Here is a 244,550-nt window from a genome sequence, read left to right as displayed (position 1 = left end):
TATGTCTGCCATGTCATGCCAATTAAACACGCTTCCTGACTTGTCCTTGGCTCCCTTGTGTGGACCTGTTGCTTTGTCCGTTTCTGTTCTTTTTCATTTCATCTTTAGGTTTCTTCCTCCTCCTGTGACACCCTTTCTCTTGCTTTGGGTGTTGTCTGCCCAGTTTCCCCAAGACAAAGACTGTGCAAACCCTGGGGCATAAAGATTAAACCAGAACATATCAAGCAGTGTTGTGGGAAGCGGAGAGTTCAATGGGGGGGGGCACCCCACATCTCACTCCCAGCCAGCATGTCCATTCCTGCCTGTGTCGTCTCCTGGGGGTCTCTAAAGGGCTTCTTGGGAGACTTTAAAGGGTACAAACACAAGACTGGGGCCTCGGCTAGTTCTTCTCAAAGGTGAGTGTATGTCAGTTCGGCCCGGGGTGCCCGCCTCGCTTCCAGGCTGCTGTTGAGCTAGCTCTGGGCTGAACCTACCGATTGGCTTTCCTCACAAGTTCACAGGCCAGGCTGAGGCTGCTGGTCTGGGGACTGCATTTTGAGAAGCCCCGGTGAGTTGTTTCTACCGCAGGCTGTCCAGTTGGGTCCTAAAGAGGAGTCCTGTCTCCATTTGCCTGGGGTTCAGGCTAATCATTCACCTGTGGGAGCTCTCAGAAAGGCACCCCAAGATGTGGCAGGTGTTGGGGCTGTCCTCTGCCGTGGTGCCTTCAGCCTGGAGCCTGGGCTTTTTTGGGGGGGGCTCCTCCTCCCTCCAGTCAAGTAACCAAGTGTTTTCTCAACACACCTGGGCCCTCCGTGCACTGAGTGTTTGGGGTGAGGAGGAATCAGAGAACGTGATGGTCCTTGCTCTCTGGAGCTTGCTGAGGAAGCATGAGTTTGGACAATAAAAGGCGATGTTGCAGTAAGAGTGTAACTATTCATCAGAAATAGACTATTGCTCTTGGCTGAAGTCTCTTGGAAAACGTGTATATCAGTGAGGCCCAACGGCCAACCTTAGAATGAACCATCACCTGCAAAAACAGGTCACGTTTTGGAGCTGGTTTTGTGACAAATCATCGGGGCAACACCGCCTGCAAGACAAAGCTGGAGGGCCCGACATGACTTCCACTTTGGGGGTAAAGCAGCCACTGAGAAGGGACACCCAAAGATGGCACCCTCCATGGCCATGATGGGCACCCCACGTAGTGCCTTGGCTGGCAGGGTCTGGGGTGAAGGCCAGAACTCCTCTAGACAACATGACAGCAAATCAAAGCCATGGTGGGAAGACAGTGTGTGTGGGGTGGTGGTTAGGGGCACAGGTTCCAGAATCAGATTTGATTCCCAGCCCAGCTCCATCACTTGACATTGGGCAGGCATTCTAGATGACCGGGTTTTCTGGTAAAAATGTGAACTCCCAGTGAGGGGCAATGATGGCTTCACAGACACCCCCCCAACACACACACCCAACAGCCTTGCCACCAGATGGAATGTTATAACAAAAGCAGGTCTTATCCTGTCAAATGTCCAAATATTTACCAGCAAACAGGCACAAAAGAAGCCATACACCACCCATCTGTCCAAGGAGTAGGGGAACAGGGACCCCAGGGCCCTACCCCAGAGCACAGCTCTGGGGGGTCTTGGGCTGCTGAGCTCACTGCCAGGAATCTTTTTAGCCAACTGCCTATCTGGCCACCTCACACTTCTCCGAAGAAAAGGGATTTCTAATAGCCCTTTGCTAATGAACATACTGTAGTGTCAATTGTAATAACAGCATGTTATTAAAATGCTAATGTGATTCCTTCTGGAGAGCAGATTCCTAATGAGGGTATTTCAGATACTAAGGGACTGTCCCTGAGATGGAGACTAGAGGTAATGTACATGCACACCCTCCATTTCCACCAAAGCATTGAAAATAAATAAGTGCATGGGGGCACTGCTCTCTGGGAAGACCAGGATATGGCTCAGAAGGCTGATGTGGGGGTAGCCTGGGGCAATGTTTCCAGCACATGGTGAGCTCGCAGTGGGTATTAGCTGTTGCTGGAGTTGGCTCCTGTCTTTTCTAGGCAGCCTGGGGAGGCATCTGTAGGGACGAGGTTCAGAGCCTCTGCTCCCCATGTGGTGTGGGCAAATAGATTGTGTGGTCATAGATTGAGGTCTGCATTGATCTGCCCTTGACCCAGCCTACCCTGGGCAGCTCACTGTGGGTTGAGGCCCACTGGAGGCAGAGACCTTGCCTCTTCTTCTCCACCTGGGCCACCTGCTTTTCCAGGATGCCTCTAGCTGGCTGCCATTTCCTGGGCATGATAGCAGAGATCAAGCCCCCAGGATGGCCCCATTTCTCCCCACTGACAGCCTTCTACCCTATCCCCTTGCTCTGCCAAACCTGACTCTTGTCTGCATGTTAGAAAGTACTTCCCTAATTCATCTTCCCTGGAGCCCAACTCAGACATCATCACCAGGCCTAGAGAGGAGGAGGAGAAGAGAAGGATGGGCAGTGGGGACAGGGGTGGGGAATGAGAGGTGAACCCCTGCTCTGGCATGGCTGCCTCCTTCCTGCCATCTTTTGGGGTGAGCCTGTGCAGGGTGCATCCCATGGCAACAGGTTCCCTGGTCTAGAAGCTCCTGGTCAGGGTGATGGGCATGGAAAGGAGCTTTAAGGCCATCTGGGTGCAGGAAAAGTGAGCCCACATAGCTATGGTAGAGCCTTCTGCTTGTTCTCATATCTCTTGACCTCTTTTAGCGGCACTTGGGGCTGCACAGAAGAAAGGACTACATTTCCCAGACGCCCTTGTAACTGAGTGTGGCCACGTGACCCAGCTCTGACCAATGGGGTGAGAGCGATGAGCACACCTCCTCTCTCACGTCCCCTTTTCCTCTGGCTGGATGGAGGACTCAGAAACTAGCCTTCCTGAAACCGGGGTCCCTGACCCGCGGAGCTGCCACCCCAGCCGTGAGCCATTTACACAGGGACCGCTAGGAGGAAAAGAAACACACTTCGATCTTGATTAAGCCATCCTGGGTCTCTGTGTCAACAGCCACATTTAAATTCTACCTAATATACTGAGCAATCTACTGGATCATTTTATTTTATTATTATTTTTAAATATATTTTTTAGGGGGATCCCTGGGCGGCTCAGCGGTTTGGCGCCTGCCTTTGGTCCAGGGCGTGGTCCTGGGATCTGGGATGGAGTCCCGCGTCGGGCTCCCTGCATGGAGCCTGCGGAGGGGGGGGGTGGTGCAGAGACACAGGCAGAGGGAGAAGCAGGCTCCCCACATGGAACCCCATGCGGGACTCCATCCCAGGACCACACCCCGAGCCGAAGGCAGATGCTCAACCGCTGAGCCACCCAGGTGTCCCTTATTATTTTTTTTTTAAAGCAATCTCTACACCCAATGTGGGGCTCGAACTTAATCCCAAGATCAAGAGTCACATGCTCTACCAACCGAGCCAGCAGCCGGGAGCCCCTGGGTCATTTTAAATGATCGGATGCCACCTATAAATGTTTGCATCTAAACTCTCAATTTATGCCAGAGTGATTTAATAAAAACTGCACAGTGCAGTGTGTCACCTCTTCTCACTCACTTCCTTTTTCCTCTTCCTTTCCCACTGTGTACTCCTCCACAGGCTCAGGAGACTGAGGGTTCCAGTGGGGAGGGCTCCGGGGGCAGAGTTTTCTTTTGCTAAAGGACTAGAGATGGGGGGCAGAGGCCAGGGGGTCTGCGGGGCCCTGAAAGACTAGGCTAGTTGGGTCTTTGCTGGGAAACCACAGTGAGGGCGCTGGGCAGGCTGGCCTCACACTGGGGGGCCTGGGAAGGTGGGGACTATGAGACCAGAATTCCTCACGTCTCTTCAAACTCCCATCTCAGAAATTGTACCCTTTTCTCCAGAGACCCGAAATAAAGCCATTGCATAAGCAGATCTTAGAATTAACAACTGTGATGAAGCATAAACCAGCATTGTTCAGAGAGGAGGAGGAATGGGTGGGAATCATCATCTGGCCGAGGGTGGGTTCTATTTTAGTCATAGGTCTGTTGGTTGCCCCAGAGGTGAGGGGAAGTCTTTGTGATATTGTGGAAGGCCCACATTAAATTTCGAGGCTCCCGAAGACCCCACTAATATGTGTCAAAAGGCCTTCCTCCTTTAGAAAGAGCATATTTGTGCAAGCTCAGAGGCCAGAGCTGGGAACCGGGTAGAAGGTACAATGAATCAGCCTGGGAGGAGAAGGTGGGAGAGCTCCTCATCACTGGGATGGAATCACCATCATCATCATCATCACCAGAGAAAATCTCCAGCCCACTCTGAGATTCAGAGTCACCAAAGCCTGTGCATCAAATTAACTAACCCAATGCTGGGTTTTCTAAGTGATTTCTAGGTAACAGCCTAAAGCTAACTGGAGTCCCTCACCAGCTTCTGCGGGGATGAGTGAGTCTGGCATGTGAACTGTAGGGGAGGACAAATTTTCCTCTGACTCTTCCAGGTTCTGTGGCTGGTCCAATAATTAAATTGACATGAGACAGATTAATGGGAAAAGCCAACTTTAATTACATACATACACACGGGAGTTACAAAAAGATATTACTCAAAAGGGACCAGATGATTTGCTTACATGCCATCCTGAGATCAGGACAGGGGGAGGGGGCTTCTAGGTGTGGGGGAAGGATTCACAGAAAGATGAGAGGAAGAAATGTATAGGACACAAAGTTTGCCTTGTTTTGCAGACAAGTCTCTCTGGTGGATAAAAAATGATCTCTGGTAGTAGCTCAGTTCCTGGTACAGGTACCCCTTCTAATGGAAATTTCCTTTACAAATGTAGATTTCCCTTCTGCTCTGTTTCTAGAGCTCCTCCTGCACCTGCTGTTTCTCAAAAAAATAATCAGCTCAAAATAATCCTGATGCCAAAGAGGCACATTTTGGGGTGGCATCTTCTGCTACCCTTCAGTATGCTGGGTGGTCACAATGTCAGGCTTTGGCCACAGCCTTTGAGGAACGTGCTGGTGGTTCAAGAAGGAGAACACACCTATAGAAGGTCATGAACACCAGCCATAGTGGGTAATGCTGGCCAAGTGACCCAGTATGGGTCTCTGAATGAGACCCTCCTGGGCTGACCTTGAAGAATGGCCACTCACAGGGTCTCAGTGAGTGAGGAGGAGGGAAGGTCATCCCAGGCAGGGAACAGCAGGTGCAAAGGTGCAGAGGTTGGATTAAAGGAAATAAACAACTGGAGGCGGGGAGAAGGCAAACGGGAGCCAGTGGTCGCTGCCTATGTGCCAGTGAAAGGTCAGATTTTTCTAGAATATGAATCCACCCAGAAAGACAAGATGCAGGAAGTCGGCACCAGCACAGGCCAGGGTGGTCTGAGCTCATCACCCTGTGACTCTCTTTCTGTGCTTTTTGGAAACCTGAGCAGAAAGGCTCTTCTCTGTAACTCACCCATGTTAACTGTTAGCAGAGTGATCATAACCGTGTTAAGCATAATGATCATAGTCAACACCGCATGTGTGCTTGGTTCACCTGCAGTATCTCATTTACTCCTTATGGCATCGCCCCCTTGAGGCCAGTCCCAGTATGATCATCCCACATTTTACCGACAAGGGTGCTGAAGCCCAGAGGGGAAGTACTTGTCAGTCTTACAGGCTGCAAGGGGCTTCCAGGCTCCAATCAAACTGTCCTTGGTCAGAGGAAGGGGCCGGGGGTGGTAGCTTCTGTTAAGTCCAGATGTGGGCGGTTGCTGTTCACCATCATCCTCCCCTAGGCATCTAGTGCTCAGGGAGGTAAGGTCTACCAAGGAAGGGGCCGGGCCAGCTGGGGCCCATCAGTGGGAGGGCCAGCGGCTGGAGGGAAAAGAGGCTCAGAGGCAGGTTGGGAGGCAAGGGGACATGGGCAAGGGCAGAGGCTGGGTATGGGGAAGAGGGGTCCTGCTCACAACCTTTTTGGGGCTGGGAGTGTGGTACCCAGAGGGGTGCCTAAGCCTTAGAGCCCCATCCCTGCCTGGGCAGTCAATAGGCATGAAGTGTGGGAGGTGGGGGTGCTGCTGGGGGTATGCCGGAGACAGGGGCTCTCCAGGGCACAGGAAGGGAGGCAGCAGGCCTGAACAGGGTCCCAGGGCCCGTCCTGGGCAGGATGGAGCTGTAAAATGTTCATGGGACTCACCTCACTGGGCATTGTCATGAGCACCACGTAGCGCCAGACTCTCCAGTAGCACCCATATACTGAGTGAGGACCCCACCCCACACTGCTGCAGCTGTTGTGATGATGACTTTGCTTACACTGGCTCTCGGCCCCTCCTCGCCCCTGTCTCTGCCACCCCCACACCTGTGTGCTGTTCTCTCACACCCAGTGGGGTAGCTACTGTCCTTATGTCCATTTTTCAGGTGAGGAAACCTAGTCCCAGAGAGGTTCAGTGATTGCCTGGGGTCACACTGGTAATAAATGGGAGAAGAGGGACCTGAGGCTGGGCCTTATGGACCCAAAGCCATAATCACCACTGCAAGCCATCACCTCAGACCTGGGGTTCTCTGTCTTGGGTGGCCTAGAACTGGAACTTCCCAGAGTCTGGAATTTAGCTATGGGGCTAAAACCTCATGAGGAAATGTCGTTTTCTTGATGCAGAGACAAGTCAGATCCTTGGTTCTCTAGAACTGCTGGCCCCCAGCTGGGTGCTCTTGGCTGCCTTCTGGCCTCTGCCTGCCTTGGATTCTCCAGGAAGCAAGGGAAGAATGACTTAGCCACTCCCATGATCCCTGTCCCCACCCTCCTGACCACTCTTTCGACAAGGCAGGAGAAGGGGTTTCTTCTACAAAAAGGGATCTGATAGACCTCCCAGTGGCCTGGGGACACTTGAAATTCCAGGGATAGAGTGGGGCCTAGGAAAGACTGCTCTCTTGGGCATTTATGGATGGTTTCAAGACATCTCCAAGCCATACCACTTGCTGTACCATCTGGCTGTAAAATAAATACCACAGGGGTTAGGAGGAGGATTTCTCACCTCTCCCAAAGTTTCCCACCTCACCAACATAACATAGTTATGTTCTTCTGCTGGCTTCCAGTCCTGGCTGCACCACTGCAGCTAAGGAATTTGGGATATTACCTCTCTCAGCCTCCCTCTCCTCATGGGTAAAGTGGGGACCATGGAAACACTTTTTTTTCCCCATTGAGAATCAATGAAATGACAGGCCTGGAGACCTTTCACAAAGGGAAGAAGTTAAACTGTTCACAGCAAATGCTCTGCATCCCAAAATTGCTGCCCTTTCATTTGGTCCAACTTTGGTCCAGCGATATAGCCCTCAGCTTTTATTTGTCACCACTTCTGCCCCTGGATAGACTGCACTCGGAGTCCCAAATTCTAGAGGAAAATACAGAATGCAAAATCCTTCTGTAGCCGAGGGAGGCTCCCTCCCGGCTGATGTAGCTTCTGCCCTGCAAACCCCTGCCCACGTTGCTCTCTGGAGCTCCACAGCCCCTAAAACCCTCGAGGTGCAAAAAGGATGCTGTGCCACTAGCAGGGAGAAAGCCCCTGCCTCCCTCTGCTCAGCCGTGGAGGGGTTTAGGCTTCACCGTGACCTTCCTGGGGCCTTCCCCACTCCCTCCTTTCCTGGAGCCGCCAGGACTCACGTCTAAGATGAGCAGAGAAGTTTGCATCAAATGCAGCCTGGCTGTGGGCAAGTCCCTGCCACGAGAATCGATACCTGGAAATTCCCCAGATCAATACCCAGCACAAAATGGGCTGAGCTCTGCTCAGTGCCAGCAGAAAATTAAGAGCTTACAGAGACACAGGGGACAGAGAAGGATGAGAAAATGACACCCCCCCCCCCCATAAAGTGAAATGATTTGTAATGTGTCCTTAGTTTCTTACCAGCAGAAGCAGCTTGTCCGGGGAGCACCAGCCAGGAGGATGGTCAGCCACTTCCGGAGTCCCGGTTCCCACACTTCCCCGTAACCGCTGGCTGGCCTCGGGTGGAGCAGACCAGGTTCAGATCCAGCAGAAGCACTAGCTTGGAGACTCAGAGCAGCTTCTATTCTCTGATCTGTGCGTGCGCCTTTACAGTTGAAAAGATAATACATTAAAAAAAAAAAAAGAATACATTGAATACGTTGGTGCAGTAAGTGTTCTACAAAAATGAAAGACCAAACTAAATTACATCAATGGCATGGGCTTCAGGTAAGAGCACAGAAACAAGGATCCTTTTCTTTCTTTCTTTTTTAAAGATTTTATTTATTTCTTCATGAGAGATACGAGAGAGAGGGAGAGACACAGGCAGAGGGAGAAGCAGGCTCCATGCAGAGAGCCTGATGTGGGACTCGATCCCGGGACCCTGGGATCACAACCCGAGCCAAAGGCAGATGCTCAACCACTGAGCCAACCAGGTGCCCCTCATTTTTTTTTTTATTGATGTAAAATTCACATAACACACAGTTGGCCAGCAACCATTTTCATGTGTACAAATCAGTGGCATTTAGCACATCCACGATGTCGTGCGGCCACCTCCTCTGACTACTTCCAAGACATTTTCATCACCCTTGAAAGAAGCCCTGTTCCCAATTAAGCAGTCACTCTCTTCCCCCTGTCCCTGCTCCTTGGCAGCCACTAGTCTGCTTTCCGTCTCTGGATATTTCATAAAAGTGGAATCAGACAATATTTGTCCCTTTGTGTTTGGCTTCTTCCAATGGAGCATGATGGTTTTTTTTTTTTTTTTTTTTTGGAGCATGATGTTTTTGTGGTGCATCCATATTTGGGCAGGTACCAGGGATTCTTTCCTTTTTATGCTTTTTATGTGCTTCCTAATCTTTAAGAAGGAGTGACCAAGGTCATAAGGATCTGTGGTAGGGGAAGGAGTTCCTCCCTCTTGGCAGGTTTGCCTAAGGACAGATTCTCTGAGTGGCTCCCATCCACACCCAGAGTGACCAGGAGGGTGCAGGTGACATTGAGTTTCACCTGTGCCACTATGCTGAGCAATCAGACTGACAAATGAACTGTCACACACACAATCCTCGGATCAGCACCAGTAACATGCTCTTTCTCGGCTCTTCTGCAAAGTGGGGATCCCAGCAGGATGTAACTCCCAGATCAGTGTGAGACTCAGGGAATGGGATGATGCACAGAAACTCTGCACACAGAAAACACTCAACAAATGATCCTGTGATCCTTATTGCTATTACTCCCCCAGGCAGGCCTCTGCAAGAATCCCCACTGTTCGGGGAAGAGCCCTCGAGGTGATAAGTTCTAAGGCTGGGGGCTCACACCCAGTTCCAGGGACGCTGCTTTCAGCCCAGGGTTCTCCAGATCTCAAAGCCGAAGTATTCTCTCTCTGGACTCTACTAGTTGCTTCAGTCCCCATCTTACTTTCAGACCCCCGGGGAAAGGTCCTCAGTGAAGGCTTTTAGGACAAGGATTTATTGGGGAGGTGATCCTAGGGAACCACTGCACCACCTGAGAGGTGGGTGTTGTTACCCCCATTTTACAGATGAGAAAACAGAGGCTCAGAGAAGCTGAATGGATATTGACATTACACTTGGACTCCTGTTAGATTTTTTAATTGTATTTTCTTAAAAATCCAATTTTCATGACCAGTAAGCATGTTGAACACATTCAACTTCATTAGTAAACCAAGAAATATACATAAAAATAAGTATAATACATTTTAATTTACCAATTAGTACAGATTTTTAAAAAATATTTTATTTTATTTATTTATTCATGAGAGACACACAGAGAGAGGCAGAGACAAAGGCAGAGGGAGAAGTGGGCTCCGTATGCAGGGAGCCCTATATGGGACTTGATCCTGGGACTGGGATCACGCCCTGAGCTGAAGGCAGATGTTCAACCGCTAAGCCACCCAGGCGTCCCTGGTACAGATTTTTTTTTTTTAATATCTTATTTATTTGAGAGAGAAAGAGAGAGCACAAGCAGGGGGAGGAGCAGAGGGAGAGGGAGCACAGAGCCAGATGTGGGGCTTGTTCCTGGGACCCCAAGATCATGACCTGAGCCCAAGTCAGTTGTTTAATCAACTGAACTACCCAGGCACCCCTGAATTTTTTTTTTACTTTATTATTTCTTTAAAAAAATTATTATTTTTGAAAAGATTATATTTATAAGTAATCTCTATACCCAGTATGGGCGTGAACTCATGACAGACCCCAAGATCAAGAGTTGCACACTCCACCAACTGAGCCAGCCAAGCACCCTTAAAATAACTTCCAATATTGGGGAGTGTGTAGGAGAATTAAGACCTCTACTCACTGCAGATGGAAGGATATGCTGGTGACACATTTTTTGAAGGTACTCTATAGTTTATATCAAAAATATGTATTTTGGGGGTACCTGGGTTGAGCGACCAGCTCTCGATTTCAGCTCAGGTCATGATCACAAGGTCGTGAGATAGAGCCCTGCTTTGGCCTCTGTGCTCAACATGGAGTCTGCTTGAGATTCTTACTCTCCCTCTGTACCCCCTACCCCCAACTTATACTCTTTCTTTCTAAAACAACAAACCAAAACTTTAAAAATATATTTTTTCAATTCTTCAGCTCAGAATTCTGCTTCCAGAAAACTTTTTATCCAATTTAATTACGAATATGTGCAAAATTCAGCTCTAAGGTACTGAGCGTTAGTAAAAATAACACTGGTTTGTATTTAGGAAAGTAATTCGAAACATGAAAATAAGGCAGAAAGTCATCCTTTTTAAAGTCAGGCTGTGGTATTTTCTAAGATGGGTTGATTCTTTTAGGAGTTGTAACTTCCTTTGACTTCCTGATATAGCCATGCATTAGGGATCAGCTATTTTACATCTCTGGGATGTTTGAGGCTAATTTGTAAGCAATTTATAAAGTACAAAGATTTTCTTTTCTGCCAGGGAGAAAGTTACCCCCCACCCCTTAATAATCCCAGTGTTGTATCTAATTTAGCAATCTGTCAGCATTCCTTGGTCCCCCAACTGTGTGCAACCCCAGCCTTTTCACAGTCTCTGAACCAATACTGTCCTACTCCTGCTGCCCTAGCTACTGAACTTGGCTATGTAATGCTATTTACTTATATGAAAAATCACGTTTTTTATTATTTTGAAAATTTTGCTTTCACATATGTAATATCAAAGATAAGACATGATGTGAATGTCTGATTTTTAGGGCTCTGGCTACAGAGATTATGGTATACCTGTGGTACAGTGGATTACAAGGCAGTCACTAAAAATCAGTTTGTAAACAGCCCACGGGCATATTGTAAATGCGCCCCCTCCCAAATTCATATGTTAAAATCCTAACCTCCAAGGTGCTGGTATTGGGAGGGGGCCTTTGGGAAGTGAGGGTCATGAGGGTAGAGCCCCCATGAATGGGATTAGTGCTCTTACAAAAGGGACCCCAGAGAGCTAGCTCCCTGGTGGTTTCTGTCCTGTGAGGACACAGTGCAGAAAAGGTCATCTATGAGCCAGGAAGCAAGTCCTTTCTAGACACAGTATCTGCCCGTAGCGTGACCTTGGACTTCCCAGCCTCCAGAACTGTGAGAAACACATGTTTGTTGTTTATAGCTTTTTGTTGTGGGTGTCTTTTTTTTTTTTATTGTTTTAATCACAGCCCAAATGGACTAAAACACAGGCAAAGATAGGGGTGTGGTTATATTTACCAAGATAACAGTGGTTATCCCGGGGAAACTGGTTTAAGAAATACTTTAAAGCTCTGTCATGTGTTTTCATTTTAAACATGATTTTCTGCAATTAATATATATATATATTTTTTTTAGATGGAAAATGTCTGAATTAAAAAGCTCATACAGGGGTCTCTGGCTGGCTCAGTCAATAGAGCATGCGAACCTTGATCTTGGGGGTTGCGAGTTCAAGCCCCACATTGGAGGTAGAGATTACTTAAAAAATAAAAATCTTTTATTTATTTATTTATTTTTAATTTTTAAAAAAAATCTTTTAAAAAATAAATGAAACCTCATCTATGTTATTTTCAGAACTATAGATTGATAGCTCTTTCTATCCTACACTAATCTTTTTAGGCTTCAGTATTTTTCAATCTTTGAATCAAAATACAGCAAAACTGACTTCATATTTTGGTGTAAAGTTCTATGAGTATTAACACTTGTTTAAATCTATGTAATCATTACCACCTTCAGGATCCAGAAAACATCCATCACCTCAAAGAGATACCTTTATGCTGTCTCTTGAAATCACTGGCTCCCCTCACTCTTACTTAACTTGCAGCAACCATGGATTGATTCTCATCTATATCGCTAGAGTTTTGTGTTTTTGAGAATGTTCTGAAAATAAAAACGTGCACTGTCTCTGGAGGTCATCGAGAGGATGAGATTGCCAGCTGACCCGAGAGCTGGACCCGGGCAACCAAAGGCTCCTCACCCTCTCCCCTGTCCTGGGAGTCCTGTCCCCAGTTCCCACGGAGGGAGCTGAGCTTTGAGGACAGAGCCTTAAGAAAGTAAAATGTTGCGGAGATCCCCTGGAAGGTGTATGTGATGGAGATCCATAAAGCCTCTATAGAAATGTCTAACATTCTGATGGTGGGTGAGGGATCCACTTGCCTTGTGGCCCCTAAGATAAGCCTCCTAAGTAAATGCCCTTGCTTCTTACACCTGCCACCTGCCCATCTGGAGTGGCCCGCCTCAGTCTTTGGCCTTTCCCCTGCCTTCCGAGTATAGGGAGCCTGTTTCAGATGTCACTCCAAGGTCCCAAGGGCACAAACCAACCCACAGCACATAATCCTTTAGGTTGGCTTGGTTCTTTTGGTCATTGCACATTGTTGCCTGTGTGTGCGTAATCTCTCCTGCATTGCAGGGTAGTAAGGAGGGATCCACTCACCAGCTGAAGGACATTTGAGTCATTTCCGGGCTTTGGCGATTATGAATAGAGCTGTCGTGAACATTCATGTATGAGTTTTTGTATGAACCTCAACCTTCATTTCTCGAGGGTAAATGCCTAGGAGTGGGATGGTTGGGTCACATGGCAAGTGTATGTTTAACTTTATTAGAAGCCGCTGAGCTATTTTCTGGGGTGGCTATACCACTTTGCATTTCCACTTGCCATGAATAAGTTTCTTTGCATCTTCACTAGCACTTTGTGTTGTCACTCTTTTTATTTTTATTTATTTATTTTTTACCTTTCTATCTTGCTGTTCTACTAGGTACGTGGTGCATCTCACGCTGGCTTAATTAATGTGTGTTTCCCTGAAGGCTAATGATAACCGAACATATTGAACATGGGCCTTCCAAATGTTCTCCTAGGAGTGTTATCTTACTGTTGAGTTTTGAGAGTTCCTTATACATCCTGAATACAAGTCCTATGTGGGATGTGTGATTTGCCAATATTTTCTCGAAAACTACGGCTTGTCTTTCCATTCTCTTCACAGTGTCTTTCGCAGAGCAAGCACTTTTTTTTTTTTTTTTTTTTTTTTTTTTTTTTTTTTTTTTTTTTTTTTTTTAGAGCAAACACTTCTAACTGTGGTGAAATCCATTCTGTTTGTTCTCTTATGGGTTGTGTTTTTTGGTGGTACCTCTGAGAACTGGATGTCTATCCCCAGGTCATAAATATCTTCTCTTGTTTGTTTGTTTGTTTGTTTTCCTCAAAGTTCTGTAGTTTCATGCTTTTTATATTTAGATCTACAATCCATTTTGAATTAGTTTCTGTATAATGTGCAAAGATAGGTCAGCGTTCTTTTTTTACTGTTGTCAATTTTTGCATGTGGATGTCCTATTGGTCCCAAGATCACTGTTGAAGAATTTATCCTTTCTCCATTAAATAGCTTTCACACCTTTGTCAAAATCAATTGGCCACAATTAGGAGTGTCTATTTCTGGACTGTCTCTTCTGTTCTATTGATCTGTGTAGCTTTCCCCTCACCTGCACTGCTCTGCTTGATTGGTTAACTGTTGCTTTAGAGTAAGTCTTAAAATCAAGGAGAATGATTCCTCCCAATTTATTCTTCCTCAAAAGTGTGTTGTGTGTTCTAGTTTCTTTGCCTTTCAGTAGAAATTTTCAAACCTGTGTTTAGATCTTAAAGCCTGCCGAGGGAGATCTCTGGGTGGCTCAGCGGTTCAGCGCCTGCCTTTGGCCCAGGGCGTGATCCTGGAGTCCTGGGATCGAGTCCCACGTTGGGCTACTCTCTCTCTCTCTCTATCATGAATAAATAAATAAAATCTTTTTTTTTAAAGTCTGCTGAGATCTGTATTGAAATTGCATTAACACCATGGATTGGGATGCCTGGGTGGCTCAGCGGTTGAGTGTCTGCCTTTGGCTCAGGGAGTGATCCCGGAGCTCTGTGATCGAGTGCTTGTGATCGAGTCCCGCATCGGGCTCCCTGCAGGGAGCCTGCTTCTCCCCCTGCCTGTGTCTCTGCCTCTCTCTCTGTGTCTCTCATGAATAACAAATAAAATCTTAAAAAAGAACCCCAAAAAACAAAAAACGTGTGTCGATCTGGGAGAATTGACATCTCTGCTGTTAAGTTTTCCAATCCATAAACACAGTATTGTCTTTCCATTTCTTCAGATTCTCTTTGCTTCCTTTCTTCAGCATCTTACTGTGTTCAGCATATGGAGCCTGTAGATGTTTTGTTAGATTTATACCTAGGTATCTCATCTTGGAGACCTATTGTCAAAAATAAATTTTGATTTCTTTTTTTTTTTAAAGATTGTGTTTATTTATTTGATAGCAAGAGAGGGAGAGAGAGCGCTGAGGGAGAGGAAGAAGCGGACTCTCTACTGAGCAAAGAACTGGATGTGGGGCTTGATCCCAGGACCTCAGGATCATGACCTGAGCCAAAGGCAGACACTTAATCAACATAGCCACCCAGGTGTCCCTGAATTTTTTATTTCTGATTGTTCATTACTAGTAGATAGACATAAAATGGATTTTTGTGTGTTGAGCTTGATTCTGCCTCCTTGGTAAATTGACAAACTAGTTCTGTGATTTTTTTGGAGGTAAATTTATTTATTTATTTGTATATTTTTTTATTGGAGTTCTATTTGCCAACATATATTTTTGGAGGTAAATTTAATGGATTTTTCTTTTTTAAAAAAAGATTTTATATTTATTCATGAGAGACACAGAGATGCAGAGACATAAGAAGAGGAAGAAGCAGGCTCTATGCAGAGATCCTGATGCGGGACTCAATTCCAGGACTCCAGGATCACGCCCTGAGACAAAGGCAGAGGCTCAACCGCTGAGTCACTCAGGCATCCCTGGTTTTTCTATTCTGACAAGCAAGTCATCTGAAAAGAGAGACAGTTTTATTTCTTTCTTTCCAATCTTTAATTAGGCCCCTCCTTTTTTCCTTGCCTTACCACAGTGACTAGGACTTCCAAAACAATGTTGGAAAGGAGAGGTGTAAGTGGACATCTTTTCCCTGTTCCCAATCTTAGGGAGAGGTTGTTCAGTCTCTCACCAGTAAGTATGATGGTAGCTGCAGCTTTTTGTAGATGCCATTCCTCAGATTGAGTAAATCAGCTTCCATTCCTATTTCCTGATAGTTTTTTCATGAATGGATATTGAATTTTGTCTAATTCTGTCTCTGAATCAATTGATTTGATCATGTACTCTTTCTTCATATGGTAGTTTACACTGATTGCTGTTGAATATTGAGTATCGCATATCTGGAATAATCCTCAGTCTTTTTTAAAAAAAGATTTTATTGATTCATGAGAGACACACAGAGAGAGGCAGAGACACAGGCAGAGGGAGAAGCAGGTTCCCTGTGGGAAGCCTGATGCAGGACTCGATCCCAGGACCCTGGGATCACGACCTGAGCCAAAGGCAGATGCTCAACCACTGAGTCACCCAGGTGCCCAATCCTCACTTAGTCTTGGTATATATTTTTGTTTTCTAAATTTGGTTTGCTAATATTTTGTTGAGGATTTTGGCATCTATGTTTGTGAGAAATATTGATCTGTAGTTTCCTTTTATTGCATATCTTCATCTGGTTTTGGTGTTAGGGCGATCCTGGTCTCATAAAACTAGTGACACAGTGTCCTTTTTTAAAAATTAAAAAACATAAATATTTGATATAATGACCAGTAAATTGTCTGAACAAGAAATGGTCCTCTTTGGATTCATTTTTTAATTTTTATTAAAGGGATTTATTAATCTGTTTTAGAGAAGAGAAAGAGTGTGTGCATGTGGGGGTAGGGGCAAGGGGAGAGAGAGAGACAGTCTTCAAGCAGACCTTATGCTGAGCAGAGAGCCCAATGTGGGGTTCGATCTTACCAACCTGAGGTCACAACCTGAGCCGAAACCAAGAGAGGGACACTCAACCCACTGTGCCACCCAGGCACCTCCATTCTCCATGTCCTTTATTAGTTTAGGATGAGTCAGGTTATCTGTTTCAACTGGGCCGAGTTTTGATACTTTGTAGTTTTTGAGGAATTTAATTTCACCATCATTATTGGATTTATGATATTACTTTATCATCCCTTTAATGTCTGTGTAGCCTATAGTGCTATTCCTTCTTTCATTTCTGATATTGGTAATTTTTTTTCTCTTTTGTCTTTGTCAGTTTGCTGGAAGTTTATTCATTGTATTGATCTTTTCAAAGACCCAGCTTTTGGTGTTATTGACTTTTTTTTTCTAATTTTTCTGCTTTCAATGCCATTAATTTCAGCTGTAATTTTTGTTCCCTTCTTTATGCTTTGCATTTATTTTGAGCTTATTTTTCTAGTTTCTTAAAATGGAAATCTAGATTATTGATTTGAGACCTTGCTTCTTTTCTACCATGAGCATTTAAAGCCATAAACTTTCCCCAGGCTTTACCTGCATGCCAAATATTTTGATATATTTTCATTACATTTTTCCTACTTGATTTCCTACTTGATTACTTCATGATGGTCAGAGGACCTACTTTGTGTATTCTAATTCTTTCAAATTTGTTAGGGTTTTTGATGCCCTAGGCCATGGTGTATATATCTTAGTCATGGTCACAGCTGCAATTGAAAAGAGTGTATATTCTGATATTGCTGGGTGGAATGTTCTCTATATCTCAGATACAGATGGTTGATGGTGGTGTTCAGTTCTTCTATATCCTTGCAGGTTTCCTATTTACTAGCTCAATCAATTATGGAGAGAAGCTGCCACTTGTTAGCAGTTTGTTGTGTAGGGGACAAAGTGCCATGTGTGAAGAACACCATAGGTTGGTCTCCAACAGGCTGTGTCCTCATGGCTGCATTGGTGTCATTTACTGTGCCATATTTGGAGGCAGACACACATGAGTTTGAACCTCAGCAGTACTCCTGCCCCTTAAGTGGGAGCTCATGGTTAATGGTTGAGTTCCAGATATGACCTATGTATATCCAAATACACATATGCCTAGAACTTACTTATCCTCATGTTCTTCTTATGACATTGTTGAGGAGAGAAGGCTGATGGAGGCTGGGCATTCACTGCCTTTCCCCCCGCTTGACTCCTAATGAACGTTTTGTTGCCTTCCCTGAAACTCTGTGGACTGGTGGGGGTTGACGGGTGAAGTTGGGACAAGTCTAAAGGGGCTAAATTAATTTACAGTTTACAAAGGGGCTCATGCTGGGGTGCCTGGCTGTCTCAGTCAGTAAAGCATGCAACTCTTGAACTTGGAACCCTGAGTTCAAGCCCCATATTGAGTGTAGAGAGTACTTTAAATAAATAAAAACTTAATAAAATAAAATAAAAATAAAATGGGCTCATTGCTATTGGAAGGAAGAAATAATGGGTTGAAAGAGAGAGGGAGCTGGAGTAAGGGAGAGGAATAGAAAAATTTGGAGGTGCAACTGGGACATATTTGGGGAGACATGTGGAAAGGGGACTTTTTGAGAGCAGAACGGGCATTGTGAGTGTGATCCTCCCTTTGCTAACACCTAAAAGTCTTCAGTAAGGACCAACTCGACCCATACCTTTGAGTTGCACTTGTGTTTCTTCTGGCTGATGTCTTACCAAGATGGACCTGGAGGTCAGACCGAGGCCAAGCTATCATGCTCAATGCATGGGGGACACTTGTACAGAAGCTTGGGGCAGTAGCTTTTCTCTCATTCCAGCCCCAGAAGGCACAGACGTGGGCTCCCCATACCAAGGGGAGGCTTGGCAAGAACGTTCCAAGTTGGAATCCAGGGAACTCCTTAGTTATGGAAGTTCTGTATTCCTAGTGGAGTGCTTCCTCCAAGAGCAGGTCATCAACTCCCTCAGTGAGCACAGTCTCCTGATTACATCAAAAATATGTTTTCCCCCTTCTCAAGTTCATAGAGTTGGGAGGAACCACTTAGGGTGAGGCTTTTTTTTTTCTTTTCTTAAAAGATTTTATTTATTTATTCATGAGAGACACAGAGAGAGAGAGGCAGACTCCATGCAGGGAGCCTGATGCGGGACTCGATCCTGGGTCTCCAGGATCATGCCCTGGGCTGAAGGTGGCGCTAAACCACTGAGCCACCCGGGCTGCCCAGGGTTAAGTCTTAATTGGAGATGTTTGGAGGAAAAGGGGAAACAGCCTATCCAAGACCCAACCCATCTGCCCCTCTCCTGTCCCTCCTCTCTGTAAATGGGAAGGAAACATTAGGACCAATGCTAACAATAGCATGTACCTAGCAATTATTGAGTGCTTGCTGGATGCCACGTCATTTTACAGACAGTGGAAGTACGTAGGCCAGGACCCAGCATTAGGAAGATGTTCATTAAATGTTTGCTGGCAGGATGGCTGGGTGGCTCAGTGGTGGAGCATCTGCCTTTGGCTTGGGACCTGATCCCAGGGTTCCCAGATCGAGTCCTGCATGGGGCTCCTGACTCAGGGAGCCTACTTCCCCCTCTGCCTCTCTGAGTTTCTCATGAATAAATAGATAAAAAAATCTTTAAAAAAATAAACATTTGCTGACTATTACTGGTGTGCTCTGCCAACGGTGTTTCAGTTCTCGGAGATTCTGCTTCTTTTAACTAACTGTGAGTCAGCTGCTATCTCAGGAGAAAGATCAGCCCATGAGGCCATTTCCTGAATAAAGCACCATTTATCCACCTTCAATATTTAGGATTTTGTTGTAAATGGCAGAAACCCAAGCCAAATGAGCCTGAGCAAGACAAAGAAACTTATCAATGCACATAATCATACCAAATGGTATGGTGGGGAGAGTAGAGACTCAAAGGATGTCAGGCTCCTTTCTCTTGCTGTCTGCTGGCTTCCCTGTCTCCTACTGCAGACGGTCTCCTCTCAGGGAGTGGGGAACATGCTATAGCCATCTGTCCATTGGAAGTCTTTGAGTCCCAACACCCCAGAAACAAGATTCTTCCCTAGTACAAACATCCCAGGGAAGGATGTTGGTTGGCTCTGCTGGGGTCACATGTCCATCACTAGACCAGTAACTGCAGCTGGAGGGCTGGGACAGTAGGATTAGTTCAGCCTGGCTCATGTGACCATCCTGTGGTTGGGGGGAGTCTGTTGGAAGTTACCAGAAGGAATGAATCAGTGTTCTTAACTGTGGGCAACAGAAGCTAACTTCTGCCGATGTGAGCAGTGCTACTGAGTGCTCACAGGTGAGCTAGAGAATCACACTTAATGCTAACCAGGTGGGAACAAGCCTGATGACGAGGGGCTGCAGCTCACATCGCTGCCCCTGTCCCGCCAAGCCTTTGTTCCTGCCACGGAGGCCTGTTTCTACTAAATATCAAACAAGAGGTAATAGGTCTCCTTTTGCAAAGAATCCACCTCATAAATCTTGCCACTTGGCAAGCAGCCCCTCTTCACGCTAAGAAGGTCATGGTTTGATGTCTGGGCTGGGGAGCATCACTTCTCTTCTTCAGATTTCCAGGTGGGGTTTCTTGGGAAGCAGCTCCAGGCACCATTAATTTAAACATCTTTAATCTGATTCCTTTTTGCAATTTTCTGCTTTCATCAAAGGTCAGCTGTCATGGCTCAAGTGTCAGATCGATCTGTTTCTTTGACTGACATGATCTCCGTGACACTGTGGACACTTCAGTGCAGACTTCCTGAGGGGAAACTGAATTGGCAGGATGGTAAAGGAGGCTGTGGGGGTGGGGGGTTGGCAAAGCTCCAGGGCAGGTGGGAGAATCCAGGTTCCCCCCCCTGCAGGGGCTGGGCTCAGTGTCACCAGAGCTGGCCACCAGATCCCCTGGTCATCCAAAAGCCTTAATTTGGTTTTCCACCCATCCTCCCCAGGCATCCACACCCTGCCTCTTTGTGCGTGTGTGATGAAATACACATAACATAAAATTCACTATTTTCATTACTTTGAAGTATACAATCCAGTGACATTTAGTACATTGACGGTGTTATGCAATCCTCAACCCTGTTTAGTTTCAGGGCATTTTCATCACCACAAAGGAACCCCCATACCTGCTAAACAGTCCTTTCCCACTCTCCCCTACCCCCAGCCCTAGCCAAATACTTGTCTGCTTTATGTTCCTATGGATTTGCCTATTTCATTTTATGGATATTTCCAGATTCTATTTAGGTGACTCCATATGAATGGAATCATACAGTCCATGGCCTTTTGTGTCTGGCTTCTTTTACTTGGTATCACGTTTCTAAGGTTCATCCACACTGTGGCATATATCAGTAATTCCTTTTTATTGCCAAATAATATTCTGTCGTTTGGATCCACCAAATTTTGTTTATCTATTCATCTGTGATGGACATTTGGATTGTTTCCATCCCTCGGCTATCAAGAGTAAAGTTGTTATGAGCACGGGTGTGTGAATTCTTGTTTGAACACCTGTTTTCAATTCTTTGAGGTCTACATCTAAGAGTGGAATTGCTGGACCATATTGTAATTCCATGTTTGATTTTTTTGAGGAAATGCCAGGCGTTCACAGAGGCTGCCCCACCTAACATCCCCATTGCCCTGCTCTTCTTGACCTGGCATCTTTAAATGCTCTGCAGTGATTTTTCTTGGCTGTCATGCTTCCCTCCCATTGCCCTGGAGACAGGCTCTCAGAATCTTCCGTTGACAAGAGCCGGTCTGCTGAGCAATCCAAGTTAATGGACTGATAAGAAAGGGGGGCTAAGGTCATCTTATCTGAGCCAAGTGCAGGGGCCTTCTGGAACAAATTCCTTCACCTTTGCCATGTAACTTGGAGTAAGTTGTGCTAATGGTGGGCATTTAGGCCTAGTAGGATGGAAATTGCCTCTGTGGCTGGAAGGGCTCTGATTTGGGGGCATCGCTTTTTAATGACCCTGTCCCCAACAAGACTGTCCAATTCTGACCATGCTCTTCAAACACCTGGAGGAAATTATTCAAGTAACAGGAGAGTGTAGATTAAGAGGAGTTGGTAAAGGAACAAGGATACAGCTTGTGGAATTTAATGATACTGATTAAGTTTATGGATTTATAAAACTGTGTGGAAGGGCTTGGATTTTTCTCGTCTTTCCATCTATCTGCACAACACTTATTTATTGAGTTCTACTATGTGACAGGAGCTATGCTGGGGCTTGAGGCTCTGAATGAAACATACTCACATGTGGTCTCAGTGCTTTGGGGACATTATTTGTGGGTCACTTTTCTGCAGCTCTCAGTGACAGGGTATCTCAGCACCTGCACCAAGGGCTGGAGTCCAAAGTCAACACACAAGGACAAGTAGGACATAGTTGTGTCAAGTAGTATACCATATGAAGGAAAATCACAAGGACAGGCATATCGCAGTGAGAATGCTTTGGCTGCAAGTAACAGAGAATGCGACGCAATTGGCTTAATTAGAAGGAAATGCACGATCGCACATGAGGAAAAAGCCATATGTCAGACTGCTCCAAAGTGCTCTTCTTAGCAGGCTGGCTTCCTCATGGTTTCAGCTGCAAAGTTCCAGGGTCCTAAGCAAGACAGGATAGCAAGTGGAAGAAGAAGGGCTCTTTTTTCCATGTGCTTCTTTTTCTAGAAGGTTTATAGTTTAGCTTTTACACTTAGGCTTATGAATCATTTCAAATTAACTTTTGTATATGGTGTGAGGTAGGGATCCAGGTCCATCACTATTCCATACAGCTGTCTAATTGTTCCCACACTATTAGCTGAAAAAGACTTTCCTTGTTCCACTGGCACCTCTGTCAAGAATCAGTTGCCCATATATGTGTGGATTTATTTCTGGGCTCTCTTTACTACCCTATTGGCCTACTCACCTTTCTTTTGCCTATATCACATTGTCTTCATTATGGTTATTTTAGAATAAGGCTGCAAGTCTGGCAGTGTAAGTCCTCTGGCTTGGGAGTGACACTAGCACATGTTCCTTTATGTCTCATTGGCCAGAGCTGCATCAAAAATGCCCATTCCCAGACTAATGAATGGAAAGAAGAATGGGACCACAGGGGTGACCTATTCCATCAGGATTTCTCTCAGAGAGGGGAAAGGGTCACATTTCCTTAAGTCATATGGAGGAAGAGTAGACACCTGAATTAGGAAGCCAGGGTGGAGTAAGCCAAGCTTTCCAGGAAGAAGGAGGGAGAGACTCTAGGGTAAGAAGTCAACAATGTGCGTCAAATTGTATGAAACAGTTCCATGGAATTTTATTTTATTTATTTATTTATTTATTTATTTATTTATTTATTTATTTATTTATTTTTTATTTATGATAGGCACACAGTGAGAGAGAGAGAGGCAGAGACACAGGCAGAGGGAGAAGCAGGCTCCATGCACTGGGAGCCCGACGTGGGATTCGATCCCGGATCTCCAGGATCGCGCCCTGGGCCAAAGGCAGGCACTAAACCGCTGCACCACCCAGGGATCCCAGTTCCATGGAATTTTAAATTATTAGATAGATAGATAGATAGATAGATAGATAGATAGATAGATAGATATGGAGAGAGAGGACAAAAAAGTTAAAAGGGACAGACAATAAACCTCAACTCATTCTGGATATTCTAGCCAGCCGCTGATGACAATGACAAAGGTGACATCATGGCCATAAATGACAGCAGACTTAGTGTACAACATAGTGAGTTGCCAATGGGGCAGGCTCTTCTACCCTGATGACAGCATCAAAGGCTCGGTGGCACATGAGCTCCATCCAGAGGTCTGAGTGGTGGGGAGTGAGTCTTAGAGCTCTTGGCTCTGGTTTAGCTCATGTAATTATTTGTTCTTGAAAACATGGGGATGAGCAAGAGTTCCTGTGTCTCTTGAGCTGCTCAAGTATTTCTTGGGACAGTCTCAAACCATTCCTTATGGTACATGTGATTTGGAGGCTGGCTCCTTAGAAGGATTGGATTCAGCAGTAAATCACTCAAGTGCCTGGCTGCTTGGAGCCCTTGGCGGTTATGCAGATTCTAAATTCCTGGCTCCTCCTCCTTATCCTCGGTAGCTCAGACTCCCTGCTAGCCCTGTCCTCCAGGGCCCTCACTTAATTCTTTAATTCCTCCCCAGAAGAGATAAATAAGACTGTTTCTACTTCTCAAGGCCCTGGGCATGCGGCCACGGAGCAATGGGCAGTCCACCTGCTAATCTGTAAGCAGGCTGTTTCTCTTGCATTTTGCCCAGGCGGTTTGGTTAAACATGGGGTGGATAGGACTCTTCAGCATTTCAAAGGTGCTAAGCATCTGAAACTTGAGTCCAAGTCTGGTGGTGTTTTGCAGAGTGTCTGCCACTCAGTAAGGGTTGGCCAAATGCTCTCCACTATTGGTGTTTCCTTTTTTTTTTTTAAGATCTTATTTCTTTGACAGCAAGAGAGAGAGAACAAGAAGTGGGGAGGGGCAGAGGGAGAGTGAGAAGCAGACTCTGCTGAGCAGGAAGCCTGATGTGGGGCTCCATCCCAGGACCCTGAGACCATGACCTGAGCTGAAGGCAGAGGCTTAATCGACTGAGCCACCCAGGTGGCCTTCACCATTGGTGAGGACCAGGGCAAATTCCTTTAGGAAGAGGGCTAGGTGGGATGAGGTAAAAGGTGCTGGTTAAAATCAGAGAATCTAATGTGGTCCCATTAGGATACATTTAGGAAGTGTGACATAAGGAAACATAAGGAAGGCCACGAGTAGGGAGGGGCCACTTTTCTTTGACTGACCAAGTGTCCAGAGCCCTAAGTTCTGATCCAGCCCCCCCATCTGGTCTTGGATCCCCAGTGTAGACACAGTGGACAGGACTGGATTTCTAAGCCAAGGCTGAGGGCGGTGGGGTGAGCAATAACAGTGCATGCTTCCTGCAAGTGGATGGGCCAGGCCCACAGTGCTCTCCACAGCAAACATGTGGTTATGTTAGGAAACAAATAACTCCTCTGAGACTGCTCCTTCTGGAAATAGGGGGAAAATGTGGATTATCTTAAGTTCAAAAATGTGGGCTCCCAGGTGGCCTGGAAGGTCAAGATGGTGGGATGGAAATTGATAAGGTTGAGCTGTTTCCTCTGGGTCTTCTGTGCTCTTGCTGGGTACTGGGGCCTTGCTCATGGGTGGTGACCATGGCTACATCCTTGGCAAGCCCTGAGCACCTGGAGAGGCCCATGCTTGGGCAGCACACCTGGCCACCCTGGACGGAGTGATGGGTGGGTGCCTGCCCAAGGCTCTCTCCCATGGCAAGTGAGGAGGCTTTGTCTCCATGAGCTCTGACGATCTCTCGAATCCTCTCTGTGCCTCCAAGGGCGTCCTGGAGGTGGTTTAGAGTGGTGGGGCTGCAAGAAGCATTAGCCGCCCTCCATCTCAAATAGTTTTACAAATGGGTAAACCAAGGGCCAGAGAGGGAAGGGCCTTGGTCAAGTTCACAAGGCTATTTCAGGACTCGGATCCATGACCCCACATGCCTTTGGGATCAGCCCAGGGCAAAACATCTTGTTTTCTTTGGGGTCAGCTCTGCTCTCCCGTCCTTGGGGAGGAGGTTTATGGTTTCTCAGTGTCTGCAAGTGCTACCCTCTGAACCTCTGCCTGCTGTGACCTTTCTGAAAGGCAAATTGGATGAGGTTGCTTCCCTGCCTGATATTCTTCAATAGCTCCCCAGTGCCTTTGGAGAAATCCCATGCTCTTCGCAAGCCATTTAAGGTGCTTCAGGATCTGGCCTTTGTCCCCTCCTCTGTCATCACCTTCCAGCCACCCTGGGCGAGCAGTGGGTGTCTGACTTCTCACCTTTGCACATGCTGTTCCTGCTGCTCCAATACCCTTCCCCTCTCATTCTTAGAGGCTTCTCAGGCTCACTCTGTGGCCTCCTGTGACCTCTTCGGCTCAGCCCCTCCTTCCACTGAGCTCCCAGAGCTCTTGGTAATTCCTTTATTAGCACTTATGTCATTGACTTAGAATGATTTGTTTACTTGTCTTGTCTCCCCAGGGTAGGAAGTTGTCTTAGGCATCTGTATGTCCCCCCTCCCCCAACAGTGCCTAGCAGCGTGCCTGATACCCAGCCTGGGCTCAACCAGTGTCCGGGGAGTGAATGACCGCAGGAGGTATTTGTCTCCAAAGGTCCCCTGCACCGCGCCTGAAATGTCACCGTCTGTAAGCCCTGCCTGATCCTGGCTCCTGTTCGCCTTTGCTTTTCCACAGCTGGAGCCTCTCTTCTCTCTCCAACAGCTGGCCCAGCCCTGCCCAGGCTCTGGGGCCAATCACCGCCTTAGCCCAGGGAGATTTAAAGAGCTAGCGTTCCAAAGTGCAGGTGACTCAACTTCCTGTGAGCGCCGCTGTGAGTTCTACTCTGGCCTGGGCCTGGGCGCTTGGCTCCCACCCCATCCTGGGAGACAAGGAGCTCCATGAAGATCATTTCCCCTGGACTCCAGCCCCTCTTACACAAGGGCCTTGCCCTGGTCTAGAAGTGAGTCCCTGAGGACAGCCAGGGATGCCGACTCTCGCTCCCCCTGCCATTGTCAATGCCCAACAAACAGGCCTCCCTGATACCCACTGACCCATTCATGGAGCAAGACTTCCTTGGGCACCTGCTGGGTCCCAGGCACTGGGTCTGTGCTGCCACAGAGCTCACAGTCAGGGTGGAGGGGACAGACTTGCAGATATGACACTGGTGATAGTGTGGTCTGTGTTAGGACAAAGGATCAGGCAAGGGGCTGTGGGGGTCACTGAAACAGTCTCAGAGATGGGATATGAGCTGAGATTGAAGAGGAAGGAGGAAGGTATGGGTTGGGGGGGGAATGACTTCCTCCTGCTTGAGGGCTCTGAAGGGGCAGGGGCTGGAGAGCACCCCACCCCCCCATGCTGACAACCAGTCACTAACCCAGCACCCTTAGCTAGGTCTAGGGGCCTACCTGTCCTTGTCCTGGGAACATGGTTCTGTCAGAGGAGGGAGTGGGGTGGGGGTGAGCCGCCCTCTCTCACATGGCCCTCAAAACCAGGCAGGCCCACTGTCTCTTCCTTATCTATTCAGGCAGCATTTAATGAGTCCCCAGCATGTGTCAGGGACTAGGCTGGGAACTGGGAGCTAACTGGGAGAATTAAGACACAGCCCTGTCCTCGAGGGGTTCTTAGCCAGTGAGGAGGGAGGGATAGAACAAGCCAGGAGAGCACAGCCTGAGATGAGCAATGGTGGCAGAAATGAGCTCTGTTAGGGCCGGGGAGCCCCAGGCAGCACCAGGAGCACCTCACAGGTGTCCTGGAACCTTCTCAAGCAACCCATGGGATCTGGTGAGGTAGGTGGGCAGAGGGGCATCCCCCATCCTCTGGAGTCATCAGGTGACCTGTGACAATGTCTTACAACACTTAGGGGAGGCAGCAGAGCCTGGGGACTTTGGAATCTCTCTAAATATGGCTTCTGGGATCCCTGGGTGGCTCAGCGGTTTAGTGCCTGCCTTTGGCCCAGGGCGGGATCCTGGAGTCCCAGGATCGGGCACCGCGTGGGGCTCCCGGCATGGAGCCCGCTTCTCACTCCTCCTGTGTCTCTGCCTCTCTCTGTGTGTCTATCATAAATAAATAAATAAATAAATAAATAAATAAATAAATAAATAAATAAATAATAGATAATAGATAGATATGGCTTCTATGCTTGTCTCCACCTCTTGAGGGCTGAGCGACTTTGGGCAAATGACTTACCCTCGGTTTGCAGCTGACTGAACCTTGGTTTGCGCATCTGTAACATGGGTTTTGCGTTAGTTCTTTCCCTGTAGGGCCGCAGCGACCACTGGAGGAAATAGTAACTATGTAAAACAGGCTTTGCACATAGTCGGTGCTCAGCTTGCGGTGCTTTGGTTAGGACAGTGATAAGAGCAACAACTGGGAAGCACAGACGCCCCTGCTGAAAGGAAGGGCCTTGCACCGTCTGTGTGTGCTGGGGTGGAGGGGGTCGGCTTGGGGGGGTGGGAGGAGAGAGCAAGCAAAGCCAGGGCCCTGCGAGGCCAGGCCTCCGGGACAGGGGCGGTCGCGTCGCCCCTCCCTTCCAGCCCCACAGCCGGGCGCGCGGTCGGCGGGAGGCGCAGGTGTCCGCGGCGTCCCGCGCGTCCCCATCCCTCCATCCCCCGCCGCCTTGGCCGCGGCCCCAGCTCCCTTCTGCCGGCCGCCCCGCGTCCTCCGCTAACCTCGGGTCCCGACTGGCGAACAGCGGGGCCGGGAAAGTTTGAGTCACGGCGGGGGGAGCGGAGGAGGCGGGCCGCGACCCCGGACGGGGTGGGCTCTAGGACCCGCCTCGGGCTCCCGGCAGGGGACCCGCCGCGAGCCCGCGTCCCGCAAGCCCCGGCCCGGCGGAGCGAGACGCCCGCAGCCGCCGCGCGCCGGGAGGGCCGCCCGGGAGGGCCGCCGAGCCGGGGACCGTCGCGCTCGCAGCGACCCGCGCGCCTCCACCCCGCGGCCGCCGCCGGTCGCCCCGCTCGCGCGATGCCGCGTGCCCCGCTCCTGCCGCTGCTGCTGGCGGTGGCGGCGGCGGCGGTCGGCGAGCCCGGGCCGGAGCTGCCCCTTCCCACGGGGGACGCCACCCTGGCCATCGTCTTCGATGTCACCGGCTCCATGTGGGACGACCTGATGCAGGTGCTGGACGGAGCCTCGCGCATCCTGGAGAGCAGCCTGAGCCGCCGCAGCCAGGCCATCGTCAACTACGCGCTGGTGCCCTTCCACGACCCAGGTACCCCGACCCCCGGCAACCTGGCGCGGGGCGCACCTGGAGGTCCGCCCCGGGCTTGCCCCGGGACCCGCTGCCAACCTGTGCGGCGCCTCGGGGGTGGCGGGAGGCCTCGCCAGTGATGGAGAGCCGTGTGGCCGCCACCTGGCTGTGTGTCGTAGGCAGGTGACCTCGCCTTCCTCATTTATGAAACCGGGGGAGAAACTGTCCCCAGCACTTACCGAGACAGACGTGCGACAGGCGCGTTCGTGCTCAGGGCCTGGCACGCGATGAGCCTTTGCAGGGCTTATTACTTTGGGTTGATTCTTAGAATTTGCCCCCAGCATGGGCTTTACAAAAGAAAGCTCTTTTCTAAAAAAGAGCCCCAGAGGGTAGGCAGACCCGCGCCTGCCTCGTTTTACCTCTGACCGGTTTTCCCTAGGAAAACAGCGGCTCCCCCAGGTCGCCCCCACCGGCCAGGTTCCTGCCCCTGCGCGCAGCACCTTGTCCCCTGCAGCCGCCTGGGTTCCAGCTCAGTGTTAGGGGCAGGGCCTTGAAAAGGTCCCTGGGAGACCCCACTGTGGGCGGTTCAGGTGAACAGCTGCTGACCCCCCCGACCTTCTGAGGAGCGGGGCTGCCTTTTCTGCCAACGGTTTTTGATGAAAAACTTCAGACTTCCAGCAAAACCGGGGCAGGAGGGCAGTCCATTGAACACCTGTCTGGCTGCCACCCAGATCCCATGATTAATATTTTACTGTTTGCTGTATCACACATGTCTCTCCATCTAGCCACCTCTCAATCCAGAACCATAGCTTTATAAAGCCAAAAATAACATAAAAATGGCAGATTCCTTGTGGTATTGTACTACAAAGTGCCTCAGGCTGAGCAAATAACAATAACCCAAGGTTATATGAGATAGTAAGCCTTTTTTAGAAGAATGTGCCTTTATTAATCACAACAGCATTACAGATTTTTGCAAAATGTGCAACAGTGGGTGTGACTTAATCCTGTGCAGTCCTGGGGCTGGATTTGGAGATTCTTCTGCTTCCAGGAGTTCTGGATTCTGTAAGGCTCTGTCGCTGAAAGCCCCGAGGCTGGCGGGTATGGAAAAATATTTCTGGGAACAAAAGGATAGCTCCCACCTGGGGGTCGGGGACAACAAAAGTTGGGGGAGTTGTGAAGCGTGGGATGCAGGGTGTGTCCTGGGGTTTCAGCTCAGACACAGGTCACCTTCTATCTCCCTAGTGCTCTCTCTCCCTTTCTGGATCATTCTTGGGCTTCCAAAGATATCACGCTGAAAGAGCTGAGAGGTCATCCAATCCACCCTTTTCTCTTACGGATGGAGAAACTGAGGCTCAGGACATGGATGGGGCTTACCCAAAGCCACCTGCCAGGATGATGTAATTTCTGATTCATAACCCACATTTGTCTCCAAAATGCTTGGCTGCAGTTGCAGGGGAGGATAGCAGCCTGCTGAAGCCAGACTCGGTGTCCCGGGGCCCAGGCTGCGGGTCCTGAGGGCTGTTCTCCCTGCCTCACCTCTAACTGTGGGCTCCCTGAAGCCCTTTTCTCATCCCCCCACCAGCCTTTCCTCCCTTCTCTGGACACCAAGCAGGTGTGCGCCTCTCTGACCTTCCCCAGTCCTCTTTGAGACAAAAATGCCAGCCTTCCTCCCCATTCCCCAAACCATCCTCCCTGCAGACACACCCAGGTCCAAGTGCAGAGGGGGACCTAAGCGTTTAGTGAGCCTGTTCTGTGTGCATAGCCTTTATTAGTCCCCCCTTTGTGAAGGGGGCAGGCTTCCCTGCAAGGAGCGAGCATCCTGCTGGGGACAGGCCAAGTGGAGAGCAGGAAGTGTTACAGGCTGGCTCAGGCACCAGCTCCTGACCATGGGTCGATGGGTGTTGGGCAAGGGAGGGTGCTGATGGAAGGCTCTTGGAGGAAGCAGCACTGGAGCAGGGATTGCACACGAATGAATGTTTATCAGCTTTTCACTGTTTGCCTGGCCGATGTTGGGTGCTGGCAATGCAGTGGGGGTATCCAGGTAGAGACTAGACTGTGGTTTAGGTTTGGCCGTCTTTTGAATTGGCCAGTGGCATTCCCTTTGGCAGAAGAGGAGCTCCAGAAACAGGGGTCTTAGCTGACTTTTGAGGCCCCCAGGGCTGCAGGCATAGAGGGCTTTCTAAAGGAAACCCCCATTCTGAACCCCGAGGACCAGTCCTTGCAGGGGGAATATTAGTGGCTCTGGGCTGGGAGTATTTGGAGAGAAACTAGGACGTGCCTCAGAAATATTCTTAAAGTTTTTATTTTTTATGATTTTATTTATTTATTCATGAGAGACACAGAAAGGCAGAGACAGCAGAGGGAGAAGCAGGCTCCCTGCAGGAAGCCTGATGAGGGGCTTGATCCCAGGACTCCGGGATCACACCCTGAGCCCTGAGCCGAAGACAGACGATCAACCGTTGAGCCACCCAGGCGTCCCCCTTAAAATTTTAAAAGATTTTATTTATTCATGAGACACACACATACACAGAGAGAAAAAGAGAGGCAGAGACACAGGTAGAGGGAGAAGCAGGCTCCATGCAGAGACTCGATCCCCGAACTCGATCCTGGGACTCCAGGATCACGCCCTGGGCCGAAGTCAGGCACTAAACTGCTGAGCCACCCAGGGATTTCCCCCCCACCCCCACCTTAACGTTTTTAAATGAAAAAAGTGGTTATGTTCCCAAACTAGAGAGCATTTTGTTAATGGTTTCATCTTGGCTGAAAAGTTAGCTCATTTTCAGTTTTTTTCATTGTTAAAATGTTGCCAAAAACAAAAAAACAAAAAAACAAAACCCACTCCTGTGCAAATCTTTCAATCTCTGATTGGTTTTTCCATAGGGTTAAGTTTCGAGTGTGGAATTCCTAGGCCATTTTTAACACACTGAATGGGTGGGCAACTCTTCAATTTGTTTTCCAAAGTGTTTCAGGAGTGTAAGCTTCTACCAGCAGCTTTTGAGGGGCCCGTTTCAGAGCAGCCACCCCCAACACTGGGAATTAAGATAAAAACATTTTCTTTTTCCCTAATTCGAAAGATGGAAAATATTTTAATTTCTAGCGAGGTCCAGTGTATTTTCAAGCGTTCACTAGATTTTTTGTGTGTGTGTGTGTGTGTGTGTGTGTGAATTTCTTCTTTTGCACATTCTCATCAGTGCCTCTACTTGTTTTCCCGTTGGGGTTTTAGTGATTTTCTTATCAGTTGGTATGTGCACTTTATATTGATGATATGAACTCTTTTTTGTTGTGTGATTAGTATTTTTCCTGATTGTTTGCCTTTTAGAATTGTTTGTGATTCCTAGTGGTCTGAAATTAATTAATTAATTTTCCTGGTGGTCTAAAATGTAAAATGTTTGTGGAGCAAAATCTGTTGACTTTTCCCCTTTGTAATTTCTTCTTCAACATGCTTAGAAAGTTTTTTTTAAATTTCTTATCACAAAATCATGTTAGGTATATATTGTAGATTTTTTTCAGCAGTTCTCTTTTTTATATTTAAATCTTTAACATGGAATTTTTTTAAAAGCTGGTGTAAAAAATAATCTTACGTCATTCTTCCAGGATGGGATCGTTCGGGTATATTTTATCAAACAATCTTCCCCCTTTTTTTCATTTATTTGGAACTGCCTTTATCCCAAATTACTTTATCTATTAAGAATTTATCTGGGCTTTCCATTCTGTTTTGTTATATGGAAAATCTTGTGCCAAGAGCATATTATATTCATTATTTGGTTTTACAATATGTACTAATAAGGCAGATGCTTCCTCATATTCTTATTTCTTTAAAATATTTTTTGGGGGCACCTGGGTGGCTCGGTGGTTGAGCATCTGCCTTGGGCTCAGGGCATGATTCTGGGGTCCTGGGATCGAGTACCTCATTAGGCTTCCCACATGGATGCTGCTTCTCCCTCTGCCTGTGTCCCTGGCTCTCTCTTTGTGTCTCTCAAGAATAAATAAGTTATCTTAAAAAAAAACACACAAAAACATTTTTTCCCCCAGTGGTGCCTAGGTGACTCTGTTGGTTGAGCATCTGACTCTTAATCTCAGCTCAGGTCTTGATCTCCGGGTTGTGAGTTCAAGCCCCATGTTGGGCTCTGTGCTGGACATGGTGCCTACTTAAGATAAATAAAATTTTTTTTAAAAGGTGTTTTTTTTTAATCCCCTCTCCAGCTTTACTGAAAAGTAATTGACACATAATATTGGGTTAGTTTAAGGTGTGCCACATGTTGATCTGCTACATTTGTGTGTTGCAAAATGATTGCCACCATGGCATTAGCTAACACCTCCTTTGTGCCACTTAATTACCATTTCTTTTTGGTGGTGAGAACATTTAATATCTACTCTTTGGTAATATTCAAATAAATGATACAGTATTAGCCATAATTACCAACTTATACATTGGATCTCTAGAATTCATTTACCTTCTAACTGAAAGTTTCTGTCCCACTTCTCCCACCCTCTAGTGCCTGGTAACCACCACTCTACTCTCTGTTTCTGAGTTTGGCTTTTTTAGATCCCACATCTAAGTGAAATCATACAGTATTTTTCTTTCTCTGTCTGACTTATTTCACTTACCATAATGCCCTAAGTGTCCATCCATGCTATTGCAACTGGCAGGATTTCCTTTTCATGACTGGATAATATTCCGACATTCCATAATATTCCCGTCCATGCATATATGTACTGCATCTTTTTTATCCATTCATTAGTTGGTAGTCAAAACAAATTTTAAAGGCTCCTGGTTGGCCCAGTTGGTGGAGCATGGGACTCTTGATCTTGGGGTTGTGAGTTTGAGCCCCACATTGGGTATAGAGATTACTTAAAAAATAAAAAATCTTAAAAATTACTTTAATAAACTTTTAATTTTAGCACAGTTTTATTTTAGATTTACAGATTTATTGCAAAGATTGTACAGAGGTTTCCATATGCCTGACACCTAGTTTTCCCTGTGATTGACATGTTGCATTGCTATAGTACATTTATCACAATTAACCAACTGATATTGATGTGTTATTATTAACTAATGTCCATTCTTCATTCAGATTTCCTCAGTTATTCCTTAATGTCCTGTTCCTGAGTGCATCCAGGATCCCACATTATATCCAGCTGCCGTGTCCCCGTAGGCTCCTTTGGTTGTGACCATTTCTCAGACTTTGTTTTTGATGACCTTGACAGTTTGGATGAGAATCACTCAGACGTTTTGTCCCTCGGTCGTGATTTGTCTGGCGTTTTTCTCTAGTTAGACCAGGTGATGGGAAGAAGACCATAGAGGAGCAGTGCCATTCTCATTATGTTCTGTCAAGGGTACATACCATCAATATGACCTGTCACTGTTGATGTTGACCTTGATCCCATGGCTGAGGTTGTCAGTTGTCTCCACTGTGAAGTTCCTCTTCTCTTTCTCCCTTTCTGTACCGTCCTCTTTGAAAGAAAGTCACTGTGCGCAGCCCATGCTTCAGAAGTGGGACACTGTGCCCCACCTTACCAAGGTTGGAGAATCGGCACGAATTATTTGGAATTTCTCTGCATTGGAGAGTTGCCTCTTCTTCCCCATGTATTCAATCATCTCTATATCTCAGTATGGACTCATGGATATTTATCCTGTCCTCTGGGTTATAACTCAATACTACTTTATTTTGTCGCTTAGTTCTTCCAACTTTGGTCATTGGAAGCTCTGTTGACATCAATGTGCCTTTGGCATGCCTCCATTGTATGTGTGTGTTTTATTTATTTATTTTAAGGATTTAATTAATTAATTAATTAGAGAGAGAATGCATGAGCAGGGGGAGGGGCAGAGGGAGAAGCAGACACTCCGCTGAGCAGGGAGCCAGACACAGGTCCTGTATCCTAGGACCTTGAAATCATGACCTGAGCCAAAGGCAGACACTAAACCAACTGAGCCATCCAGGCACCCCCGAGTAAGTATTTTAAAGCACTGTCTCACTTCCCGGCACTACAAGATGTTCACGACTCATATTTTCTGCCTCAGTCCTAGCTCTAGCAATTTTATCCAAGCAGCCCTGGCTCCTTCTATTGAAAAATGGTCCTAGATAGTAGGATCTGAGTGTTAGGTTTACTGGGATGTCACTGCTTCTAGACCTTTGGCTGACAGAGCAATGAGGGGATGCTGCATGGGAAACTTGTACCTATAAGTATTTCTGTAGAACCATCTGTGTCTATAGTAAGCTGGATGGGATTTCATACAGATGTCTCCAACTCTGGTTTTATTACCGTATAGATCACTCCATAGATCATTCCCCTTGCTTATCTATAACCTCCCATCCAACAGTAACAGACCTGGCTCCCACCACCCACCATGTGTTTACTTAGTGGTTCAGGCACAGTATACAGAGAAGTGGCTTCAGCGTCGTTAACTTGTACCCCACGGGAAACAATTTTATTACCTAGAGTCAGTTCTGCCTTTAGTCTTACAGACTGTTTTATTTGCAGAGTGACTTAGGCCAGTGCCTTATTCATCTTCTTTAGCTTCAGAATATTCTTGAATACTTATTCTTTCAGATGACAAACAGAAAACTTAGTCAACTTCCAAACAAACAAACAAACAAACAAAAACCGTATTGTGATTTTGCTCAGAATTGTGTGAAATCTTGATTCGGGGGGAAATTGTCACAAAAAAAATTTAGTTGTTTCCATCGAGGATGCACGCCACTTCATTTGTTCACATATTTATTTCCTTTCATAAAGATTTATAGTTTTTTTCCTTATAGGTTCCACCCATTTCTTTTAAAGATCATTTCTAAGTATTTTGTTTTTTGTTGCTATTTTGACTAAGAAATTTTTTCCATTACATTTTTTGCAAATGAGTATTCTTGGTATGTTGGAAAGCAGTTCATTTTCATATATTTATTCTGTTTCCAGCGTTCTTACTGAAATTGTTTTTTTATTTTAACTACTTCTGATTTTTTTGGGTAACGGCTTGAGTTTCCTAAGTTGGCAACCATAGCCTGTCCAAATTATAATTTTACCTTACTTTTCCAATCATATATTTCACTTGTTTGAAATATCTCATGGTCTTTATCAGCCAGAACTTTCAGAACAATGATAAATACACAAAGAACAGCTGTGGTCACTCTTGCCTTGCTTCTCATTATTTGCCGCTGTGTGATGTTGGCTCTCCGTTTGAGGTTTTCTTCAACAAGTGAACGAAGATGATGCTTTCACTCCTAGTTTACTAAGGGTAAAAAACAAACAAACAACACCCCAATACAAAACAAAACAAAACAAAAAACAACAACAAAAAAACCCTCAAATAGGGATGGGTGCTGAATTTTAGCCATTGGATTTCTGGTTTTGTTAAGATATTTGTAAGCTCTTCCTCCTGTTGACCTATTGATGGGATTCCTTCATTTTTAACTATTTCCACATTCCTCATATAAGCTCTGATCAGTCATGGATGATTTTTCATATACAGCTGGATCCCATTTGCCAGTGTTTCATTTGGGGAATTTTGCATTTTGTTTCTGCATGTCAGATCAGTAAATGACATTCTTTCTCTGTGCCCTTTGTCAAGTTTTGGCATCAGGACTTGGTTAACTCTTTTAGTTAACACCTCAAATTATTAAGTTTTCTCCCCAAATTGCAAAAGTTTTCTTTTGAAGTTTATTTAGATTTTTAGTGATCTCTCCACCCAATGTGAGGATTGAACTCAGTGACCCTGAGACCAAGAGCCTCATGCTCCATTGACTAAGCCAGCCAGGCCCCAAATTGTAATATACAATGCCCCCAAAATTAATATACACTGGTAAAATATTCTAATAATACTATTCTCAAAGGATGCAAACACTTTTCATGATTTTGCATCCTTCCAGACCATGTGTGTGCAGTTCACTCCTATACGTATGTGCACTTAATTTTTTATTACATAAAAAATAGAATTATGTGACACATACATTTTTTGCAACTTACTTTTCTTCCCTACACGATATATCAGGTATCTTTCCATGTTGGGAAATATCAATCCACCTCAATGTTTTTAATGACTACATAAGATGTGACAGAAGGAATCTTCATTGATCTTAATCCTATCTTGAATTGCCAGCCATTCCCATATTGCAGAAAATAGATCGCTTTCAGTTTCTTGACCACAAACCCATACACATTTGCAAACGTATCTGAATGATAGAGTCCCAGAAATGCAATTACTTTGTTAAAGCATATGCACATTTTAAATTTTGCTAGATATCCCTAAACTGTCCTCCAAAAATGCTGTGCTATCCTGCCTTCCTACCAACAGAGTTTGAGACTGCATTTTCCCCACATCACACCTTGCTGACCTCTGAGGACATCATTATCCCCTTTCTTGCTAATTTGATAGGTGCTAAATGATGTCCCATTTTAATTTGCATATGTTTGGTTGTTAGTGAGTTTGAGCATCTTCTCTGGGTCGCCAGGTACACTGCCAGCTTTCCTCAGGGAACAGGGGTGTTACTTGGTCTGGGATGAGGATGCAGGCAGGCAGGGCTGACATGTTCATTCACAGCATGGCCTGTGAGTGGGGGCGGCTGGGCCTCTGGCTGCAGACTGTGTGTGTACTGTCACCCCAGAGCGACATTGCTATTACCCAGCCACTCATCATGAGATAGATCTGAGTGGTTCTTGCTCCAGGGGGGAGAGTCCAGCCCTTTGGCCTGGCCCCTATGCTTGGAGGTTGGGGGTTCTGAGCTGCCTGAGAGGTGTAAGTTGGATAAGACACATCCTTGTCATTGATGGTGCCTCATCCAAGGGCAGTGTTCCTGCCTGAGGTTTCCAGGCATGAGTCTATGCAGGGCAAGGGTGTGAAGAGAAAGAGGTTGGGGATACCTTTGAGAGGAAGAGTGCCAAGGTAAGGATGCAGGGGGTCTGATGGCAGGGGTCTGCCTGAAGGGGCTGGGATGGGCTGGATGCATCAGTCTGGTCCCCAGGGATCCCAGACAGACCCATTATTCACTCACTCCATAGGTGATTCTCAAAGGATGACCACAGGCCAGACAGGGTGCCAGCTGGCCCTGGAACCTTCAGTCAAGCCTGGCCCACAGCAAAGGGCCAAGTTCATTAGCCACAGTGTGGTCCCTGGTACAGAGAGGCCCTGGTTGCCCTGAGAGGTGGGGATATAGGAGTGACATTCGAGTTGAGGTAGAGAGGAACTGGCAGGGGTGGGGGTGAGGGAGAGCCTGGACAGATTGGGGAAGAGCACTCCAAGCTGAGGGAACAGCAGAAATCATGGCTCTGAGGCTACCAAGAGTGTGGATGTGAACATCTTGAAGACGGCAGGGCCTGGCTGATGTGGACACGCAGGGCAGAGCCCGAATCCATTGGGTGTTCAGGGCAAGGGGCCCTCCTGAGGAGACCCTCGGAAGCCTCGGGTTCTGGACTCCTGGACACAAAGGAGGAGGTGGAGAAAGGTTCTGGGACCCTTTTGGCTCTTTGGACAGAGCCTCTTGCCCCACTATTTCCTGCCCCAATGTGTCGGTCCTTCGTGGGTGTTTTCAAGGGAATCACATTCACCCAGGCCTGGGCTCAGGAACTGTTGGAACTCTAGCAGGCTAGACTCCAGCCCCTGCCTTGGAAATGGGAAGCCTGTGTCCCAGAGAGTGGATGCAGTTTGCCCACGATTGGGGCAGACTGGGGGACCCGGCCTGGGGGCACTGCGACTGGAGGGGGGGGTAGGTGCAAATCCAGAACTGGCCCCAGGATCAAGCCCTGCTTTCAAGGAGGAGGGGGGAAAGGCAGGCCTGGGAAGGGTCCATGGCATGAGGTCTTTCTGAGGCTGGGCCTCTAGTGCCCGGCTGTGGCCCTGACCGACTCCCCCAGAGCACAGGATTCTGGGCCAGGGGCTGGAGCATCACCTGGGGGGAGGGGTTGGGTGCGATCCTGTGCATGATCCTCCCAGTCCCAGAGGCTCCACACCCTCCTCTTGTCGAATGGAAAACAATCTGCCTGAAGAGAGATTGTTCCAGACCAGCCTTCTGGGGCTCAGATGCTCCAGGGCGGCACAAGTGGAGCCAAGGTCATGGGTTTAATGATTTTTGCAGCCGGCCGGCAGGCCCTGCTCACAAGGACTGCATGCCACATCTGCCCAGCTGTTTGGCAAGTGCCCATCTTCAGTCTCTCCCCCCCTTCAGAGCCTCTCCCCCCCTCCAGGAACAAGAGTGAGAGACTAGGGGAACACGAGAGCAAGTTCTGAGTATCTGCAGCTTGGCAATGGTCATGATCTTGAATGTGGGGCTGATGGATCAACTCTGAAGCCCGCCTGTATTGTGTCCACATTGTAAGACCCTGGACAGGTCACTTCACCTCCCTGGGCCTCAAATTCTCATCTATGAAATGGGGATAATGAACAGTAGGCTCCTCTGGGGGCTGTATTTTCCTCAGTGAACATGTGGCAAGTGCACAGAATAGCACCTGGTGCTTACTAAGTATTAAAACAGTTAATAATATTAAAGATATTAAAATATATCACCATAGTCACCGTTATTTTTGGAGGCAGCATAGCCAGTGGCAAAGGGTACAGGCTTTGGAGGCAAACAAGTGGATTTGACATTGTTGTAGGTTGAATAGTGCCCTCCCGAAATTTGTGTCCTTCCTAGAACCTCAGAACATGACTGTATTTGGAAACAGGATCCTTGAAGATGTAGGTAAGTAGCGTGAAGTCATATGGGAGTAGGGTGGGCCCTTCATCTAATATGATTGGTGTCCTCATAGGAAGGAGGGATGCAGAGCCAGCAGAGGGAGAAAGCTCCATGACAATGGAGGCAGACCTGAAGTGCTAACGTGTTACAAATCAAGGAATGCCAAGGGTTGCTGGTATTTGCCTTCAGAGAGAGCATGGCCCTGCTGACACCCCGATTGTGGACTGCTAGCCTCAAGAACTATGGGAAGGGAAATTTCTGTTGTATAAAGCCACCACATTTGTGGTATTTTATTATAGTGGCCCCAGGAAACCGGTACAGACATTAACTGCCACTTACTAGCTGCTTGACCTTCACTACGGGCATTGTCTCCTTTCTAAGTCTTGGTATGCTCATTTGTAGCAGGGAGATAGTAATAGAAGTGAGCTCAAGCCTGTAAAATAGTAAGTGCTCAAGGCATAGAAACTACTGTGACTGTCACCACCACCACCACCATCACCACCACCATCAACATCACCACCATCATCATCATGCTAGGAAGGGCAGATGCTAAGATGTACAGGGATCAAAACTTTTTGTCCAAGCCCAGCCCTGCCCGGACCCAGTGAAAGAAGATTAGGAGCGTCTCACATGACCCCTTTCAGTAGGTAAACTCGAATAGGGATGTGTCAGTGCCCTACCCTCTCTGCCCTGTCCTGGTGCCTCACTCTGTCCTGCTGGAAGATGAGTCTTGAAATGTTTGTCCTGCTGACAGCACCTTGTTCTGGTGGGGTTTCAGGATTGGTGAGTGATGGTGTCCAGCGGGTCCCAGGAATGACAGAGGAAGGGAGCTGTGGGCCAGTGTTAATTAATGACAGGAAGGCATCTGTCTCTGGCTTGCTGCCCACAGCTGTGGATGGGTGGGTGGCTGGAAGAACAGGTGGCAAGGAGATCTCCATACCTCCAACCCCTTCTTTGCATCCTGGAGGCCAGTCCTGCCCTGTAATGATGGGACTGTTCATTAGTAACACTCTATGCCTGGAAGTGGCTTAGGGATTATCCAGCAAAAGGAAGAAATCCCAGATTGCTCTCTGTGTGTGTAAGTGTGTACTCTCAGAAGTTGAGGCAGGCAATTAAAAAGCCCTCGCCCCAGTGTTTGCTGGGGCCCTGCCCTCTGTCTTGAGAGCAGTCACAGACACTCTGGTCCATCTGGCTAGCCCTTCCTCCGTATGGCCAAATCCTCTGTGTGCCCCCAAAGAATCACATCAGTTCCTGCTTCACTTCTTATCTGTTTCTCTGGGAGATGGGTGGCAGCGTGTTGTAGTGGGAGGGCCTGGGGACCGGGTGGGCTTGGCATCCGGTGCATGTTTGCTGAGTGTTGACTGTATGCCTGGTGTTGTTCTGGGACAAATCATAAAGATAAATGAAACTTTGTCCTGACCTGGAGCTGCTCAGACAATATGGAATTCAAATGTATTTATTCAGTCACTCATTTGAACCGCATTTATTGAGCACTTACCATGCGCCAGGCACTGAACTTGGCCAGAGGCTTGCCGTGATGAACAGGAGAAGGGGTCACCATCTGTGCGATGTATCAAGGCAACTCTTGCCCCAGATCTTCCCAGTTGACTTCGAAGGACTCCCTTCTCCTCTCTGGGCTTCAGTTTCTCCATCTTAAAAAAGGTGGGGTCTTTGGATCTCTCTAACCTCCACTTTGTTATGTTTGGCACAGAGGTTTGTAGTCAAATTGGTTTTTCCCAAGTCCATTCTTACCAGACACAGGATGATGGGATCTGTGGGAGGCAGAATAAATGCCCCCCCCCAAAGGTGTGCATGTCCTAATCCAGGGAACCTGTACATCTGTTACTTGACATGGCAAAAGGGGCTTCACATGTGTGGTAAGTGGAGGATCTTGAGATGGAGAGATTATCCTGGGTTATCTGGGTGGGTTCATTAATCACAAGTCTCCTTGTAAGAGAGGAAGGGGGCAGAGTTGGAGAAGGAGATGTGGCTGAGAAGCAGAGGGTAGTGAGAGAGAGACTGGAAGATTTTCTGCTGTAGGCTTTGTAGATGGAAGAGGGCCACGATCCAAGGAGTGCAGACGGCCTCTAAAAGCTGGAAAAATAAAGGAAGCAAATTTTCCTTTAGAGCCTCCAGAAGGGGCGCAGCCCTGCTGATACCTTGATTTTAGGACTTCTGGCCTCCAGAAATGATGGGTGTTGTTTTAAGATGCTGAGTTTGTAGTAATTTATTAAAGCAACAATAGGAAACTAATACAGAGGCCAAAATCCTTTCCAGGGCTTTCCAGCTCAGAGGATCTCCCTGGCTCCTGAAATTTTCCAAGTCTCTGTGTTAGCCATACAGTCCCTGGCCCTCAGCATGTGCTGGCTGAGTGCTTGGGACATAAGGAGGTTGGATGAGGATGTCACTGAGCATTGCTGAGGGGTGTGGGGGAATCAGGATGGGCGATTTCCCAGAAGAATCTTCCTCTCTCCCAGAGTTTAGACTCTCCTGGAACAACCTTGGCAGCAAAAGGCTAGACCTTAGATGGTGAGTCTGGTATCCTTGCCACCTTCTACCACGGGGCTGCCCACTTTGGGTTTCTCACTCCAACAAAATTGTTGAAAGAAAGAAAAAGAAGAAAGAAAGAAAGAAAGAAAGAAAGAAAGAAAGAAAGAAAGAAAGAAAGAAAGAAAGAAGAAAGAAAGAAAGAAAGAAAGAAAGAAAGAAAGAAAGAAAAAGAAAGAAAGAAAGAAAGAAAGAAAGAAAGAAAGAAAGAAAGAAAGAAAGAAAGAAGGAAGGAAGGAAGGAAGGAAGGAAGGAAGGAAGGAAGGAAGGAAGGAAAAGAACTAAAAGGAAAGGAAAACAGAAGGAATTGGCATAGGTGACCAACTTTTTATCTTACCAGGTAGAACCGTGAACAGAATCAACTCCTCCGAACAATTCTTGTCCCTCCACGAATGAGAGCCACCCTGAATCCCCCAGAGAGGAAGACCATAGGTCGTAGCAGCAAAGGCCACCCTTCCAACTGCCGCTTTATTTGTGATAACTCAGGTCACCAACTTTATTGTTCTGACGTTGCCACAAACGGGAGAGCATGTGGTCAGCCGAGCCCTGGTCCAGCACCGGGAACCGAGGGGTGGCTGATGTCACAGGCCATGGTGGGGGAGGGCGGGGGCCAGCCGGAGTCAGAGCTGGGCCCCCCGGGCTGCAGCAGTCGGTGTCCGCTCTCCACGTGAGCAGAACTGGGCGCAGGCCGGCTTCTCCAGCGTTGGCAGGTAGACAGATGCGTGGTTGGCCCTCCTGGAGAAGGGAGGACAGTTAGGAGGTTACCGGACTGGCTTCCAGACTCTTTACAAATATCCTTGCTTTTGACCTAGTAATTGTGCTCATGAGAGAGTGCGTGCCAAGGAACCAACTGAACTGGTGCTTGAATGCCATGGGTCCGGAGGTGCCCTTGGTAACACTGCTCATTGTAAAAACTGGGAAAAAAGCGATATGAGACCGGCACGTCCACTCTTAGTCATTTATACAAAGGAAATTCTTTGTAGCCATTAAAAATGATTTTGAAACTGAGCATTTGGCCTTCTGGAAAGTTGCTCAAAATATGTCGTTTGGTGAAAACAATCAGGTTAAAAATAGTACGTTATTTATACTTCAAGAGAAATTCTGTGTAAAGTAGGATGCATGCGTGGAAGAGGCAGGTTTACAAATCCGCACGCACGTTTTGGAGGCTATGTGTAAAAATCAGGATGACTGTCTCTGGATGGTAGAACTCCCTTCTCTTTCTGTGTGTCAGGAATTTCTATGTAAAATTCACAGGGAATCATTCTCGAGAGCTCGGTATCTGGCGTGACACGGACCTAGGCTCATCCCAGCCCTGCCATTTACTGGCTGTGTGTCTTTGGGCGAGTTACTTAACCTCTCTGGGCTTCCATAGTCTCCTCTCGAAAATGTAGATAAACTGAGACCTACCAGGTGCCAGGGAGGATTCACTGAGCGAATGCTCAGGAAGCCTCTCGGCACACAGGCCTGCACGTAGTAGATGCTGCTTAGTAAATGTCAGCATCATTAGTGTCCTTTTATTTTTAACCACGAACATGTATTATCGTGTAATAAAGAAAGAACCACTGTTGAGTAAAAAACATCTCAAGTATTGCTTTTCTGGAGTTTGAGGAACTCACGCTGGAGCAAGACTATCTTGCCCTGTGCCTCTTGTGAGACGTCACGCTGGAGCTCGGGCAGCTGCAAGCTGTGGGGGCAGGGCCCCCTCCTGTTTTCTGACCCTTTGCTGTGTCCCTTCTTGTTCTCACAGTGATGCTTCTCAGTCAGGAGAGATGGTGGTGTCATATGCCTCGTTTTACAGATGGGGAAACTGAGCCTAGGGACAGTGAAGTAAGGTCTCAGGGGTCCTGTGGCTGAAGGATGGAGTCAGGATTCCAATCAGATCTGTCAGCAAAGGCTGAGGGTTTGCCTGAATCAATTATTACTGAGTTCAGAAAGTGGGAGGCCAGGAGGCAGTGGGGAGGCTTGGTAGAGGCTGGAGCAGCTGAGGGAGGGTGTTGGGCATGATGAATAAATTCAGAACACAGAGACAGGGGCCCCGCAGGGGATGACTGATCCTAAAGTGTTGAGCAGAAGAGCTAGTGTCCATACTTTGCTTGAGAGTGTGGATGAACACCAGATAATTCCATGGGCTTCCTTCCCTAAGAAGGACCAAGTCAGTGGACTAGTCGATGAGTATGGGAATTTCTTTTTTAAGATTTATAAAATTTATTTCTTCATGAGAGACACAGAATGAGAGAGAGGCAGAGACACAGGCAGAGGGGGAAGCAGGCTCCATGCAGGAAGCCCGACTCGGAACTCGATCCCAGGACCCTGGGATCCTGACTTGAGCCAAAGGCAGACGCTCAACAGCTGAGCCACCCGGGCGCCCAGAGTATGGGAATTTTTTCAGGGTGACTAGAATTTAGAATTCTTGAACCAAAAATAGCCCATTATTAGAGTTCACCAAGGACGCAGATGAAATAGTTTCTTAAGAAATTTGATGTCCATGAACCTTGTAAAGCCCCCATCATGCACACATGTCCACATAGCGATTTGGGATTCTAGCCATGTTTTCAGTGTGCTGTTAGCCTTGTCTTATGTTAGCTGTGGCTTCCAATGAACAGCTATTAAAAACATCTTTTTACTGGGGGACATATCAAATATATACAAAGTAAGCAAGTAGTGTAATGAGTCCCCCACATACCCATCACCAAATATCAAAACTGTTCTGCCATCCTTGTTCATCTATACCTCTTCCCACCGTCTATCCTCCACCCCACACCCCGTGACGATTGTTTCCTATGGTTCTGGTTTTAGGAGGTGGAATTTTCATACATTGAAACACACACATTTTTGCTTTGCACTTTGGGGAAACCATGTACCCGATACATCTGTGGAACCCACTCTCCTATCGCAAAATATAGAACATTTCCACCTTCCCCGACAGTCTCTTTGCATGTCCCTATCCCCCAGACAGCCTCTGTTCTGATTTTTTCCACCTTAGGTTAATCCTGCCTGTTCCAGAACTTCTGGAAACGGAACCATATAACTGGGCCTGGCTTCTTTCATGTGGCGTTATGTCTGTGAGGTTCGTCCATGTGGTTGCCTGTATTGGTAGCTTGTTCTGTTTCCGTGCTGAGTAGTATTTGATTATCTGAAGAGACCACAGTTTGTTTATCTGATCATTGGTTGATGGACATCTGGATGGCTTCCAGTTCTGGGCTATTATGAATACAACTGCCCTGAACATTTGAGTGCAAGCCTTGGTGTGGACATGTGTTTTCATTTCTCTTGGGTAAATACCTAGGAGTGAAATGACTGGATCGTATGGGATATGCACGCTGAGTGTTTTAGAAAGTTCTATTTGTCTTCCGATGTGGTCGAACCATTTTGCATTCCCACCAGCCGTGGACAGAAGTTCTGGTTGCCCTGCTGTCTTCACCTGCATTTGGTGTAGTCCACCTTTGCAACTGAACTCTGCTCTTTGTCAATGAGCTAAAATATGGATAAAGTTTCTGGAAGACTTTATTCGCATTGATCAGCCTCGTTGGTGTTGGACCGTTTCTCTATCTCTTTGTCTTTCCAGAATTCCTTTCCCGCTGATGGTGGGGGTAGGTGGATGGTGGGTAGTGGGGAGGTTCCTAGGACAACCACGTTCAGGAAAGATTGGGAACAGTGATGTTGAGGAGGAACTAGGGGTTTGCTCTGTCTCACCTTTGTGCTGTCCTGGAGCTCTGGGCCTGGCTTGGAGCAGGGCAGGGCAGGGGGATGAGTGGCCTGACTTCTCTTCCAGGTCAGATTCCAGAAGACCTGGAAACTGCTCCCTTACTGCTCCCCTTTTGGTGGTGGGGGTCTCTGGGGCCCAAGCTTCACCTTCCTTGCCCTCTGGTAGCACATCTTGTAACTGCTGCGCCACTCCGTGGAGGTGATACATCTGGGAATACAAGCCCACCTGAGCCTCTCTCTCTTTTCCCTACAGATATTGGCCCAGTGACCCTCACGGCAGATCCAGCGGTGTTTCAGAGAGAGCTGAGAGAACTGTATGTGCAGGTGGGCCGCTCCGCCCCTGGCTGCTCCTTTCCCAGCCCAAGCCTGAGGCCAAGGGTCTCTGGCCCACCCCCGGGGGGCCAGATGGAGGCTCCCCACAACTGCCATGACCTGTTTCCCAATGCTGCCTGTGGCCTGCACCCTGGCTTGGAGATCCTGAAGATTCTGTACTTTACTTCTGGGGGTCCCTTCCTTTTTTTAGTGCCGTAGGGGACTACCTACGGGAGTGCCCGTGCCCTGCACATAGTAGGTGCTTATTATTTAGTGAATAGTTGAAGCATTGGAAGGAGGAGGTATGTTGTGGTTAAAGGAGGGTGTGAGAGGTCTCAGTCCAGACCCCTGAAACCAAAATGACTGGGTCAGAAGCCCCATGGCCACCTGGGCTTCTTTCCTGCACTGAACACCTGGGTTCAGCATCTCTCCCACCCACCAAGCAGCAGCTCCCTGAAGGCAGGGACCCACGTATCTGTCTAGTTCAGTGCCAGGTCCCCCAGGGCTCAGAAGCGGGCCCTGCACACAGAGGAGACAGGAAGTGCTTGTGGGCTGGATGAGTGAACCCAGGAGAGAAGCATTACTGAAAAGTTGTGCCAACCCTGTTGCTGGCCCCAGGTGGGCAAAGCTGCCCACGGAGTAGAGGTCCTGTCCGTGGTCGAGGAGGCTGGGAGTGTGTGCTGCTTTGGGATTCATTCCAGGGCAACCTGCAGAGAGGATTTCGGGATGCGGCTTTGAATGCTTTCCCCTGCCCAACGCCCACCTCTCCTCCTGACTCCTCCTGCACCCTCTGTCCTCCCAGCCTTGGCTAATTCTTTGGGGCATCTGTTAGATATCCTGGGACTCCCGTCCCTCTTCCCCAACTTGTATCACTCATCGCAGTGGTAATTAAATAATCGTGTTGTGCATATTAGTGCTTATAGCAGGCCCCATGGGAGGGACCATGCCACTCTTGCAGGGGTGAGTAAACGGCTGGTGCTACGGGTCTAAAGCAAGAGCTCCCTCCTCCCTGTGGGTGTGAGAGGTGTCCCTGGGTGGGCCCCACCTGGAGGAGGCAGGCGGCAGCCCCTGACACCCACCCCATCCTGCAGGGGGGCGGTGACTGTCCCGAGATGAGCGTGGGGGCCATCAGGGCTGCCGTGGAGGTGGCCAACCCCGGCTCCTTCATCTACGTCTTCTCGGATGCCCGTGCCAAGGACTACCACAAGAAGGAGGAGCTTCTGCGGCTTCTGCAGCTTAAACAGTCACAGGTGAGTGGCTGGCTAGGGGAGCTGGAGCGTGGGGGCGCCCAGGGGTGCCAAGGAAGCGGGGGGCCCCCAGTGCAGGCAGCCCAAGCCCCCACCTGCCAAACGGCTGCTTCTCCTCGAGGCCGAGCTGGTCTGCTGAAGTCCAAGTGTGTTCTCATGTTCTGGGCCCCCCGCCCGCTGGGGCTGCTGCCGCCTGGCGAGGCTCGTTCTTGATAAAGACCACACCACCCGCTCCCCTCGCACCCTGTCAGAGTCTGTGCAATCCATTTTCCTCCTGGCGTCGCCTCCGCTCCCATCTCTGCGGTGCTTGGCACCCTTTTTCCCGCCCTTTATCCCTCTTCCTCGGGGGCTGGACTACCTGCCAGGGCTTTGGCTTCTGGCTTTCACAGCCAGGGGTGGGGGAGGGTTGTGCACAGGGAAGGGGAGAAGGACCCCCCAACCGTGTGATCTCCTTGGGTGAAGCTCTCAGGAGCTGGGACAGTTTCCCTGTTCTCCCGTCTAGAACAAACTGCCTTCTCCAAGTTTCTTCTAATTCTGTGCCTCCACCCCCCCACCCCCCCATCCCCCCACTCCATGGGGCTGCTCGGAGGGGAGCCATTCCATTCCCTTCTGTGTTGTAGATTTAGTACCGGCTCTGTGCTACACCCTTGACCTGAGTTAGCCCTGATCCCCAGGGGTGGGCACTCTTATCATTCCCATTTGACAGGTGCATCACCTGAGCCCAGAGAGAGGCAAGGGCTCGCCCCTGGTCCCTCCTCCCTTGTCCCAGCCCTGCCACACACCCCTGAAACAGGCGGTCAGGGAAGCCCCGAGCCAGGCTTCGCGTCGCTCTTCCAGGTGGTCTTTGTGCTGACGGGGGACTGTGGTGACCGCACTCACCCTGGCTACCTGGCTTACGAGGAGATCGCTGCCACCAGCTCTGGGCAGGTGTTCCACCTGGACAAGCAGCAGGTGACCGAGGTGAGCCTCCCCTGGCCATTCTGCCTCCCTGGCATCTGTGCCTGGTGGTCGGATAGCTGCCATTGGCAAGCAGTGCCGTGTCCTCACCCTGCGGCCAGCGCTGCGAGCGCTGTGCTCAGGGCTGTGTGACATCATCTCGCCAAGCCCTTCAACCTGTGGCCCACCCCAAAGGCAGGTGCTACAGGCTTGCCAATTTTGCAGGTGAAGAGGCTGGAGCTGGAAGGAGTACCCTGGGTCCCACAGATGGTCCAGGCTGGTAGGATGGACCTAGCAAAGTTTGTCACAAATGGGAGTAGGGGGTGGGCTTCTCCCCTGAGTCAGGGAGCCTGGGATGGGTAGAGGAATGGGTGGGGGGCGGGGGGGTGTCAGGTTCAGGCTGTGTCACTAGGCCAGAAGATCCTGCTGGGGGCACTTAGCAGGCAGGGGCTTGCTTGGGCCTGGGTCAAGTGATCTGGGTTGTCAAGATCTGGGTTCATTCAGCCTGGTGCTGACCAGGTTGTCTGCGTCTTCATCTTATTCTTGGACTGGGGGCCAGGTCTTCCTCCTCTGCAGGTCCTGTTGGCCGCTCAGGGCTTACCCTCCTTCCCTCTCCCCGCACATCCGCTCCCTCTCGGGAGCCAGAGGGATCCTTCTATCAACACGCTGGTAAATGTTCACAACCACCTCCCTGGAAAGAACAAGAATGTCCATTTCCATGGTGTAAATCCTCCCACCCTGGCTGATTTCAAGCTGCCATTGTGAAGTCACTGAGCAGAGTTGGGAAGTGATGCTCACAGTTGGGTTTTTTTGAGCCTCTGTGAGCCATCTTTCATATCCCACTGGGTCTTTCTAGAGCAAATCTGACCAACAGGTCTCTCCCAGGAGAGGTCCAGAGCCTTATCTGACCCCTGCCTCCCAGACCCCATGGCCTGTGTTCTCCCTGTTGCTCACTGCTGCCACTTCACTGGCCTTCAGTGTCCCATGTCTTTCTACCCCAGGGCCTTTGCTCATGCAACTTGTTTTACCCTCATTTTCCCAGTCTTAGCTGAAATGCTCTCTCCTTGGGAGACATTCCTTGATTTCCCATCAAGATGAAGTCTTCTTTAATACCCCCTCCCAGCTCCCTGCCCTGCTTTACATAACTGCAATTTTATAACTGCACCATTACTGAATGCCGCTAGGCTGGGAGCAACCTGAGAGCCAGGCCCTTATTATGGGTCCTGTTTCCTGCTGTATCCCCAGAACCTCATGCGGCCACCAGCATGGAGCAGGTGCTCAGTAAATAGCTGATAAATGGACAGATGTGGGCTCCCTTGCGCCTAAGACCCTGGGAAGAGGAAGCAAGAGAGGCCACATCTGAGAGGCGAACCCTGGCTCCAGCCAGCCCTGCTGTAGCCTCCAGGAGAGAGTTTGATTTTGTGTTGTATATTTATGCACTGAAGAAAATGGTCTCCAGGGCCGTGTTTAGATTAGCGTGCCTTAACTCCCCATTGACAAATGGCGTTTATGGTTCTCTGAGACACATTAGACTTTATTTTTTTGGCATGTCAGCCTACTCTGGCTCTGGGCCACCCAAGTGAGTGTGGGACTCATTTCAGAGTGGAGCGATGGCCCTGGTCCTTGTTCTGGGGGAGACCTATTTGGGCAGGAGCTGGGTCTGTGTCGGGGACAAATCAGACATCAGGACAGCTGGGCAGGTTATTGGAGGACGGTTTGCCCAAGTGTGGGGCTGGGCTCCCCTCCTCCACTGGTTCTCTCTCTTGAGGCGGGAAAGTGGGGTGAATCCACTGGCTCCTGGCCGTGGTGCCCAGCCTTCTGCTATGGGAGCCTGACCTGGCAATATGTGTTGGACTCAATGGGACCTCCGGTGGCCAGGATTGGCTGCCTCTGGGTAAGGGCCTGGATCCTTCTCCTTCCTGGACACAGAGCTGTGTCATTCCAGATGTTCCCAGACATTCAGCAAGCCTGAGAAAGTGGCCGGGGCCCTCGGGGCTGTGGTCATCCCCACCCCCCTCCCCACCCCCCAGGAGAAGGAATAGTGCCTTTGCCCAAGCCAGGGGGCTCCAGCTGAGAAAATGACTCCTTAGAAGTTGCCAAAGTCCCCAAACCGTGCACGTGTAGTTAAGTCCTTTTACAGTCCAAGTGTGTCCGGTGTGGTAGGAGCGACATATTCTATGTTCCCTCTTCCCTTCAAGTCCCGCTCACTGCGCACCTGCTGCTGGCTGGTGCCGTCTCAGGTGCTGGGCACAGAGACGGAATCTATCTAGGTTAGGTCTCAGGGCTTTTGAGCTTTCACTTTTTTCCAGTTGTGGCCTTGGCCCTTTGGGGTTCCAGGGTAATGAAAGCAAGGTGAGGCTCCCCTCCTCTTGGTGGGGGCAATTTGGAGTTTTTGCCATCCTTCAATGGACGGGGGAGGGAGGCACCATGGCCCCTTGGGAGGGAGCCTAGGCTTAGCTAGGTCTAAGACCTGACCCCCGTGCCCAAGCACAGCATCATGTCTCCCCACCCCCTCCCTGTCTGGCTTAGACACAACTCAAGGGACTGTTGCTGTTCCCAGCAGAGTGGGCTGGAATTGCTGGGCAAACCCCCTCATTCTGCAGCCGTCCCTGATCCCGGGAGGTCTGTTCTGGGAGCCCGGACCCTTCCCCGTCTAGCACCAACCCATACAAATGTGCCAAATTGCCTGGATTCTGCACATCAACTAGGAGAAAGATGAAGCACCTTTCTAGACAGTAAGTGGGGGTGGGGGAGGCAGGGAGGGCTGCCCAGGTGGTTCTAATTAACAGATCAGGAGGCACTGGTCCTGGAGATAAAGTCATCCTGGACGCTTCCAGGAAGGAGGTATCGTGGTAGAGGGTTAGGGCCCCATGCCACCTTCGGACCCCAGCCCTGCCACCTGCCTGCAGCGTGACCTTGAACATGGCACTTGACCTCTCTGGGCCTCTGCTTCCTCCTGTGCACAGTGGGGTCAAGAGAGCCCCTGCCTAGTGAGCCGAGGTAACCGGTAGGCACCAGGAAGCCGTTGGTAAGACTTCCTAATGGCTGTAACTCTAGCCCCTTGCTTTGGTGGGAGCCCAGAACCCATGCCTGGCTCCAGTGAAGCCCCCTGAAGAGTAGGGACTCTCTCGTGACGGGTTCTCAGAATCTGAGTGCCCAGTGGCTCCAGCCAGCTTGGGTGGTGTTCTCTCTTCATCACTGCCCGCCGAGCATCCTGATCCAGGCCCCACAATCTGGCCCCTACTTTCTGCTCTGAGGCCCTATGGGCCCCCTGGCCTCTCCTCTCCGCATCCTCGGCCGCCCTGGCTGTCAAGTGTCCGGGGAGGAGCCTCGGGGGATGATTTATCTGCCGTGACCGGCCGAGCGGCAGCCATCTGGCCAGGGTAGCAGCGCCAGATTCTTTCATTCCTTCCCTATCGGTGTCAGAGCGATGAGCCCCATTGCAGCGCTGGCTCGCAGGCCCCCAGTCCCGCTAACATCTGGAAGCCATTGTTTCCGCCAAGTAAACACTGAGCTTGCCTGATGAAGGCTCTCTGCTCAGAAGGTTCCCTACATTCCGCTCCAAGCCCTGAGGGTATTGTAGGGTCTGGGAAGCCTTATCTGCAGGCCTGGACCTATAGGAGGTCTGGCCTTGCTGTGGACAAGACTGTCAGCACCCCCAGCTCCCCCCCAACCCCCCGGGCAGTGATGTGCTTCCGGGGCAGACCCCATGGGCACGCAGCCTCCTTGTGGGGTCACTGGCATTGTGCTGTGCCTGAGCCTTCTCTGTGGTTCAGTAGCCTGCACTCCTGGGCATCGTCCCCCTGTCGGAACATATTAGGACAAGTCTGTAATGACAGTTGCAACACAACAGTGGGTATGATTTCTCTGCGTCATTGTCAGCTGGTGCTGCCACTGCCTCCCAGCAGCTTTACCCAGTTGTGATTTCCTCATGACCCCTGATGAGGCCCGGCCCTGGGGCGAAGAGGACAGTGACCATGGAGCTGTGGCTTTGCTGTGGGGGCGGCTGCCTCACCTCGCCAGCTTCTGTCTGCCTCTCCAGCTGGGAGCCTTGGCTGCTGCTTCCCCCAGCCAGCCCCCGTGTGCAGGAAGAATGTTTTCGAGAGAAACGTTACTTAGAAAGCTAGGCAAAAAAGAGAAGAAAGCAGTAGCTCCAAGCATAGAAACAAGTGAGTTTTCAGAATACAGGATTCTTACCCTGTGGTAACTGAAATCTAGCCATCAAATCTAGGCACCAACCTTCCAGCTTGGGCTGAACAAAACCCGGTCACTTTTTAAATCTTGGGCAGTTCTTTCAATTCCTGTCTTTTCCTGTTCTCTTTCGTGGAGGATCGCACGGTAGGACTATGATTCAGAGCGAGGATGGCCAATATGCAGCACGCGAGACGCTACTTTCTAATCCTGTATCCGTGGCAGACATTACTCATCAATCACAGAACGTTTTCCTCACTGGGGCTGAATGCAGCTTCGAATTTTATCAGATGGGTTTCCAGGAGGCTGCTTCCAGATGATTGGGATTGGCCAGCCACAGGACCCCTCTGTGGTTGTTAAGGGGGTATACGTTAAAGTCATGGGGACTTTTCCTTAAAAATATTACTGTGAAAGATGTTAAAGAAAGGTAAGAAGAACCTATGTCCCAACTAGACTCAGCAGTTACTTTCCCCCATCTGGTTTATTTCTCCCATTCTGTCTTATCCATAAATAATTCAGTGTGAATTTTTAAAAAAATATGATCTTGGACATAATCCACAATATCCTCAAATAAAATGAAGAGTACTTCACTGTTAACATCCAACGCCAAGTTCATATTCAAATTTCCCTAATTGTCCTCAATATGTCTTTCGTAATAGTTTTTGTCAAATCAGGATTTAATCAGGGGCTGTGCATTTCATTTGGTTGTTATGTCTGTTAAGTCCTCTTACATCTGGAGCCTTCTACACTTTTTTCTCTGCCACTAACTTATTGAAGAGGCATTAATTGTACAATGTCTTGGGTTCTGGATTCATCTGATTGTTTCTTTATGGTGTCATTGATTTGCTTCTTTCCCCCATGTATTTCCCCTAACCTGGCAGTTAGCTCTAAGGGACTGATTAATGGAGGCCAGTGTTTGGGGCAGAAATATATTATGGTTGGTGCTGTGTGTCTTTTCTGTTGCATCACACCAGGACTAAGTCACGTCTAATTGTGCTGCTATTCCTGACGATAGATTTGGTTCCTGGCTTAGGGTGGTGACAGCCAGCTCTCTGCGTTGTAGGGCCACGTTTTTCCCTTTATGGCTTAAGTGGTCCATGGGGGTAATGCTGCGGCTCTACCTGGACATCCAGTGCCCCATCCACTTTCATCTAATGGTTGTGGCATCTGTGGGGGATGCTTCTCTGAAACAGTGATTTCAATGGGGGTTGCAAAATGATCTCCTAATTGCATCATCTCTTTCATATTTACTAGTGGGCTTTCTTCCATGAAGAAGAGCTCTTGGTCCCCAAAAAGGATGACTTGGTTTTTTTGAAGCGCACACACACACACACACACACCTATTGAAAAGGCAGGGACCATACTTAAATCTTTCTCTTTAATGAAGAAGTTGCCTTCATGGGTGGCAAGTAAGGTTTTATCATTTTGAATTTTGCTTTTCTTTTTTGAGTATTATTATGGGCACTCGGATTCTTTTTTTTTTTTTTCAAATATTTTATTCATGAGAGACACAGAGAGGCAGAGACATAGGCAGAGGGACAAGCAGGCTCCCTTGCCTGACCCTGGGATCATGACCTGAGCCAAAGGCAGATGCTCAACCACTGAGCCACCCAGGCACACAGATTCTATGATTACATTTCAGTTAAGGTCATTGTTCTTTGGGGGCTCTGGCTTCCCCAGATTTAGTTCATGGGAGCTCCCTCAGCCTGGTCCCTGTGTCCTTTTGCTATGTCCCATTCATCTTTGAGAACTTCCTTGCTTTATGGAATTGCTAGTTGTCTCAGGCTTATCTTGTAAATCGCCTGCTCCGGACCTGGAACCAGCCATTTCCCCAAACCGTCCTAGTGGGGAATGGTATTCAGAAACCACTGGGTTATAAATTCATTTGGAATGAATTTGTATATAAATAAAATACTTGCAACTCTCCCTTACACTTGGCTGTAAGAACAAATCTTGGTTCAGCAAGCATTAACATCTTTACTTCTTTGCTTTATCCTGCAAGACACATAAAACAGTTTCACAAGCATGATCCTTTGTGCCAACTCAAAGCTACCAAGGAAGAATTTCTTTGCAGTTCTTTCTGTCCGCACGCAGAGTGCCTTCCACTGGGAAAGTATAGTTGAAAGCCTGGGTGTTCAACTCACTAAGCACTCTTCTTTTCTCTCTGTGGTTACGGTGCTGATTTGCTGTACAGCGAGGTTCGTGTTTCATTTTGTTTTGTTCGAGAAGCATTCTGTGAAAGCCTTAAAGTAACTTGGCCTGGAAGGAGCCCCCTCCTTGTCCTCTTTCCTGCTCTTCTTACTGGAGACTGGGAGGCATGGCTGGTACAAGGGGGAATTGGGGGTGGAACTGAGTGAAGTGTCTGTCAGGTGAATCTGATGGCCCTGCAGGAACACACACAGTGAACAAATGCTTCCTGAACACCCTCTCTGTGCCAGCCACTGGGCTCAGGGCACAGGAGGGGGTCTCTGCCGTCATGGGGGTCCCAGACCAGAGGGGATGAGAGAGAGAGAGAGAGAGCAGGGGAAGAGGGAGAGGGAGAGGGAGAAGGAGACTACCCCGCCCCCCAAGCAGGGAACCTGACATCAATCCCTGAACCCTGAGATCACCACCTGAGCCAAAGGCAGGGGAAACAGATCAGGAAGAGATTCTATCTTTGCAGTGGACCCTCTCGGTCCTGCTAAGAGAGCTTGGCACCCTGGCAGCAGTGTGGTCTGAGGGCCCACAGGGATGAGGGTGAATGATACTGTTCTGGGGGGACATTCCAGATCTCCAGGTTTCATCTGTGTGTAGCAGGCTTCTAGAAGGCTTCCTGGAGGAAGTAACAGGTGCCATAGAAATTGGCCCTTCCCTCCCAGCTGCCTCAGTTCAGGTGTCAAAGCTCCCAGCCCACAGGTCAGGAAGGTCATGGTGTGTGAATTGGCCATGGTGTAGGGCCCGTGGGAGTGGGGTGGCCTTAGGTGACCTGAAAGCCTATATGCTGCCTAAAACCCAGGGGAGGGTGGGGGGACTGGATTCTGCTGGCAACCTATTACGGATCTGCCTCCAGAGGGTCAGTTATAAGCAAGACCACAGGCACCTGCTGCCATCAGCTCCTCACACCTGCCTCCCAGGTGCTGAAGTGGGTAGAATCAGCAGTCCAGACTTCCAAGGTGCACCTGCTGTCCACGGACCACAAGGAGGAGGGCGAGCACACGTGGAGGATCCCCTTGGACCCCAGCCTGAAGGAAGTCACCATCTCCCTGAGTGGCCCGGGTCCCCAGATCGAAGTCCGAGACCCACTGGGTATGTGCATCTGAGGACTGGCCTCTTCTTTGACCCCGGGGCTGAGCTGGGAGTCGAGGACAGGACAACGAGAGAGGCCCCAGGGTGGCAGGGGGTTTGGACATAAAGCTCTAGGAGCAAGGCGGGGGATGCCAAGTGCAGGGCAGAGAGGGTGCTCATGGCGAGTGAGGAAGCAGGGAGGCTTGTTAGCAGCCAAGCGAGGGGAATTAAGGTAACGACCGTCCCTGGGACACGAGGCTCCTATGGAGTCTTCCCCATATTCTCTCAGCAAATCCCTACAGGGCCTAGCAGGTCAGTCGGAGCAAGAATTAGAGGCATGCCACTGAGATGGGAAACTAGGGTGGAGTGACTTAGGTGGTTCTCACCTGGGGTCAGTGTGATTAGGACCCAGTCACCTGGCCTCATGGTGCCCTGAGGATGTCATGAGTCCCCAGGTACAGCCCACACCGGGAGCTGGGCAAGGGTGGCATGCAGAAGAATGTGAAGGGCCGAGCACCACCAAAGGCCTCTGGCCACTTCCTCTGGGAAGCCCGAGGCTGGTATTTGGAGGATTGTAGGTTCCTGGGGACAGGGTAGGGCCTCTCTCATGGCCAGGAAAGGATTGGGGACTAAGAAATCCTTGGGGGCTCCACAGGGAGGATCCTCCAGAAGGACGAGGGCCTCAACGTGCTCCTCAACATCCCTGACTCTGCCAAGGTTGTCGCCTTTAAGCCTGAGCATCCCGGCCTGTGGTCCATCAAGGTAGGAGGCTCTGGTTCCCAGGGAGGGGGATCGGTTTCACCAGGTAGAGACCCTGTCTCCTTCCTGCCTGTCCTGGGGAGCCTGGGCCCTGGGAAGCTGAGGGCTGGAGCCTGGATGGTGATGTGGACATATCAATAGACTCAAAGGGTCAGGAACAGAGGAGGACTATCCTGCCTTCCACTAGTGAGAGGAAGTAGAGTGATTTGGGGTTAATTAGGGAATTTAAAAAATATATTTATTCATGAGAGACACAGAGAGAGGCAGAGACACAGGCAGAGGGGGAAGCAGGCTCCCCCTAAGAAGCCTGATGTGACTTGATCCCAGGACCCTGAGCCAAAGGCAGATGCTCAACCACTGAGCTACCTAGGCATCCCTAATCAGGCAACTTCTAAGAAGGAGTTGGAGAAACAGCTTGAGTGTCCAGAGGTGGATGACTAATCTGGCTTGAGGTTCAGAAACCCATCCTGTGAAGAATGAACAAAAGAAGCAAGGGAGACCTTGAGGGAAGGATGGCTTAGAGGGACAGTCCTGGCACAGGGTGGGGGTTCTGCTCTAATCTGCAAGATGCTGGGGTCAGGGACTGGGGGTAAGCTGGGCTCCTGGCAGAGTGTCCTGGGATGGGGCAGGCTGCTGCCTTGGAAGGGTGTGAGGTCCTGCTGGTGGGGCAGACATTTGAAGAGCACCTGCTAGGTGCCAGGCCCTCGGCTGGTGTAGATGCTACAGGCGAAAGGGCAACATGGGCCCCTACACTTCAGTGTCAGCATTTTTGAGCCAAGAGTTCTCATGCCAGTGGGGAAGGCAAGGCAGGGATTAAACATGCAGGAGGCAGATGAGACCATGGGTGTTGGGGGGGGCAGCTGGAAAGGCAGAGCAGCTTCAAGAGTCCCAGTCAGGGCAGTGTCATACCTGGGGCCTCTTCTACTGCATTTGGGGAGCCTAGTGCTGGGCCCCCGGGGAGCAGGGTAGTTGCCTGCGTGCCTGCAAGGGTGGGAGATTCCAGCTGCTGGCACCGGGGGCTGGGCAGGGAGGCCACCTTCTGCCCTGGAGCTGAGGTGCTGGAGTCGGGCACCCTGGTGATGTGGGTTTGGGCCCATGCTAGGTCTATAGCAGTGGTCGCCATTCAGTGAGGATCACAGGTGTCAGCAACATCGACTTCCGTGCCGGTTTCTCCACCCAGCCTTCTCTGGACCTCAATCACACCATTGAGTGGCCCCTGCAAGGTACAGTGCTCCTGACCCCGGGGGTGATGCAGAGCTGCTTTCTGGAGAGGAGGGGCTTGCTTTTGGGAGGTGGGGGAATCTTGGGGGTCAGGCTATGAGTGTGTGGCTAGAATGGGCCCTGCGGAGGCTGGTGGGGTTTGGGAGCCTAGGGGGATGTTGGAGTTGGAGGTACAAGGCCAGTTTTCTGGTTAGAAGCTGCCCACTGGGATCTGGGGTTGCCTGTGTGCCCCATCATGGTTCCATCTGGAGAAGGTTGGGCTCCAGAGCAGGCAGGGGCTTTTGGCCCAGGTTGCCAGAGTTCCATGCCAGAAAATACCATCTGGTGGCCAGATCAGGGGTCCCAATTTATAGTTTGGGAAGTATGATCCCTCACCATGGGGCCATTCAGAGGATTTTGCTGGGACCAGCTCAGAAGGGAGATGGGCAGGGAACTAGACCAGCTCAGGCTAACTCTGGACCAGTGACCGGTGACCAAAATGGTAAATACCAGATTCTTAGAGCTTTCAAGCATGTATTTTGTCTAACATTTGGCATCCTTGTCAGCCCTCAGTTCTGTGCCAGGACTAGCAGTAACATCTTCAAAGTGAAAAGGGGCTGCTTGCTTATTTAGTGCTTGTTTTTCCCAGTAGCGGGAAGGGAGTGAGGCAGGGAAACTTTGTTCCTCTTCTAGAGCCAGGAGAGAAAATAATCCTAAAGGCAGTGCTTGACAACTGGGGAGTCCCTAGGGCCAGTCCTCAGTGGAAGAGGGGGAAGGGGAAGCCATGTGGGATCTTCTTTGGTTTCTGCTTTTGAAAAAGATGTGGGTCTGAGACAGTTTTTTAAAAAGGGGAGAGAAAAACAGCAAACAGCAGTTGGCACTTGGCTTCAGTGCAGGGGCATCAGAGAGTGGGGGAGGCTGTGGTTAACTGGAGTGGTTGCCCCACCAGGGGGAGTGTGCCCTTTGCTGATTGTTGCAACATGAGGATGGGGTCCAGCCCTGACACACATCTTTTTCAAAGGAATCTGGACTTCCAGATTTTTATATGCCCTTTCCATATTGTTCCATGTTTCTTCAAAAAAAAAATGTAATGCCTTTGATGGATCATACCAACCACACCCTCAGTTCCCTGGTTTATGATCTCTAAGACAAAAAAATAATTGTTTGAAAAAGGAAAGACCTTAACCATGTTCCCAAATCAACTAGGGGAATTATGAAACCCGACTCTAGTTCTCTATTTTCTGGACTAATGCGAAAAGTCCATTTTTAATAAGACAGAAAAGAAGATCAATGGGAAGCTGAACAGAGGAGAGAGGATAGGCAGGAGTCAGAGTTCCCAGACTAGCATGTGCCTCACCTAGGCTGGTCCCAGAGCCTGCCTGATGACACCAACCCCAGAGTTAATAGGGGATGGGTGGAGTGGAGAGAAATGCCCTCTCCGAGGTCTACTCCCCGAGAGCCCAGGCCGGAGATGGGAGGTGATGTGGCCGTGGGAAGCCATAGTTTGGATGGACAGTGGCGTTTCAGGACCACGGACAGTAGCAGGCCCCCTCTGTCTCTCCATCCCCAGCAGTAGTTGGCACAGGGACAAGAAGGTGAGGGAGCCTGGAGGTAGGAGGGCCAAGCAGCCTGGGGTCCTGACTGTGGCCTGAGGGTCTCTTCTTGTTTGGGGAGGTTCAGGGAGCCTGGGCAGATGCCCGGAACTTCTTCCTAACCCTTCTCTCTGCAGGGGTGCCCATCTCCCTGGTGATCAATTCCACGGGCCTGCAGGCACCCGGCCACCTAGACTCAGTGGAGCTTTCACACAGCTCAGGACGGTCCCTCCTGAATTTGCCCACGCAACCCCTCTCCAATGGATCCACCTATCAGCTGTGGGGCGGACCGCCTTTCCACGCCCCCCAGGAGCGCTTCTACCTCAAGGTGAAGGGCAAAGACCACGAGGGGAATCCCCTTCTCCGTGTCTCTGGAGTTTCCTACAGCGGGGTGGCCCCAGGCAAGTGATTGGCTCTTACCACTCCCAGCAACCTGGCTCACTGGGAGACCCAGTTCTTCCTGGAAACCTTTTCTGATTGGATGAGATTAGGAAATGTTCATTAAACTTTGATGAGCAGCAAGCTCTGCAATGCATGTTGCTAAATACTGATATGCTTCAGATGTGGCAATCAGGTCAAGGATTTAGTACAAAGCCATCCATCTGTCCCTCCACCCATGCATCCACGCATCCACTCACCCATCCATCTGTCCATTCACCCACTCATGGATCCAAACATCCATCCATTCATCAGTCTATTCACCCATCCACCATCCATCACTTGTCCATGCATCCATCCATCCAAATATATGTCCACTTACCCCCTCGTGCATGCATGCATCCATCCAGATACCCATCTAGCATTCATTTTGTGCCAGTCATGGTGCTAGACACTGTAGGCACAGCGGTGGCGGTGGTGGTGGTGGTGGGGTGGGACAGGGCAGTGAGTATGGGTATGCTCTTCCATAATAATAATCATAATCGTGGTAATACTAACCTACTCACCATTTTGAGCGCCTCTCATGGGACAGTCCTGAGCCAAGCACCTGCCACACATTAGCCCACTGAGTGCTTATATTTCTGAGGTGTGTCCCCATTTTAGAAATGAAGCTGAGGCTGCCTAATTCACAGGGTTGCCCTGAGAGTTCCATCAGCTAATACACATAACAAGACATCTCTTGGGTGCCCTGAGGCTGTGCCCAGGATGTGTGTGTTGTGGGCCAGGGCCCTCACATGTGGCCGCTGCTGTTATTCTTATGCCATTGTGGGCACAGGTCATTTTGTGGTCCTGTCTTTCGTTATGTGTGGCTTCTGCTCGTCTCCTTGGGTCTCACGTCCAGGTCAGAAGCTCCCAGAGCACAGGGCTGAGTTTTTGGCTCTCCAGGTCTGCCTCTGGTCCTGGCCAGGGATATCTGAGTTTACCAGCCAGCAGCTTCCTTGTTGGGCTTTGTTCCATTCTCCTACTCAGTCCCCTCTTTCTCAAGGTAGTGGCCTGGGGGGAGCTCACAGAGGTGGATGTCCCTGACACCACATCTTCTTTGCTGGGGATCTCTTGACAAGGGGACAAGGGGCAGACTCCTGTCTACTTCAAGCAGGGATGCAGGAAGTGCACTCAGGTGCCCACAGTGAGGTGGAGGACTTTGAGAACCCAAGTAGGGCAGGGTGGGGGCACTGGGGACCCCTTCTCTCAGCCTCCGGCTTCCACTCCTCTGCTATGGTCCCTGGGCCCCTCTTCCCTTGGCTTTTATAACCTCGAGAAGGAATTTTCAGAAAAGAATTTCAGCAGAGGAAGTAACAGCCTCTGTTTCTCTCTCTCTCCTGTTCTTTCAGATGAATCCAAGGGGTTGGGGTTTAGCTCAGGCTTGTGTTCTTCATCTCAGCTCTAGATTAAAAAGTGTGTGTGTGTGTGTGTGTGTGTGTGTGTGTGTGTGTGTGTTGGTGAGGCTGGGAGAAGGGAGGTGGTTTGGGGTTTTGTTTCCTTCCCCATCTTCTAGGTCTGGGAAGCTGGGAGTCTGGCCGAGAGCAGGGGCTCTGGGTTTGGAGACATGGCGGGTGGCAGGGCTGGGCCTCGGGTCCCTGGGCCCATTGAACTCATGGAAAATGGAGCCCGAGCCGGCCTCACAGAGGCTTCCAGGGTGTGTGGGTGAGTGGTGGCTGCTTTGCACACAGCTGAGGACGTGGCTGGATGGTCCGACATCCCTCTCCCCTGGGATGTGGCAGGGAGCCTGCAGCATGATGTCACCCACCGCCCTCCCGCCCCCAGCTCTGGGCTCGGAGGACGTCTGGTATTGTCTCACCCACGGAGCATCTCTGGTGGGGATGGGGGGAAGCGGGGAGGGCAGGACGAGAGCTGAGCATACGCCCGCCATCCCTCAGCGAGGCCCCAACAGCGTTGACCCTGCGGGGGAGTTCTCAGACCTTCCCCCTGAAGTGGTTCCAATAGCCAAGGAGAGAGAATGTCTCACCCCAGGAGCAGGGAGAGGTGTGGGGGGTTGTCTCACAGGGCCCCCGCGGGGCTCATCACAAACTGAGATTTCATTGAAGTGTCTTATCTTAAAAATGCGTGTGAACTTTGCGTTCACAGCCATGCTCTAGCTTTGCTTATTTTTTAAAGAAAGGCTTTCTTCCAACATCCTTGGGTGAAACTGACTGTCCAGGCAGATGAGAGGCCTGGAAGCCTGGAGAGCCCAGTCTGGGGAACATTTCATCAGATGTCAGGACTGTTCTGACTTCCACGTCCTGGGTAGTGGAGAAGGTGGTGGCGCAGACTGGTCCGTCTTGGCTGGTCTTCCTGCAAACCACAGGAAACACAGGAGCTCATCCCAAGGGAGCTTGCCATGCCATGTGCATGTGCCAAGTACTTCCCATGCCCTGCCTCTCACCAACTCCCCAGACGGCCTGGTGACGTCAGTGCCAGGATTAGGCCCATTTTATAGAGGTGGAAACTGAGTTTACAGGGGTAAAGCAACCTGTTCTTGGTGACCACCAAATGGCAGGGCCAGGGATGGAATCCTGGCCCCCTGGCTCAGCCCTGCAGTCTCTGCATCACTGACAAGGGCAGGCTGTGGGGGCTACAGGAAGGGGTCCTTACTGCTGGGCCCTGCCTGCAGGTGCACCCCTGGTCAGCATGCCTCCTAGGATCCATGGCTACCTGCACCAGCCCCTGCTGGTCTCCTGCTCTGTGCACAGCACTCTTCCCTTCCGGCTACAGCTGCAGCGGAATGGAGCCAGACTGGGCGAGGAGAGGCACTTTCAGTGAGTGGATGCTGGCCGCAAAGTATTCCCAGCCCTGGGGGTCTGAGGGGAGTGGGTGGCAGGAGAAGGACCATGGTCTTGGTCATATTGTTCCCCTGGGCACCTTGCGGCATGGCCCGGGATGGGGGAGTGTGGTCTGCAAAGCTCCCACTGCTGCTGTGGTCCTCCTTAGCTTCTGAAACACTCAGTCCATGCAGGGCCCAGCTCTATGGTGTCAGGGCAGGAAGGACTCACTGAGGCCCTCCCCCTCCTGGATGAAAGTCAAGGGCTCAGTGACGGAAAGGGACTTGCTCAAAGTCACATAGAACTGGCTGACTCTTCTTACCAAGTCTCCAAGAGGATTTGTCCCCTCTGGGCTGGGTTTAGGGGCTGGACGAGGCTGGGGGACCCTGGCTGAGGTCAGTGGGATTGCGTGCTTTCAGCTGTTCTGTATTTGCAGAGTATCGGGAAACAGCAGCTGGGAGATTCCACGGGCCTCCAAGACCGAGGAGGGGGTGTATGAGTGCACGGCAGTCAGCAGGGCTGGGACCGGACGAGCAAAGGCCCAGATTGTTGTCACAGGTCTGTCCTTTCGGACCCGTCCTTGTATACCCTCCCTACCCCCTTCATGATTTTTCCCTCCCCGGGTGTCTCCATCTGTGGGGGAGCCTGCCAGCCAGCTGCTGAGGACTGTCCATCACCCAGAGTCCACTGCCCACACTGCCACCTGCCTCCTGGCGCCCCATTTGGGCCATCACCCAGGAATGGCCTGTGGATCTTAGATGGAGGAAGGTGGAGAAGCCCAGCTAGGGTCATGCTCTTGTCCGCTAGGCCCTTTCTGGGCCACCATCCATATGGAAGTCCCCCCACCCTTAATGCTTCCTGGTCCCTGCCAGGATGGCACCATCCAGCTCAAGAAGATTGAAGATGCCACAGACAGTCTCAAAATGAAATAGGCTCTGTTTATTTATTTTTAAAGATTTTATCTATTTAATTGACAGAGAGAGAGAGAGAGAGAGAGAGAACAAGCAGGGGGAGCAGCAGAGGGAGAGAGAGAAACAGGCTTCCCGCTGAGCAGGGAGCCCGATGTGGGACTTGATCCCAGGATCCTGGGATCATGACCTGAACTGAAGACAGATACTTAACCAACTGAGCCACCCAGGCGCCCCGGTTCTGTTTTTTAACTCAGAAATCTAAACTGTCTTGAAAAGAAGAAACGGAGCCCTAGAAACATGGAAATACTAGCCAGTCTGCAGCCTCTAATCTCACACAGACTCACCGTGCTCCTTGCAGGAAGGTTAGGGGAGTACAGACAGGCAAAAGAAGACCCAGATAACCTGTAGCCTTACTCTAGAGACGACCTTAGTATTATACATACGGACACATATGACAACCTGGCTTTTTATCATCTAACAGTATAATGTGTCTGTGAACATGCTTCTATGGAATGGATGAATTTTTACTTTTTTTTTTTAAAGAAAAACCCAATTTTTTAAAAGATTTTATTTATTTATTCATGATAGACAGAGAGAGAGAGAGAGAGAAAGAGAGACTGGCAGAGACACAGGCAGAGGGAGAAGCAGGCTCCATGCAGGGAGCCCGATGCGGGACTTGATCCCGGGACTCCAGGATCACGCCCTGGGCCAAAAGCAGATGCTAAACCAGGGCAAGAGCCACCCAGGGATCCCCACTTTTTTTTGTTTTTTTATTAAATTTTTTTAAAAATTATTTATTTATTTGGGGGATGGGAGGGACAGAAGGAGAGAGAGAGAGACAGAATTCCAAGCAGATGCCCCATGTGGGGCTTGATCTCACCACCCTGAGATCACAACCTGAGCCGAGATCAAGAGTTGGCTGCTTAACTAACTGAGCCACCCAGGCGCCCCATGTTTTTCCTTTTTAGAAGTGATAAGGATAGAAAAAGAGAGCAGTATAAGGAAATGTGCACACCCAGTCTATAAAAATTATTAATCACTAAAATTTTGCCATATTTGCTTTCTCGTTCTCTGGCTAAACTATTTTAGACTAAGTTGTAGGCATCCTGATGTTTCAGGATTTATCTCTCTCTCTCTTTTTAGAAAGTAGATTTTCCCATATAATAAAGATTTTTATGATCACGCCTAATAAAATGAACAGTAATACCTTAATGCTATTTAGTTTGGCTGTAGTCAGACTTTCTCATTTGCCCCAGAATAGTATTTCTGGCTGGTTTCTACAATATCAGTTTTCGGGGCTGTGAAGCTCACATGCTCTTTGGGACATCAGGTCACTGGCACGTGTGGGCCAGCGTGGATCCAGCTTCTTCCTTGCCAGTTCTCAGGCCCACATCCCTGTAGATGTCTCTGATCGTGTCACTTATGCCTTTTTCCTATCACAACAGTGTTTTTATTAGCTCTTGCCTGCTCTGGGGGCAGTGGCCTCAGTGCTATGTTTTGGCTGTGTTGTATCCCTGCTATTTGCACAGAGAATAACTCTGGACTCATTACTGTTTCCCCCCCTAAGGGTGACTTCCAAGGCTCTGTCCCCCAGGGTGGAATTACTGGCTGACGGGGTGAGAAGAGTGGTGTAGATCTTGTTACATATCCCACTTGGCTGTCGTGTGAAAAGCACGCACACACCACGCAGCCCTCGCCGGGTGTGCGATGCCAACGGAGAATTGAGGGGAACGGGCCCTCCCTAAGGGTGCACCATCCCAGGATGGTGAGCAGATGTTCTTCACTGCTCTGCTGGCCACCGGGTCCTAAAGTGTCCATTACAGGGCGGGCCTCTGGTGGCAGGAACCCCCTGCCTGTGTCAACCCCTCTGCATCACTCTTCTATTTTGTCCCTTCAGACCCCCCGCCGCAGCTCATCCCCGCCCCCAACATCACCGTGTCCCCGGGGGAGACCGCCATCCTGTCCTGCCAGGTCCTGAGTGCGGTCCCCTACAACCTGACGTGGATCCGGGACTGGCGAGTCCTGGCGGCCTCAACAGGCAGAGTCACCCAGCTAGCCGACCTGTCCCTGGAGGTCAGCCGCATCACCCCCAGTGACGGTGGGCGGTACCAGTGCATGGCCAGCAATGCCAATGGGGTCACGAGGGCGTCCATCTGGCTCCTGGTGCAAGGTGAGGCTCTGCCTTTACTGCTGGCTGTCCTTCCAATTTAACCCAGTCCCTAGCGCTGATCCCCGGAGCCTGCGCATCCGCGCCTCTGCCCAGGCATCACGTCTGGCAGGCAGCCTTTGTCCTGTCAGTGTCTTCTGAATGTTCAGAGAAAGAGGATTCTATAGCCTCCTAGCATAGGTTTAGTGGTTCTCACTGTTGGAAAGTTCACCCTGATATTTGGCCTAAATTTCTAGTGCTATAGGCCAAGCCGGTTTCACTGTGTCCTGTATTTCCCATGTCGTGGAGCACCTCCATTGGCCCTACCCCCTATATGTAGGGCAGGGATGGAATCCGGGAAACTTCTGGAAGTCCAGATACCACAATGTGCTTGGCAGGGGATGGGTGGCAGTGACCAGATTTTGGGGGCGGGGGCACAGAGAAGGCTGTGGAAAGAGCATCCATCTGGGATTTTCAGGACCTGGGTGTTGCCTTGGGTCCACCCGGATTTAGACAGATCCTTCTCTCTGGGCTATTTCCCCAAATGTCAAAGTGAGCATGTTGGGACAACTGTTTTCTCTTCCGCCAGCAACTCTTGGTTGGTTGCCTAGAGTGTGTTGAGAAGGATTCTGAGGCCCTATCTAGGCCCTGCCATGTCCATTAGTTATGTCTGCCACTGATATGGGAGGGGCCTGCTTACCTTTTCTAGATGAGTTGGCTAGTGGGGTCTGTTTGAGTCTGACTAGCCTATTATACTATGAATTGAACCTGAGTTTGGGGCCAATACTCAGGCAGGCCTTAGGGTCCACCCAGGGCCACTGGAGATGACAGTTGTCCCCAGCCCTGGCATCTGCCTATCTGCCTAAGCCTCCCCAAGATGCTGAGCCCAGAGCAAAACCCCAGGGAGCTTGAGGCTCTCCCAGAGGCATTGGGAAATCCACCTTGTGCCTGGTCAGCCCCAGTTCTCAGGAAAGCCACTCCTAGGGATTCAGGCCCTTTGGGGCCACCTTTGCTTCCCGCATCTGGCCCATCTGTGACTTTGGGGTTGGAGAGGAGGCTGGAGCTGGGCTCCTGGGACAGCATGGCTGCTCCGACAGGCTCTTTCCCACCTGTCCCCTCTTGATACTGCAGAGGCCCCACAGGTCAGCATCCACACCCAGTCCCAGCACTTCTCCCAGGGAATGGAGGTGAGAGTGAGCTGCTCGGCCTCTGGGTACCCCACACCCCACATCTCCTGGAACCATGAGGGTCATGCTCTGCAAGAGGATAGCAGGTAAGGGGCCCAGGACAAGGGGCTCTGGGGGTGGGGGCAGAAGGACTGGGTGAACAAGGACTCCTGGGGGTACGCCTCTGGGCCTCCATCTTTTTACCTGTAAATGGAGTGGGGGGGTGCGGAGCAGGAAGAGGGTAGTATTTGCCTTGCCTTCTTCCTGGGATCATTTGAAACTCAGGAGCAAGATCACTTTGGAAATATAACGGTACCTTGTAGGAGCTCAGGAGTCAGGAGTTATACTAGAATCCAACAGACCTGTTTTTGCCACTCGGGCTGTGTGACCTTGGGCAAATCGCGTTACTTCTCTGAGCCTCATGAATTAAAAAGGACGATCTATGTAAAGTTCTGAGCACACAGCCAGGCACAGGGCAGGCGGTCCATATAAAATGGTGGTCACTAGTGATGTCATTAATTAATTTGTTATTGATGATGACTGAGGTAGTCCTCATGTGACCTGACCTGACCAGCCCCTTGCTGCTCAATGTGTTGTTTTTTGGCATGACTCCAGAATTCATGTGGATGCCCAGGGAACCCTGATCATTCAGGGCGTGGCCCCAGAGGATGCTGGGAATTACAGCTGCCAGGCTGTTAATGAGGTCGGCACAGACGAGGAGACCGTCACCCTCTACTATACAGGTACTTGGGCCCCGGGCATCTCAGAAGAGCCTCTTCTCTTCTCTTTCTCTTTCTCTCTCTCTCTCCCTCCTTCCCATCCACAAATGCTTGTTGAGCATCTACTATGTGCCAGGCACTCAGGGGTACAGCCGTGACACAGGGTCCCTGCCCAGGTGAAGCTTATAGTCTAATGAGGAGGCACAAAACAAACAGGCAAACAGTGGTACTTTCGGAGGGTCCTCTGAGAGCATAGGGCAGGGTGACATGCAGGTGGGGATGAGGGAGACACGGCTACACACAGGACCAGCCAAGGCTTCCGTGAGGAGGGGATGCTTGCCAGAGATGGGAATGCGAAAGTGCTCCAGCCAGAGGGACCCAGTGAGGCAAAGGCCCTGAGGTCAGAAGGAGTCTGGAGTGCTCAGGAGGCTGCAAGAAGACTGGTGTGGGGAGAATGGGGGGTAGTCGGGGGGCAGGGATGGGGGAAGGATGGGCAGCCCCTGGAGGGTATTTTATTTAGGACCTTGTAGGGTTTTGGCTTTTATGATAAATGTAATGAGAAACCGTGGGCACTGGGATGGGTTGATTCTAGGAGTGACTGGCTTTCATTTGAGGCCCTGGGTCAGAAGCTTCTAAGAAACCAACAGTGGCTCCATCTTTCTGGTTCCTGCCGATTAGGGGGATGGGGAGGAGGCAGGGGTTGCAGTTCCTTCTCTGTCCTCGCCCTCCCCACACCCTGCACTGTGAAAAGCTGCAGTGTTGCCCTAGGGAGTCTGTGAGTCCCAAGTCCCCCATCTGTTCTTCCCACGCAGATCCACCCACAGCCTCTGCTGTAAATGCCGTGGTGTTGGCCGCCGTCGGGGAGGAGGCCGTGCTGGTGTGTGAGGTGTCTGGGGTGCCCTTGCCCCGGGTCATCTGGTATCGAGGTACGTCAGGTGGGGAAGGGGCCTGGGAAGCTGTCCCCTCTGGGTCCCCCCACCTGGAGACTCAGTTTTCCAGAACAGTCATGAGAGGAGGGGCACTGCGAATGGGGTATCTGGGAGGGCTGGCCTGTTCTAGCAGCACCCCGTCCCCTGGCCCAGCATCCACACGGCTCAGCGGTGAGGAGCAGGATTTAGAGTAGGCGCAAGTGTAAATTCGGGCTCCCCCCTGGGTGACAGCGGGCAGGTGACCTGGCATCGCTGAGCCTGCTTCCTTATCTGGGACACGAGGACCATCAGATAGGTTAGCTGTGTGAGGATGAAATGAGGTCACATAAGTAAAATGTTTGAACAAGCCTGGTGCACAGAGTGGGCTTTGTGTGTGTGTGTGTGTGTGTGTGTGTGTGTGTTTAAGATTTTATTTATTAGAGAGAGAGAGAGAATGAGTGGGGTGAAGAGCAGAAGGAGAGGGAGAAGCAGGCTCCCCACTGAGCAGAGAGCCCAATACCGGACTTGATCCCAGGACCCTGGGATCATGACCTAAGCCGAAGGCAGACGTTTCCCTGACTGAGCCCTCCGGGCCCCCCCGGGTTGGTATTTTTAGTGACAGTGACAGTGATATGCTTAGCTGAGGAACAGGGACCTTATAGTACCAGGGTTGTTCTGAGGCTCTCTTGAGTTCATGGCTGCTCCCGTCTTGCCAGGAGCAGAACACTAGCTCCGTCTCAAGGGTCAGCTACTCAGGTGTGTTGCTACCTGGACACACTCTACCTCTCGTGGCACCTATCTGTCACCTTGTCAGAGCCCACCTTGACTTTGACACAGATGCAGCTCAGAGTGTGAGCATTTTGTGCAAGGCCACCGCTGGATGGCAGAGGGCTCGGGACTCCTGAGTGCTCATGTCTCTCCTGCCCCAGCCGAAAGCCCGCCCCAGGGCCCCTTTATAAAAGGGCCTCTCTCACTGGAATATTATTCAGACTGGAAAAGAAGTGGAATTCAAATTGTAGGGATGCCTGGGTGGCTCAGCAGTTAAGCATCTGCCTTCAGCTCAGGGTGTGATCCTGGGGTCCTGGGATCGAGTCCCACATCAGGCTCCTTGCATGGAGCCTGCTTCTCCCTCTGCCTGTGTCTCTGTTTCTCTCTGTGTCTCTCGTGAATAAATAAATAAAATCTTTTAAAAAAAATTGGGCAAGAATGTTGATAGAGTTAACACCCCTGAACCGTACTCTCAGAAGTGGTTAAGATGGTAAATTTTGTTCTGGTTTTTTTTTCCCCACAACTGAAAAATTGTTTTCACTTGAAAACAAGGGATGAAATTCTGAGACCAGCATGGATGAGCCTGGGGGATGTGATGTGGGATGAGATGAACCAGACACAGAAGGACAAATATTCTATGATTCCACTCATGTGAGGGACCTAGAAGAGGGAGAGGTGTAGGGACAGACAGGAAAACAGTGGGTGCCAGTGGCTGTGGGCAGAGGGACTGGGGAGTCTGTTCATCGGGGACAGAGTTTCAGTTTGGAAAGATGAGAAAATTCTGGAGACGGATGGAGGGGATGGTTGCACAATAATGTAAATGTGTGTAATGTCTTTGAACTGGACACTCAAAGTGCTTAAAATGGCAAAGTTTTGTGTTATGTACATCTTACCACAATAAAAACAATAACAGATTAAAAATTAAACTAAAATTTACAAAATAGGTCGGAATCGGAAACCTGGGTGTAGACAACAGGTAGTAGAAATGAGGGAGGCCTCGGGGTGGGTTTCGGGATGAGGCCTGAGAGAGGCAGTCGTGACTGGGGTGTGCTGATCCCAGGGTGACCTTACACTCCTCCCAAGCTGATCCAGACCTCAGGCTGGGGCTGGGACAGAGGATGGGGGGCCAGCAGGGAGGCCCAGACAAGGAGTCTGTGGTGCTGAGCCTGCCGGATGTAGGGGGACAGTCTAGGCCTCACTCCTGCTCAACAGAGGGGCTGAGGGAAAGCCCCCAGCAGGGAGACTTAAAACTTTTATTTTTAATTGGTAAAAAATACAAATAACAAACTTTACATCTTTACCCTTTTTTAGGGATACAATTCGGTAGTATTAAGTACATTATGTTGTTCTACAGCCGTTACCAGCGTCCGTTTCCAGAGCTCTATTCCTCACACAAAACTGAAACTCCATCCCCATTTAATAACAGGGGAGGAACGTTTTTGGGGAGGAACGTTCCCCCCACCCAGCACCTCCCAGACCTCAGCCCAGGGCAGTTATGGGAGCCCGAGGGTCAGGAAGGTCCAGCAGTCCATGGCCACTGTGGGCACCTACCTGATACTTTCCCATCTTTGGTCCAGGGGGTCTTGAAATGATTCTGGCCCCTGAGGGCTCCAGCTCCGGGACGCTGCGGATCCCAGCAGCTCGGGAGAGGGATGCTGGCATCTACACCTGCCGAGCTGTCAATGAGATGGGCGAAGCCTCTGCAGAAATCCGGCTGGAGGTTGGACGTAAGTGTATACCTGTCCCCACCTGCAACCCTACCCCCTTGGCCCTGCCTCTGAGCAGGGAGGTGGGCACTCCACCGTGTAGAAAGCCAGCGTGGAATCTGTATCATGTGGCTCTGGAGCACGTGAGACCAGGGACACGGTGCCTCTTACTGTATGACAAATGGCCCCCAAACTTTGTGATTTGAACAGCAAGCATTTATTAGCTTCCAGTTCTGGAGGGTCAGGGGTGGGGAGTGGCTTGGCTGGGTGGCTGTGGCTCGGGGGCTCCGATGGGATTGTGCTTAATGCTTTAGCTAAGGCGGTGTCATCTGAAGGCTTGACTGGGGCTGGAGGAGCCAGTCTGGATTCACTCGTGTGGCTGTTGGCAGGACGCCTCTGTTCATTCTCCATGTGGGCTTTTCTAGAAGCTTCTCCAGACATGGTTCCCATGAGCAAGGGAGCCGAGAGAGAGAGAGAGAGAGAGAGAGAGAGAAAGAAGAGAGAGGGAGGGAAAGAGTGACAGAAAATCTAACAAGGGAGTTGCAGTCTCCATAAGCAGCCAGTCTTGGAAGTGACATATAGTCCCTTCTCCTATATTCTGCAGGTCACACAGACCAACCCTGGTACATGGTGGGTGGGAGGGGCTACTCAAGTGTGTGTGTACCAGGAGGCAGGGGGCCCTGGGGCCACCTTGGAGGCTGCCTACCACAGAGACTATTTGGTTCAAGCTCGGCCACTGTCATCCCTGAGACCTGAGTTCTTGCCTTGTCTCCATCACTTACCATCTATGTGCTCTGGTTGAGTCACTGACCCTCAGTTTCTCTGTCTGTAAAATGGGGCTGATCATGCCAGGGGGCTGCTGTGAGGGGCAGTGAAATCAGGCATATAGCGCTTAGCACAGGTTTGGCCCCTCTCAGGTGCTTAACAAACAGATGGGTGATTAGCCCCTTTGTACAGATGGGGAGTCCGGGTTCTTCTGTGGCTGGCCCACGGCCTCGGCCGTGACTGTCGTGACATCTGAACCCCAGGCCTGCGCCCTGGACCCTGGGAATGGCTCGATGTTGTGGCCACAGCTCCTCGGCATGCTAGGTCAGGACGAACTGGGCTCTGAGGGGTTTGCTGTGGCCACGGTGGGAAGGCCAGGTGTTGGGAGCTCTGGGGAAGCACGGAGACCCAAGAATGTGCTTGTCGAGGCTGGTCAGGCTGGCCAAGGGGCTCCCCAAGGGTGGTGGGCAGCCCTGGGTGGAGCAGGCCCTGGGAGTAGGGGGCTCTGGCCCTGAGGACAATGGTGCATGTTGGGGTTGGGTCCTCCCAGGCTTGGGGGCCCCTGAGCCCCCACTTGTTTGTTCTATCTCTCACTTGTGCCTCCCACACGCAGTCACTGGGTGGCCACCACCACTCACACGATGGCGGGTGAGACTCGGCATCTGCTTTCATGTTACTCTTGGTGTCAGGGTGAGAGGCAGACAGACAAGTGGAATACTCAGAGTAGCGAGCATTTGCAAGTGGTGTTCATGGGGAGCTGCTGGTGCCCCAGCCAACACTGGGGTCTGGGAAGGCTTCCTGGAGGAGGTGATGTCTGAGGTGATCCCAGAAGCCATCAGTCAGGTGATGAACCGGGGAACAGTGTTCCAGGCAAAGGGAACAGCATGTGCAGATCTCCCCATGGCAAGAGAAGGGAGCCAGGGAGTGAGACAGAGCAGGGGGCAAGGGTGCCCAGGGGCGACCCTGTGGAGCCAGTTTACAGCCCCTCCCTGGGTTACTGCAAGGGTCACCTGGAGTCTGTGGGGAGGCTGTGGGTCATGCTCAGCCTCAGGAGCCCGGCACAGTTTGGGCTTTTGTCATCCTGTGGAGGTGGTGGGAGTTGTTAGGGCGGAGGGTGATGTGCTCAGATTTTCCCTGTGGAGACTGCACTGTGTGGCTCGCTCTTGGGTGGGGAGGGGTGGGTGTGGAAAGCTGTCGGCTCAGAGTCTGATAATAATAAACATCTAAGCCAAGATTTCTATGAAATTTGCTATGTCCCAGGGCCAGCTCTAAGCATGTTTCATGTGCGAATGTGTAAACCTCACGACAGCTCTTTGAGGTGGGTTCTGTCATTGTCTCCTGTATACACGGGGAACACAAGACACAGAGAAGTTAAGTGACTTGCCCATAGGCCACACAGCTGGTGAGTGGCAGAGCTGAGATCCGAACCCAGGGTCCATCTGGGCCTTTAGCTCCTGAACTTCATCCTGACGCTCACAGCAGGATTAGAGAGGACGTTGCTTCCCCACTTGAGCCTCGGCTTCCTGGTGTGCAAAATGTCTCTGGGAGGCTGTATGAGTGCGAGGTAAGGAAGGCCTGGGGCCTGGTGGATTCTGATCAAGGTCGTTGTCATTGTTAATAGTAGGTTCTGGGTGAGCAGAGAGGGGGCTCCAGTCTTGGCTACACTTGGCACTGTTAGGGGAATCACCCTTTGCTCCATGTCTGATTTCTTTTCAGCAGTGCCTTATTTCTTTGGGGCCCAGGCTGACATGCCTGCTGGTCCTGTGCCTTCACCTGTCAGCGATTGACCTTAGGGTGGATTCCCAATGTCGGAGGAGGAGGAGACAGCTGGCATCCCAGAGGCTGGCTTCTTGGCCCACTTGGCCATGGGTGGCCTTCGGCTTTAGGTCACGGAAGGGGTGGACAGTGGCCCAGCCACCTGTGTGTCTGGGGAGTGCTGGTCTGGCAGCAGTGGTGGGAAATCGAATTTCCTGCCCATCTGGGTGGCAGCTGTGGCCCAGCCTTCCTCGCCAAGCCCGCAGAGCCTTCCAGGGCAGAGGACGGCCAGGCGCTGTGCCCAACGCCTGCTGTTGGGCTGGGAACTGGCTTCCTGGTGGTGTTAGGGAAGGAGGGTGGCAAGTGCCTGTGTTAGGGGACCCACCTGCAGGGCACCTTAGTGTCACCTCTGGGCCTGGCACCTGGCGCACTGCAGTCCCTGATCCAGAGCCGGGCTCTACTACTTATTTTGCCGAGTTATTTACCTCCCTGAGCCTTCTTCCTTTTGCCAGCTGTGCAAAGGGGTGACAGTAATAGAGCTTTACTCATAGGGTCCATGAGAGACTTAACGGGAGAATGGGCTTCGTTCAGCATTTGAATGGAATAAATACTCAACACGCTGGCCACCCCAGGGCCAAGGAGGCAGCGTGATTCATCCCGTGGCTGGTGACTGGGGTCCAAAGCAGGTGCATCCTCCCCAAGCTCAGCACCCTTTCTGTTCCTGGGGAACAGCCTGCTCAGAGCTAAGTTATCTGTACCTGCTGGATTCTCATTGAGGAAGAGAGGATGCTCATTCTTCTGTTGCCTCATTTCGGCTCCTGCCTATGACAGGTGTGGCCAGCGTCTGGGTGGCTTTTCCATCAGGCACAGCAGGCGTGGACCAGGGCCTGTGATAGTTCTAGGGCCCCAGGACAATGCTCTGATTTTAATTTCTTTTAAAATCAGAAGGAAAAAGGGAAAAGAATAAAATCAGAAGGAAACAATGGATAACAGCAAATAAATGAAAATGAATCTAGCCTGGATTGTGTCTACCTTTATGTTAATGTGGTCGTAAAATAGAATTGTTAATATTTTTTTAAGGCGAAAGAGCCCCACAAGAGTCCTCCCACAGCCCTGGCTGTGGGGCTGCAGCTCCGGTCCCAATTTTAGGAGCCTTCCCAGGAGGGGACTGTGGAGACCAGTCACAGGGACCCTGGCATTCCCAGGAGGGGGCTGTGGACCCCCAGTCACAGGCATCCTGGCATTCCCTCTGAACACAGGGCCTGTGGAGCCAGTTTACAGCCCCTCCCTGGGTTACTGCAGGGGTCACCTGGAGTCTGTGGGGAGGGGACCTAAAAGAACAGGGGGCTGAACTTCTGATGAGGCTCTGGGAAGCACACTAGGTGGGGAGCCCAGCCCTCTCTGACATGCTGCAGGACTCTGGGCTGGACCTGCCTCTGGCCTCAGTTTCCTCCCTGCAAATGAGGGGACCAGTGGGCCTTCAGGTCTGACATAGAGGATTCTGGGGTCCTGCCTGATTTGGGGTCTTCAGTGAGGGAGGGGGCGGGGGTATGGCTATGCCAGAGGCTGAGTCAGTGTTTTCCGGATGGGATCTGAGTCTGGGATTTGGCTGCTTTAGTTTTCACCCCAAAGAGAAGGCAGAAAATGTGGGTGCAGCTCTGGCTGAAACAGAGACCAAGGGACTGCTTCCAGGACACCGAGGGACACAGGGGTGTGGTGGTGAGAGCCTGGGCCTTAGCAGCAGCCAGACCTAACTCTGAGCCCACCTCTACCATTGAGTTTGAGCTTGTGCCCTTGGACAGCCTCCTTCCTCTCTCTGACCTTCAGTTTCCTCATCTGTAAAATGGGGTTGTCATAACATCCACTTCTTGAGTTTAATGGGGCCATCGATGAAATTGTGTTTCAAAAAGCACCAGCACCATCACCTGTCTTTAGTAGGCATCCCAAATGCTACCTTCTGTATGTATTATTTGCTATTAAAAGTCGGCTACCCCTTTCTTGTGGGAAGTTCAAGTCTGAGAGGAGCCTGGAGAAGAGAGTGTGCTTTGTAATGTCCCAGAGTCTGGAGATGAAGCTGCGCTGCTTGGTGGCTAAGGAGGGAGGGGTCACGAAGCAGATCTGGCTAGATGGAGTGGGCAAAGGCAGGCTCTGGGGGTATCTGGCCCTGGAGCTGAGCCTCAACTCTGCCCAGCAAGGGAGGATGTTGCAGTCATGCCTCCCGGGCCAGGGCTCTGCAGGAGCAGTGATCCTGTCTGAGGCTTTCTGGGATTCTGGGATTCTTTCTGGCAGCTGCCAAGCCCCAACAAGAAAGAGAGGCGTGCGGGTGGTGTCTGAGGCTGTGTCCAAGACTGCTGGGTCCTTGCAGTGATTTTCCAAGTTGTGTTTATATCTCCTTGGAACATCCCTAATCCCCAGGCCAGGAGGGAAATTTGATGTCATGATTTGGATGGATGGGGGAGGTTTCTGGAGGGAGGCGGGCAGAACAAAGAGATGGAGGATTTTCCAGGGTGTTGGATGCCAGGGGTTAAAAAAAGGCTGGTGGACCTTCCTGGTCATGGTTCTGGGGACAGGGACCTGAAGACAGTGCCCGTGAGCTTTGGGGACAGGGCCTGGACCCATCTGGAATTGGACCAACTCCTGGCTGGCTGAAGAGCAGGAAGGATCATGGATTTCTGTTTTGAGAACTAACTTATTTTCTCCTGATTATAGATATAAGATAATGCTTAGAAAAAAAGCTTAGAAGAAACACTACAGACTGTTAACAGTGGTGACCCTGGGGAAGGGCATGAGGTTTGGGGTGTGGGGAGCAAGAAGCGGGGGAAGTATATTCTTGTGTATTACTGGAATTTTGTTTGACTCCCGTGAGCAAGGCAGTCCTCGTTGAGAACTGTTGTCCTGGTGCCATGATTAAGATGGCCCTTTCCATGCTCCGGTGTCCCATTTGGACCATCAAGTGTAAGGTCACCGAATTTAGAGGAAGCATGTTTTCATTTTGTGGTGGGGTTGTAAACACTCATTACAGAAATATTAATGAACAGAGATGTAGAGGAGAGAGTAAAGATGACCATTAATCTCTCCACGGATTTGGCTTTTTGGGCATCAGGAAATGGTTGCCCAAGTTTTAGGGCACTTGCAAGAGGAAGCTCCTCTTGGCCCAGGAGGAGGATGAGAGAGGGTAGGGTCTCCGGGGTAGTGGGGAGAGCTGGAGCTTGACTTGCTGCCCCTCGGAGGTGGGCTTCCCGGGAGATGCGGCTGCCTGGAGCAGGCCTGTTGCCCCCCTGCATGGTGAGGCACAGTGAGGCCCCCGTGACCCCATGCAGGGGGATGAGGCGTGGCGGCAGCATCATCCCGCCAAAGGCTGCTCCCTCTGCCTCATCCCCGAGAGTTCTCCAGGGCTAGACCCTGCCAAGCTCAGGTTGGCCCTGGAGCCCTGGATATGAGTCAGCCCCAGGTTCAAGAGAGTGAAGCTGGGAGAAATGGAAACTCCCGGCAACTGGAGGGGAGGCCGGTGGCGCACGGTGGGGACCATCCCCTGGGGGGGATGGTGGGTTCAGCCACCAGGCATGGCTGACTGGTCATCTCCCTGCAGATGCTCCCCAGCTGACGGAGCTGCCCCGGGATGTCACTGTGGAGCTGGGGAGGAGTGCCCTCCTGGCGTGCCGGGCCTTGGGCCGCCCGCCCCCGATAGTCACCTGGCGCCGTGGAGATGGCCAGCGTCTGGGGCCCCGCCGGGGCAGCAGGACTGGGCAACCTGATTCAGGAGTGCTATTCTTTGAAAGTAAGAGACTGGAGCTGGGGGAGGGTGGGCAGGGGAGACAGGATGGCTTCTGAGCCAGTCTCAGCCCCCAGGCCGGGTGGCTCAGAGCAGAACCTTGGCCCCTGGCCCTGACCATGCGTAAGGTTGATGCAGGGTCATAGTTTGGTTGAGTGACTGGTCAAGTCATTCTACTACTATGAACCTGTAACAGTAATGATAAGCACAAAACCTACCACTTGGGTTTAACCACAGGACTCCCGGAGGGGTCACTGTGTGGATAATACACATTAAGCGCCCATCATGCTTTCCTGACGTGTGTTAAGTGTTATGTGTGTTAACCATTGCCAGATCATGGCCACCATCATCACCACTCCTACTGCTGCTCTGTGCCAGGCTGGATGCTGAGCACTGTGTTTGCATCAGCGACCCCACCCCATCATGCCACAAGCCATGGGGATTCATAAATGTTCCCTATTCTGCAGATGAAGCCAGGCCTTCCTACCCTTCCTTCCAAGGCCTGGCTGCCTCCCCCCAGCCTTCCGTCCTCACTTCTGCAGGACCGGGCTGTGCTGAGAGCTGCCTGCACCTTGGGGGTTGGAATGGTGGTGTGCCCAGGCAGTCAGGCCTGCCTCTTTCTGCCCCTTAGGTGTGGTCCCTGAAGACCAGGCCTCCTATGTCTGTGAAGCTCAGAATGTGTTTGGGAAGGTCTGGGCAGAGGCCTGGCTCGTCGTCACTGGACATGGTTCGCTGGTGGATCTGAGGAGGAGGGTTTGGTGGGGAGGTTGGGCCCCCCAAGGGAGGCCATCCCATGGCTACACATCCTCTGAAACAGATGTGTCCATGCTAGGTTCTCCAAGAAGAGCAGCATGCCCCAGGAAGTGTACCCTTTGAGCCTCTAGGATCCCCTATCTTGATGCTTCCACTGCTTCCCTGGTGGGGGGCAGTGGGGCCTCTGTCCCCCAGATGACCACCCATGGGAATCTAGCGTGACCCATACCATCTCCTGTCCCAACAGCCCCACCACAGATCGCCAGCAGTGCCTCTACTGTTCGGGTCCTGGAGGGGCAGCCCGTGTCCCTGCCCTGCATCATCCTGGCTGGGAGGCCCCTCCCTGAGAGGCGCTGGCTCAAGGCGGGCCTGCCCGTGAGTGCTGGCTCTTTGGGTGCAGTGGCAACGTGCTTGGGGGATGGGAGGGGCTGTCATGTTCACCGCTCAGCCTCTACTTTGCTGTTCTCTGGTTTTGGAATGTGCTCCTTCTTCCTGCCTCTATTTCCTGCCTCTTTCCAGAAATCTCTCTGATAAATGCACCGATAGCATCTGTCACCCTCTCAAATCCTGCCAAGGATTGTGTGGCTGCTGCTGGTCACCCCTGAAGGTCAGCAGGAGGACCCCGCCCTCCGTTAGTGCTGAGGCTGGAGGTTGGAAGTTAGGGGACACAGAGACAATGCTTTTGTCACCCCCATTCTGATGGTTCCAGGGTAGAAATGTGGCCTGTATGGTTTAATGCCTGCCCTGAGTACATAGCTGGGCACACAGTGGCTGCTTTCTCCATTCATTGGTTTGGTTTTCTTTATTTTCTTCTGTTTCTCCTCTTGTGGCCACTCCTTCTTTGCCTCTCACTTTCCCTCAATTCTTGGGCCCTGTCCTCAGACATACTGGGGTCCTTGTGCCCTCAAGGCCATAAAGAAGTGCTTTTACTATAGCAGGTGGGCAGACACTGGACATCCAAGGAGGTAGTGACCGTTTGACTGTCTTTCTGGCTCCTGCTGGCCTGGTCCTAGACCCTGGTGCAAGGCAGACAGGGTCCTGCCCCTGGAGCATATGGGCTTTGCAGAGTTTGGTCATGCAGACGACTCACTCTGCTGCTTGTGTGATTAGATAGGACCCTGAGGAGGACCCTGCCTGGGGGTGTGGCTGCAGCAGTGGTGAGGAGCCTTCCTGAGTAGAACCTGATGGGGCAGGTGCAGAAGGAGTGGTCCTGGGCCTTGTCGATTCCAGGACAGGGAGTGGCTGGAGACATGGAGTCTGTTTTAGCTCAGTAGGGACACCGCGGGGACCCGTGTTGGGCCGCTGAGTACCACAAGCAGAAACCTTCTCAAGCTTTCTCAACATAGAAGGGCCTGGTGCCCAGATGGCTCAGGGGCATCTGGTGTGCAACCAGGCTCACAGGACAGGGTCAAGGAGGCAGAAAGAAGGCTTGGGCCTGGTGGAAAGGTTTTTGAAAGGACCTGTCACCAAAGACAAACTGACTAGACATCTTTACAGAGGTTACTGCAGCCCCATTCTGGACCAGTGCTTCCTGCCCCATCCTGGTCCCCATGAGGACACATCTGGGTGGTCACCAGGAGCCACCGTTTCTGCTTCTCTCCCTGGGACCACATCTGATGTGGCCACACCTTTGTTCTACTCTGTAGGGCTCTGTTCTCACCCCACAGGAGTTTGTCCTTCCTCTCTGTAGCCTTGGTGTGGCCCCAGGCCCTGCTTAGTAAAGGCCCTGGCCCCAGCCCTGCACTCTTGGGAGAGGCTCCCATGGCCCACTAGGATCAGGCAGCTTGCCCTGGTCCAGCTGGCCCTGGGAGAGTGGGGTCAGAGGTGTGCCCGAGGTCATGGCCACCTAGCCCTCAGGGGCTGTAGGTGGGGAGGAGTCTCAGAGAAGGAGCAGGGGTTCTCCAAACCCCTAGCTTCTCATCCAGCCTGGCAGGCAATGTGGTTTCCAGAGCATTCCATCTCAGCTGGCTCCGCATAGGGCTGCAGTTCAAACTGAGGCTTCCTCACCCTCACCAGCTCCCACCTGGCAGCCAGCATTCCATCCGAGCAGATGGCAGCCTCCACCTTGACCGGGCACTGCAGGAGGACGCAGGGCGGTACAGCTGTGTGGTCACCAACACGGCTGGCTCTCAGCACAGGGACGTGGAGCTGGTTGTCCAGGGTGAGTCCCAGGGTGGATGGGGTGGGGGGTGTGTGATGGGATGGGGAAGGTTCATGGGGAGAACTCAATCTTCAATACTTTCCTTAAAAAAAAATTGTGCAAATCATACATTTTCATTGTAGGAAAATTTGAGGTTAGACAAGTAAAAGACAGTACTCCCATAATGCCAGAAGCTAAGGCGAACCAGATATGTTTACATTTTGGTGTGTATCTTTCATACTTTATACACATGTGAGCTTGCACACGTGCACATATACACACACTATATTTTAATGACATATATAACATAAATTGTGTATAACTTTGTGTGCATTGTATGTAAATCATTTTTATATAATATATACATTCCTTATATAAATTGCATCTAAATTCTTTATATACCTATATTTCCATATTTGACTCCTCAGACTGAGTCAAGTCACTTTGCTGTAAACCCTCTTCCTTACAAATATATATCTATATTTGTGTCTATAAATTCTTTATATATACATACACAGAAATATTTAAAAACCAAACTGGGATCGCACTGTATTACTGTCCTACAACCTGGGTATTTCTCTTGACAAAAGATTATGAATATTTTCTGTGACCAAGTACTCAGAAGGCTGGGTTTAAGATCATGTGTCCTCTGTGTGGATGAGCCTTGAGCATCTCACCTGCCCCCTCTTGTGCTCCTCCTTTGCCCACAAGGTTGCTAACACCCCCAATTTTATTTTTTCATTTGTTTCATGAAACCTCTAAGGATGTATGGAAAGGATACACTGTTACCATTTTCTAGCGTGAGGGGGGAAGCCCAAGTTCAGAAGGAGGGATGTAGAATACTGTCTCACCTCCTTATAATGCCAGTTATTAATATGATCAACGGCTAGGGGTGCGTGAGCCAGACCTGGGCCAGGTTCTGTGTGTGTTTTACTTAAATTTCACGACTACTGAAGAGATAAGATTTAAAAGACTCCCTGTTCTGAGGTGAGACTGAGGCTCAGAAAGGTGCATAGTTCAGCAGGATCTCAGGACTAGCAAAGGCCACTTCTAGGCCCAGCACAGCCTCCGCTGTGGGGCTGACACGGCTCTTGGCTCACTTCATCTCCATTCAACACGAGTCATCGACTTATGGGCTTTGGCCACCTGAGAGGATCCAGAAGGGCATGTTCCTCCCTCATGGGTCTCAGTGTTACTGGCAGAGCCCTTGGCTTCTGGCTTCCCCTCCTGACTTGTCCACACCCGGTTTCTCTTCCTCCACAAATCTGGATGGTGCCCAGAATGGATTTGGCACTTGTTTTTAAGTTCATTGTGTTCCATGAACACCCTTCGCTGCCATTTCTCATCTTTCCATCCCTGGAGAGTAGGCAGGGAATTGGGGTTAAGGAGATTTTTGCTGATGAAGGAATATGGGTACCAAAAGATTAGGTGGTTTGCCCAAAGTCCCAGAGCAGAGAAATGGCACAGCTGGTTCCCAGGCACAGGCTGCCTTCTGTCCGAGACATGAATCTATGTCGATACTATGCCACGTAGATAGTATGCCAGTTGTGTTCTTTTGTTGAAATATTTTTTTTAATTGGGGTAAAATATGCATAATCTACAACCTACCATTTTAACCATTTTAAAGCCTACACTTCAGTGGCGTGAAGCACATTCATGTTGCTGTACAACCATCACCATCACCCCAGTCCAGAACTTTCTCATCCTCCTGAAGGGAAGCTCCATCCCCATTAAACACTAGCTCCATGTTTCCCCTCCCCCAGTCCTGGACAAGCACCATTGTCCCTTCTGTCTCTGACTTTGCCTGTTCTAGGGACCTCCTGTAAGTGGAATCATGTAGTATTTGGCTTTCCATGTCTGGCTAATTTCACTGAGCTTACTGTTCTCAGGGCACATCCATAGTATATAGTACGTATCGGGCTTTTATCACCTTTTTTTTTTAATTTTATTTATTTATTCATGAGAGACACAGAGAAAGAGGCCCAGACACAAGCAGAGGAAGAAGCAGGCTCCATGCAGGGAGCCCGATGTGATGTAGGACTTGATGCCGGATCCCAGAAACACACCCTGAGCCAAAGGCAGATGCTCAACCACTGAACCACCCAGATGTCCCAGGCTTTTATCCCCTTTTAAAGTTGAATATTTTACATTATTGTTTATCCATCATCCCATTGGTGGACACTTGGATTGTTTCCACCTTTTGGCTACCATGAATGATGCTGCTCTGAACTTTGGTTTATGAAATTGGTTTGTTTTCAAAAGTGCCACCAAGAATCCAGCCCACTGCCACCCACCATGTTACCAATGAAGGGGTTCCAGCCTCTCTCCCCTGTATGGCCTTGGGGGTCCCCACCCCCACCATCACTTGGACCAAGGTAAGAGGAGCCTGTTACCATGAGGGTAACCAGAGAGGTAGGCCCAGTGCATCCTGGGGAGGGGAATGATGCAAATAGTCATGGGGTGTGGCCTTTGCTGATGTCACCCATAACTCTACCATAGGAAACCAATGCCCTGAACTTCAGGGGTCCCCACTACAATGTGAGCAAGGATGGCACCCTGGTCATCACCCAGCCGTCTGCCCAAGATGCTGGGGCCTATATCTGCACAGCCACCAACACTGTGGGCTTCTCCAGCCAGGAGATGTGGCTTTCTGTCAACAGTAAGTGACAGCCAGCCCTGTCCCGGGAGAGAGGCTTGGCAGGCATGGCGGCAGGGTCATGGACAATCCGACCTTACCTGCATCTTCCATGAACCCCGCAACACTGCCTCTAAATTATTCCCATCTGAAAGGCCCACAGACCAAAGCTGTCCCTGGCCCCAATCGCTGTCCTCCGTAGGATGGGCATACTCCAAAAGTGGTTCCAACTCAGCCCTTTGTAAACAGGTGGCAGGAAGCCATCCCATTAACAAGCCTTGGGAAACCATGGGCCCCATACCGGACCCCTCTCACCTTAGCAGCCCCCTTGCCCATCTCTTGCCCCGACTCTCTATGCCCCAGGCCCTCTGGCCTCCTTTCAATTTCTTACATGGTACATCCAGCCTCAGGGCCTTGAAACATGCAGTTCCTTCTGTTTGGAATTCCTTTCCCCCTCTTGGCCCAGCTGACTTCTCCCATTGGTCAGGCATCGGCTCTCTGACTCCTCAGAGTGAGTCAAGTCACTTTGCTATTAACCCTCTGGAACATCCCCTTTGTAACACCCTTCACCGCTGTGATTAAATAACAAATTGTGTATTGAGCTATTTGGTCCCTATGTTCTCTGTGGGCCCTGATGATCTGTCTCCTTTGCTGCTGCTTCCCAGCATTCACACAGAGCTGGGCACTCAGGAATTGCCTGGGATGAATGAGCAAATGCACAGCCAAGGTTTTCTATATATGATCCTATAGCCAGTGTTTTCATATTGCAAAAAAAAAAAAAAACCTTTTTTAAAAAGAGAGAGAGAGAGAGAGAGAGAGAGATTTTCTCTATAAACAAAGGAATTTGTGAGGGCTACATGGGTCTTGGTGTCCCCAGCTGGCTAACTTAATTATTGCCGCTTAGACACATACCAGGGCTGTCCCTCTAGGAGCACCCGGCTAGAAATGTAGGGGCTGCATAAGGGAGGAGGAGTACAGGGTAATCTCTTTCATTAGGAGCTTTGAGCTTGATATGATGCATGGATTGTCCTAAACCCCTGATCAGAGTTTTGAGAAGGCCAGAGGGACATTGTGCATCGTCTGGTGGTTGATATTCTCAGAATAACTGGGATGATCCCAGGGAAGAAGGGAGATAGAGAAGATAAGGACAGAACCTTCTGGATTGTCTCCAGAGAAAGGACAGCAGGACGAGGAGAAGCTAGTGGGTAGCAGACACTGGAGCAGGAGGGGCCGTGCTGGGGTCATCAGAGTGAGCCAAGCTTCCAGAGGGAGGCTGGTGGTGGAGAGGTGGAGGCCGGGACTGGGGGGAACCATTGGATCTTGAGGCCACTCCCAAGCCTGCACTCTCCCCTTATAGCACAGCCCACCCCCTTTCTGTACCTCCAGGAGTGGCAGTATCACCTCTGCTTCCTGGGAGAGTCACCCTAGTCCTCTTTGACTTCCTGTCCAGCTCACAGTCTCTGCTTCCACCAACAGCTGAGCCCAGGATCCACGTGAATGGGTCACAGGATGCAGAGGAGCCTCTGAGAGTCACGGCCAAGGCTGGTGATGAGGTGACCCTGGACTGTGAGGCCCAGGGCTCCCCACCCCCATTGGTCACCTGGACCAAGGACTTCCGCCCTATGCCATCCATCACCAACAGGTAACCCCGACCACGTGCCCTCAAGCCTAGAAATGGGCGGAGCTTGGGGTTTGAGGAAACTGGCCTCAAGGTGACTGGTGACCCAGCCAGTGTGTGGGACCCTGTGGACACTCCCAGGAGGTTGTGTATTCAACTTCACACATAGCACTTCTTTTTTTTTTTTTTTTTAAGATTTTATTTCTTTATTTGAGAGAGAGAGACAGAGAGAGCACGAGGGGAGGAGGGGCAGAGGGACAAGCAGACTCTCCACTGAGCAGGAAGCCTGACGTGGGGCCTGATCCCAGGACCCCGAGATCATGACCTGAGCCAAAGTCAGACACTTAACCAACTGAGCCACCCGGGCGCCCCCGCACATAGCACTTTGGTCCGTGGGCCTCTTGAAGCCTCTCAGGGGACCTCTTAGAGAGCAGAGACCCCTCTAAGAGAAAAAGAGAGACTCCACTAAAGTCACATGTGCCCAGCGCTTCATGCACTGGCCACTGGATGCTGCAGGCCGACTCTCCATCAGTCTGCTTGGCAGGTCTTCTATCTGAGTCCACTGAGGCTCAGCGAGGTGGGGTGAGCTGCTTGTGGTCACACCACAGTTGGGATGGCGTCCTGACTGTGTCCTCGCCTGCTCTGCAGACCAGGTGTCTGGCGGCTGGGCTTTCTGACTCATCTTCTCTCCAGCCATCAGGGGTCCTGAGAATGGGCAGAGGCAGGCCGTATACCCCCCACACAGGCAGGGCTGTGGGAGATGGTGGTTCCAGACAAGAAGGCCTGGAAACTCCTAGGACTCTTGACTTTTGGGTCCAGGGTGGTGGGGTGGGGGCAGCAGGGGGTGGGGGGGTGTTCATGGGGGAAGCTTTGGCCAGTGACATCAGTCCTGGCAAGGTCTTTGAGAAGTTCCAGACCCAGAAGGTCTCAATCCCCCGCCCCCCCTAACGCGTCTGTGCATCTCAGAACATCTGTTCGGTGAGCCCTTCCAAACCTCAAAGCCTGCACCCCTGACTGCGGCTGGGGTCCTGTGCCTGGGCCGGGTCTGCAGTGCCTCCACCCCCATGTCCTGTCGGAATCTCTGCACCTGCATGCTGCGGGGCTGGGGCACCAGGGGAGCCTATGTTTCTCACCAGAAAGCCTGGTGCTCTAGCTTCTGGTGGGCGGTGGCTGGCTGGGTGCTTGTTTATTTATGGCTTGTTACTGAAATGAGGAACCGCAATACCCATTTGTTCACCCCTCCTTGCTGTGATGTGTTAATAGATCAACCGGGAGCCATAAATTTGTGGGAGCTGCTTTTGCAATCCTGAGTGCTGTTCTTCTCCCTTGCCCTCTCCACTTCTTGCTGGCTTACAGCTTTCTCCTGAGATTTATGAGATTTCTGGGAGTTTATCTAAATGAGGAGGAAAATAAGTCTGGGGGGCGAGGCTGGGCAAGGAGCTTAGGCCCTGGGGCTCCTTGTACCTCGCTGTGGATCCTCCAGCTGGTGTCATGTTAGCCGTGTGGCCTCAGGTGGCCACTGGCTTCCCTCTGCCTGTTTCTCCACCTGTAAAGTGGATGGTGTTTATATAACGCTCATGCGGCGCAGCGAGGGATGCACAAAGCTTAAGACATGGTCAAGTGCAGGAAAATCGCTGCCTCTGATAACCACGTTTTGGCCGCTGCTGTTCACAAACTAAGGCATCATTTCTGGTCTTTAAAAAGTTATCACATCTCTTATCTCATTTTATTCTCACCTACCTTTTAATTTTTTTAAATGTATAAGCTTTAGTGAGGTAACAGTCCATATGAGGGACAATTCTGGGTTTTGGCATAATCAGAGTTGTGCCACCCTCACCACAACCACTTTTGGGACATTTCCAGCATTCCCCACCCCCTGCAAACCCCACCCTCGTTGGCAGCCACTCCCATGCCTGCCCCTCACCCACTCCAGCCCCTTGGCAGCCCTTCCTCTGCTTTCTGGCTTGGGATTTATTGATTCATTTTTTGTTTAAGATTGCTTATTTATTTATTCATGAGAGACACAGAGAGAGGCAGAGACACAGGCAGAGGGAGAAGCAGGCTCCATGCAGGGAGCCCGATGTGGGACTTGATCCTGAGTCTCCAGGATCACATCCTGGGCTGAAGGCGGCGCTAAACCAGTGAGCCACCTGGGCTGCCCAGATTTATTGATTCTGAATGTTTTGTAGAAATGGAATTATATACTATGTGGCTTTTTGGTGTCTACCTCCTTTCACTCAACATAATGTTTTGGGGCTCATCCATGTCATAGCTTCGGGCCAGGGCTTCGCTCCCTTTTGTGGCTGAATAATATTCCCTGGTATGGAGTATGGGCCACCTTTTGTCTATCTGTTCACCTGCTGGTGAAGCTTTGTGGCATTTCCGTTGCTGGCGATGGTGAGTGACCTCACCAACTTTGATGCATGTGAACTTGCTTCACAGACTCTGGGCCCCCGTGGTTCCCTGAGACGCCCTGCAGGCGCTGACAGCTTCCTTGCACAGACCTGAGCTCTGTTTTCTCACAGATGCACAGCTGCCCTTAGTCATACAACCACTCAGCCAGAAAATGAGAATTTAAAAACCCCCTGGAAATACGCACTGAGTGGTGCTGGGCGGGATGGAGCTGCTGCCTGTCTGCTCCTTCCCTTCTGCCGCCCTCCTCTCTTCCTTCTCCAGGGGATGTCCCGAGGCTCTGCTTCCATCAAAGCTGCCATTCTGGAAGCTTGCAGACTTATTCTCTTGAGTTGTAGGTGTTCATGGGCCTCTAGGATCCAGCATCTCCTCTTCCCTCTTGGGCTGGGTTGGGCCTTGTGCTCCTTGCACCTGCTTGAATGGCCTCCCCATCTGGGGCGGCCCCAGCCTCTGTCCTTAGGGAGGAGAAGCCAGCATCTACTCTGTGGCTGCCTGGGACCGGTCTTTCCTGTCCCCATGTGATGTCGGCAGGGGGCTCTTGGCCTTGGCTGCAGTTAGGGTGGCCAGCAGAGCCCCAGCGCTGGTGCTTCTTCAAAGCTCCCTGGAAGCTCTGCAGTGCGGTCAGGTTGAGAGCCATGATGTGGGCGCGTCTCTGAGGCCTCTCACATTTCCAATTGGGCCTAGGTGGTCCTCCGCTCCTGCCAGCCCTCCTGAGGGTGGCTGAGGAGAGTGGCGCCATGCCCAGTGCACAGAGTGGGAGACGGAAGCACATAGGGTGGGGAAATTGGGATCTGGACCTTCCCACTCCTGGGGCTGGGTCCTAACATGCACACATTTGCATCCACACACACGAACAGACATGGACACACACCTATATGCCCGTAAACAAGCACAGGCTTCTGGCCCAAGATCAGGCAAGCCACTGCTCTCCCTGGAGGATCTAGAGAATATTCTGGGCTTCTCCGTCCCCTGAGTCAATGATTCCTAAGGGAAAGACAGCAGTAGGAGCTTAAGTATCATTAAACTCAAAATATCCACCTGCATCCACAAGCCCTTCACATCTGTGCATGCAGATGCTTTTATAGGAATCAGCTTAGTGTACCTTCTTTTCTGCACCTCATCACTGATATTTTTCCCCCGTTTACCCATTTTCTTGATTTATCCTGGCCCATGTCACTTGCTTTTCATTTAAAGGGCAAAATAACATTCCAGGGCTCTCAGCTCTCATGGTTGCTAAGCGGCTCCTCTGTTTGGTGCATATGTTTCATTGCCAGTTTTCAGTGGTGATCAATGGGCTGTTGGAACATCTTCCCACAAATGCTTCTCCTTATCTTCTGGGTCATTTCCTTGGGGTATAGTCCCAAAAGCAATCAACTGGGTCCGGGAGTGGGAGCAGTCGGGTGCCTCCTGCCCCATGTGGCCACTGCTTGTGAAAAGCAGTTGTGATTCAAACCTGCTTTCAGCAGGATTCATGAGCAAGCCCATGTGCCCAGGCCCGTGCCACAGCAGCAGCAGAGAGAAAAGGCTCTTGGAAAGGCACTGGGCTCTGGCTGCGTGTGACATCGGGCAGCAAAAGACCTGGGGTCCCATCCCAGCCTTGTCTCCAGCTCACTGAGCAAACTTGAGCAAGATCTGTCCCTTCTCTGGGCCTCAGTCTTTCTGTCGGAGAAATGAAAGGACTGGGCAGACGATGGGGCCAGAGAACTCCTAGTGGCTCTGGTCCCATGATTCAGCCCTGGGATGCTGGGGCAAGGCGAGGTTTCCAGGCAACAGTGTTTGTTTGTGGCTCTGAGGTGTAGCTGGGACAGCTGCGAGCACTCCTGGCTCTGGCTCCAGCTCCCAGGGGCAGTGGGCCAGGGTCCCACACAGGGCCAATCCAGACGCATCCGGGGGACCTGGGCAAGGAGCAGGGAGGGCACGCTGTCAGGGAGGGGACAGTGAGTGGAGGGAGCATCCCGAAGATAGCCCTGAGTGGACAGGTGGGGCCAAGCTGGGTTCTGATGGTCCCAGAGAAAAGCTGCCCCCTCACTGGAAGCCGGCGGCGTGGCAGGGCCTGCCCAGGGCCCCTTTGTGGGGTCTTCACCTTGGTGGATCCTCATAGCTCGTGCTGCTTCCTGGCCTAGCAGCTCTGAGGCGTGGTCTCACTAGCCTGTGGCCAGCAGCCCTCTTTCTGGAGAACAGTCAAATGAAATGAACTTCAGAACACAACACAGGGAGTGCCTTGGCCGTTGGGAGCATGATCCCAGCACCCAAAGGTCAAGTCTGCGCCCTGCCCTGACCAGCCGAGTGGCCACATCTGTCTGTTTTATCTCAGTTTTGTCCTCTGCTGAAGAGAGTGCTCATAGTGGGCCCTACAGTTCTCGCTGTTGGGAGTTTCCAGTGGGAGTGGGCACAGTAGGCGCTGAGGCATGCGTGGTACACAGGAGGCGCTCAACAGTTGACAGCCGTCTGTGGTTGGAATTGCTGGCTTGTTCCTCGGACTCATGGGGATGGCACATTCTCCTGCTCTTACCTGTGCCGTACTTGGCCCTTTTGTGAGGGTCAGGACCCCTCTTCCAAAATTCTCCAGACTGTTTTTTTCCATCTGGGGCTTCTTACAAGGTTCTATGGTGTGGCCCCAGCAGACCCTGGCCCGGCCCCAGCAGACCCAGGCCTGGCCCCAGAAGGCCCTGCCTCGGCCCTACCAGGCCTTGGCCTGGTCCCAGCAGACCTGGGACCGGGTGCATGGGCATGTGGCAGGCATGTGTGGATGAGGACCAGCCCTCCGGTGGGCTGGGTAACTGTGAGGAGTGCTGTCCATTTGACAGCCACCAACTCTCCTCCTGAAAGGCTCCGTGCTCATGCAGTGAGCTTGGGAGAGTGGCCCATGGCCCTTTAGAAATGGGGGCAGCAGGATGAGGAACAGGGGCCACAGCCAGAGGGCCTGGGTGTAGATATGAGCCACCTGGATTCTGAGCAGACTAAGGATGCGAGCGTTTTCTCTACCTCTGCTGCGGCTGGCCCACCCGAACCCCACAGCTCTTTGTGGGGTGACTGCATGAATGAGCGGCTGGCTGAGCTGGCTGAACCTGTAGCTCAGGGCAGGGCAAGTGTCAGGGAGGGATTCGTGGGGGAACTAGAGTATGCACTGCCTCGAAGGGCATCTGGAGGACAGGAGGGTGCCCTTGAGACCAGGTTGGGGGGGACACAGTGTGAGTGAAGGTGGGGAAAGGAGCATGTGTGCATGGACAGCTGGGATTGGCTATCGCGTACTTAACGAGCACCTGCTGTGGGCCAGGGCATGTGCTAAGGGCTGGGGACAGGTGGGGACAGCTCGGGAAACCAGCCCCTCTGCTCACAGAAGCATCAGCAAGGATGGGTGATCACAGGTGTGATGAATGTCATAAAGGCTCCAGGATCTTGTAAGCAGATGCACGGCCTCGCCCAGGGCAGTGGGGATAGCTTCCCTGAGCCCCCGAGAATGGGGGCACCTGGACAGGTGATCCCGAGTGAGGCTGCCGCCTGGGTATGTGCCAGGAATAAGGCTGATGGTGTAGCCTGGCTATTTCTTGATTCTGAGCACTGTCTACCAGGTGCTCTGTGGTCTCTCTGGGTAGGTAGGTTCCCTCCCACCCCACCCCACCCCTGCCCTTGGAGCTCCAAGAACCAGAGGGACCCGGCAGGGTAGGTGGGCCTCTCTCAGATCTGACCCTCCAACTACATGTCAGTGTGAACCTTGCAGCTGCAGCCAGCAGTGGAGACTCGGGCCCAGTGGGTGTCATAAACGGGAAATTCCCTTGTTTTCATCTGGCCGCTCAGAACACGACGGACGGGCTGCTGCTGCTCATACTATACACACGGGTGGCAATGTTCACCCCACTTCCTCCCACCTCTCCTCGGCCCCCACTCCCCAGGCTGCAGCCGCCAGACCTGGGAGCCTCTGAGGAAGGGGAGGGAGAGCTGGGTCACAAGCCAGTGTTTGGGGGAGGGGCTGCTGTGAGGGGGAAGGACAGGAAGCTGTGGGAGTCCATGGGCTGCACCTACCAGCCTCGAGGCCTCAAGGCAGGCCTTCCTGGAGGAATGGAGGAATGTCCAAGTATCGAAGGTTGAGCAGGTGTGATTCGGGTCAATGGGAGGTAGAGGAGTGCCCCAGGTAGCAAGGACAGCATGTGCAAAGGGGTGGAGGTGACGTGAACCTGGTCTCTCTAGAAAGAATGATGGTCTAGCAGGGGTGGGGTTGGACCTTGGTCCGTATAGGTCCCCACAGGCCAGGACACTGTGCTTGGGTTTTGGCAAGCAAGCAATGGGCAGCCACAGGGGGCTTTAAAGCAAGGTGGTGACATGGCAGTGACCCAGCAGACATAGGCTGCACAGGGCAGGTGCTGGGTCCTCTGGCCTCTGCAAGGCCTCAGCTTGTCCATCTCTAAGATGGGTTCTCCCTTTGTTCCATTTCTTCCTCTGTGATAAAGCATCAGCCTTCCCTTTCTGCGGAATGACCTGGGGCTGGTCCTAAATAAGACAAGCTGTCTCCCTTCACTGTTGAGAATTTTCCACTTTGGGAAATTTCTTTTCTCTTTTTCCAGAAGCTCTTACTTCCTATCCTTTAAAGGTCTTGTTGAGGGAGACAGAGAGAGAGAGAGAGACTGCGTGCGCAAGGGGCTCTGAGGTGTCTTAAGTTTCCAGAGCTAGAGGGCAACTTCTGAATAAAGGATCCAGGGCCACCTCTTCAAATATGAGGAAATCAGGGATCAGAGACATCGACCAGCTGCCTGAAGTTGCAGAGCATGTCTATTGCAGAACCAGACCTCGGATCCTAAACTCCGGTTCCTACCCCAGACCTCCTTTTACTGAGCCATACTGTCCCCATTTTGCCAGTTGGGTTTGCAGTGAGGCCCTGGGAGGGAGGGAACCGTGTCCCCACCCCCAGTGTGACCGAGTATATATCCCAGCCTCAAAATGATTTAGTCCTTGTTTGGTGGATGGCAACATTATTTAATTAAAAAAAAAAATAACAACTGTAGATGAGAAAAATCAAGCCAGGGAAGTGATGCCGTGTTGGGGGGAGACATGCCCTTGTCACTGGGATGAATCAGGATCTTTGCTGGACACAGTGCTGGACAGGTGTTTTTCTTCCCCTTTGAAAGATGAAGGGACCAGCTCAGGGCCGCCCAGCTGATTGGAGGCTGGCACCAAGAGCCCAGGCCTGGTGGGTCATACTAACAGCAAGCTTGTTGACGGAGCACTCAGTGTCCCAGGTACATGGGCTTTGTGTGTACCATGTCGATTCAGGCTCACCATCTTCTGTGACTCCGGATGGGGACACTGAGTTTCAGGGAGACGGAGTCCTTGGCCCCAGGTTAGCCTGAGAGAGGCAGATGGTGGTTTGCACAGGACCACTTGCTGTCAAAGCCCTGCTCCCATTGGCTCTGCCTTGCTGCTTCCTGGGGCAGGGGCACTGCCTTGTATCTCTGGGCAGTGGTCTCAAGGGGTGGCCCCTAAACACCTACATCAGAGCCACCTAGGGCTTTGCGAAAACCCCGGTTCCTGCCCCATCAGAGTCTCAGGGTGGGGCTGCGAATCCACATGTTCCACACAAAGCCAGGAGATTCTAATGAGAAGCTGTGCCCTACAAGGCATCGAGGAGGTGGCCTGTGCCGATGAGAGCTGATGGTGTATGAGCCATGGCCCAAGAGTCCTGCTTCTGCACCTGCAGGACACATAGAGCAGTGTGCACGGAGCTGTGGTGGTGGAAGAAAGAGAGAGAGAGAGAGAGAGGAGAGAGAGAGAAAAAATCTAAATATTTAAATGTTGGGACGCCTGGGTGGCTCAGCCGTGAAGCGTCTGTCTGCCTTTGGCTCGGGGTATGATCCCGAGGTCTGGGATGGGGTCCCACATTGGGCTCCTTATGGGGAGCCTGCTTCTCCCTCTGCCTGTGTCTCTGCCTCTCTCTGTGTGTCTCTCATGAATAAATAAATAAAATCTTTAAAAAATATATTTAAATGTCCACTAAACAAGAACAAGCTCATGAATTGTAGTTTGATCATGTTAGGGAATATTATACAGCAGTGAAAATGGATGAATTAGACCTACACACATACACACGAAGCCATTTATATGAACCTTTTAAACAATGCGCTCTTGTACCGCATATTGTTTATACATGCGCTGTCGTCACCATGGGAAGAGCTGTCCTTTGCGGAGTGCCTTTCTCCTCTGGGCACCGTGCTGTGCACTAGGCCATTCAGTTCTTTGGATAACCCTATGAGGGATAAGGTTTCCAGAATGAGTTTCCAAGATGAGACAGCTGAGGCCCAGAGAGGTTAAATGTCCAGACCAACCTCACACAGCAAGCATGTGGCAAAAGTTGAACCCACATGGTCTGGCCCAGTGCATGGACTCTGAGGACACCACCACCCAGTGTGTCCCTTACAGCTGTCCTCAGAGAACTTGTGCCAAGTGCCTGCTGGTTACTCCATAGGAGGAGGCTGCTGAGCAGGGGGATTATTATCCCATCTTACAGATGGGGAGACAGGGGCCCCACAGGGCGAAAGTCATACCCGAGGTTGCATAGAGAGTCCGGCGCCAGCAATGTTATCCTGTTTGAGAAGTGCATGCCCAGCACTTTGCTCACAGCTGCCTGGGAGGGGGAGACTCTTGTCACGTCCATTTTGCAGGGGAGGAAACCAAGGCTCAGCACACAGGGCGGAGGGGGTGGGGCCCCGGATCTGTTGGGCTCTAGAACCTATACTGGGAGCACAGGCTGGGGACTGGCCTTTGGAGTCCCTAGCCCCCGTACTGGCCACTTGCAGTTGGGGCCAGATGAGGCCAGTGGCTATATAGCTGCCCTCCTCAGTGCGTGGGGACAGGAGCTTCACGGAGCCAGCACATATGGGCCAGTGACATCATGTCTGCAGGGGCCCCTTGAGGTCCAGCACAGCTGCAGGAGCCTGGCTGGGGGTCCCGGATCCCTTTGGGATGGGGGCCAGGTGACTTCAGCAAGGCAGGCCAAACTGGGGAGGGCAATGGGGCTGCAGCTCTCTCGGGAGGGCCCAGCACAGGGCTGGACAGCACGACACCCAAAAGCGACTGGATCAGAGTGTAGCCAGCCCTGGCACTGAGCTGCAGAGAGCCTCTGGGCTGTCAGCTTCTCCCAGAAGCCGTGGGAAGGACGAGCAAAGGGGGCTCATCCCCTGCCTCAGGGGAGGACATGCAGTAGAGGAGGGGGTGTTACTGGTGACCATGTACCAGGCTCTGGGCTGAGCCCACTTGGACTCTGCTCACCAGGCTCAGACACAGGCCTTCTGGGTGTGCCCATTTTCCAGATAGGAAGTTGGGGCCCCAAAAGGGAAAGGGACTTGCTTCACTGAGTGAGGAAGAGTTCAGAGTATGGACCCGACCCCAAGCTGTGGGTTCCTCATCCAGTGCTCTTTATGTCCTATACCAGTTGGGGTGGGATCTGGCCCTAGCCTGGAAGTGGAGGCCAGGCAGTGGGAGGGCTGAGGGTGGGTGGTGGACACAGCCTCCATCCTGGCAGGCTTCCTGGGGGAGGTAGCTGGTTCAAGTTGGGTCTTGAGGTCCTTCCAGCAGAGATGGGTTGGCTGGGGACTCACCAGTGCTCCTCACCCCTGCAGGCATCGCCTTCTCCCGTCAGGCTCCCTGCGTCTGGCCCAGGCCCAGGTGGGTGACAGTGGCCTCTACAGATGCACAGCCAATAACCCTGCTGGGTCCGCCTCTCAGCACTATATTGTCCAGGTGCAAGGTAAGGCCCGTGCCCGTGGCCTGGGTCTCTGCCCATGGCCCTGCCCTTCCCTCTGTCTTTCTCAGGCCTTCTCAGTGCCTTTCCCCATCTGCTGGCTGGGCTGGGTCACTTCTTCCTGGGGCCCTCCAGTGTTTCCTTCCCTCCCCTCTGCGTCCTGCCTTCCACCAGCCCTGTCTCTCTTCGTTCCCTTTCTCCCTTCTCTTGTACCCTCAGTTGGGATGCCCTGAGAGCAGAGGGCAAGGCCCAGGGCAGGCCTGGGGTGGTAGGGACTTAGGAGTCAGGAGGGGGACCCAAGGAGGGGTTCTGGCTCCTGGCTCAGCTGGGGCCCAGGGGTGGACGTTCCCCCAGATGTCCGGGTCCTATCCACAGAAGCCAGCCGTGGCATCACCACCCAAGAGGCAGGGAACCTGTCATCTCCAAAAGCCCCAAGGAATTACCAAAGCCAGGAGTCAGCTGATGCTGGCCCTCAGACTCCATCTGATCCATTTCTTGTTTTCACGTGGCCCGCCAATGAACGAAGTCCACATTTTTAAATGATTGAGGGAAAAAAAAAACCAAATAATATTTTGTGACATGTGAAAATTACATGAGATTCAGATTTCAGTGGCTGTAAAACCAGCGTTCTTAGGGCATGGCCTCCCACATTCATTTGCATGTGGTCTGCGGCTGCTTGCCCTTTACAGAAAAAGCGACCCCTGATCTAAGCTAGCATCCCATTTCACAGGTGGACAGGCTGAGGCTCAGAGAGGGAGGGGCTCAAAGATTTGCTGTGGGTTTGCATGAGCATATGAGACACATGGCAGTGAGGTGCCAGGTGATGAGTAGAGCCTCAGAATGGGGAGGACTGAGTTTGAATCCTGTTTCTACCACTGACCGGCCATGTGATCACGGCCAGCTGCTTGACACCTCTGAGCCTTGATTTTCTCCTCCGTGAAGTGGGGGCCACAGTAATGCCCATCCCATCATGGTCAGAAAGGGAGGGAGCCGGGGGCACCTCAGCACAGGGAATTCTGCTATTGTTTACAGCAGGTGTTGGGGTGGGTGGGGCATGTACACCCTTGTGCTCCTGGGCATCGAGGCCCTGGGGCGTGGGGGCTGGTCTGACAGAGCCTATCAGCTGAGGGAGTAGATGAGTCCAGTCAATCATATAACCCTTCTGAGCCTCAGTTTCTTCATCTGCAAAATGGGCATGGTATCGCCTGCTTGTCAGAAAGACCAAATGAGATGGAGGAGATGCAAAAGTAAAAGAAATGACCACCAGGGGAGGGAGGATGTGGGGCAGGGGCGGGGGGGGGGGGTGGGAGGGAGGGGGGAAGAGGGGAAGGGAGGGAAGGGGAGGGGAGGGCTGGGGGGTGGGAGGTGTGGGAGAGAGCAGTGAGGACCAAGGAGCGATTTTGTGATGAGAGCATGTGTGTGTTCAGGTGAAAGGGCAGATTCTTTCTCTTTGGGGGGGTCCGCATGGGGTGTCCCACTGTCCTGTCCTGACAGCCTCAGGCCACCCCCCACGATGACTTCTGCTGGGGGGTGCTATCCAGGTGGGAGGCCAGGCACTCGTCTCTGTGGGTCTGGGCTCTGCGACCCCCCTGGGGCCTCACTTCCTGACGTCCCTCCCCCGGGGCCTGTCAGCGCCCCCCCAGATGCAGCCAGGCCCGCGGGTCCTGAAGGTGCTGGCAGGAGAGATTCTGGACCTGAACTGCATGGCAGAGGGCAGCCCGGAGCCCCAGCTGAGCTGGTCCAAGGACGGGGTGGCCCTGCAGGGTGGGGGGCCTGAGGGCTCCATCCACTTCTCTGCCATCCGAACCCACGACGCCGGCTGGTACCGCTGTGAGGCTTCTAACAGCGCGGGCGTGGATGCCTGGGAGCTGGAGCTCCAGGTGCTGGGTGCGTCTCCCTGGAACCCCGGAGCTCACCGCTCCCTGCCACCCCTGACAGCAGCCTGGGCTACTGAGATGCTCGCCCCTTCCTTCCTCCGGCCTCCAGCCCCTGAGGCCGTGGGGGCTGTCCCGCGTGAGGGAGCTTCATGGGTACCCTGTCCTCTGGGGTGGAAGAAGGGGCCTCAAGGTCGTGAGTCCAAGGTCCAGCCAGGCACCTCCACTCTGTGATCCTTGGTTTTCTCCCTTGGAAAATGGGCCCAGTGATATGCCAGGAGTCAGTGAGAGAACGTGTGTGAAGTACCTGGTGCCCAGAGAGGTCTGAATCGGGGCACCCCATTTTCACTATTATGGATTTGACTTTTTAAAAGATTTATTTATTTATTTATTTATTTATTTATTTATTTATGAGAGAGAGAACGAGTGAGCGCAGGGGGAGACGCAGAGGATGAGGGACAAGCAGACTCTGTGCTGAGCTCAGAGCCCCATGTGGGGCTGGATCCCACGACCCTGAGATCACAACCTGAACTAGAATCAGGAGTCAACAACCCAGGTGCCCCTCACTATTATAAATTTAAAGCAGGGATGCCTGGGTGCCTCAGTGGTTGAACATCTGTCTTTGACTCAGGGTGTGATCCCAAGGTCCTGGGATCGAGTCCTGCATCGGGCTCCCTGCATGGAGCCTGCTTCTGTCTCTGCCTATGTCCCTGCCTCTGTCTCTACCTCTCTCTCTGTGTCTCTCATGAATAAATAAATAAATAAAATCTTTTAAAAAATAAATAAATTTAAAACAAACCGGGAGGCTGCAGCTCTGGAGGGGAGTGCAGGGCAGGACGATGCCAAGCTCCACCTCCAGGCCCCTGGAGCCTTGTGTGGCACTAGTGGCTGCTCCGTGGGCCACCCCATGGGAGGCAGCCAGCACCAGGGGCCGGAAGGCGGAGGGCCTTTTGCCCAGCTGGGTTCTGGATGGGCCATCCTCTCTGCTGGCCCTGGGTGTAAGTGTGGCCACACCGTCTCTTCCCAGAGCCGCCATACTGGGAGGCCAATGAGACCAGCGGCCTGCTGGAAAGAGTGGTGGGAGAGAACGCCAGCCTGCCGTGCCCTGCCAGAGGTGATGCTGGGCCCGGGGTGGCTGGGCCGGGAAGAGCACCCCCTACATGTCAGCGCCTGGGTCATACACTGTGGGCAGTGGCCGTGGGTCATGGAGGGTTAGGGGGTCCTCACTCTTAGGCAGGCCATGCCACACATTTTATCCTATCGATGACCCTATAGGATGGGTCACACCACCAGGCAGTGACTCACAACATGTGGTGAGGCCCCCAGTAACCCCTAAGCCCTAGCCCCTCTGCCTGGGGCATGCTACAACTGGGGCAAGGATGGCCCAAGGGTCCTGGGACTGGGGTTCAGTGGCCCACACCACTCCTCAAGCCACCCCCGGACTTCCTAGCAGATGATGGATTCACGTGGCCCTTGGCAGACTGGCCCTCTGGGGGCTCCCGGGGTGGGGAAGCAGGACCATGTGAGGCCTATCGATAGCCACCTCTGTGGTCAACTGCCCAGTGCTGAACCCTGCTTTGGCCCCCCTAGGCCAGGTCCCGTGGAGGCAGTTTACACCTTCCATCTGAGCCTCTGTTTTCTTATCTGTACAGTGGGGTCATTCTAGTCCCTCCATGCGGACTGCTGGGAGGGCTCAGTGGGATGGAAGGGGTTTCAGGTCCCAGCTCGGTGCCTGACACATTGTGGAGGCTCCGGGAAATGTGCTGGATGGGCATCTGGGTCCAAGGAGCAAGTGGCAGCTCACAGAAAGGCCGGAAGGAGCCGGGAGAGCTGGTTCTAGTCTCTGCTGCACTTCTTGTGCCAGGAGCCCAGGAAAGTCCCTGGAACAGGCCTGAGGGAGGGGCAGGTAGGAGGCCGGCCCTGGGCGGGAGCTCTGAGAACCGCCCACCTGGAAGGGCCGCCGCCCTCCTCGGCCAGGGCGCCACCTTGTGTCCACCTCTGGTAACAGCAAGTAGCCCTTCCGCAGTCCTGGGAGGTGGGAGATGGGAGGCGGGAAGTGGGACCACCCCCCAGTGGCCTGCCTGCCCCGGGGTGGCCTCATCGTCCCCGGTCAGTCAGGGGTCTGTCCTTGGGCCAGACTTCAGCTGAATCCGCATAACCCAAGCTCCTCTGACAAACCTGCCCCCAGGCTGTCCTTGGCCTTCTCCCTTTGAAGCGGGTAGTACCTGGTGGGCAGTGTTGGGCGCTGGCATTCACCGGCCCTGTGACCTCGGGCTCAGAGGGCTGAGGAGAAAGTACCAAGCCCAGTGCCTGGAATGTGGGAGTCCTGGTCCCTGCTCCTTGTGGCGTGAGGCGGAAAGGCCAGCAGCCTGGCCACTGACTTGCTGTGATTTGGGGCACATCACTGCTCCTCTCTCAGCCCCTCTAAAAGAGGAATGGGGAGTGAGGTCAGTGGTTTCTAGCGGCAGTTGTGAGTCCCCCGGGATCTTCCCTGGGCAGAGCTACAGGGCAGTTCTGTGATTAGAACTCATCAAGGGATTAGATGTTTTGCATTAAAAAAAAACAAAAACTTCCAGGGTTCAAACTCCATGTCCCTCCAGGTCAGCAGCTCTGAAGTCCTGGGTCCTGGCATGGGGTGAGGACGGGAGTGGGGTGGGCCTCTCTGGAACAGCTGAGGAGCTGAGAGGTGCACTGTGTGTTGTGGGTGTGTGCTGGGGTGTGTGTGTTTGTGCATGTGGTGTGTGGTGTGCATGTGATATAGTGTGTGTGTGTGTGTGGTGTGTGTATAAAGGCAGTGTGTATGGGTGTGTGTGTATATGTTGTGGGGTGTGTGTATGCATGTGTGTGTGGTGTGTATGTATGTATATCTGTTGTGCTCTGTGTGGTGGGGGGGTATAGTGTGGTGTGTGTGGCATGGCATCCATGTGGGTGGTGTGGTGTGTGTGTGTGGTGTGCGTGTTCGCACGTATGTGCCCACAGTGGGGAGCAAGGCCCCGGCAGCGGTGGACGTCTGGTGGAACGTGAGACGCACGGAGCACGGGTGGCCGAGGACCTCCTCCTCCTTGCGGCGGCAGGCGGATTGGTTGGTGCCGGTGGAGTGGGCCAGGAGCCCTCCAGAAAGACGTGACTCCAAGGATGCCTTGGGCGTGCCGCGTCCTCACTGCCCCCCATGCCCACCCAGGGGTTGCTCACCCCTTCCTCCCTGTGGCTGAGGACTGGGAGCCAGCGAGACGGGGAGAGATGGGTCTACGGAGAGAAATTGTGGGGTGCTGCATTGGCCCACATGTATTAGCCCACATCGTGGGGCCCAGTGACTGACGCTGGCCGCGAGTGAGGGGGTGGCAGAGGCGTGAGGCTGCTGTCCTGTGAGTTTGGGGAGTGCCCCCTCCTACGTGGCACAGTGGAGGGCTGAGCTGGCTGAGGGCTGCTTTTGTCAGCAGGTCAGCAGGGCGGGGACCCCAGCTCTGCTATGACCCCCGGGGGCCGCAGCCTCCTGGGCATGTGTGGTGCTCAGGAGGCTGGGTCGTTCCTGCCGCACGGATCTGGGGACCCCCTGTGTGCCCAGCCCCAGTGGGCAGCTGTCCATGTGCGCCAGCCAGGCCGTGGGAGCCATCAGCCTGGCGGCAGAGATGGACCTGGGCCGTCCACCGTGAGTCGTGTCCAGGAAGGGAGGCCAGGGCGAGGGTGGCACTCCCGGTGGGGTTGGGGGTGTGGCAGCAGTGGGGGGAAGGGCGGCCCAGCCTCCCAATTTCCTGCATGGATCCCAGGGCACCTGGCGCCCTACAGGATGCCGAGCACAGCAGGCAGGCTCATTCATGTAGCGCCCCCTATGGGCTGGGCCCTGCGGCGGGGGGGGGGGGGCAGCAGGGAATTCTAGCAAAGACCCTGGCCCTTGGGCTGAGGAGACAGGCGTTAGGCAAAAGAACTCTAAGTAAGGACATCCTGTGCGCCGAAGAAGGCTGGGGTGATGGGCAGAAAGCGCGGGGCAGGTGACGGGGCTGGGAGTACAAACACGGGGGCCCAGATGGGCCTCTTTGAGACGGGAACGGGGAAGAGGGCTCTGACCACTTGCCTGCGGCCTCGGGGCACCGGGAGACCAGTGAGCCTGCTGCACTGGGTGGGGGGTGGGAGCTGCACCTGCTGGCCGGCCAGGGGGGGCGAGGAGGTGCCTGGACCCACCGCTGGAGGGTCAGCGACATTTGCACAAGGTGGGGAAATGGGTGCAGAGGGGGAAGAGGACAGGACACTTGTGTTGATGACTCCGTGCTCCCTGCCAGGGACGCCCACGCCGCAGGTCACCTGGTGGAAGGGCCCATCCTCGGAGCCCCTGCGTGGCCGGCCAGGCCTGGAGGTGCTGGATGAGGGCTCCCTGTTTCTGGCCTCAGTTTCTCCCACTGACAGTGGAGACTATAAGTGCCAGGCCACCAATGAGGCAGGCTCCACGTCCAGGAGAGCCAAGCTGGTGGTCTATGGTGAGCAGGGACCCCGGAGTGGAGGGTACACGCTTACTGGTGGCACACCAGGGTGCTCAGGTGTGGCAGCGCCAGCTCCCCGGGCCCGAGAGCTCACTGCAGGGCAGGGTACTGGGGGCGGGGCTTGGGGGTAGGGGAGAGTGGCAGGTTGTATGGGCAGGCACCCCTTCCCCAGAGAGACCCCCATGGAGACAGTGTAAGAAGAAGGACCTAGAACCCCATAAATAGCTTTTAAAAGGGTCCTGTAGGTAAATTCATTTTAAAATGAGCACCGGAGGCAGTGAGTGTCCCAAAGCCCACCTCGGGGTTGCAGCTGCTAAAACTGACCCAAGTGTCGTATCCTCCCGGCAGCAGGGAGAGCTTCCTACCCCGTCCACCCCCATCCAGGGTGCTGTGGGCAGAGGGAGGGGGCCCTTCCTCCTACCATGGGCATCATGGAGGCCTAGGGGAAGTTTTAATTTCTCCTAACGGGCCACCTTCCACATCCCCATGACCAGCCACCCCGGCTTACTACATAATGACTTGCCTGGGAAGTTTGTTACAAAGATATACCCAGGCCCCACCTTCAGAGACTACAACTCAGGAATCTGCCCCACCGCCACCAGGTGACCATGACAACAGGTTATAAGTAGAACTGGATGGATCTGGGGGCTCCAGCATCTTGCAATGCTGAGTGCCAGGGAAAGTGGCACAGTGTCCAGGAACAACTGGGTGTGCAGTCCCAAGGCGGGCTGCGGTGGCATCCCCAGTTCCACATGGCTCCTGGCAGTCAGATCAGGGACTGGGGTGGACATCCTGGGCCCCCAGAATCTGGGGAAAGGCAAGAGTTGAGACTGCCTGTCCAACCCAGGAAGAGTGGCCCAGATGGGGTGTGGGTATGGCTGTTTCGGGAAGGGACAGTGCCTCTGCTTCTCTTTGCCCCCAAGTGCCCCCCAGCATCCGGGAAGACGGGCACAGGACCAATGTGTCAGGCATGGCCGGCCAATCCCTGACTTTGGAGTGTGACGTAAATGGCTTTCCAGCCCCTGAGATCGTGTGGCTCAAGGATGGGCAGCTGGTGGGTGTCCTCTGGGGGGGTCTGGGTTGTGGGTGGGATTTGGATAGGGTATGGACCTGCATGTGCCGGGTGTGACAAGGAGATGTGACAGGTGTTCGGGGGAATGTGCTGGGCAGTGGAGGACTGTGTTCTCACAAGGCAGCCTGGGGGGCTGCATGGTGGAGGCGGCATGGCACTGTTTTGGGAATCAGAAGCCCCAGGTTCCAGTTATCAATCAGCTCCCTCGCCCTCAGTTTCTTACTGCTGATGCTGGGGGGTGGCCAGACCCCTCTTACCAGCTCCCCCTGGCCTCTCCTGCCCAGATCCCTGAGGCTAGCAGTCACCGTCTCCCAGACAAGCCTCAGGCCCTCCACCTCCCCAGGATCCAGGAGGGCGATTCTGGCCTCTACTCCTGCCGGGCGGAGAACCAGGCCGGGACTGCCCAGCGGGACTTCCATCTCCTCGTGCTCAGTGAGTGAGGCCTGAGCCCCTACCCTTTTGTGGGGGGCAGGGAAGAGGGAGTCTTTGCCTGCTGAGAGTCCGGGACGCAGAGGGGCCCGTGGCAGACTCTGTCCCTGTCCTTGCAGAGCTATCAGGACAGACATTAGACAGTCACATAATTGGCCCTGTATGTGCTACAAGAAGGCCCTGCAAGCTGCTGAGAAAGCACAGAGCAGGGTCCCCATCCAGCCAGGGAGCTTCGAGTGAAGGACAAGTGGGGAGGGAAGGGTGCCCTGGGCTGGGGACCCGCATAGATGAAGGCCCACCACAGGGCCTTTGCCTGTGCAGGATTTGAAGAGTTCTCACCCCTCTGCCCCTCGCTCCCCAGTCCCTCCTTCTGTGCTGGGATCTGGGGCTGCCCAGGAGGTGCTGGGCCTGGCTGGTGCAGAGGTGGAGCTGAAGTGCCGGACCTCAGGGGTCCCCACGCCCCAGGTGGAATGGACCAAGGATGGGCAGTGAGTGGTCTTCTTGGTGGGTGGCATGAGGGTGGGGCCCAGGCCGCGGCCGAGAGGAGGGGGACCTTGGGGGTGACGGTGCTGCAAATTCTGCGAGGAAGGTGTGCCACCCAGGGCCCGGGCAGGGGGCAGCGTGGGCCATCTCCCGCCCCAGCCTGGCATTACCCAGGGGACACCCTCCTTTTCTCCCTGCAGGATTGTCTCATGACTTAGCCAGTCTTGCTTTTTTGTTTTAAACTTTTCTTTTTTAGGTAAAATTCATGAAATATAAAATCAACCATTTTAAGTGTGCGCTTCAGTCGTACTGAGTACACGCACAGTGTGGCACACCATCAGCCACCTCTGTCTAGTATCAGAACATTTCATCACCCCAAAAGGGGACCCCGTACCCATCAGCCCCTGCCTTCTTACCCCCCAGCTCCCGGCAACCACTAGTCTGCTTTCTGTCTCTATAGATTTACCTGTATTTCAGAGAAGTTTCATGCAGTCATACAGCACGTGTCCTTTTGTGTCCGGCGTCTCTAACTTAGCACCCAGTTCTCGGGGTTCATCCGTGCTGGAGCAGAGATCCGTACAGGCACACCTCAGAGATGCTGCGGGTTCGGCAGCAGCCCACTGCAAGAGAGCAAATATCGCGATAAAGCAAATCAAATGAATTTTTTGGTTTCCCAGTGCGCATAAAAGTCGTGTTCCACTATACTGCAGTCTATCAAATATGCAACAGTATTGTGTCTAAAAACCAACGGACCTACTTTAATTAAAAATAGTTTATCGCTAAAAATTGCTAACCATCATCTGAGCTCTTGGCAAGTTGCAATCACGGATAACAAATATATGCTACAAATCACAGCCTAGCAAATATGATGATAATGAGAGAGTTTGAAATAGTGTGAAAATGACCAAAATCATGACAGAGGCATGCAGGGAGCAAATGCCATTGGAAAAACGGCGCCAACTGACTTACTCAATGCAGGGTTGCCACAAACCTTCAGTTTGTAAGGAATGCAGTATCTGCACAGCACAGAAAAGTGAGATGTGCCTGCACTTCATTATTTTTTTTTTCTTTTAAGATTTTATTTGAGAGAGAGAGAGAGTGAGAGAGAGAACACGAACAGAGGGAGAGGCAGAGGCAGAGAAGCAGACTCTCCATTGAGCAGGGAGCCCAGCACAGGGCTCGATCCTGGGACCCCAGGATCATGACCTGAGCCGAAGGCAGATGCTTAACCAACTGAGCCACCCAGGCGTCCCATACTTCATTGCTTTTAATGGCTGAATAACATTCCACCATAGAGATCAGCCACATTTTGTGCCCATTCCCTAGTGGACGAGCACCATTTGGCGATGGTGAACCTTGAAGATTCCTTTTTCACAAGTGGCAGGCTCTGCTCTGAGCAGCCTGGCCCTGCCAGCACCAGCCTAACTGGTGGTGTTCTCATGACCCTCCTTCCAGGCCCATCCTACCAGGAGACCCTCACGTCCAGCTCCAAGAGGATGGCCAGGTTCTCAGAATCACCAGCAGTCACCTGGGGGATGAGGGATGGTACCAGTGTGTGGCCTTCAGCCCCGCTGGCCAGCAGGCCAAGGACTTCCAGCTCAGGATGCAGGGTGAGCCCGGCCCCCACCACGGCTGTCCTCTGCATGGAGGGAGGACAGGGCAGAGGGGGGCCCTGGAGGAGCAGCCCCCAGTCCAGTCAGGCTGGGGGGAGGGACAGGGAACCTGGCCCAGTGTCCCCAAATCCCATTGTCCCCATCCCCAGATTTGCAGCTTTACTATTCCTGATCCTGCTCGGGATGACCATTTCTCCAAATTTTTTTTAAATCAAGTTCCTTGTCTTACACAAAAACTCACCTATTTAAAAGGATATTTAATATCTCAACTGTAATTGGGAAGCCAGGGCCACCTGGCCTTCAGGGAAGAAGCTGTGAAAGCAAATACAGCAAGAGAGCATTGATATAGAAAGTACTAGAAGGGTTAAGGCTTTGTCATTATCAGGATGGAAGGATTTGGGGAAGGATGGAGCTGTTCTGTCCTGAGATGCATGGTGCTATTTCATGCTGTGCCCACGCACCCCCAGGGATCACCGTGGGTGTCACCAGTGGTGAACCCCTGATTTTGGTCATTGTGCAGATAGGGAGACTGAGAGCCAGAGAGGGAAAGTGACCTGTGCCCGGCCATGCAGTGAGTTAAAGTCAGAGTGGGTCCAGAGCCCAGACCTGTGGCTCCTCTGCCACCTCCGCACCTCTTGTGATGACCAGGACCCACATCAACATCTCCCGAGAGGCCTCCCCGTCTATCCCCAGATCCCCTACTCTCTCCGTGCCCTGCAATAGGAACCAGAGACACGTGCAGTGCTTTTGGTCAATGGGCGTGTGACTACCACTCTGGGGTTGGCTCCGGGGAGGCTCCCTGTGACCAGCACCCCCTGCCTGTCCTTCTCAGTGCCTCCCACCATCTGGGGCTCCAACGAGACAAGCGAGGTGGCCGTCATGGAGGGCCACCCGGTGAGGTTCTTGTGTGAGGCCCGAGGAGTGCCTGCTCCTGACATCACCTGGTTCAAGGACGGGGCCTCCCTCCCGCTCAGTGCAGAGGCTGTCTATACCAGGGGCGGCCGGCAGCTGCAGCTGGGGAGGGCCCGGGGCTTGGATGCTGGCACCTACACCTGCCAGGCCAGCAACCCCGTGGGTGTCACAGAGAAGACCACCAGGCTGGAGGTCTATGGTGAGTGGCTGGGGGGTGCAGCGGGCAGCGGGCAGCTGGAGTGGGCAGTGGGAGCGGGGGCCTCTGGGCTGTGGTGGGCCTGTCTTCAAAAGTCGCCGAGGGGAGCGGCCAGAGGCCTAGGATCATGAGACCAAGGAGTTGCCCGGGGAACTTGGCCATCTCGGCGTGTCTGACTTCCTCACCTGGACAGGCAGGATGCTGAGGCCAGGGGCAGAGGGCCTGTCTGGGGCCCAGGCAGAGCCCAGCCAAGAATCCGCATTGGCAGTCCCCTCCAGGGATAGCCCTTGTCACTGTTCCTCTGTGAATAATTAACTGTTCTTCATTAATCACTCACTGTAAGCCAGGGCCCCTGGGGCTTTTCACAGCATCAGCTCATTTTATCAGGGTTCAGGGGCCTGGGCCCTTGTCTCCCTGTCTCCGCCTTACCCATGAGCAAAGTGGCCTCTGGGGGTGACAGGCTGGCTGCGGGTCACTTGCTAGGAGGTGATGGGACCTGGTTCATGGGGTGGGGATGGGGGTCTGACCATAAATGTGCTGTTTACCTGGGTATAGACCCACCTTGAGGGACTGTGCTCTGAGGATACGTGGAGAGCCCAGGAAAAGCTGGGAGCAGGTGGGCAGGGGCAGGGTCTGACACCCAGAGGGCAGGCCACTGGGTCATCCTGGCCCCTCAAGAGGACTCAGCTCCAGAGCTCTGGCCTCCAAAGATGAGGAAGGCTTGGTCCCTGGAGCCATGGAGATCCTGAAGGGAAGTTGGGCTGCGTGGGGTTCACAGGCAGCCTGTGAGGATGAGCCCAGCTGCCATCTCGGGAATGCTCATTTGGGGATCAAAGAACCTCCTGGAAATGCAATGGAAAGTGCATTTTCCTTTTTTTTTTTTTTGAAAGATTTAAATTATTCATGAGGGAGAGGCAGGAACATAGGCAGAGGGAGAAGCAGGCTTCCTATGGAGATCCCAATGAGGGACTCGATCCCAGGACCCCGGGATCATGACCAGAGCCCCCGAGGCAGACGCTCAATCACTGAGCAACCCACGTGTCCTGAAAGTGTATTTTCATAAAAGTTTCAAAGGGGCTTGTGGCCCAGACAAGGTTGAGACACTCATCCCAGGCTGTCATCTTCCCATGTCCCCTGGTGAGGGCTCCATGGTCTCAGCCACTTGGGGGCCCTTCTCAGGGAGGGAGAGAGGAGTCCCCTCTGGCTACCCCCTTGACCATCAAGGGCTGAACCCTCACTGACCAGGCCCTCTGGGCTTGGCCTGCCCCAGGTGTCTTCTTCCTCAGACCAGGGAGGGGACTTGAAGGAGCAGCGGTTCTGGTCTCGGGCCCTGGGGAGCCCATCACTTTGGTTCCACAGATGCAGAGGCCTACTGTGTGCAGCCACTGAGGCACACAGATAAGCTCTTGTTCTGCTCTTGGGGAGCCCCAGGGTTGGCAGGATCAGGATAGAGAGAAGAGGCAAGCAGTGTTAGGGGAGGGATGCGGCCCAGGGCAGAGGAGGGAGAGAGTGCTGTGAGCCTGGGGACATGAGGTCAACAAGGGTCTTAGCCTGGCCTGGCCTGCTGAGCAGGTAACAGACTGGTGTCCCGCTCTGGTCCCTGAGCAGCCCTGTGCTTCTTCCCTAGTCCCACCCACCATCGAGGGTGCAGGAGGAGGGCCTCGTGTGGTGAAGGCTGTGGCGGGGAGGCCCTTGGCACTGGAGTGTGTGGCCAGAGGCCAGCCACCCCCTACCCTCTCCTGGCACCACGAGGGGCTGCCCGTGGCAGAGAGCAACGAGACGTGGCTGGAGGCAGGAGGCCGTGTGCTGACCCTGGAGGGCCTGGGAGAGGCGTCTGGAGGCCTGTACAACTGCGTGGCCAGCAGCCCCGCCGGGGAGGCTGTTCTGCAGTACTCCGTGGAGGTGCAGGGTGAGCTGGGGACTGTCCCCCTGACCCGGGTCACCTGGACTATGGACCACCTCTCCTCCCCCCACTATGTGTGGGTCCCTGCCGCCCTGGGGGGATGCCAGGGGGTGAAGCGCCCTGCGTGCCTGTATCACCTAAGACATATGAACACACAGATCTGGGCTGGAGATCTTGCCAAACTACACTAAGGGACAGGGTTGAGCCCCAGGAGCAGGATTCCTGTTCCTGCTCGACCCCAAACCAGATCGCTTGGGATAGGACCCCACTCTGCCTCCCAGGTGTTTCCTGGTCAACGGGATGGTCATTATCAAGGACTCCCTGAGGCCCAAAGCTGGGCTTTGGGCTCCGGTTCCAGGGTGGGGTTGGGCCTTTGCCTGCCTTCTTCCATCCAACAGACTTTTCTTAGGCATCAACTCTGGGCCAGGCCCAGGTGGTATCGGAGATAAAGCAGAGGACAAGGCAGATGAGACTCCTGAGGCCTCAGTCTGGTGGGGAGACAGGCATTTAATAACAGGCCAAGCCTGTGGGGAGACCAGAGGGGCTAACTCGTCCTGTGGTCCCGGAAGGCCTCCTGGGGGGCCAGAGGGGTGAGGCTGGGATCCTGCTCCAGAGGTGCTGGGGGCTTGGGTTTGCTCGGCTCCAAACACCCACTGGTGGGTCCTGCCCACAGTGCCCCCACAGCTCCTGGTGGCCGAAGGCGTGGGCCAGGTGACCGCCCTCGTGGGACAGCCCCTGGAACTTTCCTGCCAGGCCTCAGGCTCCCCAGTACCTACTCTCCAGTGCGTAAGGGACGGCAGTAGAGGCCAGGGCAGGGTGGGGGCCGGTGGGGGTGGGAAGTACTCCCCCTCCCCGGGAGTGTGAAGAGGCCATGGAGCCAGCCTGCCCAGCCTGACTGCCCTGGCCTCATGCTGACCGACACGTCCCCCTCCCCGCCCTCCTCAGGTGGCTGCACAACGGCCGCCCCGCCGAGGAGCTGGCTGGGGTACAGGTGGCCTCACGGGGGGCCATGCTGCAGATCAGCCGTGTGGAGCCAGGCCATGAGGGCCTCTTGGCCTGCCAGGCCACCAACGAGGCGGGCACTGCGGGGGCTGAGGTGGAGCTGTCCGTGCACGGTGAGGGGGCACGGGCAGCCTGAGATACTGGGGGTGGGTAGAGCCAGGGGCCCGTGGCCGTCCTTTGTAGGCCTGGTGGACAAGGGAAGGGCCCAGGGCTGGTCTTTTCTAGATGGTATGTCTAGGCTGCACTGCCCCCTAAGAGACACAGGCATGAGAGGCTGGCCCAGCTGCTTCCCCACTTGTCATGTGTGCTGTCCACAGGCCCTCACTCCCCTCCCCTCTCTTCACCTGCTTGCTTGCTCTCTTCATGCTGACCTCGCTGAACTTCACTCAATTCTTTAAACACATCAGCTTTCTCACCTCCAAGCCTGCAAAGACTATTTCCTCTGCCTAGAATATTCTTCCTCTTGGTCTTTGCCTGCCTAGTGCCTCCCTATCTTTCAGGTTTGGCCTAAAACACCCCTTCCTCCAGGAAGCCCTCCTTGCTCCCACCGTGCTTCTAATCTGCCTAGCCTGCCATGGCCATGGTCTTCCACCTGCTGTATTAAAATTGCCCATTTGGTTATTCGTCTCCACTGCCCAGCTCTGCATGGACAGCGCTGTAGCCATTGTTCTCTGTGATACCCCTGAGCCCGGTACAGAAGAGATGCTCAGTGCACATATGGATGGGTGGATGGATGGGTAGGAGAATTTTAAAGGGAAGACCTGCTCTGCTGGCTCCCGGTCTAGTGCTCTCCCCCTAAGCCAAGTGTCTGTTGAGTTGAGTGGATGGAAGCCAGAGGCTGACCCTGTAAAGATACTCCCCACACTCCAGGCATTGAGGAGACGGCTGGGTGCTCACTGCACCCCTCCTGACCCTGACCTGGGCCCTCCCTGCCTCTCCCCCTGCCCAGAGCTCCCAGAGGTGGCCATCGTTGGAGGTGACAATATCACAGTCCCTTTCCTACAGCCTGTGACCCTCCAATGTGTGGGGACTGGAGCACCCACCCCAAGTCTCCGCTGGTGGAAGGATGGGGTGGCCCTGGCAGCCTTGGGGGGGAAACTGCAGGTACGGCCCGGGGCTCCAGGACTGGTGGGGTAACCGGGCAGAGGTGGAGGGTCCCGCTGGTCCCGAGTGGGGCCCTAGCAGCCTGGAGGTAGGATGAACACTGGGTGGTGGGCCTGGAGAGGAGAGGAGTCTCAGAAGGCTCAGCTACGGGAGGGGTGGAATGGGGGGAAGGGACGTATCCCTGGCATCTGAATACATGGCCTAGAACTCCAGCCCCGGAGCCCAACTGTCCCCTTGACTCCTTTCTCCTGCCCCTGGGGTCTGCAGCAAGCCGGCTGCTCACTGTGTCCCTGCATCCCTCTGACCACCCTCCAGCACAGGGTGCCGCGTCCCCATGTCCCCACAGCACACACTCTGCCATCCCTCCCCCCTGACCCAGATCGAGAAGGTGGACCTAAGGGATGAAGGCATCTACACTTGTGCTGCTACCAGCCTGGCCGGCGAGAGCAAAAGGGATGTGACTCTCAAGGTTTTGGGTAAGGACAAGGGCGCTGGATGGTGGGTGATCCCATGGGGGCCCCTGGGGCTGCCCTGGGGGGCTAGGGGTGGGGAAAGGAATGGGATTTTAAAAACACTGCATGTCCTTGTCGCATTCATACCTGGCTTTGCTTGTCCTATTCATTTGTGGGTTCGTTCCCGTCCTGGTGTGTGTAGACACATCCCTGTCTTGTCGTTTTTCATGGCTGCCCAGCATTCTGCTTCTCCACCGGGGTGGGCACTGGGGTCGTCCCCGTCATACCACTGCCACAGAGATCACAGCCCAATGACTTTGTTCTCGTGCGGGTTCAAGAGTGTGGTTCCTCGGTCAGAGGACATGAGCCGTCCAGGGCTTTTATTGCCTGGACCCTTTAGGAAGGCCGGGGAGAGGCAGAGGGATGGCTGAGATGAGCCGCCCAGAGCCCCCATCCACCAAGCCAGGGCTCTCCCTGTCTCCCCTAGTGCCCCCCAACATCGAGCCGGGCCCGCTGAACAAGGCCGTGCTAGAAAATGCCTCCGTGACCTTGGAGTGTCTGGCTTCGGGCGTCCCACCTCCTGGTAAGACCCCTCTGCTTGGCAGGCCAAGGACTGGGAGCCCTGAGCTGTTGTCTGTCCGGGGCTCTTCTCTAGACCAGCAGTGAGGGAAAGGCCAGGAACTTGGGGCTAGGAGTGAGTGTTCTGCAGATGGGGTGAGCCCTGGCAGGGTGTAAGGAAGCTGAGGATACAATTGGTCCATGTTTATGAGGCTGCTGGTTTAGGGGGCACCATGTTTTCCTCTAAAGGTTTCTGTCGTGGCTTCCAGGCAGGGAGGGGTGGTGAGGGGGGTGCAGGGCTGGCTTTGACTCTCCTTGCTCCTGGCTGCCCCAGCCTCCACCCCATGGAACTTCCCCTCTGCCTCTGTCCTGTCTCAGACACACTGCCCTGTTCCACTCCCAGCCTTCTTCCTGGAGAACCCGCCTTGCTCTGATGCCTGAAATAAGGGCAATCCAAATAAAGGCCACCTCGGAAGTCTTTTGTAGGTGCTCATTATCCAGACACAGTCCGAAGGGCTGGCAGGACTGCTTGCATCTCTCATCATTCCCCCAGATATCTCCTGGTTCAAGGGCCGCCAGCCTGTCTCTGCCTGGAAGGGAGTGACAGTGTCAGCTGATGGGAGAGTTCTCCACATTGAGCAAGCACGATTTTCTGATGCTGGGAACTACCGCTGTGTGGCATCCAATGTGGCAGGAAGTACAGAGCTGCAGTATGGGCTACGGGTCAATGGTGAGCTGCCCTGGCACTGAAGGGGTCCTTGTCCAAAAAGTTGTCCTTCTATTCATTTGTCTGTCAATCTGTTTACCCATCCATCATCCATCATCCATCATCCATCCACCATCCATCTATCCATCCACCCACCATCTGTCCTTCCATCCATCCATCCATCCATCCATCATCCATTCATCCATCCATCCATCATCCGTTCATCCATCTATGCATCCATTCATCATACATTCATCCATCCATCCAACCATTATCTACCCACGCATCCTTCATCCATCCATCTATCCAGCCCAGGAGTCCTCAGCCTTGTTACCCCATGCCATCCCCATAATAATGACCTCATGTTGACCAGAGGACTCAAGTTCAAGTACTATTTCTGTCACTTTCTAGCTGGTCAACCTTGGGCAGGTGATTTGCCCTCTCTGATTCTCAGTTCCCCATCTGTAGAAGCCTCATGATAGTATTATAAGAATGAGATGAGCACCTTGAGGATACAGAGTGATGTGCGTCTGTTGGGAGTGGCAGTTGCAGCACTTTTGTTTGTGTCTGTGTGTTCTGTGGGGTGGCCCAGCCAGGGGCCCTGCCAGTTTCGCTCCCAATGGGACTCACCTGTACCCTGTGTCATTGCTACCCTTCAGTGCCTCCTCGGATCACCTTGCCACCCAGCCTGCCAGGCCCTGTGCTGCTCAATGCCCCGGTCCGGCTGACCTGCAACGCCACTGGAGCCCCCAGCCCCACACTGATGTGGCTGAAGGATGGAAACCCTGTGTCCACTGCAGGGCCTTCTGGCCTCCAGGTCAGCAGGCTAGGCAGCCCTGGCTCTCCTCCCTGGTGCTTCAGTAGGTGCTAGAAGCAGAGGTCAGGCCCTGAGAGCTCTGACGTGAGGAAGAAGGAGGGGCCACCGAGGACGGTTTGCTGGAGGGAGGAAGGAGAGCTGCTAAATGGAGAGTCTCGAGCCACATGGTCTCCAGAAAGATAATGCAGGCCACCAATGCGATTTTTAAGAGATTTATTCGTTTTAAAGATTTATTCATTTATTTGAAAGAGAGAGATAACATGGGGAGGAGGGGCAAAGGGAGAGGGAGAGAAAGTCTCAAGCAGACACCACACTGAGCATGGAGCCCGACGTGGGACTTGATCCCACAATCGCAAGATCACCACCTGAGCCGAAACCAAGAAGTGGATGCTCAACTGACTGAGCCACCCAGGCGCTCCAAGCTGTATACATAATTTTAAATTTTCTAGTAGCTACATTCAAATGAGTAAAAAGAAAAAAGTGAAATCAATTTTAATGAAATATTTTCATCAACTCAGACTATCCAAAAGTCTATTCATCACATGATTTGATATAGAAATTATTGAAGTATTTTACATTTCTCCTTTGGTTCTAACTCTTTGAAGTCTGTTGTATATTTTAAACTCGGGGTTCAAAGGCTCAGTAGCGCTGCTCCGGAGGACTGTCTTGGGGGCACTGATGGAGTTTGCCCACCGGCCGGCAGAGGGCCCAAGGTCCGGGCACAGCTCCCACTTCCCCTGCATTGTGGGGGGCTCTGGGGCCCGAAGCCTGCTGCCCAGGCGTGCCCGGCAGTGGGGCCGGCACGTTGAAGGTGTGGGCGCTGCCCCTCAAGGTGCGTAAGCTCATGTGGGCTTCCTTCTGGGGGGCACAGGTCTTCCCTGGGGGCCGGGTCCTCACCTTGGCCAGCGCCCGGGCCTCAGACTCTGGCAGCTACTCCTGTGTGGCCGTGAGTGCGGTAGGCGAGGACCGCCGGGACGTCATCCTCAGTGTCCACGGTGAGTGTCAGCCTCAGGGTGCTGTCTGATCCAGACCAGTGGCTCAGGAAGCTGGGGCCGGGGGTGCCCCCACCACATCCAAGGGGCGAGGGGCAGGTGGATGTGGGTGGCACCAGCCTGAGAGTATGGCCACCTTCACGTGGGGGTCGGTGGGAGGCGAGCTCCCCCGTCGTGGACAGGTGGGTGTGAGCGGGCGGCTTGCACAGCCAGGAGCTCTGTGTTCAGGAAACAGGCGGGACGAGCGTGACATGGCAGGAGGAGCATGGGGCCAAGTCAGGAATCGGATGTTCTTACTGTCCTACGTCCAAGGGAGTAACTCCGTTCAGGAAGGGCAGTGGGGTGGATGTTTGGGGCTCATGAGTGTCATAGACGCGGGTTCAAATCCTGCTTCTGCCACTTCCTAGTTCTGTGAGCCTGGGCTACTCACTCTGCTTCTCTGAGCTTCCTTTTTTTTTTTTTTTTAAGATTTTATTTATTTATTTGCGAGGAGAGAGAGAGAGAGAGAGAGTGAGAGAGTGAGAGAGAGTGAGTAGGGGGAGGGGCAAAGGGGGAGGGACGAGCAGACTCCACACTGAGCACAGAGCCCAATGCAGGGCTCTGCCCCACGACCCTGAGATCGTGACCTGAGCTGAAATCAAGAGTCAGACCCTTGACCAACTGAGCCCTCCAGGTGCCCCCAAGCCTCCCTTTCTTCATCTGTGAAAGAAAGCACAGGTGGGTGCGAAGATAGCACCCACCTCAGAGGTTGTCGTGGGAGTCACTCCACTCATGAAGCCCATAGTTACAGTTGCTGTTCTAACAACTCCTCTTGTGGGATTTTGTGGGGGTCTGTGGAGGTACACGGGAGAATGCTAGGAAGCATAGAGCCTTGGCTAGGAGGGGTGAGGGAGCCGTCTGTTCTAGCTCCTTCCCTTTGCTGGAGTAACAGCTAACGGGTGGCATGCTGAAGTGCTCACTATGGCTCACTGTGCACGGGGCCTCCACCAGGTGGGGACTTTGATTACTCCCATTTTACAGATAAGGAAATTGAGGCCCAGAGAGGCTGAGGAGCATCTCCAGGGCCTCACACAGTGACTGAGTGGCAGACACAGGACACCAGCCCAGGAGCTCTGATTCCAGACCATGCTTTTGCCTTCCTAACCCCTACCCTGCTCTGGTTATTTTTGTATGAGGGGAAAAGTGCCTCAGGGATCCGCTTTTATGATGCTTAAAAAAAGAAAAGAAATAAAGATCCTATGTTTCTAAAAAAAATTCGAGATAATTGTAAACTCACAGAGAATTGATACCGAGAGATCCTGGGTCCCCTTTACCCGTTTTCCCTCGATGGTATCATTGTGTGCAGCTAAAGCACAGAATTGCATATGGGATATTGACCTTGCTGTGACCATGCTACATTCAGATTTGGGGCCTTGGTCTTGGAGCAGGATGGGGAAGGTCCTGGAGGGGGAATAAGAGGTCTACCGCACGGTGGGGAGGCCCCCTCCTAACCCCGACTCCGCATCCCCTGGGGCTTGCTCCTGGCTGCCAAAGTGGTTGGCCTGACGGCAGCCCTGGCCCTGTCCTGCCGGTCCCTCACCTGCCTGAGACCCCTCTCCTGCCCTCCTGCCACAGTGCCGCCGAGCATCCTCGGGGAAGAGCTGAATGTGTCCGTCGTGGCCAATGAGTCAGTGACCCTGGAGTGCCAGAGCCAAGCTGTGCCCCTACCCGTGCTGAGCTGGAGGAAGGACGGCCACCCCCTGGAGCTGAGGCCTGGCATCCACCTCTCTGCAGACAAAGCCTTGCTGGAGGTGTGTGGCCTCCTAGGGGGCTGGTGGGGCGCCCACTCAGCAGAGCTAGCCCCAGGCAGGGCAGGGCCTGTGGGTGCCCTGCCGAGACTGGTTCAGCTCAGTGCGACCCAGTGCCCAGGGCACCCTACCCCCACCCCGACTGGATCAGAAGCTGCTGCAGGACCTCCCTTGGTCCCCGCAAAGCTGAGCCTTTCTCTTCCCACCTATTTTCCACTCCTTGTTCAAAAGCCTCCTGGCCTTTGGGCATTGGAGCCCTTCATCGGGCTTCTGGCCCAGCAAGGGAAGGGTGGGCTAGGATCAGGGACTCTGGGGTCAGCCTGGATTTAAATTTTAGCCCCGCCTCCTCCTGGCTGTGCCACCTTAGGCAATGGCCTGACCACACTGGCCTCACCTGTAAGCACCTGTAAGCACCTGTAAGCACCTGTAAGCACCTTGCCACCTTTCTTCTGGGGTGGCTGAGGTTCTTTTAGAAAGAAAGCCAGCCCCTAGAACAGCTCGTCCATGTCAGCCAGGGGAAGGGGAGGTACGTCTCCAGCTGTTGGGGAGAACCTTCCACTCCAGCCCGTTTCTTCTCTTCCCTCCCCTCTCCACCTTGTGACATGATCATTCCCAGTGCTGAGCACCTCAATTTGGTTTCCTTTGCCCAGAATGCCCACCCTTCATCCTCTACATTCTTCAAAGCCACAACCTACCTTCATCACCCCCTCTGCCGGGATCTGACCTCTGAGGACAGGCTCTCCTGCTCCCACCCTCCTTCATTTTCCACCCTCCATTCTGGTCTCTTCTGTTGGACTTTCCAAAGAGGCCAGGAGCAGATTAAAGGCAGGAGACGGGCTGGGCCAGCCACATACCCATCATCCTTAGTAGGGCTGGGCTGTGGATATGAAATGGGGTGAGGCTCCCCAAATGGCAGCTCGTTCCATGTACCTGACCCATGTCAGGCCACCACCAGCTGTGGCTTCTGGAAACATCACGGTGCAATAGGTGGGAGATGTGCTATCATTGCGTTCCAGCTGGGGAGGTAGGGATGCAGTGAGGTAAGGTGATCTGCCCAAGATCACGCAATCTGTCTGTCCATGGCTAACCCCATCTCTGTGCTGCCCCCACTGATGGGTCACTCTTGATCTTGGCCAGGTGAGCAGAGCGGAGGTGGGGGATGCAGGCCACTATACCTGCGAGGCGCTGAACCAGGCGGGCCGCTCAGAGAAGCACTACAACCTGAACGTCTGGGGTAAGGATCTGGGGTCCCTTCCCCTGCCCCTGGCATGCTTGGCTCTCCTGTCACCCCACCCCGGGCGAATGCTACCTCGGTGGTCCCAGGATACTGGCTCTCTCCATTGCCCATCCCTTCCCTCCCCAGCCCACTGCTCACCCTACACCCCTCTCTCTCTGTTCTTCCTCTAGTACCTCCTGTGTTCCCCTCAAGGGAACCCCGCACCCTGACCGTGACCAAAGGGCACCCTGCCAGGCTGTCCTGTGAATGTCGGGGCATCCCCTTCCCCAAGATCTCCTGGAGGAAGGACGGTATGACTGTGTCCATCATTGCCCCACACCCCATAGCCTCTCTGGGTGCGCCCACCCCACAGCCTAGCTGAACTGGAGATCGGTGGGCTTATGCACAGGGGTGAGGGTGCTGGTTACAGAAGTGATGCTGCCCACAGCCCCTCTCTGCTCCGTCCCCGAGTCTGCCGGATGCCCCAGCCCCTTCCCAGCCAGTGAGAGCTGGATGGGTCCTTTGGCCTCTTCCAGAAAGTCCTCCCTGACCCCCACCCCAGGCCAGGGCAGGGCCTCCTGGACACAGCCCGTGTGTGTTAACCTGTCATGTAGCCGTCTTAGTCCTTCAGTATCTACTCTCCATGAGTCTGAGCCCCGAGGGGCACTGTCTTGGCCACCGCTAAATTCCAGGTCAGCACCTGGTACAGAATAGGTGCTCAATAAATAGTTGGAATTCATTCACTTAACCAATATTTACTGAGAGCTTCTCTGTGCCCGGCCCCATTCTAGGCACTGGAAATATGATGGTGGGTCGGGGTAGTCAAATAATAAACAGAAAGTTAGCAAATAACTTTGATGGGAAGTATCATCTATGGAGAAAAGTAAAGCCAAAAGAGGGAGAAGATGTTTGCAGTTTCAGGCTGGGTGGCCAGGGATGTTTCGCCAAGCAGAATTTAAGAAAGTGAGGGAGGGACAAACATGAGAGTATTGCAGAGAAGAACATTTCAGGCAGAGGTGTGAGCAGGTGCAAAGGCCCCGGGGCAGGAATAAGCCAAGCGTGTTTGAAGAATGGGCAAAGAGGAAATGGACTGGAGCAGAGTCAGCAAAGGAGAGGTAGCAGGAGATGGTCACCAGGGCAGTGGGGGCTGGATGGGAGGCCACTGTAATGATCTTGACTTTTCCCTTGAGAGAGACGGGGCTACCGTAAGGGCTCTGGACAGAGGAGGGACACAATCCAATTTCAGCAAATTCACCCTGTCAGCCATGCTGAGAACAGATCACTGAGAGCAAGGATGGCCTGAGAGAGGCTGCTTGTTGCAGGGCTCCAGGCAAGAGATCCTGACCGCCTGGACTAGGCGGGGAGCCATGAGATGGCAAGGGGGCGGGGGGGGTAGTCTGGATGTGTTTCGAAGGTAGTTCTGGCAGATTTCCTGCTGGGTTGGATAGGAAGAGAGAAGGAAGAGTCGGGGTAACTCGAGGTTTTGGTCTGAGAGTCAGGAGAATGGGGCCAGCATCTCGGAGAGGGAGAGATGGTCAGGGGGCAAGCCTGGAGTTTGGGGCTTGTCCACATGGGGACCTCTGTTAGTCACCAGTGAGATGTCAAGCAGGCAGTGGGGGGCAGGTGTCTGGAGCTAGGCGAGAGATCTGAGCTCGAGATCAATCTGGGAGCAGCAGGGCAGGACAGCAGGGGTGAGCACACAGACAGAAAGGTAAGGGGAGCCTCTGGGGCTCCTCCCCACTGCCGGAACACATGTTGAGGGTGACGGAGCCCAGAGGACTGGCCGCCATGCAGGAGTACAGGATGATGGAAGGTGGTGTTCACTCCTGTGCCTTGAGGCTTCCAAACCCTTCCTCGATGCTGGAATCTTCTTGCCACCAGGGGAACCATGACAGCCACTTGCCCTCCCTCCCCAGGTCACTGCAGCTAGATGGATGGATCATTCGGTACCCAGCGTTGAAGCCTATGTGTCAGTCTCTGAGGAGCTTTTAAGGATCTCAGGGAGGATGTGAGGCAGGGTCTGCCCTCCTGGGCTGAGATGCAGAGAGGACACTGACCTGCAGGCACATCTGGGATGAGAAGAAGCCAGGGGGCTAGGGGAGCTCAGAAGGGGGGCCAGGAGCAGGTTTGGCACTCAGAAGACTTCTTGGTAGATGTGACATGTCCGTGGACACCTGAAGATGTGAACAGATGTTGGCCAGGATGTGCGGGGGTGGGGAAGGGAGGAGGGAGGACAAATGTTCTGAGTGGAAGGACCAGGGGCTTCTTTCTCGCTGCATCCAGGTCAGCCCTTGCCAGGGGAGGGGAACAGCCTCGAACAGGTGTCAGCCGTGGGGCGGCTCCTGTACCTGGGACAGACCCAGCCGGCCCAGGAGGGCACATACACCTGTGAGTGCAGCAACGTGGCGGGAAATAGCAGCCAGGACCAGCTGCTGGAGGTGCATGGTGAGCCGGGCTGGGATGACCTGAACCAGGTGGAAGGGGCCAGAAGGGTGGGCAACCAGGCACCCTGGGAAGGCGGACTGCACCCTCTAGAACCCAAGCAGAGACAGGAGCTGCGGCAATCAGAACAACCTCACATGCCCTCTTAGACAGCTGGCATTTTATAAGCTGCCCTACCCTGCTTCCCCCAGTTGGCTTCTTACAGCTTGTGACTTCAGCACGAGAGAGGGGTGACAGGATCCCCAGGAGCCTTCACTGGCCCAGAGAAACCTAATATATCTTTTTTTTTTCTTAAAAAATTTTATTTATTTATTTATTCATGAGAGACACACAGAGAGAGGCAGAGACATAGGCAGAGGGAGAAGCAGACTCCTCGCAGGGAGCCAGGTGCAGGATTCGGTCCCAGGACCCTGGGATCATGACCTGAGCTGAAGGTAGATGCTCACCACTGAGCCACCTAGGCGTCCCACCAAATATATCTTGAAACAGTTGGAAACAGAGAAATATAAAATTTATGTGAAGCTCGGTCACATAACTGAAACCTGTCTCCAATGACTGGTCCAGCAGGGATGAAATTAGATAGGCAGCCTTGTAAAAATTGTTCTAGAAAATTAACCAGGAAAAGCATGTTCAGCATCCCACTTGTGGAATAACACCCGGCCCCTAAACGGCCCCAGTGACTGTTTAAGGTGCAGGAGGCCCATGGTTTCTGGGGAAGGAGACCCCTCACAAGCCTTTGGGGCTGTGCTGTGTGACCTTGTCCCCGCAACAGGCCTGCCCCTGACTCTCAGGGTGCGGGAGAGGCACGGGGTTTAGGGCTGTGACCCCATCACAGAAATGGAAAGTGGATGCCCCCAGAGTGGGGGGGGGGGTCCCCTGGCCAGGTCACACAGCCAACAAGGGGCTGGGGGAGCAGAGGCCTGAGTGGGGGTGCAGCTGGCTCATGACGGGTGCCTGGTGCCGCAGCCCCGAGGGCGGCCTTCCTGACCGGCCCCCCCCCCTCAGTTCCCCCCCAGATCGCTGGCCCCTGGGAGCCGCACACACAGGTCTCCGTGGTCCGGGACGGGGAGGCCACTCTGTGGTGCAACGCCTCGGGGAAGCCCCCGCCCAGGGTGACGTGGGAGCGGGCCGGCCGGCCACTGGGGGCCGAGCCGGGCCTGCGGCTGCAGAACCAGGGCCAGAGCCTGCGCGTGGAGCGGGCGCGGGCTGCGCACGGCGGGCACTACAGCTGCGTGGCCGAGAACGCGGCGGGCTGGGCCGAGAGGAGGTTCGCGCTGTCTGTGCTGGGTGAGCACCGCGCTGGAGCCGGGGCGGGACGCGGGAGCCGGCACGGCCCAGCCTGGGCACAGCCCCTCCTTTCTTTTTTTTAAAGATTTTTTTTATTTATTCATGAGACACAGAGAGAGAGAGAGAGAGGCAGAGACAGGGGCAGAGGGAGAAGCAGGCGCCATGCAGGGAGCCGGATGTGGGACTCGATCCGAGGACCTGGGGATCATGCCCTGGGCCAAAGGCAGACGCTCAACCGCTGAGCCGGCCGGGCGTCCCACAGCCCCTTGTTCCCGCAGGAGTCCGGCGGCTGGGGAAGCCTTGAGCTCTGCTCTCAGAGTCGGGATTGGCTCCCAGTAGCCCTCTCTGCCTGCCTCCTTCTCCTCACTTGCTGTTCTCCTGCTCCCCTGCCCCTGGCCCTGGGGAATAAGCAGTCTCTACCCTGCGTGACACATGTGCCGTGGGGCGACTCAGGGCCTGTGAGAGACAAGGAGTCTGAACTGTGTTGTGGGAAGTCAGGGCGGCCTCCTGTAGGAGGTGACCTTGTAGCTGAAATGTAAAAGCTGAGGGGGAGTTCACTGGGTGCCGGGGTGAGGGGGAAGAGTGTGCAGGGCAGAGGGAACAGACTCTACAGAGGCCTGAAGAGGTGACACAGCACTTTCAAGGGGCCTGCAACAGCCTCGTGATGCCAATCTTTTATGGCATCACGTATGCCTCGGAGTAGGGCGCAAGAAGTGGTGAGATCAAGTGGGCAGGGATGGGTTTAGGGAGGCCACTCTCATCATGCCCTCCCCTCTCACCCCTCACCCCACCCTACCCCCACCCCCACCACCCTATCCCACCCTGGGGATCCCTGGCCTCACCCACTTATGTCCGCCTGACAGAGCGTGGCTTCCTTTGTGAATGGATCCTTCAGAAAGTGCAGAATCCACTTACCTCCAGCATGTGGATTCAGGGGACTGTCCCTAGTGCCAGTCTCGTTGCTCAGCATAGGCACGTGCTAAGCGCTGGTTGGATTCTCCTGGCATCTCTCTGAGGGGGTGGGGAAACTGAGGCTCAAGGTGCCTGCCTGAAACCAAAGCCCAGCCTGTGGCCATCGGTCACTCCCGCCAGGGAGAGCTGCACTGACCTTGTCGCTTCTGCTCCTTGGACTCTCCGAATAGGGGTGGGGGTCGTTGCAGGGAGACAGCTGTTGCGGGCAGGGAAGGAGCATACAGACCCCATATGCACCCTGAATGCGGCTTCTCCTCTGTGCCTAGAGCCCCCAGAGCTCATCGGAGACTCACACCAGCTGACCAACGTCTCTGCCGCCTTGCATAGCCCCTTGACGCTGCTCTGTGAAGCTACAGGCGTCCCACTCCCGGGGGTCCGCTGGTTCCGAGGGGAGGAGCCCATCAGCCCCGGGGAGGACACCTACCTCTTGGCAGGTAAGGTGTCAGTCAGGGGAGTACCTGATTATCAGGTCTGGCCCTCTGCCTCTACCTCTGTTTATCACATGCCCATGACCTCTGACCCCTTGCTGCCAGGCCTGGTTGGGATAAGCATTGGGCTACTGGTCCCCCGAAGAGTGCAACCAAAAACACTGACTAGGTGAGGTGTGCCAGGAAAAACAATTGGATTTAAATAAGTTCGGGAAAAGACTTCCTGCTGTGTTCCCCTGCCCTCCTCTGGAAGGCTGACAGTGACTATTTGCCTAGCTAACGTTCTGATAAGCCCTGTGGCAAAAAAGAAAAATAAATCTCATGGCCCATCTATAACATCCCCCAGAACAGTAACAAACTTTTGAAATACTGAGCTAAGGACCTTCTCTGAATATTCATCCTCCCCACAAAGTTGATTTGTGATGGTTCTTGTTGGTATACAAATGGGGAAACGGAGGCCCAAGAGGCAGTGTCCCATCCATATCTTACAGGAACTTTGAGATCACTGAAGCTCAGCCTCAGTGACTCAGCAACTGCTCCACACAACCAAAGCTGGGAAGGCACATGAATTTTCCCTGTGCTCCACTTCTGAGCACTTGGTGAGGGCTTTCAGATGCCTTGTGGTACGAATTCAGAGACCACACCTGGGCAGGAGGGAGCATGGCAATCCATTAGTGATGCCTGCTCTGGGTGCAGGAACAGCAGTGATAACATGTCCTATGTATCTGCCTTCCCTGGGCAGGTCTTAGATGATCCTTGGTCACGTTCCCCTGGGAGGAGCTGGCTTGCCTCTGAGAGGCCCTTGGGAGAAGGCGGCTTTTTCCAGGTCCACTAGAACAGAATGGGGGCCTCTGGCCTGGGCCAGGACTACAGAGCCCAGTGCTGTCCGTTTACCCCCAGCCAGTGCCCAGAACCAGGGGTAGCCAGGTGACAGGTCCTTCTTACTAGAACAGGTTCACCCTCAAGTTCCTCAAGTTCACCCACGTGCCTGTCTGAAGTCCAGCGGGCTCCCTTCCTTCTGTTAACCCTCCTGGGTCTCAGTTTCCCCATCTGAGAAATGCAGCACTGGGGGAGGCAGACACGTACACATCTAATTACGACACTCCGTGCACTCCTGTTCCTGGTGAGCGGCCGGGGCTCAGCTTGGGACAGAGGCTGCTCATCGCCGTGCTTGGAGCCCACTCCTCTTCCTCCCCAGGGGGCTGGATGCTGAGGATAACCCGGGCTCGGGAGCAAGACAGAGGTCTTTACTCATGCCTGGCAAGCAATGAGGCTGGGGAGGTTCGGAGGAACTTCAGCGTCGAGGTCCTGGGTATGTCGTAGCCCTATTCTCATGGGCATCCCATGAATTACTCTTCTCCCACTAGGAGCTGCTGGGGGGCTATGTCTAGGATGAAGGGCTCATGCTGGACCAGGGGGCTCTGCACAGGAAGGAGAGAGAGGCTCCTTTTCTTTGCCTGATCAACGACCTCTGCTCTGAGGCTGCCATGGAACTTTCTGGAAACAGCAGAGACTAACCCAAAGTGGAAGGGGGCCACCACCACCCCACTGCCTTCTCCTGATCAGGGCCTTCCCCTAGAGGCTCTTGTACTTCTCTCAGCCAGCAACAAATATTTATTGAACTCACTGCTCCGTGGAAGCAGGCACAAGGAGATGGGAAACTGAGGCACAGGGAAATGAAGGCAGTTGCCTTGGGCTCTTGGTTCTGGGCTCTTGCCTTCTGGCTTCATGGTTGTTCAGCCAACCCTGGTCAGTAACCATCTGTGTCCCTGCTTCTCCCAGTTCCTCCCAGGATTGAGAACGAGAGCCTGGAGGAGGCAGTCAAGGTCCCCGAGGGGCAGACAGCTCACCTGACATGCAATGCCACAGGTAGGGGCCACATATATTATGGGCCGGGAGAAGCATGAGAAGTCAGCTTCAGAAAGGAGGCGGTCCCCGGGGATCCTGACATGCCCTCAGCCCTACTGCCTCCCAGAGAGGTCTCTCTATATCATTAACTTGGCACCACATCCCTGCTCATCTTTGCACTCACTGTGTCTCTGCCCCCAAATACTCCCTCCCTACTCCTCACCTGACTACAGACCTCAGCTTCAGGACTTTCAGTCCTTGACTGACCCCTTTGGCCTGTGAGCTACCATCACGTGGCTCCCACAGGACCCAGAGCTTTCTTGTCCCAGCACTAATCACATTGGACCATTGTAACCTTGTGATCTCTGTGTGCCCCAGTCAGGCTCTAAGGTCCTTGAGGACCCAAGCACTGCTTTGTCACCATGGCTTTCCCAGTGTCTGGGAGAGTAGGCTTATGGGCTGGGCTGAGCTGGCTGGCTGGCTGGAAGGTTGAATGGATAGGTGGAAGGATGGATGGATGGATGGATGGATGGATGGATGGATGGATGGATAGATGGGGAGGTGGGTGGGTTGATGGATGGATGGATAAATGGATCGATGGATGGACAAGGAGTTAGGTGGGTGGGCGGATGGATGGATGGATGGATGGATGGATGGATGGATGGATGGAGAGGTAGGTGGGTGGAGGGGGAGACGGATGGGTGGATGGGGAGATGGATGGATGGATGGATGGATGGATGGATGGATGGATGGATGGAGAAGTGGGTAGGTGGGTGGGTGGATGGATGGATGGATGGGTGAGAGGAATAACTTGCCTTTCTGTCTTGCCTGTCTACATCCACCCATCTCAGTACATTCCTCCATAAGGAAAAGGCAGTCAACCACATAGGAAAGGATCCAGGCCAAGCTTGGTGGCTGCTTCTGTGCCTTATCCTGCTACATGGGCCTCTAACGGAGATGGAGAATCCATGTCCTCTGCCCTATATGGAAGCCACCTCTGACCTCTTGGCCAACCTAGTCAGAACCTGCTGAATTGTCTCACCTGCCTCTCCCCCTCACAGGCCACCCACAGCCCAAGGTCATGTGGTTCAAAGATGGCCGGCCCCTGACTGGTGGAGACGCCCACCACATTTCTCCAGATGGAGCCCTCCTGCAGGTCCTCCAGGCCAACCTGTCTAGCTCTGGCCACTACTCCTGCATTGCAGCCAACGCTGTAGGGGAAAAGACCAAACACTTCCAGCTCAGTGTCCTGGGTAAGTGCTGGGTGTCTCCCAGCCACCCTGGGGACCAACAGGAGGGAGAACCAAGGTGACTAACTCCTTACAGACAGCATCTCACAAAGCCCTTTCCTATTTTTTTCCATTTCTCTGGGTTCCACAACAACAAAATAATGGCTATATTGGCTGAACATTTATCATGGGCTGGGCATTTGAACAGGCCTGATTGATTGGATCTTCACAACAAGCCTAGGAGAGGGAGAAGTGCTTGTCCCTGTGTCACCAATGAAGCTCTGAGGCATAGAGGAGTGACAGGGCCCCCAGGTGTCCGTCTCCCAAGGGCAATCAGTATGAGCTGTCCTGTCAGGAGAAACAGGGATCTAGAAGATGATAGGGACACAGCCTGGCTTAATAAAATCTGTTTCTAAAAATGCTGGTGGCAAAAGGGACAGTCCCCTGCAGGACCTAAAAGAGGAAATCCCAGAACCAATGAAAGCAGAGCTCTTCTATACATCAGGGAGCCCTCCCCCCACCAGGGAGTGGGGCGAAGTGGAGAACAAGCAGAACTGACAGGGCTCTGGAAGATTAGAAGACTGTCTGGATGCTAAGAGGCTACTGGGGAAATTGAGGCAGAAATTATCCAGCTTCCCCTGTGGCTTTGTTTAGTGGTGGGAAGCCTAGGCTCTGAAGCTAAGCAACAGGTCTGAGACTTTTCTGGATCCTCAGGCCCAGATTTCAGGGCTCTCTGCTAACAATCACACCCTCTGCCTCCCCACAGTGGTTCCCACCATCCTGGGAGTGACCGAGGACAGTGCAGATGAGGAAGTGACAGTGACCATCAACAACCCCATTTCTCTGATCTGTGAGGCACTGGCCTTCCCCTCCCCCACCATCACCTGGATGAAGGATGGTGCCCCGTTTGAGGCTTCAAACAACATCCAGCTGCTCCCAGGTGATGCCCTCTGATGAGGGAGAAGTGAGGGGCCAGGGGATACATTCTTGAGCTAGGTTAGAGGGAGGGACTGGTGAGCCTGAGGTCATGTGACCTTGGGGGTGACCCTGGCCACTGCCCCCTGCAAGCAGGCACCCACGGGCTGCAGATTCTGAATGCCCAGAAGGAAGATGCGGGCCAGTACACCTGTGTGGTCACCAACGAGCTTGGGGAGGCCATGAAGAACTACCACGTGGAAGTGCTCAGTGAGTCAGGGACCCTCCGGGACAGTGGCAGGGCAGACAGGAGGCTGTTTGGGAGCTAGGGGACCCCCGGTGCCTGGGCCCCCACAGATACCCTAAGGTACCTCCCTGTGGCTTGTCTCCTCTGATGGTCACCAGGCAGCCAGGGCTGACTTAGTCATTTTAGGGCCAAGGACCCTAGGAGCTGGGAACAGGTGAGTTAGGCCTTGGGTCACACCAATGCCCAGATCCACACCAGGCCCAGTTTCCCTCTGCCACCTGCACTGCGACTTCAGACTGGCACCCCCAGAATGGCCCCCAGAGAATTCCCCTGCCCACACCGCCCCGTACTGTAAACCACTGTCAACCAGCACTCTCTCCCCTAAGTGAACAACTGCAGGCACAGGTCAGTCTCCAGGGTCCCTCTTCCCCTGCTCTCGGGAACCAGCACGCCCGTTTCTGGGACTGCCCTGAGTCCAGGGTGAGCACTGGGTCTCAGCATCCCCCTCCTAGGCCTGCTTCTCAGACCCCCTTGTGGTTTTCAGTCCCCCCTTCCATCTCCAAAGATGACCCATTGGGGGAGGCCAGCGTGAAGGAAGTGAGGACCAAAGTCAACAGTACTCTGACCCTCGAGTGTGAGTGCTGGGCCATGCCCCCGCCCACCATCACCTGGTACAAGGATGGACAGGTAAGTGAGGAAACCCCTGGGAGCCCTGCTTCTGCTTGGAACCTTCCAGAGAAGGCTGTCAGGGCGCTCCTGGCCCCAGAGCCAGCCTGGGCCCTGCCCCACTTTGTGTTTTACTAAGAAATCCAGCTGTTTGTGGGGAACAGGTCTCATCAACACTAAACACCACATTTACCCATTTTTAACTCCTGGTTTTTAAGCTAGACAGGCTTGGTGTTATAAAACTGTCAGAGTACTACTGCCACTTTGTGTTGTATTTTTAAATTTTTTTTAAAATATAGGTTGAGGGATCCCTGGGTGGCGCAGCAGTTTGGCGCCTGCCTTTGGCCCAGGGCGCGATCCTGGAGACCCCGGATCGAGTCCCACATCGGGCTCCCGGTGCATGGAACCTGCTTCTCCTTCTGCCTGTGTCTCTGCCTCTCTCTCTCTCTCTGTGACTATCATAAATAAATAAAAATTTTTTAAAAATTTAAAAAAAAATTTCCTCAAAAAAATAAAATAAAATAAAATAAAATAAAATAAAATAAAATAAAATAAAATATAGGTTGGCTCGGGGCATTTGATAGTGTAGTCAGCCAAGCGTCTGACTTTTGGCTTCGACTCAGGTTGTGATCTCAGGGTCATGAGATCAAGCAACCCCATTTCAGGCTCCACATTCAGCATAGAATCTGCTTGAGATTCTTTCTCCCTTTCCCTCTGCCCCTCCCTATGATGCACTATCTCTCTTACTCTCTCAAATAAATAAACCTTTAAATATAAATAAATAAATAAATAAATAAATATATCTCCTCATCTGCGTGCTTTCTGCCCCTCATTTCTGATCTTTCCCCTCTTCCATCCCAGCCCGTGACCCCCAGCGAGCGGCTCCACCTCCTGGGCGAGGGCCGGCTACTCCAGATCCAGCCCACACAGGTCTCAGACTCCGGACGGTACCTGTGTGTGGCCACCAACGTGGCTGGCGAGGATGACCAGGACTTCAATGTGCTCATCCAGGGTGTGTGGGGGCCAGTGGGGCCGGGCTGGAGCATGGGCCAATGGGCATGGGGGGCAGGGCCGCGGGGGAGGCCGGGAGTGTCAGTGCTTCTGGAGCCATCGGGCAGGTGGACTGCATTCCAGGTAGTTTGTTCCCTTTCTCGTTGCTGGCTGGTGTGTCTTACCTCCAGGCCCCTGGCCCGGGCTCTTCCATTCACTGACTTTGTGACCTGGGGACATTCCTGCCCGCCCCCTGGGCCTTGCTTCTACCTTTATAAAATGTAGGTCATCAAATCAGGTAGCCCTGAGGGCCTCCACCACCTCTGAAAGCCAATGATTTTGTGCCTCTAATGTTCCAATAAACAAACTGGCTGAAACTTAGTATCTGGCTTCCTCCCCTGAGAGGTGGCAACATGTCATGGGAAGTCTTTTGAATCCATTGGACGTGAGCCACGGTGGGCAAGAACCTGATCTTGGTGCCCAGCATAGTAGTTGCTCAATAAACACTGGCTGAGAGGCGTGAATTTAAAAACTGCCTTGGCCTCAGGGATCTGCTCTAACTGTGGCATTTCCACACCTGAGAGAGGCTAGCACAGGCGTCTCATTGGGCAGCTGTGTGTTCTAATGGCTTTGTCCTCCCCCATCCCAGTGCCACCCATGTTCCAGAAGCTGGGGGAGGCCAGTGCAGCCTTTGAGATCCCATCCAGGGAACAAGAGGCCCGGAGTGGGGTGATGGAATACCGGGAGATCGTGGAGAACAACCCCGCCTACCTGTACTGTGACACCAATGCTGTCCCACCCCCGGAGCTCACCTGGTACAGGGAGGACCAGCCCCTCTTGGCCACAGACGGGGTGTCTGTCCTGCAAGGTAGTTTAGAGAGTACGGTGCGGGGGGGCGGGGGAATCTGCAGGCAGGGATTGGGGCACACCCGCCTCAGAGCTGGGCTTATTAACTGCCCTTTCGAGTCCTTGGAGCTCCTGTGTGCTGTGTGCTATGTGACCACGGGCAGACCACATGACCACTCTGGACCTTGGCTGCCTTTCATAAACCAGGGCTAGACACTCTGCCCATTTGAGGGTGTAAACAGGGCTCCCCCTTTGCCTCCAGTTTTTAGAACAGAGGTTCTCACCCAGGCCATGCCCACCTCTGGGCCTCAAGATTTATAATGTCCTGGGATAACTGGCCAAAGCTGGTGTCTTTCTCTGCACGAGGAGCCAGTTGCTTTAGTAAGATCTCAGGAGGACCACAGTGGGGGGTGAGGGGTTGGGATTCCAGGTGTGGAGCCCTGTATTATCTCATCAGGGGGGCCTTGGTGACCTTTGAGCTTAGGACCTGTCCTGTGTCCTGCAGTGTCCTGTTCTGGAGCAGTGGTGGGGCTGGCCAGGGGGAGATGAGGTGGTTTGCACCGGCCTCTAGACAAATAGGCTCATTCCAGGCTCATTTGGTGCTTGCAAAAGAAGGCAGCCTCTTGGAGATGGAGAAGAGGCCGTGCTTACTGAAAGCTGTTTATCCCTGTCAGAAACCCCTACCTGACCCCTCAACCTGGCCACTGCCCTTGGACCTGGACACTGATCTTGATCCAGATCCTGGGTACACAATAAACTCAATCACATGCTGACTTCGACCTCAGATCCCGACCATAGGTTAATCCCAGCACTCAGGTGACCTGCTGTTCCTAGCTATTAACCTCCGACCCCAACACTGACCCCTGACCCCGGCCACTGACCCCTGATTACGGACGAGCACATAGTGGTTGTGGTCACAAGTGGACCTTAATTCTGAACCTGACCATAGATTAACTTCACATATCAAGGGATCCCCAAGCTCAGCCACTGCTTCTCTAAGTCCCGCTCCTGTCCCCAGCTCTGTAGCCAGTGAGCCCCAAGCACACCACAGCCAGGGCCAGTGATCCCCCAACTTAGAATCCTGAACATAGAGTGACCCTAACCTGTCCCCGCTGGAGGCCACCTCTAGCCCCACATAGGTGCTAGGGTCTGGCCCTCGCTGCCTCTTGATCACAGAGGGTCCCAAGTGACACTCCCCAGGGTCCCCCCACCCCCGATCACCACAACCCAGGAGCTGCCTCACTGCTTCCGAAAAGTCTGTCCCTGGACATTTGCCCAGCTCTCTGCTTCCTCCCCCTGCCTTCATTGAGGAGCGCTGCTGGGCACTCTTGCGAAGCCTCAGTTCTTCCATCTGGAAGATGGGAGTAGCAGTAGTACACAGAGTCAGAGGCCGAGAAAATGCTCAGCTCAGGGCCTGGCCCACAGCAAGTGGGGCAAGCTGATTCTCTCCGTTTCACAGAGGAGGTGGGGCAGTGATGTCTTCGAGGTCCCTTCCAGAGGAAAGAGTGGGCGTCCTTGCCCTCGCTCAGGTCTCTGTCCCACATCCTCGCAGGAGGCCGGGTCTTGCAGATCCCCCTGGTACGTGCGGAGGATGCCGGGAGGTACTCGTGCAAGGCCTCCAATGAGGTGGGCGAGGACTGGCTGCACTACCAGCTGCTTGTGCTCAGTGAGTGGTCGGCTTGGGGCCAGAGGGTTTAGGTCTGCAGGCCCCCCAAGGGCCTCCCTGAGAAAGAGAAAGGCAGAGTGCACGTTCAGTCCTCTGTCCTGGGAGGTTGATCACGTAGGGGTCAGGAGGCTGGACTGGATTCAAATTCCAAGTGGCCTGCTTTCTAGCTGTATCTCGACCAAATCACCGCCCTCTCGGTGCCCCAGATTACTTAGCTGCATCAGGGCTGGGCCGGGGCAGGGGGATGGGGCACGTGGGGAGTAGGGCACGGGGAGACCTAGCCAGAGCCTGGCCCCATGTGCTGCTTGCACCTTTGTGCCCACCCCCCACCCTGGGGACCCTTCCCAGCCAGGCCACCTGCTCCTCACCCTGCTTTCCCTGCCACCCACCCCCCAGCCCCACCTGTGATCCTGGGCGACACGGAGGAGCTGGTGGAGGAGGTGACAGTCAATGCCAGTAGCACCGTCAGCCTACAGTGCCCGGCCCTGGGCAACCCCATGCCCACCATCTCATGGCTCCAGAATGGGCTGCCTTTCGCCCCAAGCCCACGGCTGCAGGTCCTGGAGGACGGGCAAGTCTTGCAGGTCAGGGTGTCCCCCAACATAGGCTAATGGCAGCAACTGCCGTGACACGGTGTTGCTTGTCTGGGAACCAAGGAGCTGCTGTTATCTGTGCCAGATGAGGCTTTTTGCCCAAAAACATGTGGGGGCACCCGGGATTTAATTTGGCCCACTAGATAATCTTATGTGAGCAGATTGCTGGCAGTTCAGGGCTACCGGCCCTGAAAGGGGTGCATGGCCACCGGGAGCCCAGCACGGCACCAACCAGCCCTACTTGGGGCTGGGGGGAGACTGCTGCCACCATATAGTTTGCTACAGGGAATCATCGAGCATCAACCTCACACTGTGCCCCGAATGTCACAAAGAGCCCTTGATGGATGGGGCGGGGGGGGGGGTTGGCTGTCAGTGGAGCCCCCTGAATGCTGCTCCACACAGGCAGAGACGCTGGCCTTCTAAGGGCAGGAGCCCTCGCAGTACTTTCTGGGGGAGCCCAGAGCCAGCAGGCCTGTGGTGTCTCCGGGCACCTTCTCCCTGCACCCACAGGTTTCCACTGCCGAGGTGGCTGATGCCGCCAGCTACATGTGTGTGGCCGAGAACCCGGCGGGCTCCTCCGAGAAGCTCTTCACCCTCAGGGTACAAGGTGAGCTGGGCTGAGTGAGCAGCGGTGCCTGCGGGTTCCCAGCTGAGGGCTGGTGCTCTGGGCTGGCTGTGGCCCGTTCCCAGGGTTAACCTTGTGGGCAGTCATGGCACCTCTTCCCACCCGGAGGGGCACAGCCTCGTTACTCCCAGTGTGCTGGGCTCTGGGCCTGGGCTCAGAGTGTAAGGATCCCAGCTGGCGCCAGCCACATCATGGGACAGAGAGGGGACCCTGATCACTGTGGGGCCAACCCCAGATGATTTTAAGCAGCATTGGAGGCTGCCAGAGAAAGCTTCCTCTGAGGCCTTACAGAACCATTATTGAGACTTACTCTATACTTTCCCCAGAATGACCTTCTAGCAGAGCTAGGAAACCAGCCCAAATTTACAGCTCAGAGAGGTCACCCACTAGGGGGTTTCAATCTCATTGGCCATGAGCTGTGGCCTCAGGGACAGAGGGATGACAAGGGATCTCCTTGCGGAGCCCCCAAGGTCTAGGACCAGAGCCTGAATTGATAGTTGAGCTCTGCTGCCAACCAGCTGGGTGGTTTTGGAGAAGTGACTCTCCCTCTCTGATCTCTGAGCCCTGTGTTCTCTTCTGTGAGGTAGATATGACAAATAGGGGCTGTCACGTGGCCTTGTATGAAAGTGCACCAAGGTGAGGCACTGGGAGCTCCTCATCTCGGCCCCCTGCCAGGATGTGTTCTCATGTGTCATCTTCCTCCCGGTGGCTGTGGGGACAGCCCCCCCACAAATCACAGGTCCGAACTTGGAGCAGGTCACTGCTATCGTCAACAGCAGTGTCTCCCTGTCCTGTGACGTCCACGCTCACCCGAGTCCTGAGGTCACGTGGTACCGGGACAGCCAGGCCCTCTCCCTGGGAAAAGAGGTCTTCCTCCTGCCTGGTGGGTAAACAGAGGCTTGGAGCCCACCCCAAGGCTACGGGGGGCGTCAGAGTTGCTTCCTCCAACCTGGGAGCAGACGGAGGTTCTGGGAAAGCTTAAGGGTCTTGGGCCTGGGGCCTCAGGCCTGTTTGCTGCTGCAAGGGGCTGGCTCCCCGCAGGTACCCACACACTGCAGCTGGCCCGGGCACAGCCGTCAGACTCCGGGATGTATGCGTGTGAGGCCCTCAATGCCGCCGGCCGAGACCAGAAACTGGTGCAGCTTAGTGTGCTGGGTATGTCCTGGGTGTGCCCCCCAAACTGCACTGTCCCCCCACTCCTCCAGGGAGCCCTCAGCCCCATACCCTGAGGCAGCACAGCTAGGAGAGGGGCAGCCAGGACACCCACACCCTCTGGGCAGCATGGTGGGTAAGATCCTGGTCTGAAGAGTTGGACACATTGGGTTTGAGACTCAGCCATGCGCTTATTTGCTCTGTGACCTTGGACGAGTCACCCTCCCTCTCAGGGCCTCAGGCCTCCCACTGGTAAGGTGATGGTTGACATAAGGATTAAATGATGGTATATGAGTTCTTACCCCATACCTGGCACAGGGTGCTCTCCGAAGTCAAGGAGGGGACAGTGGGACAGCCACAGGAGCTGGCCCAGGCAGGAAAGGCCCTTCCCAAGCCTGACTGATCAGAGGTTCTCGGTGTGGAGCCTGTTTCAGGGCTCCTGGTCTTCAGAATCCGCTTGGGGAAAAGCTGGCCCAAGATATCATGAGCCAGGGCTGACTGGAAAGTTCCTTTTAGCCCTAGGTCTAGTTGATAAATTTGCGCTTATTCACCCACTGGGTGAGTGCCAGACAGTGTGCCAGGGCTCACAGCCCAGGGTGGGGGCTTCTATACTGTTTGCCAGAGGGACATGGGCTATGGAGATCCCTCAGGAGGGCTTTAACTAGCCGGGGCCTACCCCGTGTAGGAAGGAGTCCAGGAGGACCATCAGAACATCTCCCCATCTAGGAGGCTGAGGCCCAGAGAGGGCAGGAGGCTTTTCCCAAGTCACCCAGCAGGTCCTTGGCATGCTGACCTGAACTCTGTTCCTCCAACTCCCTGGGTCTGTGCCATCCCTGGGGTGGGCCCCACTGTGACCCCATGGGCCTCCATCAGCTGTTACCTTGGGCTGGAACCAGGGAGGACACTGGGAAGGCTGCTTTGTCTCACTCTGCTTACTTGCTATCCCAGTTCCCCCCACCTTCAGGCAGCCTCCCAGCAGCCCCCACGATGTGATCTTGGTCCGGGCTGGGGACAAAGCAGTCCTGAACTGTGAGACAGACTCTCTCCCTGAGCCGACTGTGACCTGGCACAAGGATGGGCAGCCCCTGGTCCTGGCACAGCGTACCCAGGCCCTGCAGGATGGGCAGAGGCTGGAGATCCGGGACACCCAGGTGAGCAGCCCCATGGTACGGGCAGCTGTGGGGGCTGTGGGTCCTGGTCCTGGTCCTGGTGAGCCTGGGAGATGGGGCTGGGTGGCTGTGTGGCAGGGCGTGGGGCTCCAGCTTTGTCAGCCTCACACCGAGCTGGTTAGCAGCCTCTGGGGCGGGAGACATGAGAAGAGCACAGGGCTCCAGATCTGGTTCTGGACTGACCTTGAGCACATCCATTCCCTATCACATGGGAATGTGTTTTCCTGGGATCTGGAAGCGTTTTCCTGGCCCCTCTAGCTATGACTCTGGGGTTTGTTCTGCCCACCCTCCCTGGTGTGGATTAGACACTCACAAGTGTCTGCTGGATGAATATCTGCTGCTCCTCTGGGAAACCGCACTAGGCTCCCCTCTCCTGGCCCAGCTCCATCCCCACAGAGAGGGACTTTCTCCTCCAGGCCTGGCTGGCATGCAGGCCCAGGGGAGGGTGGGGGTCCGGAACCTGCACACTCACCTTCTAACAGCCTTCCTGCTTCTCGAAGCTCTTGAGGGAAGGCTGGGGGTCCTATCTCTTCTGGCTTCCCAGGCAGGACCAGCATATTTGGGGAGTCCCTTCTCCGGAAAGTTCTGTGGCCTGGGTGTTTTGGGGGAGCCCTAGGTACTCCCATCCCAGCGCCATGTGTACCATCACCATGTGCTCTCTTTGTCCTAGGTGTTGGATAAAGGTTTATACAGCTGTAAAGTCAGAAATACAGCTGGGGAAGCCATGCGGACATTTGTCCTCACTGTCCAGGGTAAGCTGGGGACCAGCCTTCTCCTGATGGTTATGTTGACGAGCAATGGGAAGCAGGAAGGTCTGGTCCCTGAGGACAGAGATGGTTCATCCTGAGCACAGTCATTTTTGTTCCACTGGTTGTGGTTGCCTGGCATGCGTGACCCCATCCTGGCTGAGCAGGAGAGAGTGTTGGGATTGATTAGTGATGTCTGCCCTGGCATAAGTTAAGAACTACTGGTACATTAGCCATGCACTCACCATCCTTGGGCTGAGTAGACCCCTCTGGACTCTGCTTTAAAAATATTTTGGGGATGTCTGGGTGGCTCAGTGCCTAAGCATCTGCCTTAGGCTTAGGGAGTGATCCCGGGGTCCCAGGATTGAGTCCCACATTGGGCTCCCTGCATGGAGCTTGCTTCTCCCTCTTCCTGTGTCTCCACCTCTCTCTGTGTGTCTCTCACGAATAAATAAAATTTTAAAAAATAAATAAATAAAAATATTTTGAAATAGACAGTTGCACGTTCTATTTACACCTGTAACTAAAACAACCTAGATCTCTACCAGTGGCAAAGCGTAAACTGTCACCTGCTAACCAGAAGGAAGAGCCAGTTGGGTGTCCCTAATCTGCCCAAGTGTAAGGAAGGGGACCGCAGAGTCCTAGGACTGTGTCAATGTGGCTTCTCTCCTGCAGTGCCCCCGACGTTTGAGAATCCCGAGACAGAGAGAGTGAGCCAGGTGGCTGGGAGCCCCCTGGTCCTGAGCTGTGATGTGACTGGGGTCCCTGCACCTGCTGTGACCTGGCTGAAGGACAGAATGCCTGTTGGTGAGTGCATCTCATCCTTTCAGTGCCAAATATTCCTGCCTGTGGTGACACAGCAATGAAAGCTGGAGAGTTGTTGGTTGTTGCCATTTTTGTCAAAATTGAAGAGGGCAGCATCCTGTCTGTCACACCCTCTGTCTTCAACCCTATTGGCCCTTGAAATCCCAATGCTGAGAATTGTTCCCATGGGAACTCGAAGGCTCCCTGTGTTTGTGGCCACCATCAGCCACCCTCCTGAGATAGAGGCAGGGTGGGTGCTGAAGGCCCAGCTGGTCTGACCCTGGGCTTGGCGTTGGCCCCTCCAGCCCAGCTGCTGGTCACCTCCCAATCCAGGCCTCTGTCCTGTCTGGCTCTCTTCCTCTCCTCCCACCCCAGGGTCTCAGCAGAACCCTCCTCTTATTGGCTGGTAAATACCTCTGGGGCCGTTAGCTCTCTCTGCCCGTGGCCTTCCCCATTGTGGCCACCACTGTCCCCTGCCCCATGAGGACAGCGGCCCCCACACAAGTCCTGGGCCCACTCTGAGCTGCCAGGGCAGTGTCCACACAGGGAGGAAGGGATCTCAGAGGGCGGATCTGAGGGGGTCACTTGTCTGTTGAAATCCTTCGGGCCATAGTCCTTAGAACCACAGCCCAGAGGCTCTGCAGGGCCCGGCCAGCCTACCTCCCGCTGCCCCACACTGGGCTCCAAACAGAGCCAGCCGCTGCCAGTTGATCCCACATGCCCTTCTGTGTCTCTGTCTCTGTCTCTGTCTCTGTCTCTATCTCTGTCTCTCTCTCTCTCTCTCTCTCCCTCCTCCCAGTCCCCCTCCCTCTCTTGAAAACAGCTTTATCAAAATTTATATACCATACAATTTACCCATTTAAAGCCCATCATTCCATTATTTTTACTATATTCACGGACCATCCCCACAATCAATTTTAGAATATTTTTATTACCCAAAGGCCACCCTTTACCTGTTACCTTGTACCCCCCACTGCCCCTCACACCTGACACCAACCCCAGCCCCAGGCAGCCGCTGACCTGTTTTCTGACTCTAGAGACTTGCCTGTTCTGGGCATTTCACAAAAGTGGAATCATATGATATGTGGCCTTTTGTGACTCGCTTCTCTGCTCCAGCGTCACCGTGTTTCAAGGTCCATCCCCATTGTAGGGTGTATCCGTTCTACTTTCCTTCTTTTAAGTGAAATTACATTTTCTTCACTCTTTTTAAAGCTGACTGGTCCACCATGTGGCTACATCATATTTTTTTATCTGTTCATCAGTTGGTGGACATCTGGGTTGTTTCCACCTTTGGGCTGAGGCGATTAGCGTGGGAGGTTCCAGTACGTGTGTTTGGTGGCGTATGCTCTCCTTTCTTTAAGGATTACAGTGGGGTGTGGAGCCCCTCTGAGGCCTGTTCTCTACCTCCTTTCTCGACACACACTCTTTCTTCCCCAAAATACCTACCCCAACCCGCTGAGTACTTCTACTGGCTGGTTGACACCCACTCAGTTCAGCTGAGACCTGCCTCTTCTAAAGACTTGCCTGACCCCTCCGGGCTCCATCAGGGGCTTCACGGGGCTGCTCACACAGGATCACCCGTGTCTCACTGTCTCCGATGCACTTCTGCCCCTTGAGGCCAAGGGCTGTGTTTTACTCGGCTTCGAACCCCAAGCTCACAGCTGGACATACAATAGCTGCTCCGTGGATTTCAAGTTAGAGACTGGCTATTCCAGTGAGGACTTGGGGGAGGCAGGCCAGCCTGGGCTCAGGCAGAGATGCAGCTGGAGGGAATGGGGGGCGGGGAGGGCTGGTCCAGGCTGGGGTGGCCGTGTGCAGCCTGAGCAGAGGCCCCGGGGCAGCCCTCCCGGACCCTCATGGGGACCAGGAAGTGGCCAGTGGGTGGCTGGTTCACCCAGATTGGAAGCCTTGGTGGGTGGGGGTGGGCAAGGTGGAGCCAGAGCAAAGGTGGGAGGTGAGGAGGGCCTGAGGGTCTGCAGAAGAGGAGCCAGTCCTGGACACCACGGGGAGTGGGGCATCTTGGCAAGAAATGTCCCCAGTGGAAGAAGATGGGGAAGGGCTGTAAGGCATTGTAAGAGCAATGAGAGAGACCCAGCCGAGGAAGGTCATGATGTAGCCAGCAAGGGACCCTGTCCCCGTCTGGGCCTCAGTTTCCCCGTGAGCACAAGAGGAGGGTGGGTGATGCCAAGATTCCTGGGTCTTGTGCATGTGGGGGATGGGCACCCGCTCAGGGAGTCATGTGACTTTGTTGTCAGGTGCCCAGTGGTGGCGCTTGGGGCAGTAGGTCTGTGCAGGTGAGGGCCTGGCACATCCCTCCATCCCACAGAGAGCAGCGTGGTGCACGGTGTGGTCTCCCGGGGGGGCCGCCTCCAGCTGAGTCGCTTAAAGCCCGCCCAGGCTGGCACCTACACGTGCGTGGCCGAGAACACCCAGGCCGAGGCCCGCAAGGACTTCGTGGTGGCTGTGCTGGGTATGTCTGCCCCCTCCACCCGCAGTGTCTCACCCCCTTGGCACCCCATGCCATTGCCCTGGGCCTCACCACAGCCCCTGCCACAGTGGCCCCCCGGATCCGGAGCTTGGGCGCCACACAGGAGCACAGTGTCCTGGAGGGGCAGGAGGTGCGGCTGGACTGCGAGGCAGACGGGCAGCCACCGCCGGACGTGACCTGGCTGAAGGACGGTGGCCCGCTGGACCAGGGCGTGGGCCCCCACCTCCGGTAAGGCCTGGCCTATGCCCCGAGGCCCCCAGGCAGCACCCCAGACCCTCACGTGCCGGCTCCTGGCTCTCCGTCCCCGTGCAGGTTCTACCTGGATGGCAGCGCCCTGGTGCTGAAGGGCCTGAAGGCTCAGGACTCGGGCGCCTACACCTGCGTGGCCCACAACGCGGCCGGGGAGGACGCCAGGCTGCACACAGTGAGCGTGCTGGGTGAGCGGCTGAGGGCTGAGGCCAGGCGGGAGCTCTGCTATCCCGGGGCTGCGGCAGCCTGGCCCGTCGTGGGGCCTCCAATGGAGGGTGATACCGGGGCCAGGATGCGGAAGACCTGGTTCAAGCCCCGGCCGTGCCCACACCGTGAGCTGGGCCACCATCTGACCTCCCTGGGCCTCTGCAACCCGTTCTGGGACTAGAGACACAAGCACTGCAGCCTGGGGGTGTGATGGGAGAGCTGGGGAATGGGGGAGATGCAAATAGAGCCTTCGGGTGAGGGGTGCCCCCACATGGTGGGCTTCATCCGCACCTGGTGTGGATGTGGCTCCTGCTGTTTCCTGGAATCTACCTGAGAGGAGCCCATCTCCCCCGCCCAAACCCCCTCCCTCAACCCTCTCACCAGCCCCTTTATCTCTCTGCCCACCCCCAGTTCCTCCCACCATCGAGCAGTGGGCAGAGAGCTCAGGGACCCTGGTGAGCAGGCCCGGGGAGCTGGTGACCATGGCGTGCCCCGTCCGGGGCTCCGCACCCATCCGTGTGAGCTGGCTCAAGGATGGCTTACCCCTTCCGCTCTCCCAGCGCACCCACCTCCACAACTCTGGCCGTACCCTCAGGTAGGGGAGAGGCTCCCCGGCCCCTGGGCCAGCGGGTCCCACACCCACTCTGCAGGCAGCTTGGGTTTCAGAATACATCTGAATGGTCTTCAAATAAAAATAATATATACATACAGAGGCTTATGATGGGCAGCATGAGGGCCTCCCACCCCCAAATAGAGCTCCGGAGATGAAAGAGGCCTCTGCCATCAGGCTCTTACAGCCTGGGGAGGGAGGCACAGATCCAGGTGGTGAAATCTGGTTGTATCCAACTCAGTCTGCCTTGGGGTGGAGGAAATCAGAGAAGGCTTCCTGGAAGAAGGTTTCTGAAGCAAATCGTCATGCATTCTTCCACACTTAGAGAGTGCTGCAGTTGCAGGCACTGGGATAGAGCAGTGAGCAAAATAACGCCCCTGCCCTGCAGCTGCTTGGTCAGGGGAGGAGAATGGCAATTCAACAGAGATAGCAGAGGAAGGTCGCCAGGGATACGTGCTCTGTAGAACAAAGTCGAGTGAAGAATAAATGAGAGGTCCCAGGGGAGGCTAGTATTTTAGGCTGGTCAGTGATAGACACTCAGATAAAGTGACATTTGTGTAGAGGCAGAAGGAGGCTTCTCCACTTGGGAGTTGAGGGATTGTTGGCAAATAGGTGGGGTTGGAAACCAGGACTGGCTGCAGCCCCCCGAGTATGAGTGTGGCCTGCAGCCCCTGCGGCCGGTGTTAGGATGAGTCTAAGGTCCCAGGAAGGAGGAGCAGGCGCAGGGTTGGGACGGTTTAGGAGGCACTCCAGGAAAGCGTGCTGTCCCGGGAGCCAAGTGGAACATGTTTCAAGGTCACTGGGGACATTGACAAGACTCGCTCAGGAGGTATGGTCAGGGCCAGAGGGATTTCGAGAGAAAGTGGGGGACACAGACAGGCAGGGCAGGACGACTCTGGCGAGTCCCAAAGGTTAAAAGGAATGGTCTAGAAGAGGGATAGGGGCAAGCAGGTGTCCCATTCCTTGGGTGCAACAGCACAGCCTGCAGAATTGGGAAAGCAGGAAATCTGGCCTCAGAGGGTGGTGGGTCAGAGAAGGCACGAGGGGCCAGGAAGTCTGAGTCTAGGGTTTACTCTGGGGGCACCAGGGAACCAGGAGAGGGGTTTAGGCAGAGGCCAGGCCTGTTCAGGTGTAAGTTTCCAAGCCGCCTAGCTGGCAGGTAAACCCCTGGGGGGCAGGAAAGGAGAGGGACCGTTTCCATGGAGCTCCCCCCCTGCCGTCTTTTCCCCTCCATCCTTCTCGAGGGGTTCAGGATTTCCCAGGTGCAGTTGGCAGATTCTGGCATCTTCACCTGTGTGGCTGCAAGCCCGGCTGGCGTGACCGACAGAAATTTCACCTTGCAGGTGCACGGTACGGACAGGGGGTGAGGGGAGGGGGGTGAAGGAGGTGGGCAGGGGTGTGGGGGAGATTAAATGCGTCCTCAGGCCCTTATACACAAACACAGAGACTCGGTCTTTGGTTCATTTGGTTGCTCATTCATTCATCTCACAAGCAGCCGTTTGACCCCGTGATGTGCCAGAGCCTTACCAGGCCGGGACACAGCAATGAGCAGGGGTGGTCTCTGCCACCCAGAGGTCAGTGCAGGAAACAGCTCTGTAAAGAGGCAGTCACAGTTCCAGGCAGCTAGTGACACCAGGGGAAGGACGGGGGGCTGTGGGAGCACAGAAGAGAGCTCCTCAATTGGCCTGGGGATTCAGGGAAGGCTTCCTGGAGGAGGTGAGGTCTGAGCTGAGGACTGGAGATGAGAAGGAATTGTCCAGGAGAAGGGCGTCCTGACCCATGTAGGAACAGCCTGTGTGAAGGTCCAAGGGTGAGGGCCACCTGGCGTGGATGAAAGGACTCATGTCCACCCCTTTTCCCTGCACAGTGCCCCCTGTCCTGGAGCCAGTGGAGGTCCAGAATGACGTGGCGGTGGTCCGTGGCTCCTCGGTGGTCCTTCCCTGTGAAGCCCGGGGAAGCCCCCTGCCCCTAGTGTCGTGGATGAAGGATGGGGAGCCCCTGTTGCCCCAGAGCCTGGAACAGGGGCCCAGCCTGCTGCTGGAGACAGCAGGAGCTGGTGATGCGGGGACCTACTCCTGCGTGGCCGTGAGCGAGGCGGGGGAAGCCAGGAGGCACTTTCAACTGACAGTGATGGGTGAGCCATCTGCCCCCAGTGCCAGCTTCTCTGGGCCTGGGGGCAGGGTGGGCCTCTGGGGGTGATGGAGCAGGTGGTGAGGAGGTGAGCCCCCCTTCTGCCCTTGGATCTCCCCAGGGGCTGCTGCCTGGGTGCCAGGTTTGGAGGAAAGGTAGACTCATGGGATGCTGGCCTTGCCACCCTTCATTCTCCTGGGGCTGTCCCTCTTTAGCTTTGTCCCCCAAACCTTGCAAAGCAGGGACAAAGGAGCTTCTGAAATCTGGAGACAGAGCCCTAAGTCTCATTCACAAGATTTTGCAAATTTTGTGCCATATTGGAAAGTCTTGTGTCAGCTGCATCCTCCATACTGTGTGCTTGCTGGTTTTATTTATTTTATTTTTAATTTAATTTAATTTATTCATGAGAGACACAAAGAGAGAGAGGCAGACACAGGCAGAGGGAGAAGCAGGCTCCCTGTGGGGGGCACGATGCAGGACTTGATCCCAGGACCCCGGGATCACACCCTGAGCTGAAGGCAGACGCTCAACCACTGAGCCACCCAGGTGCCCCTGCTTGCTGGTTTTAAAGCACAAATAATTGGCCCGGGCAAACTGGCCCATGGTTTCTAGGGTTCTTAGGATCGTCCCCCACATCTGTGGCCCCATCTGCAGCCAGCATCTGGATGATGGGGGGTTGGAGCTGAACCCCCGCTTCCAGTGCTCTGGGTGCAGCCGCCGTGGCTGACCCCAGACGGGTGTCTTGCAGATCCCCCCTACATCGAGGACTCAGGCCAGCCTGCAGAGCTGCTGCTGACCCCCGGCACCCCCTTGGAGCTCCACTGTGAAGCCCGGGGCAACCCCCCACCCAACATCACCTGGCACAAGGACGGGCAGGGCCTGGGCAGGCCTCGGGATGGCAACAGAGTGCTCCGGGTAGAGAGCGTGCAGGTGCTGCCGTGGGATGAGGCAGGGCAAGAGGGGAGGACGGGGAGGAGCAGGACCTAGGAGTTAGGCCGAGCTCCTCCTTTGAGGGGTGAGCCCATGGAGACCACCCACCTGGGCCATGCCCTCAAGAGCTCCCAGCCAGGTCAGAAGCCAGTAACTCCCAGCCCAACCAGAGGAGGGCCGGTGCCATCCATCCAGGAGTTCTTCCTGGAGGAGGCAGTTTTCTCCCGAGCCATATAGCAAGGGTGAAGCGGAGATAGAGAAACATCCCAGAGAGGGGAGTGACTGGGAAGGCAGGATGGCAGGCTTGGCCGGCCTGAGTCTGAATCCCGAGTCCTTGGTGGTGTAGGAAGCAATCCAGATCGGGAGGCGGACAGGCTGGGGCCGGAGGCCTTTGCTCACCTTGCTCCTTCCCCAGGTGGGCGATGCCGGGCTGTACACTTGCCTGGCCCAGAGCCCTGCTGGCGAAGCCGAGAAGAGCTTCTGGGTCAGGGTTCAAGGTAGGGGGCGCCGGGTGGAGGCAGGAGAGGGAGGCAGGATGGTCTGCAGGGGCAGGTCCATCTCTCATGCCCCCTCTGCTGCTCACCCAGGCCCCCCACATGTTATTGGGCCCCGGGGCCCCCGCTCTGTGGTTGGCCTGGCTCCAGGGCAGCTGGTTCTGGAGTGCTCGGTGGAGGCGGAGCCCGCACCTCAGATTGAATGGCACCGGGACGGCGTCCTGCTGCAGGTGGGTACGAGGCTGGGGAGCCAGGGGCAGCACCTTGCACGCCAGTCGGGCCCAGACCCTGCAGACTAGATCTCGGGTGCTGAGGGGCTGCCCCGTGCCAGCACTTCACACCCCTCCTCTCCCGGAGTCCTGCGCTCCCGTTTTTATTACCATCCCCATATTATGGATGGGGACACGGAGGCAAGGGTAGGATTTACACCCTGGGCTCCTGAGGCATATCTGCGTGTTTCCCATTATGCCGTCGAGCTACACATAGTGACTGTGTGACCTGGGGCTAGTTACTAAGGTTCTCTGTGCACCCCACCCAAGATGGGAACCAAGGGATTGTAGGTCTTCTGGAAGCTCCAGCTCCTGATCCAAGCCTGAGTCTCCTCTGCAACATCCCCGACAGGCAGAGCCCAGGGCCAGGAGGCTCATTCCCTCCCACAGGAGGCTGTTTCCCCCAGAGGGGTGTCCGTTGGGCACCTGTAGGCCAGCCCATCCCACCAGTTCCTTGGTCTCCTTGCCCCGTGCCCGGGGGCTGACCTGCCCTGGCCCAGCACTAACGAGGCTCTCTTCATCCTGGGGACCTCTTAGGCGGATGCCCACACCCAGTTCCCAGAGCAGGGCAGGTTCCTCCAGCTGCAGGCCCTCAGCACGGCCGATGGGGGCAACTACAGCTGCACGGCCCAGAATGCCGCGGGCAGCACCAGCGTGGCCTTCCACGTGGAGATCCACAGTGAGTGGGCCTCACCCCACCCCACGCTGGCCCTTCGTAGAGCCCCAGGCTCCCAGTACCCACTCCCTGTGTGCCCCTCCCCCAGTGGTGCCCACCATCCAGCCAGGACCACCCACGGTGAACGCCTCCATCAACCAGACGGCCCTGCTGCCCTGCCAGGTGGATGGTGCTCCCCCACCCCTCGTGAGCTGGCGGAAGGATGGAGCCACCCTGGATCCCAATAGCCCCAGGTGGGAGCTGGGAGAGGAGGGTCTTAGGTGCTGGTTCTAAGCAGAAACCGCCTGGGCAGCTGGAACAGAAAGGCTGCCTTGCCAGCACGTGGGTCTTCTCAGAACCCAAGGAACAGGCTTGTCCAGTCAAGAACCTTGGGGGGCTGTCTGTCTATCTGGTTTTGGCTCTTGGTTACTAATCTTTGTTTCTGGGGGTGGGTATTCATGCCTCTCTCTCTCAGACCAATTTTCTACACCTTTCTCTACAAAAATGGCAGAAACAGCCCCCCAGGCTCCCCTGACCCCAAGTTATAGCTTCTCAGTTTGTACAACCTGCAGAGTCTAGAGAAATGCCTGAGGATCCCAGTTCCCAGGGTAGAGTATTCCACTGGCCCAGCCTGGGTCCAGCTCTTCCCCAGTCCAGCTGGCTGGGGTACAGGACATGGTCCTGGGAAGGCGCAGTCCTCAGATCTGGGGCACATGCTCAGAAAAGGTGCTTCCTGGATGCTGCTGCCTGCTGACTCTTAGGGAGAAGCTGGGCCCAGGTGGGAGCATGGGAGACCCCCCGATGCCACCATGGCTGTGACCCCCTTTGACCTTGGCTTCATGGATGAAGTACTCCAGAGTTGGCACTTTCTTGCTGGGGAAGCCAAGGGCAGAGGGGAGGGTCTTGCTGGAGACACCACCAGGGCCCAGCCCCTGGAAGGGTGTGCCTAGTGGGCTGGCCTCCACGGCAACCCCCTCCCTCCCTTCCAGGCTGCAGGTTCTGCCCGAGGGTTCCCTGAGGATCCAGCCGGTCCTTGCCCAGGACGCTGGCCACTACCTCTGCCTCGCATCCAACTCTGCAGGCTCTGATCGGCAAGGCCGTGACCTCCAGGTCTTCGGTAGGTGGACTAGGGAAGGCCTGTTCCTTGCCTTCAGCAGCCATCTCCAATCTGGGCTGGTCCTGCTTGGCTTCTAGGTTCATCCTGTCAGGAGCCAAGAGCAATGGCCTCTAAATGGTTTTGACAGTGAAGCCTATGAGTGAAACTTTTGAACATACTCAAAAGATACATATTTATTTTATGCATATAGTACTCAATACTCAATTGTACTCTCAATACTCTACTATTGTACCAAATATACACAGATCTAAAACGTTTGAAAGGATAAGATTCAGAATCACTGTACCAGACGCTCTAATCTGCTCTCTTCTCTCCAACGGATCCCCTTGGTGGGGGCCACTCTGCCGGGTGCTGGCCTCGGGCAGGGCTGAGGAGGAGTGGGACGCTGAGGGCCACATTCAGAGAAGTGGTTAGGGGGCCGACAACCTGGGGGGTGAGCAAAGGTCCCATCACCCCAGATTTGGGAGCCTGCTGGAAGATTCCTGCAGAGTGCCTCCTGCCTCTCCCCGGCCCGCAGAGGATGGGTCGATGGTTGTGGAAATACCCTCTTCCCCTGCCTCCATCCTGCCCCCCTGTCTCCTTAAAACTACTCTCTCCCCAGAGCCTCCAGCCATCACCCCTAGCCCCTCCAACCTGACCCTGACTGCCCACACCCCTGCCTCGCTGCCCTGTGAGGCCAGAGGCTCCCCCAAGCCCCAGGTGGTCTGGTGGAAGGATGGACAGAAGCTGGACTTCCATCTGCAGCGGGGTGCTTACCGGTACTGAACTGGGCATCGGGGTGGCATCATGAGGTGCTGGGGGTGGGGAAGGGTGTGCCCATTTCACGGTGGGGAGCCTGGTCAGAAACAAGGCAGGGAGGCACTTGGGTTCTCAACAAAGCCAGCACTGGGATCTGTGTCCTGACCTCAGGCATCTAGGAGGATTGTCACACTGAGATGCCTGACAAGGGGGTTTTAACCATTACAGCTGCTGGGGCCTACCAGTGATCGATACCTGGAGGCCTGAGTTCGGCTGGGCCTGGCAACTTGTCTCCCTGTTTCTCAAATGCAGCTGATCATGAAAAGATCAGCACCTTAAAGGTGTCAGTTCACCAATTATTTCGCCAGATATTTGTTGTGTCAGGTGCCAGGCCACCATGGAGCTTTTGTCTAAAGCAGGTGCTCAAGCAACATGAGTCATTCTGATAAGAGGTTTTGATTTGGTCGCTATTACGCGAGTTGTCAGAGCTGGTGATTGGAAAACATACGGGGATGAGAAACACAGAACAACACAGAATCACAGCCAGTGCTTGAAGAGTAGAAACTTCTAGAAGAAATTTCTAGATTCTGGGCTGGGGAGCAGATACCAGAGGAGAAATTAGTCATGAGACACCCAGTCCCCTGTATCCAGGTTGCTGGGCAGGCAGGTGGCAGCTGGCTGAGCTCGGGTCAGCCAGGCCAGTTGCTTAGCAGCCAACCATCTGTCTGTCCATCCCAGGCTCCTGCCCTCCAACGCCCTGCTCCTGACAGCTCCCAGCCCCCAGGACTCAGCCCAGTTTGAGTGCGTGGTGAGCAATGAGGTGGGCGAGGCCCGCAGGCTCTACCAGGTGACCATTCATGGTGAGTAGGAGCAGGAAGGGGGAGAAGATAGGATGGGGGCATCGCCTGCATCACCTCATCCCACCCACCCCCACACTGACGCAGCCCCCCATGCCAGCATTCTTCCTGGCACGTAGGAGCTCTCAGGAGAGGCCTCTTTTCAATCCAGATTGTTCTAAACCCCAATCTGACCTGTCATCACCCTGGTGAAAAGTCCTCCCTCCATGGCTGCCCACTGCCCTCAGGATAGAATACAAGGTGTTACCTGGGTCCACATGGCCCTGTGCATGCTGATGCAGCCACCACCACCACCACCACCACCACCAGGCTCAGCTCACCCCATGGCTTGCCTCACTCTCCAATCATGCTGCTCAACTTTTAGTTCCTCACCTCAGGGCCTTTGCATATGCTGTTCCCTCTGCTCTGAACACTTCCCTTTGTGCTTCACCGAGTCGACCCTTGCTTTTCCTTCAGATCTCAGGTTAAATGGCATGTCCCCTGGAGGCCTTCTGTGGCCTCCCAACTCTGAGCTCCCACCAGGCTCCCTTCTCTTGTGAAGTACTCCAGAGAGATGTAGCTGGTATCTCTATACAAAGCGGTTCAGGGGCCCCTGGGTGGCTCAGCGGTTGAGCATCTGCCTTTGGCTCAGGACGTGATCCAGGGTCCTGGGATCGAGTCCCACATCGGGCTCCCCGCAGAGAGCCTGCTTCTCCCTCTGCCTGTGCCTCTGCCGCTCTCTCTGTGTGTGTCTCTCATGAATAAAAAATAAAATCTTGAAAATAAAAGAAAGTGGTTCATAACTGCACCCCAAAGCCCAGCAAAAAATACTTCCCGAGTGAGTGATTGTGACCTCTCCCTGTCGCCCCACCCTCCCTGGCCCTCATCACTTGTGTCCCCCACGGGTGGTTTTCATGCACCTGGCTCCATGGCTGGGTGGGCCCCACGGACCGCGGTGGGGCCTCAGGCCTTGTCTTGCATTATAGTGCCTCCCACCATCGCTGATGACCAGACGGACTTCACTGTGACCAAGATGGCACCTGTGGTCCTCACCTGCCACAGCACAGGCATCCCAGCCCCGCTTGTGTCCTGGAGCAAGGCAGGCGCCCCACTGGGGGTGCGGGGAAGTGGCTACCGTGTCTTGCCTTCGGGTAAGTGAGGGTGAGCCCTGGGGAGTGGACCCGGGGGAGTCCAGCAGAGGGTGTGAGAGACAACCACTGGAGCCGGTGGGGGACAGTAAGGTGGGGAGCCTGGCTCCGCAGCCTGGCTCTGCCGTTCCCTGCTGTGTGACCCAGGGGCACCCCTCACCCTCTCTGGACCTTACCCTACCCCCTTACCTAACCCTACTCACGCCCTGGAGTGTTGATGTCCATTGTGGCTCCCTGATGTGAGTTGCGAGGTGGGTGCCGCTTCATGGCGACACGAGAATCGTAATAGCTATGTGAGAGGGTTCAAGAAGCTTGTTTGATCTCACTGGAAAGATTTTCCTTTCCTCTGAAATTATACTTCTCTTAATATTTTGGTGCTGGAAGGTCCTTTCTTTTGTGAAAGCAGATGACCATAGACGGGCGCCTTTGAAATGCCTCTGCTTGTCAAAATTAAAAGCGGGCAACTTTACGGGGACTCTCGGTGTGACATTTACTTGTTAGCTGATTGGGTAGTGGAATCCTAAAGCCTGAGCATCGCTGGCCAGATCTACGGTTTTCACTCTTCCAAAGCAGTAGAAACTGCTTCTTCTGACAAGCAGTTATGGGGAAGCTCATGTATAAGGAGTTGTGGTTCAAAAAAAAAAAAAAAGAAGCTGTGGTTCCGGTTCCATCTGGGGCTAGGCAAGGGGTGTGGGGGTGGTCCAGGAAGGTTAAAACATGTTCATTGAGCATCCAAGACTAAGGAAGACAGGGCAAAAGGAGGATAAATGAAGCAGTAATCCAGGGAGGCTTCCTGGAGGAGGCATGAGCAGAACCCAAGGGTAGCAGGGTGAGGGCCTATGGCACTATGGGTGGGCCAGGGATTCTAGGCAGGGCAGAGACAGATCCTGGACATCACAGTCTGAAGTTTCTAGAGACCATCCCATCTGATTCCTCATTATATACATGGGGAAACTGAGGCCCCAAGAGTGGAGAGGACTTGCCACAGGCATGCCCCAGACAAGGAGCACCAGCAGGCCTCGAACCAAGGTTTTCCCATGCTGCCTACCAATGGGCAGGAAGGCAGGTGGAGTGGTCTGCAAGAGGCACCAGGGTGGGTGGGGCCAGCTCTGTCCCTGGGGACGTCTGTCCTGGGTCCCCTCACCCCTCTCCGTGCCCCGTTGCCACCCACAGGTGCCCTGGAGATCGGGCAGGCCCTCCCCATCCACACTGGCCGCTACACCTGCACAGCCCGCAACTCTGCAGGTGTGGCCCACAAGCACGTGGCTCTTACTGTGCAAGGTAAGGATCTCCCTGTAGGTGCAGAGCTAGAGGCGGGTACGGGCTGGGTGGGGAGGTGAGGTCCCCCAGGTTCCAGATGCCCAGACCTGCCTCTGATCTGATTCCCCCGGGTCAGAAGAATCAGCCCACCTGTGCCTTCCATGCTGCGATTTCAGGAAGCCCCCATTCCTTTTAGAAGCTTCTTTCTCTGGTACTCCAAGGCCCTCTGGTTGGAGGACCCTGGGCATTAAAGGCGCTCCCAGGCACCTCTGTGGCCCTGTTCCCTTGCAGCCTCCCCCGTGGTGAAGCCTCTGCCCAGCGTGGTCCAGGCACTGGTGGCAGAGGAGGTGCTGCTGCCTTGCGAGGCTTCGGGCATCCCCCGGCCAAGCATCACCTGGCAGAAGGAAGGGCTCAGCATCCCTGCAGGTGAGTCCCCCCAGCACTAGCAAGGGGAGAGGAGTGTGAGCCTGGGATCCTCACACCTGCCCCAGATGGAGGGGTGTGGAGGTGAGGGGGAGCTCTGCAGATCTGCTGGGAGGGCCCAGAAACCGCCTGTGCCTGCTTTCCCGGCTGCCCACCGGCCTCAGTTCGCCAGCCAGAGCTGGGTATTCCAGCTGAGCACCACGTGGCGGAGTTGGGGCAGCCTGGCTGGGCCCTGGGTCTCTGTCCCCCACCTCCCATCACCCTGTGGACCACAATGAGTCACTTGCCGCCTGGTCAACCAGAATAGGCCAAGCGGCCCTCCTGTCCTCCTTGGTGGTCCTGCTCTGGCCACCAGTCCCTCGTTTCCTCCCCCGCCAATCCAGGAGTGAACACCCAGATCCTACCCAGCGGACAGCTGCGGATTATCCACGCCAGCCCAGAGGATGCCGGGAACTATTTTTGCCTTGCTCAAAACAGTGCAGGCAGTGCTGTAGGGAAAACACGGCTTGTGGTGCAAGGTGGGCCCGGGGAAGGGGACCGAGGGGACCCCAGAGGGCTAGGGGCTCTGACGCCCCTGCATCCTCCCCTACCCTGGCATGGCTTGTCTTTCAGAAAGGACGGAGGGAAAGGCATCTTTTCCCATTTGTGCCCCGGGTCTGCCTTCAGATAGTACTCGGGGCCCTCTGCCTCCTCTGACCTTTCATCAGACAGTGGTCTGGTCATCCCTCAATTCGTTCTGGCTTATCAGGAACAAAAGCCATTTCCGTCCCTCGAGCCATCGTGTGTGCATGTGTGTGTGTTGGGATCACTCTGTCACCGCTTCACCAAAGTCAGCAGTCCCCCCATTGGGCCAGACCACGGGCAATGGTGGATGACAGAGCTGGTGGAGGAAGGGGCGAGGGGCATGCTGGCTGCCCAGAGCGCTGGAACAGGGGCATCCCACCCGAGCCCAGCCCCAGCCCCCACGTGGGCCTCCATCTCCCCACAGTCCCACCCACGATCAAGACTGGCCTCCCGGATCTGTCCACCACGGAAGGCTCCCATGCCCTCTTGACCTGCTCGGCCAGCGGCAGTCCTGAGCCCACCATCACCTGGGAGAAAGATGGGCTGCCTGTGTCTGGAGCCGAGGGGAAGTTCACCATCCAGCCTTCTGGGGAGCTGCTGGTGAAAAACTTGGAGGTGAGCCTCAGACCCTGAGTGGCAGGAAGGGGTATAACAGTAACAGCAGAAGCGGAAAACGCCTGCTGAGCACCCCCTGCCCCCGCAACCCCCACCTATTTGTTGTGTTGTCTGCTGAGCGCTGTGCAGCTTTTAATCCCAGGAACATGGGGAAGTAGATATTATAATCCCCACGTACAGAAGAAGAAACTGAGGCTCAGAGTGTACCCAGTTTTTCCAGGGCACACTGTTACCAAGAGACAGAACCAAGATTTGAACCTGGACCTCCATGGCTAATTCCTGAGGGAGGGAAGGAGCCCTGGACGGGGCGTGGGGGGTGCATAGAGATGCCTTTGTAACCCCAAACTGCACCTGGTTGTTGTTGGCCATGTGTTGTTGTTCACCTGAGTGCAGGGCGTAGGTGGGAGCCCCCTCCCGAGCCCCGCCAACAGCACTCAGATTCTATCCTTACAGAGAGGCCTCTTTCCAGATGGTTGGGTGGCTGCTTGGTGGGCACACCTGCTGGGGGTGGTGGGGAGAGTCACGAGGTCCCCAGCCCTTGCTGGGAGCAGATGGCACAGTGGTGGTGCATGAGCCCCACTCCGAGGCACCGTGGAACTTCTCAGAGCGTGGCTAAGTCCTCCATGCCAAAGGCACCCAATGCGGGACCTGTCTCAGGGGTGCTGGGAGCATGGATGAGCTGGTGCCAGTGAAGTCCAGACAAGGGGTCCGGCACACAGTGGGTGCTCTCCCGTCGTGCAGTGGGGGCTTAGATTGTGAAGGTGCCGAGCCTTATGGAGGCTGCAGGGAGGCCCGGTGGTGAAGCAGAGCCACTTACTCACTGTGTGACCTCAAGCAAACCCTTCACCTCTCTGGGCTCGGTGCTCCAAGGGAGCCTGCGGGAGAATGGGGCCCTAGGAGCTGGGGGTGGGGGCAGTGCCCGGGCTGACCCCTTCCTCTGCCCGCAGAGCCAGGATGCTGGGACCTACACCTGCACGGCCAAGAACAGTGTGGGCCACGCCCGTCGTCGTGTGCACCTCACTATCCTGGCTCTGCCCGTCTTCACCACCCTGCCTGGGGACAGAAGCCTTCGCCTTGGGGACAGGCTGTGGCTTCGCTGTGCAGCCCGGGGCAGCCCTCCCCCCCGCATTGGCTGGACTGTCAACGACCGGCCAGTCATGGGTCTGGGCCTACTGGGAGCGGGTGGGATGGGGACCTGGGACCCTGGGAGAAGGGCAAACCTGGTGGCAAGACCCAACCCCGTGGAGAGGAAGAGGGTGTCAGTCAGCCTGGTGGGTTCTGGGTCTCCAGACTTGGCCCTGTGTGGAGGGGACAGAGAAAACATGTGTGTGGCTGTATGTGACTGGTCACATGTCAGACCTGGCAAGAAACCACCTGTGAAGAAGACTCAACCCTGAGAACCTCAGGGCCAGGAGGGAGCTTGTGTTCCAACCTAGCAGTACTGCTCCCATTGTGGGCTCTTTGGCAAACCCCCTTCCTGGGGTGTGGTGGAGGCTCTATCCTCCCACCTGGTCCCCAGGTGATGTTTAGAGAGGCACAGGGCATATAGGAGGTGCTCAATAAATGTCTGCCGAACCGATGAATTGCTAAATCCTCTCCATGGCAAAATGATATTTTCAGACACTCCTAAGCCGGAGTCCAGGTGCTATGAGATGTGCTCAGAAGCTCACCTTTGCGCACCTGTGAAGAAGGCTTTGCCCTGACCCCACCATCTCCTGGGGAGGGAGTTTGGGGGAATGATCCAGCCTCCCTGAGCCTAGCTTCTTCATCTTGAGATGGAGATAACAGCAGTGCTGAGGGGGAACTGGTGTGATGCAGGAAATGCATGTTAATAGGCCCCCAAAGACCTGCCTTTGGCCGCACAGCAAGCTCACGGTGTGGACCTGAAAATTAGAGAAGTCTGGTTCTTCACCCCCATCCTCTCACCTGGGCTGTGCCTTCCCTGAATGGGTCTGACTCGGTCAGGCTCCCACCTATGGGAAGAGACACCCGTCTTTGCTAAACACCTGCTGGGTTCCCCAGCCTGAGCTGAGGCTTCAGGGCAGGAGGCTCCCAGTACCTTGCACTCAAAACCCTCTGGGGCATCTCTTTCCTACCAGAGGGTGTGTCTGAGCAGGATGGGGGCAGCACACTGCAGCGAGTGGCAGTCACCAGAGAGGACAGCGGCACCTACGTCTGCTGGGCCGAGAACAGAGTGGGCCGCGTGCAGGCAGTCAGCTTCGTCCAAGTGAAGGGTAGGGCGTGAGCCTGTGGCCTTTCTTGAGACCTCCACGAAACCCAATCCTTTGGTTTTTCTAAAAAATGGACCTCCTGACCCCTAGTAATCCCCACATTGACTGTGCCTTCGGATCCCCTGGTGGACTTTAGAGAATGCTGCGGCTCAACTCCACCCCTGACTGAAAACCGGCCTCTCTGGGCTGAAGCCCCAGCATCAGTATTTCTTACGTTCCCCAGATGACTGGGCTGCAGATAGAGTGAGATCTGACCCACTGGCCTGCAGCACCCCCCTCGGCTGCATGGTGCCCATGTAGGAGGAGGGCTGGGGGGTGGAGGTGCCCTGGCAGAAAAATGCCTGAAGCTTGCCAGCCTACCAGTTGTCCCCCCTCGGCCCTGCATGGTCAAGAAGCAGCATGGTAACCCTCCAGGAGGCCATGACTCAGTTGGCTGCATTAGAGGGCAAGAGCAGCCCAGGGCACCAGGACACAGCTGTGGCTGGTGTGAACCTTGGGAAACCAGCAAGCATGGAAACTGACACCCAGCATCCAAGTGTGGTTTCAGATTAGCGTGGGGCACCTGCCTGGCACAGTCAGCTAAGCATCCGATGCTTGATTTTGGCTCAGGTCGTGATCTTGTGGGTGGTAGTATCACGCTCCACACTCAGCACAGTCTGCTTGAGATGCTCTCTTCCTCTCTCTCCGCCTACTTCTGCCCCTCCCCCTCACTCATGCGCTCTAAATCAATTAATTAACCAATTAGTTAACTATTTTTTAAAAAAGATTTGCATGAAGTGAGGATCAGGGATGTCTTAGTGTTGCTGTGTCCAACCAAGGTGTCCTAGTGGTTATGTAGTCTTTGTTTCCCAAAGTCCCCGGCAGGTACTCTGCAGCTGGGATAACCCGTCGACTAGAGCAAGTGTATGACACTCAGAACCCTGCTTTTATGCCTGTGCCTGTCGCAGGCATCACTAATTGATTGCAGCACTATCCCACTCAGTTTCAAATCCGTGTTCCTGGCAGTCTGGTTCACTTGCCCCATGACATGGAAGTTGTCTGCCATCCTTGATGCGTGACCATCCAGTCATGCTGGGCCAGCAGGAGCTTCTGGGGATGGGTTTATGGGAGAGGCTGAGCCTGAGGACACCTCCTTTCTGATACTTTGTCTGACATTACCTGGTGCAGAAGCCCCGGTGCTGCAAGGGGAGGCCTTCTCCTACCTGGTAGAGCCTGTGGGGAGCAGCGTCCAGCTAGATTGCGTGGTCCATGGAGTCCCAGCACCTGACATCCGTTGGATCAAAGATGGCCTTCCTTTCCGAGGCAGCCGCCTCCGGCACCGGCTACAGAATGGCTCACTGAGCATCCGCAGGACAGAGGCAAGGCAGGACCCTGTGGCTTGGGGTGGGGACAGCCCACAGCCTTTTCTGATGGCCTAGGAGGGTTCTTTAGGTTTCCGTTGTCCACTACAGTCTACAAAGCACCTTCCTTTGTAGACTGTACAAAGGTCCTTCCTTCCAGGACCCAGATTCTCCCCACCACTATGTCAAGTGACACCCAGCCAGTGAATTTTCTTTAGGTTTCCGTTGTCCACTACAGTCTACAAAGCACCTTCCTTTGTAGACTGTACAAAGGTCCTTCCTTCCAGGACCCAGGTTCTCCCCACCACTATGTCAAGTGACACCCAGCCAGTGAATTTTCTCTGTGCCTCAGTCACTCTAGCCATTCAGTGGGGCTGGTAGTTGTTTCTACCTCATAGATTTATAGTAAGAAATCAGTGAGATGACCCATGCCAGGTATTTAAGAGTGACTGGCCCCTGGGTGATACCAATAAATGTTTTTATTAATGACCCCATGCTGCAGAGTAGACAGGTAAGAGTGCCCCATTTTACAGATGAAGACACTGAGGCTCAGAGAAGCCCATGACCAGTGAGTGCCCAAGGCAGGATCCCCTCCCAGCTCTCCTGACTCCTGCTCCGTGCTCTTTCCAAAGCCTTGAGCCCTGGGGCAGCCCCACACTCCTTCCCTTCTGAGTCCCAAGTCCCAGGGGTCTTGCAGAAATCCACAATCCTGTCCTGTCAGGCATTTCTTAGGGGCCCTTGCTGTTGCCCACTACTGTTACCCGAGTCTCCACCACAGGCCAGGCACTGGTAGATCCTTTTGCTTTAACGAGCATGATTTCCTGCCCAATCCTAGCAGCTCTGATCCCCATTTTAGCAATGAGGAGAGGGTACATTCCAAAGACGTGGTGGTGTACTAGTAACGAGTCTAGAACAGTCACCATTGGAGCCGGATTTGGCCCTATGCTGATCTGACCCCCAAATCTCCACTCTGACCTGCATGCTGTGATGCCTCTGTAGTTCTTTGGGAGCAGCCTTCTGGGTGTGGACGGTGGTCTCAGGCTGTCCCCCAGCTTCCACTCCTGGTAATGCTGCTGCTCTGGAGTGAATCTGAGCTGTGTTCTCATTGGGCTTCCTCACAGGGCCGTGGCGGGGGGGGGGGGGGGGGGGGCATCCTGTAGACAAGCTTCCCTCTCACTAAACTGGGAAAACACTGCACACCATCTCTCCTCTGGAAGGTTCCCAGCCCACACCTGCACAAGAATAGCCCCAAGGAATCCTGCAGCCAGAGTGGGTGGTTCGCTGACTCAGTGTTTCCCAAACTTACTTCACCGGGGAACCCTTTTTTCAAGGAATCCCTAGCAGTGCACCGCAGAGTGATAATACTTCATTGTACCCAGTTTGGAAGAGGGGGCTCTAAATCATGCTGTTGCAGCATGGGCCTCCACTGAGGGCAACAAATCCATGCTCTTCATCACCACTGCCCCACATTCTAGGTGTGAAAGGGGCTGGATTCTCTTTGGATGTCTATACACAGGAGGCCACGGAGGCTCTTCTGATGGACTCCACGAGCCCCCAGCTGGTTTGTGCTCTAAGCTCTTCTTAGACGGTCTTACTCCAGTCCCCTGTGTCCATGCTCTGCTGTCCCCATCACTCTGCATTCCCAAACACCACGCTCCCCTCCCATGACCCCCTGCAGATGGATGACGCCGGCCAATACCAGTGCCTCGCAGAGAATGAGATGGGCGCGGTGGAGAAAGTGGTGATCCTCGTGCTACAAAGTGAGTCTCGGCCTCCCCTTCACCTGGGCCCTGGGTGGGGACAGTGCAAGGTGGGCACTGGGGGCTCGGGGGGGCAGCTATGCTGAGGTTGGGGTGGTGCATCCCAGGCTGTCTGATCACAATGGAGGCAGAGAGGCAGGGCCAGCGACTCGGAATTCCCCGACAAATATTCGTTGAGAGCACACAATTGGAGTCCTATGAAATGGCTGCCCAGTTATAGAATGGAAGGCAGAGTCAGGGCTAATGAAGGTCCAGGGACCCCACAGCCAGGCCTGGGCAGGGGACCCATTTATTCAAACTCACAACCGTCAACAAGGTCCATCTGGACCTCAAAGTAACCTTGTGAAATTGTCTAAGTAGGGATTTTTAATAAAACTTTTTATTGAAGATTAACACACATAGGGAGAACAGATGTTACAAGGGTACAGCTCAATGAATGTTCTTTTTTAATCATTCATCTATTTATTTGTTTATTTTGAGAGAGAGGAGAGTGCAGGCAGGGAGGGGCGGAGGGAGAGGAAAAAGAGAATCTTAAGCAGACTCCGTGCCCAGTGCAAAGCCACGGGGCTCGATCTCATGACCCTGAGATCATGACCTGAGCCAAAATCAAGAATCGGATGCTTAATTGACTGAGCGACCCGGGCACCCCTCCATGAATTTTCATAACATGAACCCACCAAGTTAGCCTGCACCCAGAGCAGATATAGAAGAATGGAACACTACCAGCTCCCAGGCACTTCCATCATCCTATCATACCCCTTTCCGGTCAATGCCCTCTAGAGGCCTCAGGTAATCCCTATCCAGAGTTTTGCCTTTAAAAAGAAACAAACGAAACCCAGCTTGAAGCGCGGCTCAGTCAGTAGAGCATGTGACTCAAACTCAGGGTCATGAGTTCGAGCCCCATGTTAGGCATAGAGATTACATTTAAAAAACAGCTTTATTAAAATATATACCACAAAATTCACCCATTCATACAGAGGGATATTATTCACCCTTTAAAAAGAAGGAAATCCTGATACCTGCTACAATAGGAATAAAACTTGAGGACGTCAAGTGAAATGGGGCAGTCACCAAAACACAAACATCGCATGGCTCCAGTTATATGGGATATCTAGAGTTGTCAGAGTCATAGAAACAGAAAGCAGAGTGGGGTGGACAATGGGGAGATGTGCTTGAATGGATCTAGGGTTTCCGTTTTGCAAGATGGAAGGGTCCCGGAGATGGATGGTAGTGAGGGTTGCACAGCAGTGTGAACCTGCTCCACGCCACTCAATCGTATGCTTCAAAATGCATAAGGTGGTAAACTTTATATGTTTTCTACCACACTCTTTAAAAGTGAAAAAAGTCACCCATTATAAGTCTGCAGTTAACGATTCTCAGTCAATTTAGAGCATTGTCCATCCATCTGCACGATCCATTTCTGGGCTGGGTTTCATCACTCCCAGGGGCTCCCGCTGCCCAGCTGCTCCCACCCCCAGCTCCAGACAATGGCCGGCCCACCTGCCTTCCACCTCTGCAGGCTCGCCTTTCTGGAATTCTCATCTAAATAGAATCCTGTATAGTCTTCAGTTCTGAGTTCTTTCACTCATTAATGTCTTGGAAGTTCATCCATATCATAGCACATATTGGTGCTTCATTCCATTTTATTGCTGCACGGTACCCATTCACATTTTCTAGACATTTAGGTGGTTTCTGATTTGTGGCTATTATGAATAAAGTGGCTGTGAACATCAGCATGCAAGTCTTCGTGTGATATTGTCCTGCTCTGTCCGGGTAAGATTCCAAGGAGTACCTTGCTTGGTCTAGCTGACTTTTCAAGAACCCACCAACCTGGCTATACTATTCTCCTTTTCTAGCAGTGTCTAAGGCTTCGGTTCCTCTACATTCTTGCCAACACTCCATGTCTGCCTTTTTTTTATTCAGCCATCCGGTGGGTGCTGACTAGTATCTCACTAAGGTTTTAATTGGCATTCCGCTAATCACTAATGATAATTGAGCATCTTTGTGTGTGTGTACGGCCTATTCATATGTCTGCTCTGGATAAGTGTTTTTCTGATGTTTTTTTCATTTTACAATTGGGTGGTTTGTCTTATGAATGAGCTCTAAGGTTTTTTATGTCATCTGGATACAAGTCCTTTATCAGATACGTGATTTACAGATATTTCCCTCCATTCTGTGGTTTCTCTCTGCATTTTCCTATCGATGCCTTGGAAGAGCCAAAGCCTTAAAATCTGACAAAGTCCAAATTTATCAATTTTGTATTTTATAGACTGTGGTTTTGGTATTGTATCTAAAAAAAATCTTTGTCCAGCCTAAGGTCACATTCTCTCCTATAATGTTGACAGTTTTCGTTTTTGCATGGAAGTCAGTTATCCACTTCGAGTTAATTTTTGTGTGAAATAAGGATCTAAATTCTTTTTTTCTTCTTCTTTTTTTTTTTTTTTTTGCATATGGATATCCAATTGCTCTGTACCATTTAGTTAGATCTTAATTTCCTCAGTGATGTTCTATAGTTCACAGGTCTTATACCTCTTTTGTTACGTTAATTGCTAAGTATTTTGTTATTTTTGATGCCATCGTGGGTGGAATTATTTTCTTCATTTGATTTTTGGAATTTACATTGCTAATATACAAGAATCCAATTGATTTTTGTATCTGACTCTTAAAACCTTGCTAAATTCATTATTGATTCCTGGTCGTTTTTGCTAGATTCCTTAAGAGCTTCTGTGTATAGGACTTTCTACACATCATCTATGAGGAGAGACAGTTTTACCTCTTCCTTGCCTCTCTGGATATCTTTCATTTCTTTGCATTGCTGCTTTGCATTGGTTGAACCCTCTGATACAGGAAGTGGAGAGAGCAGATGGCCTTGCCTTGTTCCTAGCTGTAGGCAGGGAGCATTCAATCTTACACCGTTGAGTGTGATGGCAGCTGTGGGGTTTTGTAGGTGGCTTTTTATCAGGTGGAGGAAGTTTTATTTTATACGTAGTTTGTTGAAAATTTTTGTCATGGACTGCAGGGGGCAGAGTGGGGGGTTCTGGTTCCAGACAAGATGGTGTAGACGCACTTCTCTCCATTCCTCCTGCTGCGTACGGCTGAACACCTTGGACTTTACATAGAGGACAAACATTGATTCTGAAAGACAGAGAAAAAAAGATTAACTGAGGATCTTGGGACCTGTGGAGTGACATCCTGGGCAGGATGCTTGAGAAGTCAACAACCTGGAACTGCCAAGGGTCTTTCACACACATATACAAAGAGCCCTGACAAAAGCCTGCTCCTCTTGCTAAAGGACCAGGAAAGGAACAACACAGCAAGATGGAAAGCTTTTCAATAATGACCGCCCTACTCCAACCAAACATCGTGAAAAAAACTATACCCCCCCCAAGCCCTATCAATGAAGACCAAGTGGGTGGGGAGCCTGCACTTCACCCTTGCCCCCTATCCCGGGCATCCCTACATCCCTCCTGGGGGGGGGTGACATTAGATGAGGCCAAGTGAGGGGCAATACAGGTGTTTCCCCCAGCCAGAGTGACATCGGCAGAGAGAAGTGGGAACCCTGAACTCCCATGCCTGTCCACCAGTAGTGGAACACCTGTTCTGGGGTGCCCACGGAAGCCAGCTAGGGAAGCTAGATTTCTGCCCTCATCTGGCAGCAATGAGGCAGCACCTCCTTTCCCTTGGCAGCAGCAGAGAAGGCCTGCTAGGATGGAAGATTGACATAAGAACCAGAGGCTTGTCATACTCAAAGTGTCTGGGAAGCAGTTGAAACTCACTCGTCTTACCAGTAACGAGGAAAATCACAACTTGAATGAGAAGAGCTGATCCACTAGATACCAATAGATGTTGGAATATTCTGACAAGGATTTAAAAATAAGTGTCATTAAGAATGCCTGGAAACATTAGAAATGCTTGACACACGACAGCATGAATAGGAGCTACAAAGAACCAAAGGGAAGATTTAGGACTTTATTGATAATAAAATGAAAACTTCCATGGACAGGCATAACAGCAGTATGAACAGGACAGAGGGAAGAATCGGTCACTTTGAAGATGTAACAATAGAATTTACCTCGTCTGAACAACAGAGAGAAAACAGACCCAAAAGAAACAAGAAGCGAAGCTTCAGACCCATGTGGGTACCTTGGAAGAGCAAGAGCGTTAAAATTTGATGAAGTCCAAATTTATTGATTTTGTATTTTATAGACTGTGGGTTTGGTATTGTATCTAAAAAAAAAAAAATGTTGCCAGCTAAGGTCACATCCTCTCCTATAAGGTTGTCACTTTTCATTTTTACATGGGACACACGTGGGATTAAAGCTGAACTCGCACATGGTGGCATCAGAGTCCCAGAGAGAAAGGAGAGATGGGTGAGGAGTATTCAAAGAAGCTGCATCACAGCCAAACTTGCCAAAAATTAAGGGTGAAGAAAGTAAGACTCCATCCTCCTCCATCAGTGCCTTTGCGTGTGGCCATGGAGTGATTCAGAGCTCAGGCAGCTATGGGGTGGGCCTTGGCTTTGACTCTTGCAGGCCCCCAACCCCATCCCAGCCCAGATTCCCGCACGGGTGCACATGGTCCACGGCAGTCAGGGATGTGTGGAGAGCTGATCTGGCCTTTCCACGGCTCCCCCATTTCCAGGCTCTTCTCATTAAGCTTCCAGCTGGTCCCCTGGCTTCCTCAGGCCAGCAGAAGTGCCAGTTCCCGGGCAGCCCAGGTGGCGCAGCGGTTTGGCACCGCCTTCCGCCCAGGGCGTGATCCTGGGGACCCAGGATCGAGACCCACATCGGGCTCCCTGCATGAAGCCTGCTTCTCCCTCTGCCTGTGTCTCTGCCTCTCTGTGTCTCTCATGCATAAAATAAAACTTTAAAAAAAAAAAAAAAAGAAGTGCCAGTTCCCCATTTGCTTCCTGCCAGCTCTGACCCAACCCCCAACAACACCCCAGTGTCTCAGGATATGCCGGCATCCTTGTCTGCAAATCAAGCCGATTCCTTGGGATAGCAAGAGCTGTAGGGTTCAAAGCCAGCCGCATACCCCCACCCAAGCAAAACCACTCTGACGACCAAGGTGGACTGAGGATGGGAGATGAGAGCAGCCCCAGGCCAGCCACCCCCACTGTTCTTGCCTGAAGTTCTAGAAGCTTCTTGTGGATAAATGATTCTCAATTTGTTGTTTGGTTTTCATGGACTTCTAGGGCCCTGATAGAGTTTGGCTTGGATACTTTTGTCAAGTGTTGTATTTGGCTTTTGGGGGAGCAGACTTGCTGACTTCTTCTCACGGCTATGGCCAGCATCGTGTTCTTGTTATTTCTGACCTTTATTTAAGTGAAACCATTTCATAGGTGCTCTTGTGTCAGGCTTCTTGTGCACAACACCGTGTGTGAGGTGTGAGATTGCACGTGGAGGGCGTTCATCCACTCTCGTTGCTGTATGGTTTGCCACTACGTGGATGGCCATGGTGTGTGTGCTCCACTCCACTCTGGGGCACTTATGAGTAGCGCCGCTTCGGGATTCTAACACATGGCTTTGGCAGACACACTTACACATTCCTGTTTCGGCCTGGATCCAGGAGGGGCTGCGACATACAGCAGGCGTATGTTCCACTTTAGGAGACACGCGCTGTGGCAGGCTGATAAGTGGCTCCCACAGACATGACCATGTCCTCGTCTCTGGAACCTGTGAATGTGATCTTATTTGGAAAAAGGACCTTTGTGGATATGATGAAGGATCTGAAGATGAGGTTGCCTTGGATTGTCTTGGTGGGCCCTAAATGTTACCACAAGTGCTTTTATAACAGAGAGGCATATAACTCATATATGGGGGGAGGAAGAGGAGGAGAAGGGGAGGAAGAAGAAGAGGAAGAGGAGGAGGAGGAAGAGGAAGGGAAGAGGATGAAGAGGAGGAAGACGAGGAGGAGGAGGAAGAGAAGGAGAAAGGGGAGGAGGAGGAGGGAGGGAAGAGGAGGAGGAGAAGGGAGAAGAAGAGGAGGGAGAGGGAAAGATGGAAGCAGAGACTGGAGGCACTGGGCCTCAAGCTGGGGAATGCTAGAAGCTACCAGAAGCCAGAAGAGGCAAGAAGCAGATTCTGCCCCGGAGCCTCCGAAGGAAGCGGGATCTGTGAAGCAACGGGTTTGGGCCCCTGGCCTCCCAAGCTGGGGGACAGTAGACTGTTCCTGCTTTAAGCCGCTGCATTTGTGGCCGTCTGTTAGGGCGGCTGTGGGACCTGGTGGCCACAGGGTCGCACCCACTGGCACATGCCATTTGCTGCCCCCTCCTCCCAGCCGCTCTGGAGGGTCTGTGGGAGGGTGGACAGGGATTGCCATTTTCCAGATGAGAAGACTGAGGGTCAGGGAGCCACGTGGTGAGACTCACCCACAGCAGGTGACGGGCCCCGTCTCCTGTCCGGCACCAAGGGGCGGCTCCACGTTGGAAACATCCCTGTAATAGATCCAAACAACGGGACACCAAGGTGGGCACTAAAAACGAATATTTCATGTCACCGCAAGGCACTTAGGATTTATCGCGGGGATAGAAAGGAAGGAAGCAAGCAAACAGCTGTGAGCAATACAGTCATATTCTGGGAAACAGAGTCTCGAAAGAAATATTGTTAGAACCGTAGTTGGATGTGATGATCACTTGTGATTTTTTTTAAGATTTTATTTATTTATTCATGAGAGACACAGAGAGAGGAAGAGACACAAGACACAAGAGTTCCAATGCGGAACTCGATCCCAGGACCCCGGGATCATGCCCTGAGCCAAGGGCAGACACTCAACCGCTGAGCCACCCAGGTGCCCCCACTTGTGATTAATTTTCCCCTTTCTACCTCTGCATTTTCTAACCAGTCTGAATGAATAATTGTATAAAAATAATAAAACGATCTCTAAAGCTGCCCTGGGCTCCCTGACAGGTGCCCCGGTGTTCAGCGTGAAGCCCCAGGACGTGACCGTGAGGCCCAGGGAGGACGTGGCCCTGCAGTGCCAGGCCTCAGGAGAGCCGGCGCCCACGGTGGAGTGGCTGCGAGCGGGCCAACCCTTGCGGGCCAGCCAGCGGCTCAGGACCCTGCCCGACGGAAGCCTGTGGCTGCAGCGAGTGGAGGCTGGGGACGCGGGCACATATGAGTGTGTCGCTCACAACCTCCTGGGCTCCACCACAGCCCGGGCCATCCTGGCCGTGAGAGGTATGGGGCGTCCCCGCTCAGACCCTGGAGGACGGACGGAGGCGCGATCTCCTGCTCCGGTGGGGATTTGTGTGTTGGTGGGGGGACGTGGCCCCCCTGCCCTGCCGAGCACCCCGACTCTTCCCTTTGCTTAGAGTCACAAACTTAGGGGGAACCTGCCGGTGGGGACTTATGGGTCATCTCAGCTACCCTGCTCTTTACAGTTGGGAAAACTGAGGCTCCAGGGGGCTGTTTGCCACTCATACTGGACAGGAACCGTGCCTTTCTGGCTTACTTGGCACAGACGTGTGTCCTCTTTTTGGATATTTCCCAATTCCGTGAAGTAGGCAGAATAAAACGAGGACCTTCATGGGCCCTGCTTTGGGGGTTGCCGTGTAATGAGGCCGTGGTAGGGAGGTGGTAACAGACACTGCTTTCGGGTGTTAGCGACACCTGCCATCTCTGGCCTCCCCATTCAGCTCCCTTGTGCCTGAGGCCAGAGCCAGCTTCAAAATAGAGAAAAGGATTATCCTGAGAAACCACAGTAAAATGACTCAGGCCACACAATGGAAAGTCCCCAAATATTATTTCTGAAGGTCATTTCTGTGTCTCGGAAGCAAATACTCCGTACTTGTGGCTTCGCATTTCCATCCCTGGCCATAGCAGCTGTCGCTAATCTACCGCCGCACACAGTGCTCCATGTCCCCATAGAACACTTCTCCAGGTGGCTCCCCCTAAACTAACTGGTCTTGGGACTTGACACTTTGGCCCTTGCAAAGCCACTCAAAATCCATTGCCATCCCACTGTGGGTCCCTTTCTGTTCCCTGGTCCCCTCATCTCCTGCAGACAGGGACAGAACGCCACGACACACAGCTCCAGAAATCCAGTGGTTCTCTGACACCCAGCCATGGACGCTGTCTTGGGGGCGGCTTGAGGTCTGAGCAGACCCTCCCTTTATTTCAGAGCTTGGTCCCAGTCCTTATGCTCTTCTGTTCGGAAGCCCCCACCCCAAACCACAGAGCTCTGCACATGGCCTCAGGATGAGTTTCCTGGGGCTGTCAGAGAATAGTCCTATAGGCTGGGTGGCTTCACAGAAATGTATTGTCTCTTTATTCTGGAGGCCAGAAATCTAAGATCAGGGCATCGGCAGGGTTGGTTCCCTCTAAGGTCTGTGATCGAGGGTCCACTCCATGCCCCTACCCCAGCTTCTGGTGGTTTGCTGGCGACCTCTGGCGCTCCTTGGCTCATAGAAGCATCACTCAAATCTCTGCCTACAAGTCCCCATGGCATTTCTCCTGGGGACGTGCCTGTCTGTAAATTTCCCCTTCACATAAGGATACCAGTTAATAGGTTAGGGCCCACCCTAATGACCTTATGTTACCTTGATCACCTCTGTCCAGACTCTGTCTTCAAATAAGGTCACATCCTCAGGTCTGGGGGTTAGGACTTTTACACATCTTTTTAAGGGGGCATAATTCAACTCATAACAGCCTCCTTGCTTTTTAAATGGAAACAACCATTTTTAAAGTCTCCTCTATGCTCATTATAGGAAGACCAGATCATTTAGGAAAAAATCTATGAAGAAAAAATGAATTACCAATTTTCTCACCTTCAATGACCAGAAATAGCTTTATGCCATCACTTGGGGTATACCCCTCTACACTTTTTCCCCCAAATATAAAGAGAGGCTTTTTTCCTTTTTTAAAAAAGTTATTATTTTATTCACGAGAGGCACAGAGAGAGAGAGAGAGGGAGAGAGGCAGAGACACAGGCAGAGGGAGAGGCAGGCTCCACGCAAGGAGCCTGGCGCAGGACTCGATCCCGGGTCTCCAGGATCTCAGGCCCTGGGCTGAAGGCGGCACTAAACCGCTGAGCCACCCAGGCTGCCCTCTTACTCTGTTTTAGACAACATCCCATGATAATAAAACCAGTCTATATCTTCTTCAGTGTTGAATATGAAAATATTCCACAGGGATACTTTCCTAACTTAAATGCTGTTGGCTTTGTTACATAAGCAACAGGTTTGGGTTTTGTTTTGTTTTGTTTCAAGTCCTCCTCCACCCCTGAAAATGACACTGTGGTGCGCATCTTTGTGTGCTGGCCTGAATATGTCTATGGGGTCAGTCCCTCCAGTGGGGCATTGCTAGCTAAAACATGTTCAGAGGTTTTGAGGCTCCCTCACTGTGAACAGTCTTCTCTTCCTCATTTCCCATCAGCCTGGGGGCCCCCTCTTGGGAGGCATGAGGCTGCTGAGTCACCGTATGTCTGAGAAAGTTGATGGTGGCTTGTCATTCCCAGGCTCCAATTTCTTGTCCCCTTTGAAAGATGCCAGGCCATACTGCTGCCTTCATATCTGCACCTGACTCCTTCCTCTTCCCCTTATTAAGATGCCAGGGGTAGGTTCATGGCCTGCTGCTGTCCCTCCCATAAACCCCAGAGCTGCGGATATTGATGAGAGATGTCCCAGATGGGCATCAAATCTCATCAGACCCCAGCTCTGGGCTGCAGGAAATAGCACTGCTTCCTGGAATCCAAAATTAACCAGCCCCTTGATTTAGCCATTTAGGATCCTGGCAGTTGAGTGTTTTATGTTATTTTTTCAACAGATCATGGGCAATTGGTTGTTAATTTCCCCAGAGAGCCGGTAAGCAAAGAGGCAGGCTAGCTTCTATGTCTCAGCTCCTTGAATGCCATCTGTGCGGAAGAGACAGCTGGTCCATTAGCCAGAGGAAGTGCCCTCTGTGCCCACCCCATCCGTCTGATTAGTGCTGGAGAGCACCACCCTGCAGGCCGCCTGGCTGCTGTTGGAAATCCAGCTGCAGGGCAGCTGGAGCCAGGGCCAGTGATGAAATAAAGGATGTTCAGGTGACAGTATTCAGGTCCTGGCCTGGTGCCCTGTCTCCTCCAGCATGCCAGCCCCTCCATCATGGGCTCCTGGCATTTTAGATTTTAGAACCCAACAGGTCTTTGACACATCTGTGATCCCACCGCCTCGTTTTAAACATAGGCCAGCTCAAGTGTGTCTTAGGGGCCTGACTTGCCCAGAGATCTAGGTAGGTGATGGCAGAGCCAGAATCAGAAGCTAGCACCATCCCAGTGCAGGGCACCTCTCTGAAGCCTCCCCCTCGCTTTCAGAGTCAGGATCCCCTGGACAATGAGCCTATCACCCACGAGCTGTGTGGTCTTAGGCAAGTCATTTCCTGTCTCCCAGCCTCAGTTTCTCCTCCGTGGAGGGGGTGACAGTATCTGCTTGCTCTGAGGGCACAGAGGTGGATAACCTTACTGTTCTCCTCCCTCCTCACAGGGGAGCCCCACGGGAGCCGGGGCAGCATGTCCGGCGTGATCAATGGCCAAGAATTTAGCAGGGCGACCCTCAACACCACCGTGCAACAGGAGGCACGCTCTGGGGTCACCACCATCCAGAGCAGCATTAGCCACATCCCTGCGAATGTGGGTAAGTGGGGGCCAGAGCCTGTCCTGCGCCTAGGGCTCCTCCACCAGGAGGAGGCAACTCCCATGTTCTGAGGCTGGCTCAGGGCCTGATGGCTGGAGGAAATCTGACTGCCCCTAAGATCCAAGTCTGAGTCTTAGCCAAAGTGGATTTAGGTGTGGGCCACTTCCTCCTCACCACCACCACCTCCCAACAGAACAAAGTAAAAATTATAGACTGAGACAGTGTGAAATAACCAGGATATGTGAATGCAGCCAGATAATGCTTTGGAGATCACTGACTGCCAAGTGGGTGATCCCCGCTTCCCACACTCTGAAGAGCTGATAGAAAAGGCAGGAGTCAGGGGGTATGGATGGTCTGGAGGGGACAGAAAGGGGGAAGCGAGGAGAATAACCTTAGCTAGAAGGCCCAGAGAAGCAAGGAATATCCACTGTCACAGAGTCATAAATCAGTGTGCACTAGCAGATGGAATTTTCTAGAGTGATGTTGCAGACCTTGCTATCTCGCCCTTCCCAGGGCACCCTGGAGGTCCAGAACAGGGAGAGAACACTGCTGACTGGGTCTTTGCCAGAAGCGGCTGCTCCAGAGCTGCCCTCAACCACACACCTGTGTGAACAGTGTGGGGTCAGGGGGCTCTGGCTGGGGGTCGTTCCAGGCTGGCTGTCAGCAGGGATCGAGTGAGGTGGGAGGCTGCCCGGGTATGGCTGCTGTTTCCAGCTGCCCAAGCAGGAGCCACGGAGAAGCAGCTGGCCCTGAGCCAGGTGGGCCAGCCTCCATGTGGTGGAAACAGGCATAGAAGCGTGAAGACGGTTCTGCTGCCCATGAGCCTGGGTCTTCCCCCACCTCTCTTCGGAGCCGGTAGTTTCCCTGAGAAGCTCAACCACCCCTGACCCCCAGCGAGTGGGGTCTCCCCTTTCCCAGACCAAGGCACCCTCTGCCGTGTGAGGAGGGCTGGGCATCACATGAAGGTCTGGGAATCCATGTCCAGAGCGATTTTTTGGCTCTATTTTCAAAGTCAGTGGCTTTCCTCTCCCAGGCTCTTCTGGAAGGTGTCTGCAAGGTAGGAGACTTGTCTGGTTTTCAGCTTGGTCCAGCACATATGTCCCAGGCTCAGTTGGTGACCCAGTCACTCTCAAGATTTGTTCAACTGAGTTGAATATCAACAAGTCACGTGCCCTTCTTTGTATAAATGTATTTTGTTCGTTTTCACAACCACTCCACAGACTGGATATTTGCCTTCACCCCTTCCCAGGTTCTGATCCAATAACTGACTCAGGTGATCACAGGGCTGGGCCTGAGCAGGGAGGGAAGGGGCTAAGCCCTCCTGGGGCAACAGGGAGCTACAGAGGGATCTTGAGCGGGAGAGTGGCAGCCCTCAGGATCTGGCCCTGACCCAGCCTCCACGCCCATCCCATGCAGGGCCCCTGATGCGGGTACTCGTGGTCAGCATCGCCCCCATCTACTGGGCCCTGGCTGGAGAGAATGGGGATGTCCTGAATGGCCACTCTCTGACGGGTGGCAGCTTCCTACAGGAGTCGCATGTGGAGTTTGCCACAGGTGAGCGGGGTGGGGGCATCTCCTTCCCAGTGGGCCACATGGGGCTAAGGCCTGAGCCCAGGGCCTCTCCCCCATGCTGACTCCAGGCTGGGCGGGGATGGATTGCAGGAGAGCTGCTCATGATGACCCAGGAGGCCCGGGGCCTGGATTCCAATGGCCTCCTGCTCCTTGACGTGGTGGTCAGTGGTGTCGTCCCCGAGAGCCTGGCTGACGCAGATCTGCAAGTGCAGGTGGGGACCAGCCCCGAGGTGTGCAGATGAGGGCAGGGGAGAGGGTGGGATGTGCTGCCCCAAGCATCCTCTGCTGACACCCCAGCAGGGGCTGGGTGTGGCCTGGGCTGGACTTAGCCCAGTGGGAGGATGCCCTGGCCCAGCCTCTCAGGGACAGGTGTCTTGCCCATTTCATACACAAGAATGACAAAAGGAGGTCACCTGCTCAAGGACCCACAGGCCTCCACCTCCAGCATCCCTTGCCCCTTGAACAGGGAGCTGAGGGTCCTACCTTTGGAAGTTGAAATCCTAGACATTCTCTATCACCCTCCTCCTCCCTCTCCTCTCTCTCCTCCCCCCTCCTCCTCCCCTATCCCCCACTTCTTCCTCCTCCCTTCCCCTCCTCCACCTCCTCCTCCTCCTCCTCCTCCAGGACTTCGAGGAGCACTATGTGCAGATGGGGCCAGGCCGTCTCTTCGTGGGCTCCACACAGCACTTCCTGCAGGACAGCCTTCCCACATTCCTGCGCTGCAACCACAGCATCCGGTACGATGCGGCCCAGGGCCTCCAACCCCAGCTGGTGCAGCACTTGAGGGCCTCGGCTATCAGCTCGGCCTTCGACCCCAAGGCTGAGGCCCTGCACTTCCAGCTTACCACAGCCCTGCAAGCTGGTGAGGCCCCTGTCTTTTGTCTCCACTCCCCCCTGCCCCAGCTAAACACCCACCAGGGGCTCCAAATGCACCTGCTGAAAGCCAAGGTGACACCTCCCCTCCTTGTCCACTCACTTCCAGAGTGTCCCTGCTCCTGTCCAACCATCCGCAACCCCAACAGGGACACAGGTCTTCAGGTCACTCCTGTTCGAACCCTCCAGAGCCTCTTCCCCTGCCCCAGGGTGCAGGTCCAAGCCCACCCCCTCAGGCTGATGTCTAAGACTCCAGCCATACGCTGCCCTCTGCTCAAGGGCGCCTGCAGCAGAGGCCCCACCAGGCAGTCAGGAGCCTCTGTTAGAACCCTGGACACCCACATGGCCATGCTGGACATATTCAACCAGTGGATGCTAAAGATATGCCTGTTACCCTTATTGAAGCTCCCAATTTGTTTTTAACATTGAACCTGGCACAGTGGTAAGAGCACAGCTTTGGGGTCAGACAGACCCTGGTTCAAATCCAGCCATACCACTTCCTGGCTCTGGGACCTTAGGGGCAATGCCCTGGTCCTCCCTGGTCCTGCCCATCTATAAAATGGGCATAATATCACCCACCTTGCAGGGTATTGGGAGTAGCCAAATTTTCTCTGGAACCCTCACCTGGCACCCAGTGATTACTTTAGCAAGCATGCTATCCTTGCAGTAATTTAGGGAGCCTGGTCTCCTTTCTGTCTCTAGAATTCCTGTGCTTCCTACCCCCACCAGGTGCTATTATTTACCCATTCTGCCTTATTTACCCTTCCCCTTACACAGCCAGGGCCACATCTACCCCTCTGGATCCTCAGGAGTGTGCTTTTGCATGCATGGACATCCTGTTTTGTACTTTCCTTTCCTGGTTTCTCCTGTGTCTGCCAGCTGACAGCCTGGCCAGCCCACCATGGGCATGCCCGTGACATGACCCACAGTCACTGCCTCCAACTGGCCTGGGCTGGGAATGGGCTTGCAGACTGGCTGGGCGTGGGCCTGGCTCAGGGCTGAGGGGGCATCGGCCTGGCCAGACTGGCAGGAGGGAGCTACAGCCAGGGCTGCTGTCTGTTCCGGGGCACCCTGGCTGCAGTGCCCTTGTGTCCTTAATGACCTATCGACCTATCGCCTTTGCCTCGCAGAAGAGAATGAAGTTGGCTGCCCGGAGGGCTTTGATCTGGACACCCAGGGAGAGTTTTGTGTGGGTGAGTGCCTTCCCCTTCCCCTGGCATGGATGGTCCGAGAGGGAGGATGTGTCCTGGCCAGCCAGTAGGAGGGCCTGTGAGCACAGACCACAGGAGCTCTGCCCACCCCCACCCCCCTGCCCAGAGGGACGAATGTTCAGATGGCCCCAGCCCCTGTTCTCACTCCTGCCACAATGCACCTGGTCGCTTCTCCTGCTCCTGTTGGGCAGGCTTTGCCCTGGCCAGGGATGACAGGAACTGCAGAGGTGAGCGGGCCCAGGGGCAGAAGCTCTCCTTGGAGCTGGCCTCAGTGTGTGCAGGGCATTCTAGAGCCACGACCCTGGCCAGGGGCACACATCTCAGGACATGGCCTGTTCCTGGTAGCACTGGGTGCCAGCCTGAGGGTTACGACACCCTGTTTCCCTTCGGAATTGCCTACTATGAGGGCTGCAGATGGGAGAAGCTCAAATACTGGGGGTGATAGGGACCCCCAGCAGGCAGCCACCATGTGCTCCTGGTGTGCATACCTGCTGAGCCTAGACATAGCCTTGGGCTTTCCTGCCACTCCCTGGTCATGCCCAGACAACTGGGGTTGGAAGTGAGTGGACACCCGTCTGCCCCACTTGCTCTACTTGTCCCATTTGCAAAGTTTCTGGACAACAAATGTGACCGTAGGACATTGTCCAGATGTTGACCCTCCCCATCTGCATCCCTTCGCTCCCACCAGTGAGGCCTGGCACTGCTAAGTCTCTGCTGTGCTTTGAACCAGGTGCCCAGGGGGCATCATCTGCAACCTCATATCAGATGCCCCAGACCAAGGCCTGTGGGTCCCTCAGGGTAGGCTCTCTGTTTCTGGGGAAGGGGCAAGATGAGGGAAAAAGCCAGCAGGAGAGGTGGGGCTTTCTTGCCAGGGGCTCCTGGGTCTGGGGGAGGGGCCTGCGTCATTGATTGGCCAGGGTCAGGGTGGCAAGGAGGGCCTGGGGGACATGTGTTCATCAGCCCGTGCCCCCACATCGCCCCCAGATGTGGATGAGTGTGCCTGGGACACCCACCTCTGCCAGGAGGGACAGCGCTGCGTGAACCTCTTTGGGTCCTACCACTGCCTCCCCGACTGCAGGCCTGGCTTCCGGGTAGCCCCTCATGGGGCCGGCTGTGAAGGTGACAGGGGCATGATGTGGGGCTGTCCATACTCCAGGGTTTCCAGGGTTCAGTAGAGGAGGTTCTCTGTGCCACTGGGACTCTGGGCCTCCAGGGAAAAGCAGAACTCTCTTGGCAGAAGGAGCCATGAGACCAGGGCAAAAGCTTGAGCCACACTCCAAAGGTCTGGGGCCTGGCCTGGCCTGGCTGCTGGCACTTTGATTATCCTTGGACAAGTGTCTTTTCCTGTCCGGTTTCTTGTCTGATGAAGGGGCACCAGGTCAGGGAGGGCACACATATGCTGCCGCTTCCCAGGTTCCCTCATAGATTGAGGCCCGGCCGGCCTAAAGACAGCCTCTGAATCCTACTCAACGCAGCTTCTCCAGTAGCCACTGTGAATCAGCTGCAATTAGCCTTTGAGATGAAACTCAGGAGCCGCCCTGGATTGGCAACCTGTATGGCCTTTCTTGCTCCAGTGTTCTAGAACTTCACGATCATGGGTCCTCAGGCTCCTCTGAATGGTAGGACCACCTAGCACAAGGGCAAAGTGCAGGGGAACTCAGAAGAGGAAGTGACCCCAGGGCTCTTGAAGTGTCCAGTCCACCCACATGGCTCCTCTGCCTCCTTTCCGCCCTCACTTCCTTCCTTCTCTCCAGCTCTTAGAGCTCTTTCCCTGAACCAGCTCCTACCACCTTCTTGCATGTGATCTAGTTTTTTCCCCCTGACCCCAGGGAGAGGTCCCACCCTGACACCTCTTCACAGATAGGAAAACCAAGGCTGGGAGAGTGAGAGCTACTTGCTCAAGGACCTAGAGATATGGCAGCGCTTGGCCCAAACCTGGGACTCTGCCTCCAAAGCCCACCTTTTAAGCCTCTGCTTTCTTTTCGGACCTACAACCTTCTTACTCTCCAAAGCTGGCATAACTAGGAGAGGTGGTTCAAACCCTGGCATTCCACCTGGTGGCACTGAAGTTGGAAGAGGGGATGAGGAGGAGGCCAGACATGGAGAGGCGCACTGTATTCCCTGGGGGCAGGGGTGGGAGGCTCAGCCCCCCTCTGTCCACACCTCTGCCTCCCCAGATGTGGACGAGTGTCTGGAGCAGTCGGATGACTGTCACTACAACCAGCTCTGTGAGAACACCCCAGGCGGCCACCGCTGCAGCTGCCCCAGGGGGTACCGGATCCAGGGCCCTGGCCTGCCCTGCCTAGGTATGGGGACACTCGCCCCCTTTTTGGAGCCCGGGTCAGTACCGCCTGGCTCATGAGCAGAGAGCGTTTATGACCAGGGTGGGGTGGTGTTGGGTTCTGTGAGCAGCAGCAGCTAACACTGATTACATCGCCCCACGCCCCCCATGTCCCCGGATCCATGCTTTGCTATCGTCTGGCACCGGACCTCACCCCCTACCCAGCAAGGTCACCATCCCCGGGAGCCCAGGAGGAGGGGGAGTGTAGGGAGAAGCGGGTGGGGGTCCCAAAGAGGCTGAGCAGAGTGAACAGGCCTCCTCTCTGCTGCTGTACAGTGGAGTCTGGGATGAGGCCCGGAGCTGGGGGAGGTTGGGGCCTCTTTGAGCAGCAGAGGCTAGCGGTGGTCCAGGAGAGGGAAAGCTGGTGGGCAGGTCTGTCTGTAGGCAGTGGGGGAGGACGCTGGGTTCTGGGGAAGGCGAGAGACCAGGAGAGGTGGCTGGCGTCAGGCAGAGTGGCCGCGGCGAGCCCCGAGCCACCCTCAGCATCCCACCTGGCCCTGTTCCTTTCCAGATATCAACGAGTGCCTGGAGCTGCCCAGAACCTGCACCTTCCAGTGCCAAAACCTCCAGGGCAGCTACCGTTGCCTGTGCCCGCTGGGCCAGACCCTCCTCCGTGATGGCAAGACCTGCACCCCACCAGAGCAGAGTGAACAAAACGTGACCACTGTCAGCCACCGGGGCCCCTTAGTGCCTTGGCTGCGGCCCCGTGCCCCTGTCCCCGGGGGCTCTTACCATGCCTGGGTCTCCCTCCGGCCACGCGCGGGAGCCCTGAGCAGCCTGGGTCGGGCCTGGTGCCCCGCTGGCTTTATCCGGCAGAATGGTGTCTGCACAGGTAAGGCCACACGCCAGCAGCCATCCCCTGGGGACGCGCCCTGCGTGGTCCTAGGCTGGGTGTGTGGGCACCACGCCCCATGTACAGAAACCCAGGGCTCAACAGCAAGCAGGGTGGGCAGTGCATGCAGATAGTTACATCCTGGCTGCATATGCCGCCTTGAAGCCCTGGCTGTAGAATGGGCAGCGGGCATCCGAGAGGGGGATGGAGTATTTTCCCAACCATTTGACTTCAGGACACTTTACCCACTTTTGAGAAATGCTCCTTTTGGTGCGCAGGAGTGAGGCAGTCAGGGCAGGAGATTTGCAGGGGTGAAGGAGGCGTGCAGGCTGACATGACACTGTGAACAGGGACTGGTGGGTATGGGGGCGGGGGAGCAGGGACAGCCCCCGGGCTTCCCATGGAGGCAAAGGGGAGTACTGGAGGGCAGACAAGCTTCAGCATCTGTGCCAGGAGCAGTGTCTCCCCACCCCCCATGCCTTGGTGAATGTCTGTGACTCAGTGTGTGTCTCTGCCTCCATCCCCCACCCCTGGGCCTGGTCCAGACCTGGACGAGTGCCGGGTGAGGAACCTGTGCCAGCACACCTGTCGAAACACGGAGGGCAGCTACCAGTGCCTCTGCCCCACTGGCTACCGCCTTCTCCCCAGCGGAAAAAACTGCCAGGGTGAGCAGTGGCCCTCCCAGTTCTGGAAGAGTCAGGATGGGGCTTCGTGGGAAGAGGTGGCTCTCTCCAGCCACTTCTCAACCATCTCACGTGAGGGTGAGGCAGGGAGAGGAGCTCAGAGCACCCTAGGTGCCCACAGCCAGGCTGGAAGCCACACTCCACACAGTAACTAAGAGGTTGCATGGACAGGCTCTGAGAGCGGTCCTGGAGGACCATCACAGCTCTGCTGTGCATCCCTGGGCAGCTCACATCGCTTCTCTGAGCCTCAGCCTCCTGGTGAAGTGGGGCTAACAGTCCTCCCCTAAACGGCTGGATATGTGGAGGGCGGGCATGGAGACAGCATTCCAGCAAGGCAGCAGCTGCTAGTAGGAGCAGCGGAGTCCCCTAACACCCAAGCAGGGGAGTCCCCTAACTCCCAAGCCTAACACTCCAAGCCACTCTCCTTACTGTGCTCCAGGGCTGGGGCCAGCCATGCCCTTCACCCCAGCCCCATAAAGTGGGAATCGGCCTGCCTTGCCTGTCTCCGACCATCACTCTCTGCCTGAGGAACCGTGAATGTCCTCAATGGCTTCCACCGGGGCAGACAGGGGTCACGGGCAGTGGGCACCTGTCTGCCCAAGGGCAGCCCCTCACCTCCTCCAGACCCTACAACCAGCTCCAGGCTCAGGAGATTCCCAGGGTTGCCCACCTGGGGAGATGGGGAGGTGCCTGGAGCCTGCCAGCTGGGCAGTCATAGATCAAGGTGGTTGGGTTCAAGGGGAGAGGAGCTGCCTCCCTCGCTGGTCCTCTGAAGGCATTTCTCTCCTGCTTAGCCCCCACTCCCATGCCTTCTGTGGTTCCTGCCCTGGGCCCTTCCACTTCTCTTCACTTTTTCACTCCCATCTCTTTGCCCACCTCCCCCACCCAGACATCAACGAGTGTGAGGAGGATGGCATTGAGTGTGGGCCCAGCCAGATGTGCTTTAACACCCGCGGCAGCTACCAGTGTGTGGACACGCCATGTCCGGCCACCTACCGTCAAGGCTCCAGCCCAGGGTAAGGGTTGAGTAGGCTGGGAGTGAATTGGGGCACATTGTCTGCCAGGAGCTGGGTGCTTCCATTCTGGCTCCTGGACCGCCAGACTCTTCCTCCAGAAAGGCCATGTGTCAGGCAGGGGCCCTCTTAGGGCCAGTGGGATCGACCCTGCCAGAATTCCTGAGTGGGACATCTATGCCCACAGGGCAGTGTGCCCTCATAAAGAGCACCTTCCTGCAGCCACGCGGGGTGCACACTCACCTGGACACTGGCATTTACTGCAGTGATGCTGCAGCTGGAGGCTCTGGGTGGAGCAGGGGGCACTCAGAGAACGGAGAGAATTGGAGATGTACATGTGAGACACATGACTATGTACATAAAACCCTACACACGGGGACACACACACACACACACACACACACAAATGCCCCCACAAAACCCTAGGACTCCGACACGCACTGGCACACAAACACAAGACACATTTCCTCCGAGCCACTCACTGTGGCTACTAAAGGGACTCCTAAAGATGCACAGATATGGGGACCTCGGCGACAAGATCGAGGTCCAGACAAGCTGGAGCCATGGCAGTTAGGGAAAGTGACTTGCCCTGGACTCCACCAGCCAGGAAGCCCAGGCCGCAGGGAGTGGGGAGGGCGTGCATGTCCTTGGCAAGGCTAAACACGCGTCTTTTGACCTCCTCTCCCGTTCCAAATCCAGAGCAGGCGACTCAGCCCTGGGGTTCCCGGCGGACCTGGAGGACCCCAAAATGTGTGCCCACCAGGCTGCCCTGGGGCGTGGGCTGAGGAAGCCCGATGGGATTGGGGGACCCGATCCCATGGGAGGGGGCACGTCTCTGGCTTCCTTGGGCCTCAGTTTGCTGATCTCTAGAGTGGGCCAACAGTGGTGCTTGCGGAGGAGGCGCGGGGACGAGCAGCGCGGCGCGCAGGAGAACTGCGGGGCTCGGGACGGCGCTCTGTCGGCCACCCGAGTCGCTCGGTCTGTCCCGCCCGCAGGACGTGTTTCCGACGCTGCTCGCAGGACTGCAGCGCGGGCGGCCCCTCGACGCTGCAGTACAAGCTGCTGCCGCTGCCCCTGGGCGTGCGCGCCCACCACGACGTGGCCCGCCTCGCCGCCTTCTCGGAGGCCGGCGTCCCCGCCAACCGCACGGAGCTCAGCGTGCTCGAGCCCGACCCGCGCAGCCCCTTCGCGCTGCGCCCGCTGCGCGCCGGCCACGGCGCCGTCTACACCCGCCGCGCGCTCACCCGCGCCGGCCTCTACCGGCTCACCGTGCGCGCCGCCGCGCCGCGCCACCAGAGCGTCTTCGTCCTGCTCATCGCCGTGTCCCCTTATCCCTACTGAGGGCGTGGTCCCTGGCAGCAGCTTTTGGGCCAGTGACCTCGGGGCTGGGGGCCCTGGCCGCGGGCTGTGGCGAGCCTCGTCATCTCCCACCCCCGTGCGTCATCGAGCCCTTCAGCAAACAGGACCCTGCGTGCAGCCTTGACCCCCAGGACAGCGAGGACCCGAGTGGAGGCGGAGCTCAGCAGCAGAGGGTACGGCCGCCCTTAGGCGGTGAAGCAGCGACAGCACCAGGGGGAAGCCCGCTTGTCTGACCCGCTCCTCCAGGCTTGCCCCACGCCCCAGGGAGACCTGGCTGGGACCCAGCACCCGGAGCCCCAGGGGAGGGACGGACCCTGTGTCCCCCGCCCACAGCTGGCACTGCCATCCTGAGCCCCGTGTTGTATGTATAATATAAAAATGTTTTCTTTCAACCAATTCGACTTCTTCCTTCGGTTATTTTGCTTTGGTAAGGAGGGGCTTTGGTTGGTGGGAAGGCCGCCACCCTTCTGGTCCAGCAGTCCTGGACACTGGGCAAGAAGGTGGGGGAGGCTGGGGTTGTGGTGAGCTGGGGGAAGGAAGAGTGAGTTGTGATCAGAAAGGTAAAGGTAGGGGATCCCCGGGTGGCTCAGTGGTTCAGTGCCTGCCTTGGCCCAGGCATGATCCTGGAGTCCTGGGATCGAGTCCCACATCGGGCTCCCTGCATGGAGCCTGCTTCTCCCTCTACCTGTATCTCTGCCTCTCTCTCTCTCTCTCTCTCTCTCTCTCTCTCTCTCTCTGTATCTCTCATGAATAAGTAAATAAAATCTTTAAAAAAAAAAAGGGTAAAGTTATTGGGTCAGATTCTTGGGGCCTCTCTGTGCCATTGCAGGGACTTTGGCTTTGATGGAATGAACTGGGGACAGGATTAGAACATCTATGTATGTATTGGCGTGTCTCCAGTGTGCTGGGATAGGGTCTGAGTCTCCAGGGACTCCACAGAACTGCAGGGTGCTTATTGACCTCCCGCCCTCCTGACCCCACCCTGGACTAGCTACAGCCCTTGCCTTGGCGACCCTGTTGCCAGCTGCCCTTGGCCACGGCCTCTGACAGAAAGGGGCTCTTTCGCACCTAGTTTGAAGAGGAGAGACCCTTCCTCCCTGCTCCCCTTGCTCAGTGTGACACTGTCACCTCCCCCTTTGCATCCTCATGCTCTCCTCATCTGGGCAAGAAGGAAAGCTGTCTGGCATATTTCTTATTAAGAGGTGGATGACAATCAGTATACGTAAACAGAGACTTCCACCAATGATGGATTAAACAGGAAATCACTGTGTCCATTTGACAGATGGAGAAAATGAGGTCTCAGAGAGGGGACATGACTGACCCAGCCATTTGCTGGATAGGTGACTGGTTAATAGTTAGACTGGGACGCCTGACTTCCAACCATCAGCCCCACCTGAATCTTCCCAGGGCACTTCCACTTTCAGAGCTGGTTTGCTGTTTAGTTTAGTTTAGTTTAGTTTAGTTTAGTTTAGTTTAGTTTAGTTTTGGTTTTAGTTTTGTTTAAACCAGGGGTCTGCAAACTTCTCCCATAAAAGGCCAGATAGGGAATGCTTTGGGCTTTGCAAAACACAGCCTGTGCTGTAACCACCCCCCTCACCGGTGCAGGGCCAGAGAGCCAGGGCCAGCACACGAATGAATGAGGATGGCTGTGTTCCAATAAAACTATTACTGGACACTTAGGTTTGAAGTTCATATCATTTTCACATGTCATGAAATAATCTGCCTTTCATTTATTTCCAACCATTTACAAATGCAAAAAGCATTCTTAGCTTGCAGGCTTTACAGAAACTGGTGGGGACTGTAGTTTGCCACCCCTGCTTTAAGCCACCGAAGTCACTAATGGTAGGATTTCAGGCTGAGTGGAGGAGAAATTCAAGGGGGGGGGGGGTCCTCCAAACCTGGGTACCCTTTTGTTCAGCGCCCACCTGTGAGGACCTTCTTTGTGCAATCCTAAGGGCCATAGGTCACAACTTGAGCCCTGCCATTTGCTGGGCTGTTAATTTTTTTATGGAGCCCATGAAAAGGTCAGTCCCAGGGTGAGGCACTGCAGAGGTGAGACCTGTGAAGGGGAGGTACCAACTTGTCTTGTCACCCCTGCTGTCTCCTGCCTGCTGCTTCCCAGTCTTCCCCTGGCCCTTCATATTTGTAAACCATCTATTGAATGTCCAGTGCCTTATGGACCTGAGCTTTAATTCTCCCAGGAGATCCAGAAGTAAGAAAGAGTATGCCCATTTCAAAGATGAAGGAATGGGGGCTCAGAGAAGGTGAGCCACCAATCTAGGCTCACACAGCCTGGAGGAGAAAAGAATTCAATCCAGGCCTTCTGACTCAACAGCCCAGGGGCATTGGCCTGCAGGCTTCCCTACCTCCACTCCCCAAGAAAGGAGGATGGGGAGGAGAAGGAAGGCCAGGAGCAGGATGAAGAGGAGGGACCATGGCAATTCAAGACCTGAAAAGCCGCCAAGGGAGTGTCTATCCATTCAGTTCTGCCTCCTTCCTCCCCCACCTTCTAAATTTCAATTTGACGCTGGTGGAAAGGAGTGATTGCTCAATGTCTTGCAGCGAGCCGGTGGCAGACTTGGCCTGGATCTGGGCTGTGATTCCAGATCTGGCCTGGATCTGGGCTGTGATCTGTGTCTTGTGCACCCTGCCCCACCCCCGACACCACCCACCCCTGCCCACATCCACAGGGATGGTCCTAGAGTGGAGGAGGAGGCTCCCTGGGGAGCTGCAACTGGACCCAGCTCCAAAGGAGTGTTTTCCACTTCTGCTTTTCCAGCTGCTGGCAGGCAGTCATTGGCCAAGGCCTCATCCAGCCACCCAGCCCCCTAGAATCACCTGACCTCCAGGCTGAGGCTGTCCTGAACCATCAATGGTGGTAAACAGCCCTGCAGGTCACTCATTAAACTCTCTGATGCAGTTTTTCCAAGAACCCAACAACTGGACTCTGTGTTCCCTCTGGGCAGGGACTGGCAACCTGAGGTCCAGCCTAGAGGACACTCTTGTTCCTGGAGCCAACACCCAGGCCTGGGCAGCAGCAAGGTGGTATCTGGCACCAACCATGAGATGGTTGTGGGGTGAGGTACTTGGAGCCTCCACACTCCCCGGTCTCTTTGTGACTGGCAGGTGCAGAGGCCCTGAGTGGCAGAGGAGAGATAAAAGACAAGGGGGGCCTACTCCTTGGTTAGATGCACAGGCTGTATCTATATTCAGACAAGTGGCCACAAGAGTCAGAGCTGACACTTAGAAAAGCCACCCTGGCTGCAGTGTACAGAGTGGATTAGAGGGGGCGGTGAGCATAGCCAGAAAGGTGCAGCACAGTACAGGTGAGAGGTGATGATGGTCTAAGACAACAGCAGCAGGGAGAGGAAGAAGGGGCTAGAGCCCTTGTTTTCCTTCATTTTATCACTGAAACTTCAGGCATCTATTATGTGCAAGCATGAGAGATAGCAACTGACAAGGCACACCTGGTGGAAGGACAGGAGGGGTCAGAGAGACATTGCCAAGGAACAGTAAATTCAGAGACCATAATGCAAAGAGCTTGACATGCTGAAGAAACCACAGACAGGCCAGTGCAATCAGGATGTGGTGGGTGAGGACCAAGGAGGAAGTACAGGGCTCAAGATTTGATGCTAAGAGTGATGAGGAACCATCAAAGTCATATAAAAAAAAAACCTTTAATTCATTAATATTTTAGAATATATCTCTAAAACTTAAAAAGATCTCAATAAAATCCCCTTACCGACAATACCATTATCATATATAGTAAAAAAAAAAAAATCAGCAGTAATTCCTTGCCATCATTAAAGATCCTATCTGTGTTCAATTTCCAAGTGCTCACAATGAGGATTTCTCTTACACTTAAAAAAATCAGGATCTGAATAAGGTCCACATGTTGTTATTAAGTGCATCCTTTACATCTCTTTTAACCCTAAGCTCCTCTACCTCCCTTTTTTTTCCTTAAAAACTTAAAAATCAACTTTATTGAGATATAACGATTCCAGGAATGCAAGGTTGGTTCAACACGTGAAATTCAATCAATGTAATTTACCATATTTATAGAATAAATAGAAAATCATATGATCATCTCAGTAGATGCAGAAAAAGCACTTGACAAAATTCAGCCTCTATTCATGATAAAAACTCCCAACAAACTTAATAAACATGGGTTTCTTTACCTGATGAAATGCATCTACAGAAAACCTGCACTAACATAGTTATCAGTGAAAGCCTGAATGGATGCCTTCCTCTAAGATCATGAACAATGCAAGGATAGCCACCCTAACCATTTTTATTCAACATTATACTGGGGATCCTCACCATTGCAATAAGGCAAGAAGAAGAGGTATAACGATAATATAGGCAAATGTAAGATTGCCTCTATTCACAGACAATGTTATTGTCTACATGGAAAATCCTCAGGTATTTACAAGTATCTACTGAAATTAATCAGTGACATTAGCAAGGTTGCAGAATATAAGGCAAATGTACAAAAATCAGTCATATTTCTATATACTGGCAACAAATGACAGAAAATGAAATTTGAAACATGATGTACAATAGTATCAAAATACTTAAAATACTTAGAAATAAGTCTAATGAAAGATAAGCAAGAACTTTACACTGAAAACAACAAAATATTGCTCAGATATCTGAACCAAGATGGATCCTTTGGCACTCTCACTGAAATTAAGGACTTTTATAGCACCCATCAAAGATGCATCAACCTGCCAGGTTTTCCTCTTCTCTGAGTAGAAGACTTGGCCGTTTGCCTGAGAATAGGCCTCTACCTGGCAAGTCATCCAACCTATCCAGTAAAATATCCACTTCAAAGCTGAGCTCTGAAGTAGCCATATTTGTGACTCCAAGAAGCCCTATTTCTTCCAGCATGAGAAGCCACAGACCCCAGGCCTTTCCCAAAATCACTGCATACTTTCCCAACTGAAGGATGTCCAGCCCAGCCTAGTTTACTTGGAAGACTTCATCACCTGCAAGGAACTTACAAAACTCCAGCTCCTCTAACTCAGGTCCTGCTAGTCTATCTCCTTAAAAGACTCTTACCTGCAATCACACATTGAATAAAGAAGTCATTTTGTGACACTCTAGGATATATATTTCACTATCTTAAAGATACACTTTCCATTTAAAGCAAACAAAGATCATCTCAAGATGTAACCTCCTATAGATTGGCCTATTTGAGTTTCTCATTGCTCATGTAAATAGCAAGTAATACTTTTCAATAAACAGTTTGAAGTCTTTTTAAATGCTGGAAACTTAAGAAGATACAAATAACTAGAGAGATGTACCATGATCATGGATTGAAAAACTCAGTATCATTAAAAATGTCCATTCCCCACCCTCAAGCTGATATATAATTATTGCAATCCCCAATCAAAATCCCAGCAGGCTTTTTCTTTTTTTTTTTTCCAGCAGGCTTTTTCTATAAACTGGCAATCTGTTTCTATTATTTATACGGAAATGCAAAGTAGCCACAATAATTTTGAAACATAACAAAATTGGAAGATACACACTATCCGACTTGAAGTCTTACTATAAAGCTGTAGAAATCAAGATGGTGTAGTATTAGCATATAAGGATAAATAAACAGATCAATGGAACAGAAGAGGGAGTCCAGAAACATATCCACACTTACATGGTCAACTAATTTTCAACAAATGTGCCAATATAATTCAATGCAGAAAGGAAAGTTTTCAACTAATGTTGCTAGAACAACCAGGAACTATAGGGGAGAATGAACCACAAAAAGGTTTAAGAAGGGAGTGACTTGTTCTGAGTTTTGAAGAACTCTCTGCTCTTGGGTGGAGAAAGGATTTGAGGGAGGGAGGAATGGGAAACCAAAGAAGCAGAGAAATGATAAAGAAGGCTATAGCAATGGTCTGAGTAAGAGCAGATGATGGCCAATGTGGAGAAAGTGCAGATAGAAAGGAAGGGGCAGACTCCGGATACAAATAGAAGATATGAACTCCCAGACTCCAGCACCTCAGTTTCTCCCCTGGTCGGGCCTCAGTGCTGCTGTATTTTTAGAGGCACCACACAAGATTACTTACTAGAAGGTGCATAGACTCCTTGAGGAGCCCTGACCTGGGTGTGGGTGAAAGGCAAAGGAAACAGTGGCTCGGCCCCAAGTAGGGGATCCCCCTGGCCACGCCCCATTGCTGGACCTGGGACCTGCTCTGCAGGGTAAGGGCTGGGCCAGGGCTGGACGATGGGGTGCAGGTGGAAAGTGGCTCATGAGAGAGCCGGCCAGTCCACCCTGGCCTTGATCTCGCCTCTCATCCACCCTGGTGCCCAGTGGGCAGGACACCTCCTGGCAGTTGGGCTCGTTTTCCTTTCAGGAGAGCTGTGACATCACTGTCCTTAATATCACCAGCACCTGTGCGTCAGGAAGGGACAGTCCCCTGGACAGGAGCCATTTCGGCAGCAGAGACCCCCACAGCCTGTGACCCTGAGACTGAGACCCTGGTACCTCTACCAATTCAACTCAAGCTTGAGGTAAAACAGAGGGTTTGGCCAGAGCTTCTGACACTGGGGTGTAGTGCTGCTCTGCCACTAACAGGCTGTGTGGCCTTGGGGAAGATACATTCCTCTCTGTCCTGCAGGATCCTGTCTGTAAAATGGGGATAACAGTCACAGTTACTTCATATAGGGTAGTTGTGAGGATCAGGTGAAGGTCAGGTGAATAAAACAGTGCTTGGTGATAACCACAAGGGGTGCAGTCGCGCCCCAGATCCAACTAGACAACCTTACTTCCTCTTTCACCCCCGCTGCCCCCCACCATCTATCCTAGACTGGCAGGGGCTCATCCCTCACCCCACCCTCTTTCTAAGGTCTGGGTAATGGGGCTTCTCTCTGCAGCCACCACTGGCTTTGGAGGAGCTTGGGGGAACATCAGGCCTTACTGCCTCAGTTTCCTTCTGCACTTCCTCTGTAAAAAAAACTCCAAGGAAGCAGTCCCTGTGCACCCACACTCTCCCCAACTTTCTCAAAGGGCAGTGACATCTTCAAGGAAGATACAAAGACCCAGCACAAAGTCATAGGATGGAGACAGAGGACAGTGGGAATGCTCCCCCACCTTCCCGGCTTCTGCTGGAGAAGGAAGCTGCCCAACCTGCACGACCCCCTGCAGGTGTGTGGTTTTGGCTGTTCCACACTTGCTTTCTGCTCCCATGGAAGGCCAGGGGCTCTGTGAGGCCCAGAGATGGCTCAGTGAGAAGGCTAAGGGGGCCAGCTGCCCGCTCGTCTCCTGGCAGGAAGGCCCCTCAGGCCACCGGCCCCATGCAGCTCATAAGGGCCTCCTTGCCATTGCAGCCTCTTCTGGGGTTTGGGTACCAGAAGCTAGTAGCTCTGTGGTTCATGGGAACTGAAAGCTGTGGCTTTCCTTGTGAATTGGTCTGACGCCTTTTCCTTCCTGATGGACTCACAGCTACTTGCCTGGCGGATGTGCTTGGTGGCCAGGCAGGAGTGCTCAGGGACGGGATGGGGGAACCGACTGGCAGAAGGATGCAGTGACTAAGAGAGCAGCCTTCACCCCTCTCTGCCAAGGGTCCCCTTCTCTGGCTGCTTCTTCGTTGCAGGAAGGGGCCTGGGACAGGACTGCCTCCTTACCACCACCTACCCCCCCCCCCACACCTCATCCCCACTTTTAGGAGATGGCTGAATGGCAAACCAGCAATATTAGTCTGGGGACTCCCACCTCCCGGGGGCGGGGGTGGGGGGTGGTTCAGGGCTGAGAGTGCCCTCAATCAGTCCTAACCATGGAGTTGCCTTGAACAGGTGAGCACCTGCTATTTTACTCAGTTGTGGGCGGCCGTGATTGGTGCTTTGAGGCCTCTGAACCAGGCTGGCAAACTTCTGACGCACAGAACCTTCTGAAGGCCGGACTGGGGCAGCAATGCCTCCTTCCTTTATTTGCAAACAAGAAGCTTCACCGCTGTGAACCTCAGTTGTGAACCCCTGCGGTCCAATGGCTTAGGAGCTGGCAGGTCTTCTATTCTCTAATAACCGGGAGCCCCAGGGCGTTTGGTCGGGCGCCAGCCTCTGAAGACAGCCAAGAACCAGCCCTGGACCGAGGGTGAAATCCCGACCTTCTGGTGCCACCTCCACCTGGGCTCCAGCTCCCGGGAGCTACCTTGGGGGAAGGGAGGGGTCTGGAGGTCGGCAGAAAGGCCACCACGAGATCAAAGTGGACACGAAACTCACCGCACCTAAGGGACCTTTATTCCCACCCCCCCACCCCCCCCCCCCCACGGAGCGGTGGCAAGTCCCTGGCCGCACAAAGTCAGCCTGCCAGTCGCGCGGTCCAGCCACAGCGGGGCCCCAAGGAGCCGCCCGCCCGCGGGCCAGGGCGACACGCCCCGGTCCTCGAGCTGAGCCCGTGCGCCGGTGGCACTGGGAGCCCCACGGGGTGGGGGCTGGGGGCTGGGGGCTGGGGCCCCGCGAGGGGCGAGGGCGGGAGGGCCAAGGGGCGGGCGAGGAGGGAGGGGGAGACCCGTCCCCCCCGCAGGTGGCCCGGACGCCCAGCGGCTCCGCGCGGGGGCCGGGCCCGGGGGCGGGGCCTGTCGCGCGCGTCCCCCCCACGTGTCCCCGGTGCCCGGCCCTGCCCCCGGCCCGGTGTTTATAACCCGGGATTCACGGCGCGATCGGCCCTGCTCCGCCGCCTGCCACCGCCGCCCGGCCCACGGTAAGGAGCCCCCGGCCCGAGACCCCCCTCCCACGCCTCGCCAAGGCCACCCTGCCCCGGGCCCCGCCGACAGCCAGCCGAGGAGGCCGAAGGGAGCGCGCCCCGGGGCTTGCACCTGGGCGGGGGGCGGGGGGCAAGGAGGCCGAGCCTGGGGCCACCGCGCTCAGGCGCCGGGCGACGACGGGATTCCCGGGTCCCTCGGGGGTGGGGCCGGGCTCCCGTCTGCGGCCCTGAGGGGGGCTGGGTCGGGGGCCGAGGTCCTTTCTGGACTTCCCGTCTCTAATCCAGCTTCCTCTCTGCCCTGCCGGAGCCCAGCCCCATGGAGACCCTGGGAGTCCGGAGGGTGTGGGGTTCCCAGGTTCTCTCGCCCCCCCTGGCCACCCCCACCCCGTCTCCCTCTTTCTCTGCGGGAAACCGGAGTTCCAGCCCTCCCTCTGCCCTTCGCCCCCTTCCACAGCCCCGAGCCTCAGTTTCCCCGGGCAGCTGGGCTGCGGCCCGAGTCTCGAGTGTGGCCGCGCTCCCTCCCCTGCAGGGACGCCCGTCTCCGCCTCCGAGCGGGGTCAGCGCCCTGCGCCCAGGTGGGGCGGGAGGGGCCGTCCGGTGGCTGTTGTCTTTGGCCCCTGCGCGGCTGCGCCCTCCGGGGCTCTTCCTGGGGAGCTCCCGTGACCCGGCCACCTCGTGTTCCTTTCTGCGCAGTGGGGGCGTCTCCCGCGCAGCACCGCCGTCTGGCTGCACGCCTCAGGCAAGAACAAACCTGTCCTTTCCCCCAGAGACGGATCAAATAGGCCCTAGGCTTTGATCCTTGCTTCCCAGCCCACGGGCGGGTGGCAGGGCACATTCTGGAGCCAGCCGACTCAAGCCGGGAAGGCAGACACCACCAGGGGAGGCCTCGGGTCAGCTGCCAGCTAACCCAAGCCTCAGTTTCTCCATGTGTCCGAGCTGCCGCAGGCTCAGGGCTCAGGAGACAGTAAGAGACGGTGGGACAGTCTCTGTAGACTGTTGAGAGCCGTGCCTGGGTCCATTCGCTCATTAACTGTCTGGGCCATGCCTTCCCTGGAGCAGTAAACTAGGGACATGGAACAGGAGGTAAGTTGTCTGCCCTCCTGCTGAAGGTTCTGGTGGGGAGGGAGACCCCAGAGACCGAAAGAGCCACCAAAGGGATGAGAACTTTGGTGATGGACCAAAGAGACCGGTGGAGTCTTCATCCTAAACTCCCTCCCCCGGGGCGCCTGGGTGGCTCAGTCCGTGAAGCATCTGTGAAATGGCTCAGATCATGATCCCAGAGTCCTGGGATCCAGCCCAGCATCCAGCTCCCTGCTCAGCAGAGAGTCTGCTTCTCCCTCTCCCTCTCTGTGCTTGCTCTCTCTCTCTCAATAAATAGATAAATCTTAAAAAAAAAAAAAAAAAAAAAAGGCTCCCTTCCATCTCCCCCTCTCAAAGCCCAGGCAGGGGAGCCCAGGGTGGGGTGGGGTGAGGTAGGGCAAGGCAAGCTGAGGCAGGGACCTGCTCAGTTGGAGCCACCTCTGCTGAGAAGCAATTCTGGCTCTGCCCAGTACGAGTTGATGGAATGATGAAGGCTGCCCACTGATTAGCGAGGCCCTGGAAGAGGCCTTCACTCTGCACGGTCTGAGGTCCCCTGAGTCCTCACATGTGCCCCACCACCTGCCCTTTTGCTCCGGCTTTGTGGTCACTTGGCTGTGCTGCTAGCCGTTTCCCCTGGTTTGGGGCCCAGAGCCTGACTCCCGGAGCGGGGGCCACGCCCAGACTCACCTGCTGGGCAAGCACTTTCCCATGTCCCATTTCATCTTAGCCCCCTGGGTCCTGGGAGGTGAGCCAGGACAGCCAGATGCCTTCACTGGAGCACACACCCCTGAAGTGAGCACCTTGCCGACGGGCACCCGTGTGTAAATAAACCAACTCCCTGGAATGCAGGGTCTAAGGCCCTGAGCTCTGCTCTAACACTGCAGGCAGGGTTGATCTCCCAGGCCCTGGCATGTTCCGGCAGGTTGTAGGTGCCCCCCGCCCCACTCCCAGACTTGGGGGTAGGCCATGCACCCATAGGCTTTTTAATATTATTAATAGAATCAACGAATGAATGCACTCTTCTTTCCTCCACGAGCTCCAAATGCTCTTAGGAGCTTGCATGTCCCTTACCAGAGTCTGGTGAGATCTACTTAGTCTCCCTTCCATCCTGTCTCAGGACCTTTGCACCAGAAGCAGCGACTCAACCTTCCTGGCCCAGGCAGGCTCTCAAACGACCCCTAACCCTGCCTGGATAGAAGGAGTTTGCTGCAGTGTCACTGTCCTCAAACGGAGCCAGTGTTTCAGATTTGATTCTCAGGCCCCAGGAATCCCGTGGCCAAGAGCCAGCTCAGTGTCTAGCCTAAGGCAAGCCCCTCGACCTCAGCTTCCTCATCTGTCAATTGGGAAGAAAATCCCTCCCCTGTCTCCCAAGGATGTGGGGATGAGCTGAACCTGTCAAGCACAGGGTGGGGCTGAAACCTGACAGCGGCACCTCCTGGTCAGAGTGCACAATTGCAGCCTAGCTCTGTAGGGCATAAAGGAAGTCCGGAAAGGGACCGGGACTGCAGCCCTAGAATGAAGAAACCCCAAAGTTAGAGAGAATTCTCCTGGCCTCAGGGGAGCGAGGGTGACAGGGGCTGTAGCCCTAGAATGAGGAAACCCCAAAGTCAGAATTCTCCTGGCCTCAGGGGAGCGAGTTTTCAAAAAACTGTAACAACTGAGCTCAGCTGAGTTAGAATGTCAGGGAGGGATTCCGGAAGAATGTTTGCCAGGCTATATCCCTGACACAGAGAAATATACTATTGATTGGTGATGATTCGTTGGGGGTTTTGTTTTCTGGAAGACAGAAAGTGAGGGAGGTGTGATCTGTGGCCTCCTAGAGTCCAGATTGTATAGGGCATGGAGCAGGAAAGAGCAGGTGGTCTGCGGTCAGCCTCAGCTTCTGTGCCAACACTGCCATCCACTAGCTTGCAGTTAGGAAGTCACTTACCTTTGCTGAGCCCCATGTGGTCATAATAGTCTGCACCTTGAAATGGCCCTCGTGTGGCACCAAGCACAGTATCTGTTCTTGCCATTGGTCCAGCTCTGACATTTTAGAGCACATGGGCTTCCTTAGAACCAAGCGAGAGTCAAGGCTGGCCTCACACCCTCCCTGGGAATCAGTGGGGATGGCTCTGGCTGGGGCCACGGAGAATGCCACCTGCCTTGCCAACTCAGGCCAGGCTGCCAGGCATCTTGGCACGAGATCATCTTTTTTCCCTCTTCCCAGGTATCGCTTTTCTGTTGAAAGATGTCAGGGCTACCATGGGAGGGGAGAAACAGAGATGTTTTGGACAGGGACACTGGGCCTGTGCCCAGGACCTGGGGAAACCTGCCCTGGGCCCTTCAAGGAGGGTGGGGCAGGAGCAAGGATTGGCTAAACACTTCCCCCAGGCAGGCAGGCAAACCAGAGTCCTGAGGTGTCAGAACCAGAATGGTTTTCAGGTTGTAGAGGTGGCTAGTTGAGCCCTGGGGAGTGAGGGACAGGCCTGAGCTTAGCTGTGACAGTGGTAAGGAGAGTCTAGGGAGTACGGGCTTGGGTACCCAGCTCTGGATGCTCCCCCCAGAATCCCACTGAATCCTCGATGGCTTCCCTGTGGACCGATGGGCTATTCTCATCTCCATTTTGCAGATGAGCAGCCAAAGCCACTTGAACACCAGCCTGTACGATCCAGCCGCTGTGTTTTACCCATAGTGGGTCTCCCTGGGCAGTGACTGCTATTCCTTCCTGCTCCTCTCCCCACCTCCAACTCCCACATCGAGGCCTCAGCTCCATTAGTTTCCACTCCCGGAGACAGGCAGCAGTCTCATTACTCAGCCCAAGGATCTTGCTGGCTGGGGGAGGTCCTTCACTGGGTGCCTTGGGGGAGGGGGCAGGAGGGATGCCAGTGGCAGATTGCATCACTTCCTGGCCCACCTGCCCCTCTAATCTCTGCACACACAGGCCCAAACACACCACACACCCATGTACGTGCCGGCATGCACACAGCATCCGTGCTCTGAGTTACGCAGGCCTAGCTGCCTGCATTCTTGCACACTGCTCAGACCCAGAGGCCACCGTCCTCAGCGCCCATGCATACACGGGCCTGGCAAGCAGGAGGGGCTGGCTGGCATCTGCATGAGAACATGCATAGAATTCCAGGCTTTGAGGGGACTTATCTAACCTTCTCTTCACAAGCAAGGAACTGACCTGTAGGCCACAGAATCAGAAGTGTTGTTCTGAGTGCCTGCCACATGTCAGGCACTGTCTCTGTGAGACGCTCCCTGTTGCCGTGGAGCTCACAGCTGTGGCAGTGGGGATGCAATTAGAATACTGTGTGACATGTGCTGGGATGGGCCACGTACAAGGGATCACTGGGCAGAGCAGGGCAGGGATAGGCGGTCTATCTGTCTCCGTGGCCTCCTCTCCCGCACTCCAGGGCTCACCCCCTTGGCTCTAGGTGCCCTTAGGAGACAGCAGAGCAGGGTGGATCTTGCACCAGCATCATCCTCCCTGTCTGGAGCCCACCCCAGCCACGCCAGGGTGTCTGAGCCACCTGTGGCTTCCCAGACCGCACCTGCCCCTGTGTTTCCCTGCCCTGGGCCTTGTACCTTCCAGCGGTGGCTTATGGGGCCCAGCCGCTCTGAGTTTGAGTCCTGGCTCTGCCACTCCACCAACCAAGCAAGGCCTCGAGCAAGTTCCTTAACCTGAACCTTAGTTTCCCTGTCTCTGAAACAGATAACTCAAAGGGAAGGGCCCAGCTCATGACGGATAGGTTCATTATGCTGATCGCGGTGACGGTTTCACCCTACGTAAGACGCTCTCCATATACGCAGCTTCTTGTATCTCAGTTATACCTCAGTGGAACTGTTTGAAAAATGTGCAATAGGATATACTCCCCACTCCAAGCCCACAAAGCTAGGAGCACACACATTCCAGTACTTTCCAGGGCCAGGAGGCTCAGCAGGTGGCTGCCAGGCCTCCCCAAATCTCCCTGGTCAACAGGGCTGCTCAAGGGGAATTCAGCAGCTGGAGAGGCCGGGTTCAGGGTCTCTGGCTTCACCTGGACTGCTGTGCCAGGCAGCTGAGCAGCTCTCACTTTTGCAGAGTGGTTCACCAGGCCGCAAAGTCAGATTCCGGAAGCTGAGAACCCACATCTCCAATCCAAGGTATTTTCTGGGTCTTCCTGCACCACCACCACCACCCCACCGCTTCCCTCCCTCCATTTTTGATGGCCTGTTGCCTAGCTGCAGCGGCCACAGGCACATTCCCTTGGCCCCTGGGTCAGGGTCTGCTGAGTCACCAGCAAACCAGGTGTCTGGGGACAGGGCCTGGCAGGTGGTCGAATGCCCAATGGAGACGAAAGTTGCATACATCCATCAGAAACACCCATCAACTTCGTCATTCCCTTCCGTGTCCGAAGGGCCACAGGGTGTGTGAGCCCTGGGGCTGGCCGGCGGGTGGGCCAGTGAGATGTGTCTGCACATAGGACGTGTGTTCTAGTCACACATTTGGGCTCTGCCCAGGCTCTGCTGCGCAGGATTGAGTGACCGGGTCAGCACTTCTCTGCACCTCCAGGCACAGGGCAGGTTCTCAGTACACAGGAGCCTGCACCTTTGTGGTGGTAATGGTGAGGTGCCCCTTCTGGGTCCCATGGGTCTGTGGAGGGCTGTCCATGGCTTTTCCCAATAGTATCTAATAAGACTCTGACCTTGGTCAGACTCCGATGTAAATGCTCTCACCAGACATGAGGGGTCCCAGGTCTCTTGTTTGCCCTTCCAGAGGTGCTTACATATGAAAAGAGTCTAAAATCCCAGTGTGTGAGGGTTCACTGGGGAAGTGGGAGAGGTGCATGGAGGCAGGAGCTCTGCACCCCAGCATTCTATTCTGCCCACAGCTGGGAGGCAGCACTATATGCTGGGAAGAGCCCTGACACAAGTGCTCTGTGACCTAGAGCCGGCTGCTTACCTGTCTGAGCCCTAGTCTCTGTCTCCCCAGTGGGCATGACAACAGCTACTTCATGGGGTCATGGTGGGGGTGCAGGGTGAGCTACGTTAAGGCCCCCAGGGCCATGCCTGGCGCTTTCCAAGTGGCCCGAGGCTTGGGGCCCAGGCCCCACTTGTGTCTCCCAAACATCCTGGCCTGATCCTAACATCTCAGCCTCATGTGCTTTATCTAGCTGGTGGGGAATTGGCTCCAAGACATGCTTCCCGTCCCCACAATGTCCCCCTATCCCATCAGCCCCAGGCTGCTGTCAGTATTCCCAGGACCCTGCATGTATGTGGGTGTATGCATGCAGTGGTGGGGCTGGTTCCCCAGGGGTGGGAGGTGGAAGGGGTGAGGCTACAGTAGGGAAGAGCTCCTGGACTGGCCTCAATGGCAGGTGAACATCGTGTCCCCAACCCCCCAGTGGCAGCTTGTCCAGGGGATAAGGCTGCCAAAGGCCAAGGTGGAGGCTGTTTGCAGGGGTTGAGGTGGGCTGGCTCTGCATCACTGTCCTTCCTCACCTCCCCACACCGCCCCCTCCCCAGACAAGATGTCCAGCAAAGGCTCCGTGGTTCTGGCCTACAGCGGCGGCCTGGATACCTCCTGCATTCTCGTATGGCTGAAGGAACAAGGCTATGACGTCATTGCCTACCTGGTAAGGAAGTGCTTGGTGTGTCCATCCTTCTACCTGTTTATCCTATTGCCCATGTGCTCACTGTCACTCACCTGGGCCCAGCTTCGCCTCCCTAAGCCTGCCTTGAACTGAAGGCATACTTGTCGTTCTGCCTCCCTTTCTTCATCCATAAAATGAACATCCATGGTGTCCCCAGGTCTAGGATGCCCCCAGAGCACAGAGGAGGCCACCCTCACAGAGGGTGACCAGAGCAGGGAATGGGGGAACACCAGAAATGAGCTTGGCAGTACAACTCAGGCGGCCTGCCTGCAAGGGACCATGGGCATGCTGAAGGCCATGGAAGATACACAGGTTTCCTGTTTCCAACAGTCCTTGTCAGCCCCCAATAATTCTGCAAAGATTATAGAATCCTACAGTGGCTGAACTAGCAGAGCTTGGAGATCAACTAGTTCTAGGGTGGCAAATATGTCACAGGCATAGGTAATAGGTTGTGTGTGATGCCATCCCCCCCATGCTGGGGGTCCAGCAGACATCCCTGATCAAGCCAGCTCCACTTTTAATGATCTGGACGTAGCTTCTGAATGTTTCTCCACATATTCAGGACTCCTGAGTACAAATTCTAAAAATCTAACTCATACCAATTTAAGCAAAACAGACAAAAAACAAGATCATTTTTGGCTTGTGTAACTGAGAAATTTGAGCTTTGACAGCTTCAGACAAGGCTGGATCCAGGTGCTTATCTAGATCCACCTCCACTTCTATGTGGCTTCATTGTTTCCATGTCATTATACCCTGGCTCTCCCAGAGCAAGGAGGGCTTCTTGCAGAGGCTCTGACAGGAGGGTGCAGGGGTCCTCTCATTGCCCAAGCCACTGCCCACCATGCATTGGTTACTATGGCTGTGTCATGAAGAGTTCTGATTGTCCGGGCTTGGATCCTGGGCCTTTCCCTACAGTGAGCAAGAGACATGATCTGCTCCCCTCCATTCCTATGGCAAAAGGGCCCAGAAGAGAAATTTCTGATCCCAGAGAAAGTGAGGATGATGCTTTGTAGAGATAAAAGTTCAGCTGATGCCAGAAGTGATTGGTTTGCAACCCAGGCCACTTGTCATTCGGATAAGGAAGACCAAGGCCCAGGGAGGAGAAGTGTCTTGCTCACAGCCCCCTGGCAAGCAAGAGCCACAGCTTTGAGAGCATGCAGGCACCCCAGGGTGTGTTCATCTTGCTGATGGCAGCACGGTGGGGCTGTCTGGAAGCCTGGCTACCACTAGGTGGATTTAAAAGCTGCGTGACCTCAGAAAACACCTGCGATTGGGCTCTGGGAAGTTTCCAGAGTCTGGTGAGCAGAATGCAGAGTTGAAATCTGGGCAACAGGCCAGAGTGCAGCCAGCAGAAAACATGCTGGTGTCTGGAGAGGGGGCTATCACAGAAGTCAGACTCCCAAGAACAGGGATGGCCTCCTGCCTGCTCAGATGCCTTAGGAAGGTCAAGTCGCTATGCTTGGCTGCAGACATTACCTGGGGGCTGCACAGTTTCTGACATACCAGCCTCCTGAAAACTATCCCCTGCTGGCTTTGGGGGGTTTTCAGGAAGAGATGGGTGCGTTTAAGGGAAGCCTGAGACCTTCAAGGCAATGACAGCAAATCCAGGTCCTGGTGGCACTCGCACAGGGCCACACCCACCTAGTTTTCCAACCCGTAGGAACCGCTTCCCTGCATACACAGGCAGCACCAAGTGGCAGTTCCTGGAAACATCCAGGCTTCTCCAGACCCCGCTTTGTGCCTCTCTCTTTCTTACTGTGAGTTTGACCTCTCAAATTGAAAGCACGTCCATTTGAGGGGTGCTGTAGACAGCTTTTGCCCCCACTCTTCTTTATGCCCCTGGGCTAATGAGGCCTCTCTGCTTCTGCTCAGGCGAACATCGGCCAGAAGGAAGACTTTGAGGAAGCCAGGAAGAAAGCACTGAAGCTCGGGGCCAAAAAGGTACAAAGAGGAGACAGGGTGTCAGATGGGATGAGAGTTTGACATGGTAGAAAAGCAGTGGGCATTGCTTCCCAAGGTTTCTTGTCTCCTGCAGCCCTGACCCTGAAGGAATGGTGTGAGAGGCCATCAGCCCACCTGCTTGGTCAGAACTGGTCCCCTCTGCGGGGCACTTCTGTGGGGTTCTCAGAACCTAAAAAAGGAGTAAGAGCTCAATTGGCACGTTAAAATGAGTGCATGCATCCCACATCATATCACTTGACCACAAGCCTAAAACTGGATATCCCTCCTTGGTCAGGAGTCTCCCCAAGTCTCTCAGAGAGGAGAGGAGTTGTCTGAGCAGGACCCCAGGAAATGGGATAAGAACATTTGAGTGTTGAAAATGAGTTGGGCTTTCGTGTAAAGATTTGACCTTAGTTCATTACTCTAGATCAGCAATTCTCAACCTTGTGCTCTAAGGCTCCCATACACTTTTACATATTTGTTTGGAATTGGAATTGGAGTTTCTTACCCATACCATCAGGGAATAGTCCCTGTGGCTTTTCTTTGATTTTCATTTTCTTTCATTCTTGGCTTCATTTAAAAAGAAACTTATTTTAAAATAATTATAGGTTCACGGGAAGTTGCAAAAATAATACAAAGAATCTTGTGACCCCTTTACATTCTTGAAAATTACTGAATGCCCCATAGAGTTTTGTGGATTATGTCTATCGAGATCATTGCAGTATAAATAAAAGCTGAAATTTTAAAAATATTAACCCATTTTAAAAGAACAATGTTCAACCCATCATATGTTAACATAAGTGACATTTTTACCTCAGAAAAATAACTATTTCCAAAACAAAAATTTTTGGTAAAAGTAGCATTGTGTGTGTAACATTTTTATAGATCTTTCATGTCTGGTTTAACAGAAGATATGGATCCTTTCCATTGTGTCTCCATTCCTTTTGTCATGTGTTGATTTGGATGCTGTTAGGAAAAAATATGGCCGCATGAATCTAGCACTAGAAGAGAGAGGAATATTGTGGGGTTTTTTAAAAGATTTATTTATTCATTTTAGAGAGAGAGAGAGCATATGGCAAGGTGGGCAGAGGAGAGAGAGATGGGGGGAGAGAAAATCTCAAGCAGATTCCCCACTGAGCAGATAACTCAACATGGGGCTTGATCATGACCTGAGCCAAAACCAAGAGCTGGACACTCAACTGACTGAGCCACCCAGGCACCCCACGAGAGGAATATTTTAATGGCCTTTTCAGAGAGTTGGGGAAATCTTTGATACTGCACCAAAAGTCAACAAGGAGTGGTTTCTTAAAGATTAGTGCAATGGGGAAACTGAAACTGTACAATGAATTTTTCATGCATTGAAATCCCCTGGCAAAGAAAGAAAGAAAGAAAGAAAGAAATCAATCAATCAATCAATCCCCTGGTCCATCCTGCACTTTGGATTTTTTCACCATGCAAGATTGTGTATGACATCATGCATTCATTTGAAAACTATTGTTTCATCAAGTTATGCAGATCTTCCAACTATTGATGTATTCCATTATAAAATATCAAAACACCACATTTGTCAGTCTCACCACTACTCATCGAGATATTAGAAAACTGTCAGATGCAAACTGTCCATAAATTTTTACTGGCAAGCCTGAATTTTATCATTGGCCACAAATACTGCATTTCCCTGGAGTGGCAAGGTCACCTCATTTTTGTGAAACTGCTGGCCAAACATTCAAGTCTGAAAGACCATATTTAGCAAAAACGAGGTTCTATGAAAAAAAAGTGGCTAGTTCAGCTTGTAACTTGCTTTGGAGTGCCACAGAAATGCTTTGCGTGTATTTCACCTTTTGTGCTTGAGATTCAACAAAAGTCATCATTTTTACGGCTTCAAGACCCTTCTCAAGTGAAATCGTCACTGTGGAAAGAAGGCATTAGGAACACAGTGGTGGTGTCTTTGCCCTGATTCCCTGATTTGTGCTGAGTCGCCAGCCCCTGCACCCATCATTGCTTTTGCAAATCTGATGTGAATGTCAGCCTAGTGAAAATGGTAAATAACACCTTAGTATCATAAAAAATCTTTTTGCTTAGTCTCCCCAAAAAGGTCTTGAGGACGTCCAGAGGTCTACATTTTGAGAACCATCCCTCGAGATCAGGATTTCTCGAACCTTGGCACTACTGGTGTGTGTGGCTGGCTGTTCTGAGCATTGTGGGATATTTAGCGGCATCCTTGGCCTTTATCCATGAGACACCAGAACCCTTCTCTCCCCAACCCACCAGCTGTGACAACCAAAAATGTCTCCAGATATTGCCACTGCCCCTGGGGACAAAATCATGCCCGGTTGTGAGCTTTTGTGGATTACTGTCTACTATCTACTGCTCTAGATCTTAGGTGACAACAAGTTTCACCTCGGTCCCAGAATGCTGTGCTGGGAGGGACTTAAGGACCATATCCATTTTTAGCTAGATGGTGTATCAGGATTGATTAGTGATGTCTGTCATGAGTACCTGAATGAAGTAATAGTTCAGTATGCTTGGATTGATTAATGATGTCTACTACGATAAAGAAGGAAAAGTGGAGGCATGTCTTGCCAAGATCCATTAGTAGTGTCTGCCATAGATGCAGGCCACCGGAGGCCCCCTGGGGCTCTGTCTTCTGTCTGGGCCTCATCCTTGCCAAGCCTCCCTTCCACGGGCTCCTCTCCCTGCAGGTGTTCATTGAGGACGTCAGCAAGGAGTTTGTGGAGGAGTTCATCTGGCCAGCCATCCAGTCCAGTGCACTGTACGAGGACCGCTACCTCCTGGGCACCTCCCTCGCCAGGCCCTGCATCGCCCGCAAACAAGTGGAGATTGCCCAGAGGGAGGGAGCCAAGTATGTGTCTCATGGTGCCACAGGAAAGGTGAGGCAACAGATGGACAGTGCTGGGGGGGGGGGGGGGCGGGCAGGGCAGAGGGAGGGGGGACAGGGGAAAGTCTCCCCTGTGCAGGGGACTCGGCAGCCAGGGCTGTGGATGCCCTCGGGCAGTTGCGAGTTTAGCCCTCCGGAGATTCTGGCATGCAGCAGACAGGCGGTCTGTTGGGTCTGAGTGGGAGGAATGGCATTCGCAGGGGCGGGTATGGGGGGGTGGTAACGGCTTCCTGCTGCAGGTTCCACTCGTGCCCTGCCGGAGCGGTTTAGCAGACTTGACGTTGCCGCTGACCCAGGTCCCAGAGCACACAGGTCGCCAGGCAATGCAGTGGAAAGGGTCAGAAACCCTGAGCTGGCAAAGTGGACTGGGTCCCGGCTTGTGGTTTTTGGGGAGGCCCTTCCCCTCCCCAAGCCTTGGGTTCTTCATCTGCAAAACAGCCGTGTGGGGGGCGGGGAGGACCCTGTCTTCACTTGTCAGGACTGTCCCGCTGTGGCACCACAGACCTCGGTGTGGGTTGGGCTGTGCTCCCTCCGAAGGGTCTGGGAAGGCTTCATCCCAAGGCCTCTGTCGGGTAGGCTGACCCCTTGTAGATGCAACACTCTGATGGGCCCTGTGCACCTGGCTGTCCTCTCTCCACGCATCGGCCCTCACTGCCTTCTGGGAGGATCCAGTTCTGTGTCCAAATTCCTCCCTTTTATAAGAATACCAGTCATATGGGGGATGGGGCCCAGCCTAATGGTCTCAGCCCAACTTCATCACCTCTGTGAAGACCCTATTTCCAAAAGAGGTCACACTCTCAGGTATGGTAAGCTGGGGCTTCAACTTATCTTTTGTGGGGACAGGGCAGACTGAGGGAAGGACAGGCAGGAGAGCCCTCAGCATGCTGTCCCCCGGGGTGCCATGCTCCAGAAACAAGATTCCCATGTTGGCAACTCTCAGGCAATGCTATTATATAAAGACTGTAGTCACGGGCTCTCCACGGTCCTGGACACCAAGCCAACAACCTGGCACAGGACTTGGCTCCCTGACAACCCCACCGTCAGCAGACTCTGCACCTCCCAGGGACAGAGAGCTCACTACCTTACCCACACACTCACTAATCTGACCCAGGCCCCACTACTACCCAGGCTGGTCGGGCAGTGGGATGGGGGTGGGGGGGAGCAGGCTCTGGTTCACCATGATATAGGGACATTGGCAGCCTAGATTAAGACAGAGGAGATGTGACTGGAGGGTGACCTTGCAAAGCAGAGTGGCACTGGTTCGTATCTTTGAAAGCTCATGTATTCATTCATTCACTTGGGTACTAGGTCAGCAAGCTTCTCCTGGGCCTCTAGACAGAATTGGACATGAGCTGGGTCAGGCCCGCAGCGCCAAACTTCCTGCCCTCAGGGAGAGGAGAATGGACACGTGATAAAGTGGCTGTAGGGGCAATGCCTGGGAGCCGTGGGTACAGCAAGCAGAGAAGGGAGGGCTAATCTACAGACATTGGCCCTGCAGGATGAGCATGGGGGAATGAGTGATGGGTGTGGCAAGAGTGTGCCCAGCAGAGGGATCCAACTGTGCAAAGACTTGGAGCAAGAAGACCAGACAACAGCCTGCCTGGGAGCACGGAGCCAGAGCCAGCAGGGTCAGGGCTGGGCTGTGGCCTCACCACAGGGTTGGCTTCCTTCGGAAAGCAAGAGAGATTAGGAGGCGCCAGAGCACCCCAGGCGGCATGGGGGGTAGGCCAACAACTCCCCTGTGGCGTGTTGGGGATTGTTCTGGATGAAATGGTGGGCTGTTGTAGAAGAAAGGAATGGTGAGAGTTTCTCCCCCAGACCTGTGACCCTAGCACTCACTGGCAGCCCAGTCGTGAGCGCATTTAGAGCAGGATGACAGACCAGGGCTGTTTGGACAGGGATGTATCTTCACCTTCCACTTCAAGGCTGTAGGACAGGGTGTAGGAGAACCCAGCGGTTCAGGATTCGGGGCTTCGAGTCCGTGCAGTTGTGTTCCGATCCTGGGACCCTGCGCTCAGTCTGTGTGACTTCACCCCCATGAGTCTTCATTTCCTTGTCTGTAAAATGAGAACAAAGTAGAAATAGACCATGGGGCAGCTGGGAGCAACGTAGTAGGATCATTCCACAAGTGCTCCGCATGGCTCTGGCACGCAGGGAATGCTCGATTCACTCGAAACTGCAAGGAGAGTGCCCTGGTCATCTGATTATCAGTCATGTGCTGGGGGCTCTGCGGGCAGAGGAAGGTCAGGGAGAATGAGCATCAGTGCAGAATAAAGAAGCTTCCGAGCCTCATCTGCCCATACTGAGATGAGCTGAGCAGTGAGCTCCCCATGGCGGGGGAGGGGGGGATGTTTAAGCTGAAGCCAGATCTGGATCCAGAGGGGCTCCTGCCCAGAGAGGGTCCCTTCCATGGTACCTTCAGGACTGAGAATGGGTGGCATTCAGGGCTGGTGGGGTGAATGTGTGCATGTGTGGTGGATCTAGCCCTGGCTCGGGAGATTCAAGGGTCTGGGGAGACTCCCTGCCCGCCCCGCCCCCCACACCCACCCACTAGCCCTCCCAGGCTGCAAGACCTGCAGCTGTGTGCGCTGCTCCCTTTCACCACAAGAGGACACTAGAGGCTTGAATTTGAGGCCTTTGGCTGCTGACCCTGGAGAAGCAGCTGGAAAAGCTACCTCCCCTCTCCCCCCAGGCTCCTCTGGTCCCTAGTGGGGTCTGCAGACTCCAGTTCTGGAAAGAACATCCTCTCCAGAGGTTCTGTGGCCTCAAGACTAGAGGTTGGAAGGCCATGGGAGAGGAGGGAAGGGAAGTGGCACAGCACTACCCTGGATCTGCCATCTCTTTTGGGGATTGATGAGCAAAGCGTACTCCTGTGCCTTAGTTTCCCTTATTTGCAGAACCTGGGAAGCCCCCCAGAACCTCTGAAGATAATTCCTAGAACTGAGGGCTGCGAATAGGGAGAACCAGGAAAGCCTGGAGTGGGGTCCAGAGAAATGCAAAGTTTTGAGAGGGGAAGATGGTGGGGAGGGGCCAGCAGCCTGCAGCAGCCTGGTTGTGGGGGGGGGGGGGGGCACCAGTGACTACATTTCAGGAGGCGGGCTTCAGGAGCCAGGGAATGAGGCTCCTGGCCCTGGGCCACATGGAGTGGGGTGGGACTGGCAAGCCCAGAAAGATGCCAGAAGGACACTTGGCAGTTTTTGTTGTTTTTTTTTTTTTTTCCCAAGAGCAATTCGTGCTTTTATTTATTTTTTAATTTTTTTGATTTTATTTTTTTTAAGATTTTATTTATTTATTCATGAGAGATACAGAGAGAGAGAGAGAGAGGCAGAAACACAGGCAGAGGGAGAAGCAGGCTCCATGCCAGGAGCCCGACGTGGGACTTGATCCTGGGTCTCCAGGATGAGGCCCTGGGCTGAAGGTGGCGCCAAACCGCTGAGCCCCGCACCCGCCACCCCCCCCCCCCCCCCGGGGGGGATCCCCTTTAATTTTTTTTTAATTGGAGTTTAATTTGCCAACATAGAGCATAACACCCAGTGCCCATCCCACCAAGTTTTTTTTGCAAGGGGTTCACAATGCAGAGGAAGCTGGGGCATTCGCAGATGGCAGGGGCTCCCCCACCCCCACCTCGGCCCAGGTGGAGGAGATCGGCAGCGGCCAGTCCTGCAGCTGCGGCCATCAGGGAATCTCAGCCACTGGCCTCTCCCAGCTCCTGACTCCTGAGTCACCCGTAGAGGAAACTAGAGCTTCGGGGGTCCTCGTTCCAGCCTACCAGACATTGCATCAGGCATGTGTTCATTCACTCCCCGAATATTCATCCATGCTGGCCCTCCTCCGTGTGTGGGGTCACTGCTACAGGGTGGGCTAAGGGAGACAGCCAGGGACTTAGGAGCCCGAACCCAGCAGAGGGTGGAACGCAAGGGAAGGACGAGTTAGCCAGTGACACCAAGGGGGAAGGGCACCCCCAGGCTGCAGGAACAGCCCTTGCAAAGTCCCGGAGGTGAGAAGCAGCTTCCCTCTCAGGGCCCAGCCCAGCAGCACCTGGTACGAAGCTGGAGCTGGGGTCCACCTTTCATGCCCCACCCTGTTCTCCCCCTCCAGATTTGGAAGAAGGGCCTGGAAATATGAGCCAGACTCGCGCAGGGGTATGGGGAGCAGTTTTGTAAATGGCACCATCTGTATGGTTAGCCCTTGAACAGATGGGCAGACCCCCACCCCCGCAGTCCCTCCAGTCCCCGTGGGCACTGCACCCACGTCCACACGCCTGCACGTGTATCAGCACGTGGACACACATGGTGTGCAGGATAGCTGTACCCCCACACACACCCTCCCACTCTGGGGAGCTGCCGGGGGCTGCCCTGGTGCAGAGGTCCTGGGGTTAGGGGGAGGAAGGACCCGACCAACTTCAGCTCTTAATCTGGAACAGTTTGAACCAAAGGAGCCTATTTGGCTTCTGGGAGGGTCTCTGACTCTGGAACAGATGGGTGTCCCCATGTGGGTCTGGATGGGCAGACACCAGCCCAGCACGCCTGTCCAGGGAGGCACGAGCTGCCATTGTACTGGGGACACATGAAGCCGTAGGGGGAGAAAACATCACCGGGATGTGCAATACCACCATGTGCTTTACGAATCTGAAATGAATCTACATTTTATTAGAGCTGCCACTGCTCCAGTAACTGTGCCGGCCACAGGTCCTTGGGCTGGGGTTCCCGCCTGTGCCTCAGTGGCCCCATTTTTACAGTGGGGATAACAGTAGAACCTACTTCTAAGGGCTGCCTTAGGCCCTGAGGATTTTTGCGGGGTTTTTTTGTTTTGTCGGAGTTTTTTTTAAGGATGCTTCCTTTTATTTATTTTTTTTAAGATTTTATTTATTTATTCATAGAGGCACAGAGAGAGAGAGAGAGAGAGGCAGAGACACAGGCAGAGGGAGAAGCAGGCTCCATGCAGGGAGCCCAACATGGGACTCTACCCCGGGTCTCCAGGATTATGCCCTGGGCTGCAGGCGGCGCTAAACCGCTGCATCCACTGGGGCTGCCCTTTTGTCGTTATTATTTTTTTTTTTTTTAGATTTTATTTATTTATTCATAAGAGACACAGAGAGGCAGAGACCCAGGCAGAGGGAGAAGCAGGCTCCATGCCAGGAGCCTGATGGGGGGACTCAATCCCAGGACCCCGGGATCACACCCTGGCCAAAGGTAGATGCTCAACTGCTGAACCACCCAGGTGTCCCGGCCGAGAGGATCCAGTGGGTTTAAGTCTGGAGCTCAGGCCAGTCACCTGAATGTGCGCTGTTAGGATGGAAATGTCTGTGGACTGTGTGACCCCGGGGAGGTGGCATCGCTTCTCTGAGCCTCACTTGCATCAGCAGTGGTGGTGACAGCAGAGCAGGGGTCCGTTCCCCCGCTGGCCCCCAGTGGCTCTCCCCTGTGACACTGGGTGCTCAGGACAGGGCTGGGGAGGGGAGTGGGGTGACGGGTCTGGCGCAGCTCACGCCCCCATCCCCCCACCCTGAGAGGCTCGCGAGGGGGCAGCCCGGCCCTCAGGCTCCTGGGTGGGCAGCGAGGGGCTGGGGCCTGCATTTCTGTGCCGCCTGACAAGACTCTGGAAAATAACATGTCATTCTCGCCGCCGCCTCGCTGGGCCCATGCAGTTTTCACAGTAGGCGAAAGGTCCCTCTGTTATTTCCGCAGCTTCAGTCCCCACTCCGGGCGCCGAGCTGAAGGCAAGCAGGCAGGGCACGGACAGGACGCTGGCAGCCCCCGCGTCTGCGGCCTCCTCTTCCTCCTCCCCGTCATCGGCCCAGGCTCAGACAAGTCTTCCTCTGGCAGCAAAGGATGCGGGAGTCGGGAGGCAGGGCAGCCCTTGCTGGGGCAGAGGGTGTGGGGGTCCTGGGCTCTGGGCCCTGGGACCGTCTCTTCTGTTGGACCTCGGTGTCCAGAGCCAGGCAGCCAAGGCCCCTCCGCAGTCACCTGGTTCCACCCGCTCCCTGCCAATCAGCTACTGTACACATGGGAGACTGAGCCTCAGAGGCCACAGGAGTCCCAGTTCTGTGGATATGAGGCCTGATCCCCGGACTCAATCTCTGGATTGGGGCAGATGGGGCCAGGCGGGGAGAGAAACTTCAGGAAGAAGAGGCTGAGGTGCCGGCAGCTGGGGGCCACCTAGAGAAGGACTGGGGTCCTGGCAGGGCCAGACCTCCAGCCTGGCACACACGCATGCAGCCCCCAAAGTGCACACATGCATGACGACACGTGTACCTGTCCTGCCACTTTCCCAAACACACACGTCCCCATCCTGCCATGTGCCTAGCACATGAGCATCCTGTCCTGGAGACCTGCACACCCACCCTGCTCTGCTCTGTGCTCAGGGAGTCCTGGATTCCCATCCTGACTCCACCTGAAGGCAGGAGCTGGGGTTTCCTCTCTGACAAAGACCAACATTCATCTTTAAAACAGGCCAATAGTAGTACCCACCTCAGAGGGTTTCAGGGTCGGAGGTGAGAAGAGAACCATCCAGTGGGCCTGCCCTGAGCAGCCCTCTGGGAGGTTGTCAGCAGTAGTGAGGGCTCCTGACGATGCCTTGTCTCATATTTCAGGGAAATGACCAGGTCCGATTTGAACTCACCTGCTACTCACTGGCACCTCAGATTAAGGTAAGATGCTGCTCCTCCCCTTGGGGTGGGTGCTGGGGGCTAATGTCTCTGGGTGGAGGGTGCAGGGTATGGAGTTCTGGGAATTTTTATGGACAGGGACAGAATGCTCCTGAGTCTCCAGGAGGGGGATGGGGGCATCTCTTTCTCCTGGAGAGACCGCGTGCTCGTGCCAGATACAGGGGCACAGCACTCTGACCATTAGCCCAGGGGCCAGGTAGGTGGGGGCATTGGACAGAAAGATGTGGCCTGGCCCTTTGGCCAGTGCCTTCGGTGTTCTCAGATCTTCTTTCGTGGGGGCAGGCTGGAATAGTTCTGGGTCATTACTGGCCTGTTTCTGGGGTGCTCACAGCCCACTCAACCCTGGTCAGGGCCACCTGGCTAAGGCCCTGGCTCTGCTCTGACTACCTGGCCTCTAGCATCCTGGATCCCTTTCCTGGAGTGGGAATCACCAGAGTCTGGGGGAATCAACCTCCAGGCCTGAATCAATCAACAGGCCTGAGAGTGCATGGCAGGACTGTCCAGCTGCCCACTGCTACCCCTGCCTCCTCCAACCTGACCTGGGACCTGGGCTTGTGTCCATCTGTCCTTCCTTCCTTCCTTCCTTCCTCCCGTGTCTACCAGGCTCCAGGCATACGGAGCTGTACTGCGCTACCAATGTGAGCCCCATGTGGAATTTAAATTTTTCTAGTGACCATGTTAACACAAACAAAAAACAAGATGAAAAGCAACAGGTGACATCATTTTAATAATATATTTCACTGAACCCCGTGTACCCAAATGATACCATTCAGCCTGTCATCCATGCAAAAACACTATTCATGACATGTTCTCCATCTTTTGTACTAAGTCTTCAAGATCCCTGTATGCTTTGCATTGGGGGCACATCTGAGTGGGGACCGGCCACATTTCAGGTCTCAGTGGCCATACGTGGCTTCCAGGTACCAAACTGGCCATCACAGGCCTAGGTCTGGACCCCTTAGAGGTCACTTCAGGCTAAGGCTGCAGAAGATGTGCCTCTTCCTAAGCTCTGAGAGGGCCCTAAGGGGTTCCTTTTTTCTTTCTTTTTTTAAGTGGAACACCTTTCTCTGTCCCTTTAACCAGCCAGCAGCTGCTTGCTGGGTGGGAGTGGCCTGGAGGTAATGAGCTCTAATGATCTTTTCTGACCCCAAACACTGGGCAGCTAAGAAGTCCTTGAGGTGGCTGCTTGCTAGCTCGCTGCAGGCCTGTGGCCATGGGGGCTTTCTCCTGACCCCCACTCTCTGGGGTCCCACAGCAGCTGGGGGGAGCCTGGTGTCTGGTTTCTGAATCTCTGTCTGCAGAGGCCAAGCCAAGGGACTGCGGGTAGGGGCCAAAGCTGGTCTCTGGGAGCTAAGATGAGGCCAGAGGGTGCTCCCATGGCCAGGCTTGCCCCAGGGGCTGTTCATTCTAAGGCCGAGACCCCAGAAAAGTTTACCATCAGAGGTAGGGGCCTGGCTGGCTCCAGCGCTGGGTGGGGGCTCTTCTTGGGGACCTGCCCTTACACCTCCAGGCTGGCACCCAGAGCAGCTCTGGTGAGCAGAAGGAGGGAAAGCAAGAGAAACAGGATGGGATCGCTGTATGTTGTCTGCGGGCCACTGTCCCGGAGAGGGCCTGGCTGGGCTTCCGCAGCAGTGTGAACCCTGCCTGAGTCACCAAGGGGTGGGGTCAGGCGTACTAGTCCTCTGCCCAGGGACACTAGTGAGAAATGTGAGGCCCATCTAGTTCAAACCCTCAAATCTCAGACAGACGGAAGCCCAGAAGGGCAGGGACCCCACTGGGGGACACAAAGCCATTCTGCCGTGGAGTCCCGGGCCTCTACAAAGCCACCCCCAGTGTAGCAGGTCCTGTCCTTCCCCTGCCTGATGGGGCACCTCTGCCAACCCCACGTGGACTATGTCCTCTTTGGGGAGGAGGCAGCAGGAGACTCCAGGTGAGCATTGGGGGTCCCGGGCCCCGTAATAGAGAGGCCGGCTCTGAGCCAACATCCGGGCTCTCCCACGTCTGACTCCTTGCCCTGTGCCCAGGTCATCGCTCCCTGGAGGATGCCCGAGTTCTACAACCGGTTCCAGGGCCGCAATGATCTGATGGAATATGCAAAGGTATGGCTGAGTCTCCCCTCAAGCCCCCAGCCCTTGCCTACTGCCCCCTCCCGGGGGGCATATCCTTCTCAGGGGGGCCTCCTAGACCAGCAGCATAAGGCCGGGGCTGATCCCCATCCTGGGGGCACCGAGTCTCTGCCCCAGCTGACCCCTGTGGCCGCTGTCCCCAGGGCCAGCCCCACAGAGGTGTGGTCACTGCCTGGGCCAGGAGTCTCCATGGAGAGTCCTCAGTCTGCCAAGTCCGATGGTGACAGGCACCCTCTGCCTCCCGTTCTCCTGCCACCTCCGTGGGAGGTGTGAGTGAGAGGTTCTCTGGCCCCCAGTTACCTGGCTGCTCATTGTCCCGGTGCTTTGCCAGGAGCAGGTAGGCACTCCGAGGGGCAGTGGCAGACAAAGGCTTTTGTCGAGCCAGCCCTTTTGAAGTACAAGTTGCAATAAAACATATTAGAAGTTTTGCATCAAGATCCTTAGCCGCTCCCCGGGGTACCTTTCTTTTTAGCGACTCGATGGCAGCCCTTGACAAACAGCCTCAATCAATCAGACGGGGGAAAAGCAACTCGGTGCACACACCAGAAAATTGCTCGGGTTTTAAATAGCAGTCACCGGGGCTGGCTGTGAGCTCTTGCTGCAGTCAAGGTGCTGCGTGGTAGGGGACTCGGCAGGGACACAGCCCTGCCCCTGCCGCCAGCATCCCATTAAGACCTGGAGGGCTTGGAGGAAAGATCTCCTGTACCATCTGTTGTTTTATTATTAAGAGGGGAGTTTACAAGAGCAAGCCCATATGTTGCCAAACAAATTGTCAAATAGCAGAGCTATTAAGAGAACCGAGGTTGACGAGGCTTCCCACCCCCCTTCGTCTCCTTGATATAGAATATGGAGCACGTTTCATCTTTAAGAATAATGAATTGGAACCCCCGCCCCGTCTCCATTCTCACAACGGCAGTCCCAGTTCAAGAGAGGGCCAGGGTGACCCGTGCCTTGCCCTGCATTTCCGTTAAGCCCCACACAAAAGCAGCTCCTGGTTTTCCCAGTGAAGATGATTTTCAGGAGTGTTGTCACTCCTTCCCGGATTTTGGGGAGAAGCCCCTTCACAAAGCTTCTGTCCTCAATAACCTTTGAACAGGAAAGCATGTCGAGGAGAGCCGAGTCTGGGCCCCCCCCACCCCGCCCCCGGGCCCTGGAGCCTCCCTGGGAGGCTGGCATCTGCCTTGAGCTCTGGGGAATCTGAGCACATTCTAGGAGGGAGGCCGCGTTTCTGCACCCAGGAAATGACCAGAATAACTGAGCAGCAAACGGGCTTTGTCCAAAATGCAGAGCCAGGCAGCTGATTCAGCTGAGACAAAAATCAATGGCGCTTTGAAAATCCCTGCTTTCAAGACCGATAAGTTGCCAAGGCCAAAAGGTGCGGCAGGAGACCCACAAACACACATTCACTCCACTTTCTGCACCGCCCCCCACCCCCACCCCGGTCATCATCCTGTCGTTAGCATCGTCACCATAATTAATTTCTTTTAAAAAGCCAGCGTACTAGGTAGGGGCTGGAAAGCAGGCCAGTCACCTCTGTGCTGTCGTGGAAAATGGTTTTGTTTTTGTTTTTGTTTTTTGAAGATTTTATTTATTTCTTTATGAGAAACACAGAGTGGAGAGAGAGAGAGAGGCAGAGACACAGGCAGAGGGAAAAGCAGGCTCCATGCGGGAGCCTGACGTGGGACTCGATCCTGGGTCTCTAGGATCACACCCTGGGCTGGAGGCGGCGCCAAACCACTGAGCCACCCAGGCTGCCCGATGGTTTTGGTTTTTGTCCTCAAGTGCAGCGAGAGTTCCTTGGGTGGGTGGGCAGGGGGTTGGGGGGAGCGGTGGACACCTAAGGCTAGAGAGGGGAGGGGAAACAGAAATCTCTTTGGTCAAGGGACTGCCGTTTTTGGCATATGTGTGTGTCTCTGCCTGCTGAGGAGGGGTTGCCTATCCTGTCCTGCCCACTTTCCCTCCCTTTTTTCATTTTCTTGCTCCCACCACAACCACGGAGGCCCAGTGGGGAAGAAGGCAAACGTGTTTCCAAACCCCTTCCCAAGACAAAGGCTGCAGGGAACCCATCTGCTGACTTTCTCGGCCCCCAGCCTGCAATTCCAGCTTTTGTGCAGGGGTCCCTGGTCCTCTCACCCCTGGCCTATTCTACCTGGATGGAGGGAGGGGGGGCTGGCATGTGCCTTGGATGCTCAGCAACTTTGAGAAGCGGGATGAGCAGCCTCTAAATGAGATGCTCCTATTTGCCCATTGTGATTTAAATTGAAGAGTACACAAATCCTAGAATAGATATGGACCATGTCTTTTAAAGCAATTCCCCTGGCAAAGCTTGAAAGAAACACCTGGAAGGTTTTAGCTCCATTTATTTTGAAACTTTAGGGTGGTGATAAAGGAACAAAGTGGGTTCCTGGAGGAGGCTGGAATCCTACCATAGTGGGAATGAGCACAGACTAGGGGGGCCCCATCAGGAGAGATGGGATGATTCAGGAGGGGGCTACAGGGACCAGCCAGGGCTGGCCAGGTTCTAGGACCACAGTGTGGCGGGGGGGGAGGAGCGGTGCAGAAGGTGCTAAGAGGGGCTGGGGAAGCAAAGCTTCAGGTCTCACTGCCTTACAGGGGCCTGGCTGGGCCACTTAGCTGCCTCTGTGCTCCATGGGCAAGGAGAGGGGAAAGCAGAATGTATTGAGTGTGTTGGATTCCCACCAGGTGTCAGCCAAGGCAGCGTGGAGTGGCAAAGGGATCAGCCTCATCCTTAATCCAAAAGGCTGAGATGGGTCTTCAGACCCACGGTCTTGGTTGGGATGAGTTTTCTCCTTGAACAATGGATCAAACCATCTGGGAAGCAAAACAACCAAGGGGGAGGATGGAGAGGGTTGAGATGGACCTGGGATGTTCTTTTCAGGGTCACAAAGTGGATGTCTGTGGTGACTGTGCCAGGCAAGGGGAGAGGGGTGGCTCCCAGGAAGTGCCAGGCAGGTACCGTAAACAAGTGCCATGAGCTAGAAGCCACTTCCTTGGGGTGACATTAAGTGCTGTGTGGGCGCAGATGCCTTGGTTGAGATCTACGGTGGAAGTTCAGACCCTTCCTGCGCCCAGCAGGGGTCAGCAAGTGGGAAACCTCTGGCACACTGCCTGGCACACTCTAGTGCTTCAGGGCCTGTGAAATATATAGACTCAGAGACTCTTCTGGAAGGAACCTCCAAGTTCAGCATCCTCTCCATGACATCTCAGACACACGGTCTTGTTTCTGCATGGGCATGTCCAGTAACGAGGCCCTCACTCGTTCCCCAGGCACTGGGGCCGGGTTGGCGATGGGGGACACGTGGGGGGCAGGGGATGGTGATTGGGGAGGAGATGGACACCAGAGGGTGGCGCTGGGTCTTGCCTGCATGAAGACCAGAGTTTGGGGATGTGTGCAGCCCTGAAAGAAAACCCTCAGGCCAACTGCAAGCTGCCTCACGCCTGCCCCTTGTCCCGTCTTACCCACAGCAACACGGAATCCCCATTCCAGTCACCCCCAAGAATCCATGGAGCATGGATGAGAACCTCATGCATATCAGGTAAGCCAGACATCCCACCTGTGCGCTGCCCTGCCCCACATCAGGGAGCACCTGCCTTCACAGGGCAGATGTAGCCTCAGTGGTGGTCCCCGCCCCCCCCCCACCCAGTACTCTTGGGACTCACTCCCAGGCTCATGGGGCTAGATAATAGGCATCTGGCCTCAGCTGGGGTGTTGGGGTGGGCTCCTCTAGGAAGTGGCATTTGAGGTGAAAACTTCAAGAATGAGAAGGAACTGACTGGCCGAGGTGCAGGGGGAAGTGTGTTTAAAGCAGAGAGAACAGCAGTGAGTGAAGTCGTGCCCCGCCCCGCCCCCCCCACCCCCCCACCCCGCAGATGCAAAGCCCGGGGCTATGCCCCAGAAGACTGAGGGAAATGTCCCAGCTCTTTCTTGCAACCTGCAGCTCCCACAGCCAACTGCGGTCAGCCCAGAATGTTCCAGACAGGGTTGGCAGCAGTTGCTTTGGCAGAGAAAGAAGGGCAGAGCAGATTTGTTGGGGGGGGGGGGTCCTCCCTGCCCGCCTCCCCGCCTCCCCACCTGATTTCCTGTCTTCCCTTCCCTTTTCCCTCATAGCTACGAGGCTGGAATCCTGGAGAACCCCAAGGTAATACCCCCACCTCCACCACCACCACCACCACCCCACCACCACCCCCACCCCCGGCCTCCCCAGTTTCCTGTGAACCGGCTGCCGTCTTTGGTGGTAGCTGCTCCGTGCCGATGCTGTCTGATGTGATTGTAGCCTAATTTGAAATTTCACGGGGGCCGGGTGTGGGCCTGGGGCCGAGCCCTGCCTGCATCCAGATCCTCCCCACTGGGGCCCCCTCCGCATGCCTGCTCCATGCTGCTGCTCGGTTTTGAGACACCCCCCACCCCCAGCACTCTTTTTCTAATTGCTGCTGGGATGAATAGGGTAAGGAAATATTTCAGGGCAGCATGGAGAGAGTGTGTGATTGTAAGACAATAAAGAAGCAATTAGGCAGATGAGACACTTGTGGGAGGGCCCGGCCTGTGCCCACCAGCTCTCAGGCCGCTGCTGCTGCTACTGCTGCTGCTGCTGCTGCTGCTGCTGCTGCTGCAATGGGGTCGGTGTGGGGAGTGGGGGTGGCACAGATTAGAGCCTCAGGACCCATTTGTCTGGGTTTGTGCTCCACACCTGCCCAAGGCAGGCCGCCCTGATCCCCTGTCCCCAGCCTCCTAGACTGGCCAGCCTGGGCCTCGGCCCTGTTTGAAGTTTAGGATTTCTATCCCTGGGGGGGTTTCCCTTTGTATGTCCCCCTGCCACCGTGGGAGATGGGGTGGAGGGTGGCAGGATGAAATCTATCCTGGGAAGAGAAAAATCTCTTTGTCCCTGAGGGAATGTGTCTCTGTTCCCTGGCTCAGCCCCACACTGGGGCGGGGGTTTGAGGGTGGGGTGGGCTGCTTGTCTGACGTTAGGGAAGAAGTGTGCTGTGAGGGGGTCGCTTGGGCAGCTGGGCCTGGGGGAATCCAAGAAGGCCAGCTGGAGGGGAGGATGACCTGGTGGTATTGGTGAGGGTGGGAGAGCTAGAGCTCTACCGGGGTTCCTGGGATGGCTCCCAGAGGGGACCAGGCCTCCCAGGACCAGCGACCGGTTCTGGGGCCAGGCCTGGGTTTAGCATTTTCTTGGCTTACTTTCCTTGGCTCCTCGCTGTATGCATCTTCATTTTATGGGCGAGGAAACCGAGAAACCGAGGCCCAGAGAAGTGACTCACCCCCAGGGCGCCCCACCTCTCCGAGCAGGCCCTCCTGCCTCTGTGGTTCCCCCATGGCCCGCCCCCACCCGCACTCCACTCTGCCCAACCATGTCACTCAAGAGAGCCCGCACCCTTGCCCCCTGGGGGCTGATGGCCCCACAGGGCTGCTGCCTGCTGGCCACAGGTTTTTCCAGTTCATGCTCTGCTGACCCCATGACACTCAGGCCAGCCACCCCTAATTAGCCAGTCAGTCAGCGCCAAGGGGGGTGGGGGGAGGCTAAGCCCAGCAAAGGCAGAGCTGTGCACAGGCAGGCTATCCCTTCTACCCCTCTCCAAACATCCTGTGGTGCTCTCATCTCAGAACAAGGGGCAGAGCCATGGCTAGAGGGAAACTAGCCCCTGGGGCAGTGCTGGGGGTACAGATGGGTCTGTGACCTGGGCAGGTCCTTCCCCTCTGACCTTCCATTTCATGAGGCCAGTGGATGGGGGAGTAAGTGCTAAAGGGTGTCTTTTTAAGGATTTTGGCCCCTGATCAGGTGGGAAGGTTGATGCATCCATCCCAGAGACAAGAAACAGGGATCCAAATACTGACTCTGCCACAATTTGCAGTACAGTCTTGGGCAAGTGACCCAACCTCTCTGAGCCTTCGATTCTTTGTGCACACAGGGAGAAACCGCAGCACCTCCCTTCTGCAGCATAGAAAGCTCTTGGCCTATCCTTATACCTCAATCTTGAAGCCAGGGGTGCCTCCTTCCCTCCTCAGGCAAGCTAAGATTGTTTGGGGAGGAAGGGGCCAAGATCCTCCCAGGACCCCTCTCCTCAGGCTGGGGAGGCTGGGCTGGGTACGCGAGAGAGACGAAGTGTGGGGTGAAGCTGAGGAACCCGGGGTCCGGCTCTCTGGGCCTGCCCTGCTTTGTGAGGGGGCTCGCCCAGATTAAACCCCAGGACCCTCCCTTGCCTCCTGGGGTGTCCCCCCTACACTGTCCCCTGGATCCCAGGGATAAGGAGGCAGTGCCCAGGGGCCCAGTGCCATCCTCCAGCAGCTGAGAGCCGCTGCGCCCCCGCAGCCCTGGCCCCCTTGGGAGGAGATGGGGAGACAGGGCTTAAGGGAACAGGGGCCCCCTCCCCCTCTCCAAAAAAAGCTCCGAGACCTGCCGAAGGGAGGGTCTGAAGGCAGATGGTGGAGCCATTTTCTGCCTCCGTGATGGCTGATTGAAGGGCAATGAGGCAGCTAATGCGAAGAAAGATAGAAATTTACTTGCTTTAACTTCATACGGCACACAGAGAAAGAGTTCATTCAGTGCCGGCCCGCCATATCTGATGGATGAATAAACCATTTGCAGCATCGATCATGCCTCTACATCATGGTTTAGTTCATGGGCCATTTGCTTCCAATTTCTCCTTCTCGGCCCTGTTTCATGCTTTCTTTCGTCCTCTCCACCCCCCCCCCCCAGCTTCTCTCTCTCTTTTTTTCTTCCCTCTCTTCCCTCCCCCCAGCAACCCCCCCCCCCCCCCCCCCCCCCCAGCAGATGACATTGGAAGTGAGCCCTCCTGCCGGGATGGATAAATAGATGGTATTGATACTCAGGAACAAACTATTTGTCATTTGAACTGGGCTTTTAGGAGGGAGAGTAAAAAGAAGGCAGGCGCCCAGCCACCCCAGAATGCAAAGCAAATGTCACTTTATTTCTATTTAGTTATTTTATTTAATCGGTGCTGTCAGGGTGTCGGAAACCACACCAGCTGCCTCCAACTTGCACTGTAGAGCGCAGGTCTCCCATCCTGCTGGTCTGCGGAGAAGGGTGGCAGGAGAAGTTCAGGCTGTGCAGGTGGAGGTAGGAGGAAGGAGCCGTGGGTGGGGGTGTGGACTCTGGGTCCTGGCACCCTGCTTTGAGTTCATCCTGGGCTGGGGGCCCGGCAGGGGCCCCGGGCAGGCAGGAAAGAGGCTGTGGAGTCACGTTGGACACCTAGAGGCCCAAGCCCTGGTTCACTTTGCCTTCTGGCCAAGGATGGCTGGTCATCGGGCCTGTCTGTGCCCAAGGATGCAGTGGTTGGCAGGACGCAGTGGGGCCTGGGGAGCCGGGCACTTCTCTGCACCCGCCTGAAGCCTGTCCCCATGGTTAATGATGCTGGTTGTCTCTGACCAAGTCCCTTGCACTGTTTCTCAGCCCTGAGGTTTCTAAAGCAGCTGGGAAACAACAGGGGGTGATAGAAAGAGCACTAGACAGGGATTCCAGAGTCCCCACACAGTGGGGCTCCCACTCTGGTGGGGACAGGCAATATGGTTTGGTCGAACCACTTCTTTGGTCTTGGTTTTCCATCTGATTCCGCAGAGGCTTCAGGCTTAGGGTCCCTAAGGACCCTCTCCCTCTTTGAGGCCAGTTCTGGATCCTTATTCCCACCCCACAAATGGAAAACAGATGAAGGGATACAGCTGATCCCACGTCACATGGCACCCCGGAGGTGCCCAGTCCACCACAGGCCCCTGTCTGAGCTCAGAAGTAGAAGGACCAACCATCCCCCTTGCCCAGGACTGAGGGGTTCCTAGGGGTGCAGGAAGCAGGATGGCTGGTCACCCAGACACAGAGCCCACAAGCAAAGTGACCACAGGTGAGGCATCCGAGGCATTGCTGCTGACCACCCCTTCTGGAGGGGGTCTTCCGAGATGCAGTCACCACCAGCTGTCCTTCCCACCTGCAGAGCAGGTAACAACTTGCACCTGGTTTTCCCTGGCATCTTCTCGGGTGATGTTCATGTCCAGTAAAAGCTATGAAAACCATCTATATCCTTAAGGTGTAAGGCAGTCAAGGGCAGCTATCCTTTCCCCATTTTGCAGGTGAGGAAAACAGGCCCAAGGAAGTAAAGCACCTTGGCCAAGGCCCCACAGCAGGGGATCTTGACTTCCCAGCTTTGAGTATTTTCCACCCCTCTAAAATCCAGCATATATTTGTGGCCGGCCTCAGAGTTCCCTGCCCTGTGCCGGGTCCAGCCCCACACGGAACTCAGTGAGGGAAGGGGGGTCTCTCCTCCTCAGCCTCTGTTTCTAGGGTGACAGCAATTGACCTTCTTACCAAATGGGGCTGCTGAGAACCCAAAAGAAGCCGCGGGCAGAAAGTGACACATAAATGTCCGATGGGTATTGAAAACAAAGATTTAAGGTGTCCAGGTGGAAATAGCTAGGGTCCAGGGGTGCCCACAGGGGAGACCGGAACAGTGAGGCCAAGAGGACCCCCGTCACCTTGGTGTCCAGGGTCCGAGCACAGCTTGTGGGGGGCCCTTGGGCTTCAGGAGCCAGGAGAGAATTTTGAGAGCCCCATGTAGCCGGCAGCCCCTCTACCCGCTGCATCAAGACGAGAGGCCCATTTTCCAACCCACCCAAGGAAAAATATACATAAAGGTTGATGTGTTTTCAAATGGGTTTTTGCTTTGCTCTTCTCTTTTCTCCCTGTGAGTATTAACCTCAAGGACCCGGGGGACGGCTCGGCTCGCCAGAGCACCTGCTGGGGTCACGCGTAGTCATTAGCTTTGCGGTCAGTGCAGAATAAACCCCAATTCCAGGCGCCTGCGAGAGCAAGCGCCCGCTCCCGGGAAGCCCGCCGCCGCCTCGCTCCTCCAAACTCACACTTTTCTTGCCTGACTTGTTCCTCTGCTGCTATTCTACCTCCAGCTGTGGGGGCGTCGAAGAAAAAGATGAGATCAAGTTGAGGGGAAAAATTGTCTGATTCCTGGAGCCCTTTGTTTCCCAGGCCCCCGGCAAGCGGGGCCAGCTCCGGGCTGGGGGCTGGGAGGCCCATGGGTCTATGCCAGTCGGCGGCAGGTGCTGCAACGCCCTGGTTCTGGGGAAGGGGTACCAATCTCTGCAGGAGGTGGGGTGCGGGGTGTGCGGGGACTGGCGGGGCCTGGCTTGGCTCTGGACACCCCATCCTCCAGCCTCTTTCTGTCTTTTGTCAGAACCAAGCACCTCCGGGCCTCTACACAAAGACCCAGGACCCCGCCAAAGCCCCCAACAGCCCTGACATCCTTGAGATTGAGTTCAAGAAAGGTAGGTGCCCACCTGTCGGGGTTCAAGGGGGTGGGCTCTTGGGGCTCTGGCTCCTTTCCCCTCTGCCTGGGAGCCTGGGCAGGAGCCCACTGCATCCCTCTTGTATTCCTGGGAGTCAGAGTTCAGGCAAGGGCTTCAGGGACTCCCAACTGCCCCTTCCCAGGAAGGTGTGGTCCATGGAGGCCTCCAGACATGAAAGGAAAGTACCCTCAGCTGCCCATCACCTGGGCTCATGGGCACTGGTTCTGAAGTGAGAGCGTTCCAGTCCCTAAGTACTCATTTTGTCAGCTGCTTTGAGACTTTGGACAGTCACACAGTTTTCTTGATCCTCAGTGTCCTCTTCTGTAGACTGGGGATAAGAGCACCTGCTGCCTGGTATAGAATGTGGTCTGTCAGGGATGTGCCCCTTATAGGGTCCTGGTACCAAGGAGATGCTCACGTGGATCTTAGAGACCTGGCCTCAGGGGCCCCCTGGCCCCACAGCTAAAGCCTCAGCTAGTTCTACACTCAATGCTGTACCCCACTTCTCTACCCCAAGCTCAAAACTGCTAGTGCTCCCACTGGCCATGGGTAGGTGTCCTGATCTCCTTATCTTCACTGCTATCAACAAGACATGTTGGCTGGCCTGGCCTGAGTGCCCAGTCTCTTGCCATGGAGAACAGAAGGGAATGTAGGATGAGCCTGGTAATGAGAGGGGTAGGGCCAGGCTCAGAGTGAGGGCTCAGAGTACCCAAGGAGAGGACCTGTCCTGACAGCTGCAGAAATCAGGGAGGCTTCCAGGAGGAGGTGGTGCTAGGCAGGAGCTAGAGGATCCAAGAGGGAGAGAGAGGGTATCCCAAGCCTGGACAAGGAGGCTGGACAGTCCATCCACAAGGCAGCTGCCCAGGCTGGAACAAGAGCAGAGGGAGAGGGAATCGGCCCCTCTCAGGGCACCTCAGATCCCTGCCCTCACTCATGCTGGTGTGACCTTGACAACCAACTTCACCGCTCTGGGCCTCAGGCTCACTTGCCTATAAAACAGGCCATGGAAATAATGCTCACAGGTGCCAAGTATGGTGTGCGGAGTGAAGTGGAGGGAAACAGAGTCTGTTTAGAACTTGAATAACACACCTATTCCTGGCCTTTCCCAAGAGCCTGGCCAAGCCAGTGGGCATCTTCACTGCTCCCCCCATCCATTCAAACCCTTGAATTTCACACCACTTGGGGACCAAAGGACCATGGGCTGAGGCCCCTGAGGGTAGCCGGACCCCCAAGTGCCCACTCCGTCTGACCCAGGCATGGCCCAGGGATGCAGAGCACCTTCCAGCATCATCTTGGGGAAGGCAGCGGGACGGCCCCAGGCAGCACCTCCAGCAGATCTCCCCGGGGAGCCTGGGTGAAGGTGGGAGACGGGCAGGAGGCAGTGGGGGTGTCGGACACAAGGCTCTGGCAGCCTCTCCTCCAGAAATAGGGCAGCCCCAAGGGCTGAGCCGGACAAGAAACGTGATCCATTTTAATGATTCGGGGACCGTCTGGAAAAAAAAAATAGACAGGAGGAGCCGTCCCCGACTACTCCCATTCACCCTCTAGTTAATTTATTTGAAGTTTTAATCTAATTATTAACTATTTTAAAGGCTAAGAGGCTTTCTCCGGCAGCAGCACTGACAATGTCAGCTCCTCTCTGGGGCAGGCCCCATCCAAGGCCATAATAGGACCGGGAGGGAGAGAAAGCGAGAGGGGAGAGGCGGGCAGTGGCGAGAGGGGCTTAAGGTTCATTATTGGGCAGACTTACATTTAATAGCAATTTACAACCAAGTTATAAAACCCCTGGAAATGGGGGTGAAGAATGGCGAGGTGACAGCGCCTTGAGGGAAGCCCCTCCAAGCGGCGCCTGGCTAATAAAGACTCGAAAGCCTCTATTGAGACCTGATTGGCACCCGGTCGCTGGCTACATGGTAATGAGCTGGGCAGATGGGTGGGGGATTATCCGCCAACTTTGAACAGCTTTCCTTTGTCACTGTTACAGCTCTCTTGTTAGCCCCCTAATACATTTATTGCTCATTTCACACCGCTCGAGGAAGTGCCCCTTGCTATTCAAAGTCAACCCTGAACCCACCCACTGCCCCCCCCTCCCTGCCACCCCCCTTGACTCGGCCCTGCCCTCCCCTCCGGGACCAGCGGCCGCCTCCCTCCTGCCCTCCTGCCACCCCAGACCCGACTTCTCGGAATCCACGAGGACACCTCTAACACCTCGCCTGCCCAAGTGGGCACCGCGTCACCCAGCCGGCGGCTGCGTGGCTCTGGGGTGCGGGGGGGGGACACTGGGGTCCACCTGACAGACGTGGCAGGGGGCTGTGGGGGTGTGTGCGTGTGCATGTGTGCGCGCACGAGCGCGAGCTCGGCCCCACCTCGGCCAGGCGGCCTGGGTAGCTGGTGGGACAGAAGGTGCCCCGGTGTAAGACAATGGTGGAGCGTGAAATTCAATTAGTTCAGGGCTGGTTCCAATTTCACAGCCCCTAAATGCAAAAGGGACAGAGAGAATGGGAAGGGTGGGGGGCGCGTTTTTATTGCATTTTCCCTTTCATTCTGGGGGGCGTTCTCGCCCCTTCTCTCCCTCCAGCAGGCCCCAACCTGCACAGGGCTTTTCAAGGAGTCATTTGGAGTCCATATCTGTCAGATCCATTTAAGGCGTTGCGGGCGGAGGGAGAGGGCGGGGTGGCAGGCACCGGCTCCTGCGCCCAGCCCGGCTCCAGCCTGCAGGCCCACCGCCCTCTCCTCCCCTAGGGGTCCCCGTGAAGGTGACCAACGTCAAGGACGGCACCACCCACCGCACGTCCCTGGAGCTCTTCATGTACCTGAATGAAGTCGCGTGAGTGCCCACAGCCTGGCCCGGCCTCCTGGGAAGCCACCCCTGGGAAGCGCTGGTGTAGGCCCCTGGGGCTGATGGTCATGGCTTGAGGCTTAGGGGCTGAGGAGGACAGGCAGCCCTGGTGCAGCCCGCAGGCATGGGAGCCTCTGGTGGCCGTCAGCCTTGGAAGGTTAACAACCTCCTGGAGGTGGTGGGAAGCATATACTGGCCCCTGGGGACAGCCTGACTAGAGCTCCTGGGCCCTGCATAGGAAAGATGAGCATTGGGTAGGGCTGCTGCCGTTCAAGGCCCCAGGACAGAGGCAACAGAAGTTGCAAACTCACTGTGCGACACAGGCAATCCTTTCGCTCTCGGGGTCTCAGGTTCCCCACCTGTACAGTGGGCAGTTGGAGTAGGGATCTGGCTCCAATGTCCTTTGTGTCTTGGATCCTGGAATGGGGCCTGACCCCCTGCATGTGGCTCTGGCACCCTGCAGCCCAGAGCCCAGCCAGGTGGTGGCGTCTGCCTCGAATCCTTGTGGCAGCATGTGGTTTTAAGGGGCCCATTCTCCCCACAGGGGCAAGCATGGTGTGGGCCGCATTGACATTGTGGAGAACCGTTTCATCGGGATGAAGTCCCGAGGTGAGTCTGCTCACTGCCCTTGGAGGCGTGTCTCAGCTCCCAGAGACCCCAGAGGCCCCTCAGATTCCCATTCCATTCAGGTGTTGCTACTCCCACGCTATGTGGATGACTTTGTGCAAGTTCCTGCACCCATCAGACTGTTTCTCCCCCATGGGGTGGGGATTGTGGGCCCTTTGCCACTGACTCTCAAGGGCCTTATGAGAAGCACTGTCCTGAGAGCGAGGGGGGTGTTGGAGGGGAGGGGAGGGGAGGAAAGGGGCGGTCGGGACCGGACTGGAGGTCGGGCTCTCCTGTGCCCCAGGGCGGGCGGGTTGGCCAGGTTTGGAGGCACACCATGCAGGGCCGATTTCACAGTCATTAAGGCTGCTCGGAGGAGGCGGCCAGCCCGGCAGGGCAGGAATCCTGCCAGGGGCGGGCGCTGTGGGCTGTGCTGGTGGTGTGAGCCGCCGGGTCGGGTGGGGCTCTGCCTCTGTGCGGAGCAGCTGCCACCTTGGCTAGACGGTCAGGCCTGCAGCCAGCCGCCTTGGGCTGTGCCCGGAGTGGAGAGAGGTAGGTCCCAACCAAGCAGGCACCTGAGTCTTCTCTTATTAACCAGAGCCCTGTGACTTTCCGTCACCGCGTCATCGGACCATACCCTCCCCTCCGGGACTCAGTTTCCCCATATGAGTGGACCTCCTGCTAGCCTGTGATAAAGCAATGCTACGTCCTCAGGGCACTTTAAGAGGGAGTGGGCAATCTTTCAGCAGTCTGAGCCCCCAGATTGAGCACCTGATTTTTTTTAAGTACTGGTGATGAGGTTGAGGGTCCCCTGTCTTTTTTTTTTTAATTTTTTAATTTTTAAATTTTTTTTGAGGGTCCCCTTTCTTGACGGATATTCAAAATTGCTTTGCTTAGGGTCAATTTAAAAAGATAACACAGGGCAGCCCTGGCGGTGCAGCGGTTTAGTGCAGCCTGCAGCCCAGGGCATGATCCTGGAGACCCGGGATCGAGTCCCACGTCAGGCTCCCTGCATGGAGGCTGCTTCTCCCTCTGCCTGTGTCTCTGCCTCTCTCTCTCTCTCTCTCTCTCTCTGTCTCTCATGAATAAATAAATAAAATCTTTTTAAAAAATAAATAATAAATAAAATAAAAAGATAACACAACCAAAAAAAAATTTTTTTTAAAGACAATACAACCAAAGGAAACCAGGCCAGGGTAGAGTCATGGAGCTTTGTCCTCTAGGACGTTTTTACTAAGATTCTAAAATCCAGGGAGCTGATGGCCAGATTTCAGCTGTTAGAACAGGGTGCTGGTCCAGGAGACAAGAAATGGGGGTCCTCACTCAAGCTTACCCTGCCTTGACTAATGACCTCTGACTTGTCACCTCCAGGCCTCATTTCCCCAAGTGTGATGCGGTGGGCACAGGGCAGGGGAGGTCGGATCCTTCCAGCTCTGACCTGTCTGGATTTATCTCAAAAGATGTGGGGAGACGGGAAGTGAAGTGGCCACGTTGCCTCTTTTCCTGTCATTTTTTTCTTTCCTCCTCAACACAGCTACGATCTGGGAGAAGCAAAGGAAGGCCTTGTCAGAACAATGTAACTAATTAGCTGCTCCCTTTTGTCCTCACTTAAACCTTCGCCTCTTACTTGTATTAACATCTGATTAAATGTCCCTTTGTCTCAATCTGCCCTTGGGAGACAGCACAATGTAAATCACACAAGGCAGATCTGGTGAGGGGGGGTGCAGCTTGGGGGAGCCACAGACCAGCACCCTCACCTTACAGAAGGGGAAACCAAGGCCAGGACGGATGCCCAGATCCAGAGAGGCACAGAGTGGAGGTTAAGAGTGCAAACCCTGGGGTGGGGCAGATCCAGGTTCTGGCCTGTATTTAGTCATGGGGTCTGGTGCAGGGGAGGTGCCCCACAAATGGCAGCGGCCACCAGGGGCAGAATGAAAGGTCAGAAGCAGCCTGTGCCCTCCAGGAGCTCCTTGTGGCTCAGAAGTGTCCTCTTCTGGCACCAGTCGTCATGCCTTTCCTGTGCTGTCACTAATGGATTATGGGTGTGACCCAGGGGTACAGATAGTTAACTACCAACTGATCAGGATTGGCGCTTGTGGTGAAAATGAATTGCCTTCCCAGGTAAGGACTGGCCTGGGGCCACTCCGTGAAATGCCATCCTGCTGCACAGGGATAGTCGGAGTAGACTTGATCTGAGGGGTGGTAATAAAGGCCTGGACTGGGCTATGCCGAGAAGACATCCTGGAGGAGGTGGTAGGAGAATAGGCTTCAACTGGTAGATGTGGTATAGAGAGGGTGGAGTAGGAACATTCCAGATTAGTAGAGGTCAGGGGCTGTTAGGTCTGATAGGGGCTGAGCCCCTGGAGCCTGAGGGAGGCCCAATGGAGGGCTCATCTAGAGGGTCTGAGCTTTGGTGGCAGACATGAGTCCCAGTCTTGGCTCTATCACCCTGAAAAAGCAACTTAGCCTCTCAGAGCCTTGGCTTCTCTGTTTGTGAAATGGGTGGTTGTGTGGAACAAAGAAAGGGAGCTCTGGATGGTACACTATGCGTTTTCCCCAGAATTGGGGGGCATCACCGCAACTGAAGTTCAGGGCCTTGAGGTGAGCAGTCAGTTCTGACTTCCTTGGCTCCTGACACCCCCTCAGGGGAGAGGCTCCTGGAGCATAGCCTCCACTGTGCCCAGGTCCTCTGTGTGTACCCGCAGGGGGCTGTCCCTAAATGCACAGCATTTAGCCTGAGGGTTGTACAGTCTTTGGTGAAGACCATCGGGATTCTGACTCCCACGAACTTGCTGTGTGACCTTAGCAAGTTGCTTTCCCTCTCTGTGGCTCCACCTGTCAAAGCTGGAGCCGGAGGTGATCTGCCCCCTGGAAGTTGAGATTTGCCTGTTTTCTTGTTTGGATCAGAGAGGTAAGAGAAGAAGTTTGCTTCGTGATTTTAGGGTGGCAGTGTCCTGTTTTTGTGCCTCCGTTCCAAGTGATTGGTCGTGAGGGAGAATGAGCAGGGCAGTGAGGGCGTTGCGGGTGTCCACACACCGGGTTTTTATGAAGTCTGCAGCAACGGGAGAAGCCGTTAATTGTCAATGATATTGAGGGCAGAGCGAGGAGACGCTATTGTCCGTACCCCTGTGTACAAGGGGGAGATGTCATTTGTATTGATTTTACAAAGCTCATAATTGAAATTCGTTAAAGGGCTTGTTTTTCTTTTGGTGGTGGTGGGGGGAGTTGGGCAGTGCTAGTGCCCCAAGTCTGGGGTGGTCATGGGGTCAGAGGAAAGGAGGCTGGGGAAGCTGCAGATGGAGTAGCTTTTGCTGTATTGTGGCTGTTCACATCGTCATTATCACATTATCTTTTTAACTCTGGAGGGGGGCTAATTAAGTGAAGTAAATGAAATCAGTGGGAAGGAGAAGGGGGGGCAGGGCAGACAAGAGGGAAGCGGAGGGGTGGGGGAGCCAGCGCCTGTCCTTCCGCTCACCTTCTCCCTCCTTCTTTAGCCATCCTGGCTGTCTCCTGAGCTCCCTATCCCTGCCCATCTCACCTCTGCCTGCTGCTGCCTCTTGCCTCTGCAGACCCCCTCCCGCTTCTCTTCTCTCTCTTGTCCCTCTCTCGTCCACCCTTCCCATCTGTCTCCCACTCTCCCCTCCTAGCTCACTTCCTCCTGACTCCTCCACTTTCTGGCTAAGAAGAAGCAAGGGCTGCCTGCCCACTTACCCACCTGCCTGCCCACCTGTCCAGGCCTCCCAGGAGGCTCTGCTCAGATGGAATGTTCCAGATGGAGAGTAGAGGGAGACCTGTGAAAACAAAGATGTCTGTACCCTCAGAGGCCCACCCTGATCCCAAGACTGGGGCCAGCAGGGCACCAGGAACATAGAGGATGGCTAGAGACCCACCATGACTTGCCTCCCCATCACCATAGCAACTGCCTCCATCCTTGGCCCTGGTACCTAAGAGGGGAGCCCTTGGGCTCCAGCCAACCTCCCTTCCCCAGGCCTTTCCAAATGTCTCCCTCTGGAGACTGCTTTCCCAAAGGACCAAAGCCTCTGGTTCAGGTGCCCCAACCCCCACCCCACCCCCACCCAGGCCCCAGCTGATTAGAAGGTCCCACTCCGTTCTGCCAAACTGTGCCGCCCGACAGCCTCAGGAACAGAGGAGACGGATTTAAGCAGCAGCAACATTTTGGTCCTCACCTCTTCCTCTTTGGTCCATTGGCCCCCCCCACACACACACACCCTAGCTCCTTGCCCTTTTCGCCATCCACCCCTTGGCAGTAATTATGGTGTGATTGAAGCTGCTCCACAGAGAACCGCTGACACCTCTGTCTTTTTCCTGTAAACACGGGGAGATGAAAATAGACACTTGGAGCTGCTGTGCGTGTCACTACGAAGATGTCTGTTGTCTCTTCCACCGCGACAGCGAGACTCACCTGTCATCTCCTCCTTCTTTTTGCGCAGTGGTTTGTATGCCGACTGTCAAAAGCCCCAAATCCACAGTCTTTTAGCATCAGGTTTCTGTCAGTGGTTTTTTTTTAAAGTCATTTTTTTCCAGAAGGACTACACAGAAATCATCTGTACCCCCTACCCCTGTGGAGAGGAGAGGGGAGATCTTTCAAATGCTCCCATGCACACGTGCACACACACACACACACATACACGATAGCAGCAACCTGAAAACAGCTTTTTGATCAGTCACAATTAACTTTAACACCTAGGAAAAGGAGCAGGAATATTAATTGTGCCGTGTGTCAAGGCTGTGCCTTTCCTCTTGCCCGCGATGCTTCCTGTGGCTGTCTTGGGGGGTTGATGGCCATGAGGCTGGTGCTCAGGGCACAGGGGCAGGCAGGTCTGCCCACCAGACACTCTATGCTCCTTCCCCGGGGAGCAACTCTCTTGGGCCAGCAGCAGGTGGCCCTTGGGCAGGTCAGAGCTCTTCCTAGCTGGAAAGTACCTGTGTCCTCCTAGCACTCTGCACACAATCATTGATGTTCCTTCTCTGGGCTGCTGGGAGGTGATGCTGCGGAGTCGGCCCCCGTGTTCTAGAGACAAAACCATCATCATGCACACCACGTCAAGACACAGTGTGTCTGTGTACTTAACCTTCCAGGCAGGTCTCAGGGGAAGTTGGGATGAGGAGCAGTTTGCCTGGGGCTCAGGAGGTGGCTGAGCTGGACGAAGGTCACACAGCAAAGCTGAGCTGGGAATTCTGCGAAGGTTTCATTTCCATGAGCCTTCTGGTCCCCAGCCTTAGCCCTGAAGGTACCATTTGGCCTGTGCCCCCTGCCTGGCCCAGCAGAAGACAGAAAAGCAAGGAGTCTGACTCCCCGGGGGCCAAAAGCAGGAGGGCTCCAGTCATTGGCCCACCTGGGCTGGCATGGTTGAGTCTCTGTGCCAATAGATGGGAAGCCTTTGAAACTTTCTGGGTTTTTCCAAAATCTAGCAAAACTGATCCTTAGAAGGCCTGTTTCCAAATCGATAAACACCAAACTCTTAGTATGTCCCAGGATGAAAGACCAGTAAGCTTGGGTCAGTCACTATATTCCCAGAGATAAAGTTTCTAGGAGAGTTGAAAACTTGCCCCTTTAACATTGTGGTCATCTCTGCCATTCTGGAAGCAGACATTTCTAAATGTTCTGCAAACGTCTGTCTTTGTAAAGAGGTGACTAAACCAGTGGGTCTTGCTCCGTTGCCCCGGAGCCATCGGGAGCCACTTGTTTGTGGCACCTTGTTGTCCCCACAGGAAGGGCCCTGACTCCTGTGCCAAGTTTTTGCAGGTTTTCTGTGCCTCCCCTGTTCTCACCCAGCCAGCCAGCCATCTCCACCGCCAACAGCCTTTTTGGTTCGTGGCTCCCAGTTGCTCCATGGAAATGGATGACAGAGCCTGTTTGAACTGTGTTTGCAAGAGTGACAAGGAGACTGAGTGAGGGCCTGAACATCGCCCCGGGACTCCAGGGCTTGGGGCCAGTGCATGATCTTGGGATGTTGGTGCTTTCCTGCTGGGGAGGCCATTTGCCCCTAAACGTCACGATTGGATCAGGACAGCAGACATTGCCCAAGAGCCACACTAGTGAAATGGAACAGGCTCTTTTGTGGCACCTGGTCTCCAGGTGGGGCTTTGACACATATGTCCCCCCAAGACCAAGATATCAGGGGTTTGCAGATAAGAGAATCACCCCCCCACCCCCAAGAGGCTCTTTTCTGCTTGGGAACACCTTGGAGCCAGGATAAGAGCCCTGGCCTGTCCTCCTCGGCCATGGCTCCTCAGATTTGTGTTCCTTTTCATGCCCTGGTAAGCACAGATCGCTTTGTTAAAGACTCTGAGAAGCAACCTGGGCAGAGAAGGGAGATCTAGATGCTGCTCACACCAACCTTGGGCTTCAGCCTGCCCATCTGTAAAAGTGATGTTGGACCAGATTGGCATTTTAAGGACTTCCTGGTGGAGCCTGGGGTTTGCAGAGGGGCCTCTGCTCCCTGCAGCAGGGCCCAGGCTATCCCTTCCCTATGTTAGGCTTCTGTCAAAGACTGTTTCAATAGTGCAGCTCAAAGTTAGAAGAACGGGGCACTGATGGTCTGAAAGGGCCTGTCCTGGCAGCCAACATTTCTCTAATTTCTGAGTGAAAGATCGAACATCAGGGGGTTCTCAGAGGAGGACATTTCTGGCAAGTGGCTGCACACTCAGCCATGCCCATGACACCTTTGGGCTCCAGGTTCGAAAACAATCTCCCTTCTGACTTGGGCGGGGGGGGGGGGGTGTGCTAAAAATATTTTTCAAATAGTGGTGAAAGGGACATAACATTTACCATTTGAACCATTTTGAAACCTACAGTTCAGTGGCAGTAGATGCAGTCACACTGTTGCGTGGCCATCATCCCCATCCACCTCCTGAAATCTGTCTTCCCAAGCTGAGAGCCCCCTCTCTGTAGCCCTCCCCCACCAAACGACAACTTCCCACTGCTCCCTCCCCCCACCATCCCACTTCCTGTCTCTGCGAACCTGGTGACTCCAGGGATCTCATCTAAGTGGAATCGAGGTATTTATCTTCTTGGGACCGGTTTATTTCACCCAGCATGCTGTTCTTCAGGTACACCCGCCCTGTAGCAGGTGTCAAGAGTCGCCTCCCTCTTTAAGGCTGAATAATATTCTACTGTGTGTGTGTGCCACATTTTGTTTATCTACTCAGCTGTTGATGGATATTTTGGTTGCTTCCGCCTTTTGGCTGCTGTGAACAGTGCGGCCATGAACATGCGTGTACAGACAGTGTGGAAACACAGTGGTAAATTTTGGGGATCACTGAAAATGTGCCCCTTTAGCACTGTAATGATGTGCGGTGTGAAGAAAGGACAGTCTCAGAGTAGCATTTGTGGGATGGGAACAGATCTTACCTTCTCCCATCGGAATAGTGGACACCTGGCAGGTTTTCCTGTGGTCAGCTCAGCGTGCTCCCCTGATTTCTTAGAAAGGCCATGTTGCTGGGACAAGAGAGGGTCTGGTGGTCCCACCTCCTGGTGTCTTAGTGTTCTCAAATCCAGTGTGGGACTACCAATCAAACCTCCTGGCCAGCCAGCACCAGGCTCAGCTCAGGGTCAGGCCCCTCAGTGTCACTTTGGACACCATTTGGTCTAAGCAGGTTGTTTAGGAAATGGAGAGACTGGGCCTGGGGTCATCAGGAGGGGGTTTGGGCAAGACCTTCTGGTGGGGTTGGGGTTTGGATTTGGGCCCCATCAGCAGTGGGCCCACGGGGCAGCAGACAGCACTGGTCAGGGGCTCAGCGCCCCGACCCAGGCCCCAGCTCCACATTGGGCACTTTCTTTCCCCTCCCTGGCTCAGTTTCCCCATCTGTACATGGGATGAGTGCAGGAGCCCACCAAGCCCTCTGCCATCACAGAGGTTGGGGTTTATCCTCAGAGACGTAGCTGCCAAGGGAGGCACTGGCTGAAGGTGGCATGTGCATGCACACGTGTACACGAGTGTGCATGTGTATGTACAGCTGTCCCCTCCCCTGGCTCCCCCATGGAAGGGAGGAAGGGATATTTGGGGGCCTGGGCTCTACTGTGGTTGGTTTAATTACAGGTTTTCAGCCGCGGGCCGGTGGGCACGCGTCGGGAAGGAGGGGGGAACAGCTCCGAAACCCTATCATTTTCCAGCGTCTGAGGGCCTCTTCAAAGGGGGGCATCCAGACATTTTCTCCACAAGCCGCAGAGTGGACTGTCGTGGCCTCAGCATGAGCATAATGACAGGCGCATTTTGCAACAAGCTGGGAGTGAATGGGTCCGACCGGCTTGTCTCCTGTCAGACGAGTCATTATTATTTTTTTTTTTTTTTGTCATTTGCTGACAGTTTGGGTTTCATGCGTTTCTCTCTTTTTTCTCCTTTTCCCCCTGCCTGGAAAAATGGCTAGGTATCTACGAGACCCCAGCAGGGACGATCCTTTACCACGCTCATTTAGACATCGAGGCCTTCACCATGGACCGCGAAGTGCGCAAAATCAAACAGGGCCTGGGCTTAAAATTCGCTGAGCTGGTGTACACGGGTACGTAGTGCAGTAGTGCACGTGGCTGCTCCCCCTCCCCGAGCTGATGGCACCCTCCTCCAGTCTCCTCCCCACCCACTGCCATCCTCAAGAGAGCCCAGAAGGTGCAGGTTGGAGGAGTTGAGTGAGGGCAGGGGACAAGGAGTGAGGGAGTTGGGGGGCTGGCACTGCCCTGTTCACGGGGTGTGGAGGGAAGCATGCCAGTCACCCCAGGATGTCCGGCTGCCTCTGCCACCTGAGATATGCACAGCCTCAGCAGGGCCAGGGAAGCATCACGTGTCATTCTTAGGGTGGCCAGCACCTCACACACTCCAGGTGCCAGGCCCTGTGTGGGGACATGAGCCATCCTGGGGTGAGGTGGAGGGTGGTCCTCCCAACGTTCCTAGGAGAGCCACAGCTGGCTCCTTTTACAGATGAGGAAAGGGAGCCTCAGAGCAAAAGGACCTTGTACAAAGTTCCATGACTGGAAGTGGCCTAGCTGGGGTTGACCCCCGGTCGGGCTGTCCCCGGGCAGAACCTGGGGCTGCCACAAGCAAGGCAAAGCCAGAGCCAGAGGCAGCCCAGGCACCAAATGACATCAGCACACAGTATGGGTGGGTCCCCCTGTTACAGGTGAGACTCAGTGCCTTATCTGTCACAGAGTTGGAATCCAGGCCTCCTGGCTGCAAACCCCTCCCTCACACCATATGACAGGGGTCCCCACATCCAGCCCACCTCCCATTTTTGTTCAACCCACAAGTGAAGCCTAGGTTTCTACACATTTTTTTAAATGATTGGGGGGAAAACTATACAATACTACCATTTCTTGTCCCATGAAAATTCTAGGAAATTCAAACTTCAGTGTCCATAAATAGTTCTTTGGGCACGGCCACACGCATTGGTGTATACGTTGTCTCTGGTCACTTCTGAGCTACCATGGCAGAGTTGAGTAGTTTGTGAGAGAGACCATGTGACCTACAGAGCCTAGAATATTTACTATCTGGCCCTTTCCAGAAAATGTTTGCTGACCCTCCTCTATAACATTCACCGTCTCCCTAATGAGAGAAGTCACATCAAACAGTCCCTCCGAGCTTGGGTGTGGTGAGGGTGTGGGGGACAGACTGCTGCCTGAGGCCCGGTTGACATCTGTGGGGGCCTAGACATCAGGGGAACGCGGGAAAGTGCATGTTAACAATCCCTATCTGGGATAAGCCTCTGCTGCCCTCGCCTTATCCCCCCCCTCTCCTCTGGAGGTTTTATTTTCCTTTGAAAGCTCCTAATCACTGTAACTCATCTTGGGATTTCAAGGGGACTCCAGTGGTTATTGGCTGGGCGATTTTTCCCTCCCATTGTATCTGGCAGCTTTGAAGCTGGGTCCCCCCCTCCACCTCCCCAGGTACAGACAGGTGTTTAAATACCATTGTCTCCTGCGGGCTCTCTTGCTCAGCGGGGTTTCAGCAGAAAGGTGGATTCTGGTTACAAAGTAGGAGAGTCATTAAGCATGGCAGGCCCATAGGGGAGAGCACCTGGCCCGGGCTGCTAGCTCAGAGGCTCCTCCGGGAGGCCAAGTGGGGGCCGCCTCCAGCCGCCCTCCTCTCCCACAGCCACCGCCTCTCTTGCTGCGGGACCCTGAGCTGGGCGCTCACGGGCATTACCTAGTCTTAACTACACAGGGGTGAGAAACTGGTTTCTAGGTTTCACAGCTGATGAGTGGTGGTGTTGAGCCCAGGACAAGCCAGCTGCAGAGGCCAAGTGCTTGGCCAGGCCAGTGGATCCTCGTGGGGGGGAGGGGGGGAAGGGGGGAAGGTAAACTGGGGTCCTTGGGAAACGAGATCAAGGGGCTTGGTGGCATGCACAGGGGTCCCTTGGGATCCGGGGCACAACTTGGCCCCAGCCACGGGCTCAGGGCCCCTACACCTGACCACCGGGGTGTAATCCTTACTGTTACCCACTGAGCCTTCCAAATCCCCAGATGAGGTACAATGATTAGGAGCCTTCAAAGGCTTTTTTTTATTTTATTTTATTTTATTTTATTTTCTTCAAAGGATTCTTGATACTCTATTTCCCAGGTGCCCCTGACATCACCAGACCCCTGTAGATGTCAGCCCGGCCTCGGGTGGCAGCCTGTCCCCACCCCAGCTTGGAGGGGCTATTTGTTATGACTTCTCATGTCAGGGAGACATGAACATTACAGAGAGGTTTAAGCAAGTTACTGAATTTCCCCGTGCCTCGGTTTCCTCATCTGAAGAGTGGGGATAATAAACATACCTAGAACAGCGCCTGGCACAGAGGAGTGGGTTGATATACTACAAATGCCTGGTGTGTTTTCCAAGGGTAGAGGCAGGGACCTGGGGCCTTACCTCTGGGTTTATGACCGAGTAGGTCTGTCTACCTTGATCCTCAGTTTCTCCTCCTGTAAAATAATGGGCACCAGACCAGGTCTCTTCCATCTGGTTCCATCTAGCTCCCACTCGTTGAGCCTGCCACTTTGCTGTAACACGTGGCTTCCTCAGAGCACAGATAGGGACACTGAGGCACAGAAGAAGCCCATCTGCCTCAGCCCCACTGCTAGATGCCCTGGTGACTGTGATTGCTGTTCATTTCCCTCTCCTCACCCTATCCCCAAGTTTCTCTATGGGCTTGTACAGACCCTCTCCCTCCAGGCATAGGCCCTAGTCCCCACCCTCAGGGTCATTATGGCAGGACCCCGGCTTCAGGACCTGTCTCCTTCATTTTTTTTAAATTTTTTTTTAAAGATCTTATTTATTCATGGGAGACACACAGAGAGAGGCAGAGACATAGGCAGAGGGAGAAGCAGGCTCCTCACAGGGGGGCCCGGTGCAGAATTCAATCCCAGGACCACCGGGATCACACTCTCAGCCAAAGGCAGACACTCAATCACGGAGCCACCCAGGCGTCCCAGGACCCATCTCCTTTAGGGCATGTAGCTCACCTCCTCTCCCTCACCTCTTTCTTCAGCAGAAGAATGAGTATGATGCACAGCTCATACAGAGGGCTGTTGTCCCAATTAGCATAGTGCTTGGCCCACCCCCAGACCTGGGATACTCATGCAGCACCACAAGCTCACTATCCCTCAGCCCAGGCTGGAGCTGCTGGGAAAAGAAATCTGAGTTCAAGACCCCCATGCAGCAAAGGTGAGAGATCCTGAGATAAAGCCCAGGCCAGATGTTCCCATGTGGGTGCACCTATCTCTGACTCCATCTCCTCCTGGTCTTCCAGCCTGAGAGCTTAATGGTCTAATTATCCTGACTTAGAAAGATGGCCAAGCCACTGGGGCATGGCAGGGGCGGCCATCAGTGTTCCTTCCCATGCGGGTCTAGGCTAGAGTCAGGAGCACTTTTCAGGATCTCACTGTGGCTTGGGACACTTCTCCAGGTGTCTGTCTGTCTGTGCAGTGAGGGCTGGCAGAGGCCATATTCAAATCTCAAACCTAAAATGCTTAGTGCTCGGCCTGCATCCTATCAGTGAATCCATCCAACTCGCCGGAGAGTGGTCAGTAATATCTCATTGTGCAAATTATCATTGCGGAGCGGGATCTAAACCCAAATGGCAGGTGGCTGGAGGGTGAGGACCCTGCCTGGTCCTCCCCCACCTCTGCAAGTCACTGGACCCATCCCGGAGAAGCTTGCCCCCCTTTCCCACGGAGAGCCTCAGCAGGTGCCCCTGGAGGCCCGGCCTCCAACAATAGCCGCAGACCCGGGGCTGACCTGGCCCTTTATCAGGGCAGGAGATCGCGCACCATCTGGCCTCACAGCTGCCCAGGTGGGCTCACCTTCCCAGCTCCGTTTCACAGAAATCCTACCCCTCGAGCTGTCCCTCCCCCAGTCCTGGCCACAGCCCGCCTGCCCTGCACAGAGACCAGAGCGGAGATGGCTGGCTGCCTGGCTGCAAGTCTGAGCCCGTCGGTGCTGAGCTGCAGGCCCCAGGACAGCCTGGGGACTGAGCACACAGCCTCCAGTGGTCTCGGGGCTCTGGGGGGACAGCATGGAGGAGGGGACAGCGTGGGGGAGGAGGAGGTCGCACATTTCTCAGGTACCTTGGGTACTGATGAATGTTCTGTCCACAGACAGTAAAAGTCTAAGATTATCATACGAAGCAGAGCTGTTATAACTAAGGTCAGACCCCGGTCCCTCACTGCAGCCTGTGCATGCTCTTGGGGAAACCTCAACTTACTTCTCTGGGCCTTACTTGTTCACTCAGAAAAGAGGCTAAGGGAACTTTTCTCCTAGGGCTGTTCATGATGATTCAAAGAGCTAGCCCAGGTGAAGAATTTAGCACAGTGTCCATGCTTCATACATAAAAATATTTGCATAGGAAAGTATTAGCAGCATGTAGACAGTTGACTGACATCTGAGGGGTGGGGCCAGGACTCCAGTGTGTGGACACCCAGGGGCCTCTATGCACAATAAGCGCACTAGTCCTGGGAGGGGGATACTGTGTCATCCCCACTCAATAGATGGGGAAGCAGAAGGACAGAGCAGTGAAGGGAACACACACACACAGAGTCTTTCTGCCCCCGAACCACCACCCAGCTGCCATGGCTGGGAAGATGAGCATTCCCATCGCTCAGCCCTGAATCTGGCCTGAGGTCTCCTACCCGACAGCTATCTGCCATCCTCATAAGACTGAGCTCCCTGTGAGCAAGCCATGGCGTCCCTTCACGGCTGTGTCCCCACGGCCTGGCCCGTTGTACTCCTTGAATGTCTGGCATGAGGCAGAGGGTTGGCTCCCCTCTCCCAATCCTTGGGAGGTGATGCTTGCAAGAGCAAGGAGGGCCCCTCCTTACCCACCAGGGACATGCAAGGTCAGAGGATAGGCACATGGGCTTGTTCCTTGATGCAACTGTTTGTAAGCGTTCTTTGTGCCAAGACCCTCCCGCCCCCAAGGTCTGCCATGGTGGACTGCAGCACAGGGTGGCCTCCCTACACCCCCGATCCTAGGCCCCAGCACAGTGGGCCTCCCTAGCACCCTCTGTTTCCCATCCCTGCAGGTTTCTGGCACAGCCCCGAGTGTGAATTTGTCCGCCACTGCATCGCCAAGTCCCAGGAGCGTGTGGAAGGGAAAGTGCAAGTGTCCGTCTTCAAGGGCCAGGTGTACATCCTCAGCCGGGAGTCCCCACTGTCCCTCTACAATGAGGAGCTGGTGAGGTAGGTGCCCCATGCTTGCCCCCCAGCCGAGGAACACACCCTCAGGGCCACTGACCCTTCCAACCAGCTTTCTCAACAAAGATGTGCCTGAGCACGGGGAGGCTGTGGGGGAGCCAGTCACACAGGGAATCAATGCTGCCTCTACCCTCCTGGGCCTTCCAGGCTAGACGGGGAGAAAGGCACCCATCAAATGATCACCTGAATGTAGAATTAGGAAAGACGGTTTTGGGCTGTGAGGAGGCACAGGTCTGACTGGGTATTCTAACTGGGATGTGGAGAAGCTTCCTGAGGAAATCACTGTTGAGCTGGCCTCCAAAAGACAGTTGCTAAGCAGGTGGAGAGGGAGCTTGGAAGCTTCCAGGGACATGGTCACGTGCAGAGGTTCTGGGCATTGGATGAGTCCAGAAGGTCCCAGGCACGCTGGGAGAAGGGGGTCAGAGCAGGAGGGTCCCGGAGGCAGATCTTAAAGAGGAGCCATCAGAACTTTGTTTCTTGAGGGTCCTTCTGGCTGCTCCGGAGAATAGATCCCAAGGGACATGCCAGCTGGGACCAGGCTGACGGGTCTGGAGGCGGAGAGAAACAGAAGGATCTGGCAAACGGTGAAGAGGTTAAGAATGGAAAGGGCTTGGATGTGGAAAGGGATGAAGCACTTTCCGGACTCGCCCGGCACGAACAGCTGGGCGCACTGGGGTGGCAATTCCTGAGTTGAGGGAGTTCTTGAGAGAAGGTCCTGCATTTGGACTCAGACACCTTGAGGGTGAGTCATCTTTGAGCCAGCCCAGGAGAGTGTCTGTCAAGCCCTCAGACACACCAGCCTAGAGTTCCAGAGAGAGTGGGTGGAAGACAATGGAGAGTTGCAGACATCTGGAGGTTTCCCAAAGCCAGGAGGAACCTGGCCGGGGCCAGGGGGGCGGGGCGGAGTGACCTGGGATGGGAGCCAAGGAGGGGGTCTCTAGGCCATACCGAGGATGCTGCCTCCAAGGCCCCAGGGCCAAGCTGCAGAGCCCTGGTGGGCCGGGTCAAAGGCAACCTCGGCTCTTGAGTCGCATCTGCACCATGCCTTCCCCGCGGTCCCTTCAGAGGTCACCTGGCCTCCCAAGAGGTGGGACCCGACGGCCCCACCCGACCCCAGTCCCCAGCCCAGCTTAGCCCTGGCGGAGGCCTGTTGGGAATTAGCGGGCGAGTTTTGTTTGGCGGTCAATATTATTTCCCTCTTTCCCTGTCTCCTCGCCGTGCTGAGCTGCTCCCCCCTTCCGTCTTTCTAAACACTTTATGAGCCATAAATATAACCGAATCAGTTTAGATCAGTCGGGGTAAATGTCAAATTATCTTCTCTCTTTCTCTCTCTGGCTCTTTCTTCCCTCCCCCTCTGAATCAACAGCTTCTAATAATCTGCCCAACCCTTCATTAAGCCTTACAGCCTCACTCAGGGAGATTAAATGAAGAAAGTAAAAAGGGGAAGGAAAAAAAGAGAGAAAAGCAGGCGCATTTATTCTCACTGTGTCTCCGACCATTTCCCCTTTCTCTTTGATTTCTACATCGCTGGCTTGAAAGCCCTTGAGTGACAGCCTCACAGGGACCAGCGAGGAAGCCGCGAGAGGTAGCAGAACTGGAAATGCCGTGGCACAGTAGGTAGAAAGTAACGTAATTATAGAGCAGGTCAGAGCCACTCGAATGAACAAAAATAAAAGCACAGAGGTTTTCTGTAGACCGTCAGGGGAGGTAAAAAAAAAAAAAAAATCATTGTAAACTCTTTTTCTACCACCATCAGCCACCACCACCCCCACCACCACCCCAAACCACAATTTTAAAAGAGGTTTTTCAGCTCCCGAGAAACACCTCTGGGAACTCTTCTGCAGCCTCATGCTCCAGACAAGTTTGTCCCCGGACCTGGGCCTCTCTTTGCAGGGGCTGTCGGAGTGGGCTGGATGCCCCTCCAGGAGAGGGGAGTGGGAAAGTTTGTTTTGACATGTGCAGGATGGTGATGAAGAGGAGAGGAGTGCCTGGAGGGGAGCTGGAAGGGGGTCTGAGCCCTGGCTTCTCCCTGAGCTGAGCACCGGGATCCTTCTGAAGGGAACGGGTGATTCAGGCAGTGGGAGTGTGTTTCACGATTTGATTTGTATGTGTGTCAGGGGGGTAAGCTTTATCATCCAGAGCAAGGTGTGTAAAAGGGATCTGCAGAGGCTGATGCTTTCGGGGATGCCACGAGGTAGCCCCTCCGAAGTCTGACATCGCCCCCCCCCCTCTTACAGGGGACTTGCTGATCTGCTCCTGAGACCTGGAGAGGCCAGCAGAGGTGGGGAGGAGGAGAGACAGGGGGTGGGAGTGTGGGAGTTCTTGTGCTGTTTCACAGCCCCATGAAGGTCAGGGCTGGGGCATGGTGGGGGTAGGGCAACAGAGCCCAAGTCCTGAACAAGTTGCAGGATAGCTGAGCGCAGAGAGCCCACTTATAGAAAGTCCACAATCCACAAAGAGCCAGCCAGAGGCACAGCCTTAGGGTCTTGGGGAGTGTGGGGGTGGGGGTGGATGACAGATTCCCCTCTGCCCTCTTCCTCCCCAATCTCACCTCTCCAGAGAAGGCTCCTGAGGGGACAGGCTGACTCCTTGTCATCAAGAACCTTAAGACTGTTTTGTCCTCTCCTGAGGCTGGAGTTCTGGGGACACAGGGACAAGGGGTTGATTCAGAGTAGGACGCGTGAGAAACAGAGGGACCCCGTCCCCACCAGAGGCTTAGAGAGTGGCAGTACTGAGACAGATCTGAGACCACAGTGCCCTGAACTTGTCCTCAAAGAGCTTATCACAGTCCTAATTAAGGCAGATGGGTGATTGATGGCTTACGTCTGCTGCCCCACCTACACACCATGGGCCCTGTTCTTGTCTTGCTCCCCGTTTCCTCAGCACCTGCAGACCTTAGGTGCCTAAAAAATACCTGAATAAGTGAATGAGTGAACAAATGACATGAGTAACAGTGAGTGCGAGCCAGGTGCTAGCTACATCACTTCACGCGGAGCCAGTAATAACATGGAGAGGCCCATTTGGCAAGTGAAAGCCTGAAGCTCAACAGGCAGGAGGATGTGCCCTAAGTTCTTTATGGGGGGTGGGTAGAGCGGAGATGCAGCCCCAACCTGAAGGACTGTGGCTGGGAAGCGTTTCTCAAAGGATAGTAGGTGAAAAGATGAAGCCTGTCGAATCCAGAAGATGGGAGTTGTAGATGGGGGAAACATTTGTCGCAATGGGGCTGACCAGGGGATCCCTGGGTGGCTCAGTGGTTTCGCGCCTGCCTTTGGCCCAGGGCGCAATCCTGGAGTCCCGGGATCGAGTCCCGCGTCGGGCTCCCGGCATGGAGCCTGCTTCTCCCTCTGCCTGTGTCTCTGCCTCTCTCTCTCTCTCTAGGTCTATCATAAATAAATAAAAATAAATCTTTAAAAAAAAAAAAAAAAACAATGGTGCTGACCAGGTGCTTCTCGGAGCCAGCTGGCATGGGACAGGTGCCAGGTTTGTAGATGGACCAGACAGGGTCTTCCCGGGGGCCTCCCTGCCCTGAGAGCTTCAAGGGAGCTGTCACAAATCTGAGGCTGTTCTGTGCACACCCTGTGGCTTCCCAGGGCCTCCAGGCCCCTGGATGCCATCAGCTGGCGCTGGAGATGCCTCTGAGATCCCCTTCGCCACTGCCCCCCCCAGCCCTGAGAAGCCGAGCTGGCTCACAGGTGTGTCCTCAGCTTGCAAACACAGTTCTCTGGTTCCTAGGAGGATTTCAGCAGATAGCACTGACTGAGCCAGGACCCTCTCTGCCAGTTCACGTAGCAGGGACGAGGCTCCTTGCACCCCAGCCCTGGGCACAGTGCCTGGCCCTGAGTAGAGCTCCTGAATTGGACAGAAATGCAATGAGAAGCCAAAGTTTGGGCCAACCCAGTAGAGATACCCTGGGTTTCTGTGAACCTGAGCTGTCCCTAGCCCCAGAGAGCCTCTGACGTCAGAGGTGAGGCCTGGGGGTGTGGTGACTGGCTTCTCTCTCTCTGCAGCATGAACGTGCAAGGTGATTATGAGCCTATCGATGCCACTGGTTTCATCAATATCAACTCCCTCAGGTGAGCAGCTCTGGCCCTGATGGGTCTTCAGACCCCCCCCCCCCCCCCCCCGGGTGTGGGTAGCAAGCTCTGATAGGACTTCAGATAAGCCCTAGAGAGGCCCTCCCTTCCCGTCCCTCTGCCCACGCAGCTTCAGTGCCTGCTCCTATTCTCAGAGGGGCAGAAGGCATAGCCAGAAGCCACTGAAGGTCCGGGGCACTGGGGTTCCATGTTTCTGAGTCCTGTCCTTTGCCTTGGACACTCAGTCCCACCCTCTGTAGCCGCAAGAAGGACTCCACCAGGAGCCCCCTTGCTTGAGGAGGTTAGAAAGAGAAGTGGCTGAGAGGTAGAAGGGAACCTCAGAAAGTCATCAGGCCAGAAGGCACCTGGTACCTACCTACATGTCACCATACCTGAGCTGCAGGTCTAGCTGGAAACTATCCTAGCCACGTGGATACCCATGGCCTAGTGAGGTAGCCCACACCATCTGAAGCCACTCAGACCTGCGTCCAAATCCTGGCTCTGCATTATGGTCTCGGACTCTCTTCTGGACCCCTGGGAACACAAGTGGGGATGTTGACCGTAGCCACCTCACAGGTGTGGCCAAAGCTAGCGTGAGTCCTGGGAAATCAAGCACTCAGCCCAGACCTCGGCCTGCAGGAAGAGCACGGTGACTGGCAGCACACACAAAGGCAAACAGGGTCATTTATTACCGGCAGCCACTGTACACTAGCCTCCAGGCACCCTCCTGGGTTGTCTCATGGCATTCTTACACACAAATTTGCAACTTCAGAAACAGGCCCAGGGTGGTTAAGTGACCTGCCCACAGTCACCCAGCGAGGAAGCTGGGGAGCTAAGTCCAGGTGTGTCTGTCCAGCTCTGGGTTCTGATCACCAACATCCTTCCCGGGGCTTGGCATTGGGAAGAAGGCACGAGTCTCTCTAGCCTCCCTGACACATGTCCTGGGCACAAAGCCACCATTTTCTCCGAACGCCAGGCTCTTGTCCCTGGAGCTGAGACTGGGAGAGACGATGAATCCAGCTTGACCTTCCCTGGTGCTCTCGGGGCCACAATCACCTCCACCGCCCCGCCTCCTTCGCCCTCTGTATTTTATGACTATAAACCCTTTTAAATGGCTCCAAACACATCGGGTTTTCATAATGGCCTCTTCATCTCTCCCATTGCCAGTTAAATGCTTTGTCTTCAACAATGCCAAGCAATGTTTTCCCCCAAAGATAAATTAATTACATTATCCTGATTGGATGGCAGGAGGGGCCAGGGCAGGAGTGGGAACAGAGGCAGAGAAAAAAAGACAACTTCACACACATTTTAACTAACAGCTGCCCCCGCCACCCAGGTTCTGCCTGAATTAATTGAACCGAGTGCGTGTTGTTATTGTTAATTTACATTTTTCTTTGTTTTGAATCTGGTTTACAGGCTGAAGGAATATCACCGCCTCCAGAGCAAGGTCACTGCCAAATAGACCCGCTGACAATGAGGAGCTGGGCCTCCTCCTTTGCCCATCTTCCGAGCACAGGCGCTAATTGTTGTGATAATTTGTAATTGTGACTTGTTCTCCCCGGGCTGGCAGCCTGGTGGGGGTGCCAGGCCCCAGCTTTGTTCCCTGCTCCCCAGTAGCCTGCCCAAGTGGTCATCAGTAGCCTGCCCAAGTGGTCATCAGAGGAGAGGGTGGGGTTGGCGTCGGTGGGGAGATGCAAAATGACAATTAAAAAAAAAGATACATTAGTCTTCCGTTTCTTTATTTCTGCAGAAAGAGGGTATATGTGTGGTGTCAGTCATGCTCTTCTTAGACCAACCTTTGTGTCCGCTGAAAGCCACCAAAGCCACCTTTGGCTGGGCTACGAGCTTCTCTGGAAGGATGGCGCCCTCTCTCCCAGCAAAAACTAGGGAATCCAGATGTGTCCCCCTGGGTCAGCCGGGCGTTGTGTCATCAACTGTGGCCCGCGTGCCACATCACAGGGGAACAGAGGGGAGTTTGGGGGACATCCTGGGGAGCTGCCCTGCCATTGCCCACAGAGGACCCCTGGGAAAGGTGGCCACGACTGACCCCCCGAGAGCCCCCCACCACTGCACAGAGGCCTCAGTAGCCGAAATTGCGGAGGAGAGGAGGAGGAGGAGGAGGAGGAGGAGGAGGAGGAGGAGCCCCGAGTAAGAAGAAAAGCCTGAGCAGAGAACACAAGAGGGCAGGCCCAGAATAGAGCAGACACCCTTGGCGGAGGCCACCTGGCCTGCGAGGTGCCCGCTACTGCTCCTCCACCAACCAGGAACCGCAGCGGCTACGGGGGTACAATGGCCCCGCCCCCTCAGCCGGGGCTCATTGGGCCGTGACTGGACACCTGACCCAAGCTGGGCCAATCAGAATCTCACTCCCAGGAACTGGGCGGGGACAAATAGCCAGAAGTGCCGACCGGTACACCTGGGCAGGGTAGGATGCTCTGCCCCGGGAAGCAGAGGGGGTGGAAGGAAGCAGGAGGAAGGAGATGGGAAGAGAGAGTTTGAGGTTTAGGATCCCAGTTCCCAACCTGGTATGAACCATGATGCTGGTGGCTTTGGGGTTTTTGTTTGTTTTTGAGGAGACTCCATGCCCGTTGCAGAGCCCAACACAGAGCCTGAACTCAGGTTCCAAGATTAAGATGTGAGCTGAGATCAAGAGTCAGACAACCGACTGAGCCACCCAAGCACCCAGGGCTGGTGACATTTATGGTGGCATTCCTTTTTCTTTTTAAATATTTTATTTATTCATGAGAGACACACAGAGAGAGGCAGAGACATAGGCAGAGAGAGAAGCACGTGGGACTCAATCCCAGGATCACAATCTGAGCCGAAGGCAGACGGTCAACCACTAAGCCACCCAGGTGCCCCTATGGTGATATTTCTTAATCTGGATTCTGTAAGACACCCTGGGGTTCTCAGAACCAATTATCATTTAGGGCTTAAGCTTGATGAGGGAATTCCTGATACTTGCAACTAGAAGTATCTTTACTGGGAAGACTTAAGTGCTCGTTTCTCTGGGCTCTGCCCTGGTTCTGATCTCCACTCCACTGCCTTTGTCAATGAGGGTTTCTTTCCAAACGAGTTTTGTCTTGAAAATGTCTTTTTTGGGACGCCTGGGTGGCTCAGTGGTTGGGTGTCTGCCTTTGGCTCAGGGCGTGATCCTGGAGTCCCGGGATCAAGTCCCACATTGGGTTCCCTGTGAGAAGCCTGCTTCTCCCTCTGTGTATGTCTCTGCTCTCTCTTTCTGTCTCTCATGAGTAAATAAAATCTAAAAAAAAAAAAAAAAGGAAGAAGAAGAAATATTTTTTTTTTATTTTTTTTTTTTATTTATTTATGATAGTCACACAGAGAGAGCGAGAAAGGCAGAGACACAGGCAGAGGGAGAAGCAGGCTCCATGCACCGGGAGCCCGATGTGGGATTCGATCCCGGGTCTCCAGGATCGCGCCCTGGGCCAAAGGCAGGCGCCAAACCGCTGCGCCACCCAGGGATCCCAAGAAATATTTTTCTTAGGACACCTGGGTGGCTCAGCAGTTGAGCACCTGCCTTAGGCTCAGGGTGTGATCCTAGAGTCCTGGGATCAAGTCCTGGATCAGGCTCCCTGCATGGAGTCTGCGTCTCCTTCTGCCTGTGTCTCTGCTTCTCTCTGTGTCTCTCATGAATTAATAAATAAAATATTTTTTTAAAAAGGAAAATGTCTTTCTCTGATTATAAAAGCTATAAATGAATTACTCAATATTAGTTCTACCAAACACTTTGCTGTACACTTTAGTCACATTATCTCACTTGATCTTCAAAACAATGCTATTTTTGTTGTAGGTGGACACTTTCATCTCCATTTTGCAGAGGAGGCAACAGATGCAGAGAAATTGATTTGCCAAAGGCCACTCAGCTAGCAAGATGAGAGCCAAGAACAAAACCTGGCCTGGCTGACCCCCAAGGTCTTGTGTTTATGCCCTTAATCATCCTGATAGACTGCATCTTACTAAAAAAGTTAAAATTTTATGGCAAGAACAATCACCCATCAGCTTACTACTCAGTTACAAACACTGCTTATACTTAATGTATTTCTTTACAGTCATATTTTTCTATGCTTATAAATATTTTTGCAGAGTTATTTAGGTTAAAGTATTTTAAAAGCAGGTGTTGTGTTGTGTTTTAAAATGTTAACATTAGGGCACCCGGATGGCTCAACGGGTGAGTGTCTGCCTTTGGCTCAGGTTGTGATCCCAGAGTCATGGGATCGAGTCCCACATCAATCTCTCCTTGGGGAGCCTGCTTCTCCTTCTGCCTATGTCTCTGCCTCTATCTGTGTGTCTCTCGTGAATAAATAAATACAATATTTTTTAAAAATAAAAAATTAAAGTGTTAACATTATATCATGAATAGTTCCCTACATCATTAAATCTCTTCTCAAACACAACAGTTACTTAATGTTCTGCTATATTGAAAAAACCCTTAAATTACTCAACCTTTCCCATTTATAGATTTAGTTTTTCCACATCTAAATTATTTTTCTGCCCTTTGCTGAAATTAATTAAGTATTTTTGGTAGTTTGTTGCTGTTGTCAAATATTTTTAAAAGGTTAAAAATAAGGGGTGCCTGGGTAGCTCAGTTGGTTAAGCATATGCCTGCAGCTCAGATCATGATCCTGGGATCCTGGAATTGAGCCCCTCATCAGGCTCCCTGCTCAGTGGGGAGTCTGCTTTTCTCTGCCCCTCTTCCCTTCCCCTCACTTGTGCGTTTGCACTCTCTCTGTCTCTCTCTCTCTCCCAAATAAATAAATAAGACCTTTTTAAAAAGGATTAAAAATAAGAAAAGAATGTTCTGTATTTATCTTCATGTAGGATTGGTAATGTTTCTTTCTTAAATGTTTGATAGAATTTGACCAGTGAAGTTATCTTGGGCCTGGAATTTTCTGAGTGGGAAGCTTTTAAAGTATAAATTCAGTTTCTTTGATTCATACAGAGTCATTCATGTTGTCCATTTCCTCTTGGGTCACTTTGGGTAATTTGTGTCTTTCGAGGAAGTTACCCATTTCATTTAGGCTACCAATTTTATTGGCATAAATCCTTTCATGATATTTCCTTATGATCTTTTTCTTTTTTCTCTCCAAAATGTGTTTATTGGGATAGTTTCCCACTCATCTTGAGTCAGGTTACTTTTAGCGCTGCTTCCATCTGAAGGAATATCCTTCTGGAAACCTTGCTTTTCCTCCTGTCAGCTGGCACAGGGCAGTGGAGCAGCCAACACACAAAACTAATTCGTGCACAGCTAAAGATGGTAGTGATTTTGTATCATCCAGGGCACTTCACATCCATGAGGGTCCATACCAGGTTCTCCTCCTTATGCTTCCACTTGTCTTCTCCTGGGGACGGAGGGAGGAGGTCCTTCTAGGGGAGCATGTTCTCATGGGGAGGTCATCACCTCCAAAAAGCCTCCTAATTATCTTTTTTAAAGTATTTTATTTATTTATTCATGAGAGACACAGAGAGAGGCAGAGACATAGGCAGAGGGAGAAGCAGGCTCCATGCAGGGAACCTAATGTGGGGTCTCGATACCGGGACTTCTGAGCCGAAAGTGAACACTCAACCACTGAGCCACCCAGGCATCCCCTTAATTATCTTTTTAATGTATTAGGATTGATAGTGATGTACTTCTTTCATTACTTACCTTGGTATAATCTGTATCCTTGCTTTTTCTTGATCAATGTAACTAAACACTTATCATTTTTTGTCCCTTTAAATGGAATCTCTTTTTTCTGCATACTTTTATTATTTTTTATTTTTTATTTTTCCTCTGACCAGATTTATTGAACATAAGAAAACTCTACATACAAAGTGACCTGGACATGCTGCTTCAAAACATGATCCTTTCTTACTAATGTTCTGATAAGTCAGTCCATTAGGTGTCCAAAAGCAGTTTACTCTAAAATTAACAGAAAAGTGCCCAATGCACACTAAATAAATGGCCTAACTATTGGAACTTTAGTTGTTCTACAAGATAATCAACGTAGGTAGGATGGAGCCTCTACAACAGGCCACTGGAGAACTGATGAGAGGTCAAGAGGCCATTTTGTGCACTGCCACCGTGATGCCATCATGTTTCTGGATCATAATGTTCCCATTATCTGACTCTAGACACACCACAGGAATATCAGGGGGGTCTGAGGTCAGCTTCGCTGCTTGCTGGGCTAGAACAGATATCACCCCAGCATGCTCATCGGACAGGGTCCCACGGCAGCCCAGGTTCAGTCCTTGCGAGTCCGTGCACAGGACGCCCACGATGGAGGGGTTCTTCATGGTGTCCTCCAGGTGCTGCTCCAGGGTGGCCTCCATGCCGCCGCGCCGCCACCGCCCTTCTGCATACTTTCAAGATTTCTTTTTATTGTTGATTTTTGGCAATCTAATTAGGAGGTGTCTTGTTATGATTTTCTTACGTTTATTCTATTGGGGTTCACCGAGCTTGAACTTGTGAATTTTTATCAAATTTGCAATCATTTTAGCAGTTTTCCTTTCAGTTAACATACATCACATAGTTTCTCATCATTGCTCTCTCCACTATGGCTCTTATCTCAGCATAAAACCCAAAGTCCTTACTACAGCCAGCACCAACTACCAGACACAGAAGTGAGACCCCTGAGTCAGGCCTAAAATGACAGCAGCTGCCCAAATGATCTCACACGAGACCAGCAGGAGAATCACGCTACTCACAAACTCTGGGCTAATTAGAATGAATATTTGTTCTATTGCATTAAGTTTGGGTTATTTATTATGCAGACACAGATCATTGATACATTTACTATGGCTTGTGATCCCTTCACGATCTGGCTCCCTACTAGCTCCCTTCCTCCCCTCCTCCCACTCTCCCCTCTCACTCTGTCCAGCCCACTGCCTCATTTGCTGTTTCCCAAATAGGCCAGCTCTGCCTGGACCCTCCTCCCTGAGACAGCCACAAGGCTCACTTGTTATAGAACCCTGACCTGGCACTTGCTATATATACTGTTTACTCTGCCTATCTCTGCTCCGTATCACGTATCACCACCCAGCCTGTTATGCATTGATTTGCTTTGTGTGCCTAATAATTTTTTATTGGATGCTAGGCATTGTTGGGTGTCCCTCTCACCAGGACAGGGAGGTTCATGTGAGAAGAGATCAGGTCTGTCTTATTCACAGCTGTGTCCCAGATGCTTGAACCCATGCCTGGTCCATAACAGGTGCTCAGTAAATATTTGTCAAATGAATGAATATCTACATAGTCCTTCATTAGCTCAGAAGCTATATCCAAGGATCTTCAGAAACACACACTCCCTCTCCCCCCAGTTCAGGGCCCTTCCCTGCTCTAGAAGTATAGGGAATGGTGCCTAGGCATGCCAGATTTGTTCCAGTCCAATCCTCATCCCACAGCCCAGGTCATGCTTTCACTTACCTCCCATAACTCCTGTTACTTCACTCTAGCCACTACCTACAACCTTGATGTGCCACCACTGCCCCGGCTATCATGACCATGCACCCCAACTCTACTGAGAAGTGGGTAGGAAACCACCACCTTAGGGAATCTAGAGAAGGGTCACTTGGACACTGAGATGTTAGGATTCTTAGCGTTTCATACACAACTGTGCCCCATGTGGGCATGTAGGCATGGCCAAGTGGTCTGGGTTGCTGATGGTTTCAACCAACAGCTCCCAGCTCTCACTAGAACCACCTGTGCTCCAGCTATAGGCCTTGTTGTGGAGATTAGCTCATTGGGAGTGACTCTACTTCTCTTAGGGTAGATTTTATCCTTGGGAGACCTAAGATTCCCTCACCCCCTGGCTATAGGCTTCCATGAAGTTGCCCCCAGACCACTGTAGAAGTCCAGGTCTGTCTGAATCAGGTCATTGCCAACATTGGAAATCTTTCTCCGGGCATGTTCTTAGTTCTCAAGTCAATCAGGAAATTCAAGGGGTGCCTGGGTGGGTCAGTCAGTTGAGTGTCTGACTCTTGGTTTCAGCTCAGGTCATGATCTCAGGGTCATGGGATTGAGTCCTGCATCAGACTCCATGCTCAGTGGGATGGAGATTCTTGAGATTCTCTCCCTCTGCCTTTCCCCCCATTATGCTCCCTTTCTCTCTCTCTCTAAAATAAAACATCTTTAAAAAATCAGGAAATTCGAATAGATATTAGAGGTAGATGGGGTTGTCAGTATCTCCCATGCATTGTTTACCTGGGCTCAGCTAAAGTGATCTAGTAGAGAGATATTGAAAGTTACAGAAACTTTGAAAAATAATTGGGAAAAAATTCATTTCTGCAGCCATATGTTAACCAAAATACTTTGGTGAATATTTTTATGTTTCCTGCTAGTCATTTTTGTTCACACATATTTGTTTTCATGCATGTGACATAATTTGTTTACATTGTGTACCTGCATATTTGTTTCATTTCTTCCCTTGACATAATTAATTTTCCACATTGTTGATAGGCTTCATAATGAATTTGCATGATATACTTGAAGTGGGTAAATCTTGTATAAGATAAAATTACATTTTTAACTGTTAAAAACAGGGCATCTGGTTGGCTCCGTCGGTTAAGCATCTGCCTTCAGCTCAGGTTATGATCCCTGGGTCCTGGGATCAAGTCCCACATCAGGCTCCCTGCTCAGCGAGGAGCTGCTTCTCCTCAACCCCTCCCCCCTGCTTGTAAGCTCCCTCTCATGCTCGCTCTCTCTCTCATAAATAAATAAAAACCTTTAAAGCTGTTAAAAACAAATAATGTTTTGGGGGCACCTGGATGGCTCAGTGAGTTAAGCGGCTGCCTTCAGCTCAGGTCATGATCCCAGGGTCCTGGGATGGGGCCCCACCTTGGGTTCTCTGCTCAGTGGAGAGTTTGCTTCTCCCTCTCCCTCTGTACTCCCTCTCTTGCTCTCGTTCTCTTGCTCTAGCCCTCTTGCTCTATCTCAAGTAAATAAATAAAATCTTTTTCTTTTAAGATTTTATTTATTTATTCATAGACACAGAGAGAAAGAGGCAGAGACACAGGCAGAGGGAGAAGCAGGCTCCATGCAGGGAGCTCGACGTGGGACTCGGTCCTGGGACCCCAGGATCGGCTGCAGGCGGCGCCAAACCACTGCGCCACTGGGGCTGCCCAATAAATAAAATCTTAAAAAAAACACAAATAATGTTTTTAATACGAGGAGGAAAGATGGCCAGCGTTAGATAAAGAATGGGGAAGAGCATGGTCTAGGAAGGTGCTGACTGGAACCAGCTTCTGGCTGGGGGAGGAAGGTGTCCACCCCGCAGTGGAACAGAGGACTCCCACGAGGCAGCTGTGGGCAAGGCAGATGGGATGGGTGCATGGGAGCAGCTCAGGGGCCACACTTAGGCTACCCATACTAAATCCTGGCTACTCCTCTGTCCCCCAAGAGAACTTGGGTAAGTACTTCTCCCTCCTGAGCTTTGGTTTCTTCATGTGTAAGATGGGTTCATAATGGGTCCTTCTTCCTGGGGATATTAGAGGACTCCCAAAGGCTGAGCCTGGTCTCCATCCTTGCTCCACATGGGAGGTGCTGCAGCATCATGGAAACTGGTCACTGCAAATAAAAAAACTGCCCTTTATGTGCACCCTTTTGAACTCAAAAGGCTCTTTCTCCTCCTTTACTCCATGGGACCTTCACAATCATAGTGAGAAAAAGAGGGGGAAGGAGAACCCTTGTTTTACAGATGAGGCTGCTCAGATCTGAGTTCAAATCTTGCCTCTGGCACTTCCTAAGCAGTGAACTGGCATGACTCCTTTAGTATTTCTCATTGGCCTCAGTGTCCTCAGCTATAAAACTAAGATAATAATAGTGCCCACCTGGCAGGGGCACTTTATTACACAGCAGCAATCCTGGGCCTCGGGGTTCCTGGCTTCCAATCATGGTTGTCAGCCCATGTAGCATGCCTACAAGGTAACAGGCACTCCCCTGTGTTTGGCCTGTGACTATTTGACTTGCATTTTACTTACCAGCAGCCACTGCCTCTAAGCTGATGAGCCCTGGGCCCTGACAAATGCCACTTTCTTATCCTTCAGGATTGAGGGGCACAGACTCCAGCTTTCCCTAAATGCTCAGCCCTAGATATTCCTGGGACGGGTCCCATCTACCTTGCAGACCACAGGTACCCTGAGAGCAGTGAGTGTGTGTACTGTGTCCATCACTCTACCACCAGGCACTCAGCACAGGATTTCACAGATGAAAGGTTCTCAGTGAAATTATGTTAAATAAATGAATTCTCCTATCCCATCTTAGTTACTATTTTATTACTGTTGCTAAATCCACCCCCTCTCCTTTCTCTAGCTCCTGGCTGGGTAAAGGAGGGTTTCTGGTGTAGGGGATCCTGAGAAGTCAGGTGCTGGGATCCTGGGCCTCAGTGTTGAGCAAAGACCCCAGACCCCTTTCATCTTCTGGGACTGGGGAGGCAAGGAGAGGTCTGAGCCACCAGCCAGTCAGGCCCACCTTCCAGGGCCCCTGCTCTTAGAAGGAGTAAAGCATTCCTATTCAAAGGCAGAAGATGGGGTTGGTTTTTGTGGAGGCACAATATACGTCCACGCTAATGCATACACACACACACACACACACACACACACACACACACACACACACACAGGGTAAAGTGCCTAAATCTTTGATGGACAGCTTGGATGAAGTGTATCCGCCTGTGTAACCACCAGTCAGAATAAGATAGGGAATATTTCCAGGGCCCAGAAGGCTCCTGGGTAACATCATGAGACTTAGAAATCATAGGATTGGGGCAGGGGGAAAAAAAGGAGAACACCTTGCTTCTTTTCAAAAATTTATGAAGATGTGTTGGGCACACA

At 53.6% G+C, this 244,550-nt stretch overlaps 3 protein-coding genes and 2 long non-coding RNA genes across 11 annotated transcripts; 2 read left to right on the top strand and 3 right to left on the bottom strand.

Annotated features, from left to right (window-relative positions):
- The first annotated feature begins 27,641 nt into the window (after positions 1 to 27,641).
- On the top strand, positions 27,642 to 174,553 carry HMCN2 (hemicentin 2). Of its 6 annotated transcripts, none has more exons than XM_038549033.1 (97): positions 27,642 to 27,885; positions 45,031 to 45,101; positions 46,181 to 46,339; positions 47,174 to 47,296; positions 54,577 to 54,748; positions 55,383 to 55,489; positions 56,589 to 56,709; positions 58,416 to 58,679; positions 61,328 to 61,472; positions 61,912 to 62,033; positions 64,284 to 64,556; positions 65,664 to 65,805; positions 66,314 to 66,441; positions 67,230 to 67,343; positions 69,671 to 69,820; positions 75,909 to 76,097; positions 76,723 to 76,818; positions 77,092 to 77,219; positions 78,861 to 79,005; positions 81,247 to 81,359; positions 81,484 to 81,643; positions 83,096 to 83,261; positions 93,260 to 93,387; positions 95,014 to 95,268; positions 96,283 to 96,369; positions 99,533 to 99,727; positions 100,654 to 100,784; positions 101,087 to 101,234; positions 101,593 to 101,719; positions 103,170 to 103,324; positions 104,160 to 104,438; positions 106,063 to 106,344; positions 107,012 to 107,120; positions 107,284 to 107,453; positions 108,290 to 108,444; positions 108,824 to 108,920; positions 109,384 to 109,479; positions 110,008 to 110,184; positions 110,820 to 110,977; positions 111,849 to 111,972; positions 113,584 to 113,759; positions 114,894 to 114,990; positions 115,164 to 115,283; positions 117,256 to 117,417; positions 118,420 to 118,701; positions 119,940 to 120,107; positions 121,300 to 121,413; positions 121,884 to 121,970; positions 123,011 to 123,202; positions 123,945 to 124,118; positions 124,250 to 124,363; positions 124,885 to 125,027; positions 125,868 to 126,018; positions 126,646 to 126,864; positions 128,395 to 128,508; positions 128,905 to 129,092; positions 129,612 to 129,708; positions 130,448 to 130,609; positions 130,768 to 130,881; positions 131,827 to 132,029; positions 132,718 to 132,799; positions 133,469 to 133,600; positions 135,924 to 136,067; positions 136,154 to 136,313; positions 136,398 to 136,522; positions 136,953 to 137,136; positions 138,404 to 138,501; positions 139,019 to 139,285; positions 140,030 to 140,196; positions 140,627 to 140,708; positions 140,799 to 140,935; positions 141,512 to 141,653; positions 141,739 to 141,883; positions 142,619 to 142,746; positions 143,348 to 143,504; positions 144,223 to 144,344; positions 145,307 to 145,471; positions 146,642 to 146,749; positions 147,020 to 147,154; positions 147,535 to 147,669; positions 148,140 to 148,330; positions 149,278 to 149,491; positions 150,430 to 150,564; positions 151,729 to 151,919; positions 153,580 to 153,661; positions 160,570 to 160,839; positions 164,124 to 164,273; positions 165,690 to 165,827; positions 165,936 to 166,057; positions 166,470 to 166,707; positions 167,849 to 167,911; positions 168,914 to 169,048; positions 170,107 to 170,235; positions 170,782 to 171,102; positions 171,648 to 171,767; positions 172,675 to 172,801; positions 173,794 to 174,553. In XM_038549033.1, exons 1-97 carry the CDS (start codon positions 27,642 to 27,644, stop codon positions 174,137 to 174,139), a joined length of 15,069 nt encoding a protein of 5,022 aa, XP_038404961.1. In that variant the 3' UTR covers positions 174,140 to 174,553. The 6 variants fall into 6 exon arrangements, with proteins under 6 accessions (XP_038404961.1, XP_038404960.1, XP_038404965.1 ...); XM_038549032.1 differs by having other exon boundaries at positions 140,030 to 140,211; XM_038549037.1 differs by lacking the exon at positions 168,914 to 169,048 and having other exon boundaries at positions 140,030 to 140,211.
- LOC119876666 lies at positions 41,397 to 46,867 on the bottom strand. The gene is made up of 4 exons (XR_005364897.1): positions 46,432 to 46,867; positions 46,169 to 46,318; positions 45,691 to 45,796; positions 41,397 to 41,807 (listed from the first exon to the last, which is right to left on the bottom strand). It is a non-coding gene; the product is annotated as an uncharacterized LOC119876666 (long non-coding RNA).
- Positions 165,448 to 174,205, bottom strand: LOC119876665. Its single transcript, XR_005364896.1, has 3 exons — positions 174,067 to 174,205; positions 168,943 to 169,558; positions 165,448 to 166,045 (listed from the first exon to the last, which is right to left on the bottom strand). It is a non-coding gene; the product is annotated as an uncharacterized LOC119876665 (long non-coding RNA).
- An 8,208-nt stretch (positions 174,554 to 182,761) lies between the features above and the next one.
- ASS1 (argininosuccinate synthase 1) lies at positions 182,762 to 235,451 on the top strand. 2 transcript variants are annotated; one of them, XM_038549030.1, is made up of 16 exons: positions 182,762 to 182,858; positions 188,008 to 188,069; positions 189,432 to 189,541; positions 191,432 to 191,500; positions 194,203 to 194,391; positions 200,992 to 201,048; positions 203,091 to 203,165; positions 206,679 to 206,749; positions 207,322 to 207,352; positions 212,412 to 212,502; positions 215,266 to 215,350; positions 215,907 to 215,971; positions 224,360 to 224,491; positions 229,482 to 229,638; positions 233,661 to 233,726; positions 235,143 to 235,451. In XM_038549030.1, the coding sequence occupies exons 3-16, from the start codon at positions 189,437 to 189,439 to the stop codon at positions 235,186 to 235,188; spliced, it is 1,239 nt and encodes a 412-aa protein (XP_038404958.1). In that variant the 5' UTR covers positions 182,762 to 182,858; positions 188,008 to 188,069; positions 189,432 to 189,436; the 3' UTR covers positions 235,189 to 235,451. The 2 variants fall into 2 exon arrangements, with proteins under 2 accessions (XP_038404958.1, XP_038404959.1); XM_038549031.1 differs by lacking the exon at positions 188,008 to 188,069 and having other exon boundaries at positions 182,809 to 182,858.
- Positions 235,452 to 239,780: 4,329 nt separating this feature from the next.
- On the bottom strand, positions 239,781 to 240,071 carry LOC102156380 (ragulator complex protein LAMTOR5-like). Its single transcript, XM_038546174.1, has one exon. The coding sequence runs from the start codon at positions 240,054 to 240,056 to the stop codon at positions 239,781 to 239,783; it is 276 nt and encodes a 91-aa protein (XP_038402102.1). The 5' UTR covers positions 240,057 to 240,071.
- Between the last annotated feature and the right edge of the window lie 4,479 nt (positions 240,072 to 244,550).

Source organism: Canis lupus, chromosome 9 (genome assembly GCF_011100685.1).
Source record: "Canis lupus familiaris isolate Mischka breed German Shepherd chromosome 9, alternate assembly UU_Cfam_GSD_1.0, whole genome shotgun sequence".
Taxonomy (NCBI): Eukaryota; Metazoa; Chordata; class Mammalia; order Carnivora; family Canidae; genus Canis; species Canis lupus.
Note: the sequence above shows the minus strand (reverse complement) of the source record. Positions and strands in the feature narration are given on the sequence as shown.

Coding starts and splice junctions, on each gene's coding strand:
- HMCN2 (XM_038549032.1), top strand. CDS start 27,642: ATGCCGCGTGCCCCGCTCCTGCCGCTGCTGCTGGCGGTGGCGGCGGCG. Junction 76,098..76,722: donor AGGAGTGCTATTCTTTGAAA/GTAAGAGACTGG, acceptor TCTGCCCCTTAG/GTGTGGTCCCTGAAGACCAG. Junction 121,971..123,010: donor CCTGACATGCAATGCCACAG/GTAGGGGCCACA, acceptor TCCCCCTCACAG/GCCACCCACAGCCCAAGGTC.
- ASS1 (XM_038549030.1), top strand. CDS start 189,437: ATGTCCAGCAAAGGCTCCGTGGTTCTGGCCTACAGCGGCGGCCTGGAT. Junction 191,501..194,202: donor TGAAGCTCGGGGCCAAAAAG/GTACAAAGAGGA, acceptor CTCTCCCTGCAG/GTGTTCATTGAGGACGTCAG. Junction 212,503..215,265: donor TGAGATTGAGTTCAAGAAAG/GTAGGTGCCCAC, acceptor CTCCTCCCCTAG/GGGTCCCCGTGAAGGTGACC.
- LOC102156380 (XM_038546174.1), bottom strand. CDS start 240,056: ATGGAGGCCACCCTGGAGCAGCACCTGGAGGACACCATGAAGAACCCC.